Source organism: Cyclopterus lumpus, chromosome 17 (genome assembly GCF_009769545.1).
Source record: "Cyclopterus lumpus isolate fCycLum1 chromosome 17, fCycLum1.pri, whole genome shotgun sequence".
Lineage (NCBI taxonomy): Eukaryota > Metazoa > Chordata > Actinopteri > Perciformes > Cyclopteridae > Cyclopterus > Cyclopterus lumpus.
The window spans coordinates 12,232,202-12,469,160 of NC_046982.1; the positions used below are offsets into that span (position 1 = coordinate 12,232,202).

A 236,959-nucleotide genomic window follows, 5' to 3' on the forward strand; every position below is an offset into this window, starting at 1 on the left:
TGTTTATCGAGGGACAGAGAGGGGCGAGGTGTGGTAGTGGGAGGGTAAATAAAAACAGGATGACAGATGAACCACCTGTCCTTCTGAGCACACGCATGTTAACACAAGAAGACACGCAAACCTTGCACGCACATCAGACAGGTGCACAGGACGGAACACAGAAGAGGCTGTGAGACATTTGGTGTCTGGATCACCTGAACTCACCTGAGGACATAACTCATGAGAGGGACCAGCCGCTGGAGCCCCAGGTGATCCTCCCCCCGAGAGAACCTGTGGACACAGGAGAGACATTCTCTTTTGGACCCCGAAGAGGTGGCAATCAGGTGGATCACCTGTGCCATTAGGATCCTGTGTATTAGTCTGGCCTGAGACGACCCGCCCCGCAGACTCCATCGCTCTGCCCCCCCCCCCCCCCCCCCCCCCACCCCCACCCCCTCCAACCCCACCCCACCCCTCCTCAACTGGATGCCTTGATGTATTGCTGTGGGCTGGGACACTGGCGGAGAGTGCAGTCCACATATGTAAGTGACCATCGCAATATGTTTTTGATCCCATAGCAACAGCGGAGTCTTGAGGCAGATAGCGGGGCGACACATCTGTGCGTCTGTGTAGTCACTTTCACAAACAACGCTGATGATTCATTCACATTCATAGCCAGGCGTCTTCTGCATCTGCAGTGTGTAAGCACAATAACACAAGCTGCTGTGAGTGTCTCCTACAACCTGTTATTCGCTCACTTCTCGGTGACGGTCTTTGTGAGTTTTCAGCCCGGCTGCAGCTTTTAAGGACAGATGGTGGTGTCATTGTCAAACAGCTCTCTGTATTGATCCGAGTACGAGACTTAACATGTATGTCATGGATTCAACAGTTTGATTTTAATCAAAGAGGAGGTGATTTCTAATACATGACAGCTGCTTAGAAGAGCTGTTCTCCTCACATCTGTCCTGGCTGAGCGGTCCGAAGGCGCGAGGGAGGACAGACAGGTGCAGTTATCTCATAACAGGCCAGTTCTTCTTAATGACAGAGAGGATCGGAGAGGACATCCACTTCTCTCCTCCACTTTATTTTCATTTCTTCTTGTCTTTCCACTTACTCCTTCTTCCTTTCCTTCCTTTCCTTGCTTTCCTTCATTTCCTTCCTCTCCAGTCCACCAGTCCGTTTGATGCTTCAGTTCAGTCATGGTTGCTTTTTCCATCACGTGTCCCCACAACCTCTTTTTAAGTGCTGTTGCAGCTGATAACTATAGAGTCTCAGAGCTGTGCATTGTGTGATGGCGCTGACTGCCGGGGACCCTTTTGCAGCCACATTCCCACATGAAATAGGCTTACTGTCAGCCCCCAACACTCAATGGGCTGTCAGCGCAAAGCCTCGGAGATTACCACATGCTGTTCTGCTGCGTGCAATGTGTGCAACGCATGCCCACCTCAGCAACAAGCCAGGAAACAAACTCACAGAATCAAATGAGCCACTCACTGCTAAAAGCAGTGACACATCAAGAAGTCAGTTTAGCACAAGTACAAACCCTGAACCGAACAAATGCATTTAAATGTAAGGAAAAAAAGCTAAATCTACAAAATGTGTTGTTTAGATGCACTTGGGCTTGATAAGATGAATGGTTAACATGCTTTTGCTAATTCAAATACATTACTCATCAGATATTTGTAATCCATTGGCTGACCTTCAGTCTTAAATTATGTAAAGAAATGTAAGTCACAACTTGGTTTATGACAGTGGTTCCTCAAAAAAGACTAGATTGCAAAATAAGAAAATAAACATATTTTAATTCCCAATTTATTTATTTTTTTCAGACTTTTCTTGTATCTTTGCTTTTTAATTATGGAATATTGTATAGCTTTCTTTCAACGTGCTTATAAAAACTATTCAAATGAAACAATCTTTGTAGGCAACATCACTCCAAAAAGGTGGAAAACAAGCAACAATAACACAACCTTCAACTTTTCCAGCATAAAATACGTGCCATTCATAATTAAAAAAAGATTATCTTCATGGTTGCCTGGCTCTAAAAAGGAGTTGAAGACATGTTAGTTTTATGAACTTGTTAAACCTTCAATAAAAGTAAAGACATTGCAGGAAAACTCAATGTTTCTCTTTTAAAAAAACGGTTCACTAATAGTATATTCACATTTTAGGCATGGTCGTTAAGCTTATTGTTCTGTTTGGTGTACTTCCATTTGACGCTGGATTTTTGTAATTATCCAACAGGAAAAAACATCCAGAGTTGCCAACTCTCTTACAATGAAAGTAACATGCGGCACTGGCTTCGAAAGTGGCTTCATCTCCTTCATAATCGTGATGAAATGATCATTATGACCCCCGTGACGAGCGATGAGTGCACAAGCAGAAAACAACGGGCAGGTGGCTTGTGCTTGTCGAGCCGAATGCAGTTATTAGACAGGCTTATTGTCCTCATGCAACAGCCGCAGATACTCTTTTTTCGGGTTTGAGCACTTGATGCATTAATTGCTCATAGAGTGTAATGAATATTTCAACAAATGTAACAAAAAACTTTATTATTACAAACCCCACCCTTTGAATTGATAGCATGCAAAGAGGCAGACAGGAAATATGGGGAGAGAGAAGGGAAGGATGACATGCAACACATCATATCGGTTCACGTGGGTTTGATTTCGAAAAGAATCGGAAACAAGCCCTTGTTTGGAAATCATTGCTTTTCTGTGCAGTAAATCTGTTTGAGCAGGTTCATATGGTTTGTTGATAATCACTTCACGTGAGTGTCGGTAGAGGCTTTAAAATGTAAATGGACAGATTACAGAAGTGATTTTCAGTAGTGACAGTGAGTTTGTCTCATTACCTGTTTTCTTCTGTCGCCGAGATTTTAAAATCTGATTAATGAAATGTACATTTAATTCTTCTCAGATATATCAAGGGTTAAATCTGAAGAGGAGTGTGTCTCTCTGGAGACACTGTAGCAGTTAAAAATGTTCTCAAAGCATGACCAGTATAGCCTGCTGACCTTTGTTTCATTTACAGGATATACACATGTCATTTCATGTGCCAGATGCAGCATCTCTTGAATGCTTTTGAGTGCAGAGGTAGTTGTGATTGCTCTCCTACTGTAGCCAGCAGCTTCTTTCTATACGGGCTGCAGATCCTTACAGCGCTAAGGTGGACTTTGATAATCACGCTGAATCAAAATCCTGGCGATTTGGTAAACACGCTGCAAGCTGGGCTCGGTATTGACCGGTTTCCACACTCAACACTCACACTGTTATTTTCTACTTCACTGGAGGCGATGGGATTGTAGATCACAGATGAGTATCTGTGGAGGACCAAAAAAGCTCTTTAGGGCTGCTCGGTCTCACCGATTTCAATATTTATTGATTTATTCGGAGAAAGGCATTTTTGAGAAGTAAAGGGACACGTTAGCTGTTGCAATTATTGTATTAAATATAGCCTCATGGACTAGTTTCAAGTTATTTCATGTCCTAAGGACAACAATTGAAGAGAAGCAGGTGTTTGCAATGAAAGGTTTGGGTCTCAGGCTTCCTGTAAAAAGGCTCATTAACTCCCCCCCCCCCCCCCCCCCCCCCCCCGACTGTAGATGTAGGCCATGTCCACACTACCACGTTTCCATTTTAGTTTGGAAAAGCTCCTGCTAACGGATACATTCGAAAACTCTGGGGTTACAGTTCTAGTGTGGACGGTCGTAAACGGAGAAGTTTGGAAACGATGACGTAGATACCCAAGTTCGCTACTTGATTGGGTCTTTCCCGGCTACCTGTTTGTCTGCCCTTTAAGCACAGACAGGAGATCAATCCTCTAATGTTACTCTTGTAAAGAGAGGTAATGAGTCATTTCCCAAAATGTTTAACCAGTCCTTTAAAAACACAACTTTTCTTTGCTTGGAGTGCAATATATTCAGGACTTAGTGGCTCCAGAGCTCCAAAGTCTTAAAACTGAGTTTGGGATTTGGGATTGATAGAGACATTCATCTGTATTTATTATCTCAGTTCATCTCTTCCTCTCTCTGACCAATCACTGCCAATCCCTGGATTACAAGAAATGTGCGATGACACAACGTAATCATTAAGAGTAGACACATGTGCTTTTATATCTTTTTTGGGAACGTTATGGAGAAATATTGTGTATTTCACAACAACAAATGTCTTTTTTCTATAAACTCATGTTAGGGATCAGTAACCTGCCCTCCAATCTGTGTCGGCCTCGTGACCTCTCCCGTCGTCCGTCCTCCTCCATCCTCACTCACTCTCTCACCATCCTGATATACTCATGATGCCTCCATCTCCCCAGCTCTGCTCTCCTCTCTCACATCTATTCATATTCATCCCACCCTTCCTTTTCCACTTCTCGTTTTCCATCCATCTCTTCTCAATCTCTCCTCTCCCAGATGTAAGGAGGGCAGGATTGGCCATTTGCTTGCCCCAGCCTCCGGCATCATGGAGGAGGGGCATCAGCCAGATGTTTGGTTGCATATTCATACAGGGTTTATGAATCTGAAGAGAGCAGACTGCCTGAAGGAGTAGGAAGAGTGGGATCCAGGTGGAAAACTGATGGAACTTTTCTGCATGTTCTATTTCTGCCTCTGACTGACACTTCTGGACTTATCCTACCTTTGTTTCCTCTTCTCACTCCCACTCCACCTCCTCCTTGAGTCAGTTTGGGATCATGTTTAGCTGGGTGTGATTGGAGGGCGACGCTCCAGGCAGATGTAAATCTGGTGAGTGTTGTTGGCATAGGGGGCGAAGCGGTGGAGGGCGTCAAATGAAAAGCGGGCTGCTGAAGGTGGACTGGGATCTGTGTGTGTTGGTGTGTGTGTGTGTGTGTGTGTGCGTGTGTTTGTGGTGTGTGTGTGTGTGTGTGTGTGTGTGAGGACGCTGAGCGTTTCAGGAGTCGGGCCCTCGACCTTTCCGTCTGCAAGCCATGTCAAGAGTGCCAAAGAACAAAAATGTCTCGTGGGTGAGTACTGCCTCTCTGGCTGGTAGGTGGGGGGAGGAGTAGACAGGGGATGGAGTGCTTTTTTAAATATTTCTGTCAGCCATATTTAATTTCTCATGATCAATGCTACATATACAATATATATATATATTTAGGAATTCCCACAGAATTGGCAAGATTCATATTAAAACATGTTTAATTCAGCTTAATTTAGGAAGCCAGACAGTGCTCTTCTGCTGCTTTACGTCATCCTGCCCAGCCAGCTTAGAAATAAAAGAGCATTCGCAAAAGGTGATGATTAGGCTCAAATCAGTGCGTCTGAAATGGGAGGGGCTAGCGTGCGCTGACAGTGCATGAAGGCAGTCATGAAAATACTTTTTTGGTTGCGTCCAATCGTAGGGAATGACTCTTTTTTTTTTGTTGATAGCAGATGTGTGGTTTCTATCTGTGTGGAGCTTTGCCTAAAATAGTGCGTGCCATCCATCTCTGCCTCAGCTTCTCACTTCTGTCCCCAGTTTGACAGCACACACACACACACACACACACACACACACACACACACACACACACACACGCACACACATTCTGGTTGTAAGAAGCTTAGGGACAGATGTTTGTTTATGTATGTGTGAGAGCACATGTGCACTTGAACACGTGTAGGGAGTGAGATGACCGGTTCTGTGAGAAGGCGTGATAGTGATAGTGATAGTGGCTCTCAACTCTTTGACTTGTGATCAGGGGAATATTATGTTTCTTATGTTTCTTCTTACCAAAGCAAAATACATTACCATGTTCATTCTGAGGCCGCTTTCACATTATGGCCGAAAAATAAAGCACTTCCTCGTCTCCCGCTCAGGATGTTAGTTTCTAACTACTTAATATTTGAATCTCTGATCAGCCGTTACCTAAATATCAGGAAACATAACTTTTGTAAAGACTGTGTGAATATTAAATCAGTTAATGATGAATCCTGAGGCTGACATTTCACACAGAAAACATTTTCAGTTTTGTTTCATGAGTGTTCACGATTTTGTTATTACGATATTATATTTAGGAATATCCTTATTCCCTTATTAATTGGCTGTCCGTCTTTAATTGAAGCAGTCTTGAGACATTGGTTAATGTTCAACAAATCTGAACCGCTCTGTATGTGTACTGTATGTGGGCTCAAAGTATTTATTGTCAACTGTTTTTGTGTGTTTGCATTGGATGAAAAATTTTTCTGAATACTTGTAAGTGTAGGGTTCCCACTTGCAGGTTCAGAAATAAATGCTCACTTCTTCAAAGGGAACGGTCAGACTGCCTTATGTAACGACTTTTCAGTTGCGCTTAGAGGGAGTCAAAGTAAGCAGGGACTCTGTTTGAGTGTTTTGTTGGCACTGGAGGAGCGCTGGCTCTCACTGGAGGAGATTTTAGGTGTCATGAAACAGATTTCGTAAAGCCCCAAGTCTGGTTCAATCCTAGGTCATGGGCTAAATGCTGGGACCTTCCCTTTGCGGTCCCTTTCTCTGTCACAGACGGTGTGACCTCTGATGGCAATGTCTTCCCCACTAGTAGAGAATTTGAGAAGGACATGTGTGCAGCTGTGTGTATTGTAGCCCCGGATGTGGCTGTGACCACAGAGGTCAGTGTCACAACTTCTTGCCCCACACTGTCACAGCCTGGCCCAGTGGATGTTTTCTTTCCGTTCTCAGTTATGCAACAGTCATCTCTGCCCCTCACCACCTAAAGTTCTCATTTGAGATTGTATTACTTCCCCGTATCGCCTGCCTGCCTGCCTGTCCGTCTGACAGGGCTCAGTGACAAATGGACCGAGCAGCTTTACTAACCTTTCGGCTGAAACGCGGAGGGGGAAGCGTAGTAACCCCTTAGCAATACCACATTGTAGAAATGAATTGTTGCTGCAGAATTTTTAAATGTCAGTTTTCACAACTTAAATAAAATATCCCAAAAGTAAAATACAACAAAACGGGCAAAAAAGATGCTGGCGAGCTCACCTGTAAGATGCTGGCGAGCTCACCTGTAGGTCGAGCAGGAGGCCGATAGCAATGGCAGCACCCCTCTGGAGGACGACCACGCAGATGGGACCCCACAGGAACACGGATATGAGATGGGTCCAGGTATCGGCCGGGCCGTCGACAGGAAAGAGTAGCAGGTGCTGGAGCAGGAACTGGCTTTGTGTCCGACTCTGAGTTGCTGGGCAGCGGAGCTGACAGGACGACCTCTGGAACAGCCTGGCATGGAGATAACAACGTCCAAAGAAACACTGGGTTTCATCTCGAGAAGCTGGCAGGTTGCTAACAGGCTGGGCGTTAACAAACTGGCAGACAAGAAGGATTGAGTGGTTTGCAGAAACCACTGCCTGAAGTACTGCTGCTGAGCAGGGATCTTTTCCAGGACGGGAGTATGCAAAAAATCTCCTTAAAAAACAGTTTTTGCTCTGCTGGGTGTACGTGTTGGTCACTTCGTACTGTTGTTGTTTGGAGTGCAGGAGTAGGACCCACATGCAGATACAAAAGGAGGCTGAAGGATAGCACAAGGATGTCCAACATGTCGTTAGCAAGCTGGCCAGAGATACACATTTTTGCACGCTTGTTGCAAAAATATATACATCCAAATAAAGTCCTCTGCCCATTTAAGCAGTAATTTCCCCAAGGCTTAGAGGACACAAATGATAATGACACAACTGTTCCCCTTTTCTCACTACTGGAGGCATATTTACAGTCATTTCAGAGATACAGGAGTGTAAAAGTCACCTCATAAAGTTCTTGACCAACAAAATCATTTTTCAGGGTCCATTATACTGTCACCGGAGAGCTGGCAGCAGAGGAAGGACCCTAGCACAGATGAGGACAGGCAGAATGGTCATTACCATCACTTCTAGTCATTCAATATATGTTCCTATTTATTGAGCAGTGGCTCCAGTTTTGCAGAGTGACCGCGTAAAAAGGATCAGTGTGACACCATTACAGATTATGGTTTGATTGCGGACATGAATTGAGAGAACTTAACCCAAAGTGTCATTTATCCTCCACACATTGTTTTATTTCAAGGGTTTGGCTTGAATTAATAAAAGTATCCTCGAGAGAAATAGATCCTTTCAATCATCTTGTGACATGGTTGGAGATGTTACTTTGGGTCTCTTGGGGGTGTCCCGAGCCTCAAGGTTGGGAACCATGCCTCAAGGTGCTTTACGCTGATATGTGCTTGTTCGCCCCACTGAAAGCAGTTCCACACAGTATTTTAAGGAACATCAGTGATGTGTGTGCGTGTGTGTGTGTGTGTGTGTGTGTGTGTGTGTGTGTGTGTGTGTGTGTGTGTGTGTGATACTTGGCAAGCACCGAGTTGTAAGCGTGTGACACTAAACTAATGTGTTGAAGGAGTATCACTATTTTGCTGTTGGGATGCTGATCTGTCTGTAGAGTTGTGTGCGACACAAAGGAATTATGCCGTGCTTTTTAATTTCATCTTTCTGTTTTGGAGCCAGTCCATTATAATACTCCTGTTTTTGCACAAACACACACGCGAACACACACACACACACACACACACACACACACACACACACACACACACACACACACACACACAGAGCCAACTCTGCTCAACGACATAAATGAGACACTCCACACTTTGCGTTGCGTAACAAGCACGGACGGTGCGGACGGTTGGACACCTTCTTGGTCTGTTCGGAGCGCGAGGTCACAGCGAGCGGTGCGCGGTGCAACAGATGCCCCACGGAGAAATAAGCCTTTAATACCCAAAGGACTCAGGAGAGGGTAACTACACTCAACTCACAATACAGACTTAAGTGAAACCCCTCACGCAGCTCATTGGTGTCTCCGGTCGTGTTTCTTGGGAAATATTTCTTCTTTACGCACAACACGGCGAACGTTATTGTGTTGCATTTAACGGCATCGTCGGATACATCCACCCGTTTTAGAGGTAAAACTCTGTCTCGTGGCACACTCGTCCATGTCTCATTCACTGGAGTCAGTTGAACGATAATCTGATCTGCTCGTTACAACCGTGAGATAACCCTCGTGGACCTCTTTGACCGCCATGCCGCCCAAGAAAAAGGTACAATATGTAGTATTCTGTTGTTTTCTTTGTGTGTGTGTGTGTGTGCGTGTGCGTGTGTGTACGTGTACGTGTGTGCGTGTGCGTGTGTGTGTACGTGTACGTGTGTGCGTGTGTATAAGTGGTAGGAGACACCATCTGTTGCACTGGGCGTTAATCCTTGTGTAAGGCCTTTCCACATCATTGCACTCAGTAAAACACAAGCTGCAGATCCACATGCTGCATGTATCATGTCATGTGTCTAGCTGAAAATCACAGGCTTCAGAGAGAGTTGCATAACCAATGGCTTGTGAAGATTAGATGCATTCAACCTCTTGCCCTTCTCTTCCACTCACTCTTGGACTTGCTGTCAACTCGCTGTAGTTTTGGAAGCAAACCTGTGCACATGTTTTTAATTCATATGTTAAACATGTAGCAGCAGCCGGTGGAGTCATGTTCCTCCTCCTCATGCTGTACAAGCTATCAATACACATACTGATTGTAACGTTTAATAAATAACACACGTTTTTTTCAGAATTTTCCTGAAAAAGTATTTAACTTACAATTAGATTCAATTACCAACATTAAACACATGCAGAGAGAGAACTGATATGTTTTGAAGGGTTGTTCAACAATATTTACTGGTGTTATGAAAGTTGTATCCAGAATCCTTAAAAACTATTCAAGCCATCTGGGTGAAGAAATATTCAGTCTGTTGCATAATAATCTTGATATTTGAGTTGTTGAACAATTCTTAGTTCTTAATCCAAAGAAAGATAATTGTTTGTTCACTTAATTTACCGTGAACCAAAATGAAAATGTTTAATCATCAGTGTATAATGTGTCTTCATCCATATTTTTATATGAAATTATGTGTTCTTTTGTGTTGTTCAAAGCGTGCAAGAGCTTGAGTCTTTCTGGCTACTTGCAGAGGGACTAAACTTGAGAAACAACAAAAAACTGCTCTTTTTTTCCAGCCCTACAACTCAACTTAAATCTCACCCTCTCATTTGTTGCTGCAGCATTTTCCAGTGAAAAGGCAAACAAACACATCACGGTATCTGCTGACTACCAAACAGAAGGCAGACCTAGTGGAGCATTGAGCATCTTAAGAGCATTTACCTTTCAGGGGACCAAAAACAGAGCTGTTCAGATACCATGTTTTCCTCCCCGATACTGCTTCTCATCTTGTGTATCGGTCAATATCAATACCAAAGTGCATAAAACAAATGTATATATATATATATATATATATATATATATATATATATATATATATATATATACATATATTATTGTTATTATTGTTATTATTTAACAGTATACTAATAACCCTTTATGGACGTGATATGAATGCACATGCACAGCACCGATCGGGCAGGTTCTAGTGGAGAATGTAACATTAGCCAGAGCTCGCAAAAATGTCAAAACAATGATAGCATTGTTGTTCAGCCTTGCTGTGGTTAAACCCCTTTGTAAAACATGTTTAACAGTGTGAAATGTTGCCTAAATACTGAAATGTTGCTCGCTCTGGCTAACATGACCATATCCACTAACTGTACCGTGCATGTGCAACTCTTAACAGTTGTCAATGTTGAGTTAATATCTTGTTTACTGGCCAGGAAATCATTAAGTGCAGGTTTAAGGGTTCTTGAAATACTTTCAGAACAACATTAATTACAAAACATTCTATTTTTTTCAAATATCTCTGGGTTTTGACTAAAACCGATCATGATCAGCTCTGTGACTTGAATGTGATGGTCTCAAAGTGCAGCTTGTGGAAGCCTCCCTGTCTCCGGACAGCATAGTCTGTGGCCTCCTGTCTTGCATTACACTGCGCTGGATAGTGCTGCTTGTTACCTAGAATAGGAAAAGCCTCTTAGTTAATGTGCCTTGGGGCATTACATCCAGGTACCTGCTCTCCTTCCAGACAGGAAGTGGAGCAATAAGGCGAGTAGACCTGTTTCCTTTGGGGTTAGGACGGTTTCCAAGTTGATGATAGAATTTTTTACAGTTTTATACATCAATCTTTTTTTAACCTCCCCCAAAAAAATTCTCAATGTTTTTTATACTGTAGAAGAGTGACAGAGATGACCGTTCCAATGTTAGTGGTGGTTCAATAATGCCACAGTGCAATAAGTGAGAGAAGATCATAACTGGAATGGTTGGCAAAATGTTTGGTTTTTTTAATCCTCCTTATAGCAGCAGTAATCATGTTGCATCATAATGTGCCATGCAGAAGAGCACAGAGACTTGCTATCTATGAACGATAAATGGGAGATGAAATGTATCTGTTACAGGGGCAAAGCAAGCCAGAAATTAAGCTGTATGGATGATATTAATGCAGCTATTGTATCTCTGTCTGATGACCGCAGGGAGCTTGAGATGTGCAGCTGCGTTGGCTGTCTGTGAGGAGGTTGCATTTGTCTCTCTCGCTCTAAATCCTGGATTGACGCATGCTATCTTAATCTCCTTACTCAGAGACAATCATGACTCAGAGAGAGAAGCCCAAATACTCAATCTCCCCCGCCCCCTGTAATGATTTTTTTTCCAATTTGGTCTTTGGTGCTGCAATTTTCTTCCAGGCAAATATTTTTTCTTTCTTTTTCATCTTCCTTCAAATGTGCAGATTCTCACTCTAGAAGTAAATGCGTTCTAAGAATAGTAGTCGACAGCAAAATTATGTGAAAGCCATATATAATGTTACAAAATATGTAACTCTTTTATCATTACATTTACAATCAGTGTAAGGCCAGCCAATAATGTGGTTATTATATAACCACGGGATACTTTAAAACTCAATGATTCTGAATCAAAAAACAAGTTTCATGAATAAGTTTCATATCAGCCTCGTTCTCCGCCTGCAGAAACGCAAAGTGGCGCGTGATGGATGTTGTACACAATTGGTAAGGTTTAGGCAAGAAATCTACTTATTCATGGGTTGAAAAAAGATCATGGTTTGTGTTCAAATTAAAAAATAACAAAGTAAACCAACTACCGTAACCGTAAAAGTCCTGTGTTTGTTGGACCCATCAGCAGCCCTCCCTCCCTCAGTGGACTTCTCACTCACATCTTGTTGTTCTGAGCGTCTAATAATGATGTTGGTGGAGTTACACTGGAGTCGATTGAAAGCCCGGTGCGTCTCATACAGAGTGGCAACCCACGGTTCTGACAAGTGAAGCCAATGTGGAAGTGTCTTCCCTCTATTGACCAGCAGGGGGCGACTCCTCTGGTTGCAAAAAGAAGTCAGTTTATACAGAAGTCTATGAGAAAATGACCAATGGTCTGAGTCGCTATTTTCAAGTATTCTTCAGTACAGCATGATGTTCATTTAGTAAATTATGATCCCATTTAGAGTAAAATAGACCATGAAGGTTGCTACCCTACCAGAGCTGTATACGACATCTCTACGCCGATCCTCTACAGTCCAAATAAAATACCTTCTGTTCATTGGTTGCCAAAAGGCGAGATGGCAGCGGCCAAATCGCCGAACTCGAGGCTTCACAATGGCAGTCCACACACCAATGGGTGGCGTCACGATGACTACGTCCACTTCTTATATACAGTCTATTGTCTCATACAGACACTTAAGTATCTTTTATCATGATATCAAGTAGCCAAGAAAATATTTTAAACGTGTCAGCTTGAAATATTAAAAGACAGCGTTTCCATCAAACCTATGAAGCCCACGTTAGCTTAATTAACTAGTTCGCTAAAGCTGTTAAAACCGGTCGCAGCAGTTGTCCACAAAATCCACGGCCGTCGACTATAAATAAGTTTGCTTTAATCTACCGCCGTCTGAATTCCAGGAGTCATTGTTTAAAAAGATGACTGATAATTGGAGTGTTCATGGAAAACTGCATTATGTATATGGGAGAAAGAAAAGCTCAACAGGTGTAGCGACAATACACTTTATTTTCGTAGCCACAAACTGGTGACATTCGTTATCATGCCACCCATCTATACCGTATAGACGTAAATCTTCTTCAGAGCAGCTCTTGATCTATAACTGGAGATCTAAAGGGCCGTGATGCAGCCTTTAACTCCACAGACGTAGGCTGGTGCCAAAGGGAAGGTGGCGGTGTCAGCCCGGCCATATCTGCTCTACGGCAGCATCAGGCAGAGGGCACAGAGCCAGTCTCCTTCAGACAGATGATGCAGAGCAGCTGATTAGTCGGGGCTTGGAGGAAACCGGACACACACACGGCTGCATGTTGATGAAGCAGATATAGAGCAGCAAAGAAATCAGCACACACACATTACAGTAAATGAGCAGCAGCTGAACTGCAAGAGGAATGTTACGGTTCGTCTGCAGCACAAGGAAATATGTATCGGCGAAAATGAGGAATTTGTGAACACCCGGGCTCCGTACCAGTGAGCTCATTGAAAATAGTCACAATTACATTTGTGACCCGGTCATGCTAGTAAACGCTGCTCGGGATGAATGCAGCGTTTTTGGTTCTTTTTGATACACAACTCCAAATCTACTGAAGATCACCAGCAAGATTTTAATGAGGCTTATTCATTTAAAAAGTATGTTTCTGCAGATCAACTAGAATATCCTGAGATACGAGTAAACGTATTACAGTTTTGATCTTTTCTCATGATAAATAATGTTCCTGTTCAAACACCAGATCAATGCACAGGCTGATCTCCAATAGAGTTGTGAATGGAAGGAGTCATTTTGGCATCCGCAGTTTTAGAAATAAAAGTTCTGTACATTCGAAGGAGAGACAATGTTAGGCAGCTGGCCGATGGAGGCGGTCTGAATCTTTTATCTGTAAATTCATGTAGGCATTTTTTTCTGCAGAATTTCTACTTGTGAGCAGCAACTGACCCACTATTGACTTGAAACTTGGCACACACAGATGAGACAAAAATGATGGGCATGTCACAGTATTTGAAAGAATCAATAATAACATGTAGAATAAAGTATATATATATATATATATATATATATATATATATATATAATTTTGTTGCAGTTTGACCAAGATTTAAAATCCATTGATCCATCGTTTTATTCTTTTAAACACATGGACAAAGGCCAAAGAGCTGCTCATGCTGGAGCTGCTTTGTGTGCTGAGGTGGAAACTCTCTACCCAAGTTGTCTTTTCGCAGCTACCAAATGAGAAATGGATAACAGCAGCACCTGGAGAGCAGCCAGCAAGGAGCAGGACGCCTCAGGGATGTGACATAGCGACACACACACACACACACACACACACACACACACTTCACCTTTAAATACAAACAGACTAACAGTGCCCCTTCGCCCCCGTGGAGTTACATGTTTGACTTTGAGTTTTGATGTAGTGCCAGCTTGAATGACACTTTACCGTTAGTTGTGTGACGTCTTCCACTGTGAGAAGTACAGCAGCAGTGATGCTGAACATTGCCAAGTTGACTTAATTATACTGACATTCTCTACGGGAGATGTCAGTGGTACTTCAATAGCTCCACTATCGATATAATTGACGTGTACGAATGCACGATACTTCTCCCGTCGGTGGAAGTCATTTATGTCTACATGGCATATTTTTTTGTCAATGGTCGCCATGGAAACGTCTCCCCATTTTGTTTGGGGGGGGGGGGGGGGGGGGGGGGATGTGCAGAAGGAATGGTATCTTCAGTGACACAACCTTATACTGTCTGCTGCATTGGATGATTGCTACGTGTGCTTGGGATATTGTCAAGATGGAGTCTTCAATTAATAAACTCAAGACATTTAGGGGCTTTGCCTACAATGGAGACGATGGAGGGAGCACAGACAGCTGTCACTTAACCAGACAAAAAGCACAGTTTAACTATATTTACTGAACCACTTTTGAACAGCAAATGTGAAAATGTTACGTTTGTTTTAATCATCCATTCGCTGTTTTAAATGCCTTTAATATGGATTTTGTAATACCTCGACGGTAAAGCAGTATATAATGTGTTAATCTCACAAACCTTTGCCAAACCAACTATTTGTTTCTCATCTAGAACGACATAATGCTGTTTGAACAAACTTCAAATGAAGTCTTTCTGACTTCTCTTGACAGACTCAAGACCAAACATGTACAAGACACACAAAGCTGAGATGAATGCGTCATTGTAAGCGTTTGCAAACAGTGCGTTTTGGTTTTACAAGCGAAAATTTCCAGGATGAGGACTAACTTTGTTTGGTTGGGTAGTTTAACCCCCCTCACTTTCGATGAAGAGCAGGTTCCCTGAGCTTTTCAATCATCAACATCCAGTTAGGACTGACCTGAATAAATCAGTGAAGTAACGGGAAGGTTTCTCAAGTGTTTAAATTAAATGCTCCCAAATCAATTGGACCTCGTTTTTTTCCTTTGCACCAGTATTTTCCGCTGCAGTATGTTTCTGTTGGTCTAAACAAGCTCATGTGGGAAGTTGACTTTGCTGTGTCCTCTTTTGTTTCAAGCCCATTAAGCACGATACAAGTGACGCAGGGCTTTGAGACAATTTCTGTATTTAGCTTATTATATCAGACCAAATAACATGTCGTAAAATTAGAGATGTTGTCAGTAAGATCACTTTGTGAGTTTAACTTCACATTTCTTCAGTTCTTCAGCTGCTCAAACGAATCAAACAATATAATGGTAAATCTGATCAATTTGGAAGAACACATTTCTATCTCTCATGCAAACATAAGCTCCATCTCAGCCTGTCTTTCAGACCTGGTCCAGAGTTCAGTTTGTCCTCTGGGGAATCGCAGTGCTCATGGCCAGCCAGCTGGCTCCTGGTGACTCGATGGTTCTGATTATTTCAGTTTAGAGATGGAGTCCATCTCCCCAATCAAAAGCTGTTTTCCTAATGTACTCACTCCCCTGGCGAGGGCAGAAAGAGCTGTGTAAACGCTTTTTAGCAGGAAAGGAGTCACCTTCAGGAAGCACACGACAGAAAGTGGCTTTAGTTGTTCACCCACCTTCCCTCCCAACTGGGAGGGGGCAGAAGGGGATAGGAAGTAAGGAAGTAAGGGGGGTTGGAGAAGAGATGGAGAGGGAGGGTTTAATAAAGAAGTGGGTAAAGAGTTTTATTAAAAGACTGAATTGGAAAATTGAAAGAAAGGGCTTGATGTAAACAAAATAAATAGATACAACAGCAGTATTATAGCTTAGAATTATGTTTGGTATTATTGGTCAATAAAGAGGAAGTTTCCTCTAACTGAACTAAATCCCATGATATTTTTGTTATCACATAAGGTGCTCTGTCAAAAATAATAATACAGGAGCAAGTAATATTTGTCTGTCACGCTGATTGTTTTTGTCAATCATCAGTTCAACTTTTGAGAAGCTGGAATCAGAATGATTTGGCTTTTTTTTGTGCAAATCATCAGTTTCAGATGATTCTTTTGTTAAATAGTGATTCGAAAGACAAAAAAAAAATAATGATTCGAAAGACATTCAAATTTGTTGTTGTTTTTAAAGTATAATAATTACTCTTGCTTACAGACAGCCGAGCCATCACAATAGCTACCATTTAACCAATATTTAATCATGCCAGAATGATGTGGATACATTATAATCTGTGTACAGATTCAAAAACAATGATGCAATAAACAATAAAAGCGAGTTGATGATTCACAGAATTATTTGCCGCTCTTCCCTTCAGACATTTCTAAATCACCTGCAGTAGAGCTCAACATTGTTTAATAATTCAGCCGGGGCGTTTTGTACTATTGGCTGGGTGACATTGGCTCGCCGGAGAGGCGGGTGCTGTGTGAGCAGATGTCTACACCCGTCATGGGTAAACAGAGAGCCATGCCTGCGGGGGAGATTTCCTTCCTCCTCATCATGTTGAAGTCTCTCTATACATCCTCCTGCTTCTGTGACTAATTCTCCCCACTAATTACAAACACTATCCCACCACCTTATTAGTATATGTATGTCATGTCTTCATCCTTCCTGTCATATTATTTAATGGCCTTATTTGCCTCGAAGGTTATTTCACTTTTCGCTTTTTTGTTCTCTCCTCTGTCAGAGACATTTTATTGTCAGATGAGCTTTTTTGAGATATTGGCCATTTCTATTTGCCTTTTTTTCCCGACACAGTTGAACATTTATAGTGACAGTCAGGTCTGCAGAGAGAACTATTGGTTCCAGCCTGCCCTCCGTCCTGGACTTGTACACCTCCAGAGTCAGGAAGCGGGCTGGAAAGATCACTGCAGACCATCACACCCTGGACACAAGCTGTTCCAACTCCTTCCCTCTGGTGGGCTCTACAGAGCACTGTACGCCAAAACTACCAGACACAGGAACAGCTTCTTCCCACCGGCCATCTCTCTGATGAACAATTAATCACCTCCATCTGCACTACTTGCACTATCACCACGTTCTGCACTACATCCCCAATTCATTGTCACTGATGTTGTTTATATATTGTACATACATGTTGCTACCCTGTTGTCTTTAATGTCTTTTTATATTTATCCTGTCATTTGTAATTTAAATATGTATGTACTACAAGAGCCTGCGTGTAACCGAAGTCAAATTCCATGTATGTGCACACATAATTTGCTCTCTGCTGGTTGAGGTTTGAAGAGTGAAAACAGACACATGACTCTCTGTAAGAAACATAAAATAGGAAAGCCCTCTCTCCTACAAACCACATGTATGTTCGAATAACTCGTAAATTAAAACATAATTGCTGCCTGGCCGACTTTCCCTGGCAACTTTTGTTGCAGTCCAGGAAGTGTAACATCTCGGCTAATAAAAGTGCAACGTATGGTCCTGAGAAATTGAGGGCATGGCAGTTTTAAGTGACTGGTGGGTCCCGTCTCAGGTTGCTTGCTGCTAGATGTCTGCAGTGCTGCACCGACTGGACCGGCCTCAGCTCCACCGACAAGCCACCTCCATTTTTAGAGTTTGTCAAAAATAAACATACCAACATCTCCAAAGCTCAATAATGAACACGTTGTTTTGTTTAAGCTGCAGAAAAACAGAAATGTAGAGACGACAGTGTAGTGTAGTGGTTAGTGTAGTGTTAGTAGGTCTCTGTAGTGTAGACTGTAGAGTTTTAGACAAAAGTATCTGCCAATGAATGTAACATATGTACTGTTCAGCACCAACCGGGTTTATTATGAAAGTAGGGTACACATTACAGTGTTAACATGAAATAAATGACATATAGTGTAAAGCATCATGGCCTTTACCGACAGTTCATATCATTAATATACACAGAATACCTCTATTGTTGTCTTCATCACACTGGAAGTCACAGAGGACTCTAGACTGTGTTGTTAAAATGCTCCAGACTGAGCCGACTGTCTACAACCACGGAGCTGATTTGTGACTTTGGGATGCAAAGTGTGTATCTTGAGAGACAGATTGACGCAGAGGCCCGTGCCACCTCTTGGCTATGACACAAAGGACATTAGTTATCATGTTTTTTAGGGGACAATCTAATCATCGGGACACATGGCGCATAAACCTGAGCGTCACAGGAGGGATCTGCTGCTATACTTTGTGACAATTAGAGGCAGGAGGCTTCGAGGGAAACATAAAGTAAACGAGAAGCATGTGTTCCAAAACTTAACTGCTGAGGATAATTAGAAACAATACCAAATACGGTTGATCAGAAAGGGTGTAATGGAGAGACACCGGAGCCTGCAGCAGCATGATGCTCCATTAATTAACAATCACTCATGTTCAAAAAGAGCATTACAATAATAATAATGTCCTAAACCGAATGTAAAACAATTTGCATCATATGCTTCAAAGAGTACAATAATATATATTTAAAAAAATCTGTGAATCAAATTCCTTTAATATGAGTGGAGTAATTAAGCAAAGCTGTGACATCTGAGTACGTGGACCAAACATCCTCACTTGAATGAATTTAAAGGGACACCAATGTTGTAACGTGTACGCTGTAATGCATCCGTACCACCATTAACAGTAATTGAGCAGTACATTCAAATCAATTATATCGATAGTGGAGCTATTGAAGTACCACTGACATCTCCCGTAGAGAATGTCAGTATAATTAAGTCAACTTGGCAATGTTCAGCATCACTGCTGCTGTACTTCTCACAGTGGAAGACGTCACACAACTAACGGTAAAGTGTCATTCAAGCTGGCACTAAATCAAAACTCAAAGTCAAACATGTAACTCCACGGGGGCGAAGGGGCACTGTTAGTCTGTTGTTTTTGGTCAGAGAGGAGCCTGTAAGAGCAGTTGTTATAATAATAATATTGTTGTTTTGGATGAGCCTGCATTGGTACTACTAGTAATAATATTTAACTCAATTAATGTAGCACCTTTTATACAGGGGGAGTAGTTCAATTTCAACATTTAATGTCCACCTCTTATATATATTATGGAATACCATAGTTTTGTTGTACTCTATGCTTTCTCATCTGATTGATGTTTTGATGATGAATTTAGGATTTGTATGTATTGGAAAGATTAGTCTTTGTATTTATTGCTTTTCTGAATTACTCTTGCCACAGATATATTGTTTATATCTTGTATTATTGTGTGTATTGTTTTATGTAACTTGATTTTTAATCCCAACATTTAATCTTTGTGTTCTATTGTTTTTCCAATCAAAAAAGGATTTTCCTCAAAGGTCTTTAATACAGTTCAATGCGCAACGATCACACCGCCGCAGAGAATTGATCCAACTGATTGCCGTTGTTCTCCATCTGTCCTGCAGGGAGAGCGTCAGGACTCAGACGTTGTCGAGGAAAGAAACGCCCAGGTGCAGCTGGAGAAGGCCAAGGTACTTTCAAACTATTGCATCACGGTAACACCACGACCCGACCCCACACGACCCCAACGCGACCCTCACAGAGCGGCAGCCCTCAAGGACACGATCACATCACGGACAGGGAACACAGACACCAGGACATCGGATTAGCCGAGCAATATTCTACTATTAAAATGAGACATCGCATCCTTCATCCTTGTCTTCCCTTTGTACGCTCGGTGTCTGGCGAAGGATAATAATAATGACTGCTGATTCAGTTCCACACTTTCTTCGGCCGACCAGTAAAATACATTTCCACTGAAAGAAACCAGTCGACAACAACAATTCAACAGGACAATGAATTAAGTTTAATTGTGATACATGTGCCTGCTCTACTTGCTAAAATGATATACAAGGGAAATAATCTCTAATCCAGTGGCATGTGAGGTGAGGGAAAACACTTCATCTCATTATAATATTGTAATAGTACTATTGTACAATTCAAAGTTATTTAAGTAGACTTCTTAAAGCATTATTTTGAATACATTCTTTACTTATCTATTAGTACACAATTGCTTCATTTGAATGTGTTTAGTGTCCTGAAGAGCCCTGAGATTTGAGATATGTCTTAAAAATTAACATGAATGAAGATTTATTTTGTGCAGCAGAAATGTTTCCTCTCTTCTTTTCAAGCATAAGAATGAATTTAACAGAATCAACACAAAGAATTGTAATGAAACCACTTTGGCTGTTAATTAAATGTATGTAACACCAGGTGCATCCAGAATGTGCCTGCTAAAGGTGAACATTTAACAGTCGAGCAATATTGATATAAGAAACACATAGGTAGCATTTAGGAATAAAACACGTTGCACATAAATTAAAACAAGCCAAATAAGGAATACATTTGCAAATTTGACCGTGCAAGGAAATAAAAAGTGCTGCAAATACAGAAAATGCAATTTTATTTAAATTCAAGTGTTTCTTTCTTCTTCTTTTTGTTCTTCTATAGATCATTCGGGGTCTTTCACTTGGTTATTTGCATACAAAGTTCTTCCAAGAATGATAAAACAACATGAAATGATATATATGCTTGTGTTAGTAGCAATACGTTGTGCCCTCTGAGCCTCCTTATGTAATACTGTTATGTCATAACAAAGCTCATGCTGTATCTGAGAAAGTGGAGTGCATTTTAGAGAGAAGTAAGTCCCAATTCTGCCAAATTTGAAAAGCAGGTTGAAATATTGCACACCTGTTGCCAGAACGTCCCCAGCTCTGGTTTTCGCTGTTTCGTGTGCAGACTTACATACTTACAGAGGGCGGAGTATGCATTGTTCGCCAACATAATGGCCATGACGGTCATTACACTAATATATAAAAATATCCCCGCTGATACCAAACTCTTGCCCCCTCTTTTCCTTCTAAGCAGCGCCCGTTGATAGACGTCTCATTGAATATTGAATTAAATCCCCCCATACACAGATTTAATGCTAGTGCCATTGCTGCTCTGCATTTAAAGCGGCCCCTCCCCTTCTGACTCCACGATCTCTCCCACCGCCTCCTCGTTCCAAAGTGGAGTAATTAGCAGCTTGATCTGCGTGCTGCTGACAAAATACTCTGATAGGATTACACCACCCACAGGCCGAGGTCAGGAGGAAGCATACGGCTGTGACGCAAAGAGGAGGACGCAGTCTGTGTTTTTCAAAGCAGACGTCTTGAGTTTACATTTAAATTAAAGTGTTGTCATACAGATAAAAGAAGAGGTGTCACTAATGCTATTAAGGATGCCTCCAAGTAGCTGTGACAGCATGAACAATACCAGGACTCTAAAACTGGAGCAGCGAAAGTGAAAGATGCAAATATTGCTTTTCTCCTTGTCACCAGCTGAGTTCTGAATATTGGCAAGATCTTTTCGAAATACCTTCATATGTAGACAGTTTTACATTAGTTATTAATCTCCCTTAAATATGTACTGTCAGGTCAAATGATACAATTTACAAGCTATTAATCTGCAAGGCGGTTTTGGCAGTGGGGAAACCGACGATGCTAAATAATGTTTTTAAAAGATCTTACATGGTTTTATACATACTGAACTATACACAAACCATTTATTCCCTAGTTAACAATCCCACCAATGCTTCAAAAGCACATTTGTTTCATGTTTCAGTGAGAACATTACTTCCAGTTCTCCTTAACAACATTAATTGTTCCCGGTTGTGAGATGTGTAGATTCATTCTAACATCTGAAATGAATCATTGAAATTGAAGTGAAAAATGAGATTTTGTTTGTGTGAAACTGTGTCGGCGAGTGATCACATTTAGTTACGAACACGTGTCCCGTGTCCCCAGTTCAAGCCGGTTGCATTTGCAGTGCGTTGCAACTTCTCCTACACACCAGCAGACGACGACAACGTCCCCGTGCCGGGCCAGGCCGTCACCTTTGAGGCCAGAGACTTCCTCCATGTCAAAGAGGTTGGAAACACACACACACACACACACACACACACACACACACACACACATACATTACTGAGTCATTGCAGTAATGTGAGCCAGGCCTTGGATTGACATTTGTCTTTCTTTTTGATAAGCAGAAGTTTAACAATGAGTGGTGGATCGGCCGGCCCGTGAAGGAGGATAGTGTTGTGGGCTTCGTCCCCAGTCCTGTCAATCTGGAAACCATCCTCATCAGAAGAGAAGTGCAGGCGAGAAAAGCTGCCAAGGCCCTAGCCAAGTATGTACAGCACGTTTCTCTTTTCCACTGGCTGCAACACAACAGGGTCACAGACGAGCACACGAGCCCATGCTGCTTTGTGCTGATTTATCTTGTAATCCTAATAATAATCTTTATTGGTCCAGACAAAAACATGAATACAGAGGATTGTATGGCATTTTCAGCATTCATCCGATGCTCTTTCGAAACATCCACAGATTAGGCAAACTACATTTTGACCAGAGAGGTGTAATCAGTGGGAAAGGGTCACACCAGGAATTGTTATGTTGACGGAAGTCTGGCGGGATCAAACCGCATGCTGCACTGTGGCCAAAATGAGCTGAGGGCCTCAAATGACCCCTTTTTTCTCTCACTCTCTATGCATTAGTGTCCAAAATATCCAACAAATGTAATTCACACAGTTAGGGTTGAGTTGTGGTCAAAGTAAAGTCATTTTTTATCTATATATATTTAAATGTGCACCTTTCCTTCAACCTAACCAAGTAGTTTTGTTCCTGAAACACTGGAGGGGCTTGCCCAGGCTCACAGATCGCTTGTGTTGCTGGACATTTGTAGGAAAACAATCACGAGCATTAAGAGCAAGAGCCAGTTACCAAAGACGTTGGAAGTACTTTGAGAAGTAGGAATGTTTTCCTTTTGTTGAGTCAGTAGGTTGTTTTACTCCAATCAGTCTGGCAGGCAGGAAGATTCACTCTGGACTGAAGGATTTTGACTTGACCCAGTTAGGCTGAAAGAAACTCATCTAGAGGATCTTGGACATTTGGCTTTAGTGGCAACTGTGTGTGCTGAATAACTTCAAGGGATTTACCCTCTAAGCTTTATATAGCGGTGTCTTATATAAGTAGATCTGTACGCACACATTATTTCATAGCTTAGATACTAGTGCTCTATTTTCACCATAGATGAGAGATAGATAGGTTACAACTTTATTGATCCCACACTGGGATATTCTAATGTTACAGCAGCAGTTGCAGTGATCACGTTACATTATGTTGTGCTGGTGTTAAAAACTAAAGTTTTAATGACTGAAACATTTTTACTAAAGAAGAAGGGCCTGTGTGTCTTTAGTTGGGAAGATATGAGTGTATTCACGATTGCTCTCTCATTTCAGCAAATCCACTCAAGTAGCTCAAGATATGAACGCAAAGAAATATACTCCTCCATCCCAAGGTAAGTGTGTGTGTGACGCCAAAAAATAAATAAATCAAAAACATGATTGGTGAGTTAATATTAGACGCCTCTCTTATCGTCCTCTGCATGAACAGCCAATCAGCAGGTGAAAAAGAAACCGGTAAGCAACCCAATGTTTGTTGTTCTGTTGACATCTCTTTCAACTCATTGTTACTTATACAGTAGATAGTCCCAAATACACAGTCTAATAAACAGTTTTGATCACCCTTTTTTAAATTATTATTATTATTATTATTATTAAGAGGTTTTTACAATAAAATGGCAAAAAGAAAGAAGATTTCATCCATGTTCACTCTGTTTGCACCGTAGGAAACATGTTGCATCAGCAGTATCTCATATTCTGAATGAAACTTGTGCTTCTTTGTGGCTGTAGGGGGAGCAGGTGTCTATGTATGACGTAGTGCCTACAATGCGTCCTGTGGTTCTAATGGGACCATCACTGAAGGGCTTAGATGTGAGTCCGCCTCACACACATCATCTAAGTTGCTTTTGACTTGTGATGGGTCTAAGATGCTGTTAACCTGAGATACCTAATACATATTGGTATTTGTGTTGAACTTGCATAGAGGAGAACGTTATTTAAATTACATGTTTCATGTGTACTTGCAGGTTACAGATATGATGCAAAAAGCACTCTTTGACTTTTTAAAACATCGATTTGAAGGCAGGTAAGTTCTGATTTAATTCTCCAGTGTCACACCTTTCATCTGTAAATAAAACACAATGAAACTGTGTAACAAACCCTGTTCCTCTGTCTCCTCTCTAGAATTACTATTACACGGGTCACAGCAGACATCTCTCTGGCTAAACGCTCCATCCTCAACAACCCTGGGAAAAAGGCCTTGATGGATCGGTCGAACACTCGCTCACATTTAGGTACATCATCCCAACCTGGCGCTATGGTTGTGTAGTAAATTGTCTTTGACACCACTTGTATCTGTTTGGAGAGCAAGACATTTGGGGTTTACCTCATCAAGCAATTCAGATAGCATCAGCAACAGAAAAGTAACTTCTAAAATAACCTCTTGTAATTGTCTTAGCTCTCTTATCGTGTTGTCCCTGGTGGCAAACTTCACCCACTTGCAACCCTAATTAGGTTAAAACAAGCAATTGATTCTATCTAACTCAGCTGAAATTGTCTGGAATTCTCATGATGTGATTTTGTTTGTTTATATACTGCAAAGCTGATCTTTTATTCAAAGGGATGCTACAGTCAGAGAAGATCAAAAGCGGAATAGTTTGACATTTTGGGAAATATGTTTGTTTTCTTGCAGAGAATGGGATGAGTAAATCCATACCACCCATTATGTTTGTGTGCAAATCATGCAGGTTTACAAAAAAAACAAAACAGAAGGGGGATAAGATTTACTTGGTTTTCTCTACTCTTGTCTTTCTCATTGCTCTCTCATCCCAGATGCTGCCGGTAAGTATGACTGAAAGCACTGGTAGTCGTGTCTGTTTGAATGCTCCACCTTCCCTCATTACCTCATCAGCACCATAAATTCACTGTTATGTTATTGATATTTGTCAGTACAGCCAGTGGCCATTTATTAAAATACCTCTCCCATGTGTGCAATGCATCCTGTTTCTCTTAATAAATATAGACAGATACATTTTTTTATTTTTTTATTTACATACCAGCTCTGGTAATGCAAGTACATAAATAATCATTAAAAATGGCACACAATGGCATTTCAAATCATATTTCAAATATAAATATAAATGAAATATGTACAGCGGATTGTGTTTCCTGGATCTCAGGTGTCAAAGTTGTGCTTTTCCTCTCTGCTCATCCAGCCCAGATCCAGGGGGAGGTGGAGCGTATCTTTGAGCTCGCCCGCAGCCTGCAGCTGGTGGTTCTAGATGCAGACACAATCAACCACCCCATCCAGGTGTCCAAGACCTCCCTGGCACCGATCCTCATCTATGTCAAGATCTCCTCAGCCAAGGTGTGCTTCGCCAGAGACCTGCACCTTCTTTTGGACGGACTGTTCCTCAGTTCTCACAATATCTTTATACTTAATGTATAAAAAAACAAACATGATCCTGTAAAATGCCAACAGTCACCATAACCTTTCGTTTTTCTTTCTCTGCCTCTACCTTTTTTCCTCCCTCCTTCTTCTCACTGCAGGTGTTGACGAGACTGATCAAGACCAGAGGGAAGTCACAGACCAAGCATCTTAACGTTCAGATGGTGGCAGCAGACAAGCTCGCCCAGTGCCCTCCGGTGAGTGCCATCTAGTGGTCAACCTGTGAAAGCTGTGCAGTGGTAGCTGCTGTTCAGTAATACTGCATTTTATATTGAATAGATGAATGAAAAGATATTAGATATTTAAATTGTTGCACATAATTATACATTTGGCTCTGTAGTTTAAGTTGTACTGTAGCACACTGGTAATAACTATCCAGAAAATGTAAGAAAACAGAATTGAGTTTGGTGCAAACTGGAAATACACTAGCGGCCCCTTGACTTGTATGCAGGGCCGTGACCACCATCGATGACAGTGACATCATGTCCTCTGTATTTCTTGCAGTATATTCACAATTTCAAAATGTGATGTGATGTGAAATTATGAGGCTGAAGCCAGTATTTTTAGACTTAGGGTTGGTGCCCATGTTGTTGACTACATTGTTGACTACAAGTTTTTTCTCAATTCAAATTTGAAGTTATTTGAATCTCATTGCAAGACCTAAGTTATTACAAGAAGAGTGGTATGTTTAAATCCCACCCACTCATGCCACATTATCAGTGATGGCGCAGATTACACTTTAAACTACTGTCTCAGTTACAGGGTGTTCTTTTGATTGTTTCCTGCTGTTGGTCTTTTATTTATTCCTATCCGTATTCTCATTTTCCTGTAGGAAATGTTTGACGTCATCATAGATGAGAACCAGCTAACTGACGCCTGTGAGCACGTTGCTGATTATCTGGAGTCGTACTGGAGAGCCACTCATCCGCCAGAGATGGAGCCTGCCAACTCACTAGTGGCCCAGCTAGCCGGGAATACACTGCCCACCAGTCCTTCAGCAATACCGGTACATGAAACACAAACACATATGTCCAACTACGTAAACAATAAAGGGATTGGATTTAATATCATTCGCAAACATCTCATCCGGTCGGTGAGTCTGCTGAATGTGGGGAAAAACATTTTCATAGTAAATTATTAGCGCAGCAGGAATGTAAATGTTTCTAGGCAGAGGAAATGCACAGTGCGCTACATCCGTACTTGTTTCCATTTATTCATCTAACATTTTCATTTCGTTTTTCCTCATCCTACTCCACTGGGAAGTTAAAGAAATGAAATAGGTCTGCCTCTGGTGAGTGAGATGCCTTCAAATGAACTGCAGTAGCTGAGCTTTCACCACAGTAATGGAGATGAGTTACAGTAGCATCTTCCTTAGACACTAGCTAGAAATGATGTGTATATTAGTGGTGTAGTCAAGACCAGCCAAACCGAAACCAAGTCATGACCAAGACCAATAGGGTATCGAGACCGAGACAAGACCAAGACCCAGAGGGTATCTAGACCGAGACAAGACCAAGACCCAGAGGGATGGAGACCATGTCAGGACCAGGACCAGTGGGAGTCCCACACTGCATGACACACTGACAATAACATTTCAATCAGGGAGAGACCAGTTAGATAAAGAAAGGATACATGTTTATTGTTAACAGATGATATGAAATGATGAAGTCTCAGAGTCTTTGGCACTTGGACTCTGCGGGGAGATTTGCAATTGAGGGCCGACTGCCCCGATCAGCAACGAGATAGATCCCCCCGTGGAGTCCAGACCTGGTGGTGATGAGCTGATAGAATGATGAGTTGATGAAGCTGATGGATCCGTGGAGACTGGGCGGAGATGGGGAGGTGGAGGGGTGCGTAACTGTAGCATGAATGAACTGAAGGTAGCGAGACAGTCATATTTAAATGAGACAGCAGCAAGATGATTGGCTAACCGTGTCATTGTTTCCGTGTGCTTACTGGATAGAGGGTATCAGCTGATCTGCGCAGCTGGTGTCATGATTGACGGCGCAGAACAATGACAGCAAGTAAACAATGAGTGAGCATGCGTGAGGAATGATTGGCAGACATGTGAGGAATAAATGGCGGGCTGAGGGGTCTGGTCTTCCTGTCTGAACTTGTGCTATAGCTCCATGTGGAACATGCAAACCAGAGCCACTTATTAAATTGATCTGGAAGATCCACATTCCTGATTTCAAACCCAGCCATAGGCTTGGGCACAGTTTGAGTTTGCGTTACAGCGAGCGTCCTTCATATTGTGTCTTTCATACATGTATGTGACATTACATTGCATTTTCTTGTCCCAGGATGGGCAAAAAAACAAGAAGTCCGCCGCCCCCAAGAGGAAGGGTACCCGGGAGAACCATCTAGACCAGGAGCAACCGCCAGCCCCAGCCCAGGAGCAGAGGGCTGAGGAGGGCCAGAGAGAGGAGGAAGAGCAGCTCCTGAGGACTGAGCCAAAGAGACCCCAGCGTGCCCATCACCATCACCATCACCACCACCGCCGGCTGGAGCATCACAGCCACACCCAGCACAACCAAACATCCGGCGGCATGGAAGTGCGGTCGAGCAGGGATTACAGACAGAGGCTTCCCCGCATGCACCTGCCTGAGGAGAGGGAGGAGGAGGTGGAGGATGTGGTAGGGGAGGACGAGGAGGAGACGCGCTATAACCACCGAGGACATAACCACCACCATCATAACAGCAACCACCACCATCACCACCACCACCAACCACAACAACAGCAGCAGCAGCAGCAACATCACCGTGGTAACAGCCATGCACGGGTTGGGGAAAACTATGAGCAGGAGCACAATGAACGCAACCGCCAGCATCGGCATCACCAGCATAATCCACCACGGACACAGCACACAGATCACTATCCTGCAGCCAATCACCACAACTACCACGGCAGAGACAGAGAAAGACACAAGGACAGGGAAAGAGACAGAGATAGAGATAGAGACCGAGACAGGGATAGGGATCGAGGTAGAGATAGAGATAGAGATGCTCGACAATGGCACAGAGATTCCTATATACAATAGTGACTGTTTCTTGTGGGTTGGTGCATTATTTTATGCTGCCCAGGTTATAATGCACTAATGCACGGGGCCGGATGTGTCATCTTTGTGGCCAATGTTTCTCCTCTTGTTTTTTGTTACCCTCTGCCACTCACACACACACACACATGGTCCTTCTTTTGTTGTTCTTTACCAGAATTAATATTATCACTTTTTTTTTGTCCGTTTATTTTCACCCACTTAATAAATGCAACGTTGTGCTCGTGCACAATGTCTTTGAATTTTTTTTTTATATTTTGCTTTGGTCACTCAAAATGTTCTGAAGCCAACAGTTAAAAGGTTGCGATGATTTTATGATGATTTTATTTAATCTATTATTAAGATCATTTTGTTGGTTATCTCGGGTTATCTCGGGTTATAACTAGTTTTTGTTAGGTGTACCCCCATTGTTCAGTTGGGGTACACCTAACTAAAACTAATGCAATCTATGGCGAGTGTGTTTTGAGTGTATTTTGAGAAAATCAAAAGGTCCTATTACCGTGATAACTCCCAAAAACTTATTGTTTTCAAGAAAGACAAAATATGATCCTCTGTAAAGTTTAAACAATTTGTCAATTTATTGATCAGTCAACTGATTATTTAAATAACTCATTTATCATTCCATTTGAACTTTTTCTTAGCAAAAATTAACACACCTTATTGGAAACACGCATTTCAAGATGTAACCTTGGCTTCTGGGAATTTTCTTTTTCCCCATTTGAAAATAATGATGAGTTGTTGCACAAAACAGTTTTACAAAAGAAAACACGACACAATTAAATAATTAACATGTGATCTCGAGATAACGGTATAAACTAAAATAATTGCTGTTCTCTTGCTTTTCTTTACAATTAATGCTTATTATATTATTTAGTTTTTATAAAGTTAGACAAGGGGATGTTTTGTCTAAGATGTCAAAACGAAAACTGTTAAAAAAACTGTAGGGAACAACAGACTTGTTTTGTTAAGTGTCCCACCTGATTGTCCCTTTGTGTTTAAATTGGTGTATCTGCAAAAGCCAACAAGTTATTTTAAACATTGGTAAGGATAGTCAAACTATTTTTCTACACAATTCTAAAGGGAAGTCATACTTTTCTAAATGGTGTTTAAGCATATCTATTGACTTGCATTTGTTCTGTCTGGAAGCATGGACACTCTTTTGGTTACACTGACCTGTGCTATATGCTGGATACTCTATGCATCTTCTTGTGATGAAATATATTGCTTGAATACAATCTCTATGCATTTGTACATACTTCATAATTGCCTTGTTAGGTCGGCTAAAGGTAAGGAGAACAAGGATAGCCTATTGCACTGGTTGGTAGAACTTGACCTACTGTGTATGGTTGCTTTGAGTTGACAAGACTGATGACTCTGCTCCTTTCAAAATGATTTGTTTTGGTTATTTTGGTTTTGTAAAGCTTTCAGGAGTTCATTTTGACAAATATGCATTCTAAAATCATTAAAATGTAAAACAAAGCATTTGTTAATTGACATCTTATTTGGAAAATGTCAGCACCTCCGTCACTTATAACTCTCCACATCCATGGATGTGTCCTCAACATGAAAGTTGCTTGATGAATTACACCACTTTAATGTTATAGCTGGGTTTTTTTTAATATACGCTACTGCTGATTAGCTCGTGAATTTCCCCCTGTGGATGTATAGTCTTACTCTATAATAATACATCATCATTTAATTTCTGGATTTCTTTTGTATTACTAATCTCAATCTGGAAAGTAATTAGAAACAAAAATTAGAATAAATGTTAAGTAGTAAAATGTAGGCTGTTACCTTTGCCTGTGAAATGTAGCAGAACCTGAGAATCTTACTTGAGTAGTCGTACTTGTATTAATGTGAATTGTCTGATATCAGACCGAATTGCAAACTTGTTACACTCCCTGGTTTCACTCCCAGGTTAAATATGCACAGAAACATAAAAATTAAATGTAACAATAAATACAAAATATCTTGATCTCCATCTGTTATGCACAAAGAAAATCTGTTAAGTAAACTACTGTAAAATGGCCACTTTTAGGTCAGGAGGGAAATCCTACTCATATCAAGCCAAATAAGTTTTAAAAATCCATCAGTGTGACAATAAAACAAAGTGTATGCAGTTCAGCATTAAAAACTGTATAGATGACATAAAAGACAAACAACGTGCACAGAAGTTTATGTTGACATCACATGCATGACTTGCACACTATATATATGTATAAACATCGAAGAAAAAGTTTTCATGGGCGCATACCCCGCTGTGCTGCTCATCCCACAAATGCATGTTCCTTATAAATGGGGCACCATTTAAAAAGGGAAATAAACTGTCTTTCCAATTGTATACAATGTATTGCCAATAAGCATTGAGAACAGAGAAATAATCTACCAAACACACATTTTAAACTTTTTGTTCGATTTTTATATGTGCTTGGCATAACAACAGAGAGCACACTGATTAAAGCTATTTACTCTCAACACAGTGTATAATATATATTGAGTGCACAACACTCAAAAGGAGGTAACTAGGGTTAGGGTTAAGCAAATTCTGCGCAAGGTCAACAGATGGCTGGAGCAACCAATAAACACTGAGAAACTCAAAGTATCCCAAAACACAACCGCAACTCGGATGTAACATCAACCCAGACAGACAGCGTGTGTACGGCTGTCTTCACAATTCATTTCAGAGTTTCGTTTTCGAGAGACTGAGCGTGATTCAGTTTCATATGTGTAATCAAAGGATGCATTGCTCACCTGTGATCACTGCAGGGGCAGACTTTGCTCAGGGGGCATTACCTTGGCCTGGACCTAGCCTCCTTCCCAATGGCCCTGCCTCCTTCTCTGCGCCTCCTGCCTCAAAGGCCTGGCCTCATTGGTCCAGCCTCCTTCGCGATGCCTCTTGCATCCGGGGCCCTGCCCCCTTCCATGGCCCTGCTGATGCACCCCCTCTTCTCTCTTCCTCCTTCTGTTTCATGGATCGTGGTCCATGCCTACTACTAATTATTCATACATTTCTGTCATATTCATGTAATGTGTTTATGTAACTCTGTAATGCTGTTCATTCTGTACACATGACATCTATTGCTTCTGTCCATCCGGGGAGAGGGATCCTCCTCTGTTGCTCTCCTGAAGGTTTCTTCCCTTTTTCCCTGAAAAGGTTTTTTTCTGTTTTTCTGGGAGTTTTTCCTGATCCGATGTGAGGTCCTGGGACAGGGATGTCGTATGTGTACAGATGGTAAAGCCCTCTGAGGCAAATTTGTAATTTGTGATTTTGGGCTATACAAAATAAACTGAATTGAATTGAACTGAATAATGTTTCGACATTTAGTATTCATTATGAGGAAAGTTTGGGTAAATGATTGATTGTTGTACTTTTGCTGTTCCTCCAGGTTATTGTATTTGCTCTCAGTAAACATTGCTTTTTCTCTTTTAAAAATTATATATAATGAATTCAACAGAATGATCAAGGTTCAATCTTTATTTTACATATAAAACCTTGAAGAGTGATCAGTAACCACAACCAGCCGATAAATGTAAAGGATACAAAAGTACAATATTTTTGTCTGAGAACGGGTTGACTAAAAGTATAAACACTTAACACATAAAAAACATGAATTGTTTAAGCAAAGTTAAGCTTCACTGAATTCAATCAAATTTATTCTGCGGGACATCACACGGCTATAGCAGGGCCAGGGTTCTCCTCCTCTGCGTTTGCTACCAGTTCATTGGTGTCAGGTTGGGACCGCTCATTGTTGAAGAAGAGTGGGTTGTCAAAGGTAGATAATTTTTCAGGGATTGGCAAGCGGCGTCCAAACCTCTTGAAGAGAAACAAGGCGATGGCTGTTCCGATGGCAATCACAGTAATGACCAGCACAACTACCAAAATATTGTGGCCACGGCTTTGAGGCTCCACCATTGGCTTTACTGTAAAGATTCAACACGTAGACGGTGAGCCAGAAGTCAATTAGTCAAATAAAAAAAGATAAAGAGATGTAACTTACCACTTGTCTGTGATGCTTGTCTTAATTCTGGAAAGATAACAAACGTGAAAAATTAAATTTTTACTGGAGGCATATTTCAATATACAAAATCAATGTATTTGTATGTTTTTAATTAATCACTATGTGTTACACATCCCTGTCACTTAAATTCAAACAGTCTGATGATCTCACTTTTAGGGGCTTTGCAAATGTATCCTCTGTCATACCACCGTTGTCCTGTTGTCCATTTCCCATCTGAAGCTGTCATCGATCCATAACTGGAGGCACTTTGTTCAAATTCCCTCCAGTTAGTGTAATCCATGGCAGTTTTATCCAACCACAGCCAAATGTCTGGGGACAAATAGAAATCCAGTATTTGTTTTCCTTTCATTTCTATTTTTTTTTTACCCAAAACAAATTTCTTAAATTTGTTACTTATTGTTTTTTTCAATGTGAATGGAAACAAGATTTTGCAACATTTAAGTTTGACAGATGTGCTTGTATAACCTAACATTTCCCAAATTATGTTGATTGTGTTCACCTTTAGAAAGTTGCTTTGAGGAAACACTTTAGCAGACAGTTGTCAACCAGCAAAACCGAGTAACATCAGCATTATGTGTTTAATGAATGCCAAACAAAACGTCCACTCTCCCTTTAGCCCTGTTTTGACTTGGCTTAAAGGAATACATCACCCTTAAAATGTCCATTTGTGTATCAATTACTCGCCACGTTACCTTGAATTATTGATGAAAAATGTGTTATTCTCGCAGTAAATCCTTGATGAATTGAAGGAAATGAATGCCAGGTTTATTAATAACAGTAAAACTAAACCAAATCATGAGTTGTAGTATAATCCAAGACTTATTTATCCAGTTGCATCCTTAGTATTTCCCAAACACATGCTTTATGAAAGTCCTTCACCAAGGAAGGTTCTGTGTCCCTACTGTTTGTCTTTCTGTTTACAACGTTAAGTTTCGTTAAGTTTTGTTTTTAATTCAACCCAAATCTTTTCCTGAATCTATTAAAGTGTTTCTGTTTGAATTCACTTCAAGGAGCGTCACAGTTGTTCAATGCACGGGGCTACCCAGTGCGTTAGAAGGGGATGCCAAGAAGTCCTGATATGGCGCCAATAAGTGACGAGTTGGGAAAGGTAACGGTTTGACTGATCATAAAACTGATGTTTTGATATTGTTTTTCTGTTGTTAATCAAAAAAAGCGGAAAGATGATAAAACTCTGTCGGGCAACTGCAGAGTTTTGGTGAATATTCCTCACAGGTTTGGCACTGTGGCCGATGCTTTTTAACATTACAACTATTTTAAATAAACATATTGATGCGTTGATGTATATATTAATTCTTCACTGTAGTTTCGATGCTTGTTTACGTTATCTTTTCGCATAAATGATCAAGCTACAGCAAGTTTGTAACTTCTTTGTTTCAGAGCTTCTATACAAATACTTTTCCTTCTTAATGTCAACATGTAGTTTAATGTTTGTTTTCATGAAAGATAAGAAAAAGTGACTGTACCTGTGTGAGTTTTATACAAGCCAATCCAGAATGAGATTTGGCTGTCTTGAAACAATCCAATATTGTTTTGAATGAATACTTGCTCAGAGGGATCTTCAATGCTGGTAAGACTTCCACCTCACAAACAACCAAACAGAAAACAATAGGTGTTTAGTTAAAGCTAAACACAGCTGAGTGATTACGAATATATATTAGTCCATTCACACTTACCATGTCTTGCACAGTTAGCAGATGCATCTGGCCATGTAATCCTTTCTGTGATAAAGAGGTAACAATAACTCCTAAATGTTAGCCAGCTGATCTGGCTTGTCTGTCTTGTTTGTTCTGGGTTATCAGGGCAATATCCTGGAAAAGCACTTGACTCTGTTGGTGGCACATCTGTGAATGAGAGATACATTCACGAGAATTAAATCAATAACTGCTGTATAGTGCATACTTTAAAAATTCAACGTGCAGAAGTAAGCACCTATTTGACACCAAATGACACAAAATACAATGATAACGATTGTAACCATTCGCCAAACAGGTAAAGGTATGTCTACATTACAGGGTAAGAATCAGGAAGCGTTGCATAAAAATTTATTAAAATATACACAAGTCTTGCCTGTGGACTTCATGCAAATACTGTTCATTTCCTGATCGCAGTCAGCAGTGTTCCATTTTCCTTCTACATCCACAAACACACAAGGGAGGTTTCCTCTTGGTTGCCTTCTACCCCAATTGGTTTTCACAAGGCGCCAGCCATCAATATATTTGAAATATCCCCCAGTCTGAAAGCAAAGATTGATCAAACTGCATTCAGCATAATATAATATTTGTATTATTTTTTATTATATTTTAGTTTTTTTCCACACACTGAAAAGTCTGTTAAAGGATTTCTAACATGAAAACATGTACATCAATGCTGTTTTATTATGATTGTATATATGCTACATCGTGGACAAAAGGGTAGAAAAAATGTAGCTCCATTAGAGCCATCAATAATATAATTTAAGTTAACATAATTTTGAGGATCTTCAGTTTGAGAAGCTTTCTGTCCTGTACCTCCTTTTTGTTCATTCCAATCCACATCGGACCTTTTGCATTCACCGCCAGCAGCTCAACATAGACCTGTGCCCACTCGTTTCGCACGCTAGCCAGTTTGGCACCATCACTTTCACAGTGCTTTTTGGCTGCATCCCAGTTCATTTGTTGAGAAACAAGCTTGAAAGAGTCATTGTATACGTTGATATAGTTGGTCATTGTTAGTTCAGGGGAGTCTGGGAGAGAAATATCTGTTGGGTGAGAATTAAGACAAATTCAGTGGCATTATTACTAGTAGTGTAGTTTTTATTTTCCTTTTTTCTGAAAATAATTAAATTAGTTACTTTACCCGTTTAAAAATAACGGTCCGGTTTGAATAGGCCTGCGCTTAAAATATAATATGCTAAAATATGTATTGTTAAAATCCTAATTTTGATCATTTGTGAGTTTTCATAAAACAGAGCAGTCACACACATCTCAGTTGCTTTAATTAAAATGATGCTGTAGGAGGTTGAAATACTCCCAAATTGAAAATCTATGCGTTAACATTAAGTCAAATCGCCACTGCCGTTTGTTCCTGGCTGGGAATAGTGTCTAAAGCCAAGTGGGTCCTGAATTACCTCATTATCAATTTCACCAACAACGACTTGCTCTAAAATACACCCAACAGTCTCTTAGTCCTGCACATGCCGTATACACCACGAGCCTGCTGTTATAGTGTGAGCTCCCACAACTTGGGTGCACACTGTTCAAGCATGTGATGCTTGTGAGTTGATGCTTGGCTGGTGTTATGTTTTGTGAATAAGGGAAATACAGAATATATAGAATATCTGATATCATATATTAATCATTCAAGAGAAACAGCAGAGGGTGTGCTCACCAACATTTCGAAGACAGACATATCCATTGGTGTCATTGCAGGACCTTTTTATCCATTTCCCAATACCAATGGTGGGATTGGTATTTATCACAACACATGCTTTCTGGTGAAACACAGCATTGATCAGGTAAAGAATAATGTATGGTCAGGTCCAGGGGACTGAGAGCATGTTTCCCGTAAATAAGAATCACTCATTTACAAAATATGAGTCACGAAGCAGCCCTAATGTAACTGCATATGTTAATCACCACCATGACCAAAACCAACGAGATAGCAGATCATCCAATACTTTCTACACAGTATACAGTACTTCTAAAAGGATTCCCTCTACATTCTTGATTTATATATACAGTTTATTTATTTAGACATACATAAATATCTCTACAAAATAACCAATATTGGAAATGTTTATAACCTCTTTACGTTGTCGCGAGATATGGCCAAAATCCATGTCATCATAATGCCTCTGGTACAACTGGAATGAAAATTCAAGGTGTCAGAAATATTTAGCAATTCACACAAAAAATTATTTTACAAACAATGTGGATGCAAAACATGAATAGCAACACTGAATTAAAGAGTATTTCTAACACTTTACGAATCATGTAACACTTAAAGAGTCATTTTGAATTGTTTTTGAAGTGCAGTATATGCCCTCTGGTACAACCATTTTTAAACATAGTGTTCCACTTACATCATTTCCCCAATAGTTGTATCGCATTGGTCGGCCATCAGTCCAGAGGAATGGAGCGCCACGTACATTATACAAACCAATCCACAGGTCTGTGGCAGGTGCCTCAGCCAATTTAGCAGTCAAAAACACTGAAAATGTAACACATATAGAGCATATTATTTAACCGTTATTTGTTCCCCAGTTCAAATAAATAATAATAAATAAAAAATATATTTCTATAAAGCTCTTGATCAATGTGTGGGTCTACTTTAACTACGAAAAAATAAAGCAGAGATCCTCCCCTGAATGGCCATTGGTTTACATTTTAAAACTTAGTACCATTCGTTGTTGTGAGTGTGTATCACAGCCTTGCTCATGCCCGCTGACTTTTTGACTAGACTTTGTTCCAAATTTCTTTTCTGGAGAATTTTCAGGTTTAGTGTTTCCTGCTTTTATTTATTATTAAGTAAACTCTTAATTTAGTTGTGTCTTCAGTTATGTTGATTAGTTATGTGCCATTTTGCCTGTGGCCTTTTCTCCGAGTTCCTGCCTGATATGTTGGACTCCAGGTAGTAAGCTTTCTTTAAATATTTATTATTGCATTGTTTCGGCGGCTTCCTTGTTTTTTGTCTGTGTTTGGGTCCATCCCCTGCTGCTGCTCTCCAGCCTTGACAGTGAGGAGCTCTAATAATGAAAAAAGGAGTTGGTCGGGCAGGTGGCTCAAGCCCGCTTAGTTTGGATTCTGTTAGCAGGGCTGGTGGGCCGCTGATGTTTCTGTGGTATCTCAGCCAGTGTGGCATTAGTCAACACTCACCTAACACCAACCTGCTTGTTACACTGTTCAACCGAGTGAATTAGGCTTATATTTCCACTTAGTGCACGAGTTTTTAGAAATTCCGGCATTAATGATTGCCCATGTTCTGACAATGCAAAGATACAAACAAAACTTAACAGTGCCACTATTTTTAGCATTTACAAAGACTATTTAAATAAAGAGTCCTTGTTGAAATGTATTGTTTCTTTCTGACTTGTCAATTATAGTCACACAGGTGCAACATGTAAAGTTCATGTGCAGTATTTGTTTAGTTGGATAATAGCTGTCGATTTTACACTTCTGAAGAGTAAAGCAAATGTCTCAGGAGGCCACTACTCTGGTTGCAAATAGAAGTCCGATATAACAATATGAAGAAATGACCATACTTCTCACTTGATTTAGTTTTATGCAAATAACCAACAATAGACGACTTTAAAAAAGTAAAATGACATAGTCGATAATGATAATAAATATTTTAGTTCATTAGCTATATAGGCCTATTAGAAATATTCTGATACTAATAATGATAATGATAATTACTAATTACTAATCGTGGAAACTGACTGATGTCCATGTTATGATGATATTTTGACACTAGATTTTAGATTTGTTTCTAGTGAGATATTATTGAGTTCTACATTGTTATTGTCAGTTAATTATTACATCCCTATTAAATATGTATGGTATGCATTTCTGAACCAAGACTGGAATTGGTCTTCTGAAAAAAAAAAATAATAAAAAAAATAAAACAAACCTTGCACTTCTCTCGACAAAATTGAAGCCAGATTTCCTCCCATTGCTTTGCATTGTGTCTTTGCTCCATGCCATGTCTCGTTCTGGTTATTAATGATGGTGTAACACTATTTTGGAAAAATGAAAAGCTTTTGTGTCATCTCAAAAGTGCATCAGATTTTGAATCCACAAATATATCAATACTTTCTCAGATTGAGGGTTTATTTCATGCAACATCACTTGTATCTCCAGTCTGCCTATACTATAAAAAAAATAAAGGTGACCTCTGACCTTTGAGTCAAATTTTTTCCAGTGTTGTGGACAGCCACCTTTTGGAGGAACTGTTGGTGCGACTGTGGCGTTTGCAGGTGGCGAGCCACTGCGTTTACAAATGTACTTGTACTCTTGTCCACAGTTATAAACATGCCAGAATCCTGTAAATCAGTAAAAAATAAATAAAAAATAGATTTAAGGTAAATAATCTCAGATTTGTTCTTTATTTAATTTATTATATTACAGTATGCTTGTGTAGATTAGTCAGTTTAAGGTACTCACCTATAAATGAAGTCATGACAGCACAATTCTCATCATTGCGTTTGAAAGAAGGTTGATTTTCATCCCACCTTTGAAACACCACTGGAGAACCATCCATCCAACTTTTTGGAACACAATAAAAATACAAATTTGAAAGACACATCCATGGCACATTCTTACTTTCTTTTCCATATTGTTTTTTTTAAGTAAGCTGTTTTGACACCTAAGTATTATTTTTTTCATTAAAAAACAATGGTAGAAACCAGCAATTATATTGTAGGGCATTACGCTACAATATCCAGGTGACAGACCTTTTATATTATGGATTATGGGCAGGGGCTCTTGAGTCAGCACTTCATAATTTGAATCTAGTTGTGATTGTTAAAGCAGACAGTAAAAGAAAGGTAAATTACATTAAAAGCAGTAAAGAGGAGCGGAGAAAACCACATGACACATTCCTTATTCCAACAAATACTGTATATTATCCATTTTGTCAATCTTGCATTGTATGTGTTTTTAATATGATAAATTTTTATATTGAAAAATCAAGCCTCAAGAATAACTCTCTGAAATTTGTTTTCAAATTCAGGTAGTAAAATCCACCCGATTTTTTTCAAAGAAATAATGTAGCTGCTTTATAAATAAAGCTGCAATAACAGCTACTTTTGTGTTCACTCTTACCTTGTTATGTTCATTCTTATTTTGAGTATGTGTAATGTGAAAGAGGTTGGCAGACAATGGCCAACCCACAGAACTACCTGGGGGACTGCAGGGTTACACTTAAACATTTAATGTACAATTATCAAAACAAATAATCTCCACGGTATCCAGCCAGCCTCCTACTGCAGATTAATATTGTGCCTCTGCAACTAACGCCTATGGAGTGTTTATCGCTGTGTATACCACACTCGATTGTTGACAATATAGAATTAAAGCATATATGGTATACATATGTCATACATTCACATTTGTTTGTTGTGCCTACCTTGGATAAACACCCATAAACTACAGCCCAGTTAAGGATTTAGGATCAGCAATACTTTATTGATCCCCGGGGGAAATTGGGTGACATTTACATTACAGCAGAGACATTGTTGTTATTCATTTTTAGTTGTTTTCTTTTGAGTGCCTTAACTGTTAAAGTATTTATTATGGCCAATGAGCAACTGTTGAATGTTTATAACTTTCAAAATAAATGAAATCCGAAGTTTTTTCATGCATGTTCTTGTTTTCCCTATTGTACCGAACACTGACCCAAAAACCAACTTATACGCAGAACCGTGAATTTTGTGTACGGTTTGTAATCCCTTATTCATTAATTAAGTTATACCCACCTATATGTTTTATCAAGATCTACGTTCAAGCCTATCCAGTAATTCCCATAACTATTGGACACCTGCACACAAACAGACACACAGTGGAACAGTATACATTGCAGTATGTTCTGAGCTTCAATGCCAATGAGTGATGTCAGTAATGAAGAATAAATGTCACTTCTCACCTGTTTCCATAAAAAGACACTTTCAGCTTCACTGTTGATAACTACCAAGTCACCATGCATCTGTTGGCAGGAGCGACGAGCTTCTTCCATGGCCCTCAACTGTCTGTTATTAAAATAATACTGAGCCCCATTCCATTCTAGCCACCCGTCGGAGGTCCTATTGTATTCTGAAAACATGTCATATGTCATGTATTACAGTACATGTGCAGGTTCAGATTTATGTTTCTTTCTGGCTACTTTGTATTGAAAAGACATTCATGGTTCCCAAAGTTTTGACTGACTTTTTAACAAATGAGGTTTGGGCTAAAAGGGGAATTTCCTATGTTTTCTATCTGCTTCCACCGAAAAAATGGCCCACTTACCAGGAGCGACAGGGTCTGGAGGCGGATTTGGAGTCACTCCTGTAAGGAGTAAGGAATAATATGAATTTCTACTCCTAAAATGAGCTCTGGTGTGATAGTAGACAGCGCTGACTTAAAAGCATTTGAGGAAAATAGTATTGGAAGGTCAAGCTTGCTTGATTAACCTTCAACAAAGGTTACAAAAGAGTGACATGCCCTTAAAAAACTTAAAGAGAGAATTAAGTTTTCATTCCCTCATTTTACCTGCAAGAATCTGGCACACCCAGTGGCGGTCCATTTCACAGTGCACATCGTTCCAAGACCCACTACTACCCCGCCAATCCATGTTAAGTTCAGTGCAAGATTCCACATTGTTTTTATTGTTTGGCTCTCCATCTTCCCAGTGTTGGAACTGCAGCTGTAAACAAAAGGTTAACAAAATTCATAATTTTATAAAGAGATGCATGTATGACGTATTTTGTCGGCCAACCCCAGGAGTTAGCATCGCACTGGTTCCCAGAAGGAAACCGGAAGTGTCAAAATACTAACTCCTTCTCAGGTTTTTGAAGTAGAAAATTGTTAACTCACTGGGGATCCATCGCTCCATACATAACCGTTGACTGAGTCAGGAGCACTTAGCCCAATCCAGACTTTTCCAAAGCTATGATGGAGAATGATTATAATTTATGATTGTTGTATTGATGATATATGTCAAACTTGTTGACTGACTGTCCCATGCTCTGCTGGACAACCTTCATCTTCTGCTGCAACCAGTTAAGTATTTTCTTAATTTTGTTATGTGTCATACTGTACCGATCTGATAGCGCTTGTAGCTCGTCAGCACTGTGGATGCTAATCAGGTCTCCTCCAATGACCTTTGCAGTAATTCTCTGGCTTCATACCAGGTCCTTTTTTTTATAGATGAAAACACCTTAATCAGAAGATAAAGAGGTTCAACATCGTTGGTGTGTGTGGACTTTCAACAAGCAAACAGGTAAGGTCATAGCGCGCACTACACTAACACACACACACACACACACACACACACACACACTCTACACACAGCAAACAGTACTATTCATCTGCAAGAGGCAGAAAAGCAAGATTTAAAAAAAAAAAAGACAAAAAATGTGTAACAGGCCATGCATAATTTTGTATTTATTTAATTTAATACTTTCTATTATTATTGATGCGTGAAGACAAATATTGTGTCATTTAATTGATAAACTGGTCATATGACCCAAGACATGGCTCACCTTAAAACAAGAGTTTCTTAATCCAATTCGTTTCCAGCCCTTTTCACATATGGAAGGGTTAAGACTGGGTGGTGCAGGAGTTAAAACGGCTCCTTCTGCCAGGTGTTTACAGATGTATTTCTCCTTATTGGTGCAGGGCAGCACATCCCAGAGGCCAGCAAAAAAACCAGTTGTCATTGCAACACAGCCCTGTCCGTGACCTTGCATTGTCGAGGGAAAATGGGAAAAAGTCAATTGTGATGCCACTTTTGCGCAAATCTTACAGATGGAGTTTAACTATTATCCATACCTGGCATGTCAGCGTTCCAGTGAGTAAACTTCACTAAATCTGTGTTGGTCCACGCAAATCTATCAAAATGTTTCTGATTTGAGAGGCCCAACCAGAAGTATTTCTCTGGCCTCAAACCCACCAAGCTGACAAGGAAGGCATTGTCCACCCTGGAAATGTTTACACAATTAGAAGCGTGGGATCTCTTTTTTTGTTAGAATTCTTTGTGTAAATGTCAATGTATTTGGGCTCATGAAATGTAGCGTTACTCAGAATATATAATATGTGTTCTTACCTATTTGAAACATCAGCTAAGTTAGAATCTGAGCTCTTGCAGTCATCTTTGGCTTCATCAAACGTTTTGGCTTGTATCCCTATAAAGTAGCAGTAAGAGCCATATCGTATCCACCCCTGGATTGTTGGGAAAAAATATGTTTTTTCATACTTTACTTTACTGTGGTTAGTCCATTTAAAAAAAGCAAAGAGCAATGCAACGCGACAACTTTCACCATGGCTGCCTCATTAACTTTTCAAACCTATGCCATATCAGAAGAAATTAAACATTATTTAATCACTAGAATGGCAAACATTATACATTTAAAACTTGGTCTAAAAGCAGTATAAAATATTATAACGTTAGACATTTTGTTTAATACTGCAGTTATGGTTTTTTTTTTTTAAATGTTGGGTCCACCAGTAAATGTAAGTGTAATATTTAGTTGCCTTTTTGCTGTTTGTTTCGGTTGTAAAAGCACTTAAGCTGCTTGGTATTGTCAACTGTATTTTTCTGTCGCACTGAGCCACGGTTGCGCCCACATAGATGCTGGATGACATAAAGTTCAACTTTGGTGATCGTTTGATGAACAAAAGATACACTGTTTTTAAATAAATACAAAATAAAATTATACTTAAATCAGTTTGTGCAGCCTTCATCCTGCCGCACTTCATCTCCAGAGGGTTTTGAGGCACTCATCTTCATACAATGGAGCCACGTTCTCTCACACACTACGGTCAGCCAGTTCCCATTCTGCAACCAAAGTACCGTCAAATCTTTATGTGGAGACTGGATGTACTGGAAGGTACTAAAGTCAATGCACAGCTAAATCAAATGTCAATAAACTTCAACAAATGTCACATAATACTTTAGATACAGACATAGTTGACAATGCAATTTAACACATGTACAATTATTTACCTGTGACATCTAGCTGCAAAATTAGCTTTTTTGCTGTATGATAAATTGCATTAAAGAGCATCATTAGATACCGCTTTCTCAAGTGTATGTTATGTGCAGAAACACAAAGTGATATGCGCACCATACCCACAAGATGTTTCTTACCTCTCCCCTGATGAGAACACAGTCCTTTATATCAGTCGCGACAGCAGGTTTCCCAAATTCCCAGCTAGTGAAACTGACAGTAGAGTGGTCACTCCATTCAAACAGCCTCTCAGTCTTCCTGTCATTAAGTCCAATCCAAAGCTCATCAATGGATACTGCAGAGATGGACAATAGAAATTATCTTTCCGTGACCTATTTGCAATGAACTTAATCAGGGTTCCCATGCATGCTGGAAAACCTGTAAAACAGCTGTCACATGCAGTCACTGAGAACACATGGAAAATGGAAAATGTGGAGCTGGGGATCGAACCTCCGATCGAAGGACAACCCTGCTCTACCACTGAGCCACAGTTGCTCCCACATAGATGCTGGATGACATAATGTTGCTTTTTTCACAACTTGTTTTAAAAGGTTGAGTAATATTATTGGTTTGCATGTGTGGCTCAGTTTCTAAAGTTTGACAAAGCTAACTAGTTTTGCTGAAAGTTTTAAGGTTTGTAATTCAACTCTGGCTCAGAGCAATGGTTTCAAATGTGTTTTGGGCAATGTTGAGAGAGTTGGACAATAATAAATTGGAAGTAGGGGTCAAAACAATGAATAGTTATTGGTGTTCAGGCAGCAGTGGTTAATTGTAATTCATAACAAAAAAAAGGATTCATGAGTGTACGACCAGAAGGATCCCTGTCTGTCATACCAGCTAGATCATCACTGAAAATGTCCCAGAAAATAAACTTTAGAAAGGAGTTGGAAACCTGTTAATATGTTACTAAGGACCAACATCTGCTCAGGGAATAATTCATTTTTATTAAAATGTCCTTCTTGACTAGTTCATTCATGCTCTCCCATCACTGACCCATTCTTCACATGTTTGACCAGCTAGCTAGCATAGTGAGGTATATACTCTCAGAGAAGACGGGAGGAAAAGATTAACGCTGACAGGCTTTCGCGGAAAAAAAATAGTTGCGCAAATGAGGCAAATTTCTCGTTTTCACCTCATTCACGCTGTCCGGCCACCCACCCTCCTGTTCCGCCTCAAGACAAGTCTGTTAGCTCTGTCAGCACTATTGCTGTTGTTCACACTGTTTGTGCTGTTAGCACCATTAGCATTAGCTGCATTTAGTGGGAAAGCAGCTTTATTAGACCATCACCTATAACTATAATAAAAATGTGTCAGGATCTCAGCACATGACAATGAATGATTGTTGATTGTACATTCTATTATGTGTTTTTTATTGATATGTTCACGTACTGTATCCAAGATGAGAGATGACAAAGCTTTGGTCCTCCACATTGCTGATGCTGACCAGGTCCCCTCCTTCATTACGACACGCTCTCTGAGCATCAGGCCATGTTTTTTGAGTACGATTAAGGTGGAAACAGTGACCATTGTAGGAAATCCAAGGTCTTGAACAAAATCCATCAGCTGATCATGGAGAGAACAAAGTATGGTCTGAGAGACAGATACTGTATACAGTGCAGCTGTACTGTTCTTCTGAGGGGATGTGTACAGTCGAATAGACCCGATTATTTTCTGTACCTTGTGCAGGCAGTATTTCGGCCACTTCACTGTAGCAGATGTACCCAAGTTTCTTGCTGCAAGTTGAACTTTGCCAGGAGTACTGTACAGCAGGATCAACACTTGCACAGTTGTGTCCCGGATTAGGAAGTGGATGTCCTTAAACAAGATAATGGTTATAGTTGACATTGTCTCACATCAGCTTTCAGATTTGTCTGTTATATTCTTGCTCATAAAACCCTGTAAAACCACAACATGTCACAGTGAACACTACACTGGATTCTATTTTATTAAAAAATAATTATTTGCTATTATTTTGTAATATATTACCATTATAATATAACTGAATTGAAAAAAAGGAAAAAACTACCTGAGTCCCATTTCAGGTAGCGGTATGGCCTCCCGTTGGACCACATCCAGCCATGTTCTGGATCCAGGATCAGCCCAGTCCAAAGCATGTTGCCCCCTGAACCTAGTAGTGCTGTTGGGGTCATTTTGAACACAAATGACAAAATAACAAGTGTCCCTCTGTCACTAATTGTTAGTAGGGCTCAAAGTTCCCGATTACTTTATTTATGTTTCCATGCCAACATTCGGATATATCAATGCAAGTAATGCTAAGGATATATATTTTTAAAAATCTTCTTAATCAAGAGTGCTATTATAAATCAAATTCATTAATAGAAAAAACAATTGGCACATAATTATTGCATGGCCCAAATATTCCATTTATCAAAACATTAAGTTTAGGATATATAGTAACGTGTCACCTTACCTGTGACGTAAGCCTGCTGGTGAGGATCGGTGATACTGAGCAGGGAGGCACCCTGCTGTTTGCAGCTGGCTTCAGCCTTTGGCTGATTCACAGCCGACTGTGTATTGAGCTGGTAATACGCTCCTGTGGTTGGGTGTATAGTCCAGCCTTCTTTGGCTGTGAGCACACAAAATAGCTATATGTTATGTTTGCTTCAAGGTATAACACATTATGCCTGTATATTTTTTATCGTCATTAAATGATGGGGGTTGCCCTAAATGAAATGAAGCCTGTAGGTGCTGTGAGAATGAATTATGCCATACACCTCGTGACAGTGTTGCACACTTGGTCATCTTCTCGCTAGATTTTGCCACTTGTAAGACCCTTTTCGCAGCTATAATTTTTTTTAATCAAAAATAGCAATTATTAGGGCAGATCTTAATTCCCATGGAGCGTAATCTGTATCAGTGAATGTGCAACTTGAAACAATTACAAAAGTCAATTCACAGTAAGGCTAGTTGGAGCTAAGTTGAGTTTAGCTTGACTTTTGATTTTTTTTCATTCATTCATTAATTTCGTTAATTTTAAAAGACAATCTTGAATTGTGACTGAAAACTTTCATGACCCACTTATATTCAATCTGTATACACCAGCATTGTAAATATGGCCTTATCCCACTGCGGTATTAAAAGAACATCCATTTTCAAAGGCAGTACTCACAAGTACTCGGGCAGTAACCCCAGCGTTGACTTTGAAATTTAGTTTCAACCGCACACCAAAGATGCTTTTCTGGAGAGTCAATCGTAGTGCAGTCTGTGTACCACTGGTCTTTGTACTGGAAGGGAAACATGCATGGCAGTCCAGCAGCGTTTCCATCAAGTGCATAGAGTTCTAAGAGGGGATGAAGCAAAGATTAGTTTCAGAACATTTGTACCTGCAGTGATATACCTTTTTTAACTTAACTCAACCTCATCACCTCCCTTAAAACTTAATCTCTAAATTTGTCATCTTAATTTTTCTATTTTTGTGCTTGAAATTCAATGGTCGTGATTTAGTGTGGACAGTGCAAGTCCTTCAAAACAACAAACTGTTTATACTGTACCTCTGTATGTTCTTGCACAAGCGCCGTTGGATGTCCCTGAAATTGTGAGGTGGTTATTGGGCCCTATGGTTTTGGAGAAGACCGCTGTGGAATCGGCAGTGAGCTCAATGTAAAGCTCTTGGTCTTTGAGGGCGAGCACTGTTCCATTCTTGCATTCCCACCTTTGGAGGTCGCTCTTTTCGTCACATTCGTAGAGGTTTATTTCACTTCCCACACTTTTCCCCTGGACTCCCAGGCACTTTTTCGTTTGGAGAACCAGAAGTCGATCACCAGTCGTCCAGCGTATGTCATTGCAGTTGTTGTTTGTTTTAACCAAACAAAAACCAGTGTCTTTGTTAGTTAGTTGAAATGGAGATTCTGTTGAGAAATAAATAATTACACACTTTGAATGTTTATTGCAGAAACAAATGTAAATGTAATTTCCATATTGACATCCCGTATCTGCAAAATATAAATAAAAAATAATGTATTTAACACCACTGACACATGACACATGGTAAAGGACATAACAGTCTCACATAAAGACTAGAGTACATCTCTACACAATCTCACAAACAAAAGTCCAAGTTGTTAATACTTTACCATCTGAAGCCAAACATTGTAATGTTTGGATGAGGAGCACAAAGGCTGTACAAGTTATTTTCATCGTTAGTATTAGTCTGAGACGTCTCACAGCTGAAGATTTATTCCGTGCATTTCTCACGAGGGTTGCAAGAGCTGTGTGGATGATTGTCGAAAGTCAATTTTGATAGAACTGGCACATCCCGTTTCGTCATGTCGTCATTACTTTTTTTTTTTTGGTCTACTATCAGATTTTTTTTCTTTTATATACTTCTAACTTATAAACAGGATTTAAAACCGGAACCCAAAAGCTGATATTTGCACATTTGGTTTCATTGTTGTGGATGTGTCATTGCATAATCAACAACAGACAATCTGAGAAACAGGAAGTGCTAGTATCCTGCTCCAGTAGCTGACCTCTTGAGTGATGGCCGGTCTATGCACATAGCAAACACGTAGTACAGAGCAAAACATTTCTTTTTGATTTTTGATTGTGATGGTTAATATTTATATTTACATACATTACTAGCTATTAAGGCAACCACCAGTAATTCCACTTATTTATCATCTACAGTAGTATTCCTTAATTTATTTTACTTTCATGAAATCATCCATCCATCCATCCATTATCACCTGCTTATCCGGGGTCGGGATCTCGTTCTTTCGGTCACGACCCAGAGTTCGTGACCATAGGTGAGAGTTGGAACGTAGACCGACCAGTAAAGAGAGCTTTGCCTTCCGGCTCATGGACTTTTTTTGATTTTGGTTTAAATTAATTTCCTGAGTTGCCTGTGGCAGGGAACAATAAACCTTCCCCTTCAGTTTAAACCTTCTGATCGTGCCTGTTATTCCAGCTGTCTTGCAGTAACTCACCCTAGTCGGCCCTAGGGACAGCCACACAACAGTTTATAATAGAAAATGTTTACATGCTTTAGTGTTAAAAAAATGACATATACCTGTATTCACCCTCTGTCTTAAATGCTCAATTTAAGTGAAACCAGCTTAATAATGAAAAGAATAAATTAACGTTTTTACAATGCGGCACTTTCAATGCCTCCCTGTACCTGCCTGCATGTGCATGATTCCACAGTCAAAGCTCAAACACACAGTTGAGGTTAATTAGTGGCCCTTAATTGGTTGTAGGTGTGAATGTTTCTATGGACATAACTAGAGCCAATAGTACAACTACACCACAAAAACAGACAGCTCAATGGCGACTAAACTTGCTATAGTATTATAGTCAAATAAAAAGAGGGTAGTTGGACAAGGCAACTTCAGAATTGCTTGTCAGATGAAACGATAGCTTCCAACACCTCCTCCCACCACACTTATCCAAAGTTGGATTAGGTGGGACTGACATTTATTCAAATGTCATGTGGTAGAAGACTGTAAGACTTCCTGGACTGAAAACATTACTGTTCAAATAATCCGGCAATTTATTTTCCCCCGCTACATATTTGGCAAAACCATTTAGTAGTTTCTTGAAGTTTCAGTTTCTTCTAAAAGCCTACACTGACAAGTTTACTGCAGGGTCCGCTGAACAACTCTCGGCTGCTGAGAATCACAACAGAGGCATTATCGCGGTTGATGAATCATCAGCTCAGGAAGTAACGGTTGCAAGTCGTCCCACATCCTTAACCCTTGGCTTACAGAAGCAGCAGAGGAAGTAGGCCCTCTTCTTCAGACAGAAGTGGTCCTTTAAGCACACCTATGTGAAAACGCACCCCAGGATAATTATTTCTGTACTGTAAATGAAGTAGAGTTAATTAGTAAACAGGTTGAAGACGGTATTATGTGGTCGATGTGGTCCAAATTAATAAAAACGAAAAATGGATGTGTGCCTTTTTTTTAAAGAACGTTATATGCAAAGAGGAAGTGGCGTCTGGAAATTTGAGAAGTGAGCTGTGGTAACATTGGTGTTGAGTAAGATGTCAGAAAGTAAGCAGGTTAGGTGTGCTGTTAAAAATTGCTGAGTAGACAAAGTAATTGGTCAACACCAAAATCATTTTAGGTCTTTCAGCACAATTTGGCGAAAACATTTCCTTTAAAGAATCTTTGGCCTCTGCCAAATACATCTCTTGCCTATTTCCCAAATGAATAATGTAAGTGTCTTGCCTAATATGTTTTTTTTGCTGTTAAGTTGCTGATTGACTTTTTCTCAGTATTGGTCATTATTTTTATGAGAAAACCATATCTTAGTCGGTCACCAGCTGGATAAGACTGTTATATAACTCTGTTATATGTATTACTTTGTTTAATGCTATTTAGACATTACAACTCTTGACTTTACAAAGCAGCCGATCTGAAGCAAATATGGAGAAAAAAACAAGGTATGCCAATTTTCAGTACATCTAATTAACCAGTCTTTTCTAAGTAATTAAAATATATATGATTAAATACAGATTCATTTCAAATAAGATAACATGCGGTCTAAATTGCTTTGGCCGTTGTAGCCAATCATTGCCAACTCTAGTGAAAACATGGGGTGTAAATAAGAAGTGCATTGTCATGACGTCACCTATTGGTTTGTGGACTGACGTTTTGAAGCCTTGAGTTCAGCGTTTTGGCCATCACCATTTTGGTTAATGGCCTAGCTTGGACGGCAGAGGAGTTACATAGAGACGCCGTATATCACGCTGTACTGAAGATGACTTGAAACTAGTGATAGACCGTAAACACATGTATACAATGTTTAAATCAAGTGAGAAGTAGGGTCGTTTTCTCATTGCCTTCAATACAATCAGACTTCTTTTTGCAAACAGAGGAGCCGCCACCTGCTGGTCAGTAGAGATCATGCAAGTCAAAGACACTTCCACATTGGCTTCACTCTTCAGAAACGGAGGTTGCCTCCTGAGTTGTCGTGTTCGGCCTTCTTCAGGAGAGCTCCCTCCACCATGAGGTCCGTCAACAAAATTGAGCCGAATCGATGGTTCCAGTTAAAATGAAAATGATTTATATCAAAAGTAACGCAAACACTATTACAAATTGAATCACACTAAGAAATACATAAAATATATCCCATGGGACAGAGATCCAGTGCCGGTGTAGATCGGTTACGTGCCCGGCAGTTGGCACAAGATCTGCCGATTTTCAGAATGTCTCAGCGTTGTCCGCTCAAAGTCAGCCCCCCCTTCATATTGTCAGCACCTCTTCCAGCCCCGTGATTGGACAATACCTCGTTCTGTTCATTATCAGTCCTATGTCTTAGTTTACGATCAACAACATTCATCAGCCATTCTTCAAACATCTTCTTTCTCCAACATCTACACCTCTTTGTGTCTAAAACATTTCCCAGCCAAAAGTCTTTGTTCATTTCACTGTAGTACTAATCACACTGAATGTACTAATACATTAATTTAATATAATTGCATAATACCTTCAGTATATTTTATTTGACTTGACCATTCAACATGTAAACAAACATGTAAAGTAAATGAAGAATTCAATTATGCACAAAATTAAGATGGTAAATCAAGGGAAATGTGACATTTGCATACACAGACAGCATGATATTAATCTAATAATTGCTTTTATTTCCTGTGTAGTGCATCATTATGGAAGACAACCAACACAGCATTTGGGACGCCACATGACATAGACGGTCATGTCACTATTTTTAAACTTTTCTCACCTAATTTGACAAATTCTACAGCATTATGTGACATGTAGCCAATATACGGACACAGTATTTTTAAGTGTAAAAGTTAATATATGCTGCTTACCTACACACGCTTCACTAGCTGGGAGGGTACAATACAGAGCCCACGTTCATTGCAGAGTAACAATTAAGTGTTGCATGTTCAATTTCATTCATGAAACCATGATTACATATCTACACACATACATCCTCATGTATATATGTGTGTATATATGTATATATACATTTGTTGTCAGTGCATTTGTTTAGAACAGTGATTTCAGACCCCGGCACATTGCCAATCTCTGCAATATATCAACATTGTTACAATATTGTGACATGAGACTAAATATTGACAATAATATTGTACAAAGGTAAAGTGTTGTCTTTTTTCTGGTTTTAGAGGTGCATAATATAAGATTGGGAGCATTTCTTTTGACTCTAAACGGCTCTCAACATGCTGACGTGGCTCGGTGCTAACGGTGGGCTCAGAAGCAGTCGGTAGAGGCAATATGAGAGCAGTGAAGAGCGGCAGCCACGAGCTAGTCAGTGATTCATGCTCACGTGAGCTAACATGCACTAAAAGCATGCGCCCAGCTGTGTCAACAAAGTACGGGAAGCTCAGATTACAACACACACAGCGTTCATTCTCTGCTCAGGTAGACATTATTATCCACTACACCTTTACATAGCAAATATGTGTGTTCTGCTCTATTAATGCTGTGAATGATTCAGATTGCTTCTTTACAGGCTGCATCAAAAGTAAAGTGATCTAATTTTCTCAACGAACCAGATGTTTTTTGCTATTTTAAATGCTACATTCACACCACGAGTGACAAAAGCAACAAAACACGTGTGCTCAAGTGCTCGTTGGGCTGAAGTGAGATGAACCGAGTGAAAACTTTATCTGATTAGATCAAATATATAACAACGGCATCATTTGCATCGGTGATATTTTGCAATGTTTGATATTGCAATACTCAGCATATCGCAAAATTCTTAAAATCGCAATACTATTGTATTGTGACTGTATCTTATTGTGGGGGCTTTTTTTGAGACAGCTATAAAAATGATGATGGTAGGTGAATTGATCCCTTGTTATATTTCATTTCCTAAGATATAACTTATTTAAATTATTCTTTAGTGCCAATGTTTAATATTCATTTAACAGGCAGAGAGATTTTACAGTACAAGCAATGAACAGCATCTAGTGAGCATATGCATAATATGTAACAATTATATACATTCATTCATATATATAAAGACAGAATCAAATAGCAATCATTCCCACTGAGACATCCTAGAGCCTAAATTGTTCTTTTCCATGAGGTCAGACATCGCCAACTCCATTGAAACTCAATGAATATATATTTACTATATTCTATAGTAAAAAAACAAACAAAGCTAAGACACTAATAAAGCATTAAAGTGTTATTCATCAGTCTGGGATACAGTTCAGTACAATGTATGTCCTGTTTGATTCTGCTACTTTATAAATCACAGAGTTATCATCGGCTCAGGGTTTTCTACTTCTGCATTCTCTATCAGTTTATTGGTATCGACCACATCGGGCTGGGATCGTTCACTGTCGAAGTAGAGTGGATTGTCAAAGGTGGGTAAAGGACGAGGAGACTTCTTGTAGATGAAGAATGCAACAACTATCAGCGTAGAACTGATCGTTATGATCAGCACAACTATCAAACTCGTGTGGACGCGACCGCGAGGATCCTGACCTCCATGAGGTTCTGCACAAGCAAATAGATATGGATCAGTCAAAACAATATAAATGGAATTTAGCTTTAAACATAATTTGCATTCCTTTTAATTACATTCCTATTCATGTTTTGTTGACAACTGTCAATGTTGCATTACATGTAAAAGAAATTTCAAATATCATTCTTATTATTAAATAATTCAAATACTACTCAACTTAAGGAAATCCGAAGGTGTAACTTACCAGGTTTTGATTCTGAATCTATGGGAATCACTGTTTAAAGAGAAGGGAAAAGAAAGGAAAAGTGCTCACATAACTCATCTTTTTTAAAGAATACAGTTGTAATTTTCCCCTGGAGGAACGGCACTGACCCCAGTCACTCGACAAGAATGACATTCTTGTATTCATTTTTTGGCAGTATATACAAAATAACAGAATCACTCAAAATTATCAGTTGATGGAGGACTACATTTATTGTTGTTTGGAAACAACCACTGTAATAACAAACTTCATAAATCATACATTTGTAAGATGATAGGAAGTTGTACTCTCTTTGTTTCATTAGGTTTTTTAGGGAAATGGACCTTTAACAGAGGCTTGAGTGGCTCCCTCTTATTCCAAAGGCTTTTTGAACAAGCCACATGAGGAGAACTTGTGAAAACACCATCTATTTTACATCACATAGGAATGATGATCTTACCTTTGGGTGTTTTACAGATGTATGCTCTGTCGTGCCATCTGCGACCTGTCCTCCAAGTCCCATGTGAGGTTTCCATCTCTGCATAGTCATCGTCGGGCTCAGCTTCAGCCCAGTTAGTGTAGTCCATGACTGTTTTATCCAACCACTTCCATTCCCCTAGGGAACAAACACAAACTTCATGTAATACTATGTTCATAGTTTGTCATATCACGGTTTGATATCGTTAATTTGCCCCACGGTGTGTATAAAAAGTAAACAAAAGAACACAAAATAAGATTGTACCATCTGTTAAACATAATTTAAAAAAGGATATTTGAGCTAAAAGTATTTTCTCAAATTAATTATTTTCCCATTTTATTTGGTTTTTTTCACTTTCATCAGCATGCACGTTGATTATATGACCAAATTGGTTCAATGTGTTACACATTCCTGCAAATGGCTTAACATTATTCCACTGACAGCAATGCACATGTACAGTTCATTTGTGAGTGAATAAACTAAATGACACAGGTGTGCTTTTAAGTATAGTAGAGAAAAGAGTGCAATCATACCGTTATGAGTTTTGTACAGGCCAACCCAGAAAGCGCTGTTGGCATCTTTAAATATTTCCACATTGCTTTCGAGGAATTTTTGCTCATCAGGATCTTCAATGCTAGTCAGAATTCCACCTTCACAACAACAAAAAAGGTCTGGCTGTCACAATTATGAACCACTTATTACTAGTTGCTGTTTATGACACCATACACTTGATCTACGTTAAATCTAAAAGTGTCTCTTACCATGCCTGACACAGCTGCTCGCTGCATCTGCCCATTCAATTTCATCGGTTACAAACAAATAACAATGACCCTTAAACGGCAGCCAGGTATAACTCTGGTGGTGCTCCTCATTCGTGTCTTGAGGGCAAATCCCTGGAAAGATGGTTGACTCTGTTGGTGGCATATCTGTGAGTGACAGAGACAGTGATGAGGGGATCATTTAGTTAATAATTATTCAAAGCAGTGAATTGTAATAACTCGCTCTGATCCATATGCTGGATTAATGCCACTGTATTGCATCTGAGTGAATTTACATTTTTCAAGTCAGTGCTCATTAATTCATTTAATGGAAGAGGGTGGGATTCACAAACTCTCATCACAGTGGTTATAATGTTGAAAGAAAATCCCACATCTTACACGGATGGACTGTGCATGTTCAATGTCCATTTAATTCAGATTTTTTTTGCTGACAGGTTTTTTATTTTATTTATTCATGCTTTGAGATAAATCATCTGCTAAATTATGAAATTGTATTAACTCACCAGTCCTCCTTTGTAATACTTGATGTAGTGTTTTGAAAAGCCAATATATTAGCTGATGGGAGCTTATTGCAAATGTATTGGTAACTGTGTATATGTCAGCAGAAAGCTTAACTAAGCTTGAGGTCATTTAGAAACTCAACCATGACATAGGTTGTCCATCAGATGGCACTGACAAATTAAAGTTGACAAAGTAAAATGTTACACAATATTGATCTTCACATTCCTTAAAAACAACAAATTCAAGGGATTCAAGAATGATTGTTTTTGTAAAAAAAAAATATGTTGCTGGAATATAATTACCAGAATATTTCATGTATATTGATAACAGTATCTTCCTCAAAAACCCAGTCTCGGTCGGACTATAATTCTCTCTTATAGAACAACATGAACATATTATCTATTATTGCAGTCATGGATCATAGCTAGGCTAACAAGCTAACATTGTATACACCATTTGCCAAAAACTTAAGCAAAATAAAGTATAATACAGCATTTACAGTAAGTTCACTTAAACCTTCAGAAGGTGACTGATTGTATTCATTTACGTTGCCTGCTGATGGTTAACCGTACCTGTAGACTGCATGCAAACACTGTTCATGGTCAAATTGCAGAAAGCGGTCTTCCACTTTCCATCCACATCCAGGTAGACACAAGATCGCTCTCTGCTTGGTTCACCTTCAGCCCAGGAGGCAGAGTGCATGTGCCAGCCATCAATATACCTAAAATACCCGCTTATCTGAAAGCAAGAGGATCCAATGACCATATTAATTCAGCGTGCATTGTATATGGCTTTTTAAAATGTTTCTCTTTGCCAAATAGATTGAACAAATGTACACTTTTGTATGTCGCTGCAGAGTATCGTCAGTGGTCTTGTGAGGCTGCTATGCCATGTGTCAGGGATAAAAGCTAATCACGTGTGGTTAATTCATTTTATGTTAAGTCATTTCTTTAGCCGGTAGTAGTTTGTGTGGTCCAGTGCAGTACTTTCAGTTAGCGGCAGCCTGCACCTGTTTGTTCAGTCCAAACCAAAGAGGAGCTTTGAGATTCATCGCCATTAGCTCGACGTAGGCCTGCGTCCACTCATTTCGTAGGCTCGCCAGGTTGGCTTTGTCAACTTCACAATTCTTCCTGGCATCATCCCAGGTCAGATTTTTTGTGACAACCTTTACACTGTCGTTTCCCAGATTTACATAGATGTTACTAACTGCTGGCTTTGGTGGAGGCTGGATATTTGGGTCTGTTGAGAGAAGAGAGAAAAAGGTTTTATTTTATTTTATTTGTAATACATTTTTACAGACAACTTTATTGACACAAGAACTACAGGTTGAAATGATGGTTTCCAATTTTCTAAACCATGTTTATTCTACTAAATGGAATTTCTTAAAGAGAGATAGAACAAACTCACCAAGATCTCGAATACAGATAAATCCATTGGTGTCATTGCAGGGCTTAATTAACCATTTACCGATGCCAAAGAAAGGACTGTTGTTCATCACAACACATTCATCCTGGTGAAGGACGTAGGGAGGAGTTAGAATTTCAATATCTTTTCAATGCTACTTCAAAGTTTAAAACTGCTGACTCGTTTAAACTTGCAGTGGTCTTAAGTGTTTGAGTGAGGGAGTGAGTGATTGAATGAATATATGAATGATTGATTGATTTCCTTAACTCTTTGATGTTTGCTAGCAAGGGACTTTGGTCTGCTCTGTCATGACAAAAACTAAAAAGAAGTTATATTTTACATTACAATTTTGTCTTGGATATGTTACCTCATTCCATCTTTGATAAAAGTTCCCCGGACGGCGTCGATATTTCTAAAGAGCAGAACAAGAGAAACAATAATTCAAACTTGTTAATGTCTATTAAACAGTGACTCAACACTAAGCTAATGTTGTGTTTACTTACAGAATAGCCCCAGTTGGTGTATTTTCTTGCTTTCCCATCAGTCCAGTAAAATCCTTCTTGTTTCAAAGAACTTAAACCAATCCACAGGTCTGCAGTTGCTATTTCAGCCGTTTTGGTGGTCAAAAATGCTGAAAGTTTAAAGTTAAAGTTTAAAAATAAATGTGGCAAAATCTCCAAGATAGTATTTACAAATGTTTAATCTAAATTAAGTTCATCATTGTTTTCAAGGTCAAGAATGAACTTTCACACTCTCTATGTTACATGTATGATTCTTATTGAACATATGTTCAAAAACAGAAGGACAAACCTTGCACGCGCCTTGTGGGAATTGAGGCCAAATTACCTCCCATGGTAATGCACTGTCTCATTGCTTCTTCCCAACTGGTCCGGCGGCTACTAATGATACTGTAACACTACAAATGAGAAATGAAATCGTGAGTTTTCACTCCAACCAAACACTGGCCTTCTTTCATGAAGCTTTGATGACATCTGATCTGATCCTAAAAAATGTCTGTGTGCTTATTTTTCTACCAAACTCTGTATTTATAGTTCCTTTGTTGTTTTAGCCCTAAAACCATTGTCCCCTACTTATATTAAAAAGAGGACTAGATGGTGTTTACCTTGCGTGAGGAAGGCATTGTTGCGTAACAGCTTGTTGATAAATGCCATATTTGCTTTTGATAATGTTTCCTATATTTTTTTCTCTTTTGACCAATTTGTAATGCTCCAGTTGAAGCATTTCCCATCTTTAGTCTTTTCTTCACTCACTCTTGGTGTTTATTTGTGTTGTATCTTTTTATTTTCAAATAAATAAAAAAACATGCAAAATGCTGAAAACCAAATGTTAATATATCCCATGTAAAACAAACGTGCATGTAACTGCCCATGTGAATTAATTTTATGTCAAATGTTTTTTCACATTTGATATATTTTATATCTTCATTTACTTTACTTTATACATAAAGTATTTTTATGCTTCAATTATTATTTATATTTTAAAAGACGCATGTACTCGGTATTGGAGATAACAATAAGTATGAATACGAAATAGAAATAGAAAGTAAGGTGGGACCCAGTAACTGGCCCTATGTATATAGGATTGCCCAAATGATTGCAAAGCCTAATAACAGTTGTTTTTTTCATTATGCCATTCATGCATGTAGAGTTTCCAAATGAAACTAAAACAAGCCTGTCTGCACCACCAATAACACCAATAGTTGCAACACCTGCTTAAATAAGGGCATCTTGTATGTGTAAAAAAGGGCAATTTGTGTGGCATCCTGTCTTTTTGAAAGCTGATTATTTTACGGGGCAGACATTGAGTTACAGTTGTAAATCTGGACAAATCCATTCAGTCCCAAATGATCTTTAATGAGAGCCAATGTGAACTTGTTGAACTGACATTTTAAAAGTGTCCGGGAAAGTTTTAAACTGGAGATCAGTCGACAATGATTTCTGACCTTTGAGTCAAATTTGGTCCACTTGAATGGACAGCCTCCTTTGGGAGGAACAGTGGGGGCTGCGGTGGTGTTGACTGGTGCTGAGTTTCCTCGTTTACAAATGAACTTGTGCTCTTGGCCACAATTACAAGATCGCCAGAAGCCTGTAAGTACAGTGGAGATGCAATGATTAACATTTCACCAGAAACCGTTTTTATTTACACTAGCATATTGATCTTATCTAGAACGGCTTATCAATATAATACTTTGTTTCATTTGTCGGTTTGCAATTACTCACCCATGTAGTAAGTCATTGTAACACAGTTCTCATTAAAGGAATTAGAATTTGGTTGTTCTTCATCCCATTTTTGTAACCCAACTGGAGAACCATCCATCCACCTTCAAGCACACACAGTTACATTGAATTATGACGTATAATCGTGCGGATAATAATTGCTTTACGTTCAACCTTTTTATCCAACTTGTTGCCATTCTGCAGTAATGGTAAATAAACAGAGGACAAATTACATATAGAAGTCACAATAAATGTTACCTAACAAGTAAAAAAAAAAAAAAAAAACTGCTTGGAAAGTTTTAAATTAGTTTAAATGTCAGTACCAGTAATACTTCAAAATAATATAATACTTATAGCAATAACTTAAATAAAAAGTGGGATACTTTTGACTCTACATATGTATATATGTGGGAGTAGACATATTGAAAGTAGTGCAACATTAAATGCATACTGTAATTGGTAGGCCAAAGAGTTTTCACTAACCTACTTGAAATCAATGATTCACTGTGGTGTTACATTTTATGGCATTAATTACTCACCAAAATGACCCATCAAGATCCACTGACAAACCTATATAATATGACCCATAGGTTCTTGAAATCTGTGAACACATACACATAATCACACAAGCTTTTAGACCACTTCTCTAGTAAGTAAACTTGCTTTCAATATAAATAAAAGTTGTTCTTTTGCCCCAAAAAATTAACACCTACCTGTTTCCATACGAACGCATTTTCCTCTTTACTGTTGATCGATATTAAGTCTCCATGCCTCTGCTGACAGAAGTGACGAGCATCCTCCATGGACAACAAGTTTCCATTAATCAGGTACTGGTTCCCTCTCCACACGAGCCAACCATCTGAAGTGGTGTTATAGTCTGCAGAGGTGTTAGAAACATATTGACAATTTGTGTTTTATTTTGAAGTGTCTTTCTGGTATAGTAAATCTTGTACAGCTTAATATCTGTCAAATGAAAGGTTCGTGAATTATTTTTAATGGTACTGCTAGAAACTGTAATATTACTGATGCCAAGTGTCTCTTTTTTGTTTTGTTTTAAGATGTGTTGGTTTTGTCAAGTGGACCTATAAAAGTACGTCTGTAAATGAACAGAATAATTGGAAAAACATTTGTAATGCTCACAGTTTCATTGTTTTTGCCTGTTAGTTGTCTGAGAATTATGATTTTATAAAAAAAATGTAAATGCTGTTAATGACTCTTTCACTTAGATTTGTTAAATTTTGATTGAGCAAAACATCTAAAACAGTCAATTGTAAGACTATCATTATAATTTTGACACAACTAAAAAATTTGACATGTGAAGTTATACCCGGTCTAACCAGCCTTTGCTAGTTTCCCAATATGTTTAATTTCATGTTTTACCCACCCTGTGTGTGTGTGTTGTGTGTGTGTGTGTGTGTGTGTGTGTGTATGTTTATTTATTTATTTATTCATTTATTTTGCAGGGACAATGCACACCAATCAACAGTTGGACTGTAAGTGAGCCAGAGTTATGTGTGTGTTAACTTACCCACCACAGTATTATTTGGAGGTATTTTTGGAGTCACTCCTGTAAGGCCACAAACAAGTGTCAGTTTCATGTAGAACACAAACACATCTTTCACTATCCCCACTCGGTCCTCTTTGATTCTAATCTCGTACTATGGGATGATTTAATTCAGAGAGGGGAGCATGGCAGTACCACAAGTTACTATGAGTTACAAAAATAAATAATGTAAAAATTATTTTTCTTTTTAAGTTTGTACAGGTGCACATTGTAGAAAACATACCAACGGTTAACTTTTTGCTGAAAAATAATAAAAAAATATATTGTATACCTAACCAAAAAAAACCTGTTTTAACAACATCACATCTGTTTGTAATAAAGATATGTCTTGTGGGAAGTATAGAGAAAGGCAGGAAATATTATGCATGTACAAGTCAGTTTTTCCTGGATGAAAGTTACAAATATTTTTTCTTCAGAAAAGACCCAAAAAAAGAGCATTCCCTTCACTTTGTTTCAACTGTACCTGCACGGATCTGACACAGCCAGTCATTGTAACTCTCACAGTTTACATCGTTCCAGGACCCGACTTCATCCCAGTTGTACGTTTTGAATTCAGCACAAGATTCATCGTTATTATGATTGTTTGGCTCTCCTTCCTGCCAGTGTTGGAAGTTTACCTTTGAACAGAAAGAAACAACAAACAATATTGTATGTTATACATATATGTTTATATAAGTACAAAAATAAAGGATTGAATGATTTGGGATCACATTCATTGTAAAAAGTAGAGCACAGTTAACTAACCGGGGAACCATCACTCCAAACAAAACCAGTGCTCGTGTCAGGAATCGAAAGTCCAATCCAGGCTCTTCCATGTCTGCAGTACACAAAGTTACATAAATCAATCTAACTTATTTTAGCACGTTGTTGCCCTGTAGAGGCTAACTGAAACGAGAAATACATCAAAAGTACTCAAGTTGAGTCTCAATAGAGTAAATGTTTTTATTCTATTTCATCTTACTTCTATGTATTCACTGTAAGTATGAACGTTAAAATATTTACTTGCTTTCCTGCAATCCACTTTTGAGCCTCTGTATGCCAGTATTTGTGATGTTTTAATCCTCTTACATACAGAGGGATCTTTTACTACATATTGTTTTATGTTCACTGGTGTCTGGTGAAATAGTATTTAACCGGCGCGTACCGTCCCACACGTAGCCCGGCGTCGCTGTGGATGCTGAGCAGGTCTCCTCCGATGGCCCTGCAGTAATCCCTGGCCTCATACCAGGTCTTCTCATCTGCCCGAGGCCCTGTGAAAAACTTAAACACAAGAGTGAAGGTCTGATTAAAGTATACCAGATATGTACAGCAGTAGAGCAGATTACTTGAATAGACGGTTATTTATTTTGCCTAGATTTGTACATCACAGTAAAAAGAAACTGACCCATTCCTAATCTTAGAATAAAACAAATGTATGACCACTTGGGAGAAGCAGAAACAAGCTGCAAACAGACCACTGACATATTAACCTTTTGAATTAAACTAGTTTTGATTATGTTCACATCCAGCAGTTATGGATCAATGTTATACTTTATTTGGCACGAGGCAAGTTCCAGTCTACCTGGCAAAGTCTAATATTTGCTCTGTTTTAGCTCTGTTTTAGCCTCCACCATCTTTTTATTTAGATTTTTTTCCTCTGGTTGTACCTTCGAGCAGAAGTTTCTTGTTCCCTCTCGAATCCAACCTTCCTCGCACTTGGGAGGGGTTTGAGTCGGTGGTGCAACAGTTAGAACGGCCCCCTCGGCCAGGTGTTTGCAGATGTATTTCTCCTTGTTGGTGCAGGGCAGTAGATCCCAGAGGCCGGCGAAAATCCCAGTTGTCATGGCAACGCAGCCCTGTTGGTAACCTTGTTGAAGGTAGAATATTGTCACACGTAAGTGACGTAGCTCCTGTCGGTGCCTTCTATTCTAAAGATGTAATTGCATCTCTCTCCATACCTGGCATTTCAGCGTTCCAGTGACTAAACCTCACTGAATCTGTGTTGGTCCACACAAATTGATCAATGTTCTTCTGATTTGAGAGGCCCAACCAGAAGTATTTCTCTGGTCTCAGGCCCACCACACTGACAAGGAAGGCATTGTCCACCCTGGAAATGTTTACAACAGATGTGTTGTCTCATCGTGTGAAACACTATCTATAGTACGTCCACACACAGTTATTTCACAGCTAGTAAAAACGTGAGGTGTTGTGTTACCCATTTGAAACATCAGCCAAGTAGGAATCTGAGCTCTTGCAGTCGTCTTTCGCTTCATCAAACGTCTTTGTCTCTGTTCCGACCAAGTAGCAGTAGGAGCCATGTCTTTTCCACCCCTGTGGGAGAGGATTATAGAGTTGGATTAGGTTTGATTTTAAAATGCAACATATCCGTTTTGTTCATAAAATACATTTATCTATGTCCAACTGAACATGATGTCAAACCACTTACTTATATCAGGGTTATAATAGTGCACTTTGATTAGCCAGATGTTTATGGAGATCATATACTTGTTTCATAGATTACATGTACATGTACTCACAGCTTTGCAGCCTAGATCCACATCTACTTCATCTCCGGTGCGTTCAGTGGCACTCTGCTTCATACAGATGAAGCCGTGTTTCTCACTACACGAGCGATCGGCCCAGTTCCCATTCTGCAAGAAGAAAACAACACATTTGCATACTTGTAGATTAAATGTACTAGATGGGTGGACTAGATATACTTATATTCATAATGCTTTCTGTTTTGTGAATGTTTGGCATTATTATTTGACAGTAATAATAGAAAAAAAAGAAACCAGACAGATTTTTATACCTAGTGTTTTAGTGCCATCTAATATGTTTATTTTCTATCTAATTTCCCAGAACCTGACACAAAGGCTTTTATAATTAATCCACTAATAAATAAATATACATGCATGATGTAGTCAGATATACATGTATGATGTAGTCAGATATACATGCATGATGTAGCAGATATATATATATATATATATATATACATATATATATATATATATATATATATATATATATATGCATGCATGATGTAGTCAGATATACATATACATATATACATGCATGGTGTAGTCAGATATACATATACATATATACATGCATGATGTAGTCAGATATACATATACATATATACATGCATGATGTAGTCAGATATACATGTACGATTTAAGAAAGTTAAACTATATGTGCAGCATCATATCATGTGGTGCTCCTTACTTCTCCCCTGATGAGAACACAGTCATCTGTATCAGTGGAGACGGTTGGTTTCCCAAACTCCCAGCTGGTGAAGCTGACAGTGGAGTGGTCGCTCCAGTCAAACAGCCCTTCTGTCTGTATGTCATTCAGTCCAATCCAAAGCTCATCCGTGGAGGCTGCAGACGTGGTCAGGGAGGAATGTGCCTCATGTCAAGCAATGGTTAAAATGTCACAATGTTATTAAAGGTCCACAAAGTGAAATTGATGGAGCTATCGGTACCATACGAACGTTGGTAAACATGAACAATTTCTACTTCTACTACTTTATGGAGAATAGTTTATGCATTTGTTTATTCAATATACCGCATTGTACTATCTTCTAGAGATTCGTCAGAAACTGAGAAAGGTTGGACAGTCTTCATGTCTATTGTAATCACATACCAAATCCAAGTTGCGAGATGACAAAGCTTTGGTCCTCCACGTTGCGGATGCTCACTAAGTCCCCGCTCTCTTTGCGGCACTCTTTCTGAGCACCAGACCATGTTTGAATAGTACGATGAAGGTGAAAGCAGTGGCCATTGTAGGGAATCCAAGGGGCTGAACAAAAGCCTTGCTCAACTGATGATGAAAAGAACAAAAGATAAATGGGATTTATTGACTCATATCATACACATACACATAGTGAAACAATACAGTAGCCAGAGGAGGGTAGAATAGAATAGAGTATGTGTCTGTACTTTGGGGAGGAGATGGTGGGGCCCCGTCCTTGTAGCATATGTAGCCCTGTTTCTTGATGCAAGAGGAGCTTTGCCAGGTTTGCTCCCCAGCAGAGTCAAGAAATGCACAGTTGTGCCCCGGATTAGGAGTTGGACTTCCTAAAACAAGATGATGATTTTTTAAATTGAGATTCCTCCTTTGCTGGTGCAGATCCACATGAATCACATCCTTGAGAGTTTTCACATCAGGTATATTATTATATTATTAGTACTTGCATGTTTCAATGGTGTAAAATCTGTTGTTGGATTTGTAGTTCCAAAAATTAATAGAATGCTGCATTTACTTCCACTTAATTGGATACACTGACTAAGACAACCTGGTTGACAACCTTGTAACTACAGTAAAATATTTAGATATCATAAGGTACAACATTGAATTGAATGCAAGGCATACCTGCGCAACCTCAACCCTGGGATTTTTCTTTTTTCTTTAACTTGTTAGTAACTTTCTGTAAAGTTCTAGACTTATATGGTCATTGCTTATGGGAACTCCGGCAGAGTCTTTTTAAACTTTTTTACTGGAGTGAAGACTTACCTGTAGTCCATCTCAGATAACGGAACGGCTTCCCATCAGACCACTGCCAGCCATGTTCTGGGTCCAGGACCAGCCCGATCCAGAGTTTATGTTTCCCTGATCCCATTAGCGCTGTGATTATTTGTGTTTGTGTGGTTGAGAGGGGCAAAAAAGGAAAAGGACAGAGTAAAGAAATTGTTCCTCTTTTCCACAGTGTTCCTCTTTTTCATTATTTTAAAAAAAGTCAGCAGAAAGACACAATTAACTGCACAAGGAAATATAACAAATCACACAAAAACAAAAAGGCGACATTTTACAAGATGAACCATGAAATACTATTACCGGGACTGGTTTGCTCCAAGGGTGCAAGAACTACAAGTAGTCATTTCATCAATCATTTCCTGTTTTTGAACTAAAACAGCTACAACCCTTGTCTAGTATCCATTAAATAATTTAATGTCAGTTGTTTCAAATTCAAATAGGCTGAATTAAAAATGTTTTATAGGAAACTCCTGAAACATGGAGAACTTGCACTGTGAAATGATATATTCCAACAAATCTTCGGAAACATTTGAAAGATTTGTTTTCATTGTTTCTTGAGTATCAAATAGACTGCATCTTTATCAAAAAGTTTTCTTTCTTAGGATGAATGCATTAAACATCAGTTTAAATAGCAATTTATATAAATTGTGCATGAGAAGTATAACACATTTGTATTCATATCAAAACATTTAACTAATGCATTATATGCAATTTTGTATTAATATAAGTAAAAACTAACCCCTCTATGTTGGGTCAGTTTCAGAACCAGAAAACATCCACCAGGCGTCATCTTACCTGAGGCGAAAGCCTGCTGGTGAGGATCAGTGACGCTGAGCAGGGAGGCCCCCTGCTGTTTGCAGCTGGCTTCAGCCTGGGCCCACGTCAGAACCGACTGTGTGTTGACCTGGTAATACGCTCCCGTTACAGTGTTCTTTGCCCAGTGTTCTGTGGCTGTGCATCAATATAGCACAATAGGAAATGCAATAATGTATTAATTTAAGCAACATTGTATTACTGTATCCTAAAATGGTGCTCTAATAATGTGTGCTTTGTGTTAATAAGTATCAAAGACGTTGATAAACTAATGGACAACAAATTGTAGCATAATGTAATGTGTCCTCTGAATCAGAAGGAATATTTCTTAAGATGCATGCAGTGCTGGCTGTTGGGATTAAAATCTTAAATTCAGTACTCACAAGAAGTCGGGCAGTATCCCCACTGCTCGTGCTCATATTTTGTATTAATCGCACACCAAGAGCGCTTTACTGAGGAGTCGTACATCGTGCAGTCTCCAAACCACCGGTCTTTGTACAGGAAGGGAAACGTGCAGATCCGACCAAACGCATTTCCTTCAATAGTATAAAGCTCTAAAAAGGGAAAAAAGGTTGATCACTTTAAATCGTTTTAAATGAAGTATTTTATCAAAATGTATTGTTTTGCTCATTGTTTTTAAGGCAGACCTAAACGTTTTCTTCATCATCATCTTTTCTTCACTAATTGACTTTAGGCGTGCACAAACCAAACTCTAGTTCAGAGGAACTTGATGCATCGTTCAACTTGACTATACGTCACCTGAATCAGGATTGTGTTGAATCCTATCGTACAATCATGCATATTTGCTCATGTATTGTGTTTTAATACTGTACCTCTGTATGTTCTCGAACAAGCACCGCTGGACGTCCCTGTGATTGTGAGCTTGTTATTGGGCCCGACAGTTCTTGAGAGGGCAATTGTTCCGTCAGGTTTGATTTCAATGTAGAGCTGTTGGCCTTTGAGAGCAAGCATTGTTACGTTCTTGCATTCCCACTTTTGAAGCTCACTGCTGCCGTCACAGTCATAGAGGCTTACTTCACTCCCGACACTTTTGCCCTGAGCTCCAAGGCACTTTTTGGTTGAGGTCGCAAAAAGACGATCCCCGGTTGTCCAGCGCATGTCTTGGCAGCGGTTGGATTTTTTCAGCAAACAAAAACCAGTGGCTTTGTTAGTGATTGAGAAGGGAGAATCTGAAGACAGTAACAAGATGTAAAAAAAACAAATCAGTTCAACTTATTTTGCACAAAATTATAGTTGTGCATATGGTCCTCTCTCAGTCATTGTCAGAAAGCATATATATATTTAGATAGATATGTGTATATACATATACAGTATATACATACCGGTATATATACACACACATATATATATATATATATATATATATATATATATATATATATATATATATATATATATATATATATATATACACACATATATATCATTTTCTTTTCAACTGGAGCTCCTCTGTCTTAAAAACTCTTTAAAACTAGAGATTCACTCAGAGCATCCTTCAAACCCAGTCTGTTGCTGAAGTGGTGTCAGCTCTTTGTTAAGCCCAAATATACATATTTTATAAGACATCAACGTATAATCATAATTTACTAAATAGTTTTGATTTCAGTCCTGTCGGGAAGTCAATGAGAACCTAAATCACTTCCAATCCAACACATATACAGAAAAACTAATGTATGAAAATAGCTGATCTTTTGGATCCGTACCATCAGACACATAGATACATACATAAACATAAGAAAGCTTTAGTGCATACTGTACCATTTCTTGTTGAACATGTTGGGATGAAGAGCACAAAGGCTGCTAGAGTTATCCTCTGGGTGAGCATTCTTCTGATAGGTCTCAGAGCAGGAGACATTGTCCACGCATTGCAAGCAGAGGACTTCTGAGCCTGAACATGAAAAGGAGGGAATCTTAATACCGCTGACACTTTTTTTTTCTTCTTCTCATTGAGAAAGTGTCATGTTTCCGATTAGCACATTTCAGCATTTTGTTACGGGTAAAAAGGGGGGTTGGGACACAAAAACATACTACAAATACAAACACACATGCAAAACACACACACACACACACACACACATACACACACACTGTCTTGCTTGCATATATGTCACACCCCCAAAAGGGCAAAAAAGGCCTATTCATTTCCTGTCCTAGAACAAAATGATCTGTAAGAGATTCATGCTAAACATGACTCATGAGTCAATGGTTCACACTCATACACTGGATGCACATTCCCGATCTCAGTGATTCTAGTTTATAAATGTGGATGAAATGGATATTCTGAAACAATAAAGAAAGATAATTAATATGTGTGCCTTACTCTTTCTTGTGTAGCATGATTGGACGAGGCTACAACTACAACTGGGATCGGTTGTGCAACCCTGTGTTGCAGAAAGACAATAAATGATCCTTGAACCATCCCAAACACCTTAGAATATGTTGTGCAACCACTTTTAAGAAATTGCAAAGCAACCATCATGGAAGAAATAAGCAATAAGCTGGTGAGTTTTGCTTTTCAACCGCGCATGCTTGCATCAAAAGGTGGTTAAAAGTCACAAAATACCCGGAAGGAGGCACAAGATTACTTGCGAGGTTATCAGAGCAAAGTGATGTTGCACTGTTGCTGATGAAGAGAAAATGTTGTGCATCCTGAGTGTAGCAACACGATATCCTGTTTGGAGGCAAAGGCATTCAGATGTTGAGGTTGGTTCTCCAAGTCTTCCTTTACATCTATCATAGCATTTTGTATTTTCACTTCCTCTTTGGTTATTCTCCTTTTTGGCGCGGAGGGCTGTGCTGAAATATGAACTTTTGTGGCTGCAGTGATTTTATGATGCCTGTAAGAAAGACTAGTGCAGTTTTATCTACTGGTGTAGTTTATTTGTACCTTTGTCCCACATTATTGCGGCAAATCTTTATCTAAATATGGTCAGGGTCATAAATGGTAAAGAAAAAAAGATGATGTGCTTTTGTAGGTTTTCTTTGATGCAATTAACCTGCCAGCACCTGCATATGAAAATGAGCCTGTACAGTTACATCTGGCACATTTACATGATGGTTCATGTTAATTAATATGCATTGTGCCTTCTTAATTGAAATAAACAAAACAGGTTACACAAATAAGTGGACTGCTAGCCCTCCTCAATTTCACAGCTACTTTCAGGGTGCTGCAAGCTCACTATTGGAACATGCCATCAGAAGGACACTTAAAACCACGATAAGCCCCCAGGGAACCAAATTCCAACCCAAACCAAAAACTGAAAAACACAAAGGGAAAACAAAACATCTCTACTAATGTGTAATCAATAAATGCTCTGTGGGGCAAGTAAACAAAATACCATGTGCACCAAGAGCATTGTAGTTAATACTGTATAAACGTATAAACACACATTTACAATAGCTTGTCGTGGCTAAATTCAAATGAAAATATATTTCCCCTTCTGTAAAAATCTGTATCTTTACTATCATCTGGAATACCTACATTAACATTAGTGTTTGTTAAATATGTCACTGCTTTACTAGTAACAGTAACAGCCGTGAGATATGCAATGAGGATCATAAAGACAAGCAATCGAAATGTAATGCAGTTCACCGAGAACACTCTGGACTTTTACCGATAAGGAATCACAGCCTCAGCTCAATTGTTGTAATAAAAGTTGCTCTCCAATAATTCAGTCACAGACTCTTAATCAGAGGGTTAGCTGGGGTATAGGTCATGCTTTAAGGATCTTTACCTTTTCTTGGGATTTTCTTGCCATGTGCCATGTTTCGCCAGACATGAAGCAATTATTTGTTCTGCTGTCAGGTAAGGGTCTTCATAGCTCAATACTATCTTAAAGGTAGTGCACATTATTAATGTGAATGCTGGTTGAATACGGAGTGTAAAGATTAGGGAGAAGTTACAACTTGTTCCAGCTCAAAAGTGTTTGTGCATTTCCCCCTCAAATGTCTTTCTTGTTATCTCTTTTGTAACAAACATCTCTTCACAGTGTTGTTGGTCCTTGTGTCTTCTCGTCCTGATGTGTTGCTCAACTGCACATCTGGAGAAGGTCTCACTGCCGGACTCGTCTGTGATTTTAAGACGGACTGTGAAGATGGCTCAGACGAGGAGTTTTGTGGTACGGTGACAGGCAAATGTTTTGAAATCAAGTCTAATTTAACTTTTTCTAACTAAATGTCACCAAAGGACATCAGACTGTTATTTCAAATGTAGAATTTGAGATCTGTTTATTTCACAAAATCTGTGACTACGTTCTGATTAAATGTGTACCCGGTGGCTCTCTTCTTGTTAAGGGTCATGTTTCTTTGAGGATCACTCCTGTGGTTGGAAAGACATCAGTGGTGTCTCCTACCGCTGGAGTCGGCAGATGGCAAACATCACCTCAATACCTGGACTGGACCATACGATGGGAAGTCCATTTGGTAAACATTAACCTTCTGCCTTGTTTAATTTGTGTAATTACCTTGTTAATAAATAACTTTAAAAGGGATCAGGTCACGTTTCCAAGCTGTGCAAAAAAAATTTTTTATTGGATTACAAGATCAAGCCTTTGATGATAATCTTGTGTATTTGTCTGCTGGATACAGGACATGTCATGTATATAGATGGCAAACAAGGCGGTTTTCTCTCTACGGCTAATTTGGAGTATTCTGTTGACCACCTGGCAGCTCTGGGATGCCAGATGAGGTACTAAAAACAATACATTTTATTCAAGCTATGTATTTATGTTACAAATATATAATTACTTAATTAACAATGCATGTAAATTATTTCAATAGAATTTGTCTTGAATTTGCCATATATTTCTGATTTGACTGTCAATGTTTTTCAGCTTCTGGTACCATATTTACAATAATTCATCATCCTCATCAGCACCAACCTTTAAGGTAAAATTGATCAGAGGCAGCACTGAGGAAAAGTTGCTACAGCTTTTTAAAATTAACACAGACGGTTGGGAGAATGCCACAGTTTTCATTGGAAATCGTCCGGGAGGATACAAGGTAAGGTTTAGGTTGTTCACGGACATAATCAGATCCAACTATTGTCCATAAATCTGCTTAGAAATCATAGAAAAATGACACCTCTTACAACTGCAGAACTTACCTGAGAATCATCGGGTTTAAGTTTTCTTCAGCATCAAAATCGTTGTCTTTACATTCATTGGTTTATGGCAGCATTCAATTTCATATTTACATTTCCGGTGCATTATGAGAACTTTAGTTTTCAAAACTTAGAGCACAATTAGAGGAAACGTTTAGGTTTGACTTTTTAAACAGCTTTACTCTTTGCTTATTATCAGTTAATACTAGCTTGAATTGGGTTAAGCTTTATTGTACCTCTACATTTATTGTATCTTTATCTGCTCTGTTTCCTGTCACAACTGATTTCACTAAGGGGGATCAATAAAGCACCTTAGATTGAATTATTTTACTTGGTACATTTTCCTGAATAGTTTTGTGTTGCCATACAGAGCAAGTACTCAGAAATGGGATGGTTAGTAGAGGTACTCAGAAATGGGATGGTTAGTAGAGGTACTCAGAAATGGGATGGTTAGTAGAGGTACTCAGAAATGGGATGGTTAGTAGAGGTACTCAGAAATGGGATGGTTAGTAGAGGTACTCAGAAATGGGATGGTTAGTAGAGGTACTCAGAAATGGGATGGTTAGTAGAGGTACTCAAAAATGGGATGGTTAGTAGAGGTACTCAGAAATGGGATGGTTAGTAGAGGTACTCAGAAATGGGATGGTTAGTAGAGGTACTCAGAAATGGGATGGTTAGTAGAGGTACTCAGAAATGGGATGGTTAGTAGAGGTACTCAAAAATGGGATGGTTAGTAGGTTCCAAGGCAAAATGAAGCTGCCATATACGGAAAGTATGCTGGGGGATTTGTACTTGAAGTGTGCTTAAAGGCAACAGTGCACATATATACAATAAACATGAAGTGGACAACGCTGAGTGATCAGTAGAGGCTCATTATTTCACCGGGAATGAAAATAAAATCCTAAATGATTTTGAATATTGATTTTCAGAATAAATGGAGAGTAAAATACTTCTCTTTCTACAGCTGCGGTTTTCGTTCAGCCCTCAATATTTGGAGGCCAACGACGTTATGTTGGATGATGTCAGGTTTGACCACTGCAGAGAGGGCGATTTCCCTGTAGGATCAGATCAACTCTCATGTGATTTTGAAAAGGACACGTGTTCCTGGTACGACGACTACACTGCCAGCCTTTTGTGGAAAACAAGCAATGAAATATTTAGTGAAGACTCAACTCCGAAGGGTGAGTATCCAACAGGCCGTAAACAAGAATTTAGTTTTCTCAATTACTTTGTAGCATCTCAACTATGCACATTTTAGTGTAATGCACAACGTAAGCTCAATATCAATTGAAGAATGATTACGTCATTACATCATTTTTGTTTTTATAATGTGCATTAGTGGCACTTTCAGTATTTCATTATTGTAGCAGTGAAACGGGAGCCTTTGTGGCCCAAACAGGTCGAGTTAGGTCCATACCAGTAGCCGGCATGCATGCCCTTCAACTGGTAATCCAGCCTTCTGAATAACTCAGCAGCACTTACATGTTGTGATTCACCCGCACCCGCATGTGCTGTTTATCGTTTATTTTCCTTTATTGGATCCCTTTTGCTTCTGCTTCTGCTAAATCTCCTTAATAGATGTCAAAATAGAATATGAATTAATTCATGAGAGCAAAGGTCAAAATTAGGTCCAACAGTGTAAGCACATTTTGATTCTCTAGTGTTTGATGATTTGGAAAGAAATACATGACTTTTCTTTTTTCCTCCACAGGCTACTACATGCTTGTAACTGCAAACTACAACCTGGATATCTCATCAACAGCCAGACTCATCAGCTCCCCTCGACCTGCAGATCAAGTCATATGTGTGAGCTTCTTGTACCACATATTCGGCACCAGCATTGGTAGGTGCCTCACTGTCCATAACTACACTTGCAAACACCTTTAGATGTTTCCCTGTAATACACATGCATCCCTCGAATGCTCTGTTAATGTTTTTTAATTCTTATCAGGTTCACTGAAGTTTATTGCAAAGCGTTCTGGTGAAGCGGAGACGGTTGTGTGGATGAGAAGTGGCACCCAGGGATACAAATGGAGATTTGCAGATCTTACCTTCACCAGTGACAAACCAATACAGGTATTCCTATTACTCTATTTTCCTGTTTATTCTTCTGCCGATGTATAACAGAGAAGTGTTTTATAGGACAATTTAGAATATGTGTATCCATAGAGCCAAAGAGTTTTACTAAACCTTCCTCCAAGCGAAATACTGAACATCCATCAAATAAGATCAACAATGCATTTCCATATAATTTCAACAATATTCACTGTCATTTTTTAAAACATATATATAGACACATTGAACTTGGAATATGTAAAACAAATATAATATGTACCATGATCAAATCAATAAAATAAGTGCCTCTTTTAGATAAAGAGCAAACAGAGTCACTTGTTTTTCTACTTCCTTTCCTAGTGAGAGAAACGTGGATGTGACTGCCCAGCCAGTAATTGTTCTCTTGGCTTGAGTTAGTATCAGTCTCATGCACATGTGTTCAATGTATTGTAAAAAAACAAAGTTATTCATGACACTTGGTCCGGGTCTGCCATTTGATGCGTGTTTTCTTAGAAGACTTCAAAGATAGCCAAGAATGTAAGCACACATGCATTAATGTTCCTACTCAAACACAAGTCTCTCATTTCTGTTTCTTCCTCACTGTTTCTAACAATTAAGTGTTTTTCTATTCTGATTGAAGTCTCATAACAGGTTAGCGTCAGTGCGCTTGCATTAGATATGGTTTTGGCTTCCTAAATAATCTGTTTCATGACAAAAATCGTTGTTGTCTTGAACCCACTCTTAAATGAATGTGTGTCGTTCTCCAGTTCATTATAGAAGCTGTGGTGGGTGGTAAGGAGGGCAGCATAGCCATTGATGACGTCATGGTGTCCAGCAGTGAGAATGGCTCTTGCCCGGCTGAGAGAGAGTGCACCTTCCAGGGTTCCCTCTGTGGTCTGCTGCCCCAATCGTCTGCAGACTTCAGCTGGAGCCGGATTACGGGGACGTCCCGACCAGCCAACTCTTCAGGCCCAGCCACAGATCACACTCTGGGGACAGATGGAGGTATACAACCCCTAGAGATAGACTCCACTGGCCAATGTGTTTTCGAAATGTAGCAATATTTGAGGATGATGCACAAATTATGCAATAAATGCTAAATGAGTTATCGTGGATATCTTTGTGTGTTTTTATGCTATATAAAAAACAACTTGTCAACAAACTTACATCAAATACAAATCAGCATGTTCACAACTCCGCCTTCTATGTAGGTTATTACCTGAGTGCCCAGTTGTGGAGTCACCCTGTGGGGTCCAGAGGCGCGGTGATGACTGCGGTGATGGAGCCCACTGCTGCTGATGGAGAATGCCTAATGTTCTGGTACTACATGGAGGGAAGTGAAGTGGGGGAACTTAGCGTTTACCTTCAAACCCTCGACGGCAAAGGTGTCCTGCTCTGGACCAGAAGTGGAGATCAGGGGAAGCACTGGAGGCACGGAAGAGTGACACTGTTTAGTCCCAGTGCTCCGTATCAGGTATCTGGTAGTGATTAGATAATGATTGGTAATTACATTATTACCCAATCAGTGCACATTTTTTTTTTTTAAACATCTTAAAACTCACATGCTTTAGCTTGTGGTTGATTTGTTCACCCTATGCACATGTTTTATACATTTGGTTGTCTGTCTCTATACTTTATTCCTTCTTTATGTGCTGCTTTGAATAAAACAACATGAATCAAGTTAACTTACTGAAAGGACATTTCAAGTTAAAACATAAATGCACACAAATATGGATTTTATTTTCCAATTAATTGTATGCAGTGATATGCAACACTGTAGATGTTGATGCAATCAAATCCAATTAAAGTGTAATTTCACAGTATAATACTGTGGCAGCAATGAAGCACAAAGAGGACATTTGGTACTAAAAAGATAATAATGCTGGAAAGTAACATTGAAATCACTTTAGAAAGGAATCTCTACTTGTAACGGGAAATGAGTATTGTTTTAAGATTAATTTAAGTATGTGTGGGTTGTGACATTCAGCTCAGCTTTGTCAGACTCTTCGTAGTTTGAGAGAAGTATGAATGTAAAAGAGAAATGGAAATACAGTATAAGTCGTAGTGGTATAAATTGTCATTCTGAGTGACAGGTGATCTTTGAGGCGGTGGTTGGGGATGGACTGAGGAGAGATATCGCCATTGACGACCTCACTGTCCTGAATGGCGCCTGTCCCCCGACCGGTTAGTGACCGCTGTGAACTTCAAACTGTAAAGTTGAAAAAGAAAAGTGGAGGAGAAAGTACAACTAGTGTAAATGTGTTTGGAATGGGCTTTCTCATTGCATGTTTGGTTGCATACTTTATTTGAATCTGTGTTGCTCCTTGCAGGATTTTGCGACTTTGAAATGGACTTCTGTGGTTGGGTGAACAATCCTCCAGCAAAGTCCGGAGTGGACTGGGACTGGCTCTCAGGGCACAGCAAGGTTAAGCTTATTCCAGAAAGTGACCACACCACAAATTCTGTTTTGGGTAAGTCGCCACACACATTCGTTAACTACCTGCATCCCAGTGAGTGTGGCACTCAGCAGTCCACAAAGCAGGGATCTTGTGCCTGAGACGGAGGGTAACTTAAATGACTTTAATTTATAGGAAAGGTTCGCAATGCTTCAAGTCTGTCTGAGGAACAATATGAGCACTGAGACAGTTTGTGTTTGCTGTGATGGTCCCTCCTGATCATACTGGCTATGAAGAGATCACTTCCTAATGAGATGGGGGGACAATATCTACAGTCCTTCTGTACATGAGGCTTCAGCAGTAAATCTCCAAAGTTACAGTCTTATTGGTATAAAACTCCCTCTTTGTATTTTCACACTTAAGATACTGCAACTTTGGAAGGTACCAACTTCGTTACCTCAGACTGTTACGAGCTCATATTGACTTCAGCTAAACCTTTTAATAAATGTTTTCACCAGACTGTAGATTCTGTCGCTCATCTCTTACAAAAGAAGTGATCTCATATTGAATAGTATAAACAGGAGGAATGATTGTATCTCGCAAAAAAAAAAAAATGTTTTAATGTTTATGTAGGATCACATCCGTGTTTAAAAGCTTTAAATACTTTAAATTGATTGGCCAGCTGGGAAGTGGGGTCCGCAAGTGATTAAGATGCTTCTCGCACTTAACCCCAAGCATAATGTGAATCTGACATTATGCAAACTATTTGCACTTGCAGGACACTTTTGTAAAATGGTTCTCCTGGATAATTCGTGTTTGTGTTTTTATTTTTTTTTCGCTCTACAGGCCACTTTGCCTTCTTCACGTCCTTGAAGTCTAGTGGAGAAGAAATTGCGCAACTGGAGAGTGAGACTATGGAGGCAGTAGAGCGAGCTTGCCTGGAGATCTGGCACCAGGCCGACGGGTACCTCATCGATAGTAAGCAGTCTTTTCTACTACCTCAGAAAGCATTGATTCAGACATTTGAATGTCACCGTTGTTAGAAAGTTGTTTAGATTTTTAGTCAATGTTTTTTACATCTATTTTTACATACATTGTAAAGTTGTTTTGAGTGGTTGGTAATTTACTGCAAATCCTGTTAAAACTGCAGCCAAATGTAACCCAGACACAAAAATGTACTACATACTACACATACGCATGCAGAAGGGCCTACGAATACAACGATGCAAATAAGAGCATGAGGATGTATCACTGAGAGTTTTCGTCTGATTGAATCATCAAGAAGATTAAACATTCCTGTCAATAACCACAACTTTTGGTCCTTTGATTATGAATGTTGGTATTTCCAGAGCCCTCATATGTTACACTGACAGTGTTTGTGAATGAGACTACTGGACTGCGTCCTGTTTGGACTACAAATGGATTTATGAATGACACGTGGATTCAGGACAGGGTGGACTACAATTCATCAGGGCCTCACCAGGCAAGGCAAATATTATAATTTCATGAAAAACTCGGACAAAGTTTCTTGCGGAAAAAAAAAGAAATCTGTGCGAATTTCTCAACACCAAATTTCATCACAGATCATATTACAAGCCCATTGTACCGAGTTAATGCATGGAATCTTTGCGCTGGACGACGTCCACATCATCAGGGGCCGGTTCTGCGATGACATTATTCCAACCACCACTCCAGCCCCTCCCACCACGACCCCCACTGCTCCTGCCTCCAACATGGACTGCACTTTTGAACAAGGTGTCCGTAAATCGTTTCTTATCGCTGTATCATAAAGTGTCAATGTCACGTCAATGGTCAACATTTGTAGGCATCACAGCCTAAGTGACTCAGTAATGGAATAGACATAGACACATTTGCTAAAGTGGCCTAATCTAGACGTAATACTATATATGTCAATGTGAACTGTATCTCTTCTTTTCGTGTATGCAATCTTTTTATTTGCATATCTTTAAGTAAATATTCATATTGTCTCTATATCCTGTTACTTTTGTTACAAATAAAGTATTTTAACATTTAAAATGATATTTTGTAAGTAGGTCTATGCAGTTGGGTCCAGGAAGTCAGTGACGATTTGAACTGGACTCTCAGTAGTGGACTTCAAGTGGACCAGCCATGGGATGGACCTCAGGATGATCATAATGTTGGAAACAATCAAGGTATTAAATATCAGCAATAACATGAAAACCAACACAATTGATTATCACTGGAAATGTACTGAGAATAGAAGCGTGGTAATGAACATGACGTGAAAATATATGAAGCCCAGGAGGAGCTGTAAAGAACATCTGTGCGACCATTGAACTGTATGTTTGTGTCAACGTAGCACTTCAGTCCACATAGTTACTTTACACATAGTAATAATGTCCCAATAATGAATAACTTTCAGTCATTTTTTAAAGAAAAATGTAGAAAAGGTTTGCTGATTCCACCTCGAACATGATTATTTGTTTATTGCTTTATTCTGTTGTATCTAATTATGATATATATAAAACTTTACAATATCTTGATATTTTGGACAGTTTTTTGGCACTGCAAGCAATTTCAAGACTTTTTGTTCCAAGAAAATGTGCAAAATCAGTAGGCAACGGGACAAGATGTTGTGGTTTCCGTGTGTAGTCTGTTTGTAGTCTTAGTAGTATATAGTATATTATATTATATTATTTTCTATTATTAAAAAAATGTGCGTGTAAACTGGCTACTGGCTAAGTAATCTGGTTATAGATGTTGTCTCTAAACTCCAAGTCCATTCTGTTGCTAATCAAACTGTAAATAATTGCCCGGTGCATGGAAGAGGAGGTCTTTGCCCGGATATCCACTACACCGGATCCACTACATGGGAATCCCAAAAATATTGTCCTCTGCCCCAAAAAGCTAAATTGTCGTCAAAACAATAGCTGAGGAGTTCTTAGATTGGTTGCAGCCTGATACATTATTTCATTGTTATTGCTAAATGTCAGTAGGTGTGCATTTGATAACTAATGCGTTAAATGGCAGCACTGCTTTGTCAAAGATTAAAAGAGCTCAGATCTCGTGCCACGCTCTATTTAGTTATCTGCCTCACAGTGTGGCACTCTTCTCTCTGCTTTCTTTGTCCACCAAGGTGTTTTCTTACTGTTGAGTGGATCTGGGTCTAAGGATGGGGAGAGAGCAGCCATCTCTGTTCCTCTCATCAGTCTAACGTCACAGATCTGTGTTGGATTCTGGTACTACATGCTCGGGCCTTCTGTGTCCACCCTGGACCTGCTGGTAAAGACAGTAAGTATGCGAGTTAGTACGACTGCAAACCTTCTGCTGCAGAGGTCTTTACTTTTGAGCTGTAATGACTTGATTTTGCTTTAGAAATCCTCTGAACTGTTAGTCTGGACTCGCCGGGGGACTCACAATCCAGAGTGGATTAACGCACAAGTAACCATCAACATGAACAACACCATACGGGTAAGAATAAACTCAATCACATATTCATCAAGACAGAATACAGAACAGAAGCAGTTTTACAGAAACACAACCAACCTTTTATTAAATAAAGAAAACAAATGTTTTTGTTTTAAATGCTGTGTGTCCACAGCTGATGTTCACTGGCCATAGAAACACCAACAGTCAAGGATTCATTGCCATTGATGACATTCAAGTGAAGGAGGGGGCCTGCAGTCATCAGTGTATGTAAACACAGACCACCTTTGCTTTATGTTCACAGGAAGTCAAACATACAGAGATTGTTAAGATTTTGCCCTTTTCCACACCATTGTAGATACGTGTGGGTTCGATTCCAGCTGGTGTGACTTTCAGAACGGTGTCAATCACAAGGGTCGCTGGGGTCGCAAGAGAGGCACAAAATATCAGGTGGATCACACCTATGGAACTGAAAATGGTGAGTAGAAAACCTTTGTGGTAGTAACCAAGTTCATGCTGAGAATACATGATCGAAAGAGCAGAGTGATCATGATCTCACCACAACTGTATGAAGGTTATAATCTAAAATGAATCAATAGTACATCAGAAGTTATGTGTTAAAGCTGTTTGCAACCTCGGAATAGTGACTCCAATATAACTCTGAGGGGTTGCAGGATGGTTGCAGGTGATCCTCTAACTATTCATATCGCACCGCCATCAGTGTGTTCTTTTATTTGGTTCATGACCAAATACCTGCAAAAATAATGACAGTTCCATCAGCTTTGTGTTGATTGCATTTAGCAAAATGGTACTATGATAACATGCTCAACTAAGATGTTGAACACAGAAAACATTAGTCCTGCTCAACATCACCATGTTAGTAGGCCCTATTGTCACTCTGAGCATGTTAGCATTCTGACATTAGCATTTAGCTCCCAGCATTGCTGGGCATTAATACACATAAGCAGCCAGCAGCTGTTTGGTCATTTGACACATTTTTCTTGTAACTTGCCTTTATAGTTCCTTTGTAGCTATTTGATGTTTGGCTTGAAACATCTCTATTTCTCTCTTCACTGTAGGTTTCTACATGACTTTGATGACATCATCTAACCCGATACAGCCAGAAGTAGCTGAGCTGCTAACACCAGTGTTCACCTCAGCTCTAGAGATATGTGTGCGCTTCTGGTGAGTCCAGTCGTGCCATCACACACATGTATGCACTGCTGTCTGCTGCGCATTGTACTCTGTGCTTCTACTGTACTTGTTCAGGTACTGGATCCCTGCAGGGTCTGGCATCCTTGGCGTGCATGTGCTGTGGAGCGGGGAGGTGGGTGATGCACTTTGGGAACGATCTGGAGCGCCCTCTTCAAACTGGGAGTTAGCAGAGGTCACTGTGTCCTCCCCTGGAAACTTCCACGTAAGACGTTTTTTTAAATTAACCCTTTTCTCACACTCTTGGCCAATCAAACTTTCTCATTCACAGTGAGTCACTAAACTGCATAACTGTATTAATTAATTCCCGTTAGTATGCTTCCTAAAACAGTGAATGTTCCTCGCCAGGTTGTATTTAAGGCAGCCCATGTGCCAGGCACCAACTCCACAGTGAAATTAGATGATATTTCTGTGAGGGAGGGGGCCTGCAGTCCTCCAGGCAGCTGTGACTTTGAGGCTGGACAGTGTACTTGGGTCAACATCCCCAAAGAAGATGGACATGACTGGGTGCTGGCTAGTGGAGGCTTCCAGGGTCCACCGACAGACCACACAACTCAGACCCCAGAGGGTACGTTCTTTTATATACCTCAATATGATAAGATAAACATGGACACGCAGCTGTTGTAGAAGACCCATCTCTAAACAGAGATTTCTGTAATAGAGGAACATATTCCCAGTATAATATATTTCTCATACCCTGTGAAATTACTTTTCAATATCTATATATTTATACACAACCAAAATATCAGGAGTAAATGTAGTGAATATGTTGGTAACTCTGGTTTAATAATTGAATATCCAGTTAGCTAAATAATTAGCTCAACAACTGGCAATGTTGCAATCTATGATGAATATGAACCACTACAGCTGCTGTTTAGCCGGCACAGTCTGTGACTTATTAACTTCTCGTTTTATCTCTGGCGTATGTCCTGTTGCTGACATTACCTCCCCCTTGCCTAACAAACAATGTCCTTGTCTGTTCTCCCAAAGAAACTGTGAAGGCTTCAAAATCATAAAAAAATGATCATCTTTCTCAAACTAACAAGGATCCTGCTGCAATCAGAATTTGAGGAGTTCAAACTGCCAAAATAAGCAGCATAGAAGTTACAGCTGATAGTTTGACCTTAAAATAAAGAAGTCCTTTATGAGACAAGTGTGCATTTAGCGTTCACATTTAAATGCCTGACCAATAACGATGTAATAATTCAGTATTGAAAAGTCTTTTTGCACTATTCTTGTGCTATTTTATATATTTGTTCACATCTTTGAATTCAGGTTGGTTCTTGTTGAGCTCATCACAGCACCTGAACCACAGCAACGGAGCGCAGGTTTTGTCAGAATGGATCCAGATGAGAGACATCACCTCTTGTATCACCTTATGGTACCATATGGACGTCAGGTCAGCAAAAGAAAATTACAAACCACCACCATGTTCACGCCATACAGTATTTGACAATGCAGAGGATGCACATCATCCTGTTTAGTTTCCTCATTCACTTCCTCCGAAAGTGTGCACAAGAGTCATTTAAACATGAATCACCTGCCTCAAGACCACTAATATTATGTGGCAGAGCTCACTCTTCACACAGATCTGTGTGAGTTGGATCAAAAAAGGCAGAATATCAGTTTTGAACACAAAAAAAGACTTTTAACCAATCAACAACCTGAAAATAGGATCATGTAGAATATGAAAAGTCAAATTAGCCCAAATGAAACAAGTAGTAACATATTAGCCCCTTTATAATACTGATAGATGTATTTGTAAAGATACTAAAGAAACACCTTTTGGTTAAACTAACTTGACAGAAGATGTTTTCACATATCAAACAAAAACATAACATTTGTCTGTTATTTGTCAGTAAGTCTGGCACGTTGAAGGTATTGATGCGTTCAGGGCCATTGGAAGAAGATCTGGTGTTCAACAGTACCAGCAGTGGTCGCGGCTGGACCAGGTTCTCTAAGTCTGTAGAGAGGATCAAACCTTTCCAGGTAATCCAGAAGAGGCTTAGTGGTAAAACTAAATAAGAAGAAGATAAAGAATGAATATGTTATCAATGACATTGACGCATTCCCTTAACGACCAGCTGCTGATCAAAGCAGAGACTAACAACTTTGGATTTATTGCCATCGATGACATCAGTGTCAGACCAGGCCCTTGTCAAGGTAATGATATTGCCTTCATTTCTATAGCTAATGACTGAAGTAGGTTTAATGATGTTTAACACTTTTCTTTTTTTCTTAAAGTAAATGAAACAAATTCGGTATTTGTGGGTTGCACATTTGAAAATGGAACATGTGGCTGGGAGGACATCAGTTCTGGCCAGTGTCAGTGGATGAGAAGAAGGAATGCCACTGGGAACACTGGACCCTCTGTGGACAACACAGTGAGCACTGAACTTGGTATGGTCACACACACCAAGACCTCTTTTTCTGCTTTAATTCATCTGCTTCTGGACTGCTTTACAGCTACTCAGAGCACACTGACATGTTGTCCTAGACTCTAGAGATTCAAATCATACAATCATAGATTAAACAATTACCCTTGATGGATAACAGATGAAGGGTCATTCATTCATCAAGGGTAATCCCCCCCCCCCCATAAAATATATATGTTGGGTATTATAATCAAACGTTTTTTAGAGGTGAAAGAAACTGAATGCGCAAATATGCTGAACAAGCTGAAACCATTTCCCCTTTTACATTATGTATGGTAGCGATGCTGGCTGTAGTGTTCACATCCTTGTTTTGTTCTGGTTTGGATTCCTTTAATGTAATACCTATGCTAAACATTAGATCTAAAACTCTGTAATATTTTTACTGAATTATGCTGAACTGTGAACTGTCATCACACCTAAAATATGTGTTGCACAAACATATGTCCCTACACCCTAAAATATGTGACCAATGGTAACTTAATACAATTATGGCAACAAAGTGACAATTAATATAATTAATAAAAAGTATTAAATGGATTAATTAAATATAAACAAATAAATTATGTAAATTATAATAAAGGCAACAGTTAAAATGTGTTAGATTGAGTCGATCGCCAAATTATGAGTTATATAGACCAAAAATATTTAGTAAATACAAATCAATTTCACAAGGAAAATGATTTATGTTTACTTAAAATATCATCAGAAGTAATTTACATGTATTGAATATTTCAGTGAAATTGTTTTACATTTACTGAATATTTGGGTGAAATGTATTTACATTTACTGAATATTTGGGTGAAATTGATCTACATTTACTGAATGACATTACATAAATGATATTAAATCTATTCAATAATATTACTTGTCACTTTGTTGCCATAATTTTTCTATGTCTAAATTACTCAATACTATGCCATCTTCGTGCCACAGTAAACTTAACTTAAGCCAACAGATACATACAAAGTACAGCAGGTAAACATTTATTTGTGCAAATTTGTTACATTTATATAAAATTCTTCATGTGCAAACTTCTCTATAAAAACACACAATAAGCAATTCCGGCTTACAGTTAAAACACTACACGAACAGCTGCTTGTGCATCAAATAACATGGCACAACTACACTTCTCACTGGGATCCTTAAAAAAATAATAAACTCAAGCATTGAACGAGTTGAACTTAACACAGGTGAGTTTTGAACAGTGACATTATAAATTGTTCCACAAGGGTCCATTCTATTAGGTTAACAGTTTGTTCTTGAGGCTGTTTACTTTCGGGACAGCTTTGAACAGTCCAGCTCCAGTAGGAGTTTCTGAAAGACCTCGAAAGTATATCGGAGCTCCTTGGGATAGGCAAGGTTGACTGCATACACCAACCCAACCAGCATGCAGCAAGCCCTCGGAATGTTATCCAGAGCAGTCACAACTTTTAGTCCCTCTAAAATGATACTGACATTGTCTGAACCCTCCACCGTATAGATTTTTATCTTTTGCGTGTTATGGTCCTGCGCCACACTGTCTTCATCAGCATCCTAAAATAGCAAGAAGATTGTGTATTACGGACTGTACAGCCAAAAGATAAGGTCCTAATTGAACATCTACCAAATTGCTTCCAACCCCTTAGAAACAAGAACACCTGTAGCTGTCGTAACTGTTGCACATAATACACACCATTTACATAAGTGTTTGAGATGTTTTGCAAAAGTGTTTCGTTAAAAAGTGTATAATCATTTCACCAACAAATTTCAATGACCAAAGAAATGATCTGTGATGAGTCACATTTGTAAATATCTGTACTTTTTTTTTTTTTAATCGAGCACGTGTATTGATAAATATCGTATTTTGAACTAACAGGCTGGTCATATGAATGAATTGGAATTATTTTCAATGAAACTGTCAAAACCCAGTAGCTTCTGCCACAAATTACTGGGATAAAAAAAAGGTATGATTGTATTTTGTGATTTGACCATCCCAATACATAAAAGGTAGAAGAGATGAGAAATAATCACTTTCTTTATATTTCAACATGTACTTCAACTTACATCATATTCTTTTAAGAGTTGATCCGTGGATTCCCCAAGGTACACCATCAAACACCGAATGACGGTATCTCTGGTTGCGTGGATGCTCCGGTTGCTTGGATCCTAAAATGACAAAAAATAAACATGAGTAACGATCACACGCAACACATGAAACATTAACACTACACAAATATTAAAAGTTTACATGTGCCTGTCCACATACAGTATGATTAACATCTGAGGATTACAGACTTACCAACATTGGCACTCAGGTACCAGACAACATTTTAAGAGTTATATTGTGAGAATAAGCAGATGAAGTATAACAACTATAGCATTGTAACATAAGATTTATATGCTGTAGTTGCAAACAGTCCGCAACGTGCTCTAAATTACTGACCTCAAAACAGCATTCACATAGGCAGTTTGGTGTAACATCAACTATCAGCACGAGCAGAGACCACTCATTGAAACTACACATGGCGATCTGAATCTCCTGCTGCGGCCTCTCAGTACCATGAAGGAGACGTGACTGCGTGACTACTAACGACGGTGAACTTGGGATAGTCAGAGCGTGCACAAAATACAGTAACAGCCTGGAGCTGAATATCACGTCAGCTTAAAAAAAGAAGAAGGGAAATAGCAGTCTTTGTTCATTTATTTCACTAACTATTCTCCAGAAATGTACCTTACCATTAAAGCTGCATGGTCTAACCCGACTGCTTTTAACAGTTAGGTTAACATTACTTGACAAAACAAAATGCAGTGATATTAATATAATTCGTGTGCCTCATTACTAACCTTTGTGAGCAATGTCTGTTCCTGCATTAACCTTAATGCGCTCTCTTCGCTAGCTAGCTAGGTTAGCTTGTTGCAGCGGTGGAAACCACCAAACTCGGTCTGAGCTGGTATCTCAAAAAAGCATAATATATACGGGATAATGAGGAAAGTCATTAAATGGTGGCATTGAATTGACAACTTGTTCAGTCCTTTAGCGGCGTAAAGACAATGTAGACCAACTTTTTTTTAAAATCACTGTGCATGTGGCGCAGAATGCGTTAGGCGGAAGTGGAAGTTGATTAAAAACAAGGACCTCCAAATGAGTGAAATTCATCAATTTCCTGCATCTTTGACTTTACTGATGAAATATAATTTACTCAGTGATTCACAGCTGATTTTATTCATTCACAAGTAAAATGTAATTAATAATTAAACAACATTTCTTAAACTCAGCTCAATGTAATTAAAAACCGTACATAGTCATTTGTATTATGTAAAAGTGACTATTATTTATTTGGGAGATATTAATTCATTCAAATCTACAGTGTATTCTGCCTAAATCCAGGGATCATGGTGCCTTCCTGACAAAAATAGATGTTGTCCCCCAGAGCAAGAACAGAATAAACACATTGTATCACTTCCTGCATGGCATACTAAGTGTAATTAAAACTGAAAATGCAGGAGGTTTATTATGTTTAAGATGCTTATTCTTTGGTTGTTGCAGGTTGGTACATGTCTGTGGAGCCTGACCGAGGAGATAAAGTGAGTCCTGCTGCTGTGCAGAGTCCCACCATGAAACAGGCCAGCGCCACCTGCACACTACACTTCTACTACAACATGGAGGGAGAGGGTATGTTTTATATATGCAAGTTTTTTTTGTGCAGAAATTATTATCACATGTTCTTACTCTTCTTATGTGAATATGATACAATACATTTTAAAGCACCCTAAAGGAAATTTGTCTTGGACTCGAATGCTGCACACATGCAACAGAGTCTACATGCAGTCTTTAATCTGCACATTGTTACAGACAAAGAGATGCTGAATGTGCTGCTGAAGGAGGGCTCCAGGACCACTGCACTGTGGTGGCTGTCTGGTAACCATGGAGATGCGTGGCATCACGGTGAGGTAAGGGTTGGTCGAATTCCACAGGAATTCACCATCCTGTTTGAAGCCAGCAGGACCTTCAGCAGGCCTGGACACGTTGCCATCGACGACATTGGTTTCATCAACTGCACACTGCCCGGTAGGCAACCTGTTCTACCTGCACGCAGCCGGCGCCTGCTTTTTTCAAGCTGTTTCACTAAAGGTCTTTTGGTTTCCTTCTCAGAGCCCCAACCATCGTGTCCAGATAATATGTTTGTGTGCAACAACAGTGTGTGTGTGCAGCACAACCAAGTGTGTGACTTCAGTGATGACTGTGGGGACTGGTCTGATGAGAGCAACTGTGGTGAGATATCACTCATGTGTGAGAAATACAAATTTGTGAGAAATACTGAATGCATCGGTACGCTGAATTGGTACAGGCGCTCCCTGTGTGCTTCCCCTTGTCCTAAACATTGTTTCATAATTTATGTTAAAGGTTTAAATGTTAAAATGGTATGCATTGTACTTTATCTCCATATTAGACTTCTTGTAAGTTTTATTCTAACAATGGGTTATTAATTATCAATTAACTGTGAAAACAATCATCAGATTAATCGATGTTAACGGTTAGTTGCAGCTCTACACATTCACAGGTTGTTTGTTGTTCCCTTTGTCCTGCAGAGCAACAAGCTGTTGCTGAGCGATGCAGCTTTGAACAAGGCCTTTGTTTCTGGGAGCAAAGCGATGTGGACACAGCTGTAGTTGCGTGGACGCGTCACAGAGGACAGGAGGCTTGGCCCAGACACGGGCCGTCCAGGGATCACACCCACAACTCTGATGCAGGTATTAGACTCTCTGAGCTGCTTGGCATTGAGATAATCCTCATGGTTCTTTAATGGCCTTTTATGTATTTATTTCCTTTTGTAATCAGTAATACTTCTTGAGTTTCACATTATATTGTCTAATTTCATTATACAGGTTTTGAGATTTGAGATTTATTTGTTTACACAATAAAACAAAGCAACAGAAACACAACAACAAAAGATAAAAAAGCAAGTTGTAAAGGTGAGATTTAAAAAACGGTGAGATTTTAAATTAAAAAGTCATGGATAATTGGAGGAATCTCACCCCAGTAAACATTATTACATTACATGTCATTTAGCTGACGCTTTTATCCAAAGCGACTTACAATAAGTGCATTAAACCATGAGTCCAAACTCAGAACAACAAGAATCAAGCAAGTACAATTTCTTCAATAACGTTAAACTACAGAGTACTATCCGTACGTGCCATTTAAGTGCTACTAAAGTGCTAAACAACAAAGTGCTATCGGTAAGGGACATTTAAGTGTTACCAGAGTGCTACTACGGCTCTACCTTCCCTATTCAAGGTATAGTCGAAAAAGATGTGTTTTTAGTTTGCGACGGAAGATGTAGAGACTTTCTGCTGTCCTGATGTCAATGGGGAGCTCGTTCCACCAATGAGGAGCCAGCACAGCAAACAGTCGTGATTTTGTTGAGTGTTTAGCTCGAAGTGAAGGAACTACAAGCCGATTGGCAGAAGCAGAGTGAAGTGAACGGGCTGGGGTGTACGGTTTGACCATGTCTAGGATGTAGACCGGACCCGATCTGTTCGCAGCACGGTACGCAAGTACCAATGTTTTGAAGCGGATGCGGGCGGCCACCGGTAACCAGTGAAGGTCGCGGAGGAGCGGAGTAGTGTGGGTAAATTTCGGCAGGTTGAAGACCAGTCGAGCAGCTGCATTCTGGATGAGCTGTAGAGGTCGAATGACATTAGCAGGTAGACCTGCCAGGAGGGAGTTGCAATAGTCTAGCCGTGAGATGACCAGAGCCTGGACCAGGACCTGTGCCGCCTTCTGAGTGAGAAGAGGTCGTATTCTCCTGATGTTGTACAGCATGTACCTACAGGAGCGTGTTATTGCGGTAATATTGGCAGTCAGGGAGAGTTGACTGTCGAGCGTCACACCGAGGTTCCTGGCAGTCGGAGTCGGAGCCAACACTGAGTTGTTGAAGTTAATAGTTAGGTCGTGGGTGGGAGAGCCTTTTCCTGGAAGGAGGAGAAGTTCAGTCTTGTCCGGGTTAATTTTCAGGTGGTGAGCGGACATCCACTGAGAGATGTCAGTCAGACAGGCAGAGATTTGTGCTGCTACCTGTGTTTCAGATTGGGGAAACGAGAGGATCAGTTGAGTGTCGTCAGCATAGCTGTGGTAGGTGAAGCCATGCGAGCGAATGACAGAGCCGAGAGAGTTGGTGTACAGAGAGAAGAGAAGAGGACCAAGGACTGAACCCTGAGGGACCCCAGTAGTCGGAGGACAAGGCTCAGACACAGATCCTCTCCAGGTTACCCGGTAAGAGTGGTCGGTGAGGTAGGATGAGAAGAGTGAGAGCGCGGTGCCTGAGATACCCAGGTCCTGGAGGGAGGACATGAGGATCTGGTGGTTCACTGTGTCAAAGGCAGCGGAAGGGTCTAGAAGGATAAGGACAGAGGAGAGAGAGGCTGCTCTAGCAGTGTGAAGCTGCTCAGAGACAGCAAGGAGGGCAGTCTCTGTTGAGTGGCCTGTCTTGAATCCAGACTGGTGGGAGTCTAGAAGGTTGTTACTGTGAAGAAAGGAGGAGACTTGGTTAAAGATAGCTCGCTCTAGAGTTTTGGAAAGGAAGGGGAGGAGAGAGACAGGTCTGTAGTTATTGACTTCAGATGGGTCGAGAGTGGGTTTCTTCAGGAGAGGGTTGACTCTTGCCTCCTTCAGAGAGTTAGGGAAACAGACGGTTGAGAGGGAGGTGTTAATAAGATGGGTGAGAAAGAGAAGAAGGTCCGGAGCAATAGACTGGAGAATGTGAGATGGGATGGGGTCAAGGGGGCAGGTGGTTGGGCGGGCCCAGGGGGGTCAAGGAGGTTGGAAAAGATTGAGAAGAGCTTTTTAGGGTTAGATAAAGAGGATTCGATTATCATTATAAGCAAATACAAATATAATCGATACAAGTATTTAAAATATAAAATAAAGTAAGCAACATAAATCAAGCACAAACATAAAATAATGTAGTCGGTGTGTGAGCGTTTGCAAATGTGTTTGTGTGTGTGTGTGTGTGTGTGTGTGTGTGTGTGTGTGTGTGTGTGTGTGCGTGCGTGCGTGCGTGCGTGCGTGTGTGTGCGTGCGTGTGCGTGTGTGTGCGTATGTGTGTGTGTGTGTGTGCATGTGTGTGTGTGTGTGTGCCTGAGCCTATATCTGAAAATCTGTGAGCAATTTGGATCTAACTGCTCCAGACCTGTTCCAGGTCACTATGTCGTCCCCGGAGATCTGACTGAGAACGGCCAGACATCAGACACCCTCTCCAACACTTTACTAGCCAGCTCCAACTGCACTGTGAGTACAAACGCATGCTTTTGAAGAAGTAATGCAGTTACAAGCCTAAGCATGCCGACAGGTCGTGTTGACCATGTTCACTGCCTCAGCGTGTCAGCGAACACGCGCATGCTACACTTTGCTAATTAGCGCAGAAGTACAGATGAAGCTAATAAGTTTACCAGATATTTGGTCACAAACCAAAGTATTGGATTTTAAAAAATTAGACCGGACGATAGTGCTAAATCAGCTGTAAAGTGATTACAGCTATGTTTCAATCTCTGTATTTTCTGCTTTACTTATCTGGCACAGCACAAATATAAACCTCTGAAGTATTTTACAGTCAGACCTTGCGGCTGCTTTGTGTGTATAGCTCTTATTATCTGCTGCTTATCTCTGTTCTGCAGTACATTAAAGGATGGTCACAGTGCAAAGGACTGTACTTTGTGTAGATAAAAGCACGTGATTCATTCTTGTTTTTAAAGCACACCACGGCCTTCTTTTCCATACATCCCTTTACCATGATGACTCTTATTGTGTCCGCGCAGGTGAGATTCTTCTACTTCAGCCTGGATGATGCTCCAGCCACACTGACGGCCTGGTCCAGGACGCTGCAGACTGGCAGTGAGGACGCTCTGTTATGGCTCAGGGGAAACTCACACAGCTACGACTGGCAGAGGGCAGAGGTCACGCTCTCCTCCTCAGTCAATAGCAAGGTCAGTGAGGAGGCAGCTGAGCACTTCAGTCAACCAGGGCCTCATTTGTGAAAATGTTATCAGATTTGTTGACTCGATACTGATTCGAATTTGGTGGTCAAAGTTCAGTGTGGCCTCTTAAAACACGTTGTTGGCCATAACTTAGATATGTTACGGTTTATCTCCTTCTCAGATAGTCTTCAGATATGAGAGAGGTGACGGTCTCAGAGGGCTGGTCGCGCTGGACGACATCTCTTTCTCAAGGGAGTGTCTATTTGACCCTGAGAACAACAAACTGCCTGAGGAGGATGGCTGTGGTGAGCTGCGGGTTCACCGACTGACCAATGCTTTTACCCTTCTGTCTTACATTAACGAATACTTGTTGTCCTCGGGTTGATTCATTACAAGGCTACTAGATTTAAACTTGGGTGGTAACTCGGTCTCATTCTTTTAAGTGGGGAGAACAAGATAAATTAAGCATGTGGGTCATGTGCTGAAAGCTTCCTGCCAGATACAATGCGTAGTGAGAAAATGATTAGGAAGATCAACAAGTAGTTTTATTTCATTTCAGTGCACTTTTTGACCTTTTATATGTTCAAATATCAGATATCCTGATTAGCTGTAAGTTCCACTTTTGCTCAATAAACATTAGTATTTATAAAGGATGTGCAAGTTGTGATGACAGTTTTGTTTTTGTTTTTTTAAAGATAAGAGAAATGATTACCATTCCAGGAAAAAATGGATCATGTTGTTTACTCACAGAGAGTACTACAACCACAAGACCAAGTTTTATTTCAAGTTCAAACTTATGTCATATGAGCAACAGAGTTATCTTTTTCTCTCTCACACAGAATGTCAGAAGAATGTGTGACAAACATGTGATTAACGAACGGATTCACCTCCCTTTTTTTCCCCAGCAGATTTACTCATGCCTTGTCTCAAACTTTCAGGTCGGTGCACATTTGAGAGTGACCAGTGCCAATGGACGGACACCAGTGATGGACAGAGCAAGTGGCAGAGACAGAAAGCCAGTAACAACACCGAGCCTCCCACGGATCACACTACAGAGACTGGTGACTTTAGGGGCTTATTGACTTCTTTCATAGTTTATTGATTTTAATGGACCCACAGGACAAGAATTCAAAGGATAACATGTGAGATGACGTGACCCTGAAATAATCATAATTCCACTCCACTCCCTACATGTTTAGGAGACATCTCTTTTGATTCAGGATGTTTTCCCCTGTTCTCAGGCTACTACATGAGAGTGAATTTCAGTCAGGGGTCCACTCAGACTGAAGCTCGCCTCCAGAGTCCCCCACTCCCCCCTTCATCCCCCTACTGCCAGCTTCTGTAAGCGATAACCACGTCATTGATGGCCACGTTTTCTCGCATTATCATCTCCAATGTCTCTAAAATATTTGTTTGGATTGAGGGTTGAATATTTAAAGTATGAATTGCTCAACGCTCCGCACCGCCCTCTTCTTTCTACCACGCCATTATCTTCCCGATCCAACGCTCTCCCCTTCTTCCTTCCTTCCTTCTTTCCTAAACACAGGTTTCACTTCCACATCACTGCAGAGAGTTCTGGGTCACTCCGAGTGCTTATGCAGCAAGCTGAGGGGAGTGAAGCAATCCTGTGGTCACGTAGTCACAACACTGTCTCCCATTGGCCCTCAGAGCATCTGCCTGTGGGCCGGCACCAGCAGCCATATAAGGTGTGGGGGCTCGAGTATCCACCAAACAGTTGAACAGTTATGTTTTAATCCTCGTGAAAGGGGCATACAATATTATATATGCGATTGACATATTAAATAAAAACAAACTCCAAAATGAGTACAGGAGCATTATGAATGAAGAAGCTTACATGCAGAGCACAAGGGTTCACGGCTTGATGACGATGAAAATAATGTGAATCACCACGTCGCAATCCTATTCAATACTTATGGAGATGGTTGACCTTGTTGTGGCCCAACGCCTCACTGAGACATAATCTGTATATTCACAATGAATGGAGATCTAATACTATATTAATATTAACAATAGGTTTTGGAAATCATCAAATATTATTGTTTCTATGTATCATAATCCATCATGCAGTGTATCTGAATGTGATAAAAACCCTATTATGTGCAATCCTGTTATTAAGTTTGTAATGATAGGTATTTCATGACTAAATAAGATTGGAAATACTGTATATCCAAATGTACACTACTTTTAATATATTACTTTCACAGCCTGGCTCATATGGCCGAGGGAGACACGTCATTTTCAAAGGTTAAACAAAGTAATTTATTAATAGAAAATAGGTAACGAGAATGAATACATTGTGATTATCAGTAGTTGAGGGTGAGGATAGTGTGTACATGTTGGAAATTGGGTTACATTTATATGTTCATGCGCAGGGCTTTTGAGGTGCAGTAAGTGTAACAAAATGAAATGTTTCCTTTCTGGTGGAGCACACTAATCTTTCAAAAGCATGAATGTAATCATTTCTAATATCAGGTTTGGTTCAGCGGCATGAATGAAGGGATTCAGACGGACCCGACTTCTGGAGGTCCCAATGTTGCCGTGGATGATGTTTCTTTTATAAACTGTGAAAAGTCCTACCAACCACCAGGTAAGTAAGGTCCCCATCAACATGACATGTACATTTATTGTACGCGAGTAGTGGTATAACTTTATTAGCAGGAAAAGCTGGCGACTCTGTAAGCTATGTTTCCCTCCTCAGCTCTGTCTGCCTGTGGCTGCTCTTTTGAAGATGGTCTGTGTGTCTGGGTTCAGGGGGCTGAAGATGAGCTGGACTGGCTCAGCAGGTCTGGTCCCACTGAAACCCCCAACACCGGGCCTGCAGGAGACCACACTACCGGCAAAGGTCACTTTTATTCCACACTACCTTTCGACAAGTAGTGTCCTAAAACATTATTCAAATGTATTTATTATTTTTGATTCCGTTGTTTCACAGGTAAATACATTTACATAAAAAGTTCCAGACCAAGCGTGAAGGGAAATATGGCCCAGCTGAAGTCTTTGCTGCTGCCACCTGCTGGTGAACAAGGATACTGTTTCACATTTTGGTACCACGTGTTCGGAGCTACTGCCGGTTCCTTGAGGATGCTTCTACAAACAGCTGATCCCTTAATGAAAACATTGGTAAAAAGATCCATGAAATTAGTAGTTTTCTCAGTTTATTGTATGTTTCAACAAGCAGAGAGATGACAGAAGTCAGAAAAGGACACTTTTTGTTCTCTATGGACACCTCACTTCCCTTTACTACAATGGCAGGAAAACTGCCGATTGAGAAATATTTGTGACTGCTCCCCTTGGCTTTTCTGTTATTATACTTTTCACGTAGTTGTGAAATGCTGATTGCAAAATAGCGTTAATGCATTGTATAGTGAGTGCAAGCTGCACAGTTTCAGCGTATACCACGATGTTGCAAACACCTCCTCACATCCTCATTGTGACGAGTGAATCAGCCTCCTGTCTTTCCTGTAGGTGTGGCAAAAATCAGGAAACCAAGGGGATGAGTGGCTGCTGGTGCAGAGCCATGTGACCTTGCAGAAAGTCCACCAAGTGATTCTGGAGGCTACCGTGGGGGGAGAAGCAGGAGACCTAGCCATCGATGACATCTCCTTCATCAGTGGACCATGTCCTAACTCTGGTAATAAAAAAAACTGAAGAAAGTCCCAGAAAAACAAACATTTTGGTTAAATTTAGACTGTAATTCTCGAGTCTGTTCTTCATTTTAAAATTATTAATTATGGAAAAGGTTGAGTCATGGCACATATTCAAGAGCCAGTGTTTCTCCCCAGTGAGTCACATCGACTCAACAATATCTTCCTCCTTTACTGGCCCTCATAGACTTGCACCCTTAGAAGAAAAAACTGATGTTAGAGGGGGAAAATGTTGCCCGTCTCCCTCCTCATTTATGTAGTTATTGTATATTGTGTATATTTTTTTTCCCTGTCAGTAACTTCCTGTTAAGCCCTTATTTAACGTCACACTCTGACTGACTCCCATACACAGTGTTTTAGCAATAAACGTTGAGTTACCATTTATTCTTTGCTAAATGTATGCATACTTTCAATGCTTTCCAAAAACATTACCCTGTAGATATGTGTGATTTCGAGGAGGGAAGCTGTGACTGGCAGCAGCAGACCACCGATGACTTTGACTGGGTCAGACAGTCGGGCTCCACCATCAACCCCAACACTGGCCCGGACAGCGACCACACCACCAACACACCCAGAGGCCATTACTACTACCTGTCCTCCTCCGCTGCCGACCGCGCGGGACAGACAGCTAAAATGTCTTCACCACTGTACCCTGCAGGTGAGACAGTCACCTTTGTCTGTGTGTGTGTGTGTGTGTGTGTGTGTGTGTGTGTGTGTGTGCGTGTGTGATAAAAAATTGCTGTGGCTCTGACATCATATGATTATTATTACTCATAGATTAATTTCAAAGAAGCATTTCCTACTATTTTATATCAGGCTGCAACTAAAGATTATTAAATTATAGATTAATATGCTGGGAATTTTTTAGGAAATATTAAGAAATCTGTGTTTTCTGTTTAAGACCAGAAAAATCTGCAAACCATGAATAACGACCTCAGACGATGAATCGGTTCTGAACATTTTTTTTTAATTGTTTAATTAATTGGTGAATCATTTCATCTCCAATTGCACATAAAGTATACTGTTCATCTTCATGTTTTAGAAGCACTGCACATGTTTTGTATGATACTAGTATCTTCAGCTGTTTTACTTTTGGAGTAAAGTATAAAGCAACATCTAATGGAAATACTTGAGTAAAAAACAAGTAGCGCTAGATAAAAACACAAATATCTGGACATTTAAGCAGTCTGAAGTGTACAGGGGTAAAAAGCTTGTGTGTAAAACAGTGATATTTTATTCCTATGATCTGGTTTTCCTTCTTCTGGCCCTTCAGGCAAAGGAGCGTGTGTGCAGCTATGGTACCACATGTATGGCAAAGGAATGGGGCTGCTCAACGTTTACCAGCAGACTGAAGAAGGGACGCAAGCTCTGATTTTCTCTCAGACAGGAGACCAGGGTCGGCTGTGGAGGTTCGCGCAGGCGTCACTTTTGCCCCGAGTTCAGCCTTACAGGGTGAGTCCCACGAATATGCCCAAGACAGTCAGGTAGTAATACATGTTGGGGGAAAGGGATACACATGGACAATGGGGGAGAGTAAATAGGTGTATTCACTCAAGTACTCAAGTGATTTCCATTTTGATGCCACTTTTTACATTAACTACATTATATTTCGGAGGAAAGCTTCCACTTGATAATTTTGCCTGATAATAATCAGAATAATCTAACTTTTTCTTGTAAAAAGTTGAGTTTGTATTTACATTAAAGTAAAGTATCTACTTGTTCCACCACTGTATATGGAGGTAAATCTAAATATCATGCTTTTTCCATGTTGGTTAAGCAAGGCCTTTTATAGAAACCTAAAGTTTAAATCTCTTTTGAGGTTGAGGTCACCCAAAGTAAAAATGAATGAGTAAATCTCACTAAATCAGTATAATCCACAGATGGGACCATTTTCTTTGGGGATATATTTGCAGTACTAAGTAAATTGATATCTCTAAACCTCTGGACATAATACTAGAACGTGATCTGACCTCTATAACACTCCATTTACACTGTATATTGATATTTATTTATTTAGGTCATCGCTTTGTGTTTCAGATTGTTGTGGAAGGTGTGAAGGCCGGCCCCACCCAGGAGGGAGACATGGCGTTTGATGATGTCCGGCTGACAGACACTCAATGTCCTCCTCCTGGACATTGTGACTTTGAGAGCAACTCGTGCAGCTGGAGCAACCTGGGAGGAGGAGTTGACCAGGGGGACTGGCTCCGTGGTAGAGGAGCCTCCCCAAACCCCAGCACGGGGCCCTGTGTTGACCACACCACCAACTCCACACGTGGTAATGATACGTAATACGTACACAGTAATCTGCGATTCCACGTTCATACCGAGTGGATGTTTATTTAATCTGATTTATGGAAATTTACAGAAACGTCATGCCATTGATTGTACAGCATATCTGTATTTTCCTCAAGCTTAAGTAGAAACGTAATGAAGAGTTCCCCAGCAGCCTTATTAAAGTATAGATGTGTATTATGGGGGTTATTATATGCTCACAGGAAATGGCAAATCAAGACTTTAGAGGGACTAAGGGGGATTAAGTTCTGTTCATATGGCACTTAAAATGCATGCAGTAAAAAACCTTCACACGCAAACCACAGACATAAAGCAGAGACACAGACATAAGTAATCTAAATATATTATCATGAGCTTGCAAAAGTAGACAAGTTTTCAGTTTGCTTTTAAAAGAGGAAAAAGTCGAGGCTGACCCTACTCGCCAGAGTGGGGAGTAGCTTTAGTGAAGCATACCAGCTGTACATGCGTTTCATTTAAAGTGATGTCGACCATATCATGTTATGACATGAATTTGTTATTTTTGAGCGATCATGCCATGTTTCCCCCAGGTTTCTATCTCTATGTGGACAGTTCAGTGGGTGAGTGGGGAGACTTGTCCTTCCTGATCAGTGAAGTGTTCCAGCCGTCCACCAGAGGTCACTGTCTGACATTCTGGTACCACATGTATGGCAACCATGTTGGGACTCTGAGAGTTTACATAAATGACAGGTAACTAACTGGTAATGTCTAACTAGTTGCTCCATTAAACATAATCTGTACATTGATAACAATTTAAACCTGTGCTGTCCTGTCCCGTAGAAAAACGCACTCTGGTGGAGACGAAGAAGGGATTCTGAAGTGGATTGAGACCGGAAACCAGGAAGCCAGGTGGCAGGAGGCCAGTGTGACCGTTAAACATGGAGAAGCATTCTGGGTAACGAATGAATGCAGATACATTTACACCAGTACTTTAATTGTGGTACTTCTACTTTACATGTTATGCTGTTTTATACTTCTACTATGCTACATTTTAGAGGGAAGTATTGTACTTTTTCTCAACGACACTCAGCCCCACTTTTCAAATGAGGATTTTACAAAAACCTAAAAGAAGTGAAATTATTCAACATCTAATCTTGTGACTCTTTGAAGGGGCCGTACTCCTATCTTAGGAACCACTGGACTAAACAAGCTAACTGAATATAAATTAATCAAACTTAAATAGAACAGCAACATGTAGTCACTAGTGTCCGTCACTTTTACGGTGATAACTTGTATTATCACACATTAAACAATAACAATAGTATTTCACCATTGTGTATTTTTGATTTGATTTTTTGTTACAGTTTGTGTTTGTGTATCAGCGCGGTATCGGTATGGATGGGGATGTTGCTCTTGATGACATCACTATCCTCCCTGGCAGCTGCTTCTCAGAGCCCCCCATTGACCCGCCTGGGGATAATAACGGTAACTTGAGACCTTCCTCAGCTGCTTTACCTGAGCAGACCCTTATTCCTTAGTTGTGAGAAATGAGAGAACCACGTTCTGCTGTATTTCTTTCTCTTATGAATTGATTGTCAATTTATCTTACAAAATACAAATAATTAACCCATATCTAGATATTAGTTGTTTTTTTTAAAGATTAATTTGCACTGATATGGATTGAACACTTGTGCCCAATTTAGCAACATCTTTTGTCTGCATTATGTATCAGCCTGGTGTTATTTCAATTTGTCTTACTGTCAACAAAGCTCATGGAATGGCCAAAACCATTTGTCCATCTCTAAGTGCTTTCAGGCTTTCCCTCCCCGTCTCGCCCATTTTTTCCTCATGAAAACTTGAATCTAACAATCAAACAATAAACAAAGAGGAGTAAATATTTGTTCATGACTATTTTCAGCCGCGGATGAACATGTTCATTAGGTATTTAAGGACAGTGTGTGTTTCAACAGTTTTTGGACCACAAAACAGCGCTATTGCACAGAATAATAAGCTTCATCAGGCTTTATCGACACAGTCGACACTTGATATTGGGATAAATGAATTGTTCATGTTGGTCTTTTCATGTTGACAATAAGAAAAATACAGAATATCACCAGCCTTATTCAAGAAAAGTTGATATCAGAACAAATAAATAAAATAATTCCATATGCAAATGCTCTAAATTAAGGTCAGTTTAAGATTTGGTGCTAGTGGAAAGAGTTTGTACAAAGTGTTATGACAGAGGCTGATGTCAGCTGTTTCTGTGTCTGCAGAGATATTGTCTGCAGGTCTGGCTGTTGGTCTGACTATGCTGGCTGGAATCATCATCTCAATCGTCCTCTTTATGATGAACAGGACGTGTAGTATAACGTACAATGTCGTTCATAAATACATCATCATTTACATTGTGCATATAAGAACACCGAAGAATGCCGGTTTATGTTGTCTGACATTTCTGCTTGTGTGTCTCAGGAATCAGCCGACAATTGTGAATGACGACGCAATGAACGAGAACTCTGCGTTTGACCTCTTTGACTGCAAGATAGATGTAAGTAAGCAGGATTTATTTTCATAAATCATGTCCAGCATTCACAGGACACAGATTATTAAAACAATGTGTTTCCTCCCAGGGCACAGAACATGGAACTCAATCGGACTTTTCCTTCTTCAACCGTCTGTATAATCCATCTCCACTTGTGACTGACACCACAGTAGCTTCATCTGATGCTTAGTCCAGATTAATAACTTAGATGAAACAAATAACCCATTCACCAATTTGTAAATTCTACCTGTGTTCTTGGAGATATTTGATTCCCATTTTAACTGTTATTTATAAGATTAAATATTGATGTTAGTTGGGTATTTTGCTGAGAAAAGAATGCATGAAAAGGATAAATTAATGTTAAAGTGAAAGGTAATGTCAGTTAAATGAGAAAGTATCAGTTGTAATAATGACAAGGGGAGTAAGAAGCATGTGATCAGATGTTTTGCTAATCTACAAACCCCTTGACTGAGGATTGTTGAACAATGAAAATGTAAACTTTTTGGAAAATAGAATTAAACATACACCGTGTTGTAGCTTGTTTTATGTTGTTGTTTTATGTTGTTGTTGTTGTTGTTGTTGAGTATGCCTATACTATTTTGCCAAAAACGTTTAGTCTTGCATTTTTAGAAAACTGTACTTTGTCTTCTGTTCTGGTTTCGTATTTGAAACAGTGTAGTAATACCTGTTAATGCTTTTTTATGTATTTACAGATTTATTTAAATTTCTACATACATATGCATATCCTTAATAATTTTTCCATGATTCAATTATTCTTTTTCATTTTAAATTTCCAGTGCGAGTATGTATATAACATAAAAAAACTTAAGGACACATGTTTAAATGATTAAAAAGTGGAAGCCCCAAAAATTATTTTATGTTAATCAAACATGTTTCAATAAATGTAATGATTGCTATTGTTTGTAGAAAGAGAACACAGAGGTTGGCCTGAACAAATTACACATCTACATTAAAAGTTGAATGACATATTTAAATTTAAATATTTTTCATTGATTAACTGTATATAAACTAGTTCAAACCAGTTGTGACAATTGTGACAGTAAACTACTCCTTGTGCATTTATGCATCAATATTACAAATCTAATGATGTCAGGTATAATAAGATATCAGTTACAGGGGGCCTTTTTCTGCAGAATGAGTACTTTTTATAACTATTTTATAGTCAATAGTCATACACACACAGCTCCTTTCTATCTCTGTTGTTCTGCTTTCAGTGCAGCTTGTTTTAAGGAGAGCTTTTATCCAATCAGATATCACCTCCATGTCTCTATGTAAGAAGAGAGGCCCGAGGCCCTCTAGGTAGCATTTGCAGATTAAAGTACATGGGACATTATCGTTGATTGTCATAGTCTTCAACCAATCAGATCTTTAGTTTGACATGTTGGGCGTATTCTTTGACGTGACACAGCGACCTAAGTAGCCTGTAAGTACGTCAGCATTAACATGCGCTGTGATTGGTCAGTGGGCCAGCGTGACTTTTGTCCAACAGAAAGCTAGTTAGTAGAACTCAGTAGTAGCTGGATGGAACTGAAGCCACTGATAAACTACAAGGAGAGGAGGATGAATGTCTTGAAGTAAACTGCTTTTTGTGTTTTTACATCTGCAGAAGTGTTGTGTTAATTTGTCTATGGTGTGGTTTGTATTATATAGTTAATATTGTTTCTTCTTATTTGAATGGTTCGTGCTCCTGAGTGTGCGGTGATTTAGTTCCGCATTTTTGTTGGATTGTTTTGTAATAAATAAATGTGACTGGTTCTTGTGAACCATCTTGATATCTGCAGACAACCGACTAGCTTTGGCTACCATGAAGGTAGAAACAGACCTCTCCAAGTAAAATATGCACACTAGTTTGTCAACTCCTATGACTTCACTGCTTGTATTATTAACAATCACCAATGGAGCATGAAGATCAGCGTGCAGAGTCTTCTTCGGGAGCGTTGAGAGAACACCACAGATGGCGACACTTAAGCAGGCACATCTTGCAAAAACAGTCACGCTTTGCTTCTTCACTTTGGCCTCCAAGTGCAAGTGTAAAGCGTTGTCCGACCGACGTAAACATTTCAGACATTGGAACAGAAACGCGATGGGAAAATTCTAAACAATAGACATTTTAATGTAATGTATATCGCCGTAGCGGCAACGCGGGTCTAACAAATTACACTATTGATTTTAATTGTGGGAAAGGCAGAATCTAGTATTTTGTTTTTGTAGCTTGGACCTTTATAAAAGTTGTGGTGTCTCCTCCTCTGTTATAATGATATTGGCAATTCGTTTTTTTTTACACAACTATTATGGGTCCCCCCCCAACTTGAAGGAAATGCATTACTAAATCACTGGAATCCCCTTTTAACAGAGATGCCAATGAATATCAAACCATATTACTGCCTTTTGATGTAGCTTTCTTTTCACCTCCACAGATGAGCATTGGCCAGAGGGCCAGGTTGACCTGCTCACCGGACTACGCGTATGGTGCTGCAGGTCGTCCCTCCCATTTATTGAATAATACAAATAAACTTGATTTTTTTTTTTTTTTTGAATTTTTAGCTCTTTCTTCCGTTGTAGTGAAAGACACATGGGATACAAATATATAATACTGACATCAATAAACTTGAAAAAAGATAAAATAGAAAAAGGACAGAGAATAAAGAGGAAAGGAGAAGATGGGTAAAATGTAAATCAAAAACTACTACACAACGAACAATTAATTGAATGTGTTATTATCCTCTACATTTAATGTCGAGCATGTACCATCTTACTCTCAGAGCTGGAGGTTTTCCAATAAAGGAAGCTATAAAAGATAAAGATGTATGACACGTTTGTGTCTGTGTTCTGTGTTGCATCTAAGAAACAACACATGTCCCAAATGGGGACAAATGAGGTTGAGTTTAGTTGAAAGTTAAAATGGGGATTACTATACAGACATAACCCCTTTCTTGCTTCAAACTTTTCATTTACATTAATGAATTCAATATAATTTTGGGACAGAAGTCTGGTATTTTGATAGATGTGCTTTATTGTGGGTCAGTGGTTAGCAGGTCCGTCTTTCAATCAGGGGGTTCGTGGTTCAACCCCCGCCCTAGTCGATGTGTCCTTGAGCAAGACACTTAACCCTGAATTGTTCCCTGTAGGTGTGTCTACAGTGTATGAATGTAACATGATTGTAAGTCTCTTTGGATAAAAGCGTCAGCTAAATGACATTTAATAATGTAATGTAATAATTGCAACATAATTGTTGTTAGTTTGTGTTATTACATTACCATCCACCATTATTTTCTGTGTTTCATCATTTCAAACGCCTCGTGGGATTTTTAAACTCACCTACAATCACCTTAAGTCGTTGAAGGGCGATAATATGTTCTGCCAATAGGGGGCAGTGGCGGCTTTGGTCTGGTGCTGTAATTCTTGCGTCTAGAGTAGACTGAACATTATTCGCACATGCGCAAAGACACCGCTGATCCCGCCCTGGTATATAGACCGGGATGTAAATGTAAATGTTTCTTCACTGTCACACGAAAATAAATCACCTCACTCACCTCGACCATTGTGTGTGTGCCTCTCTGTGACATCAGCTACACGTCTAGTCATCATGTCAGTCTAAACTGTACGCTCAAAAATACAGAAAGGAGTGGGAATCAAACCCTGAATTCAAAGGCTGGCTGAAGCCGTTTATTGGTGGTGACACACAGGCATACTACCTGTATTGTAAGGCTGATTTCAATTACTTTCCTTACTGAGGAGCTGGCAACACTGAGTGGGAAGCTTTTTTTATGGACTATGGTTCGGCAGACAGGTTCAAGCAGAGTACGCAGGCGTACAGACAAAATGAACTGTGAAGGATCAAAGACAACGAGTTTAACCCATAGATAACCCAGACTGTCGGTGTAACCGGCAAGAAGCCATAAACCAACCTCCACAATGACGAGGAGGAATAGTAATTATCTTTAAATTCATATTAAAAATATTTACTCAAGTGAAGCTTTTTAAAACCGCCGTCTCTAAAGCATTTAAAAAGCATTTGTACATATTGGATTTATCAGATGACGGACTGAGCGCCGCGGCCACTTGCGGAAACGACGCCGCGCACCACGTGCCGGCCGTGATTACGTTCTCCTCTTCTTCTTCTGACGCGCATGCGCATCACTTTATATAGCGAGTCTAATCTACGCTCGTGAGAGGAAAGACTGCACGGAAAGAACAATGGGCGTAGAAGTCGAAACCATTCAACATGGAGACGGTAAACGATTTATTTGATCCGAATCTCTCGATAACTGAAGTAAATGTCCTGTTGTTTCAAAATATAGCCCGTTTTTTGTTTTTTTAACTCCACGTTGTTTTTTTGTACCCTCATTTCAGGAAAGTCCTTCCCGCGGAAGGGACAGACTGTTTCCGTCCACTACGTTGGTAAATATATCGTTATTTCACTGCCGACTGCTCTTTTAGTGCATTCACATTACCAAATGTTCCCCACTCAAATATAAACCTGCGGTCCATTTTGGGAAGCGAGAGTCGATGCTGCTCTCGTGTCTGTACGGTAACATTAGCTTAGCACAAGTCCTGGGAACGGGGGCGACGGCCAGCCTGGCTCCGGACCAACTTATCAGAATATGCAGCTGCCAAATGCTCGCCATCTTATACATTCCACGTAACGTCAGCCGCCCCTTGTTGTCTGTACGTGTGACTGTATTCTGTGAGTTACTTAATGGACGTTTAGGTGGTTTAAATCCCCCCTGACAAACAAAGTATTCCTTTTAGCTAACCGTACATGTTGAAATGTAACACGATTTAAAGTGCTACAAAACAACATGTGCATATTTGTTTATTGCATGTAGTGTTTATCAGTCTAGATTGTGTTTAAGTGAGTCGTCTAGTTTTGGATATGTCGGCCATAAATAGGTCTGCATTCTCTCGAATATAATGGGACTATATGGCACTCAAAGCACCACAATACATTTGAAAAACTACTACTACTAATAATAATAATAATCCATTTAATTTATATAGTGCTTTTCAAGATACTCAAAGACACTTTACATTATACAATGGTGTCTTGCTCAAGGACACATCGACTAGGGCGGGGATTGAACTGCCAACCTCTTGATTGAAAGACGGGCATGCTAACCACTGACCCACAGTCGCCCCACAATAATAATATAATTGAGAATACCTTTTGCCAGAAATCCTGACTGGGTTACTCAAGATAATCCATACACACAACCGCTCACAACAAGGTCTATGTGTGTTTTAAATAAGGTATTTTTTTTGTTTTTCTTGGTTGTTGAACAGGCACGCTGACAAATGGAAAAAAGTTTGACTCCTCTCGGGACCGAGGAGAGCCCTTCAAATTCAGCATTGGACGTGGTGAAGTCATTCGTGCTTGGGATGAGGGTGTAGCTCAGGTAAGAAGACAGGTTTAAATGTGGCCACGCTAACAATTTTATACATCAGGATGAGTTTACAGATGTTGGGGATTACTATCGGACCTGTGAATTAGGGCTCGGTAATTTGGTCAAAAAGGAAAATATTTTCTTCAGAGCTGGAATAATTAATTTTTTAATAATTCCCCCTGAAAAATGTGCCTGGACCACAACATTATTAAAGTGCCATGCCTTTTTTTGCCCTTCATAAGCAAAGCAGTATAGCAGTATTTAGTTATACCAGCACCACCTCCTCATCTCCCCTTGTTAGTGTTTTCCAGTCTTCATCTTGATATCTGCAGACAACCGACTAGCTTTGGCTACCATGAAGGTAGAAACAGACCGCTCCAAGTAAAATATGCACACTAGTTTGTCAACTCCTATGACTTCACTGCTTGTATTATTAACAATCACCAATGGAGCATGAAGATCAGCGTGCAGAGTCTTCTTCGGGAGCGTTGAGAGAACACCACAGATGGCGACACTGAAGCAGGCACATCTTGCAAAAACAGTCACGCTTTGCTTCTTCACTTTGGCCTCCAAGTGCAAGTGTAAAGCGTTGTCCGACCGACGTAAACATTTCAGACATTGGAACAGAAACGCGATGGGAAAATTCTAAACAATAGACATTTTAATGTAATGTATATCGCCGTAGCGGCAACGCGGGTCTAACAAATTACACTATTGATTTTAATTGTGGGAAAGGCAGAATCTAGTATTTTGTTTTTGTAGCTTGGCCCTTTATAAAAGTTATGGTGTCTCCTCCTCTGTTATAATGATATTGGCAATTCGTTTTTTTTTACACAACTATTATGGGTCCCCCCCCAACTTGAAGGAAATACATTACTAAATCAATGGAATCCCCTTTTAACAGAGATGCCAATGAATATCAAACCATATTACTGCCTTTTGATGTAGCTTTCTTTTCACCTCCACAGATGAGCATTGGCCAGAGGGCCAGGTTGACCTGCTCACCGGACTACGCGTATGGTGCTGCAGGATACCCACCTGTCATTCCAGGAAACTCCACTCTCATCTTTGATGTGGAGCTGCTGGGTTTTTCTTGAAGTTGAAGCTCTTCACAGTTTCTCATGCCATCAACATCTGACACAAATAACTGTTTATTTAAAGGTGCCGTCAGCAGCGTTTATATACATGAATAATCCACTGTAAAAAATAATTCTGATATCTTGGGATGATTGAGACACATTTGACACACAGCTAATGGTAGTGCTAAGATGACACCGGGATCTAAAAACACATGGAAATGGTGCAAGTTATTTCTTCCAGGATTCATGTGGCCTCAATTTCTACGTTTGTCTGAGAAATCATGGATATAATTTGAATAATTAGAAAGACTGATGTGCTTGTGTTTTTAAAACAATCCAACAGACCGATGACCTAATCTGAACCATACACTAAATGTGCACATAATAAATAATTAGTTATGTCTATTTATTCCAGTGTCCCAAAAATAGTGCGGAAATGATTATTGTCAAAAATGTGGATAAAACACCTTTTTAATGAAGAGCTTATTTGTTTTGGTTTTGTTCTTGCATTCATGTATCCCTTCAACAGATGCATTGGGTTGATGGCTTGGAACTTTGATACAATGTAAAGAATGGCTTTCAGACAATAACGTCTTATGATTATCATTTTCACTCCGACATGTATTGCCTTTTATCGTATAGATTTTGAATCCTGACTTAAACTTTGTTCTTGTCATTTCAACAAGTTAAAGGCCTCAAGTGTCCTTGTGTTATGTCATGCTTAATGGGTTTGTTGGTAATGTTTTACTTGAGTCATTAATTAGAACAGGTCTTTTCCATGGGTATTGCATTGGTGCATTAAAATCATCAAGTATACAATATTAATGTGGCTTTTTAAATTGTATTCACATGATTTAGACTTTGAATGAGCAGTTCTGATAAACACTCTTATTTTGACTGAGAACAAATCTCTCCGGGTGACTGACTCAGGTCGACCAGAGAGGCCTTTCAATATTTGCTTGGTAGGGGTTGCAATGTAGTGCTTTAGGAATGTTTTTACAAAAACAATACTGTTGTCAAACCGGTTTCTCCTCTGTGTTCAGGTTGTAGCCAATATAATGCAGCCGTCTGAAACATGTCGGCTCGCAGGTAAAATATCTTGGTCATCCCAGCCTCTTGTGAGAGACTTAAGTTCTTCCTAGTGTTGGAGGAAGTTTTTTTACTTCAGTAAAAGTACCATAGTGTAAAAATGCTCTGCATGCGAAAGTACTGCATCTAAAAATTGTATCGTCAGAAACAACTCGAAAGTGAAACTACTCCATTCAGACAAATGAACAAAATGTAATGCATTTCATAAATAACATTTAAACAGATTTTTGAATGAGTATTAACTACAAATAGATATTCTTAAGTAAGTGTAGGGTTTGTATATATAAGTTAACTCTGAGCAGAGTAATATTTACAGGTTAATCAGATTTACCACACAATATAAAAAGACGAAGCTTGTGTTGTCAAAGCATGCTGTGTATTAATGATTGCATAAATACTTCTAAATTGGCCAAATTCCTCCCTTTGCTCTTGATGTACTGCATATCTGTTTTGTTTTTTTTAAACACATTGTATTAATTGTATCCAGTACAGTAACAGTAACTTCACGACATTTGCGTTTTCGAAATGAGACTTCACGTGTGTTTTGGTTTCATAGGTTTGTTTTGATTGTGACCATCTATTCGGGAACTCTTTGAATTACATGCGGGACGTAACATCTGCTGCCTTCACTTGCTCTTTGTAATCTCCGTACTTCCCATTAAAACAGTTAATTGAGAAAAATATCATCAGATTAATCCATAACAAAAATAATCAGTAGTTGCAGTCCGAAACAATGTTTAAAAAAAATAGCTCCACCTCAACTAATTATAACAGTAAAATCCAGATATTCTTTTAATGCATCAGTAATCTGTAACTGTTGATACAATATAAATGAACAGTTAGAGGGGGCATTCATCCGCATAAAGAGTACTTTTAATATGTTAAATACATTTTCCTTATCAACGTTTATATTGCCAATGCAGCGCTTTTACTTTAAATGGAGTAGGTCTACAGTGTGGTAACAATTACGACGGCAAGTGAAGGCAGCATTTGGTTTTAGCTCATCACAGAGCAGTTTCATACCTGAAGACGCGTTGAACTGACGCACGGACGGACACTGAAAGTTTAACATGGACATCATCAACATGACGAGAAACTCTGCGTTTGGCCTCATTAATAGTTTAGCTCGTCTCGTCTTTGTACGTTTGTTTTTCTAATTAGACGAGGGGGTTACTTTTTTCTTTCTTGTTTTTTACTTGATAAGTAAAATGAACATTTAGACGTTGGCGACACGCGCGCAAACTCATTGCGCTTCATCATTCTTTGCGCTTTGACGATGCGTTGCGGACTGAGAGGAAGGATGGCGATGACCCTGACGAAGACAGCGAATCTCATCACTGCACTGGTTTTTGTTTTCCAGTTACAAATAAGCTTCACGACGCTTAAATCCGCTTATGGTAAGTTATAAAATGTGTCTATTCTTGAATCTGAAGATAATTGGTTGTAGGCTAACCTAACTTTAGGAACAGCAGTCATTCAAATATAAATACAGTAAACACTGCAACGCTACATTGTAGAAGTACAATATTATTTGGACCTTATGCTTTTGTTTTATCACCTAAAGTGATGTAATATTTATGTTAAAGCTAACATAACTATAAACACGGACCTGTATACTTAATGCATTAGTGTTTCAGTAATGTCTTTTTGTTATTATTACATTTTATGCATAGGAATATTGTGTTATTGATTTTAAACATATGTAAATACCAGTATGTGGAGATTGAATATGACATTTATAGAAAGCGTGGGCAGATGTTTAATAAAATAATAAAAATAAATCAAATAGTTTTTGGATGAATGAAATATCTGACTTTTGTTGATCTACAGACTGGGTATTTTAACAAACTTTAAGTAGCAGTCCGTCACTATACTACAGCTCCTGATACGTGCACAGAAAGCGTCAATACGCTCCCCACATCAGACTGGTGCAGGGCCACCGTCTGACAGAAATATAGACGTAGCAGTCACAGCTGTCTGGCCTCACATGCCTGATCCTGGACCTGCAAGTGTGAAGAATGTGAAGCATGCTTTCACCCTCTACTGTGAAAAGAAAAAATCGGACGCACTGTGGTCACTGGAAGGGGTCGAATGACGCGATGACCAGGCATGCTCGCCACATGGCACACGCTGGGGATATGTTTATGTCCTGATGCATGAAGAAGATGCAGAAGTTTGGCATTCTCCATACATAACGTTCTCTTTACATAGCATTTCCCTTATTTATTTCTCCCTAAGGTTGTTACAACATTTCACACTAACAGTATATGAATCTGAAGCAATACGATAGTTATGAGAAATATTCAAACCCAAGACTCCATGTTTTTTTTAATATATAATATTCTAGATTTCTTTTCACATTATTTTATACAAACTCCCACCAAATTTAGCCTGGCATATTTGGTATCTTTGGGTTTGAATTAGAGCTGCAATTAATCAGCACCTATTTTGACAATCCATGTATCGTTGAAGTTATTTTCTTCCTCTTTTTTTGCAAGCATTAATGAGAGACATTTGATCTTTCTCTTGCTATCGCGCACTCTGCAGGAGCAAACTGCGCAATGCTTTGGGGGCCCAGTTATGGCTGCGTGCTCAAGGATCTCTCCTGGGCTGTCATCCGCCTCCCGGCCACTAGGGGCCGCTAGTGGGAACACAGCCGAGTTCCTCGTGAGCCCCGTCGGTTACTCTGGCTGCAGTAAGGGGACAGCAGCTTGCCGAACTATCGTTACCAATTCACACCGGACAGCTTAGTGTTTGAGCACCATAGTTATGACGTGTCTGAGGTGACGACATCCAGCCGGTTGCATGCGTTCGTCGCCGCTTGTTTTTGAGTTTTTACGACATTACAGCCCACCGGCTGGTGTTCATCAGGAGGTTTAACCTGTTGTGGGCTGAATTCATTCAATCACACAATACAGCTGTGCACACACCTGGTGGAGAGCTGCACGCCAATCAGTGTATCTCTCTAGCACAGAGGTTCTCAACCCTTTTTCACTTTGTTCATCTTAAATTGCAGCCCTATGTTTGAATAATGTTTTGTTACATGTTATTTTTAATCTTTCAACTATTTTAAATGGAGAAAGGTAGCAATTTTCCATTATGAAAAGCTGGAACAAGCACATGGTTGGCATTATTAATTATTAATTAATTTATAAAAAACATGCTGTTTTTCATGTTTGGAAAGTTTTCTGTTTTTGGGTTCCTTTGTTTTTTTTTGTTCCGAAGTATATTTGTACAAAGAGTGCTCTAAAATGTGGACTAGCAACTCAGGCATTTTATTTTTATTGTTAGGTATATAATGATGTACCAAATACTAAATAAAGAAAACGGTATGTAAATGATGTGTTCAAAACCAAAACACTAACCTCCCTCTTGTTGATTCCTCAGGAGTCTACCGTCCTGACACACAGGGGCTGTCTCCTCCAGAGGTTCGGCCGTATGGAGTTGCAGGGAACAACCGGCCTAGGGAGAGGAGTCCCAGGTCCGGGGCCCCCGGCTGGGCTGCAGATAAGAGGGGCCACTACAGAGACCAGCACAAACCAGAGGACTCGGATCCAGACCTGCTGTTGGATGAGGGGCACAACAATTCTACACAGATTGTGGTAAAGTTATTTACTTCTAAGAGAGGTTTTTGCAGATGAAGAAAAACTGAGGAACTAAAGTCATATCTCAAAATATTGCTCCAGGGATGTCTGTGATGCTAAATGTATTTAGTCTTTACATTTAGCTGTTTGAAAGTGGGCAAGATTCTCGATGAAGCTTTCAGCTATAAAACTATCAGCATATTAGAAGCTTTATTTATCAAAGCACATTGGTCTGGGGGAACATTGTTTAAAACGTTTCTGATAATGAATTAACAATAGAAATGTTCATAGCTGGAAGGAAAAGTAATGAGATTTGGAATATTCTGTGACAAATTTAGAATTGAAATACAATTTTGGTATTTCATATTAAATATTGAAAGATTATGTTTTCCCTCTTTGTGAACATGTGTTGTCCCGTACACTTCAATCCCTAAATGTTTCTACAGGACATTGATCATGCTTATTATACATCTAAACTCTACGGTTCTGAAGACGCGGCCAGTAAAGAGCTGTGGGTGAACATCGACCAGATCCAAGATGATGAGTGGAAGGTCTGCGGCTTTCTGTCCAGCACCTACAGACAGGCTGAGGTATGAGACCAGTGTGAATACATGGGACAATCAGTTTAAATATAAATATGTCTTGCAAAAGAAGTTTGGTGGGCGATACATCTTTAATTTATTTATTTACTTTGACTTTCCAGAATGAAAAACTGAAACATTTTTAAGATTTTGATATCAAAATAATTTAGTTGTAAAAGTGGGATGTAATGCAATTCCTTTTTTAGTTGGTTTATTTTGAGATGCCATGTTTGAGTGACAGGGAGCGAGACGATACTTTTTTTTTTAACTTAATTGTTTTGAAAAACAATTAAGTTATTTAACTGTTAAAATGTTGTTATGAATAGACAATTGGATTTACATGTTCCACAAAAAAATTCTACAAATATGTTTGTTCACGCTGTCAATTATTGTACATAAATAAAATCGGAATCGACAGTTTCAGACTTTTGGAATTGCCCAAAAAAATTGCAAATGGTCCCTGTCGGTGTATATGTGTATCTTAAGCACACGTTGATATTACACTTTGTCGTTCTTTTTTTGCAGAGAGTGAATCTTTCCTTCGACTTCCCTTTCTATGGACATATACTAAAAGAAATCACAGTGGCAACTGGAGGTGAGTCTTTAACTGGGAGAAGTAGTTATGAGGCTTCGTGGGTATTCAAAGTAGTTTTAGATTCGCTTCTCCTCCTAAATTACAAGTGGAGCTGCATTAAATGAATTGAGAATTTTTATTATATACATTTTTCCCTTTTAACCTTCATAGTACAGCCGCACAGTGCATACTTAGGACTAACATCTGAATCCAAGCAAATTAAAAAGCAAATTAAACGCATTTCATTGCTGATTTACTATAACCAGCTCCACAGGTTTCCTTTGATGTGGTGTGTGTAAAATGTTGTGTTATATGCTTTAGTATTCTGTATGCTGGTATTTCTATGGTGTCGATCTCTTTCTATACAACCTCTCCATCTCCAGCCTGAATAAAATACTGACGTTAAGGATCTGTGTTCAACAACAGAACATTAAGATCTAGATTAACCTGCAAAATTACAACAGAAAAAAAGTTAAATTACTGTGAGGGAAGCAGTTTGTTTTGAGGAGGTTCTGTTCGTTGGAGGGAGGGGCCCTTTGTCTCATATCTCGTCCATGATTAATATGATAATTGGGAATATCTCCTATAGCTAACTAGTAACTCCTGCATGTTTGACTCTTGACAGGTTTCATTTACACCGGAGATATACTTCACCGAATGCTCACGGCCACTCAGTACATTGCCCCTCTCATGGCCAATCTGGACCCGAGTCTGTCCAAGAACTCTACTGTGTTTTACTTTGACAACGGTGAGAGAAACCCTTTTACTCGACTGTCAATCAATTGTGACTGTTTGTTTGTTTTGTCTGCTGTAGAATATGTAAAAACCCCACATGTCTGTGATGGTGATGTTCACGTGTGTCTACCACGTAGGCACTGCACTGGTGGTTCAGTGGAACCGGATTCCCCTCCAGGACAACATCAGTCTGGGAACTTTCACCTTCCAGGCCGTTCTGCACAGCGATGGACGTATTGTCTTTGCATACAAAGAGGTGACATTTAATTTCCTCTTTTAGTTCTTCTGTTAATGCAAAATGTGTTTAATTCTGGTGCTATTATTTACTTTCTTAGATTCCTTTCGACATCAACGACATCAGCACAGAGAATCATCCTGTCAAAGTAGGCTTGTCCGATGCTTTTGTGGTTCTTCATGAGATCCAGCAGATCCCCAGTGAGTGACACATTTGGTGTATACAAAAATGCATTTTCTTACTATATTTCTACTAGCCAAAACAAAACACTGGATCTTACTAGTAGTTAACAACATTGCATCTTTCCTGACATGCTCCAGATGTTCGGAGGAGAACTATTTATGAGTATCACAAAGTCGACATCCTCAAGTCCAAAATCGAAAATTCTTCAGCTGTGGAGATAATACCGCTCCCAAGTAAGTTAATGCTAATTAAAGTATACAAAGAGATGTGATGCTAACATGGCACAACACAGTTACACACATTTTGATCTGTGTTCTGTATATTAAATCATCAGTTACTTAATCTGAACATTTATTTTACACTTCTGCATTGTACAATCGTATTGAACTTAAATAAAATGAATAGCTTGTGATCAGTTTTCTTTATACTCAGCATGTCTCCAGTTCTCCAGCTGTGGTCCATGTGTCACTTCTCAGATCGGCTTTAACTGCAGCTGGTGCAGTCGGCTACGAAGGTAAACTGGAAAGCACCAAGAGCACATGCCACCCGAAAAGACTGCACACTCACACAGATTTGATTTCAATAAAAGAAAAGAGGGATGGTTAATCTTCATCTGAAAACACAAACGTTGGCTGATGACATTATGTCATGTCTCTTTACGCAGAATTTCAAGTGACTAAGACTCATGACCGCTGCTTTTGAATTTACAATGTTGTAGTGCTTTCTATAAGTGACTTTTTGTAGTCAGATGTACTGATGAGTGCTCATATAATCTAAATGTGGTTGCAATTACACAGTTTGCAGTTACAGACACAATAATTTGGCAACAAATGACATGAAAATGTTGAAATAGAAATGCTGTCAATCTTGTATATAGCACATTAAATGCATTTTACAGTTAATGATTTATGCATTAAATAATTGGTTGACATTTTTATGAAAGCTGTTCTTAAAATAATACTGGCATTCATTCACATATTAGTATTTAACGAGTTGTGAGAGTAATTGGTTGCTGGAACTGTTCCTCCTGTTCTTCTGGCTGCAAAGAGCAGTTCTCATTCTGTTGATTAAGTGGATCTTTTTCAACGTTCTTGTCTTATTGGTCTGAAATTTCATGATACAAAAAGTTTGGAAGATACCTGCGTGATCTGATTAACTCACAGCCTCATTTTAGCTTCGCTGAATGCATTTTTGCACAGAATGAGGACTCTGGGTTCTGTCCCCCATTACCTACATTGCCATTGTTTTGGGAAAGGATCTCTTTGTAGCCAGTATGGACAGAAGAGAAACAATTACAGCAATTATAAGCTTTTCAATGAGGGACAGGGATTGTATCAAGGAAGTAAAAGACACAAACTATCCTTTTTTTAACTATAAATCCATTTACAAAAAGCTTTATGTCCCCTGTTGCTTTTCTACAAAAGCTACTAAAGCTGTATTCGCAGCTCAAGCTCACACTAGTAGTATTTACTTTACTTTCTTTTCTTAGATGCTCCAGTGGCTTTGATCGTAACCGGCAAGATTGGGTCGACTTCGGCTGCCCGGAGGAGGTTGTCATTATTTTGGGGATTTAAGGAAACAACAGAAAGTTGAACTCTGTTAGAACTTTTGTCTGTCTGCACAAAATAGTTTACTGACGTTTGCTTTTTACAGAGAAGAGATCTCCGGTGTCTCGGAACAACTGATGTCACAAACGTCACATCTTTCCACCTCGCACAGACGACCGCTCCTGTTACCACGACAGCAAAGCAGCAGAGGTCCTCCAGCATGACCTCTGAACCCCCCAGCAGGACGTCCTCCGTCACCAATCCCTCAACACGTGGCAGCACAGCCAGAAGATTAATATCCACTCCACAGCCTCCAACCAGCAGACTTGCAGAAGGTAAGCTGCCTCGATGCTTTCAAGTTGTCTGGAGTGAACAAACATGTATGTTTTAGTAGTCTAAGAGAGGCCCGCACTAACAACACAAAGTTCCACTAGTCACACTGGGACTTACATCGAGGCTCCATACAGATAAGGAGAGTTTGAGATTTACAAACCCTATTTATTTAGGTGTGGTCTATTTATTACGTTCAATTCCAGAGTTATCGGAATTATAAGCTATTTATTACTTTGAGTTTAATGTTCAGTAATCCAGATTTTAAAATCCACTATAGGATCGACCTCTCAGCTAAGAGCTGCAGTATTTAAGACTTTGAAACGGTTCCTAATACCTTTTCATATAATCATCTTGTTTGATAGCTTTCGTCTTTACCGTGTCATAACCATCTCGTGAATTAATAGTTGTTGCATTGTATCCATGCCCAGTGTGTTTTGTAAAGTCTGACAGTGTGAGGGTCAAGTGGTCAGCTATTTCCCAGCCGTCTGTTAGCTCCTAGCTGAGTGTATACAGTGCCATGTTAAATACTACATAGTATCCTCAGTTGCTGAAGGATGACTCAATGTATGCGTGTCACTCTGGTTAAGTCAGAATAAAGGAGGGCTATTATTTTTGGCTGTATTGGATATTGTTTGTCAGCTGGAAGTAAAATAATAATGCTTCCGTTTGAGTAGGATTTCAGATATTCAGATATTCTACTTCGGAAAATGGGAGAAGTACATTTTTTAAACTAAAAATGAAAAGAATCCCTGAAGTCCCAAAGTTGATCACAAAACATTTCAAATATAGATTTTTTTTGACAGTCATAAAAATACTAATTACTGCTTCACCTGAAGACCATTATTTCATACATTTACAAAACTGCCATGGATTAATTTACACGTGGCTTATTTCCACTGTGATCCTCTGATGGTGGGGCAAAGTGCGAAATGTGACAAGACCGATAACTTGCAAATACAATAACGATCAAATCACATCCGACAACACTTTATTTGTACAGAGTCCCTATTGTGAGAGACTGTTTAATCACCATTTCTCCATCGCCTTTTAAAAAATTCTCTCAAGGCTTTAATTTGTTTAAGAGAAACTGGAAGTTTATTCCATTTAATTGCAGCGCGTATAAAAAGGTAATTTTGCCCATTACAACTAGAAAAGACCGAATCTGTTAAGCGGCCTTATGTCCCATAGTTGTGATTGTCTCCAAAGTGATTTGAAGTAGTTGAACAGATATTTAATTTATGAACGTGATTTGTACGACTCTTTTTTGTTTTTTCTTTCAAACTGAAAGCCACTGAAATAGTTGAAAATATGCTGAATCCAGACAGGTATACAAAGGTAACTTAAACACAACCCTGATTAGCTTTATAGTCTGGAGTTTGAGTGCTGTAGTGCACTATTAAACCAGGAGGTGGCAGCATAGTCAAAGTGGCATTGAACTTGTGCTCCGGCTAACATCTGTAATGTTTATCGATTTAACAACTCTGATGTTTTTTCCAATAATTTAGTCTTTTGTCAGATTTTAGTTAGGGCCTTCAACACGACGGCCTCCTTATGAATCTCACTCCTTTTCTTGGCATGACCCGACCTGATTCAAGCGCTACGATTGGTCAAGCACCTATGCTCGCTGAGGTACCAGTAACCTGATTTGTCCAGCCCTGACCAATGGGCTATCCTCACTACTCAAGGTCAATGCCTAACCTCTACCAATCTTCTCTCAAGAAATGCATTGGGATTCATAATTATGTGGCCACCCCTCATAGGCTTTTGTCAATTCTAATTGTTCAGTGTCCTTAGTTATAATAACTCTCTTCTACCTTCATCTCTGGGGCCTTTTCGAGTTTATTCTTTATTCTTTATTCTTTATTCTAGAAAAAGGCCTTGTTTTCCTGCAACCTCGCAACTAGGTGCCACTAAATCTTACACACTGCTCCTTTAAGTCATTGGAAATAGTTATGAGCTTTGAACAGCCCTGTCTCTTAAAAACGACGTTCCTACACAATGAAACTTCATCATGAATTAAGTTTGGGGGGGAAACATTCTTTGTTGTGGATGACATTGACTATTGATATCACAAATAAGCCCTTGGGCAAGACAGTTAACCCCAAATGGCTCCCGTAGCTTTGCCTACGGTGTATGAATGTTAGTCAGTTGTGATGGGCAGGTGATCCCTTAGCCGCTGCCATCAGTGTATGAATGATGACGACGACAAGTAGTTAGTGTTGAAGGTGCTATACAAGTACAGTCCATTTACCATTTTATTTCAATTTCATAGTTATTATAGGCCAACCAATGTTTATTTGTTTTGTGTGTTTTGAAACGGTTTAAACGGAAATAAGTTTCCCTCGAAACGTGGTTTAGTTGTATGTAAATGTTGTTGGGGATGTGGTTTTCCAGATGGATAAGAATTGACACATTGAGAAGCCAACTAGCTAACCCCCCCCCCCCCCCCCCCCCCCCCCCCCCCCCCCCCCCATGGCCTTTGCTGGCAGGATGCCATGATCTGCAGCAGCAAAGGTCTAACAGGACCACTCCCCAGAATCTGCCTCTTTTCCGGTGTGGTCTGGTAAATCTAAAAGGCAGGAAACCGTTAACGCCAGAGGGCAAAGAGAAGAATTTGAATTTGATATTTTGAAGTGAAAAGGGGAATTTCATTTTTTGCCAACAATCCCTTCGGGGAAACGACTAGATTTTCACTGTGATTGAACTTGTAGTCAAGTACACTATGGTATTACAGTAAAAACGTGGTTTGATTCAAGGATCAGCTTTTAAAATTTGACTTGGTCAATCTTAGTTTTTTTTCACCCCAAATAATTTTTAAGTACAGCCTCCTGTGTCTCATTTATAATAGTGTATCATTTCATTGTCTTTCTTTTTCTAGATGACTCAAAGATCTCTTTGAACATCAATGAAGCATGTAAGGCATGAATGTTATTGGTTCATAATGCAGCAAGTTCTTTATCAAAACTTACATTTGTGTGGAATTTGCATTAAAGGCACATTGTGTAGCATTTAGCAGGATCTAGTGACCGAAATGGAATATAATATTGCCAAGTGTGTTTACTATGGTGTATAATCACCCCGAAAATAAGAAGAATTGTCTTCATGACCTTAGAATGAGACGTTTCCGTCTGCATATGGAGCTGGACAAACCAAACACTGGCTCGAGATCGTTCACGATTTGGTTGCGTTTGAGGAAGGGATGCAAATTCCACACAGAGTGGCTTTAATGACAGGTTCATCCTCGCATCTGTCCAGCTGGGGAGGAGGAGACCATAGGAGAGAGGGAAGAGCGGCCGCAGTTTGCTCTTCTCGCGGGCATCGTCATGGTGATGGTCATCATGGGAGCAGCCGTCCTTGTGTTGGTCTACTTGTACAACCATCCCACCTCCAGTGTCAGCCTCTTCTTCATGGAGGTCAGAGGCACAATAATCCACTCCCCTGAACAAACCATTTTCCGAATGAAATTTAAGTCAAAATGAGTGTTTTCGTAATCAACATGTCAGTTGTTGTTGCCTCGCAAACAGCAAAGCCTGAAGATTAAAGCCGGTCCTTCCAACACTTAAATCTAGAGATATTGTTTATCTATTTGACAATAGATATCTTGACAACCACTGGGAGGTGATAATATAAAGTTTAAGCATAATTTTTACGATGGGGAAATATTTACATTTGATCAATTAATGTTGAGCACTTTGGGAAGAGATTTTCAGTGAGTCCTATTGTTTGTTTTTTTTTTACCCTTCAACATTTTAAACACCTTCCTGTGAAATATAGATAAAATATTTGTCATTTTGCAAGTGTTAATTTTATTATCTTTGGTCTGCAAACATGAGTATGTAATAGTGGCTCTTCCAAGCTGGAGAGGTTTTTAGAGGCAACAAGTAATATTTAGCAGAATAGAAACAGTTTAAATGCATACTTTGTTTTGTGTAAATTTATCATGCCCCCTCCCCCTCTCAGCGGCGGCCGACTCGCTGGCCAATCATGAAGTTCAGGCGAGGCTCCAGTCGCCCTTCTTACGCCGAGGTGGAGGCTCCAGGTCAGGACAGCATGGTGGTCATGGACCCCAAACAGTCTTTCGTCATGTCGGACAGAAGAGAGAGTGAACAGAAAGAAGGATTCATAGTTCCTGACCAGAGGGAGCGCTTCCTTGTCTCAGAGAGCTGACCAGAACTACATATCCCAGGAGGCTTTGGAACAGAGCAGGACCTCGATGTGAGGGAGACTATTTTCCATTCAGCTGCTGCTCAAGTTCCTTTTAAGGATAGAATTTGAGTGTTCAGAGAGAAACACCAAACCTCTGAGGAAACTGTTTGGCATCAGCTGAGTTAGCCAAGCTCAATGTAAAAAATATAAAAATAAAATGTACTTTTACTCGTTTGTTTACTACACCGTCGCAGCTGAATGTTTGTTTTGAGACCATTTTCTCTCAAAGCTGGCTGTTATGTGTTCCCACACCTCCTTCACAAAGAGGAATGTCATATTTAGGTGTCATTTCCTCATCTCAAAAATACAGACTAAATTCCTCACCCACCTTCATCTGAGGGCAAACAGGGTGCATAGGGACTGAATCAGTCTGGGACCTTTTGAATTGTGTACTTTATTGACTGATTGGTTTTGCTGTACACACATGCATCATTACAAACATCCACGGAAAAAATAGTATTTGTTTTCCCCTATATTATGATGCAACAGTAAAAACTGGTATTAGTGTGTTTTCAGTCACTGCACAGTATTTATATCGCTTTGTTCATCAGCAAGTTCAATGGACAAGTAATGATGTTACAATGAAGTCTATAAAAAGTATAGTTAAAATCTTTAACATTTTTGAAGACATACTATATATAATTTAATTATTTCATCTTATGTCCAGTATTATTTGAGGAATGTTAAAAGGCAAATGAGTGGATCACTTGAAACTGGCCAAGGCACTTCCGTGTTGAAGATACTGCGAAGGACGTGGCTCGATGATTTAGGTTTCCTCGTCTTCTGAAATGGAATCAAACACAATGTAGGAAAGAAAAGTATGCATGTATTTGTGATCTGAGATACTCAAACGTCAGTCAAAGCACTTCTTTTTTTAATGGATGTCACCAAAGTGCAAATGTAATTCACTGCATTTCCTTGACAACCACTTCATATCTCCAAAGATCCAAAGAAGTAAAATCAAAACAATGCTATATATTTAAGATATAAGGTGATGAGTATTATGGCTAATTAAGAAAACATAGCTGTTAGATTTACTGTTAGTGTAAAAAAAGTTGTTCACTTTTGTTTCTATTTTCTGCAAAAACAGTAATGCACTGTATACCGGTAGTAAGTTGCACATAATTGGGACTCTTCTTCTGACCTTTCACTGGTGGTGCAGGTAATCGCCTCCTCAGCTGCCTCGATGACTCCACAGTGACAGGCTGCAACAAGACCCACGTTTTTTTTAAATGATTGTGTTTTACATGTGGTAGTTACACTATTATGATGTGATTTATATTAACGTATACAGGTACCATCATTGGAAATGTTTTGGTCTTAGTTAAGCGTGACTGTTGCGTGTCCACATTGAGGCCTGCACTCTTCAAAGCAGCAATTCTGGCCGAGATGTTGCCAATCTGGAGCAGAAACAAGTCACGCTGTAAAGGTCACTGTACTTGCAGCACCCCCTTAAGGCCAATCTGTGCTTTTTATGAATTCACGCCCAACAAAAAGCAGCAGAGCACTTTCTTAATATCCCATTTTCAGCTATAAAATGCATATCTAGTTTCAACTCACCTGCAGCTCAGACTGTTGCACCTTTGCAGCTGCTGATGCTACCTGCTCTTCCAGGAAGGACAGCTCCATGTCCGACGTGGCGCTGCAGATGCCCCGAGCGCACTCCTCCAGGTCACTCAGCTCCGCCTCCAGACCGTACACTTCCCCAGCGGCCACGTACACCTGCAGCATGTCCAGTTCAACACCGGATTACCTTCAAAACTTGGGAATTTTAACTGATAACTTGACCCAGTGATGCATGTATTATTTTCCCTTTACAGGTTCTTAAAAAAAAAACTAAAATCTAATGTTGTAGCTTTGTTTCAATCGATATTAGGCCGTCACTTTGAAGAACATTTAACGTCAGTCAAATTACAATATATTTTTGTAATACTGTCAAATATAAACTTTACCTGCTCTATTGTATATTCTGTACATCCTGATTCATGCATTTCCTGTACATATATTAAGTAACATATTACAATAATTAAATATGTATTCCAACATATTTGTACTACTTAGAAATTGACACTTTGTTAATGTTTACTTTTGTTCAGCTTTGTTTTTAGCTGTATAACAATTTTTTTTAAATACACATGACATTTTATGATATACTGTACTTTGACATTTTTTTAATCATATACTAATTGTAAAATGTTATAACATTTACTTAGTTACATTCCAATACTGTTAAAATGTAGAACTCGTCTTTAGTATCGTACTATGAGACCAGTAGTGTAATACTGGTAGTATACTGCAGTGATACTACCGCACACTGAAAACAACAAATAAAAACATCAAACGTGTAATGTGCAATGAATTAAACAAATATACATACTAAAAGGCTCAACTTACGTTCTCCTCCAGTCTAGAGAACCGTTGATCCAGTTTCTGAGGATCTGTGTTGGGGAGCAGCGACGTGTCTGAGAGTCGGGGGCCGTCTACGCCCTCCTCCACTCCCTGCAGCAGCAGCAGCTCTTCAGTGGCGTTCAGCACCTTCAGGACCTCAGTGGTGATGCTGCGCAGAGATGCGGCCGAGTGCCTCTACAACACACAGACGGATAGCTGACGGATAGATTGGTAACAGCCAAGATTCAAAAGTACATTTCATTTGAACTGATTTATGTCATCATGCTTACCAATAAGAGAAAGAAATGTGAGTGACAAAGTGCAAATGAAGAACACTTGCTTCCTAAATCTGCAATGATCGCCTCACGCTGCATTCCTCAAGCAAAACCAGTTCTCACCTGCTCAAGCAGAGTCGATATAAAGTGTAACTTTAAACTTTGTTGCGTAAAGCTCTGCGTCTCTACAGCACAGAGAAGCACAGAAGAAGAGGAGACAGGACCGACCGGGAAATGAAAGACAGCACCAAGCGGAAGCGATTAGATTAGTAGTTTGTTACATTGCCAACAACCGTTTATAAAGCGCGACTCAGATGTAATGTTTCCTTCAAAGCGGGCCTGTAACTGTGGCAATTACAAGATGATAGGTCATTTAAGAATCATTATGGAGATGACATGTGTATCAAATAGAGAAAGGTCATGAATTCATTCATAAACAAAATAATCTTAATTCAACAGCCACTAATTTGGTTTCTCCTGAGTGGACAAATGCACAAAATCAATTTGTCTTGAGATGTCTTTGTATGACTTATCATGAGGTCCTGTTGCTCCCCATTAACAAATCATCAAGTCACTCAGACTGTATGTGATAGGTTCACACTTAAAAAAGGAGTTAGTTATGAATATTATTCAATTTCTGAATAATAAATTCCACACATTAATTGATATGCGACTAAATGAGCTGAATTCCAGTTACATCAAAATGTATTTCAGACCCATGCGTTTGCTTTAGAAATGTTCCATTTTCACAGCTATATTACGGATTGATTTTATCTAACTAGTCATCAGATGCAAACATTTCCATGTTGCAGCATGACCCAAAGGTACTTATGGCTTCATTTATTCTTAAACAATATATTATGCCTTTTATTATTATTATTATTATTATTATTATTATTATATGTGTGTGGTTGCTGAAATAAGAGGATGGAGCAGGAAGAGACTGACGCTCTAAAACCAAAACATTATGAACCTCTGTGCATTTTAGTCCTTACATTTTGAATCTCCTCCAGTGACAGTAAACCCTCCTGAAGAGAAGAGGGGCTCAGCTCCATATCGTCTGTATTTTCTTCTTTAGTTTCTTTAAGACTTTCATCCGTTTCTTTACTTTCACAATCTCCGTCTGCAGCGCCTCCCTTTGTGTCCATCATGTTCCACTCATTAGGGACTTTTCTGTCCTCTTGTTCCTCATCATCCATTTCTAGTCTTTTATACGTCTGTTTCGCCTTGAGTGTATCCTCTATTTCTACATTTATTTTTTCTTGTGCATCTCCACTCCCCTTTTCTCTGTTAATATCAATTCCAATCTGCTTACAGACAGTTTCTCCTGGCTTTTCTCTCACAGCCGACTCTAGCGTTATGTTATCGCCTCGACTTTGTAATTCTTTTGCACTTCCTGTGGCATTTGTGCTTTGATCATTGACCTCAAATCCACCTTCTCCCTCAATCTTTACATCCTCACCCGTATCCACTTCATCTGGTTCTCCACTTATGCTCCCATTTTCTGCAACTTCATCCTTTAATGCCTCCATCTGCATGTCCTCCAAAGTCATCATCAACATGCTGCTGATTATTCTCTCAAATTCTGCATCTTCCTCATCGCTGTCTGCTGTTGTATCCTGACTCTCTTCGCCTCCTGTAATCTTTCCCTCTTCTTGTCCCTCTCCTCCTTCCGGTTTGTCTGGCCACTTCATCTCGGGCTGATTTTCTTGTTGGGCTTTTGTCTCGTCTAAGGATATTAACTCCATCGCTTGTCCTTTCTTGTTTGCTTTTTTAGCCACATCTTCTTTTAAAGGTTCTACTTTTTCTTGAAGCATGTGCCCTTCTGCCATTCTTTCATCCTCGTCTGTTACTCTCTCCTTGATGCAATCTTTCTTTTCCTCTCCCTCTGTTTTTTCTTGTTGGACATCTTCAACTTCTTCATCGCAGCTCTCCGTCTTAATTTCATCCCTTAAATTAAACAAATTTACGTCCAATCCTCCTTTTATTTCCTCCTCCACCTCATTCTCTCCGACTCTGTCCAGCTCATCCTCAGTGGAAGAAAACTGAGAAGCACTAATTAGACTGGCCAAATCACGCAGCTGAACGGCCTGGACGTCTTTTTCTGCCTGCCGTTTCCACAGATTCTCCTCGTCTATGGCTTCCTGCCCCTCTTCACCTCCGCCTGCTTGGTCCAACTCATCCTCAGTGGATGAAAATTGGGTGGCGTTGGCTTGATTAGCTAATCTGCACACTTTGACCGCCAGCTCCTCCTCCGCTCCCGTCTTCTCCTCTTCATCCATGACGCCAACTCGGTCCAACTCATCCTCAGTGGAGGAGAACTGGTTTGCCCTGACTTCATTTTCCAGCTGACAGAGTTTAGAATTAAGTCTGACCGTCTTCTTCACTTCCATATTTTCCTCCTCGTCTCCTTCCCATTCTCCTTCACTCTGGCCATCTTTGTCCAAGTCATCATTAGTCGACAGGTAGGCGAGTCTGGACTGTGCGATGAGCCTGTACAATCTGCATTTCATCTCTTCATCTACTTCATCTTCCTCTGTTCTTCCTTCATCCAAGTCAATCTCCATCCTCCACGACTTCTCATGGTCTTCACCTCTGTCCTTCCTTCCTCGTCTCTTTTCCTCCCTCTGTCCATCTTTATCAACTCCTCCTGCTCCTCCTCCTTCTCCTCCTTCAGTTAAGGAGTCAGAAACTCTGCCCGCTAGCTGTTGTAGTTTTAACATGAGCTGCTCCTCCATCTGATTGGCTTCATGCCCTGTAGTGTCACTCTCAAGGTGAAAAAGTTTAGGGGTCGTCGCTCCGGATGTCAAAGGGGTCGCAGCATCAGACGAACGTTGGGAATGGTTGTCTTTCTCCCTGTACTCCTGTGACGGTAAGAAATAATAGATTTAAGAATCTGCTTTTTTCTGGTAAATGCAAGTGGTATAAACATTATCGGAGGCCATACTGCCATGTAGCAATTCGATCAACCCTACAGTTGTTTTTGTATTTCAACGTAATTCAGAATGCATTTTACAAAGGCAGATAAAACAATGCCTCTGTACAAAAAAATGTAAGTATTAAAAAATATATTTTAAATAAAAAATCATAAAAACTAAAAAAAAAAAAAAAAAGCAGCACATTGAGAACAAAACTAGAGAATATTGTCCATTTCTGCTTGATTAAACTTTAATGATCATTCAATTATGAAAATTGTTGGTATATTTTTCATCATATTTTGATACATTTTACTGTATTCATATTTTAACAGCTCTCCTGCTGCTCTCTTTAGTACACTGAACACAATTGAAATCCAGAGCGTAAATCCAATTTAAGCTTAAGAACTTGATGGAGACAAATAAGCTTAAATTAACCAAACTGATTCATAGCAGAAACTAATTAGCAGAGATCTTTCCATCTTATTTCATCGGGTGAGTTTGTAGTTTTTATTTCTTACCAGCACCGAAGACGACAACTCTTTTTTGCTCCTCCTTTTCTTCCGGGATCTTCGGACTTTTCCTATATCTGGCTTGGCAGCCTGGTTTTTCTCCTCTTCGGCTCCTTCCACATTAAAGTTTACGTCGATGATGCTGGTCCTGCAGGAGGACGAAGGCCGCCCAATCTCTGTGGGCACCTTCCTCTTAAAACGAGCCAGCAGAGGCTTCTTAGGCTTCCAGTTCCCCTCAGGCTTTGAAAACAGATCTTCTCTGCTGCCCGTCAGCGGGGACGGTGTACTGACGCGGGCGCCGCTCTCGGGTTTGGGTTCGTTGTCAGAATCCATGCCTTCATAGGCGGACACCACTTCAGACTCTCTCTCCAAGGCACTGAAGACCAGGCTCTTCCTCCTGGTCAGCAAGCTAGGACGCGACAGCTGGGTGCTCTGCAGGGCCATCCAGTTCCCGTCTGGGCTCTTCAGCACCGAGGACACACCTGCGCACACACACACACACACACACACACACACACACACACACACACACACACACACACACACACACACACACACACACACACACACACACACACACACACACACACACACACACACACACACACACACACACACACACACACACACACACACACACACACACACACACACACACACACACACACACACACACACACACACACACACACACACACACACACACACACACACACACACACACACACACACACACACACACACACACACACACACACACACACACACACACACACACACACACACACACACACACACACACACACACACACACACACACACACACACACACACACACACACACACACACACACACACGCACACACGCACACACACACACACGCACACACGCACACACGCACCACAAATGCACCACAAATGCACCACACAGTAAAATCGCATATGCAGCAACATAAAATAAACAAAAATAAAAACAGTGGACGAGGTAGGTATCAGCTGACATTGACCATTATATCAATTAGAAATTACTAATATTCTATAGACTTGCTATCAATCAAGTAAAGATCATAGATAATTCAATATATTTAGCCAGTTATAGATCTTACCAGTGTTGTCCAGCCGATCAACACTCTTCTGGTTGGACATAGCTGACCCAGCTCCGTCCTTCTTTAGCGCCTGTGAAGAGTCCTGCATCAGACCTGGAGGCTCATTGTCCAACAGTGAGAACACAGTGTGCGACCTCTGAGAGAAGAGAGACAATAAAAAATGATTGATTGTTGCGTCACGGTCACACTGGATGAGCGTAGTAAAGTAAAGACAATAGATCATGCTGACCAGTTTAACCAGCACATGAAGATGAGTTTAGTTTAATTTTTCTTTCATTGGTTGTTACAGTAGTTTGAGTTTGTTGTTGGGGTCACATGTAGTCTCAAAATTCTAAAGCTACATATACATTAAAAAAAATACATGGATGGAGAACTGTGGCTATAATGTCTAACCTTCATGCTACTTTAGTGTCAGATGTGAAGCCATTGCAGAATGTGAAGTTTCAGTGTATGTGGTTCAAAGTCTTCAGAAAGTCTATTTTTTTATATATTATAGCTAAAAAAAAATCTTAATAATTTCAATTAGTTATTATTTGTTATACATTATTTTTGTTACTATAGTAACCCTGATCTGAACGCAGACAGTTTTTTTAAAACATTTTTTGTACAGAAACCTAAGTTACCCAGAGATCTGGTTGGTGTTTGAGGGAGCTGGATGCTTGATCACAGTCAGACTGATGATGATGATGAAGGTCAGTGTTGTGTTCAAGTAGCCAGTCCTGGTCATATTCTGCCCTCATCTCAGTCAAAGTTTTTCTCCTACTAATAATCTAAGAGAGAGAGAGGGACACGGTTAGCGCAGCATATGGCTGCGTACAAACACTCAGCACAAACATCAGCTGGTTCTAATGGTTTTGTATTCATATGTGCAGGAGTTAGACATTGAAGAAGCAAAACAGCTGACTCGCATTTGAGTATTAATGTTTGTTTAACACACTGTAAATCCACCTAATCACACACTAAACAACATGTGCTACTTTTCTTACTTTGTGCACAATAGTTTTTGACAGTTCCTCAATGAGCTCCCCTCTGTGCTCCCGCAGATAGTGAGCCTCATTCTGCTTCTCCTGGTAAACAAAACAAAACACAAATAAGAAAACTATTCAACACCACATGCTCACAAATGCATGCTATGAGCTGATTAATTCTCTAAACACAATTTAAATACACATATGTACTTCTCAGTTCAAAAGCTGAGGGATACTTTAACAGATTAGTGAGGAGTATTATTTTCTAACATACAATGGTATTCTGAAAGGTTGCTGCAGAGCCAGAAATGTACTTTAGGATTCACCCTACAGGAGTGCAGTCCAAAATGTTTTCAGAAGAATTCATTGAAGTTGTGGACACTAAGTAAAAGACATGCATTACACTTCTTTAGCCACCTTGGATCACATTATGAGGTATGAACCAAGTTGTTCCATGTCTCTTTGTTGTCATTCAGTGTGTCCTTGTAGTCATTGGAATTAGTCCTAAAAAATGGAAATTAGTTGGGATCTTTTGCATATCCGGTTGTAGTCATTAACGGTCTCCTTCATTAACGGTCTCATTAACGGTCTCCTTGTAGTCATTCAGTGTCTCCTTGCGTCTCCTTGTAGTCATTCAGTGTCTCCTTGTAGTCATTAACGGTCTCCTTGTAGACATTCAGTGTCTCCTTGTAGACATTCAGTGTCTCCTTGTAGTCATTCAGTGTCTCCTTGTAGTCATGTGTCTCCTTGTAGTCATTCAGTGTCTCCTTGTAGTCATTCAGTGTCTCCTTGTAGTCATTAACGGTCTCATTAACGGTCTCCTTGTAGTCATTCAGTGTCTCCTTGTAGTCATTAACGGTCTCCTTGTAGTCATTCAGTGTCTCCTTGTAGTCATTAACGGTCTCATTAACGGTCTCCTTGTAGTCATTCAGTGTCTCCTTGTAGTCATTAATGGTCTCCTTGTAGTCATTAATGGTCTCCTTGTAGTCATTCAGTGTCTCCTTGTAGTCATTAACGGTCTCATTAACGGTCTCCTTGTAGTCATTCAGTGTCTCCTTGTAGACATTAACGGTCTCCTTGTAGTCATTAACGGTCTCATTAACGGTCTCCTTGTAGTCATTCAGTGTCTCCTTGTAGACATTCAGTGTCTCCTTGTAGTCATTAACGGTCTCATTAACGGTCTCCTTGTAGTCATTCAGTGTCTCCTTGTAGACATTCAGTGTCTCCTTGTAGTCATTAACGGTCTCATTAACGGTCTCCTTGTAGTCATTCAGTGTCTCCTTGTAGTCATTAACGGTCTCATTAACGGTCTCCTTGTAGACATTCAGTGTCTCCTTGTAGTCATTGGAATTAGTCCTAATTTTTGCATTTCCGGTTCCCCTGTATGGAAGACAATGGGTTTTTGCTTAGATGCCTGAAAAAAAGTCTGTGGTTATCTGATTTTATGGTTTTGTTCTGAAGCATTTACAAAGTCCTAAAAAAGGCAGTTGCGAAAAAGAGGCCAAATTAAACTGCTAAATGTCATCACGCAAAAAGCCAATCTGCCTTTATCTTTGCGTGAAGTCATGCAAACATACTGTAGTTTGTTAATGTTATAGTTTCACTTCTGGCAATTACAATATCCCTGCAGCCTCGATGGGCCGTGTCTTCGTCTCAGGTGCTGCTGTTGGCTGAACTTCAGTACTTCTTTCCCACTGGAGACAAAGCGAGGCTGTCGTACTTCTGCCCTGACACAGCAGATCCACATTCACACTCCTATATTCTGATATACTACGATATTGTACTAAATACTCGAGCACACTATGCAAAATATTTTAGATGTAGCTTATGTTTTCTTAAAATGGAGTTACTCTGCTGTTTTGATTTAAATTGCTTGAATACTAATGTGACTATATGTTAATGAAATGCACAATGAGGACATCTCTACTTTTAACTCTCACGAAAAATAGTCGCTTAAAACAGAAACTCCAGAGCACCTTGACCACTTGAGCCCTTGAGGGCCGTTCAGTGATCCATTCGTGTGTCAAAGCCTCCCTCATGTGAGATAATAGTGTACGAACCTACATCTAAGGAGACAAGGTGAGCCTGATCTTTAACAAAATCAATGTTTTATAGAAAGTTTATCGTATCAATAATGTCTCTTGTGAAACAGTGAAGTGGTTTCAAGTTAATAAAGGGCACTTTAAATCATTCAATTTAAAAGGTATGTTATAAAATGTATCCTTAATAGTGAAGTACACATAACTTATTTTGGTTCAATAAGGTTTATTGTTGGCCGAACAATGACCCTGATGTTGTGGTATACTGTAGTATTAAACTGTCCTTTGGATTGCAGCATAATCTAGATGTTTTTTTCATAATCTGATTTAAACTCTGAAAATAAAAAAGCAGAGCATTCAGATTAAGGAGGACTGCAGAGGATACTTATCAAAGTACATGGACTGCAGACCAACACAAGAAAACACTCTGCAGCATCCAACACTCATTTACAGAAAAAAGGTAATTATAGTATTTATATAGAATTAATGTCAAATTAAACAAATTAAACAGCAGTAGTTGGACAAGTGAACAACAGCGTGTGTATAGAAGCAATCCATCAATGAATGACCTGACTGGCTGTGTCAAACTCCGCCTTTGAAATGGCTTCATCTATGGCCTCCTCCGCCACCCGCAAGGCCACAGTGACCGTCTCTGCTATGCTGTGCTCTGAACACAAAGAAACAATAATCACTTATGTTCTTACCTGAAGGAACCTCAAATTAGAATTAAAATCATAAACACAGGAAGGAGTAATTGCACAATTTTGAACCGGGAGTGTGAGGAGAACTCGGGCAGCAAACGCAAGAGCAGAACAGACTGAACACATGTCAAGAGATTACGACGAGAATCGAGATCAAAATGTATCTCTCCACCGTTGCATCAAATGATGAAGCAAATATGAGTTTATGGATTCCTGAGAGGATTACAATGAAACAAACCTTGAACTGGATAATGTGGCCACAGAGGGTCTCTTATGGAGATTGAATTAAGCTCTCGCTATTACAAGGCTGAAGTACCAACTGGCCAAGTAGGGCAACTGCCCCGGGACCCTAAAGATGACCGGTTCACTGAATTAAGGACTGAACACCGACATGCAATGGGTTTTACATTAACTCCTGCATTTCACAGATCTTCTACATTAATCTTGAGGCCCTGTCTTGTCGAGGGGACCCGAATCCCCGGATCAGTTTAACAATTTGGGGAAATACTTTTTTTTCTTGCAGAGTCACACGAGAAGATCAGCAAGACTCTGTAGACTACCCATTAAATATGAAGATTGTTGTAGTTATTACTACAGTAGTATGTGATATTGTATATATTGTATAATGAGCAACAACACATATCATACATTTACCTGGGAAATGAGACAGAAAAAATACCTTTTCGAAGGATTAACTTTAGGCTTGTAGCATTTATATTCCTTATGCTATTTGTTGTGCAATTCATTAGAAATGCGGCACATAAACACATGTTAACTGAACGTATATAGAAGTATATATAGTAGTATTATAATTGAAGTAGTTCAAGTTTTGTGGAAATGTTACAAGAAGATCCAAAATGCAGGAACACAGATCAACAAAAAGTGTAACATTGTATTAATCCAAAGATTATTAAAGGATTAGTAAAATCATTAAAAAAAGATATCTGCACCTTGCGTTTGTCTGTAGAAGGTTGAGTCACTCCCACAGAAGCTGCCCTCATTGCAGATACTGTCCTCGTAGACGCTGCTTTCTGCGTGCACACACACAAGTACATGAAAAGACAATACTTTTAAAAGGTGTGTAATTGACGTAGCACATTGTATACATTTCGTGCATCAACTATTAACAGTATGTGGTGAGTAAAAACAGAAAAATATCGAAGCAATGATGATTGTTTTGCATGTGTTATTCGTGCAAGTTTTCCATTATGAAAGTGTTGCGTTTTTCCCATCAATGCAAGATATCATTATTCATCCGAAACAATTTGGATTTAAACCAAGGTACTCAAGACAAATAGCTGTTACCTTACAAGACAAAGGAAACGTAGTGGGATCTGTGTTTTTAGACCTTAAAAAGGTTTTTGATGTACTTCTGAACAAACTTTAAACTTTAAATTTGTCAGACCAAGCAACTGCCTGGTTTGCATTATCTCAAGTGTACAACATTAATTCATCATCGTCGAAATGGTAACTTTTACATACATTTTTATAAAGAAACAAAAGTTACCCTCAATTTCACTGGATATTTATACGAGTTTAATAAACATCAAGACTTTCCATATTTTTATATTCATATACAAGTTATATAAGAATATACGTTTATTTTACTTTTTTTTAATGTTATTATTTCTATTAATGTCTTGAAATGTATATCCTTGTTTCTCTGAAGCATTATGATGATGTCTGCATCGTTTGTACATTCGAATTTAAAAACATTAATTAAATAAAAACATGTGAGGCGGCCCGATGAGTCTGCAAACAGTTCGGAGGCATTAAGATTGTATTTGTAAACTGAATATAGTTGGAAACCTCACAGATCATAGCTCCCTTTTAAATATATTAAAAGCAAAGGTCTGATATTTTAACTACATGACTTGAGCACATGAGCACAACGTAGCCATATGTGGTTATATAAGTGCATTAGAGCGGCCTGACCTGTGGCGCTGGTTCAGAGGTAGTGAAGTACACAGGGTCACTTCCAATCATTCTAAGGGGAAGACAGAGGACTCGGACTAAGTGATGTGAACTGTAGATTATTTTTAAAATGCAGTGAGCACTCTTTCATTGCTAAAAACCCCACAAGCAAGCATGAGTTCACTGAGGTGATGTATCCGTAAATAAAGCAAAAATTATGTATTTTAGGGCCTGCAGCATGGACTTTTTTTCTGTGGCCCCATATGTGACCGTGTGCAGACGTCTGTGTTGTAACATCCAAAGAGTTGGGACACATTTGGCCGCAGAACAGGGACATAAAAAAAAAAGACTCATGACCAACGAGCAGCTCAGGTCACAGTCCCCCTGAAGGCAGCATACAGGTGCGTATGTGTGTCACTGTTCTATGTTTATACATTGGAACGTAATAATAATGCGATATGTATAAATATAAATGTATAGTAAGTCATTCTTGATGCTGTATATTTAATATCTTACAAAAAACTCTCAAGACAACTGAAAATTGGGGATCATATTGTAGCAAATGCAACTAACATAATTCAAAATATTCTTTCACTTTTGAACAATATTTATCGAGAGCATGACAACATGTGATGTAATGTCAGCCACACAACACACTCTGAATATAAATCTTTGAAACACACAATTAGCATGCTTCCACGCTAAATTTATATGGAGAACATGGGAAACATTATACTTGCAAAACAGCATGTAAACATCGTGAGCATCATGGAGGCGGCAGTATTTTACTCAAAGCATTACTGTGACTAACAGCCTCACAGAGCTGCTAGTGATTCTCCCTCTATCCCCGTGTGGTGAATGTTAATGATATTGTCTAAATAAAACATGTAAGGGGAAAATGGGAAGATTGATTAATACCAAACAATAAACTGTATATTCAGGATTTTGTACTTACAATTAGCATAATGTTGCCTTCTGACTGCTTTCAATATTTCTCTCGATGTCTGTACTTTTATATACTGCATGAAAGAATAAGAATCAAATAATGTGAACTGTTTTTATTTGTGTGTTCTCTTCCTCAGGGTCACTTTGTTATTCAGCATTACTCTTCAGGCGAGGAGGTCTCTGAGCAGTGTAGCCGGTCAGTGTGTCTCATAAGGGAAACATTCACTGCGACACAAATCTGACACATGGTGAAGCCTCCATTCATAGCCATTAGTTTCCAAATGTCAGTTATATTAATTCTGATTATTTTCATGCAGCTCACATTGTTTATAATAGCTTTTCACGAGAGAGACAGACGATGCCGATGCAGATTTGGCAGTTGATTAAATGCAATTTCTAACCATAAACAAATTAAACGGTATGATACAGTGTGTGCGTGTGAGCAGAGAATGAAAACAGTAAACCAGAATGAGACGCTGAGCGGTGGCCTGATGCCAGCACACATCAGTCCTCCTCCCACGGGGGTCAGAGCGCCGCATCATCTGCAGCCGGCGACCTCTCCTCCACAACACTCATAATTCTCTGAAATCCCTTGTCTGTTCAATCAGATCAGAGTCGCTGAAGTAATGGCCCGGAGATGCACTCCAGCGCCTGTAACGCTCTGTCCCGAACATGCCGGAGCATATGCTGCTGGGCAAACAGTCCTATTCAGAGCACTGTGTTGTAGTATGAATACATTGTCCAGCAAAGCTCCTAACCCTGTGTGTTTGTGCTCCACATTAAGCTGTGCAGGACTGCTTAAAGAAAGATTATAACATGTCAGTAAGAATATAGGCTCAAGTATCTCGCATCTCATTTTTTACTGTCACTGCTGAATAATGATAAATAATACGAATTTTGAAAAAAAATGTAAATTCGGGAAAAATAGTCCTGATGAGTAAAGCCGATGTGGAAGTTTCTTAAAACGTTCATTCAACTCCTCCGGTTGCAATAAGAAGTTTTATTGTATAAAAGTCTGAGAAAAGGACCCTACTTCTCACTCGCTAGTTTAAAGTCTTATTCAATATGGCATTACGACATCCTCTTATATACAGTCTATGGTATTTACAGAGTTTAGCTAGCGAACAGTCGCCTATCCTGCAAACGCGTTGCAATATTAGCATTCATTTGAATTTGTGCTTCTGGCCAGCTGATGAATTAAATATATTTACTCCCCTTTTAGCTCTGTTTGGCTCGCCACCAACACCCGAGGAAAAACATATCTGGCTGTTTAGGGTCAACACAGTGGAGCCTTTAGCAGTGTGTCGCTAACTGAGCAGGTAAAGTTTTTTTTTTTGTGCTTTGTTGCTGTGAACTGGCTGTTGAGGCCCAAAACAGCAAAATAAGAGCGTTGAAAGTGAACCAGAGCAACAAGGCGTCTGCTCACAGAGCTGAGGGGAGCTGCAAAGTTTAACATCAGTCATTTGATCCAAATACTTGATTTGTGCAGCTTTACAAGAAATGAGATGTACAACAATTATACACACGGTATCCCAAAATATGTCACATTAGACGTATAACCAAATCATACAAGTTCTATCACGATGCTAACAAACAGAGGGGTTTGTTTACCAGTGAGCTCTGAAAGCGCGCTGTGCTCCGCCAAGTGCTTCCTGTAAAGAGTCTTCAGCACTTTGGCGCTGCCAAACCTCTTGAAGCGCGTCTTCACATTAGTGTAGAACCACTCCAGCGACTGTGTCTTCAACAATCTGAGGGACACACACACAGACATGAAGGTACATATTTAATCACTTTGTACAGGTAACAAGTGTCATACTTTGTGATATTATATGCCGATGGTACATTTCTGGGTACTAAACCGCTGTAGCTTTCCAATTCACTTCCAATGCTAAACTTGCAGGAATATCACCTTCGAGACATTTCCAAATTAATTCATGGGATTCAAAGCAGTGAGAAATGAAGCAGGATATGTGGAATGTGATATGTTTTAGTATTTTATTTATAAGCTTTGTATAGCATCTTAACTGGAATTTGTCTCTACTCTTTCACTGTTTAAGGTGTTTTTATTATTGTCAAAAGGTTTTTATTAATATTTTGTTCAGACTTTCCCCTGATTAATTAATGGGGAAATGTATGTTTCCTTTAAACCATTTAGTGATTCTGGGTATTAATCAGGGTGGCAAATGCACACACTGGCCGATCAGACTAAATCTGCCACATATTTGATTAATCATTTGTTGCTTGCCGTCTGAAGACTAATTAACAAGTCTGCAGACATATCTGCATGTGGCTGCTGTAGAACGAGGTTGGCCAACACTAAGGAAGGCCGCTAACCTAACAAAGTTTATTTGTATGTCATTTTCATTCTCTCTCAGAAAGAAGGAGAAGCTGCTATCTGCTGGCAAATGTTGTTTTTGAGTGAACTAACACAAAAACATATAGAACCGAAACCAAAATAAATGTACTTGGTACACATCTTCCAATTCATCTAAAAGGTTTTGCTATGAACAAACCACACGAGAATCCATCAAACAAACAAAAACAACATGTCACATCTGGGCTGTTTCACCAGATTTCGACACGACAGCACAGAAATACAGAAATACAGCGAACCATTTGAAATCTGAACCCATCATAGTCCTTCTGTAACTTGAAGCTGAGAAGATGTATTCAACACCAAAAAAAGGACAATTTTGATAAAAGAAAGAGAAAATAGCCTTTGAACATACATTGTTGCCACACATCTTCCAACACCACCAATGAGTGAGTCCAAATATTAAAGTCCAAATATTTCAGCCAGCGGAAGACTTGTGAGTAATAAACACAACATCCATGTCTCCAGCGGTACAGTAAGAGCTTCATAACCTTTGACGTCACATCACTTCACTCTGAATCACTACAACCACCTCCCTCAACCCTACCTGCTCTTCTGGCAGGCGGAGCAGAGCCAGGCTTTGTCCTGCTTGTTGTGGACCCGGCAGGCTTTGCAGACGTTGTAGTGGCAGTCCTGACACTGGCGCTTGGGGTTGAGCAGGAAGGTGAAGGGCGAGCAGCAGCGGATGCAGCAGCGCTGGTTGAAGCAACTCCGCCGCGACAGCAGGAGGCAGCGACTGCCCTCCTCATCCAGCTCCTGCTTCAGTTCACTGTGGTGGAGGAGGAGGAGGAGGGGAAGGGTAGAGAGAGGAAGATAGTGAAGCCAGGGATGTGTGCGAGAGAGACAGAGTTATACAAAATCAGAGGGGGGAGAAAAGGACAGAATAGTTATGATATTAGTCACGCTTTGTGGGTGTATTGAGCCAAATAGGATGATTATTAAAATGAGGACATGAAGTACACATAAACATATGTCACATTGATTTTAATGAAAACGGAGCAGACATTTATTTTATTTTATTTTATTCATGTTCTACACATCATTTAAATGTTAAATGATGATTGAAAAAAGCCGCAATATCTCTCTTAATAAAACATTATTCATTCTATGGTGGTGAAATGTCAGCAACGCTCTTATTAAAAGTGAAATTTGCATTAATAAATGTCTGGATTGACTATTTAAACGTTGCCTGCTGTGCTCACATAAAGGTTAACGCAGGAGGATATGCTGAACACAGTCCAAAACACATTTATTATAGCTTGAGGTCCATTTAGGGGCTGATCTGAAGCATTCCATCACATGACATTACTTTTTGCCCAGTTGATATGCAATTCAATAGGATTGAATACAATTTAAAAAAGGATTTCTTTTCCATGCTGGTCATCGTCAGAAATGTTGGAGTATTTTTGACCTACAGTATACTTTGGAAAACAACTGTTTTGGGAAATGGTACGTAAAGTGCTTCAACAAATACTATAATATAAGGTCCCCAAGACGTGTGTCGTTTTATTTTACTACTCACTGTTTTACTCAACACTTTACTAAAGTAAATTATCTGAGTACTTCTACCACCAATGGATTTAAAAGTAGCTCAATACTAAATTGTACAAATATAATCACATGTATTATGTATTATCTTTCAATGGAATCAAAATCTACTAGTACTAAGTATTTAACTCACAAGAGTACACAAAACCATCTGACTATTTATTTATCAAATTACCAGAAAACATGCTATATCATGGCTTATTGTTAGAGATATGTGACATATATTGCAACAGAAGATTTTGGCCACATCGCCCGGCCTTACTCAGAGGCTCTCAAATAAAATATTGTAAATATTAAACAATGAGAATCTGACAAAAATAATTCACTATTAGGGCTGCAACTATGTCATTTTGATTAACCCGCTTATTTTTGCTTCTTTGTCAATTAAATTAATTGTTTTTATCAGTTATCCATTCAATTTCAGAAAGTAGGGAAAATAAATTATCCTCCCAATTTCCCAAAGTGACGTCTTCCAATATTTTGTTTTGTTCCAAAAGCTCTAAAACCAGAAATAAAACGAGCAAAAAAGAAAATCACATCCGAGTTACATTTTGGGCATGTTTGCTTAAAAACGTGTACCTAAGGGTTAATTGATTAATTATCACAATTGGTAATTGTGTTGATTAATCAATTAATCCTCTACGCTCCTCAGATTAAATGATTTAGAAGTCCTGTTTCGAGAGCTACATTTCTCAAACATTAGCACAAAACCTCAAGGTCCCATATTCTGTAACTCCAGACTATAAATGTTTAACGGTGACCTTCAGACGCCCGTCTGACAGAGAAGGCTGCCCCGTCACTCCACGACTGGATGGTATAAATAACTCAGACTGCAAACAGTCACAGCTAAAATATTCTCAGATGCAAGATAGTAGCGTGTCGAGATACACGTGTACGCGCTGCTCCGTCCTCGCACAACCTCGTCTAAAGAAGCTTTCTAGCTTTGGCCAGGATTTGAGAACAAAGCTGCAATAATCCTCAAAAGTAGTCAGTTTTATTGGCGATGAGGTGATGCCTATGTGTGTGCTTGAATTTGTTTAATTTTTCTTTTCGTTTAAATGTTGTCCGTTTAAAACTTGAGACTTCAGTTTAATGTACACGTGTCACTTTCTTGATAGTAACTTTGTTTATTTGAGTCTAGACAATAACATTGTTTTAATTCAAATGTAATCGCTTGCAGAGAATAAGTAAGATGGACTTAGATTGTTTATTTTGATGATTAGTGGCTGGCCAGACATCCACTCATTGTATTTTGTTTTGTTAATCAGCTGAATCCTATTGCAAATACTGATCGAATCAAAATAGGTTTTAATTCTTCTAAAAATGTTTAGTTTTTCTCCAGGTCTATAAGGATTTATTTTAATAACAATTTTCAGAAATGTGACGCACCATAAAATGAAAGATGGGATTATGAATGAAATATATTATAAATATGTCAAACACATAGGCATATGAATAAAATGCAGAACCAATCTATTTTAAAGTACTGACATTATTCACTAAAATAAATGGTGCATTGGACTGGTGACAGAGTCATACCATTATGACAGTAAAACTACTTTATAAAATAAATTGTGATATGAAATTGCCTTTTGAAAAGAAACAGACAATGAACTTGGTTTATCAGGCTGTTTATTCATAAGGGTTAAATTATGGAAAAATAAGAAATATGAGAACGTGAAACTCACTTTTGGTTTTCAAAAGAACTGTTAAATAGCTATTTTTTAGAGTTGGCATGAATTACCGAGTACTGTAGGTAAATGATTGCAGTGGAATAAGGAAACAGATTAAACCACATCATTAATTCTCTGAATTAAACCGAGGCTTTCAACTTTCTGTAACACAACTTCACAGACTTCAGCCAGGATTAACACCCCCGCTCAGGCTCAGCATGTGTGTGTGTGGAGTGTGTGTGCAGTGTGTGTGGCTGATGACGCCACAGGGACACGCATGCCAACAATCACCAAATCGTCAGGTGCAGCGGGAGCGAAGCGGCTCTGGTGGCTTTTTCCTGAGAACTTGTTATTCTGCTGAGAGACTTAAGATAGTCTGACGATTGTGCAACATCAACGTCGCCACAGGTTAAACCCAATACTCATGAAACCAGTCTGCTGCTGAATAGACATGTCTTGTCTCCAACAAGTTGTTTTCAGGAATATCATTAAGCCTATACAAACCATTGTTCATTAGCACACCTAAGACATACATGTAACTACAAGCCAACTTTCACGGATTATAAGTAGTGTTGTGTCTTCACAATAAAAACATTTTTAAAAGGATTACAATGGCTTAATACAGATTATATTACCGGTACACACACTAAGTAGGTGTGTTTAAAGTCTTTAGGTATATTGACCCATATTAGAAAAAACAAACATTGTTTCATGTTCATTGTGGGGATTAAAAGCTTCTTCTCTGCTCAACACTCCCCCTGTTGGCTGGGAGGTGAATCTCATCCTAAACTAGAAAGTACTATTATCTGCAGTACAGGGCAACATAATATCAGTTAATTTACAAATGGGTGTGTGATATTTCAGTTATCATTCACAGACACCTTTACAAGGTTATGGCCACTGATTCAGATGAGCCCACAGTCAGTCTCATGCAGAGAAGGAGGGAGGGTGAACAATTGAACACTGTATTCACTCATCTGTATTCTCCTCTAACCTTCAACTCCCCTGTCTATCACGCATCGCTGTTTGACATTCAGAGAGGCTACAGGCTTTCATCTTTGAAGGCTGTCAGTAAAAGATATTGAAAAGCAGGATGCATGAAGTCGAAGCCCACAGAGCAGTGAACAACCTGCATGACAAGATGGATTTACCTCTTCGATATCTGAAAATGGTAGAAGAGCTCATGTTTCAATGTCCCTCTGTTGAAGAGGAGATGTGGTGTGAATGTGTTAGACGCCATTTAGAAAGTTAAATATGAAATAGGCCTTTTTGGCTTCATAAATAAAGAAAATATCAATGATATAAAATGGTCCTCTTTTAAGCCAAATGTCAGCTCAAGTCTAGTCATGTGGTAAACAACGAGATTAGCTGTAAGTAGGCACCCTCATTGCTCGACACACTAGTCAGAAAAAGTAGAAAGCTTACCGCTTAACGTCACACCGTCAAACCTCCAAGTTACACGGGTAATTTACTCATTTAGAGTTAGATTTACAGTTGAGATTACAATGTGTCTCAAGATTTTACAATAATAAAATACATATGACATGTTCCCTCCATTTCCTCAAGATGGTCTTTAATTATTTAAAGGCCCAAAGAAATCCAATTAACCTAAATGCATCCCAAATGTATTTTGTGACCTGGACAAATCCACTTAACAGTATCTAAAGTTAAAGATTAATGAGCTTGAGCTCAACCATCTGCAACAGTACAATGCTTCAAAGTTCAAAGTTAGCTTTATTGTCACTTCTTCCATTTGTGCAAACATACAGAAGATCTGAAAGTACGTTTCTCTCCTGTCCAACATAAAGTGATTGTAGTAATAATAATAATAAATAAAAGTAAAAGTGGCATTGCTTAGGTTTGACCTAAAAATGCTTTAGGTCAAACCTATTGAAAGCTGATTTTAAATCCTGTATTTACATGTTGACTAACTTGCATTTTTTTTTTGCACATCGTTTCATTGTATTGGCTCACTACTGCCACCTGCAGATCAGTGGGAGACCACTTGCAGAGCTATGCATCACATCACGCATGCATGTGCATCCTTGTGGGCATGCGCGAGATAAACAAAACAAGGGCTTACACTGAAAAACATCTCCATGGCGCTACTAATTGTCAAACTCCACAGAACTGGCACTGTATGTAATTTACGGCTGAATTCAGTGTTGGATATCTTGAGGAAATTACAGCCATTAAGTTTATCTTGCATGTTTGGTCCAAGTTGTTATTGTTGGGTTCCTTCATGGCTGAGAGTCTTTCCGATAAAGTACACAGAGGAACAATATTATGTAAGCATAATGAAGTACAAGCAACAAAACAGAGTCACGAGGAAATTGACACTATTCATAACCTCTGACAAGTCCGACAAATTATTTTCCATTATGTACCCCTCTCTTTCTCCCTCAGGTCAAAAATAAACTAGGAGACGCAGATCAAACCCACCCAATTGGCTTATTATTCCGTCTTTTTGTTCATACATGTTTTGTTTGGGCTCTGAAGGTTAGAGGTTTTGAAGGAGCCAGTCTGAGTACAGCAGGAAAGGGCAGTCGCTTCCTGTCCAGAAAAACAGGATGGGAAACACCCACAGGGGTCTAAAAATGCCTGAACGCACGATGAGCGCCACACAATGTGAATGTATGCTTTTACAATATATTTGATGCTGTTATTATTTGGATGTCATTTATCTCAACTCACAAAAATGTTGTTTGAGTTCATCCAAAACGCCCTGATGAACTGCGTTTGCATCACTGTACAAAGGATTGCTGGAATTAATAAACTTAGAGAATTATCACTTGAATATGTAGCTTCTCTCAGCTTTATGAAGCTTCATAGTGAGTTTCAGCTTGTTGTGTAGCTGTCCTCTCCCTTGGTTTATGGTTAAGCCACTATAGCTGGTGAATATAGTTCAGTATCTAACAGCTAGAGAAACAGATATTTATTTTAATTAGAGTTGGTGGAGACCAAAAACAGAACTACAAGTGTGTGACTTATATTAACCAGATGAAGTTAATGATGTGTTAGCAACTTGTGATCCACTGCTCCCAAAAAAAATTGCAGGTTTAAGGAACTCCAACAAATATTTTACACTTTAAACCATATCAAGCAGTTATTATTTATTTGGACACACTATGAAACACAACATTAGTGCATTATATCAGCTATTGTTAGCTAACAAATGTGCCCGTTTACACATGCAGCAAATACAGAGCTGCTTCATCATTTGAGTAGAGTCGTGTTTGTGTCCATCTGATGAATGAAAGTCAAAGAAACATTCTCTCTCTTGAAGGTCTGTTTTGGGGTTTCCACCCACTCCTGGAGGAAATATCTGTCTTGTTAGCTGCTAAATGCTCCAAAATGTTCCCCAGCTAGTTATTACCAATATCTGTGTGTTGTTTAGTGCTGAGCAGGTAGTATACAGCTGTGGTTGATAACAAGGCTATGAGGCGAACAAATGTTGAAATGCTTTAAAAAGCAGATGGAAACAGCAGAGTTGGGTGATAATTATCTGTGTTTTTAACTACATTTCATCCATTGTTCATTTGAAATCGTATTAGAGCAGCTTTGGACAAGATCAAAGAATGTCTTTGTTAGACTGTCTTATGTAAAGTCTTTATGTAGTTTACATAAACAACAATATATACATTAACTTAAGTAATAGGTATGATTATTATTTAAGTTTGAATGCATGCACTTTTACTTGTAAGAGTGTATTTCTACACTGTGGTATTGCTACTCAGGTTAAAAAAAACGAATACTTCCTCCCCCACTGTGCCAAAGTAGTACACTTGCAGTTGTATTTGCTAAAAGTCAGTGTGTGGGTCAGAACTAACCTGAGGCGCTGCTCCTCCTTCTTGCGTAGCTGCATGTCCCTCTGCACCACCTGCAGCACATGCTCCGCCTCGTTGTCCGACAGCCCCGACAGATCCAACTTCCTGCCCATCGCTGACACACCTCAGGCTGTCACTCAACTCCTCTGATCAATCAGCCGGTTGTTATCACCAAGAAGGAAAAAACAATCAGAGCAGAACATGCCAGTGAAATGGTATAATGTTAATAATCAGTGGCGGAAAGTAGTACTTGTTCTTCACTTAAGTATTTCTATTTCTGATACTTTATACTTCCATTTAAATATTGTGCATTTTTACTCCACTACGTTACTACAACGGCAGCATCCAAACCAAACAAACCATGAAAATGATCAACCTCATGAAGGATTTCAGCACCTTTTTTTAATTCACTATACATGTTACTGTATTGTGGAATAGTAAACATTAAATGGTGTATGTATTTTTAAAATGCTCTAAACTTAAACTATAAGGTGAAATATTGTCATAGAAGTAAAGTACCCATTCAAAGTCCTATACTGAATAATTAGAAAGCTTCCTGCAAGTCTATACTGTACGACAATGAATACAAATAAACAGTTTTAAATGTATTATTATGCATTTATCTCGGCACCTCATGTAAAACCTCTTGGTTTATATAACTTAATAGAGCACAGAGTCCACAAGCACTTAAAACTCATTTTGACATCCTACAAGCCACTTACTCAAGTAAATCAGGGGTATTAACACCAAGCAGGAGTTGGGACTTTCTGCATTAGCATTCCTGAGGAGGAAAATCTCTCCCTATCAAACAAGTTGAGGCCCATTTTTCGCTGATTGAAGTCGACATGACAGCAGATCAGAGTGAACCCCTGTGGATGTGGAGAGCAGTTTAAGATGAAACTAAACACACCAGTAAAAGCAATACTGTTTATCTTTATATAAACTGTCACAACAATGAGCACTTTTGCACTTTCTATGCATTACATCATGAGAACCATGTTGCTGGGAAATAGCAAAGTATTCAAACTGGGATAAATAACAACATTAAGAAACTTTTGACGAGTGGTCACAGACACAATTTCCTCGATATAATAATAATAATAATTTTGGTTCAAGCTGCTGACAACAAACATTATATATAGTTTAAAAAATAAAAGTTTTTTGCGTATTTCATATTTTGCTCCGACAAAATCGAGTCACAAAACAACTCACCGATCTCTCGGTCCGTCTCTGGCTGGATGAAAAGGACCACCGGTGCACCTCCACGGCCACAGAAAAGAGGGGAAACACGACAACAATTTGTTTACTCTTCGTCCAATTTATGAGAGTTTTCGCCCAAAAAAGTATTCAATACCAAAACCGTAAGGCGCTCTTTATACAATATTTCCTCCTCCTTCGGTTGAGGAAAAGTTTCACTGCAGCGGGTCTGATTCTTGCAGCCTGTCCCGGTTTCTGAGAGTAAAGCAGGATAAAGCCTGATCCGGATCTACCTCCAGTTTTTCTCTGCTGGGAACAAGGAATTAGGTGTCATGCAAGTGATGAGAGTTTGAGTAAACACGTGAGACACGTATTTCATATTTCAAAACATGCGCACAGCGTAAAAAATAAAAATAAAAATCTATCTGAAACTGTATCACAATGACCTCCATAAATAACTATAATCATGTGTAACACAAGCAGACTCACAGGCCAAAGTTGACGATACATCCTGTGTTGTGAAACGGAGTAATTGCTGCAGACTGACAGGCTGGTAGAGGAGTCTGGAGTCTGATTATAAATGAGGAGCAGGTGTGCTTCGAGGCCAGCTAGTGGACAGGTGGAGCATGGCAGTCAGTAAGGACATGAAACTTCAAAACATAAACTTAATTTGTTATCGTCACAAAGGTACATACAGGTACATGTAAGTCGTCCTCTGTATTTTAAGTCATGCTACGCAGTAGGCACATCACCGTCATGCTAATGCCAGCATACAGATCCAGAGTGGTAGTCTCCAGACCGGTCCTGAAGCAGGTCCGGGTGTGGCCAGGGGGGGCCTCCTCCGCTCTCCAAGACTGCTTTGACCCAACAGACTGGGCTATGTTTAAGCAGGCAGGCATACAACAACCACACAAACAGTGAGCAGTACACAGACACTGTTACTTCCTATTAGTAAGTGCACAAATGTGTTTGCACATGTGTGTTAATGTGTTTTGTTTCCATTGACAAACAATATGTTTCAAAGTGAACATTATATTAGCTAGGAAGATTATACGTTTATAAAGTACTGAAATGCTTTAGTTTTGTATGGATTGTACATTCCACCCTGCAGCCATCAGGGGGCAGGGTGGCGCTTTATTTTGCATTAAGCAGGCTTACGAGTGTGATGACCAGACCTGAATGTGCCTGGTGTCATCAGTGTGTCCTGTTTGCAGAATCACATCATCTGGCTACTGTAACACATGGATGATGTGACCCATATAAAGACCATCATCACTCGGGCTAACCAGAAGCCATGACTGACAGAGGAAGTCCATCGGCTGCTGAGGGCCAGAAACAAGGCCTTCAGAGCCGGGGATGAAACTGGCCTGAGAAGAGCGAGAGCCAACCTGTCCCACAGCCTCAGTAAAGCAAAACAGGATTATACAAATAAGATAAGCTCTCACTTCAAAGACAGCAGAGATACACAGAGCCTTTGGCAGGGCATTCAGACAATCACAGACGACAAACCCAAGCCACAGACCTGCGACAACAACATCTCTCTGCTAAACAACCTCAACAGCTTCGTTGCATGGTTTGAAGCACAAAACAGCACACGTCCACACAAGACTCCGCCGCCTCCCCACGATCAGGTCCTGTGCCTGTCTGCTGCCAGCGTGAAGAGGACACTCTCCAATATCAACACCCGCAAGTCAACAGGTCCAGACAACATCTCTGGTCGTGTGTTGAAGGACTGCGCAGAGGAGCTTAAGGATGTCTTCGTGGATGTCTTTAATACTTCTGAGACAAGCTGTCGTTCCATTGTGTTTCAAGGCCACCATCATACCTATCCCAAAGAAATCCACTCCGTCCTGCTTTAATGACTATCGTTCAGTGGCACTTACCCCCATAATAATGAAGTACTTTGAACGGCTAGTCATGTCACATATCAAATCCCCCCCCCCCCCCTCACACACACACACACACACCCTGGACCCTTTCCAATTTGCATACTGTGCCAAACGGTCCACGGAGGATGCAATCTGCTCTGCTCTCCAGCCAGCACTAACCCACCTGGACAACAAAGTATGTGAGAATGCTGTTCATAGACTTTAGTTCAGCATTCAACACCATAATCCCACAACAACTCATCTGCAAACTTGACCAGCTGGTGCTCAACACCTCACTGTGTAACTGGCTGCTGGACTTCATCAGTGAGAGGAGATACATAACACCGCCTCACCCGCAAAGTGAACATGATTGTGAACGACTCCTGCCACCCCTAACACGGTCTCTTCAGCCTCCTACCCTCTGGGAGGAGATACTGGAGCCTCCTGCCTCACACCACCAGGCTGTCAGGAAGCTGAACTCTCTCCCCACTCTCCCACTCCTCCTATTTTAGACGCCATGTCTGATGTTATCTGTTTTACACTTTATTATTATTATTATTACTACAATCACTTTATGTTGGACGAGAGAAACATACTTTCAGATCTTTTGTATGTTTGCACAAATAGAAGAAATTACAATAAAGCTGACTTTGACTTTGAGGAGCAGTGGGCTGCTTTAAAACGCCAAGGGGGCAACTTGAGGTGCAGTGGTCCACTCAGAGGACAACTTGACTGTGACTGAATAGTCTCTTTTACTTAGGAAGGTTCCTAGCTGAGTGATCCAGAAATATGAAGTGGCAGGTTGAATTCTGGTTGAATTCTCTAAATGCTGAGGAAAGGTGCTTCAATGCTTCTCTTCTTATCTCTTTTAGTATCGGGTACACTGGACCATCCTTTACCAAAGGAAAGGAGATAATGCAATCCCACAATTTGAAACGACACACCATTGGGCAGTTGGATTCTCTGAGCACCATGTTATGAATTCTCTTTTTGACTATTTGACCATCAGACACGAGGAGTCAGGGATCAAACCGCCAACCTAGTTTTTTATATGCTCATATTATGATATATGAGCATATACTGTACATTGCTAAAGTTTAAACCAGTAGTTCCAACCCTGTTTAGCTTGTGACACTATTAAGCTTCAGGTGTCTTTACGTTGTTATCAGCTTTACCAGAAAGTAGTTTCCCTTCTAAACTTCTCACACGGTTTCATTTAAATTAATGTTTTTATGATGGGGGCTTACCCAGCGGCTAACACTACTTACTGGCTATGGGGGTGAGTGCCATTGGGCGCTGGCCACCTTTTCTTGTTTGGGAAGATGAAGCCTGGCGGTCATAATCCTGTCCAGAACTTCCTGCCCCAGCAGATTGACACTGACACATTTCTGCAGATAATTCATAATGCTGGAAAATGTATTTAAGACAGACAGCGCAGTTGTCAGATATCACTCATATTTATGGTGAATTAAATACAATGTATTATTAATTGATTTAGAAACAGATGTGTGTGTGCGTGTGTGTGTGTTCTTGGCATTTCTTAATTTCAGCGGTACATCATTATTTTTTACAATAAAAGCAGTTGCTGGTGCACATTTCTTCAATTCCAATGCACCTAACATATGCTCAAATCAATGCATACAAAAAAACACATTTTACAGTTTTGTTAATAATGTTACCACACATTACGACATAATCTCTCATTTAGCTTTTGTGCTAGCTAAGTATGCTGACATTTAGAGTCATAAAGCCCAAAATGGACATATAAAACCTACTACCTGACCTCAACCATAAAAGTTCTGTAATTATGTCATGTTAATTCTCTATAAACCTGCTGGCTTTTTTTTTCTTCTCGATTATGTAATCAGGATATTGTCTAAGAAGGGACTGCAGGGGAAGGAAGCAGAAAACATACCAGCAGTCAAGTTAAACAAATCATTTTAAATTGTTTGTGTGCGTGTGGATTTGATCTCCACCCTCTTAACTGCTTTCCCTTCCTCCACATGAAAGTGGTTGGTTGGCAGTGAGTATATAAAGACATGCGTGTATCAAACTCTTCAGTTCATTCGCCATGGAACAAAGTGTGCTGCTAGTCCTGTTGTCTCTGCAGGTGGTCCTGCTCATCACAGCCTTCACTTCTGCCGATGCTGCCGCCCTGGAGACAGATCCTCAACGGCCTCCTGGTCTGGTAAGCAGATCCACTGTAAAGCTTCTCGTATTGTCATTAAGGTCCTTGATTATCACAATTAAGGACCTAAATTGAAAACATGTTGTGCTCAGAGAAATCTACAACATGCTTTCAGATTACTGGCTACAAAATAAGCTACAAAGTTAATATTGTATACCAATGAAATAGAAAAGTACTGACAAATGGAGCGCTACACTTATCTAGCCCACCGAGATCGAAGAGACGGGGTCGTGGAGGTCACTGTGGACTTCTTCTGTTTTGAAACCAAGAACATGATATTTAGTAACCGAGTGCTACCAGTGCTGAAACCTGTGGTCACTATCACACAATCTGATATTATGGTCATTAAACATTTCACTGCTTAGTATTTCATTGTCCAGTATCAACGTTTTTGTAACTTGCCAGATAAGTTAATACACAGCATTTCCTCAGTATGTTAATAGAAAATGTCACCTGGCCGGCATTATGTTTCCTTCAAAACTATTTATTGATGCAAAAAAAGTTGTTTTTAAAGGTAATTTGTTGAGAGACTAGGGTTACATGAGAATGAGCAAAACTATGTGAAAAAAGTAGTTTAAAGTTTTTATTCAGTTTTAATCACGCATCAATATATCACACTGTTGTACTCCAGAAACATTTAAATGTAGCTATAAAAGCTTCAAGGACAAGTACTGCTCATTCATAAAAAGAAATTCAAATAATTTTGGAGAAGTATGTCGTCTTCTTAAAATAAATATGGACACTATTACCTGTTTTCACCAATTTCCTGCAATAATGGATACATTATTTGAATAAGTCATTAAAAAAAAAATAATACTTTCAGTGCAGTCCCTCTTAAACACAACTCAGCCCCTAACCTCTTCTTCCCTTGTAGACTACTTACATATTTCCAGTAGCCAGTAAGGAGGCCTAATATATTGAAAACCATGTAGCCTACTAACTATGGGCTGTAATAGAAATCAATATTCAAAGACTTTCTTCATTTAAAAAATCATCAATTTGTTTGGAGAATAAAATTACACTTTGTTGTATAGGTGGTGAGAAGAAATGACCGCGACAGAGAGGTATTTGGAAACAGACGGAAAAGGTATGCTAACTGCAGCTGGAGACCCGGAGGATGTGGATTCGCAGTAGGTTTCAGTGTAAGAACAAACTTTTATTCCATTCCATCCTACAATTACTGAATCTCCCAGAATCTGCAGCTCAAAAGAAAGTTGCTGTCCGAATTCAACACTTTAATTAGCCGTCATTGAAAAGGAAGAGCAAGTTGTCTCACAGACAGCTCTGAAAACTGTTGGCTTGTTATTTGTTTATTCAGAAAAAAACGAATCTGCGACTGTAAAATGTATAAAATGTCTTTGTTACAGCCTACATTTCCTGAAAATGATAATCTTCCAACTCCTCCTCCTCCTCCTCCTCCTACTCGTCCTACTCTTTCAAGGTAAGAGATTACTATGTTAACACAAAACTATATTCAACATGTCTGAAGACATAATATAAATAAAAATAATAAAGAATCGGTAATGTTTTAGTACCAAGGAGCATTTCATTAACTAACTACATTCCTCACTGTCAAGCCGGTTCAGGATGCTATTAAAGATTTGGCAAAAACTCTATGTCTGATTTTTAGCAATTGTTTTAGCCATTTGAAAAGCCACCAGTAGAAAGTGTTTGGAAAAGATTAAGCACTTTAAAAAAGTACAGTAGTGTCAATATGTTATGGTTTAGAAAGCACAGTCACCTATAGTAGTTCCTCACAGGACTCCGATTGGTCGGTCATCCGGTTAACAGGACAGAAGTGCATTCAATTCAGTTTTCAATTCAGTTTATTTTATATAGCCCACAATCACAAATTACAACTTTGCCTCAGAAGGCTTTCAAATCTGTACACATACGACATCCCTGTCCCAGGACCTCACATCGGATCAGGAAAAACTCCCCAAAAAAACAGAAAAAAACCTTTTACAGGGAAAAAAGGGAAGAAACCTTCAGGAGAGCAACAGAGGAGGATCCCTCTCCCTGGATGGACAGAAGCAATAGATGTCATGTGTACAGAGTTACAACACATTCAATGAATATGACCGAAATGTATGAATAATTAGTATATGGACCACGATCCAGATAGCCACAATCCATGAAACATAGCTTGAAGCCTTTCAAGATTCCTTTTTGTGTCATATGTGATGCCACAATTCTCTGACAATTGTTTGGTTGAAACCATTTTGTGTAACTTCTCTTTCTTCTCTGTTTCTTTCTGTCTGTGTGTACAGAGAGGTGTTGTTCAAACGGATGCATGGGAGGGATGAGCAGAGAGCCACATTTGGTGAAGAAATCAGTGATTATTACTGATATTACACTTATTGAGCGACTACCAAGGATATGATTTCTGGTGGTCATGACACTGCTCCATCACATATATGCACTGCTTTGATTGTATCTTCTGTTAAAGCATATAGGACTGTTACTGCATTGTAAAAGCAAAGTTCACTGGTGTTTATGGTCAAATGCTATTGATGCCAACAGCATAAAATTAATAGTGATTGACAGATAATCATTCACCGCTTGACTAAACAAGGTGCTCACGTTGTGATCCACTACGAGCGTTAAGTATATCACAAAAATGATTAAAAACAATGAAAAGCAGAACATTTTGTTTCAGTTGTCTCATTGAGTTTAATGTTTCTAAATCAGTTCTCGGTGAAGTAAAAAAAAAAAAACTGGACGGAAGAATTGAAGATTGAATCATTTTCTACAAACGTGTATTATATGTTATCAGCTGTAGTTTCAATCTGAATAATAAGTAGTGCTGCAGAATGTGTCCACAAGATGGAGTCAGTCAGCCTTCACCTTTTCAAAAAAGTGTGAAAACACACAAAACACAAGCCGTGCATCATTTCTTAAGCCTTCATTATTGATAGCGTTCTACATGTGGTGTGATTTAAATGTTAGAATATTTAAGGAAAGCTGACTATTTGTGCTGGCAGTGGTCAGCTGAGTCGTCATCAACACACCACCTGTCAATTACTACCTTTACATGTATTGTTCCTGTTATGACGTATGACGGTTCAGGATGTGATATGGAACATTTTCCCTCAGGGAATCAATAAGAAAAAATGTGATCTAATACATTGGCACACTGTTTGATGACAGCAATTGGCAGGGTCATCAAAAGAGAGATTATGACAGAAGGAAAGAGACATTTCAGGTTTTTTGCAATGATGAAATTGGACTTGTGAAATCATTTCAAAACATGCATTGTTCCCATGGAAGCGAGTATATAAAGAGCAGTCAGTTTCAAACTCATCATTTCATAAGTCATGGACAGACGTGTGCTGCTGGTCCTGTTCTGTCTGCAGGCTGTCCTGCTCTTCACAGCTTTCACTTCTACTGATGCAGCCACTCTGGGGAGAGTGCAGTCTCCTCCTCTGGTAAGAAGACGATGTTGACTTGTCAACTATTTCTTTTTTTTTTTTAATTATAGTTGGTTTTAACTATATACTGGCTCTGTGGCACTTTGAGATTCTTGAATGAAGAGTGCCTTACAAATAGAATGCATTATTATTATTATTATTATTATTATTATTATTATTATTATTATGAGGAGCTGTTCATCTCTAGTTCTGATTGGGTTTTCTCACAGGACCGCCTCAGTCTAAATGTCTAACAGAGAGCTGGCAAACATGATGGTGTTCAGTTTGTATCGGCAGTATCTAAGCCTTCATTATTGATGCCCTGATCTGATTCTGATGTTGTTGTGGAAGGGAGTAAGTGTGCCCTTCAGAGGAAATAGAAGACCAAAAGGTAGACGACCCTTTGCCGGCTGCTGGCGGAGGCGTGGTGGATGTTCACTCCTTATGGTGAAAGAAAAGGTCCTTGATTTAAAAACAAATAATTTGTCGTTTATGACTAAATAAATTCCTAAACTTAACTGACTTTTTTTCTCCTCTTTTTCCAGGTTCCACGTCCACCAGCTATGGACAAAATAATGTAAATGTGCTTCATTACTTTGAGTATTAATATTATCATTGATTGAGATCTGTGACAAAGAGAATGTCACGGTGAACAAAATGTAAACACGTAGAACCTTTTATTTTATTTAATGAGCCGCCAGATTGATTGATTAATAGATTGACTTAAATTGAAATAAAAATGTAGATGTTTTTCCTGATTTACATCTCACTGACTTTTCTTGTTTGTTTTTTTTCTACTTCAGTAAGAAGATGGAAATCAAAAAAGTCTGAAGTGAAGAGAGTGAAGAGACACACGAAACACCTGCATCTTCCCCTCCGGAAAGCTGCTCTCTTTTGCTTTGCCATTTACCATCTTGGTGACATCATCAACCCTTACATGAACAATACTCCTCCTTTACCCCTGATCTTTAAGCAAGCCATGAAATATAACATATATTCCCCTTTTCATTTGTTTTTTGTTTTATATAAAAGCTTAGAAGCATGTATTTGTTATTTGCTATTCTTCAAAATGAATTCCCTACAGTGAGTTAAAACTGTTGTTATTTAGTACTTTGGGTGCAGCTATGTATTGTATTAAGTGTTTTGTATTAAAAATAAAAGGTGAATCCAGTCATGGCTATAGCCTAAATCCCATTGGAGGCTATTGTAGCTCGTTAGCAATGAAAGAAACAGGACAGTATTGCTGGAGAATTAAAATAACGTCACATTGCTTACGATTTGTATTTTTCATATATTTGGTTAAAAGTCTGCTCAGTAAATGTTATAATTTTGTATTGACAGCTCTGATAAATTGCTTACTAATGTCTTCTATTGGATAATGATTTAATATTGCACTCAAATTGCTGTTGATAATGAAGTTGGTATCAAACAAAATAAAGTTTTTGAAATAAGAATACACAAGGAGTGTGTCATCTTTATTCTTTATGACAAACTAGAAACTCAGAAGAAGCTTTTTCCTTTGCAAATAGCTAACAGTTTAATTTAAATGTTTAATTGGTAACACTGAGAAAGAAAGCATGCTATTAAACTGAGAACACAGCCTGCAGACTGGTAGTCCAGCTGTGAAAGTCCCTTTTATCAGTGTGCAGTGGGCCACTAATCAGACGATACTGTACATGTCTATATATTCATATCTGCAAATCAAAGCAGAGGAGGTAGTGCTGCTCTCTGTAGACTGGCTTCAGAGTACATTTAGTACAATTTATAACAACAAGATGATTTGTTCAATAAAGACAGTAAATTATAGGAGCACCGGCAGTTTTCTCGCATGTATAGGGCAGCCGATTTGGCGTCATGTGTTCTCCACTGAAAGGCCACGGAGGGCACTAGAATACATTAAAAACGATTCCATACAAAGTGGCCTCAAAACTTTCCACAATGCAACAACAAAGTCATATTTGTGACATGCAAACTTCTTTCCGCTAACAACCACCACAATGTGATGCAAATGAAAGTTTGTGCGTCACTTCACGTGTCACGATTATATGAGGGTCCGTTTAGGCCATAACTATTGAGACACTCTCACACGCACTACTGAAACACTTACACACATACTACTGAAACACTCGTACATTCACTAGTGAAACACTCACGGTCACTACTGAAATTACTTGTATGAATACATGTGAGACGCTTGCACATCCTCATGTAAGAGCATACATACATATAACTGAAAACGTAGATACGTATACATGTTTCACTTGTATATGTAAGCATTTCATATGTATGTGTATATGACACAGAAGTATATATGTATGCGTGTGTGTTTCTCATATGTATGCGTAAGAGTATTTACAGAGTATGTATGTATGTGTAAGTGTTTCAGTAGTGAGTGTACAAGCATTTCAATAGTGAATGTACGAGTGTTTCATTAGTATGTGTGTAAGTGTTTCAGTAGTGAGTGTACAAGCGTTTCAATAGTGAATGTACAAGTGTTTCATTAGTATGTGTGTAAGTGTTTCATTAGTATGTGTGTAAGTGTTTCAGTAGTGAGTGTACAAGCATTTCAATAGTGAATGTACAAGTGTTTCATTAGTATGTGTGTAAGTGTTTCATTAGTATGTGTGTAAGTGTTTTAGTAGTATGTGTGTAAGTGTTTCAGTAGTGCGTGTGAGAGTGTCTCAATAGTGCGTGTGAGAGTGTCTCAATAGTTATGGCCTAAACGGCCCCTCATACGATTATGCCAAAATGATTTGTGGTCAGAGAACTAAAGGAAGTGATTTTGGACACAGCCCTTGCTGAGTGACATGATTTGTGAGTTCCTGGATCACAGAGTTTATCGAGCCGGGGCGTTCCAGCATGTTAGTGAAACATTAAATTAATGTCTGAATCAGGGAGCTGTTCAGGGAGTGTCTGTTATATAACATAATGTAAACCATCACAGAGAGGAAACTTTGTAAAATCGCTTCTTTCACTCATGTTTAACAAAGTAATTTAAAAGCTCTGACTTCAGACTAGTGATCACTAGACATGTAGAATAATACAAACCACTTGAAAGTAACGCGCCCTGTGACTTCTCTCCACTTGGTTCTCCAAAATATTTATGTCGCCAACTATAGGAACCAAAAGAATTTCATACTGAAAAGGGAAATCCTTGTTTATTTGTTCTGTTACTGGGTGGTGCAGCTCAACAGCTGAGGCAACACAAAACAGGAGAAGGTATAACGTATTTATCTCAAAATAAACTTTAAAATACTAGCCTTTTTGTTACCAAATGGATTAAAACCGAAAGGAAACTTTCCACGTTCCTCGTGGTTTTAGCTGTGGCGAGGTTATTAATCCTAAGGAAGAAAGGAAAGTTCCCACAGGTTTGTTTATGCTTTCACTAGCAAGAAATCCTTTAATACAGAGTGATGATATTGCATATTGAAGACACATGATTTATTCTACCATATTTTGCACAAGTCTGCCCCCCTGTGTTTTTCTTTTCCATTACCGGACTAAATATCTTTATGTCGTTAAAGTTTGCTAAAGTTTGGGGTAAAGTTAAATCTTCTTTAAAATATATCTTTCAGTCTTTCTGATTTCTTAACTTTTAGGTATGGGCTGCAATGACTAATTGTTTATATTGTTCCTCTGGTGTTACCATATCTACCATTATCTGTGTAAACACAAAAATAGTTTCTCTCTTTCTCTCTCTCTCTCTCTCTCTCTCTCTCGCTCTCTCTCTCTCTCAAGTCATACTTCCAAGAAGTGTGTTTATGGAGTGCATCGCTACAAGAAAGCTGGTCTGATTCCCGGCTCTCTCGCAGGAGAAACAAAGCACTGACTGGTAAGACGAGTTTCTGAACTGATTATTGGGTTTAGTCAAATCCTACAGCTACATGCTAACATTTACAAGTCATTTTGGTTTTGATTGATTCCTTTTTTTGGGACAAATATGCTAAGGTAGTTTTCCCAGTAGATTTAATGTAAATAAATAATGAGAGGACACTTGACAAATAGTATGTACAAAGTCACTGAGCTGTATATTGCTTAAATATGTTGTGTTGTACTGGATGTGACTGTGGCTCAGTGGTAAGCAGGGTAATCCTTCTATCAGAGGATAGGGATCGAACCGCAATGACACATTGTTCCTTAGGGTGTAAGCATATATACTTATGGGCACTATGAAGCGAGAGGAGATGAAATGTGGACATAGTCTACACATCTGAGATATTTATTTCATACTTTGTCAATAAATAATACAAAATTCCATTCAGTTATTAAGATGCTATTTAGCATATAATATATATACAGTCAATATTCTCCTAAAAATACATTTAACAGAGTGATGAGACTATTACTACAGTACTATGACTGTACTATATATAAATGTGTGTGTGTGTGTGTGTGTTTTGCAAACACAACATTTTCATCACTGTGAAAACAAAGCTCCGCCCCTTGCTCTTACCTGCAGTCAGAATAAACCTTCATCTTCATCATTTGATCCGCCTCTCCATCGCTTTTTACACTTTCATCACGTTGTTGCACAAGGGAAGCTGTGAAAGTTGAGAATATCAAAATGTCCTCCACAACAGCTTCGTCTGATCGGCATGGATGTCTCAGAGGAGGACGACTACTTCTACCCTGAAAACATCAGCTTCAACTTCAGCTACGATGAATACCCATTCCTCTGCGAGAAGGGCGACGTGCGCTCCTTCGCGGCCGTCTTCCTGCCCATCATGTATACTGTGTGTCTGGTGGTGGGACTGGCAGGAAACAGCTTAGTCGTGGCGATCTACGCATACCACAAACGCCTCAAAACCATGACGGACACCTTCCTGACCAACCTGGCCGTGGCTGACCTGCTCCTGCTCTCCACGCTGCCTTTCTGGGCTGCTGATGCGGCGAGGGGCTGGGAGTTGGGCGCGGTCGTCTGTAAGATGGTGTCTGCCTGCTACTCGGTCAACTTCACCTGCTGCATGCTGCTGCTGGCCTGCATCAGCCTGGATCGTTACCTGGCGTTGGCCAGGGCGCAAGGTGAAGACCAAAGTCGGTGGCTGCAGAGGATAATCACCAGGAGACACTGCTGGAAGATATGTTCAGCTGTCTGGGCGGCAGCTTTCGTCCTTGGTGTACCCAATTTATTTATCTCGGAAGTGAGATGGTTATCTAATAGGAGTGTATGTCTGGCTATCTACCCTCCATCAATGGCTCGTGGGGGGGAAAGCTGCTCTGGAGATAGCAGAGGTGCTGCTGGGATTCCTCCTCCCGCTCCTGGTCATGGTGATCTGTTACTGGAGTGTGGGCCGGGCCCTGAAGGGCCTCCCTGTGGAGAGCAGAGGCAAGAGGTGGAGAGCTCTTAGTGTCCTCCTGACCGTCGTGGGGGTGTTCGTGGTCACTCAGCTGCCCTATAACGTGTTGAAGGTCTACAGAGCGATGGACTCCGTCCTATGCCTTAGTGACCCACTGTGGGACGAGCAAAGTGTTGGATCAGGCGACTCAGGTGACGGAGAGCTTGGCCCTCACTCACTGCTGCCTCAATCCGATCCTCTACGCCTTCGTGGGGTCGTCCTTCAGGCAGCACATGATGAAAGTGGCCAAAACGTTTTGGCGAGAAGAGAAGAAAGAGGAGGGAAAATCCAGCAGAGGACGAAGAGATGGAGATGTCATTTAACTCCCACAATGCATCCAAGAGACAAACACTTTTTTCAATATGAGCCAATACCAGTAAAAATCCCATATTTAGTAAAGCACTGAGAGCAGTAAAAGCATGGGAGGAAATCATTAAGATGTACAAAAATCCACCAGACGATACTTTAACACTTCAATTCCTTGAAAACAGGAGTGTTGTTGTATTTTGGTACAGAAATGCATGTTTCTATTGTATGAATTCAAAAGGATTTAGATTTATGTTTTGAGTGATGTTTTGTCCCTGTCCAGAGAAAACAATGTTTCATTTCAAGTGTATTTTCATAGTTGGCATTACAAGGACCTCCTACTATTTTGACTAAAACTGGTTCTACAGAATCAAATACGCACTTGCACTGGTGGTGTTGCTTTGTACCTAATCCATTGGGATTAAACATCCCATCATGTGGGAGTAAGCCAAGATCAGTTTTCCTGACACTATGCTTCACAAGTTTATCTCTGCAGCCAAGTATACGAAACATACTGAAAAACAACTTTGAGTAACCTTTCTGTGATTTTCTTCAAAGTCGCTGATAAGATGATTCAACCCCTTAAGATCACTTTAAGAGGATAGAGAGGAATAACTTGTACACAACCAAACATTTAGTCACATGCTTGTGAAAAGTACAATATTAACTCCACACCACAAGTCCATGTTATTTTGCCTTCCCTTTCAAAATGTGTACAACATCCCTCTGTTCTGTTTCATCTCAAATTCTGGCACATCCACTACTCGGTGCTTGGATGTGACCCAAGTCACCTGGTGATATAACAATCTGTCTGTGGTCTGCATGAGAGCATGTAGATGCTGAACAGAAGAGACCCGAGAATGGAGTCTTAGGGAACTCTGTCATTTATATATGTCTAATGTGTAATTGTAGTTTGTCGTCTAATAGCTGAAGATAATTCTTCATTTGTTTGAGTTTCGTCTATTTGGGCGAATTATCTTAATTTACAGTGCATTGAGCTCTCAGGGACACCGTACTCTGTACGTTAAATAGAATTCAAACCAGTACAGCACAGTTCCAGAAAGTTCATCCCAGTTGATAATAATAGAGACTGAAACTTTTCTACTGTGTTTAGGTGGATGCCATTCAAGTTATTAAGAGCAGTCTCTGTGCTGTGGTCTTGACTGGAAAATATCGAAACAATTGTTAATGACCAAGACTGTGATTAACTGTTGAAAACCAGCCTTTTCAATGATTTCCCTCTGGGAGGTTTGATATCCGCCTGTATTGTTAATGAGTGAATTGTTTAGATCATTTTGAGTGTGGCTTAATAACAGTCTGTGGGAAATAGCCTCATGTGTTTACTATTGGCAGAGGATCTGATGACCCATTTCTAAAAAGCATGTAGGTAAGATTGTTAATGCAAGCAGCAGCATGAGGATTTCAGTTATTGCACAATTTCCCAAAAGTTGTTGTAACTGATGCAATTTTGCCAATAAACAAGGAGGGAAATGACAGTTGAGGGGTTACTGTCAGAAAATGGTTTGTCAGCAAATACAAACAGTGTCCAATTTTAGTTAGACATAAACACAGCACTACTTAGTTTAAATAGTTGGCATTAGTTATTTTTCTTGTTAGACAGATGTATGCCGTGGTTTGCCATGTCCTTAATCTCTCATACAAAATGTAAACACGGTGACTTTTTACTGAAAGTTAGAAGAATGTCATGTTCTTCGTAGATAAGGATAGTTGCCTCCCTGTATCTCAGCTGGTCCAAATCAAGTGATGCTGCAGGTCGTGTGCTCTGGCACGCTTTTTGTTTTGTTCATGTGGAATCAATTCGACTGAGGTTTGCCATCTGTTAACTGAGCAAAACATTTCACTCCGCCAAAACTTTAGTAAAAGAGAAAAGAACCTGGGCAAACTGTTCGTGTGTGATTAACAACACATGTATGGTGACAACACCCAAACAAACTAATCCTACTTAAAAGTTGAGTACATGTTGAAATCATTTGGGATCGTTTTCCTTCTCTCGTTTATGTTACAACCAAACTCAAATCATTATTTGTCAAAAAAGAAAGTTTGTAAATTAATTTTAAATCCATTTATTGAAAAAAAAACATTCATAAATGTGCAAATAAAGAGCAAAGTGTCACAAAAAAAAACATGACTTGTATTCAAAGAAAACTATAAATATACAAAAATGACACTTTAGACTGGTAAGATCTGATATTTCAGATCAGAAAAACAGCTAATTCACTTTTATTACAATTAAGGCAGTCAACCAGCATCACTTTCAAAGTTTTGAACCAAGAAATCTTTTTTTCTTAAATTAAATAAAAATGATTTTCTATTCAAATATATAACTAATTATACAAGAAATAAAAAATATTTGAGGCCCAAAATGGCAGTGTCACAATAATTTAGAAAATAAATCTTTCTGCCTTTTTCACATGAGAACAAGGTCACAAAATGTGACCGAAACATTCACTCATTAAATACAATATGCCATTTGAACTGTTAAATTGAGTATGTTTTTACACAATAAGCTTTTTTGAACCCTAACCCTAAGTTACTCACTTGTGTAGCCAGAAATAGATTATCAACCCTGTATCAAATGTTAGAAAGCATTAAATACTGAGTTGTTACATGCTACTGTGAATATCAACTAATCACAGTCCCAACTGTTCATGAACAAAAAGTAAAGCTTTCGTATAATCTCAGAAATTCCACTGGATGTGGAAAAATACAAAAATACTACCATGCAAAAGTGCAGAAGGAGGCTGAAGGATTTGTCCCGGCTTACTTCGGCTAAGCAAGTAGTTTCAGTGAATAGTCTTTACCCAGTGAAACCATTCAGTTCGACATATAATGACTCGTGGCTTCACACGTATCTCTTGGCAAATTAAATCAGGCACTTGTGTTGGCAAACAGACAGTGTAGTTAGTAAACTGATGTTGTCTGGCAGACAGCGGAGTAGTCTAAATGTGTGTGTTTTTTAACTACAATGGTATGTCATAACAAAAATGGGAAAAGGCATCTTTGAAGCGTCTTTCGCGAGGCAAAGGCGGCTCCTGACATTGTAAAAGCATGACGCAGAGGAGGCGCAGTGAGTCATCAGTAATTGAGGATCTGCACATCAAACAGGTCACAGACTCCCTCGTTGTCGTCCAGGTTGAAGCTGTAGTCTATTCCTGCGTGAGAGCGCAAGACACAGACAGACGAATGAGACGGAGACAGATAGAAAGACTGCAAAGAGATTCTTATAGAATTATCAGCAACGAACACACATCGAGCGGTCAACCGCTTCGGTCCAGACAGAAATGTCAGAAACTGTAATATAAATTGCTTTTAATTTTTATATACAGATATCTGTGGTGCTGTGGGAAGATCCTTCTGACTATGGTGATCCACTGACGTTTCCCTCTAGCGCCACCATCAGGTAAAAACTTGAAAGCCAATATTTTGGTTAATGATCAAACACCTGCAAAACTAATGACATTCCCATCGGCCTCAAGTGAACTTTGTTTGGTGCTCATGTATCTACACTAGAACACCTGCTAAAGTCCTTGTGAGCATGTTAGCATGCAAACGTTAGCATCTCACGGCGCTGATGGCTGCAGAATCAGTTGTGTTCATTATCTTTAAACATACTGTAATGGAAAATATTTGTTGATACAATTTTTCATTTATAAAGTAAGTCACGGTTTTTAGACGCTTACCGTTAGTCGACATCAGCTCATCGATCAGGTCGACAGCTCCTACAAGAGAATTAAAAACATGTTTCCATTTCCATGTGTATGGAATAGTCACTGCAGACTATGTAACATAACCTTCTAAGATGGAATAAAGTAGTATATTAGACATGTCAGTATATTATTCAGCCATTTTCTCCCACCAGTCCCAGTCCTAAAGCTCGGGATGAAAACAAATAGAAGCCAGCTGAGATCTGAAAGCCTTTACGGAACCTTAACTGAAACGAATGTGAAGAAAACAATAAGCGTCACTGCTGGATGTAATTAGAGTAAACAACGAAGCAGTGTCCGTGTCCTTGGAGCCTCACCCTCTCGGTCGTCCTTCATGTGGTCTCCAGCAACATTGAGCTTCAACAGGCTGCTCACGTCCAGTCCAGACTGGAACTCTTGGCCCGCCAGGTCCATCTGCTGCTGCTCCAACACGGCTGCCGACTGACTGCGACACTCTGCCGGGAGCGTCGGAGGTGCAACAACAATATTCAGCTATACAGGTACAAACAGTAAATATTGTTTAGTAAATGTCTATTTTGTGTTCAGTTTTTGGTAATTCCTAATTTTATGACTGAGTTTCAATTTGAGAATAAGAGTCTGTTAGCATCTTAGCCAGTATTATCTGTGCATAGAAACAGCTCCAGATAAGGAAGTCTCTCACACAGAATGGAGGTTTATTGTATCTTTAGTCCATTACATAATCTGGGTACAGCTGTAAATGCAGTCTGTCTGTCTGTGAAACAAGACAATCGCTGGTGTTATATGCATTATACATACAAGATGTTTCTTCTACAGCAAATCTATTTATATCCAGAAATGCATTCTTTACAATCAAATTCTACCATTGCAAAAACATGCTGAGATCAATTCACAGATGTTTGAAATTCTGAATGTCCTGCAATTCACTCAATTATTCTATAGAACTGGCATATACAAGAACCGTGTGGCCTTTCTGCTTTACCTCTGGATGTTGTTGCTTCCTCAACAATAGAGCTGTTGTGGAGGGTTTACAGAAATCTTACTTGTTGTTTTATACAGAAACGTTAGGCAGAATGTTAACCAGTTAAGGCTGATGGAGGAAAAGCTTATGAAAGGATGGGTTTGAACCATTCCTCATTCAATTATCTTAGTTAATGCCAGAGAGAGGGAGAATGTAAGGCTTTTGGAACACTGAGTTTAACATTAAACTAGCTTGAGTTAAGTAAGCTAGCATGACGCACACACAGTGTCAGTTACATTATATTACAGATGCAAGCAAGGACTTCAAAATAAAACGTGTTCCTGTTCTTGCATGACAGGACAAGATGACATCTGATATTTTAGAGTCAGCTGATAGAAAGCAGACTTTTTAAAGCAATAATCAACTAAAGTCACATGATTCATTTTTATAACGGAAGTGTTTTCTTACAGTTTGTCATCAGGTTTTGATTTCCAGACCACATATCTTTGCAATTTGATACTTTCAGTTATTGGACATCTTTGAATGCAACATAGATATTTGGAAAAGTGTTTCAGTCAATATTTAATCAACCATTATTGTAAGCTAAATGTTTTATTCTCAGTATAATGAAACACAGTTCAACAACAAGTTTTTGAATGTCTTAAGTGCAGAGTTACACACAAAACAAAAAAGGCAGCAGCAGCATCTGGGGTTAAGAACTCAGGGTATGTTATAGTTCAAAATGAGTAATCGCTTTGCACACCTTGGATTCATGAGCCCTTTTCCTCCCCAAAAGGTGCAATCATTTCTATGTGGAACGAGGCAAGACACACTTGCAGGGCTGTTATATTCAACTGCTGCATCAGTTGTCGCTAGGTGGCAATTACCGTAAGTCTATTGTCTAGTAAGCTTGTTTGGGTGGGTTATATTGCTGGTGGCATTTGGTAGACAAGTCTACACAGGTAGGATTTTCTCTACACTCTCTGTTATGGTTATCATTTAACTGAAACATGAAGCACAGTCGCCAGTATCACTGTGGACATCCAAAACCATTCATATTGCAATGTCTGACAACACAAGTGAGAGGGACCAAAACCAACTTCCTTTGGACTCATGGGGTGGAGGATGCCATTTCAAATAAATCATGACGGAGGATCTGAGAGAGAAAAATGAAACCGCCCGTGTGTGACAGTTCTTTGGGGTTATTCCTGAAATAGCTACTCTGTATAAGCCACTGTTTATTCAATGTGTAAGGGGTCCATCATTTGTTTAGGCCTGGTATTGATATTGTCAAACATAATATGTCGACTGAAAAGGTGAACAATGTGTTCACCTATGTTTAGAAGCTATAAAAGCTGTGGCTGGCTTTATCATTTAATTATTTCTGTTATTAAGCTTTGACTGTATGTATCAAATATGACCCTGCAAAAAATTTACAATTCTGAGTGTAAAGTCAAGCTTTTGTCTGTCCACTTTTGTTCACTGCAGCCTAGGAAAAGACAGTAATAATTGCATGGGGGTGTTCTAGAATAACTTAATAAGCAATACAATCCTCAAAGTCCCTGTGCTTACCCATCTGCACATCAGGAGGGGTGGACGATGGAGTCAGCACTTCATCAAGTTCTGGCAGCACCATCTGGTGGTCGGAGGAGAGAGAGTCCTGGCTGCAGTAGGAGGGGGTGGAGTACACTGACGTGGAGAAAGGGAACCTGTGCAGGCTGGCGGGGGTGCTCGGTGGGGTTGGCATTGGACAGATGTCGTCAGTGGGCGGCACAGAGAAGACCACAGGTATTGTGGAGTCTGAATCCCTGTTGATGAGCATGACCTGGATGGGGGCCGAGTGGCTGCGTAGGTTTACCTGGTACTTCTTCTGACCACTCTGGCCCTGAGGATCAACAGTATAGATAAGTTTATAGTCATTACAGCAGATACAAATCTATTTTTGTTTTATATACACAATGGATCACAGGACTTCTTGTATGGAAAATGGGTCGCTTGTAGTGACAGACCCACAGAAACATAGGAGCAGCAAACTCAGCAAACTTAAATGGGGTTTAAAAACTCAGTGTTGCGTTGAATTTTCACAGATAAGGAGAGTAGTCATTTAGACCAGGATTTTTATGAATGTAAGCTAACATGCAGCATCTCCAGAGTGTCTTGCTGGAGTTGTTTTCTTATAAAGTTTAAAAATGGTCTCTCTAATAATTTAATGGGACTATTTGAGGACACATTACAGAAAATACCACGCCAGCGTTACAGAACAAGCAGCAAATGTGCGGAGAACCCTGCCCCTTGGTAGCATGATTGTTTTCTATGTGCAGTTAGACGTCACATGTCGCAAGGACGTATTATCGCAGACGACATGTGGTTTATTCATATGAAACGAGGAATACATATGGGGAATTATTGTCTCTCTGGTGACTTCACAAGGGGCAAAACCAAATTGCTTGTATGCCAATTGATAAAGAAAGCTTGTAAGACGTGACCAACCGTTTCAGGTAGTGGTACCTCCAGCTGGGTCCCAGCAGGAGCCACTACAGCAAGAAGAGTGTCTCCGCTGAAGGCACTGCAGATGTCTTCATGTGTGACAAATTTATAAGTGGAGGGGTGTTAAGGAAACAGGAGCTAGATTACTTTGGGGAGGAAAATGGAGACAATAAACTGGAAAAACAAGACTGAGTATTGTGCAAATCAGGATTAGCCTGGCCGTGATTTCACAAGAGACTGACAAAAGCAATTGTATTTCTAATCCTCCCTTCATAGCATTTTCTTAATAGCAAACAATGTGAAAGGATAAGTAGAGATTTATTTATTCTGAAATAAATAAATGGGGCCTCAAGAGGACCACAGTCACAAACTGTAGAAAGAGACAAACGTGTACTCAAAATTAGAGAATGTAAAGAAATACATAAAACCTATGACCTGAATTGGACTAAACACAAACCAAATAACCTTAAAATAGGTACAAGCAAAACATCTCAATTAAATGCCAGCTGGCATGAAAGGATATGTGCTGGTGATGGGATCGAGGTTACAGTATTTGATGTTCTCCTCTAGCCATGTCTTCTGGTTGTCCAGCTCTTTTTCTTGATCCTCCAGGTCAGAGATTTGGGCCTTCAAAACATTCACCTGTTCTAGCACCTCCTTAGTTTGGCTGCCAGAGTTCTCTCCCCTGGACACAAGGAAGATTACAGATCGGACAAGCAAGCATGAGGTATGAGCACAAGTCATATACTTGTTTTGCTCCATTTTGGCAGGTTAACAGGCAACTAAAGATAAGATTTGGCTGCTAAAAAGCATCAAAATGTTTCATTTAAAAATGCAATGCCTGAGGGTAGAATGGGAGATCCTCTCAAATTGTTCACACTGACGAACAGAGTACAAAGATATCGAAGGCATTGACTTATCAGCATGAAAGAAAATATTTCACGGATAATAAAATATGAAAATAGTTTTTTCAAACCTCCACTGGATTATGTTCTTGTTTTTCTTCTCTATCAACCCCACTCCTTCCAGTACGTTGGTTATGTCATATATCCTCCTCTTCTGCTTCACTGCCAAGCTGTCTGCAGCCTGTTAATTCAGTCAGACATTTCCATAAAGGGTCTTATTGAGTGGCAGGTTAGTATGAACCTTGCTGACATAAAACCTCACAGACCAGGCTTTAACAGGAAACCCAGAACTTCTGTGGGAAAGAAAACCTACAAATTAAGGATTTGGCAAAATAAGCTGCACAAAAATAAAACCCTTTGGCAGGAGAGGACAGTTACAATAGTAAAGGAGGAAGGAGGAGGAGGGAAAGGGTCCAAGAAGCCTACTGTGTAAACATTACAAAGTTTTGGCGCGCAAGGGAGGGAAAACTGCTATTAGTGTGATAAACAAAAAAAGGGTACAATTATGAAAGACACTTCAGGTGGCAGAGACACATCTGCAAGTGTAACCACTAAGGGCAGTGTGCAGCTCATGGTACAACAAAGTGTACCCTGGTGTTTGAGGAGAGGGGTTCATTCACTGTTCATTTCTAACTGATAGCCATAAGAAAACTATCATTTGAGAGATGGTAGGAAGGAGACTTTCAGAGGAGCATGAACTATATTGCAACTACCGACTATTTTCATTATCGATTAATCTGTTGATCAACTTCTTGATCATTTTATTCTATAAAAACATCAGAAAACTGTGTCCATCCATGCTTTTCCCAGTCCAAGGCAACACGTCCAAATGTGTTGTTTTGTCTGACAAACGATCCAAAACACAAAGATGTTCAATTTCATAAAACACAGGAATGCAGCGAATCTGGAGAAGCCGAAACCAGAGTTTGGGTATTTTGTCTCAATTAATACATTATTTAAAAAGTTGCTACACTACTGGTTCACAATGTGAGTGGGAGGGAGTCTGGACATCCCAAAGGCTCATAAAATAATAATAATTTAACATTATGGGAATAGAAAAGCAGAAAAACACGCAAAACTATATTTCAGATATTCCTCCTAATCATTGCATTTTTGTTCCATATGTGAATTACTTCATAGTTCTACCTCATCAGTGCCCTAAAAAATAAATATTAAAAAGGATGAATCACTTGTTGGTTGCCTTGGTAAATAACCCATAGATATGCACTCGGTGAAGAAATATAGTCTTGTTTTAAGGTGTTAGCATCCAGAGAGTTTGGGCTAACTCTCATTTGGTAAAAAGATCCAAAATAAATTTAGTCCTCATTTCATGAATCAACATCGTATTAAATTGGCCTGCCTCGCGACTTCAGGTTTGTTTTGTTACCCTACGCTATATTGAAGGGGGCAGGGGCTCACTTTACATTTAATTAATTAACAGTACAGACCTGGTTTATTTCCATTAACAATCTGACTGGAAACTGGTAACTGCTAGCTACGCACTCTCTCTTTAAACAAGTAACTAGTTTTATTTTATTTTTTCCCCCACTTGTGCGTTAGCGTTATTGAACCCACGAACGAGGAGGTAATGGCGGCTCTAGCTGGTCCACCTGTTCATCAAATCAATGCACCTGACCAGCGTTGGTGACCGACGGCCCTTTTTTGCCGAGGGGCCGCTAAAGAACACCGATTAATTCCCCCAACCGTCGGCGCTGAGCCGCCCGCTGCTCTCCTCCGTTTCACTGACCACTTTCAGATCAAGGACGCCGTCCTTCGCTTCTTGAAGCAGACTGACAAACTTCATCGTGAGGAGCCCCAAACTTTTCTCGTGGCGACTCGGTGTCGAGCGAACGGTCTCCGTCGCCTCGAACTCCATCTTCTTTTCTTCAAGAGTCCTGCTTTTACCGCTGTGTTTAACTAACGTTAGAAATATCGTACGTTTGCACTTCAATGTAACGTCTCTGCGGGACGACGGTGGGACCGGCAGGGTTTTTAAATCAACGGACGTTACGTTAGGTTACCATTGCTATGGCAACCCTTGTCCCGCTCGCGCCCCCCTGCTAATGATGCCCCTCCTCACCAGAATTTGAGCCTTACCCCCGCCCCCTCCAACCAACACTCAAACAATACTTATTACTTATTATTTATATCCTGTGTTCTCATCTTAAAGTTGTGTTGACACAAAGTTATGTATAATTTAAAGAAAAGACACAAATATACTCAAGAATGCATTTATTTGATAAATCGTGATGTACTAAAATACAACAATAACTTAACATAAAACATGTATACAAAAACGGGAACATTTATTCATTAAAAAAATATATATTCTAGTTTGAATGCATACATTGCCATAGATGCAAAGTCATATTTAATTTGTTAAAAGTCTTTTAGTACACTTGTGAGACGTTTCATTTTCGCTTCCGTGATTCTCTTGTTGGTTTCCGTCTCTTCCAATAGCTGACGCATTTCCTCCTCCACGTCAAACACCTGAAGACACACACATACAACTTTTTTTTCTTTTATAATAGTTAAATCCAAGAACCTTTTTGAATGGTGAAGAAGGTAAAACATTAGAAAATCACACTGCTGAAGAAATTTTAAACAAAGACTATCTTGAGCCATTATAACGGTACATCTTACACCCTTCTCTGCACTTCCATTCTATAGAGACTGTGTCTGTCCCACGGCGACTTCAACTAAATAAATCAAAAGGAACCAGAAGAGTCGTCATACAAAATAACCTCATAAAGGTTAACACCACTATTTCAGCAGTGCAACAAAACAGGATAATTAAATGTGGACTCCTAAATATTAGATCTCTGTCATCTAAAGCTGTATTAGTAAATGATTTAATATCAGACAATCACATTGATGACATTATTTTGTCTTACTGAAACCTGGCTGAGTCATGAAGAATATGTCAGCCTAAATTAATCAACTCCTCCAAGTCTTATTAATACTCACATTCTTTAAGGCACCGGCCAAGGAGGTGGAGTAGCAGCCATCTTTGACTCAAGCTTATTGATAAATCTTAAACCTAAATTAAACTACAACTCATTTGAAAGCCTTGTTCTTAGTCTTTCACATTACAGCCAATTATATTTGTTATTCTGTACCAGCCAACAGGTCCAGAGCCTGGTGGCTGGTACAGAATAAGCCTGTGCCTTCAGTTATCAAGCTCCTCTTTTATGGAACCAGCTTCCACTTTCAGTCCGGGGGCAGACACAGTCACCACATTTAAGAGTAGACTTAAGACTTTCCTGTTTAACAGCGCTTAGTTATGGCTGAATCGTGTTTACCCTGGTCCAGCCCCTAGATATGCTGCTATAGGCTTATAGGCTGCTGGGGGATGTTTTAGGATACACTGAGCTCCTCCCTCCTCTTCTCTCTCTCTCCTTTACATCTCTTCATTGCACATTACTAACTCTATTTCTTCCCTGGAGTCTTTGTTTCTATCATATTCATTGAATGTGTTGTAAATCTGTACACATGACATATATTGCTTCTGTCCATCCAGGGAGAGGGATCCTCCTCTGTTGCTCTCCTGAAGGTTTCTTCCCTTTTTTCCCCGGAACAGGTTTTTTCTGGTTTTTTTGGGAGTTTTTCCTGATCTGATGTGAGGTCCTGGGACAGGGATGTCGTATGTGTACAGATTGTAAAGCCTTTAAAACTAATTTGTAATTTGTGATTTTGGGCTATACAAAATAAACTGATTTAAATTGAATTGAATTGAATCTTTAGTGTATTTACCACACATTGATTCATCCTTATCCACATCAGAGTTTAGGCCAAGACTTGGTTTGTGTTCATATATGTCACATATGAACACACTGGCACAAAGCACCTGTTCCATCTATGAGGAAAGGTATATATTTTACCTTCTGATTGGCTCGTTCAATCTGTTTCTGCTTCTCATTCGCCAGTTGAAGCAACTCGGCTTGATGGGTAGCCTGGCCAGATTCTAGCTGTCGACGAAATGCATCATCCACACAGTGTAACTTCTCTACTGCAGCTCTGCAAGACAAGCAACAAATACAACTAAATGTTATATAATCAGACCTATGGGTGTCACACTAACTTCCCTGGTACAATTAGCTTTTAACGTGGCCCCAGAAGAGAATCACTTGAACTAAACACAAACATAAACTAATATTGTATTTATCCTCTGCTTCTGTCTCAGGGGATCAAACACCCTGATCATGATTTGACCCCAGACTTCATAACTAATATGTGATTACAATTGGGAATCTTCAAAGTGTTCTAGCTTTTAGGTTTGGGAGAGAGATGTAGCAGCCATGTTAAATAATAGTAACATAATGTGATTATGTGGGCTATTAGAACTGTGACTTGATAACTTCACATGTAAATGTAACAGAACAGCAGATTTACAAACAGAGTTTCAAAATGTTTGCTTGGATGTGTTATATCGTACTTGTGTGCTTCTGTTGCTTTATCTCGTTCTTCCAGCAGCAAACGTTCCTTGGAATCAAAGTTTTCCTTCATGCGCTTCACCTGGTTCTCCAGCCGAGTCAGCAGGTCTGCCTTCGCCTGCCACTTCTTACTGGAATCACTGGTAGTCAAAATAAATATGGAAAAAACTCAACTTGATGATGGTGAAGAAACAGATCGGATCAGGAAGACATTAGGGGGAGCTGGTTCAGGTCATGAGCTGTAGTGGGCTTTATTTTAAACAACCATCAGTTATTCCTATTGAATAATACTTTTTTTTTTTTCTGGTTTATCTATGTTTGTAGATAGTGTATATCTAGTATGTCTGTGTGTGCATGTGATGGGATACTTGCCTGTAAACTCTTTTGATCTCCTCAAGCTCTGCCTCCTTGTCCTCCAGCTGCTGCTTCAGCTCCTCCTTGCGCAGGCTCAGATGCTCCAGCTGGTCCCTCAGCTCAGCCTGCTGAGCCGTTTCCTCCTCCAGCTGCTGCTGGGACATCTTCTGGGCCTTGACCGCCTCCTCCCTCAGCCTACGGATCTGATCATCACGCTCCTGCAGGGTCTAGACAGCAGGAAGACAGAAGACATATAGATAGAAATACATAAATGCACTGACCCTAAATCCGCGAATGAGCTATCATTCAGAGCTTTATTCATCAGACTGCCCAGCGGAGGTGTGGAGTGGGCACAACCCTTTGGAATCTATCCCGTTCCCCAAAATCAGTGAGGACATGCTTAACAATCTTGGAGCTCAAATCATGACTATGGAAGTGCAGGAGGCAATCAAACTGCTACAGAATGGCAAATCTCCAGGCCCAGACGGGTTCGTAGTAGAGTTTTACAAAACATACTCCCACCTAGTCTCCCCACAAAAGTATACAATGAATCATTTTCTAATAGGACGGCTGCCCCCAACGCTAACTGAAGCCACCATCTGTCTCCTACTGAAAAAAGACAAAGACCCCTTATTATGCAACAATTACAGGCCCATATCCCTTCTGAATGTTGACCAGAAGATGCTAGCCAAGGTTCTAGTTAAACATCTACAGACAGCTCTACCATCTTTGATCTCTACAGACCAAACAGGCTTCATGGGAGGAAGAAGCTCCTCATTTAACACTAGGCGGCTGCTTAGCATAATCAGCTCCCCAGGCCATGACACCCCTGAGGCGATACTATCCTTAGATGCTGAGAAGGCTTTCGACAGGGTCGAATGGAAGTATCTATACTACATTCTGGAAAGATTTGGCTTCAGTTCGGACTTTATAGCCTGGATCGAGTTGCTCTATAACTCGCCAACTACCACCATTCTCACTAACGGGGTGAAATCCTGGCCTTTTGCATTATGCCATGGCACCAGAAAAGGTGGTCCCCTCTCGCCCCTTGGCCATTGAACCTTTGGCTATCTGGGTGAGGAGGGATTCAAGGGCATTTCCAGGATGGGAACCACACACAAACTGTCACTATATGCAGATGATCTCTTGTTATATGTCTCATCCCTTTCAGTTGTCAAAGATATTCTACTAGAATTTGGGAAATATTCTGGTTATAAATTAAACTTTCATAAAAGTGAACTTCTCCCCATAAATGCGTTAGCCAAGGAAATACCACAATCTCTCTTTCCATTCAAGGTGACCCTGGAAGGTTTTAGATACCTGGGGGTGGCCATTACGCCATCATTTAAAGATCTCTTTGCCAAGAACTTTCGCCCTCTTGTAGACAACTGTAAATCTTACATAGCCTGCTGGTCCTCTCCCCCCTGTCCCTCATTGGCCATGTCAACCTCATAGAAATAGTAATTCTTCCCAAATTCCTATATATGTTTCAACATATTCCAATCTTTATTAAAAAATTATGTTTCTGACAACTATATCAGACTATCTCCTCATTTCTGTGGGTAACAAACCCCCTCGCATTAAGAAAGCAATCCTATAACTTCCTAAAAAGTCTTTACCCAATTTAATCCACTATTATTGGGCCTGCAACATTGAAAAGCTACGTCACTAGATGGACGATGGGCTCAGAAGTGGTCCTGTGTGGGCCCAAATGGAATTATCCTCTTCCAAGTTTTCCCTTCAATCCCTCATCACGGCACGACTGCCACTAAAAACCCACGGGATCTCGAAAAATCCAATAGTTACCAACTCCCTTAACATCTGGATACAATTCCGTAAACATTTTGGGCTGGACAAACCTTCGACTGTGGCTCCAGTCTTTACAAACCACTTATTCTCACCCTCCGTGTCCGACCCTACTTTTTGTACGTATAGCGTGAGAAAGGCCTACGTAGTATTAAAAGACTTCTATAAGGATGGGGACTTTATGGATTTCGCAGGACTGTCACCTAAATTTGATCTGCCTAAATCAGACTTTTTTCTACAGATTAGACACCTCATTAAGTCTGAATATCCCCACTTTCTTTCCTTTCTTTACTTGCTTACTCTGGTTCCTATGCAAAAGGGCTCCATTTCAACGATCTATGGCTCCATTGACCCCCTTAACGCAGACCAGACATCTCATCTAAAACAGGCCTGGGAGAAAGAAATTGGTAGACCCATATCTGACAACCGATGGGTTCGCATTCTGGACTTGTCCCACTCCTCCTCAATCTGTGCGAGACACGGGCTGTTGCAATGCAAGGTTTTATTTTGTGTTCACTACAGAAATGCCCGTCTGGCTAAAATCTACCCAAATAGGAATGACAGCTGCAATAGGTGTAAACAGTCACCAGCCAACCATACCCATATTTTTTGGTCATGCCCAAATTTAAAAGATTTTTGGGATCAAATATTCAATATGCTTGGCACAGTACTGGGTGCAAAACTTAATCCCGAACCCCTCTCAGCACTATTTGTCCAACCACCGGAAATACGAAATCTGCCATCGACAGGGCGACGCATCCTGGCCTATACGACACTGCTAGCCAGACATCTCATACTATTTAAGTGAAAACACGCTCTCCTGCCCACACATAACAGTTGGTTAAAAGAGATCCTAAATTATAGAAAATTGATGATTCCCCACTACCTCTTTGAGTTTGCGGATGGTCTCGGTCTGGTCATCAATGATTTTGGTTTTGATTTTTAAGGCATCGTAGTCCCTCTCATTCTGTTTCTTCTGAGTCTCCAGCTCAGCGCCCAGCACCTCTATCCTTGCCTCCAGGCGTCCACGATCCTGAGCCAAGGACGATCCTTGGAAAGAGAAGTACATCAAATTGTGAAATTGGATCTGTCTACAGTGTGTTTCACACAAATAACCACTAGATGACAGGCTGTACTCGTTACGTAACATTAGCACAGACAGTATAAAGCCAAACAGCCCATGTCTCCTTCATACTGTGAGTGACTCATTCTGTCAAGTGTTCCACATACTAAAAGGCTCATTCTAAGGTGGGAACATGTGCCCTCCTGGATGCCTCCCACCTTGCTGAGCAAGCTCCTGGCCCCAGATTCTCCTCTCTGTCCTGAGGCCATCGATCACCGATTCCTGTGCTGTCAGCTGAGACAACAGTCGAGCCTTGTCCTTCTTGAGCAACTCAAGCTGCAGAATGAGACGGCGATCCTGCGACACCTCTGTTTCCAAGGAATGCAGACGGTTCTGGCAGAGGGACAGAAACAAACCGACAAACAGACAGACAGACAGACAGACAGACAGAGGGAGAGAGAAAGAGAGAGAGAGAGTTTCAATGATCAACAGCCATGGCTGACAGATGGAAAGGCAGCTGGACCATTGAGCATTCATGAGGTTCTAAAAGTATCCTAAAGGCTCAGGCTGAATAATATGACTGATGCCCAGAACTGCTTATCTCTATTGTATCTTATTACAGTGTTGGGCAGTAGCGGTGCAACATATAGTGACATTAATATTTTAATTACATTTGTCAGTAGCGTGCGGTGAGTGTCGCTGTTTTTGGAATTAAATAGCTTTTTGTAGCTTAACTCTTTTATTAATTAAGTAATAATGTAGCATCCACACAAGCTACATTTCTGAAACTCAAGCGAAGCAGTTTTCTCTTGCGGTCTGAAATAAAACTGCTCGGGATCAGTATGTGTATGTTTAGCTGAAAGCAGGGGTGATGATGGTATCACGTACCAATCCTTAGACTGATGCCTATGATGTCTCTTCTTGTGTTAACTTGATGAAAAGGTGGCAGAGGGTTAGGACGGCCAGGAATTGACTTGCACATACACTGTTTAATTATACTAATATGCTACAGACAGAGTAGTACCTGTACATTAGTGCAAGGCAAGTGTATTTGATGTACCTTATTGTGGTAAGGTACATGATTGTAGATTAAATGTAAAGAAAAAGTAGCTTTGTTGTAGTTAAACTACGTTTGCCATGTTTCTGTAGCTTAGCTTGAAACATTTCTTGAGGGAGGAGTTTCAGTGTAGTGAAGCCTCATTTATTGCAGTTACTGGTAGCTTAGGTCACTTTCCAAGTAGCTCGCCCAACACTGCTTGTATATAATGGGACCTTCACTCCTGATCAGAGAATTTATTCTAAATAATTCAGTCAGATCTCAATCTTTTACTTTATTGCTGTACCTTCAGATCAGTGACAGCATCTTTCTTGGCTTTGATGAGATCAGTGATGCGGGACTTCTGTTCTTTGACCATGGCTGTGAGCTCCTGCACCAGGGACCCTGATTTCTTCTCCCTCTGCTGGGTCTGGGCGAGGCTCGCCTTGAGCCCCAACAGCTCTGCAGCCATCTGATCACAAGCCTCCTTTACCTACAGAAGCAGAGCGAGGACAAAGAATCGAATGAGTATGAGAGTTGAACAGAGTGAAGCACTTTGGTTGGAGCATTAACTGACATGACAATGTGATCAATCAATGTCACATTCTGACAGTAGAGGTTTCAGAGTTACGTATTTTTTTTAAAGGTTTCCATTAGCGAGCGTTTGACTCACAATCTGAATCTTATTCAGACTTTTTCAAAGTTCAGAGGTTGAAGCCTTTCAGTAAAAGTGTGTGATCAGTAGCAGTCAGGACTAGATTACATGTTGTACAGAATGTGTGAATGAAATCTGGAACCATAATGAGAAGATTGATTCAAATCCAATCCTTTCTTTTGTGTGAATTACAGACTACTTGTCGACCCTAATTTAATCTCAGCTTTAACAGTAATGCTAAATCTATCTAGATTGGGGTCATTTCCCTTTTTACTGGACACATTAATAATGTATGAGCTTAACTGTACAGAGAATGTAAGACAACACTGCAGTGATGACAGGCCACCTGTATGGCATGCATCCATCTTAAATCAGACCTCAGAGAAGCGAGCAGCCTCAATGGTTAGCGCCATGCGGAACTCGTCCTCCAGAGCAGCATACTGTTTCCTGCCCTCTGCCAGTTTCTCCTGCAGCTCCGCCTCCTTGTAGTCGTGTCTCTGTTCCACTGATGCAACTTCTTTCGCCACTGCCTCTCTGAAATCTGCCCCGCCAGGCTGCAACCGTAAATCCAGCTGTTTTCTGTGAAGCAACACAAACAAGCATGGTACACTGAGCTGTTCTAAAGGCTTCTGGGGCCTTAACACAAATAGGGTAGCATGCAAATGGAAATCTATGGGTCATAACATGAAATTCCAACTGTAATGTTAAAATAAATCCAAAAGATTACAAATAAATAACCTTTCATGTAAAATAAGCAAATCTATTCTATATTTGGCAGAAAATATTTTAGATTGTATTCTTTTAATAGGGGAAATTGAAGTTGATATTATGCAACACTCCTACCAGTGATTCAGAATAAAATCCTTTAGGTGTACCTGTGCTCTTGTTCCCTGGATGCCAGCAGTTCATGCAGCTGCTGCATTTTGTCTTTGTACTGACGCACTGAGGCTCTCTGGATGTCTGACTCTCTCTTCAGAGCTGCTGCCTTGTTCTCCAGCTCCTGGAGCCGCTTCATCTGAGGAAGGTCGGCACATGTTTTATCAGATACGGTCATAACTGAATGTGATCGCTCTGCTGAATCCTTTCGTCTGGCTGCATACATTCCCCTCTGTAGGAGAGATCACTGAACTTCTACGCTGGTTTAATTAAAAACAATAGTGACATCGGGAGTTAACATGCTCAGTTTGTCGGGAACAGAAACAGCATGATATTTTCATAATCTAAACAGGGGTGATCTGATTTCCTGACTGAATGAACACTAATGTGTATCAAAATGGGATACAAGACTTCTCAGGTATACTAAACTAACTACTGTACCTCCTCAGCCTGCTGGCGAGCCCTGAGTGCCTCTCCATGGGAGATGCTTTCCTCCAGCCTGCGTAGTGCAGTCTTGTGTTGATCGCCACTGCTGCGGGCCTGTTCCAGCTGCTGGGTTAGGGACTGACACCTCCCCTCCAGCTCCTCAACACAAGTCTGCAGTTCAGAGCGACCCGATCGCTCCTTTAGCAACAATTCTTTCAGTCTGTATGGGTAGAACACACCATAAGAGCAGCAATAGTAATACCCTGTATGGCTGTTTTTTCTGTGTATGGAAACTGGTATAGGCAATCACTTCTAATGTTGTGATGCCCTTGATTGTCCCCTGTGATTTATTGCCTGCTGTTCAAAACTGCTGTGCACTTGAAGAAATATGACATTACAGCATAGTCCAAATCTTGTCTTAAGGAAGAGAAAACACGTATAGTGAAAATGACAAGAGGAAAAAACATATAAAAGGGCTGTCTGGTAAAAAGACACATAGAGAATTTAGGAAACAGTACAACCTACAATGACCGTACAATCAGTACGCCGAGTCATTTCACTGTAAGCTGTCACCTGACGAGTGAGGGAGTCAACAGTAGCTGCCGTGTTCAGTGTTACATAGTGACGGTTAAGATGGATTAATGTAATGCAGCGGACATATGCTTGCCACCAAGCTTCTAATTACAACCGTAATGCAGATTTATTTCAGCAGGGTGTGATACTTATAATGCTTACACCTGGCTCTATGAATGCAGTGTCAAAGACAAACAGTCTCACATATAGGAAGGAGTACAGTTTGGGTGCATAGGTTAATGATGTTTATACTAATAGCTTAACATCGAAGGATACTTTACTTGCAGGCATACTTTAGGTTTTAGAGTAATGGAGCCAACATGTGAGGATTGTTAATGGTGGGATGGATACTCATTGTTAAAGAATGAGACAGGCAGCGCCCTGGTCTCGGGAGAGCCAAAACAAAATATGAAGAGTGCTGAAATAGATGAGAATCCATTATGCAGTTGACAACTAAAATCCACAGAGACGAGTCCAATTATCCCTTTTCCTCGTGAGATCTGCTTTAGAGTTACTGCACTGATTCATGTGGTAGTTTGGGTGCAAACGAGCATCTGTGTGTCTAGACGGTTTTCCTCTTACCTGTCGGTGGTGTGCAGGGCCATGCTCTGCAGGTCTTTCTCCTCACCGACCTTTGTCTGCAGGCACTTTAGATCCTCTGTTAGTTTCCTCACAGCCTGCTCAGCCTTCCAACGCCTCTCCCTTTCCTGATCACGCTCTTCCACAATAGTCTAGCACATGCACAAATACTGAATGAGGCATAACCAATATAACATTGACTGTTTCAAAAGGTTCAAGTATCAGTAAATATATAAATTGATAAGCTCCACCGAATTGACACATTAAAGTCTGTTTACAGATCTTAGGGAGTACGATTGCACGTTTAAAACATTGCATAAAGCATGTTGTGGCTCCACAGGGAGCTGGGTGAAATCAGATAAATTGCCTTTAAGTGATGTCACTTGAGTCCATGTCAGTTGGGTCTGAGGACTACAAGTTTGAAATAAAACAATCTGGGGTTGTGGAGTCAGAAAGATGAGAGTTTATCAGACCTCTGCAGACCACTCCTTATCTCTGCGTGAGGCTAGCAGCTGGAGGCTACACTAGCCGCTACTAGCATAACACACTCAAATCTCTGCATTGTGGTTAATGTAGGTAACATGTTTTGACAAGTAAGAATGCATAGAAAAAACCTTTGGTAAAAAGAAAAACTTATCCTTTTTTCTAAACACAATTGTCTATCAATGTCACAAGAAGTCAATGCTTAGTTGTCCGATAACCAGAATTTCACTTCTTTTTTAGCATGGGTTTTAGGATTGTATTATGATTGGTAGTCCTATTTTATTTAGTTCATTTTTGTTGTGTGTGAAGCACAATGAGCTAATACTGTATGAAATGTACATTTGACCTGACTTGGTTCAAGTCAGTTTCTTTAGATTATTGACTAGAGTTTCTCAGAATAAGCAAAACGTCTAATGGAAAGTTTTAATGTTGTTTGTTATTGTCTTTGTTTTATTGGGTATCTATTATTCTGTTCCCGTATGTGCATGCTGTTTTGTATTGGTTTTGTGAAAAGAAATGAATAAAATACAAACAAAAGTATGCTTTTACAGAGATACGAGTACAAACACCCAGAGGATGTCTATGCTCCTCTTGTACAAAGACATAACCTTTTTCATATTACATTCAAGCTGTTGTTCAGACCACAGTTGACCTATCCATGCCGTACCCTGTAGGTTTCCTCCTCTTCAGTGGACTTGGCTTTCATGTTGCCTGAGACCTCAGCAGTTCTCACAGGTCCTCTCCTCATTATCCCCGCTGAGGCTGTACCCCCTGGGCCGCCAGTCTTCCTCCTGTGCCCCTCGGCAGACTTTGAACTCCTCTGTTTATGATTCTCCTGATCGCTGCACATAATAAAAAAGTGCACGTAAAAAACAAGTATTGAACCAGCTGTAAAATTGATTAGAAACAGCCCTCAAGCTTAATTCTGGTTCAATAATGGTCAAAGCAGACAATTTGCTGACTATTATAGGTAAGCAAAGTTTGAAACAACTTTGAATTGAATTTGGAGCTAATATTTAAAAGTCACCTTGCCTTTGATGAGGACAGTTGGGGGCTTACTTAAGTTAAATTACTAAACCTGAACACGTTATCAGTGGCTGATGAAGCAAGATGAGGGGGTCGACCATTGAAGCACGATCGTTAATCATGGGACTCAGATGGCAATTGTAATATTTAACAGAGAGGAGGAAACTTTACAACATCGCTCACAGAAGAAAATGTGTCACCATCGTATAAACCAACATAAAAGGGTTTCCTTTATCATCAAGATACATGATATTATGTTGATGCATGCCATACAAAACGGAAATTCTTTTCGCTGCATATTGTGTTTGACTATCATAAATGCAGGCTTTGTCAATTACACCATCATAATATGTGTATGATTATCATTACTCTGAGGTACACTCTCTGATGTTGTTATAGAGTCCAATAGAGCTTGAATGTCTTCACACAGTTGAGTTTTAAAATATTCTGAGAGTTCTGAAGAATTTTAAGTTTTGGTTGTTTAACAAAATCAGTGGAAACACATGTTTATGTGACGGCAAAACTAATTATTTTTCATTACAAATTAATTGACTTGACTTTGTGCAGGGATGTATGGGTGCAAAATCACCTGTCGGATTTCTGGGCCTTGATCTTCTGGGGGGTCGCCCTCCATGTTACGTTGTTACGATGTTTGGGGATCCTGATGCGCCTCCTGTTTTCCTTCCCGCTGTCACACTCACTCTCTGACGTGCGGTCAGTGTCCCTCTTGGCTTTCCGTACCATTGCCACAGAATGAGTAGGGCAACTGGATTTGTCACCAACAGGAGCCTGGTTAGATCAATACAAACGTAATCATAAATGAATAAAACATAGGATATATTTGATAGACATAGCAGCAACATGAATTGCTACATTTTAGAATTTTTTTTTTAATTCAAACATGAAAACAAATAAATAAATTACAACTGTGGTATCAAATCTGGGCTGATGCTTGGAAACCACGAATACCTAACCTAGAACTGACAAATTAAGCAGACCCCATAGGCATCTTTAGGAAGAATGTTCTCTTGATTTAGAAAATGCTGAAATACAACAGTTTCTAATATCACATGTGATTTATAACCTATTTTGTAAAAGAGGATGATTACCTAACTAGTATAAAAAACGGCTGTTTTTTAATCTAAATATAATCCATCAATGTGTATTCTTCACACAATCTCACCTGCTGTATACCTCACACAAATACTTCTTAATTATTGACTTAATGGCTTTCAGCAGTGTTAAATAAGCACCTTCTGGATGAGCTGTGACACCTGGTGCTCCAGTTTTCTGATGCGTTGTTCATTAACTGGGTCTGCTGGATTGGCCACAGTGGAGCGAACCTGTGCAGCTGGATCTGCTTCGGAGGAAATCCGCTGACGGAACTGGGTCAGCACCTCATCGATGCGGGGTGTGGTGAGAGTGACATCTTCTCTAACCTGCAAGAGAAACTTAAACTTGCTTTTTTCCATTTCATTGTGTTACACTGCAGCTGGTTTTGCTGAAGATAATAACAAATGGATTTTGCCAACTGATGCAATAAATTTAACATTTAACTTTCAATAAGCAACTTATTGGTAAGAGATCAGATTCCCTAACTTCTATTTTCCTGGTAATAAATCCACTAAATTACACAATATTTCAGCCATTCAGGGACCTCTGTGAATCTGCTATTTAAAAGCACTACTGTGGTTGAAGGATGACACAGTGGCTCAACGCTCAGCACCATCCCTTCACAGAAAGGTGCCCGACTTAAAGTCTCCCAAACGCTTTCAGTATTCAATACTGACCTTTTTTCTGTTCACATTTTGAAAAGTAAGAGGACAGGCTCTGCAGTAGAAGCTCACACTTTGTTACATGCGTATGTGTATAATGTTCCAAATACCAACATAAAGAAGAGGAATACAAGTTTGGCAGTTTTTTAAAGAAATTTAGATTCTGGACTGAACTATTTTGGATACAAAATGCCACATCCACTGACAAAGGCCAATTCGTAATTTACTTATCTCAGATCACTTTTGTAAATCAAGATAAACGTCAGTTATAAGGGGACAATGTGTAGGCGTGGCTGCAGAATGCAACCAACTAAAGGACTAAATGTCCTGGAATGATGATAAATAACCTTTTCCTGAATATTATATTCCATTTCTGCTAATAGATCCCCCAAAGCTACACATTGGCCCTTCAAAGTAATGCATCTCTCTCTTATTCCACTCATGTCCAGTTTTATTGTGCTACATATAAATGTTGTACATGAATGGTGCGTGTTCTTCTGTGACTATGTGTTTGACATGTTGGTCGGGTGAGTGTTTTTAACAATTCAATCTGAATATGGTAATTATAATGGAATATAATGGTATAAATATAAGTCTACTAATGGCGTTATGGCATGAACACTTACCGCTTCATTGGGACTAGTATCCGAGGACAGCAGGAGGTCCACATAGTCCTCCAGACCGGGGATATCACAGGGACTCCCTGGACCTAGATTTGATGGATTTCCCAGCCGGTCCAGACCATCAAGAGCAGAGATCTGCGGCAACGACTGAATAACAATCTCTTTGTAACCTGCAGCAAGACAGACACATACATTAAAACACCATTATATATTATTGTCACATTAGGGGTGTATGGCTTGGCTAAAATATGGAGGTGTGAGGGTGGTTATGATGCACACAATCAAATACTCTGCATCTAAATGAATAACTTCTCCTTTATGTGTACTATCCTCATATGCACAATTGATGCAGCCCACCCAATGAGATATGAGCACTATAAGTGTAACTTCACATCTTGACAGCAAAGGTTGTAAGAATACTTTAAGTGTGCCCTCATGGATTTAAATACGTGCTTTCAACAGCTACTGCTGTGAATTAATCGTGACCTGGAAGATATTGGATTACAGCATAACTTGCAATGAAAAAACTGCAACGATTTTAAATTCACATGAAATCAGTCAATACAATTATGAAAAGATACTGACATAAGATGTCTAAAGAGATAAATATACAAGTAATTACCATCAGTCAACATTCACTGATTTTCATTGTGCTTTCATTATTGACAATACAAAGGGAGAGTTATGAGTCAGTTCTGCTGCAAAACCAAACAATTATCCACTGGATTAGTGAGCGATGCATCAAAGACAACACGGAGAGAGAAAAAAAAAATCAGCCATTTATAGCACACAAATCTGACCTATAAACTCAGTTGACAGTTCAATTGTTATACATTAATAATTCCTACCGTCATGATGATTATGGCATTCAAACTGTTTTAGATAGTTTTGATTATGGAGTCTTGGCTGCTGTTAAATTGAGAGGTGTTTGATAGAAACGTGCTGGAATAGTTAGATATAAATGTTCAACAGAAATGCCAATATAATACATCAGTTTGGCAGATGCTTTTGTCCAAAGCAACTTACAATAAGCATATTTAGAGCTAGGCATCTAAAAAAACTGGAAATACATCCCTCCTAAACAAACAACTACAAGCTTGGTGCATACTTTCTTTAAAGAAATGGAGGTGAGTCAAATGGAAATGGATAGGTTGACTTTTTCTTCTAGTATCCAAAAAGACAAATTCTATAAAATCTAATAAATGTATAACCCCTAATTTATATTTTGTATGACTCCACTAATATGTAATGCTCTTTCCCCCTTCTTAATGGGAATAACAGAAATGTAAGCTTGCTTGGTTCTAATGTATATATGTTTGTGTTTAATAGAGTGTGGGATGAGCATGTGTAAGAAAAGAAAATAAGAAAATTGACAGATTGAAGGAGAAGTACACATAGGTATGTAGGCTGTTTGCCTGTGAGTATGCGTGAGAATATAGATCCGTTAAACCTGTACAGGAGGATGGGCACAGATGGATACATACTCCTGGAAGTGAAGATGAAAGACTGAATTTTTACCCAAGGACTGTGTACGACCCACAAGTACTGCTGCTTTAAAATTCCTCCTTCTATGCATATACTGTATACATGTATATAAAAAAAATTGTAAATGAGCGCGGTGTACATAGATGTAACTTTACCCACCGACTCCAGGACAAAAAGATGTTGATAGTTGGTTGATGGTTCAAAAGGTACAAACCAAAACGTGAAGTTTGTTGTTATAGCGCGCCACCATCTGTAGAAATTGCACCCACTTCCTGCAATGCACTCATGGTCATGTGTCGAGATTTTCAAAGGACATACCATAGGCTTTGACTTCAACCTCTTCTAACTGAAGTGTTTGTACTGATAAGGTATATCTATGAAAAGCCAATATCTACAGGTAATATTACAGTCCAACCACTAGCTACAAATACTCAAAAATAAGCGTTTTGTCTTACCTGGTAACCTACACACAGCGTTGTCTCCACCATCCTGACTCAAAGTGACCTCTCTTAAACGTTGCAATCCAAGCAGGCACTGCAGGAGGTGATCAATGTTGTCCAGGTGGTTGCTATGGAGACTGAGGTGCTTCAGCTTGTAGTCCGTGCCATGAAGATACAACAAGCCTAAAAAAAGACAATAGAAATCAACAGAATTGACAAGTCAATCACTTGTTCATGTTTCTATTTGAGTGGAGAGAAAAATGACACAAGAGCGTTGAGTCGTTGTTCAACTCACCAGTGAGGCTGTTTATCTGATTGTAGGACAAGTTTAATCTTGTTAAATTTACAAGGCCATTCAGTCCTGAGGTAAAGGGAGGCGACATTAACAACAGAGTGATTCTGTAATAAAGAATTATTACTCAGAGAACACCCACAACGCTGAAACATTTAATCGTCAGAGTAAAAAGGTAACAAAAGACTCACCTTCCACCTTGGTGATTGAGTTACAGGATAGATTTAAAGTCCTCAAGAAAGTGAGGGAATTTAGACCCTCAATCTTAGAAATGCAATTGGAGGAAAGGTCCAAGTGCCGCAGGTGCCAAGCTGAGGTCAGGCCCTCGATCCCGGGGATGTTATTGCAGTGCAGATTGAGTGATGTTACAGTGGGACTCAGGGGGACATCGAGCAAACTAGACAGAAAGCATCAATGTGTCACATCCACACATACAAACGGGGATGAATTATTAAAATAAAATAAAGTAATAACGATCCAATAATAATAATAATCTAATCATCTTTTACACGTAATAGTATGACAGAAAGTAGGTATTCTTCTGCACTATGAGTAACGTTAACAGTCACTTCAAGTATTTTAAGTAAATGCTGCTTCTGCACTTTTACTAATGGTTTGAAGGCAATGAATTCAACGTTTAAGCTAACGTTAATACAACTCAGGACACAAGTGTTCAGGAAACTAATATAACGTAAACGTTACCTTATTATATTCTTGTCAATAAGACTCAGCTCCTTGTCTCCCATGACGAACACACGCAGCCACCGTTATGTGACCGTTAATTACCGTCACACACGTGTAATGTAGACTACTCGTTAAGCATGAAGTCTGCAGACTAACTAACTAATGAAGCCTTTAGCTGAGTTAAACGAGCATCCCAGAACAAGTTTACGAGCGACCGATTTCAGGAGTTTAACGTCTACAAAGCAGTCACAAACGCTGGAAGAGCCGCCGAGGGTTGCATTGTATTGTATCTAACGTTAAAACGTGTGTTGTTATTGTTATGAGCTTCTTCTCTGTCGCGGAAATTGAAATAACCGCTTTTAGAGTCGTACTTCCGGTTTCTATGACGTTGTCAACAGTAACATCCGGGACATCTGCGATGCCGTGGTTCCCACCCGGGCGCATTCATTCAGTCAGGTAGTATTAGCATCTAAAGTATATATACTCAAAGTAGGCCTACTAGAAGTAAAAGTACTCATTATGTAAAATGGCCCATTTCAGAATCATATATAGCGTTATGTGCCTCTTATATGACTGGATTATAGTGATGCCTTAACGTGTATAACGTAATTTAAATGTTGCAGCTGGATTCTAGTTAGCCTCCTGAAAATACCATTGGGTAGCTTAATCTATAATATTATATTGTGTTTTATTATTTGAAAATATGTGTTATAATAATCTATATCTGTAAAATAACTTGTGTATAAAACAAATGCAGTTTTGTTTTTTAAAAAGTACAATATTTTACTCTGAGATGTAAAAGTAATGTAACAAAACACAATGAATAAAAAAATGTATACCTGGGACATGTGTACCAACAATGCTATGAATAATTCTATCATAGCTTAGTTATTCAGTTTTATGTTTTTATACAGCTTTTACCGAGTTATAACACATCCAGTTTCTGATTTTCAAAGTTCATTCTTGATTTAGGAAACCACCGTTGACAAAAAACAATGTCCATTTAGTGGCTGTTCTGGAGCTTTCTATCATATCACATGATCTCCGTAAGCAGCGAAGAAGCTACTAAATGAACCGTGAGATTAATTGTTTTTTCCTGTGAAGCATGTTGTATCAAATATGTTTGAAAGTGACTACATTTATGGAAGAGAGAATATAAAAACATTGACTCTCCATTATGTAAACCAAATAGAAGTTGAAGTTTTACAGCATTTGTAATTATTATGAATTTGTTATTCTCAGCCCAATGTTGTTAATCTCTCACACGTCATTGCTGTGTTTTTGTCTGCTCCCTTGACTCTCTGTTTTTATCTGACATTGTTTCTTTGTGTTTACTTATCTTGAAGCTGTGAACAATAAAGGACATTTTTTACAGCTTCATTCTTAATTCTTTTTAAGCACCAGCTGCTTTCCTCCTTTCCCCTCCTTACACATGTCCCCCTTTTCTGGCAGCAATCCACAGTAAACAATGTGGCAAATACAGAGAAAAACAAAGACACAAACTGCATGAAAAACACAATATGTCATGCCTGCTAAAACAGATGTGTGTGTATATAAATGATGCCTTTATCTCAAAGCAACCATACAATAGTTTTCAAATGAAATTACTCTTTGCCCTTCCTCTTGCCATTTGTGTGAACAACTGAATATAATCTGCCTATTGACGCATTAATGATATATTATATATCGCTCTAGGATGCCTAATACACACACACCCACACACTAGAATCTTTAATACAAGAACAGTATATTTGATAAAAATCCGAATAAGCATCTCCAAACCAGAATTAAAGACTTACTTAAAAGAAAATGCAAATAGAGAAACAATATTGGAATTTGGATTTATACGGAAAAGTTATTACAAAAAACACTGCAGAAGACGGTTGTGATATATTTCCCACCTCACACATATTTTTAAACGCTTGAAAGTGTCAAGCACACAAACACATATGTGACAAATTGTATCTAGTAAATAGTGTGAAGGGAAAAGTAATTTGAGTCAAAGTGAAATATTCAACTTTGAGGACCAAAAACAAAGACTTTAGCTGATGATGGAAGACTTTTTGTCATTATTCATGGAGGAATATATACTGTAAATGTCTCCTTATGCTGGCTTTTGCTAAGATATAATTCATAAAACCTGAAGCTCTATCTTTGACTTAAAGACCTGTGAAACAAAGCTTGCTGCAAGTTGTGCATCCTTACTCAAGCATGGCTAATCACAGATGTGTTTTACAGATCCTGACCCCTCTTATACTCATAATTCATCTAGCAGCAAAAGGCCGGTGATTGATTCAGTTCACCACACACTGAACATTGTCCATATTAGAGGAGCTGCATGACTGATCATTGTACTCACTGGCTGCTAGCCAGCAATGATAGAGCCAATTATACCTGAAAACCAGCCAATGGCCCTCCTTAACCTGTGAAAATGATGATCTGGTGCTAATGAAGTGAGTGAATTAGAAATGCCATCTGCTGTGGTCCCACCACCACTTATCTATCGCTCATAAGCATGTCGTTTTCAAGGGCATTGTACTTAAAAAAAAAAAAAATAGATTGGCAATTATAGAATAGGACTAATGTATAAGAATATAATTAAACTTGAGTTGAGGGAACATTTACCATCAACCTGTGGCATTATTTTCACCTTGCTACTCCCATTTGTTTTGAAAGCGGTTTGACAGTGGAGAGAAAAGTTACTTAGAGGGAAGTTAGTGGCACTGTGATGTTTTACTCCAGCTTAGCTCAACAATGACAATGCTAACCACTGATGTTAAGGTTGTTTAATGTTTACCGCCTTTACCATCTTAGTCTGGTGTGTTAACGTTTGCTACAATGACACACAAAGCACAGCTGAGGCTGATGCAATGTCAATAGTGTTTTATTATTATCATAAACTAAAGTATTGAACTAATTAAACATATTACAATTCATCCTGAGGGACACATACATCTGCGACAGTGAAGAAAATATATCCTTTACTTCGTATTTAAAAAATACTCCATGAGAAGTCCTGTATTGATAATGTTACTTCAGTGAAAATATGTAAGTAAAATATATTTAAAAAGCACCGTACTGCAGAATAAATGTGCCTGTTGCCTGTTATACTGTAGTTTATATCATTAGATTGGTATTACTCATGCATTAACGAGTATGCACGAGTATCCTCACATTCATATGATAATTCTAACAATTTCACATGAATGTTTAACAGGATAAAGTGATGAGGTGAGGAGATTTTGGACAAACATGGATAAAAAAAACTGAAACATGACCACAAGCCCCTGATTCTAGTTTTCACTATACACTAATCTTCGGTTAATCAATACATTGTTTGATTTGTAAAACTTCAGAAAATAGTGAAAAAAAGCACAACGCTTGTTAAATAAAGATATTAAAAAACAATGACGTAAAACCCCAAAGCATCGCATTTGATAAGCTGGAACCATGAAATGATAGAATAATTAAATAGTTGGCAATTATACTGTTTGGAGGTTAAATAATCATCAATAACTATAGTGGAGTATAAAGTGGGCTACATCATGACCCTATGACGTAAAGTACAATATGTATAAAATGGCATGAAAAGAGTACTGTACTTAAATCTTCAGGGGAGCATGAATGGCTGAAGAAATATCCCATGACAATCTCTCCGATGGATAATTCGACAGAGGCATTTTCATCCCTACAGCCATGTTGCTTAAGTTTAGTCAGGTAGAAACTTTCCAATACTGCTTCTCGTGTCATATAAGGTTTTACAACATTTTGTTGAAGTTGTTTTTCAAGCAGAATGTAAAAGTATATATATTTCTTACAGAGCAGAAAACCCACACAGAAACTAAATGTGCATTTCCCCTCCCAGATTGTTTGTAGAAATATAAGCCACAACTCTCTAGCAGGCTGTTTTTTTATGTTTTTGGGAGGAATGGGTTTATTTCCAAAAATGCTATAATCCATAACTGTACAACAGACACAATGAATACAAATGATCCATAATAATAATAATTTTTTAACATGCTGTAACTTTTTTGTCAACCATAAACAGAAAGTAAACATAATTCAAAATGCATCTTATGTATTACAAATGACAAACATGATATGCATACAACACTGTGTTGAGACATTATGAATAAATTACATTTCAGTTAAATGTACAAATAAAGCAAAATCACATACTTATCAGGATTTCTCTCTGCCATCAGTTTTTAATGCACAGAAACAGAACAAACATTACAACAAAAGAGTGCATTTCATGGTTCATCTGATTGATAACGTAACTGTATTTGTATGCACAATACAGACCATAATATATTAGCAACACAATATATTGTCCTTACTTTCCAGAAAGGGATTTATAGATTGCTCTTTGCAGGTGATCTTGCAGTCATCTGGAGAATATTAATAAACAGCATTTAGATGAAGTACACATCAGGAGTGCCATGTTTTAATGAAGCAAACAAGCAAAAAAGCAAGTTTGAAAAACTCTTCTCTGCTTTCAGTCACTACCGTCATCGCTTTACTTAAATTTAAAATACACCTTCTTGATCAAGAAGGTTTTGCTGGCATCCGTTATCCCCTCTTCTTGTACTGTTGGCTCCCTTTTCCCCCAACTTGAATAAAACACAAGACAGACAGCAGTGATATTGCATAATAATATGATATACTTTCATATTAAACCTATGTAGAAAAGACGGCTACATTATCTGCAAGATGAAAAACAGAGGCGGGGTAGGGGCTGCGATCAACATTAAAATAAACTAATGCTTTTGATGTTACCTGCAACCACTGAGATATCCACCTGAGGACAGCTCATTATGCTATCATCTTAACGATCCATCATGTTCCGAGTGACTGAATAGGATTTCTGTTATCGGGCACATGAGGACAGCAGGGAGGAAATGTCAGCCGAGAGGCAAATTAAATCTCAAAGCTATTTGTTCATATAAAGAAAATCAGGGGATTTAGATGTCGTCTGACAGAAAGTGCGGCTGAGACGGAGTCGTATCTCTGCGGCTGTTCAGACAGTCATCAGTGATGACTGCAGAGAAGCCGTCTTTGCCTTACGCACCCAGACGGAGAGAATGACAGGCCATTTAGAAGACGGAGTGAGCAGCGTTTCTCACTCTGCTTCAAAGTGGAAAATAAGCCGAAAATCTTCATTCAGCATCGTTGCTGCTGCTGATTACAAGTGGCTTGGCACTGAAAACGGGTTCTGTGGTCCATACAGTGTTAAAAGTCTATTCACAAAATCAAATGCCATATAAATAAAGAAGTATTCCCTTTTAAGCAGAGATTAAACACTGACCTTACTCAGTTGTCAATGTCCGATATGTGGTTCTCTATCTGCGATTAAAAGAAAAAAAAAACACCAATAGAGATATCAGTGAGATAAACATCCATTCTTATAACTTGCCCTTCTTCAATTTCCAATAATTTTAAATGAAACAATTAATTTGTGTGTACTGTTTATTATGTCACATAAAAGGCTTTTTGATGAGGTACCAATAGCAACATATCAGAATAAAAGTATTTAAAACGGCTTTTAAAGTAAAACACACACGTAAAAAACACAACTAAAGAGTTAGTTTATTTTGCTGCAATACATTGATCAGTTTTCATATTTTTCCCACAATAAAACGGACACAAAGATATATAGAAACACAGAAAGAGGAAACATTAAGAAAAACTAAGTTCATTATGATACATTCATACATTCATACATTCATTATGATACATGCATACATCATACATTCAGCTACATTTCTTCATCAGACTTTACAGAGTTGGGTTAGTAACTTGGTTTCCAGGTGGTGCATAACATTATATATTTTTGGAATGCTTTTATGAGCATACGTCAGTTTTTCCTTGGCCAGACAACTTGAGAGGCTATTCAGCCATTGATTAACAGCTCAGGCTTTAGATTTCTTTTCATTAAGTTGCAAGAAAAAATCTTATTTTTCACTCCTATTGAGACCGTAAACGTCTACTTGACCTGCTCACCATGTCGCTGGTGCCTTCGTCTTCAAAGTCATCTTCACAGCCGTCCGTCATTTCTCCTGCTTCAACCTCGGCGGTCCCCTCCGCCTCCTCTCCACCCGAGTGGTCTGCTGCATCACCATGGAGACGCTCACACATCTCCTCTTGTTTCCTCTGCATGTCTACAAAATGAGAGTCTTTCAGTTAACATCAGAGCGCAGTACATCCTATTTTTACAAATAGAATGATTTCTTTCAGACAAGCTACTCTATAAAGCTTTAGTATTTTTTTGTTTCACTTCGTGTGCGTCTTTCATTTCCACATCTACATATGCACGCTCCTCCAGCGGACTCCCCTCTGTCGACTCTCACCTCCGTCAGAGCGATGTTGCCTCTCAATCCTCTCCAGCCTTCCAAGCAGTGAGTCGATCTTGGTCTTGATCTGTGACAGCTCCTTCTTGATTGTTAGGAGCTGGTCTGTCTTCACTGTGAGCATGCATTAATAAAGTTAAAAAGCATAATTAATGTGATGTTTGACGACCAGATAGACACGGTTACAACAGCTACTGCGCTGCTCAAAAACATTTCAGCAGCCAACTTTGTTGCCAGAATTGTAGCTGAGGCACAATCGTGAAAGAGCGTTCGAATGGATACCAAAGTTAATTATATATTCTTCGGCGTTGCATTATGAGGAGAATACTGATTAGTATAGATTGAGATTACGAGCAGTGCAAAGGCAACTGTTGAACAATTAAAAGAAAATTAAGCATTCATACAATCTGGATCTTATTTTTCATTCTTATCAGTAATAATAACAATCTTCACCAACTTCAAATAAGTTGATTTAAAAAAAAAAAAAAGTCCTCCAAATGAGTAAAATTCATCAATTTCCTGAGTGATTCACAGCTGATTGAATTCAAACAAAATTAATTCAAATGTAATTAATAAATACACAACATTTCTTGAATTCAGCTCAATGTAATTAAAAACTCCACAGTCTTTTTTATTGTTATTATTATATTTATTTAGTAGATATTAATTAACACGAATCACAGTGTACTTAGTTTTTTTTTTTTTATATGCTCATTCACTTTTGTAGCTGCTGGTCGGTCCATTTAGTTACCAAGAGACAGTCAGGCTGGCCCCCCGTTTTCAGTCTTTGTGCTAAGCTAAGCTAAGCGACTGCAGCTTTACAGACACACATGATCAATGTTGCCAACTGTTTTACAATCTCTCTCTTCTTTAGCTGCAAAATGCTCCACTATGACCAGGAGCCGCCATTTGGTGCAGAGCAGGTAGTGTACTGTGGGTTTTCAGAGCCTTTTTGCTAAAAACAGCTGCCTGCTACGACTAAAAATGATCCTCCGAGAGCAGTGAAAGTGAACTAAAATAGCTGTGCAGCTAAACAATGATCTAAAGGACTCGGAAATGCTGCATGGAGCAGAGGAGAACGACAGGGTCAGGATATACTCTGTGATGGGGTTTTCCTCCTATTTTCTTATATGTTAAAAGACATAATTCAAAACATAATAATCAGATGTCAGAGTCAGAGTCTAAACACTTTTTCAAAGTGTTTAGATCTCAAGAATCACTTTGGTGAGTACACTCTTATCAAAACATGGAAAGGACAAAACAGAAAGACCTAAATTGTAATAAACTTGAGCAACGGCTCGGAAAAAGTGACAAAGAGAACATACGTTTAGGGACTGCGATGGAAGAGCCGGCATTGAGCGCTCGGGAGGAGGAAGAGGAGGAGGAGGAGGAGGAACAGGCCCCGACAGGAAAGGAGGATTTGGCTCTGCGTGTGGACGGGACGACTAGCCGCGAACGTTTGATGGGGATCACAGCACGGGTCGGGGGCACGACGCGACCGTGGTACTCAAAGAGTCTGAAGACACATGACAAATAAAGTTGCAGCAATCTTCAAACAATATAAATGTTACAAAAGAAATTACAGTGCAGATAAACTAATCTTTTTAAATGCAAGGAGAAGCATTTCTGGATTAATTATGGCCATTTGAACAGCAAAGTGTGCTCCCATGTTGTCTAGATGTTGTTTCTCCAGCAACAAGAAACACTTACAAAGCCCCTAAAAGACATGCTGCAAAAGATGTTTGAATGATGGAGGTACATATTGAACGTCGCGGACATTCAATCAAATCTTGTTCCCACTTGCCTACGACACATTAAATTGCAAAAATAGCAATAATGACTCAAAGCTGAAGGATTCAACTCTCATCAGGGGTATTGCGAAGAGGAAGTAAACAAGCCAATGAAAATGTCAGGAAGATACATTCTCTGCCTTGCCAGCACAAATGACCAGCCTGGGGACCATCTGACATTCAGTACTCGCCTATGCGGATAAAAGCATCATTAGCAACAGAAAGGAATAAAAACCTCCCCAATATGACATTCATTATGCCTATGATAATGTATTACTTTGCCTTTGATTGGAAATGGGACTATTCGGTTCAAAACTCATCTCTATCTAAGTAGTCGTTTCTGAAAAGAGGAGAAAGGAGGCTAAACAGTGAAGGGTAAAATACCAGGAGGATTAGAAAAACTATGTGGGAAGGAAAGTGACCATTCAGCCAAACTGCGCTGATATTTACCATCAGATACACCTTTTTACATACCTGCTGTAGAAATCGTCTCTGTAGTAGTCATAGTCAAACTCATAGCCACTGTGAAGATAAAACAGAGTTTTTAAGTTTCAAGGATTTGGCGATTAGCGTCACCGACGGAAAATAATAGTAAACATTATCGAGAGACCTGGATAACGCTAGCCTCCTGAATGTCATTAAATATCAGTATCAGTTTGATGGTTGGTTAGTTATTGATAACAAGCATGCTCTATTACAATAAAAATATATGTAGGATACCAACGTGAGTTCAGTGTTTCCTTTTTTATATTTATTCTTCAGCTGAGAGCAAGAACAGTCTTTATGCTACGTTAAGCTAACCGTCTGCTAAAATGTCATTTTTACACTTCCGTTTCTCCACAGATATAGTAAACAAGATATTAGCTTTAAAGTGGCTGGTAAATTGTGTTTACCTTAAGACGGAGTCAGGCTAGTTTCCAGTCTTTGTGCTTAACTAAGTTCACAAGCTGCTGAGTGTAGTTTCACATTTACATTACATGAGTCACTACTCTCTTCTAATTCTGCCAGAAAACAATTAAGTGTATTTCTCAAAATGTACAAATATACAGCAGCCAACAGCTGATTAGCTTAGCTTAGCATAAAGACTGAGAATAGGGGGAAACAGCTAGACTGACTCAGAATTGAAGAAGTCATTTCTCTGGCACAAAACTTCACATAAAGCCAGAACAATATAATGTTAACACAGTTTACGTACGGCTTAAATAAACAAGACATGATGAAACATGTTAATTAGCGTTAATTAACTTTAGAGGTGCAGGTAGGAGCACACGGCTAACCTGGCATTTTAACAAAATCCATCCATTTCCTGTCTAATGCTAAGCTTAACATCTCCAGCTTCATATTTAGCCATGAATCAGTTATCTCATTTAACACAGCAAGAAAACGAATAAGCTATTTCACCAAAATTCCTTTAAAAGCCCAAATGATCAGCCATTTTGTACTTTTTTTTTGTCAATTCCTGTGCATGTGTTTCTCTTTGCCTCCAACAGGACACTAAAATGTCAAGAATGAGTGAATGTGTAATAACAGACACTGCAAGTTAGGAAATTGTCTGTTCCTGCTGAAGTACCCGACCATACAGCAGAATATAGCTAAGGAAGGAAAAGTAGGTCAGCGAAGCAATAGCCGAACAGCAAAATAAGACACATGTTTCCCACAGACCTGTAGAGGGACGACAAAGGCCTCTTGGAGCCCATCTTAGGCCTGTATGGTTTTGGCTCTCCTGCCATGTTGATATCTGCAAACCAAATGAGAATCGATGTCATGACATGACACAGTAGCGCCTTATAATACACAGAAAAATAAGAGGGTAGAATGAATGTTTTTAACACCTATAAACCTGCATTGTTTTGTCTATTGTGTATTTGCATGTGTTGTAATAAATTTAACATGTAACAAATTGATGAGCTTCCAAGCTGTTTAAATGTAACACAATTAAAAATGTATGTTAACGATATTAATGATAATACTGTCGCTTGTGAAATGCTTGCAGGGTACAAGTACACGTCAACAGGTCATTATCCCATATCTCCAAAATGTGATAAGGGCCCGAGCATGAAAGTGCAGGGATCCTATTGTTTAGATATTATTATTCAACCGTGCGTTCACATTTTTGGAGGGGCTTGTGAACGAAAATACACACAATATTCAAAACTGCAGCATGTTCTGCAGTAATGAGCCTTTCCCCGTAATTTCTGACATGTTACAGAAAAAAGGATACATTTCTTATATTGATTAATAAAGATAATCCGTGCAAAATTAATCTCTAATGAAAATATGGATTAGCTGTACCATTTTGTGTTTTATATGTTTGTACTCCATACCATGTAATCTGCCTACAGTCAATCAAAATCTGTATCTTATCTTTTCAGACACTAATAACAATCTTGTTTAGAGCTTGACCACCACACATTTTTCAATGTTTTTTTGACGACAGAAAGGCAAGTGGAAAATAACATTATCCATTTTGAAGTGAAAACATCAGTATCAAAACTTTAAGAGACAATGAACACCGTTAATTAGAGGCGGAGAGAAAAAGATTAGAGAAAGAGAGTCGCTGACAATCCCTCAAGGGCTGATTCCCCCTGAATCACTTCTCAGAAACATCAGGCAGACTTAATTCTCACTGTCTTCTAAATTTCACTTCTCTGGTAACCTCTTACATTATCTTGGAGAAATAGATTTAATTTGGTCATTCCTCAACTCAAGGCTGAATCTTTGCATTGAAGCCCTGCAGACTCAGTCAATGTTGTAAGACTTTTCCTTTTAAACAATGCAAGACATGGCATCATCTCTTTATAAGACTTAATCTGTCTGCTTCCTGTCTAATGCTGAGCTTATATTTAGCATACAGATTAGTGTTTTAGTAATAAACTATTACACATCTTTATTTTTATAATATCTTTATTAAACGTATTTGTTAGTTGGAGCCCTGAAGCTGTCCGAGAGGGTTGTGCCTGTCGGAATCCGTGTGATGAGATTAACCAGGTGAAGAGGCTGGAAACTTTTTAAGGGTTTGAAGTGCCTTGAGACAGACGAGACATCGATTGTGTAAGAAAGGACTGCAAGTGACAGTTTTGGTAAAATAAATAAAAATAAAAGTTCCTTAAAAAAAAAACGGGTAAACAATGAAATACCCTTCAAATGCATTAGCAGACTACCATGACTCTTCACCACATGGCGGGTCATGATTGACAGACCCTTCTAGCTGCCGACAGCCCTCCTGCTAAAGCAGGCCGCTATCGCTGCGTTTAGTCTGTCGGCTCCTGCTCAAACTCAGTTCAATCAGCCTTGAGTGCCACTCAAGGTCATACACAAAAAACACAAACAAACATCAAACACTTCCCCCGCGCACAAACAGAGGCACACACCGACAAAGCACGGCAGACCCTTGTCTGATGGGATGAGTTACCCTTGACAGCTTCAAAAAACTTCACAGATAAAACTCAGCTTTGCATCAACTGCTTTGGGGATCATGCAGCAGCAACTTTCATGACAGGAGCTGAAGGCGAGCCACTTCATAGAAAGTGTTACAGTCTTGGCATCTTCTTTACCCCCCCAAAGATTATAATGAAATCTCCCGCTGCATTGTTAATGCACCAATCTTCTGAATTTAAAGAATGCAAGACGCACACACACACACACACACACACACACACACACACACACACACACACACACACACACACAGCTTTGTTTGGAGCCCAGACTTTCCCTTCCCCTCTCTTTCTCTATATTCCCTCCTCTCTCTCCCTAATGGACTAATGAATCTGGGATGTATCAGCCGCTCTCCGGTGCACAGGGACGTCTGTATCATTATCATTAGGCTCCAGGAAGACGTGAGAAATGGTTCACATCGTTGAGTGTGCTCTCCTTTCTCTAGTCCCCTGCTGGGGTCGTTAAAGAGAGCGAAGCACTAAAAAGCACTCTCTAAACGAACACCGCCAACCCTGCACACCCACGACAGACACACACTGAGCCTCTGATTGATTACAGTCATTATATTAATCATATACAAAAATGAAACAAATGTGTGTGAGCTTGTGTGTGACTGACGGACTTGATTGTATGTGTATCTATTAAAATGTTGAGCCTGGAGATGGAGGATATAGAGGCCGTGTTGCTAAGCAATAGCCAGTAGGGACTCGATTTATACTGTAAACTGTATGCAGCATCACATTGAGGTGGAAAATAAAAGTTGCTTTCTGCTGAAGCCATTATGAGTAAGTTGGACGCTGCACAAAAGCAACAGAGACAAATTTAAAAAAGTACTGAAAATAACACCAACCTCGTCAACCTGTCGACTCGTCGGGCTTTTAATGTTGAAAAGGAAGAGACTGTATCATTGTCACTCATTGGTTTGTGGATTACCATTTTGAAGCCTTGAGTTCAGCATTTTGGCCGTAACCAACTTTGTTTTTTGTGCAACCTGAAGTGACCCGAGAGAGTACAACCCAATGCTGAATAAGACCTTTTAGGCAACCAAAATGTTAGTTAACTCAAATTAACTGAAAACACACTATGAAAAGGGACCAATCCTCAGAGTGGGTTTATGTATGTTTAAGTATAGAATAACTTAATATCAAAATAATTATCAGTGGAAAGTATCATGTTGGGTAAAGCAAATAAAAATCTGTCTGAATTGTGTATGTACCACTTGGAATGGAAACAAGGCATCTTCATCTTTGAGTTTATGGTCTCAATCGCTATCAAGTCTTCTTCAATACATTTAGGAGTATGATTTAGGGCGGGTTTACTGTGATTGACAAAAAAAAACGTTTTGGGACCAAGAAAGCATTAACAGAAATCGAAATCCTTTGAGAATATATTGGTCCAGGGATGAGATTTACAGAGATTGTACTTGCCTTATTATGTTACAGATTTTCACAGTAAGAGGTTTAGTTTGCAAAACACACACTCAAAAGACCAGAGAGGTCAAAGGGGTGTTTTCATACCGCCTCCCCTCATCTTGTTCAAGATGAAAGTCTTAAATCGTGGGCTTTACCAGATCGGCTTTTAATTGAGTGTCTCCTCTGGTAAAGATGTGGCTGAGTTCAGTAACAGTTTTATCCATCCACTCTGGATCCTTTAAGAATACAATCATCACCACCTCAGGGCACCTCTGACTCCATTTGGTTTCATTCATATTAATGACACAGTGTTAAATTACCTTTGAGTATCTTTTTTTTGTTATAAATAGAGTCGGCTCAGCTTGCCCTTGAGCTCTTTGTCTCTGGAGACGTGGACGAGTCATTATAACCGGACAAGCGCAGACAAAACTTTGAATTAGTCCACAGGGATGAGCTTATAGTTTAAAAAGGAAAACGCAGCAAAATAACAGTTTAGCCCTCGTGCAGCTGAACTATAGTGTTCTAGCAATTTTTCACTGGGATTATTCACATGGGTAAAAATACATTTGAAGAGACTGGGCCAAGTAACTTTTAACTTTGGTAATAGGGATAGTTGGGAAGGCCGTGGTCGTCCATGTTAAACTATAGCCTACTCTCTGTCCAATTAAGACAGAAAAGGTAAGCGATGTGGTTATAATGCCTAAGACAAGAATAGATTACCTCCCTCCACTAATACTAAAACACAATCTTTGGCAGGCAGAGCATCACTCCTAGCACAGAACAATCTCCATCTATGCTGTTACACGGGAGCAGGTGAGCAGTATTTGATTAAGAGATTGTCCAGGCACCTGTGTGAATACAAATGAGCGACTAAGAGACATCCTGCATGACAGCGCTGCGTTTTCGCGCCCCGTAAATCTGACAGGGAAGACTTGAACAATCTCTTAGCTCGGCTCAAGGGCACAGGCAGTTTTGGTTTTTCATTACACCTGCGAGAGTGTTTCCTCAAGCAGGGCAGGGTGAGTGACAGGGTGAGGAAGTACACACTGTGAGTGTGTTTCTGGGTAGACACGCACACACACACACACACGCACTCTCACACACAGTGTGTCTGCATTAACGTGTGTATGTGGACGTAATGACCTTCTGTTCACATCGTCTTGAAATATCGTTCTTACTGTTCAGAATGCCATTGCATATTGTATTTTAATTGAGATTAGTTACAGTGTATTTGCAGAAACAATTAATGTAATTGTGGATAGTCTAGATCAACATACACAAAGATGGATACGTCAATGACAGAGCAAACTGAGAATCAGATTTCAGATAAATGTCCAAATTCATTCCTTGCACTGTTTAGTTCTTGACTATTTTGGCTAATCTGCCATGAATTCGGCATAAATTAAGATGATTTTATCAAACCAAAACGGATTAGCCACAACATAACACTCAGTGTCTGCGTGTTACAGCCTTATTTTCTATATTGTGCAGTAACGTATATGCTCCAAAAGACAAATGGAGAACCCTAAAAACGTTTCACGATAAAAAGCCTTCTTATGACAAAGATGCACAGAAGTGGTGAGTTTGCGTTAACAGCACAATGCAATAAGAAAAAAGTAACAGAGCAGAGAATCAGAAAAGAAGGACACTTCTTACTAAAATATGACCAAATAGAGAGCCGAAGTCTTGCCCCTTCTGGTGTCCCCCAATGGGACCTAATTCAGAATAAAAGATAAGTACAGTAGTCACCAGCAAAAGACAAATATTGTTTTATTATGTCACACAGTTGTCAGTTGTATTGTCAGTTCAAAAGGTAATAAGTCAAGAAAGTCAGAGTTTGTAAAGTGTGAACCCGATCTAGCTAGCTAAGTAGCTATTTCCATGCACAAATGTAACGTTATCCTACCTGATGTCTTTTATCCAGCGACTCTTTTTATCAGCTGGGAAGCAAATGAACAAGCAAGAACCGTACACCCAGGTACGAAACACAGAAACATATCTTTTAAATTAACAACCATCTTGTGTGTAATTCGTGGCACAATTCACTCGCTATTGACTACCGTACATATTTTTCCCGAAATAAGGTCCCATGAGTGCGACTTCACCTCTCTATTCACTAATCTAATGAAAGCATGCTTCAAATGAAGTCCTGGTGTCCTCAGTTAAGGTAAGAAAACCTCTGTCCACTACTTGAGGAATTATGACATCTTTAAATGCGTAACACAATTCCACAGTTCTTACTTGTAAGAATGTTATTACAGAAATCTAAAATAAACTTATATTTAGGCTCGTCAAAATGTACTTGAGATATCGTGAGTTAAAGTTCTCACTGATCTTGTATAAACTGCAGATAGCTATGAGCTACATGCCCTGAGAGTGAGTTACGTCACGACTGATTCCACCAATCAGGATCTAGAAGCTTTACCAGTTTGTGTTATAATTGGAAGGTGACACGTAAATTAATTGCTATCCTTCCTTAATTAATTCCTTGTACTTTGCTCTTTCGCCCTCTTAAAGCAAAATAGTTAGTTGGCAGCCCATACATTTGGCAGCCAGTCCCTGAGCTCCTGAGGATCTAATTAAATTAATTTCATTAGACCTGCTGAGCTGTGGTCCATTTAGGAGAGCCTGACGTGTGGCTGCTACATGTTCGGGTTGACTGTTGCTCAATATATCGCATTGGGAATACAAGAATTAGTGTGAATTTTCTTTAGCGGAGCAGTAGAGAAGGTAAAATGTGTTCACGCCTGTGGTACATCTCAACTTCGTCATATGTTGATTTTTGTATTAAATCATAACGAGTATATTGCCGTAGCCTGGAGGTAAAGATAATTTAGTCTTTCATCTCCTGAGCGGTTAATACACTTTTCCTCCTTTTGATGCAACTATGTCTCTTAAGTGCAACGCTTTTAATCATTCTAAGCCCCGGAGCTGGTGCATCATTTCTGCCTCGCCACACGCTGGTGAATCTGTGTAAGCAGCTGGAAACCAACAGGCAGCTGCTTGAAACTACTCGTACATCTGCTCTGAAACTTGGCCTCCCCGTCCAGGGTTTGACTGTTGAAACACTGAGCAGCATACGTGTTTGGACATCGGTGGAATTAAACGATTAGGGGATTAACCATTTAGTTGACCAACAGAAAATGAATACACACATACACACGAGGAATCACAAAAGGTTTAACGGGTTAGAAAAAGAAGAGAAAACAAGTTCCTGCTACTCAAAATTCGGTTTATCAGATGCTCCTCCAATCTTTTCTTTCTTAAATTTCAGACCTTTTAAAGATTACTCAAATGAAATAAGTGCCAAATAAATTATTCATTTGTTGGGCTGGTCACAAAATCCATTGCTTTACTATAAGGGATCGTAAGCCATTGCAAAAGGTTGGTAATTACTGATTTAGCAATTTTTGAATGGCAATGTGTCAAACAGTTCAGCTTCTCTAATGTTCAGATGAATTCAATAGTTTGTCTTATGGGGTGGAAAATTAGACTTGAGAAAGTTGGTCAGACAAAACAAGCATAAGAAATCGCAAGGGATGCTTTCCATTTTCTCACATTTTATTCATCAAATGATTGATTTATTAATTGTGGAAAATAATTGGCCTTTGTTCCAGGGAGCCATTTTGTCATGCCACAGTAGGAAGAGGAGTAAACAATAGAAATGAATGATGGCTGAATTCCATTTTGCTGTATTAGTTTCAGGGTCCTGATCGAGTGTAGCAGGAATGAGCCCTAAAAGCAGTCAGCACTTCGGTCCCCTCGTCTTTCAGGCGATGGGTTTAGATCCCTGAAATAAGGTCTGGTTGACTCAAGCTGAGGACATGTTCACTTTTTGTTCTACGATATAAAACACATCGTAAATGTTGAAGTCTTTACGTCTTAAAAAAGGCAGCTACCAAGTGAATAAATGAGACCACTAAACCTTCAAACCGACTGGTTGGTCTGCCTCGTTGTGTATACTCACGCTCATGTGACCGCGGTGTTGTTCATCTTTAACCTAACGTAATTTTTTTCTTCTGCGGATTGTATTCACGCTTAAAAAAAAGCACATTCATAAAAGTGGTGTTCAGTTCTGACGATTATCATGCTGAACAAAACGTTTCAGTATCATAAACATTTGTTTGCCACCCTTTAGAACCAGCTGATGTTAACGTCGGGGTTGGCCTCAAAAAATAATCCATGCAGAACTCTATGTGCATTTGTTTCAAAATGAATAAGGCCTCTCGATAATACAAAAAAAATATTATTGCATCCCTGACTTTATATATATAAATAAATATTAATAAAAGGTTACATGCAAAACACACAGGTTGTATAAATAATGTATTCTGATCATGAATCAGTAAATCTATATAAAGATATTAATTATTAATTTAACCGCAGATCTGCCAACAGTGCAGAAATATATCTCCATCATTCTTATGTACACATGTGCACAGCTCACCTGGAGCTGCCATGTGCAACCAACCACTGCAGCTCCAGTGCTTTGCTCAAAGGCACTTCTGCACTGAACACACACACTGAACATCCCAACACCACCACTCTAATATTTTAGTCTGCATTAATCAAATGGATTCAAATGAATGTTACGCGCCTTGTGCAGCAATCTCCTGCCTGTGATCAAATTACTGAGAATTATTTTTTATTTCACACAATTCCTGCCAAAAACCAGATGAAAAGAATGGATGTTGTCTGAATTGGTGAAAGATTAGCTTATTAGCCATGGCATCGTTTATCCAGTGTGATTTGCATCAGTCCCTATGCTTTAATTACCATTCATTATTAAAGCTATACAATGCAATATTTAACAATGCATTTTAACATGAAATAAGGATTACTTACATATGATTTTGAAATGTACACAACAATGCTGACACATACTGAGCAACAGAAAGGCGGAGATGGAGATTTCAATCATGAAAACACTGCAAAGAAGCCTGCACACAGTTAATGTGTTTTAACAATTTATAATTAATAGCACGGAATGAACAGGCAGTGGAGGAAGAAGTACTCTGATCTCTTGAAGTAAAATTAATACCACAATACCGTGCTGCATTCAAAATATTACACAAGTAAAAATACATGAGAAGGGTACAAGAAGCAAGTTATACTTAAAGTATCCAAAGTAAAACTACTAATAAGGCACAATAGCTCCACTCAACGTTTTACCTTTATCATTTGAATAATGTTCTTGATTCATCACCATCTAAGCAGCATCCAAATGTTATTAAAAAATACCTATTTAATTAATTGATCATATGTTTTGAATATTGATCTGATAAGTATCTAACGTTATATCTGTATATGTAAAAATGGCAATACACCCCTCTAAGATATAATGGACATACTCAAGTAAAGTACAAGTAGTACCTCAAATTGGTACAATATTTCAACATTGACTTCAGCACATTTAATTAAAACTCCTTCTTTCGCGAGGGATTGACGCCTCATACTTACATCTCAGGTTGCGACGCCTGCCTTTGTACATGGCCAAGTCAAAACGGGGAAAACACGGGTGACGTCTCTGCTGCGGTCGGTAGACTTTTGCTTCCTTTTCTCTCCCTAAAACAAGCCAGACTGCGCGTGCACCTTCAGACTCACAGCGGAGCCGCTTCGGACCAAACCATTAGTCGAACTATTCCAGGGGGAGCTAACGCCTCAAAATACTGCTATCTCTCCTCCAAAGACAGGAGTTGAATTAATAATCGCGTGTTGTTTGGGTCTCTGTGAAGCACTGATTGAGAAGTGAGGAAATTGGAACACGTTTAGTATGATGGGTGATACTTTCAGACTATTTTACTCCCAAAAAGTCCCTCTCTCCCCTTAAATGCGAAATGTATGCGACTGGAAAGAAGCAATTTAAAGTGAAGGAAGAGAATAAGGAAACATATCATGAAACTACTCTACTACTCTACAATATATTGTTTATTTTTGTATAAGACCGTGGCCAAGATCCCCAACAAACAAGGCACCCACCAACCCACTCACAAGAAAATTATAAAAAAAGGTCTTGGAAAATATAGTTTCAATTTACTGGATTCATTTGTTCAGTGACCTATCAATTTTGTTGGAAATACAGAAACTTACTGGCCTTAGAGTACTCAAGCATATTGTCTAACATACTGGAATCAGCCTGTAAAATACCCATCACGTGTAGATGGCTGCAACTAACAATTACCATGGTTATCAATTAATCTACCTTCTCAATTCATTGTTTGGTCTCTTAGATGTCCAGTAGTGGAAATCGCTATCACAAGTTATCATGATGGAAACGTCTTAAAATGTAAAATGTCTTATTTTACATTATCACGTAAGCACAAATGTTCATTATTAATTACAATATATTTTCAATATTTATCTTTCAGCGCTCCACAAACTTCAGAGGGAAATATCTGGCTCTTTAGCTGCTAAATGTTCCACTCACCAGCCCGTTATTAACTTGGTGCAGGAGAATGACGCAATGAGGGCAGTGAGAGTCGAGTGATAATTACATTATTACAATTACAATGACTCATTTGGACCCATTGTTAATAGGAAATATTGGCTACTGCACCAATAAAGATGTGAATATTGAATGGATCCACTGGACACATACTTGTGTAGACACATGCATATTATAAACGTCATATATACAATTTTACAACTACACATGCATACCTGGTCATGTATAATACATACATGCATATTCATATGCTCACAGTCACTATCTTGTTTTCATCCAGAATATGTATTTGTTTATTCAGAAGTAATACAAGAAGTGCTTGTCAATGACAAATAATTGTGCTCAGAAGCAAAAAAGAAAGAAAGACTGAAAAATAATAAAAAATACATTAAATAATTAGAAATTGCTTGATGATTCACAGACTCGCAGAATTCAACACACATTTAACAAAAAAAACACACCAAGAGATGAATCCTGTTTGATATTCAAGGTTCGTCCTATAAAATACAACCTGCATTTATTCCCCATTTTAAACATGCAGAAAAATACATTGGAATGACAAATCAGCTTCCTATAGTGATCTCTCTCTCTCTCTCTCTCTCTCTCTCTCTCTCTCTCTCTCTCCCATCTCTTTCTCGCTCTCTTTTAAATGTAATTTTAAGTGGATTGTGGACTTAAGAGACAGACTGAAGAAGCAGAGCATCTGGGGCTCTGCCTCCTGATTCCCCAGCTGTTGCAGCACTCGGGCTCTGCTGTAGATGAAGCCTTGTAATTGTAATATTTAATTACATTGACAAGGGGTTTGCAGCTGTCTCACGCTGAGCCTGATGTCTTAATGGTCCCCCCGCTTCTTTGTTCTCGCTAAGAAAAGACCAGAAACTAAAAGCTGATGAAAGATGGAGGCCGAGTGTGACGGATTCATGGCTTCAAAGACAGTTGCTTGAATCAAGCGACCAATGTCCTCACTTTGACTTCTTTGGAGAAATATAAAAAATGCATCTCGGTTTCTATTATGTGGGGATTTAAAAAACTATGTAATTGGTCTTTTGGGAGTTATTCAACGAGGTTATTCCAAGATCATGTTGACACACAGGTAATCACCATTAGTGGCAGCAGCAACGTAATCATTGGTATCTTAATACAAAACAGTCCATGTGTCAACAGTTTCCAAGCTGCTTTATATTACTATGGAAGCAGCAAAGACAACCACTAAAAAGCAACTTTTCATAGCATAAAATGTTAATGGAAAATGTGGTTGTATATTCTGCACGGGATGCAGGAAAGGAAAGGAAAGAATTTTGCATGCTGAGGGGCTTAATAAGATGTCCTTGTTTTGGTGGCGTTGCCCTCACATATATTCTTTCAGCACCATCTAGTGTTCATGCAGGAAAGTCTGAAAGAACTGCCTGGTACACAGAAGCATGAATCCATATTTTAGAGTAAACATGGTCACTTTTAGATTAGAATGTATTGTTTATTATTCAATAATCAAGTTAACATTAACAATCCAACATGTCCCATCTTTGTATCATACTTAAAGGAACAGTGTGTAGATTTAGGGGAATTTATTGGTAGAAATGGAATATAATATTAATTTGTGTATAATCACCTGAAACTAAGAATTGCTATGTTCTCCTTCATATCTACGTAGGGGGCGTGTCCTCTTCACAGAGTTCAGTATGTCGAACCACCATGTTACTATGGTAGCCCAGTAAGGACAAACCACACACTGGCTTTAGAGTGAGCTTTTCGTGTTTGTAGGCCAACGTGGCTCTCTGACACGCTTGGAAAGGGAGTGTTGAGTGAAGCGGTATTAAGTGTTCAGTTGCAATCTGCAACCTCACTACTAGATGTAATTAAATCACTGCTCCTTAACAGTAATGTCTGCATTGCTTATATATCCTTACTACTGTAACATTTATTGTTTAAGTCTCACTGTCTTCCCTTACCATACAGTTTACTTATATGTTTTGATTACAATTTGAATTACGATAGAGATTTTTAGACTGAGGTTTTGATAGACAGACCTGTAAATAGATGGTTTACTATTATGAACGGAAGACACCTTTCCTAAATAATTTCAAAAACAATGTTTTTTTCTTCATTTTCAAGCTTTACCACCTTTATTCTAAGAATTCCTCACACGGCAGATCAGTTTTATGCAACCTACAGTTCCTGAACACTATTAAAAAAGCCCAGAGAATACCTTGGATTTATTATGGTGTTTTTCAACCACAGAGAGGCGCTCAAAGACCACCAGACAACAGTCACACATGAAAGCTCTTCCACATTTTGAAAAAGAGAATTTATGATCACACCAAACTCAGATTATAAAGAATGAACCTGAAAGTATTAATACATCTATGTCCAGATTATAGCAACAAAAGCAGAAAGCAGAATTGCTGAGATGGTGGAACCAGAATGAAACCCTCCCCTGCACTCTTCATCACCAGCTGACATCTTCATCAGGAACTAAGTAGCTGCTGTCTGAGGCCAACCGGCGGTGTGATTGAATGTCACTTTTATTTTCATGAACTATAAAGTCATTGTGTCGGCACTCGAGTCATGTTCGAAGGAATTAAATTGAGTAAAGCAATCGCTTGAGCTTCAGCATCTTGCAGCTATTAAAACTACTCGAGCACGAGACGTTCTAGTAACTCAAGCTGCATACTGTGTACTCAGGACATTACAGGTTTGAATCTGACCCTGTGACCCCTCCTGTCACATGTCATACCTTCACACTTCAGTCTTTTCCCTGCGTGTAACTTTATAAAAGAGGAGAAAATATAAAAAAAAACGATATATTGTGCAGGCTGCGTAGTTTCAAAACCTTAATCAAATATAAAGTTCATGTTTAAAAGATGATGATGGAAGGGTTACGTTTCACGGGGGCAGCAGAATAAAGGAAGAAAAGATGATTTCCAAAGCGGAGAGACACATTATTGTGGGCACCTTTAGTATACCTCTGACACTTGTGGTGCATTGATAATATACTGAATGTATTGTGTGTGTGTGTGTGTGTGTGTGTGTGTGTGTGTGTGTGTGTGTCCACAGAGGCTCAATGTTTACAGGCTCACTCTGAAGTGCAGTCAGTGGAGCTGCAATACGCCGCTATGCAAAGGAATACTTCACTTGTATTGCTGTGTGAAGCCTTTGTTCACGAGACACATGTTCACTTGAGATCTCCTCAGCTCTTTCCTTTCTCTCAGGAAATCGTGTTTTTCATGAAATGCATAACCGTGCTGTGGTTCGTCAGTGTGAATAACAATGAGAGGAGCTCCTTTAAGTGGATGCAGACAGGACAAGACAGACGAGATGTGGATTTGTTTTGACAGCCAGGTGAATGTTTCGGTTGTGTCGACATAAAGCACTAAGGTATTTAGAAATGTGTCAACGTTTTTCAGTCAGTAATCAGGTCCAATAAATGAACATCATTTTTATCGATGGTCCTATCATAACCCAAATGTCTGGCCATCATTTAAAACGTAACACTTTATTTACACCGATGTGAAAACCTTAATGCTGCCTTAAAAATGACAAAGCACGCAATGTGCAAAACAAAGGAGCCAGTTGATAGGATTATAAACTCATTGGATGAGAAGATAAATAGCACTCTCGTGTGGTTAGCTTAGCATAAAGACTGGAAAAAGGTTTTAAAAATCGGTAAACCACTCCTTCTAACGCTCACAAATTAACATGTCAGGAAATGACATACAATGTATTAATTGGGCTTTACATTGTTTAACATGCTAGCTGTTTCACCATGCTTCCAGTCTTTATGCTAAGCTAAGCTAATTGCATCCTGACTAGCTCCATCAAGACTTGAGAGTGGTATTGTTTTTCTCATCTAAGTCTTGAAAAGAAACCAAAAAAAGTATATATCCCCCAAAAATGTAATTATTCTTATCCTTATGTCAACTTGGGCTTCACTTGTATCCTATTCATCTAGTTTTACTTCCAATTTATTTTAGAGACAGATCTGGCTCCTCTTTCTACTTAGCTTTAGCTTGCAAACAAACCAACAGTTCAACCAGATTATCTCAATTTAAAGTCAACACACCTGTAACGTGATCAATAATCTTTCATCGAAACAGGAGAATTGTGAGAGCAAAACTACGGCAAATACCGTCAGTCAAAGTTGAACCAGGAGCTCGGCCTGCAAACTGAGATGGATGCTTATAATGGCCAATTTGCTCCATCAGGTCTAATTTGACTAATGTCACCAGGTTTCAAGGTACAATGTTATTATTACCAATAAACATTGCCAAAACTACCCAGACAACACCTGGGTTGTCTTAGACCAGTCAGTTTAGTTTCACTAAATGAGTATCAGTGATAAAATTCTAAAAAAATACAATAATAGTTGAGAGACTTCAGCTTCCACTTTTACCACTGCCATATTTCATTTAACTGCCCAAAAATGCATGAAACTGTCTGAACAAACACAGGGTGGAATTACAGACATGATCCCAGAGCGCTCCTATTCATTTTTAATGAAAGAGCAGGGCTCGGGGAGGATTTCTTTCTTCCGTGGAGGCTGTGACTTAATCAATAAGTAATATAAGGAATATCCACTTACGCGGACCAGGATCTGCATGTTATTTCCTTGTTGCTGTCTGACTGACCCTCAGTACGTTTGAGTTCAACCCGAGAAAATGTTTTCTGTATCTTTGCATCTTCACACCGGTTGTACCTCTTCATTTCAAAATTATTTTCACGGTTTTATTGATCAAATTTAAGCTTGCCATCAAAATAAATCAGAAATGTTGTCCATAAACACAGTGAACCAGATATTGCCGCTTGAGGTCTTCAGACAATATTGATTAGAAATAATACTTTGAAATAACGTCTCAGAAGGTTTCAAATTGACACATTTTTTATATGCACTTGTTTTTATGAAAGTAGCTCCGATTATTGGTATTGACCACTACTTGTATGACTCTTGTTTTTATATATCTAGTTTCCTATGTGCCTATAATTCTTACGTGTGTTATATACAGTGCTTTGTTTTGTAATAAGCAAGGTTTTGTAAAATGATTATATAACATTGTTTTGAACAGAACATCCGTAAGAATGAAACATAGGTGTTTCTAACACTTTAATAAAGGATTTTACTTTTCAATAACTTTTACAATGAAATATGTCAGGGCAAGTTACATTTTGAAAATATAGTTAGTAAATACAATTTAAATAAATGTTAGAATCTAGAAAATGTTAACTTTTCAAAAACTATTTGGTCCACTTTGAATACTTAAAAGTTCAAATTAATATATGGATGTTTTAAAAATGATGATAAAATGCTGAGGGGCAATAGTGTAATTTTGGAAATCCAAATTAGGATCCATTGAACATACTGGCGAACAACCAGCTTTAATGTGGAAGAGAGTGTAGTTCTCTCTTAATATATATATATATATATATATATATATATATATATATATATATATATATATATATATATTAATCTAGAGTTCATTGATGAACATTTGAACGGCATTACCTAGTGACTGTCCGGCGATGACCCTGGTGTTCTCTCGGGCCACGGCCGCCCTGGCGTTCCTCTCGCTGACGTACTGAACGAAGGCGAAGCCCTTGTGGACCGAGCAGCCCACAATCTTGCCGTATTTGGCAAAGATGGTCTCGATGTCGCCCTTGGTTACCACGGCCGTGTTGAGGTTGCCGATGAAGACGCGGGAGTTGAGTGAGCGCGGGTCATTCTTGTTGGTCACGTTGCTGGTCTGGGTCTTCCCAGTCATCCTAGTCCTGCAGCACTGCCTGCTGGGAGACACATTACACACTGATCAGAAAGCAAGAAGGGTTAGACTATGCAGGTAATTCACAGAAAGCCACACAGTGGCACGTGAACACCAGTCTGAGCTGAAAGCATATTGTAGATACAGCTTTCTACTGGATGAGAAAACAACAACTTTGTTTTTATGAATCCACTTAAACCTCACTAAATAGTCTAAATATGCTTTAAAAGGCATTTCGAGATATGCTTCAACATTTTCACTCGACAGCTTCAATGATCACAGCAAAGGCTTGATTTATGTGATTGATTTTCCTTATTGGTTTCTAAGACAAAATTGAAACCCAGAATGCTTCAATATCAGAGAATGTTATCGGGCATGCTTACTTACATTTTAAATTATTCTGTGATCATTATTTTTTTAAGTTTGATCCATAGAAAGTCAGACAAAAGTGAAACGTGTCCTTCACAGTTTCCCAAAACCCAACCTAAGGCTGCAACCAATTGATCCTTACATTTATTGATTAATATGTCAATTATTTTATTGATTAATCGTGCAGTCAATAAAGCAGAGTATGAGCTCTTCAAATGTCTTGTTTTGTCTGACCAACTGTCCGAAACCCAAAGATCTTCAATTAACTCTCGTATGAAATAGAGAGAAAGCAAATAATTGGATTTCAGGCATTTATCAAAATAGTTTTAATCAAAATAATGTTCTGTCAATCTCTACTTCATTAATTTACATATCAATTATTAAAAAAGTTAACCATTGATAATTGCCTATTCAGTTGTCTCCACCTTCTCTCTACATATAAGTCCAAGTCAATATGGAGGCAAAGACTGAAAGCTTTCTGCAGGAGGTGAGCAGAGCGCTGGCATGGCAGCTGCGTTTGAAACACGCGAGTTCTCTTACAGTATTTGAGAACTCTGTGTTCTCATGCTAGAAAATTAGCTAGAAGCCACAAGAGTCTTCACTCACCATTCTTTTACTTTTAAGTTCCCTCCACATGCAATGAATGCCTTTGTAATGTTTGAGAAGGACAAGGACAGCCTAAATGTTATTGTGCTTCAAGACAATTGGAGCCCAGAAAACAGACTTGTGTTTCCTGTCGGAGAACCAGGTGGCCCGAGAAGCAAAAGGAATTATCTGCCTTGTTCTGTCCACTGAGTTCACTGTGAGGCCGGCGTTACATCGAGGAGCACAAACTAAGTCCTTCATTCTATCGAGCTACGAATCTCAGACGGCAGTCATTTAGTTTGAAAAGAGAGAAAAAAGAAAGTGGTGTAACTTGTCGTGAGATTATACGAACGGTTGTATGAGGAAACGTTGTTGTAGTTCCTTGTCATGTGTTAGATGTCTATGAGGCATTACTCATTCATTCATTCATGTGCAATATAAATACACTGTGCAATATAAGTCATCAGTTCAATATCAGGCATAGGAGATATTTAACTGCAGTTAAATGAGTCCTTCTACTTTTACTTTTGAAACTTTAAGCATATTTTGCTGATTGAGTAGGGTTTTTAAACCAAGACTTTAGCATTGTTCTATTGGTACTTTTACTTCAGTGATTCCACAATGAATGATTGTATTACAAACACACACAGTGACATCTTCTTTACTGTCAAATAGAAACCAGGTCAGCAGAGAGAAAAAAAAATCATTGAGCTGGACTCAAATTAATTGCAACCTCCCTGCAGTCTGCACTGTTTGTTCACATAATGCCACAGACCTCTGGGGGGATCAGGGAGTGTCGCCATGGCAATACATTTAGCACACTTACTCAGAAATGATGGAAGGACCTCTCAGGTTGTTGCTTCTTTGAGTTACCTGTTGGTGGAGATGTATGAGTGTGTGTATCTCCCCACAATGAGGCTTTTAGACCCAGATTCAGCCGTGCACACATTATTATCATAGGAGAAGCTCTTATGAGCCTCAGCGGGAGCACTGTCACCCCATAAGAAAAGATGGTCCTTTGAGTTGAAACAATTCATTGATCAATTGATCAAATTAAACCTAATTTGCTATCAATATTAATATATTTCGATGAAGAATAAAGCAAGGTTTTTAAAGATAGTTTTTCTAATTCTAGGTTACAAATTAGGGGTATTGGTGCTTTTTTTGGTTTTGTGAGACTGGAGGTTTTAGTTATATCAAAAGCAGCAAGTCATCACATTTGAGTTTTTTTAGTTTGTTTGCTTTAGAAAACAAAAAAACAAACCAGGAACAGTTAATTTTTTGTTTATTTACCAATTGTTTAATTGACAAATCATATTCTAGTCTGATCATAAGACATGCAGCTAAGGTGAAAAGCAGACTCTACTTGGGAATGTATGAATCGGTGAATGGGGCATGAATACAAATCAGTGAGGGGAAAGGATGGAGATGTAATGATATGTACAGGTATTTCTCTAAAAATATATCTCACACATCCTGACACACACAAATACACAAACACACACACAAATACTTGTTGCAGTCAGGCACGCTGCTTCCCATCACATTTTTTACCATCTTACGTGTTCACTTCCGTCCCTAAACCGCACATAATACTCCCTAAATCTCCCTTTGCTCCTCACAGAATGGAGGATAATGTAACACTGCAAGTCCCATAAGGTCGCGACGTCATCTGGAGTTAATTACCTTAAAAATCAACAGAACAGGGGTCTTTAAAAAAGCCCACCAGTCAATCCAATCAAATCCCTTTCATTCCTTCTCTTACTTTGAATAAACCTCACAGCTCTGGCACCTAACCCAACCCGCTGAGTGCCTGATGGATGTGAAGTGCACTGAATGGCGTCTTCTAAGGCAAATATAAGGAGGTGAGGTCATCAGGGGGTTGATTAAGTAAGCAACAGCCCATGTTTAAGCAGATTTAATATCAGAAAATGCTATTTCCCTAATTTAATCACATTGAGCTATAGGTTATAGTACCGAAAGAAAGCATTGGGTTTTTGCTAACTATACACACAAGTTAAAATGTTGAATTAACAGTTAGAAAGACGAGTGAGGCAGAAGAACGAAATAAAAAAGTTATTTCATATCAGTTGAAAGAGTTGAAATCAGAGAAATGTGTCTGACACCTACAGTAGATTCACTGGTGTGTGGGTGTAACACAATCACACAGACCCCTGAGCATGTTACCAACCAGCAACTACACTAAATAATAACTCTTACACATTTATGTACTAGATTAACACTAAATGAACAGCACTTAATAAAAATAATAACACAATTGGGTATTATTTATTAAGAGTTTAACACTCGTAAAAGGGGTTTGTGGCTGTCATTTTAATCAGATTTATTTGGCAATGACCAGACAACCCATCAACTGTTGCTGAAGTGTGTGACATAAGCTTCTTCTTTTTTTATTGAGACCCAGTTTAAGCCAATGGTACGAGAAGAAGAAGAAGAAGAAGAAGAAGAAGAAGAAGAAGAAGAAGAAGTTTGAAGCTACTGCAAACAGCCGGTTAGCGTTGTTTAGCAGAGCAAATACATGGGAACAGAGGCAAACAGCTAGCCGGGTGCAGTTAGAAAGATTAAACGTGTTCATGAGTTAGCTTTAGAGCTTTAGAGGGGCCCAATTTCTAATCGTTTCAAACTTACTCGTGGACAACACGTTAACTTGACAAATGGTTTGGAGTTTTCCTCAAAATCTGTAACTCTTGTCACTGTTACTTCCCCTGAAGCCATGTCCTAAACAACTGAAGGCTGCAGCTGGAGAATTACAAGTACAAGCCACCTACATGCATCACCTGGCATTAACACCCCAGAGATCCTCCAGTTGTATAGTCTATGTTGTCAATTTCCCTCAATTACATGTTTTTCAATTATTTGTATTATTTCAAATGGTGACAAGACAGAGTTTTATATTTTTTCTGGCTTACTCAAAATGGCAAAAAAAAAAAATTCTTTTACAATATTCATGAGCCTCTTAGATCTTCAAAGCCTTTTAAGAAGAACATGTGGCACAACTTCTGGCAAAAGCTGGTGGAAATATCCCAAGCCAGAAAACACACTTACACTGAATTCAAATCAGCCTGATAGGCAAGACAGGGGGAAAGAGAGTGGTTTTGATTCATCCGGGCACGCTTAACACTCCAGAAATTAATGCTAAACAACATCTTCATGCATCAGTGAAGCCGTGAACGCATCCCAGCTCATCACTGGCATGTTTTTGCACGCAACAACGTTTTGTTTGTCTGTTAAGAGTCTGTAAAGTTTCTTATAACAGCGAAGTGAGTGATTGACAATTATGTTTTCTTTTCAGGGCATCCTACTGTGTGTGCAGAGGTTCCAAGTTTAAGTATTTCATGGATCCTCTTTGGTCCCTTCACACCGACTGTCAAGAGCTTCAGAGACTGAATTCTCCGGAGATAAAGAAGCAAAGAACTGGTGAAACAAATCAGTTACACTTCCTCTCTCCCTGATCTCTCCCAGCTGACTGGTGCTCCTGTCAGAGGACGAGAACGAGATGAGGACTCCTCATTCAATATGACACTGTGCATACGGGATGTGAAGGATGCATTCAGGCCACACTCACTATAGCCGCTGCTCGAATGTTGCATTGCAGCATTTTATCTTCCACGATTTGACACTGACGGGGTAGCAGCGAACCTCAAATGTCTCCAACGGAGGAAATATTAGTTGTATTCAGATGCGTTACCTTCTGCCTTATCAGGCTAAAGAGAAAGACATCTCTCGAACCAAGTCTCAACTTTTAGTTCCTCCCTGGAAAAAAGATATGTCTGCATAAGAGAATGTGTGCTTTTTTTCTTCTTTCCGCTTCTTTCTTTTGAATGACAGCCAAATGCATTACAAGGGAATAAATGTGGACTGAAATCGTTTTACATTTTTATACAGTCTGAATTTACGAACTGTACGCTGCATGCAGGTACAGGGTTATTTTCCCTTTCTCTGCTGATATGTGAGAACATATGCAGCATAAAATGTGAGGATTTGTGAAAATGCTGCTGTGAATACCATAAAAGCTGAAACAAAAGTGCTAAAATCACTCAATGACTGAGCCTCAGGAGGATTTTACAGCAATAATGATTGCAGCTAACCTGACTGCTAGAATTTAGTTTAATAGTCGGTTGTAGACAAACAAAGCACTTTCATTATAACAAACATAGAAAGACTAAATAATATGCTCTTGGTAATCACAACATATTCAAATAAACTTGTGGAGGGTCAAACTGCATCATGACTAAATGGTGTTTAATCACAGAACACAATGAATTAAACTCAGAGAAGTAGTGAAAATAGGCCAAAAAAAGAGCTCAAATATTGCTGTGTATTGATTTATTTTCTTGCAAAGAGAAGAGAAGATTGATGACACTCTTCACAATGTCTGTGTGATAAAGGAAGCTAGAGGAGCACTTGAGCTGTGACCTGAAACATTGGGAAACATTGAGCTTACATGTATCTCTGTCCAAAGGTGAAACATCCACCTAAGCAGCTCTCTAATTAACACTGTATGTCCTATTTTGTCGAACAAAATGTAGCGTGAAACCAATACTTTTTGTTTTACTGTGACAGAGACAAGCTAACCGCGATGTTTCCTCATGCTTACAGATCTTTATCCCAAAGCTAAACTAAGGTAAGCTAAGGATCCTCTAGCTGTGGATTCATGTTTATTACATGGAGTTGTATCAATATTTATACAAGCTTCTTTTTTGTGACAGCCAAACAAGGCAAGAAAGGGGTTGGCGTAAGCAGGTGTAAGGGTTAGCAGGTGTAGGCGTAAGCAGGTGTAGGGGTTAGCAGTGGTAGGGGTTAGGAGTGGAAGGGGTTCGGGATTCAGCCCCTCACCCGGGGCTGGATACTGGTATGGGAATATTAACGGAGCCAAACCTGCCAGATTTCAAAGAGATGTTGTCCCTGTGATGGCATATTGGAATCTGGTCTGTATTTTGTGTTCTTTTGTTTGATAAAACAAATAAAATTGAGATAAGTGTAGCCAACTAGTGTAAATTAACATGATGCCGTGGGTTGGTTTTCCTCCGGTCCGCACCAGTTCTTTAAGCTGTCACGGATTTTTAGAAACAGTCTAAATGTATAAACTATGCTTCTGCTGTTATGCTATCGAACATGTGAGGAAGAGCCGAAATGCTCCTGTGAATAACATAAACGCTGAAAATAGTGCTAAAACAACTCAAGGACAGGGCCAAATATGCAAAATATGCAAAATCACTAAATATTAAATTAAAATAAGAGTGTAGAGAGTCAAATTGTATTATGACTCAATTAAATCTAATCACAGAACATAATGAGTTTAACACATACGCTATAAAAAAGAGCTTTGTACATATTTTTGAGAGTTAACATTAGGTGGCTGCATAATAACAACGTGGTGCGGCCACCGATGTCCTTTTTAATAATACTTTCTCACCCTTGTTCATTTTTTCGCTGCTCCCTCTCAGCCATAAATTACTCAACTAATGCCCAAACAGCAGCAGCTATTGTTGAATTATTCAAGACCTCAATTAGCAATTAAGGGCTTAATGAATAGAGGTCCTTGCTGGGCCGTTCTGCTCCCAGCCCACAGCAGCCCAGAGGAATCTAATCTCTCCTTTAGGACTTGTACAGTAAATACTAGCTTGCTGTGCAGAGCAGATAGAGAATAGCTTGCCCACATATGTTGCCTTGCAGTTTTGAGCCCTGTTTACTGTATGAACCTGGAATTTCTGTGGATCATAACAAGGGACGATGATTGTCAAGCACTATTCTTATATTTTTCCTCTCCGTTCTTACACCTCATTCATTACCTTCTGCATAATACCTGTCTTGAGTTGGATTTGAAGGACAGGGAAATGCCAACAAAAGGAGAGCGATACCGAAGCAGAGAGTGTAATAAAAGGGGGTGAGATGCAAGGAGGGAATGAGAGAACTTTCAAAAAAAGACGTTTGCAATGCCAATCATCTTCAAGGAGCTTAGGCCTCAGACCAGAATTTATTTTAAAGATGGAAACTACAGGCATTCATCATGCAGTAGGTAGGTAGCGTATAAATTATCACTGTGACTCTATTCTTTTATATTACTATTCTATGAGCCATTGTCTATTCATATATTTCCATACCTGTAATGAAGTGCAAGGCCATGCCTTACATGTGAAACCCCACAGGTATACATTTATACAGAACTCCTGGAAAGAAAATACACTCCATTTTCCACCATCCCCCCATGTGAAGGTATGGAGGCTCACTGAAGCAGCAGATGGTAGAAGGTAGATGATCACCTACCGAAAATGAGTCGTACCATAATCTGATCTGAGCAACGTATAGCCTCGACCTGCAATGACAGCAGGAAGATAAAAGCACAATGTGACCTATACAGTGCAATTGGATGAAGCCATATCTCTGGAAGACATTTTATCTTGCATCTTATAATAATAGCAATGCTGCTTATCGCTGTAATCGGGGCATTTGTGCGTCCTTTTATTACATATCACAAAACCTGATCTTTAAGGTCACTGCGTATAATGTGTGCAACTTAAAACTATTTGCACTGTCAGCTTTTGTAAACAGTTACAAAAGGGATACACATATAAAGTTATTGGGTAACTTTGAAGGCAAACATGCCATAGATGTTCCTTCACTGATTCCATGTTGTTTTAGGGGAACATTTTAACCTTGTTTTTCTTACCAACTTTTTTGCTTCAGAAATTCTCTATTGCATCATTGTGTATCACGCCTCTGCCTTCTGAGCGCTCTCAACATTTTATATTTTTAACTTATTCTGAGAATTTCCTATCCTCACACTGCGAAAGAAAAACTCAGAACGAAGGATCATACATCAATATGTGTATTTGAAGAAAGTGTGAGAAAAAGACTCCACCTGCAGTTGTTGCAGGGAGGTCCAGAGCTCCACACAAGGGCATATGAACATATGCCATGCTTTCCCATATCTCTTGGCGCGGATATATTTCTCCATTTCCTTAATTCTCCTCTTGTGTGACTGCCAAATATAGCTTTCGCTCCACTAAGCTAAAGTAACTGGGTTACTAGAGCTGTGAATAATTAGCTGTTTCTGCTTTATGGCACTATAAGGCTGTGGAGTGAGGCTTATAAAGTCATTTGGATTTGCAGGGTGAATGGTTAAAAGTAAAAGTGGGCAAGAGGCCGCACACATGTGGAGGATCATTCAAACAATCTGCAGTCTGGTCTGCTAATGAACATTACAAGTAGTAAAGTGTATAACACACATATTTTGTAAACAATTTGACACATGAGTGAATACACGCTACATCTAAACTGGTAAACACTAAATAATATGCATTTAAATGCAAATAAACATCCTCTGTGATAGAAAGATCCATTGGCTCTTGTTTAGTTTCTATATTTTCTTCACAGGCATTTCATAACAGGTGTGTTCACGTGATAAAATATACATCTGTAAAGCTCACAATATCTAATTTTATCAATTCTTTTGTAAGAAAGATAATTTGTGGCCATACAAACAAAACAATACAAATAACTGCTCTATACTATACATGTGATCTATATAAACACTTTAATTAAAGGATAACGCTACTGAAATTGTATATTTTGTTAAAGTGGATAAATACCATAAAAAGACCTAAATCAACAATGCGTAAATGCAACTCCTGATACTGTACGACTCCCTCAGCTTGTCTGAAGCTGATTGGTTCCCACTAAATCCTTACAAACAGGTTTACAAATGTTGGGGACTATTTTCAGCGGTGGATTAATACATAGTTGATACCCTTGTAAGTAAAAACAGCAACAGCATGTTGGACTTAAAATAAACTACAGTACCCATGGTTCATCTTAATAAAACATGTCTTTTCCTGGATCCTTGGTGTCTCTTTTACTTCTCTGGTCGCTAACTTGTTTTCTTCTCAATCATCTCAAACGCATCAGGTGTGTTTAAGAGTTACAACTGGCTAAACTTGGTGGGAAACTGTGTCCGATCAGAGCTGGTAGTCTATTGGTCCTAAGGACAGATACAGGAGAACATTCCTGCTATTAGACTTTATAATAAATCATCTCTGGCCAGATCCACCTCAAATTGAACAACAACAATAAACCGTTGAGACAGCAAATACACTAAATATCATCCACACACCAATCTGTGATCCTAAAATAAATTATTTTCTCAAATCATGATTCCTATTATTTTTAATTAGCTGAGTCAATATTGTCATGGACCCCTGGGTCAGACAGGAACCCTGTCTAATCAAAGGCAAAACCAATTGTTTAAGCATGTTGAATTGAGGCGTTTAAAATGGGTTAACCGTAACAATATTACATTACTCGTGGAATAATAACGACATTCATATATGTTTTTGTTCATTCAACTCCTTGGTAAATGTGGCTTTGTGAGCACACTTTAAGTGTTCCTGTTATTTGGTTGAATAACAATACAAATACTTGTTGTATACCTACATATCCATCCTTACTATATATATACAATACACTATATGTATATGTATTTCAATTATATATATTATATATACATGGAACTCGTTCAGAGAAAGTATTATCTTATCGAGGGTGAAACCTCTTTTCCAGCCTTTTCAATGGGGGCTAAAGAGCTTCAAATAGCTCAGAATAAGAGGTGTGTGCTGGAGAGGGCAGGGGCTAGTGAGTGAGTGGAGACACTTTACTTCCAAGCAAGAATCAGAGTCAGAGTAATAAAGTGTTGGCAGCTGTCCATGGTGCTGAAAGCCACCACTATTTCTGTGAATGGGAAATAAAAAGAGCTGGCCGTGGTGCTGAAAGACTGGTGCTGATCGGTTAATGGCACGTCTCACAACAGAACTGAGCATCTGGTGCATGCACATATCGTTGTTTATCCAAACGGCTGCTTTCCAGTGGCAGAAAAGACAGAGTCTGTATTTAAAAAAATGTTGAATATGACTAATGCCCTCGATGGACTGGCGGCCTGTCCAGGGTGTCCCCTGCCTTCGCCCTATGTCAGCTGGGATAGGCTCCAGCGCCCCGCGACCCTAATGAGGATAAGCGGTATTGAAAATGGATGGATGGGATGGATGGATGGATGGATGGATGACTAATGCAAGCATAGAACATAGCGTACAGATCCAAGAATAAGAGATCTAATAGGGAGCAGTGGGTATTACCACATGCATAATGTAACACAGAACTGTTCTATGTGAAGCAGATATCACATAGTGTGTGCGCTTGTGAATTTAAACACAAAGAAACTCACTCTTTCACACGCACTTACACATGAGCATGCCCTCATCTTTTGTTGTTTTTGTCTGACTCCCTCATCTGTTTTTCTCTTTGGTTATCTTTCGCTTGCGGCGATATAAAAAGAGAAGCAGTCCCCCAAATCAGTTCTTTGACCTATAGTCTGAAAGCTGGAGCAGCTCTAAAACGTTTTTCATCCGTGTCTCAAAGAAGATGGACTCCGTGGTGCGTGGCTTCAAGGCAGCCCACATGGTACACCTGCTAGGGGTCAATGATCATCCCGGCCCACGGATGCATAAAGACAGGCCTCGACTGGACAGAGACAGATTACTGCCCGGTCCAGAAATGACGAGCAAAACTTTATTCCTACCGTCCTCCTCTCCTCTCTTAGTGATTCAGTGCATATAGGCATGGCTATTACAGAGCCAGCATCCCACCTCATCCCCAGTGAGAGATAAGTATTGTTTGCGTAGCAGCACATTTCATGCTCGGCTTCCCCCACCTGTTCCCTGACCTGCAAAGTCTGAAGGCTGGAATAGCTTGTCAGATGCCTTCACCCATATCTTTCCAGGTTGATTGAAAGGAGGTTTTGTCTTGTGAATGTTTTGAAAGCATTTCTTTTCAGCGGAGCACAAAGAAAAACTTTGGCCGCTGATTTTAAAGAGGGGGTCATTTAAAAGGGTAATGTCACTTTTCTTTTTGTCTGTTAATTGCAGTAGAATTTGTGCTTTATAATTTGTCGCCTGCAGGCGTGCGGTTGAGTTCTGGCTGCATGTCAAGGTCAAACTACTAATCAAATCTATCAGCCTGATTTGCATAATTGAAGGGCTGCACATTTTTTGCCTTGGCCATAAGGACCCCATCCAAACCTCCCCGTCCTCCATCGACTCATTCAGCCAGTTTAAATTTCCAAGCTTCTCTGTGTGATGTGAGTGTGAGTGGTTGCCACTTATCACTCCCAAAACGTTATGAGGTTTGTGTGTGAAGAGAAGAGAAAATGGGTGGAGGAGCACAGCTGTGTCTGGTTCAATTGGCAGGAATCTGTTGTTGCTTCTCTTTTGTGTTGCACAGCATGTCATTTGCATTCATAGACTTGTTTTACATTTTCCAAAATAAGAAAAGCCAACATGAATATTGCATTCTGTGACATAAAAAAAAAAAAGAAATCACATTCATCAATTCATTAGTCCTCAAAAGAAACAGGAACTTGGGTTTAGGATGAAACATGTCTTTAATTGTGTCATGCTGTTTGATGTGTGTTTCTGCTCAGTTTTGAAGACACATCTACTATATTAAAAGATCTAACACTATTTGACAGTTCAATAAAAATCCAGCTTTGTCCAAGATATCCGTTTTGCAAAACAAAAAGTTTCCATTTAAGGCTGCATAAAGAAGTACGAAGAAAACACCAAAACAAACTCCAGCAAAGTGAAATGTCTCACCTATTAGAAAAGCAAAATCCTCACAGGTGAAAATCAAAACAGTTATGTGTGCGCCCTCGGAGACGTCTCCAACACCAGAGAAACACTGCAAGATCAGGGGAACGCACCAAAACCAAAATCACACCAAAACAAGCCATGACGGAGGAGAAAAAGCGTGAAAATAAGCAAAAGGTGGATTATAACAAGAGAGCCCGTAAAGAAAGCTGCTTCGGAAAGAGAAGAGGAAGAGAGAGAGAGAGAGCAGGGGGGTCGGGAGGAGGAGGGAGGGGGGGGGGGAGAAAAAAAATCAAGAGCGTCTGCAAAGCAGGTAGGGCTATTTCTCAGTGGTTGTCGCGGGAGCAACAACACTCAGCATCCAAGATTTAAATCACTGCATGCAGAAAACGAGAAAACGTTTCCCCCATGTCGCAACACCAAGTCAAGAAAAGCAAGAAAAAGAGGATAAAAATATGCTTAAGAAAATGCCAGTGGAAAATGTACTCACCGAGCGGGAGTAAAAGGGTTCAATTAAAAAGAAATTGGGCGTATAGCGGTGGTGGACTGGTGGTGTGCAGGCTTGTGTACACCGAGGCTCTGCGTCCCCTTTGCGCTCTCTATCGCTGCCGGTGGTTGAGTCACGTGACTCGGGATTGGCCAGAGTTTTTGAATCATCGAAGCTTTTCCCCCTCTTGTATCTACACGTGAAGGCATTCAGTGCTGTAATGGATAGAAGCCTCGCTGGTAATGTCATTGATTTTGAAGAGTTTCTCAAAATAGGGTCCGGGTGCTACCCGGGGTCATTGCGTTGTCCCAAGAGGGTTCCTATGGATTATTATTAAAATATGGCTTTCCCTTCTTAACTGAAGTGAATAAATCCAGTCTGATTGTTTTTGAATAACAAATAAGTCACACACCTCTGTGTGAAGTAATATTGTATAGGTTACCTCCTTGTGCATTCTTATATATAATATATATATATATATTTTGGGATCATTAATATAAAAAGGTTTAAACTGTTTGAACTGTTGTCACATTTGGTCAGTGACATGTTCAACCTGGATTGAAATAAGCCGTCAGTTGGGCAACAACATTCCAGATATAAAGAATAATAAAAGTTAGACAGTAAGACGATAAATAAGATAACAAAACAGAAACAAATGTATTTTCTTAATTGATCTTACTTTCTTTTCATCTTTTTTGTTGTTGTAAATAAATCAAATTGTAATTACTGTATACTCTAACATCTAATTTTTTTGTTTAACTGATCAGTTCAGGATAATATAAATGAGACGTTCCTTTGTCGGTGCCGTCTAGAAAAAACATTAGACACATTTTCTGGAGTGATATTGCTTTGTTTAAGGTACTATGCAGGAGGGCTCCAGAATACAGCCCAGCGACCACGTGCTGCATTACTGCAGTGAACGTGAAAGCCAAACCCCAGATTCACTCTGGTTTTGGAACGAGCTTCCTCTGCTCGCTATATTTGTGGGTTTTTTTGTCTCTGTGTCTGACATTTTCGTCTTTGATACACGCTTGCGCATTCATGGGGGCGACACACACCAGGTGCCCAAAGGGAGGCAGACAGAAACATCTCAACACAGCAAAATAAAATACACATCTAGAGGGTGATGATTGAGAGGGATTCTTTTTTCAAGGAAAACCATAGTATACCTTTAATGTTTGATTGGCATATAAATAACACTTAAGTGAAGGGAACGATTGGGGTTTGGGGTTAAAATCAGTACTTAGTTAAGGGAAGGATTGTTGAGATTGTACTCAACAAAGTATAATGTGGGAGAACAACAAACAACAACATTGCTACAAGGAAAAGTACAGCAGGTCGATTTGACCCTTTGCCTTAGTTTTCTCTGCAAAATAAGTTTAACACTTGTCTGACAACTTCACTATGTCTTTTTTTTGTCATTGCATTTCTATATCCCAGCAATTAACTTGGTGAACTTAATGGTATCACAAGTGACAGAAATGATGGCCAGAACAAGTTAGAACCCAATTTACCAGAATTATCTCTAATGACAGTACCACATTCACAGCATTAAAGGGAATATTTTGCTATCAGCATGTCTCTTGTTATAGCTACTTGTGGCTCATCATGCTATTTACATAAATTAATAAACTAATAAACCAATTATCATTGCTAAAGGCTGTTATTGTTCACTGCACGGTTGAAAAAGGATTCCATATATCACCACAGCTCCAAAGTCTCGGTGCTCGCTCATTAAATACTACTTAACGGATTAATTAACTGACTTTATATTGAGTTTCATAAGAATATTGATCATCAATTTGGATGTCAATGCTTGGGGCAGTTCTTAACACAGTTTAAAACTCAGTTAATCTTGGGCAATGAGTTTCTTTAGTTGAGAGGCAATACTGCTTGAGAATCTTCCAAAACATTAAAAGAACAGTATGTAACATTTAGGGAGATGTATTGGCAGAAATTAAATATCATATTTATTCAATACTTTAGTGTATAATCACCTGGAAATAAGAACTGCTGCCTCGTTTCTGCAGTAGCCCAGAACGGACAAACCAACCTGCTTCAGCTTCCCAACCATGGTTGCAAAACACAGGGGGGAAGCCATTGTTTTGGTCATGGGAAACCTCTGTTGGTCTTGAGGAACTGCAGCATTTATTTCTGCGCAAACTGCAACTTCTGCTGTAAATTCCCTTGAAATCCTCAATGCTAAACTGTCTCTCGTCGGCCCTGCTGCTAATCCAATAAACAAACAATCAAAACGTACACCCTGTGCCTTCACCGTGATTCCTTGTCCTCTGATGTTGGACAGACTGGACGCTACAGTGACTCACTGTCGCCTCTCAAGGAACAAGTGGTATTACAAAGAAGGTCGTCAACACTGTAACCGCTTCACATTCTGTTGATAATGTTAGTTCATTTTTTTATTCGGTTTATAAACTAAAATGTGGGCCAGATCTTACACGTTACACCTTTAGGGTAACTGCAGGACAAAGAAAATGTACGTCCTGCAGTGTATTCTGGTCTCGAAAATGTAAGACTCAAGGCTGGCTTGTCATCACGGTTCATTTTATCGTTCTCTGTAAGGTTGACAGATCCAGGGTTTCTACCCATTCTCGACGGAAACAGGAGTGGTCATGCCGTCAGGGAGGAAGAGAAGTGTCTGTTGCTGCTGCAGCATCTGCCGGTCATATGAGCAAAGGGTCTGTATGGATCAATGGCTTCTTAAGGGGCTGATAGGCAGAGACGGACAGATGTGAAGGCGGCACACTTCCTACCTTGATCCTCTGTTTTCCTCTTACAAGGATAGATTCTAGCACAAGAGCAGCATCCATCAGACATGTTTTTGTTCTCTTGTGAGTTTGCGGGGTGTGATTTAGGATGGTGTTAAAATCTCCCAATGTGTTAAAAGGCTGTTGTTTATAATTGTTACAGCCAAATGACTTGGAGCCGGTAGCATTTGCCATTTGTAAGTTCAAACTTTGCCTTGTTAGGATGTATATTTACTGAATGGAGATTTACACAACTAGCTATATGGTTTGTGTGTAAAGTCCTTTACGTTCTGAGTAACCACTGCTAGTTTTTAAACTTGTGATTGACTAAATCTGGTTCCACCATTAACCTAAGTAAACCTTTGTAAATGTAGGAACTTTGTTTTATATAGGTATGCCATGCATATATAGAGAAATATGTATGCAGTTTAGAATGAGAGGAAAATGTATATATTGAAACATTTTGTAAGGGAGCTAGATGCTAACCTTGTCTGTTTGACATTTGGTGCCAGCCAGGTAGCAGATAGGGCTTTTTTTGTGAAACAGCCACCTGTTGCGACCCAAAACAACACTATGAGAGCAATGAGAGTGAACAAAAAACAGTACATTTGTGGCCAGAAAATCAAAACATACTAAAAGATGCCAACATGCTCTTCAGAGTTGAGGGAATATGCAGAGTCAGGTGATAATAAATTAAACTAAGAGGTCCATAAAGTAGTTGTAATTATATCTGCTTTGATGATCAGCTGATTTCAGCATAGCATGGTGGCCTCATCAGCCCTGGTGTGGGAATGTGTGGCCTGCTATTCCTCCAGCAACAGATACAAATATTCTGGGACTTCACTCCAGGAAAAAACAAACCTAAAAAATAAAAATAGAGTGACACTTTCTTCTGCTCAGTGTCACACGCAAGTCTCCGAGCAGCTGCCACTCCAGCACAGTGTGACCAAGAAATTCGGTATCTGTTCATCTCCATCCAACTTCGCCCGGCCCAATACACATTGGTGATTCTCTTACTGGGATCCCAAGCTCTGTGGGAATAGTCCAACAGTATCTGGCATGCAGCTCATCTTAGCTGATACTCTGGCCGACACTCCCAGCTCAGAGAAGGGGGCAATTGCAGACAATGTGTGTGTGTGTGTGTGTGTGTGTGTGTGTGTGTGTGTGTGTGTGTGTGTGTGTGTGTGCGTGTGTGTGCGTGTGTGTGAGTGAGTGTGTATGTGTGTGTGTGTGTGTGTGTGTGTGTGTGTGTGTGTGTGTGTGTGTGTGTGTGCGTGTGTGCGTGTGTGCGTGTGTGTGTGTGTGTGTGTGTGTGTGTGAGTGTGCGTTATGTCTTCCTTGTATAACCTGATTTATTCCAAGTCTCAGGTCGAACCCTGTGTCTGCACTCAGCTCTAATCACAGTGTGGAACAGGACATGTAATGCAACGTTAATGGCAAAGGGCCTGATGCTTGGCCTACAACGTCACCTCGTAGAACACGAGTAGTGCATTAGCAGCAGGGATTCACTATCCTCACACTGATTGGAGCCATTAAATTCAATTCAGGACATGTCGAAAGGGAAGTGAATGCGGGTAGTGGAGTGGTGTATACATGTAAACCAAATAAGCTTTATACTGGTAAAATGATGTCAGTATTATTTAAGGTCCTCTGTGGGATTTTTTTTGTTTAACTCCTCATTTTTCAAGCATTTATTTGCATACACTGCCATTTTATACAGAAATCCCGACGCAAAGAAAGGTAAGTTGAGTGTCTGCGAGATTCATGGAAATGCCATTTGTGCTGCTTACTAAAAAATAATGATGAACCAAAAGGTCAATAACAGATACCATGTATGCGTGTGCTTTTTGCTTGCATGTCTGAGAGTGAGAGAGTGTGCATGTTCAGATCATGTGTTTGTCCGTGCATCTGCCCGCATGCACACAACCGGCGAGGCGTAACCTTTTAATGTGTTGCACGTTGACATTTCCTGATTCTGCTGTGTTCCTCTGTGAAACCAGAACCCTTGACATTCTTGAAGCTCACATTTCCCTGAGCTGCTTGTCCTGTCAGCTCTCATATCATGCAAAGCCAACATCAAACCCCTAATTACATCAGATGTACAAGCTCATTTATCCCTCTGCCAAAACAAGTAGAAGTTTCTGCTTTAAAGCAACGTGTTCAAAAGTAATTTGGATATCTCAATGATCTTGTTTCATCCACGTGGGTGAAATATTTGATGTCTTGGTCATCTTGTCCACTCATGACTTTATAAAATACTTCTAAAGCCCGATAGATTTCACAACATACATTAGCTATGTGTCTATTTGAAGTCTTTCTGAACAAACCTGATGCTTCATTCTCTGACACTTAATGACGATGTGAGTTTTAGTCCATCTGTTCATTTGGCTTCCCAATATGGCCGTCCATATGTTGTGGGTCTCCGTAACACTGTGAATTAACGCAGGGATCCACCTCATGATATTATTATTCCGAACTAAAAGAGAAAAAGTGGAGCTTTACTTAATATGTCAATATACCATACATTTAAGTTTTTAAAGATGCATTTATAAAAAATGGATTTGTTCGATAAACCCCCAGAGAATTATCACCTGAATCTACTCTGCAGCGTTTCAGTATATCTTTCGACTCAGCCTGCAACTTTACTTTACAAGTCAACCTCTTGTCCAGATGCAGCAGGCAGCTGTTTTCAGCATAAAATAGCTCTTAATTCATACCTACTTAGCATCACAAGACAGACAGACTAAGTTAGCAACTAGCTGGTGAACATAGTTGAGCATTTAGCAGCTAAAGAGATGCTAAAGATATTTCCCTCGGGCGTTGGTGGAGACCAAAAACAGAGCCTGAATTAAAGGGATTGTTTTTCTTAGATTCATCAGGTGGATAGAAACATAAATGCTAATGTTGCTCAGTGTCTAATATGTGCAAATATGCAACTGTTTCCTGACACAATAGCCACAAAGACTGGATAAGGTAACAATATGTCGTTGGCTTTTGCTTTATAGAGCACACTAGGTTTAAAGTGACCACTGCCTCTCAAGGAATGAGGCGGAAAAGTAGCCACGTCAGCCATCTTCCAAACGTTCAAGCTAAATGTCAGCGTTTACCTTCCCAGCTGTTTGTTCGCAGAGAGACGTGTCCCTTGTGTTTCCAATTTGGAAAACATGCTTACTCTCATTTGGACCCCAATGCTCTTGTCAATGTAAATCAGGTAGGACTCTCGGTCCGATCTATGCAGACGTGAGAAAGGATTCACTCTGTACACCCCAGGGACTCATCAATGACAGGAGTCTATTACTCCAGAGAATGAGCAGGCGTGTGGGGGGAGCTGCTATGAATTTCAAATGTTAAACTACTTGCTTGCCATGATGTATTGTAGCGCACTTGGGAATATGTGCCTATTGCACAAAGCAAGGTCTGACTGCATGATGAGTACTTGTTCCCCTAAAATGCCCATTCAGTAAGAACAGACTGAAAACACTGCATCTGCTCCAAAAACAGACTTGACCTGCAGACCTGGAGGATTTGTCATGACTCCGAGTGAAATCTGTGCCTGCAGCTTTAACTCCAGAGAGAGCTTGTTCCGTATCTTTACATCCCACCGAGAATTCAGCCTGAACTTTCCCTCTGCTGTGTTACGGGTAATGGGCCCATTATTGTTATTTGTTGTCCCCCTCTCTCCTTGTCTTTCTCTAGTATTTAAAGTTCAATTAGGGATACACTGTGCTCCGACTTGGAGTCATTAGACGTGATGTGAGCCTGCTCTGTAAAGAGGGTACTCTCCTGATTAATTCAGCTGATGGAGAAGTTTGATGCGCTCGCTCATTCCCCTCCTCTCTTAGTTTGAGCTCAAGGGTGATCACTAATCCTGTGAGGATTTTAAAAGTTGTCAAAACCTTTCAGTGCATCCTTTAGCTCCCTAGCAGTAATCGTTAACATTTTGACTTCATCTGTTGAGAATGAATTTCCGCAGCATTTACTGCTTGCCATGATGCTTTCACACTTATTTCTATAAATGTAAAAGCAAACAGCACTGAAATGTTTATATGAAGCTACGGGAGGAAGAGCTAGCCTGGCTTTGTGCAAATTGTGTACCATGTGTATTTACCAAAGTGTAAAAACAGTTTGTTTAAAAGGTTACAGATTGAACTCACAAGATATTACAAGGTAATAAGGGAGCTTTAGACGTGCTATTCTGCAAATGTTGTTACCTGTTGCAACGTGTCCTACAATTATGTGTAGGATGATTTTATGTTGTACATTTTCCTATGAAAGCCAGCAACATGTGTCAATTTCCTGCTCGTTACATGCATGTCTTAACCAAATTAACTTCCGTCTTCAGAGGAAACGTAGGTTTCGGCAACAAAACTACTTGGTTAGGTTTAGGAATAGATAAATTCCTCATTTATTACTCATTATTTTTTGTATGAATTACTACGAATGCTGGATGAAACCAGCCTGACTTTGAAAATAGCCACACTAGCTATTTCCCTCTGTTTCCAATCTTTAAGCTAAACATAGCTAAGGTAACTCTCAGTAAGAAACAGTAGGCATGTTTCCCAAACGTATTAATGTCCCCTTAACTAATGGAGCATTAAATAAACATTAAATAGGGATAAAGGTGCCATCTTAAACCTAGATATCCAATGTTCATGTTCCAAAGCACTTAATTGATCTCCCTCTGCTCGTGTCAGGTCATTTAGGTTCATTATCCGTCTGCAGCTGATGATGAGCTGTGAATGCCTGATTGGAGTTTAGTGCCGTGTGCTCCCTCATTGTGTGTGACATGTGGGTCCCGGTCCTCCGGTCCAGCGCTTGAATTATTGACCAGGTTCTGTTGGACTGACGTGACAGTGACCCGGAGCAGTGGCACAGTGTGAGAGGTGAGTGTGACTGAATCTCCCACCTGCAGGCCTTTCGGTACAGGGCATGATTGGAGATATGAGTGAGGACGTATCAATAAATCATCAGCTACAACAAGTAGCAGAGCAGGGTTGGCTGAGGATAATAATGAGAGTTATATGCAGTCATAGTTATTGCATGCACTGTGCACTCAAGAGGCGCTTGTTTCTATGGTTGCTTGTTTCCCATTCTGATTGTTGCTGCAGCTGATTATCAAATAGTGAAAGAGCAAAGCAAATCCATGTGTGTGTCTGTGTGTGTGTGTGTGTGTGTGTGTGTGTGTGTGTGTGTGTGTGTGTGTGTGTGTGTGTGTGCGTGTGTGTGTGTGTGCGTGTGTGTGTGTGTGTACTGAAAGCGTCAGGTGGGTAATTTCCCAGTTTCGTTCCCACTCCTGCCTCTCCATAACAGACACAGCCTTGTTATTTTTCAGAAAGTCGGTTTGTTCAATGCCAAGCAACACAACAACAAAATAATGAATACATAAATTAAAAATAAAACAATTCAACATAAAGACATACATGGGAATGTAAAAAGAAATGCAAAGCTACAGAGCTCACCCTCGTCTAAATGAGGTCTGAAGACCAGTTTGTGCATGTAAGGATAGCTGGGAGGTAATGGTAGTCCTTGTGCTAATGGGAGGGCTGTTCTGCTGAGAGGTTGTTACTGTCAAAGATGAAAAAGTAGCTGAAGCCTCCACTCTGTCTCTATGGAGCCATAAATCTCAAAGCATCATTCACAGCATCCTCCCAAAGAGTTTACACCAAACAGATGAAACAGTTTCAAAATAATTGCACCAAATATAGCTTTCCCCAGTTTTTGTACATTGTTCTTCAACAAAAGTGTCAAAAATCAGTAATTTATGCAAATATGTTCTACGTGTGTCAATAAAAGTAAAAAAAAAAGCAACAGGAAAAGTACAACTTGGCACTGAAAGCTTCAGACGAATCGTCTGCCTTTTCTTCGTTTCCTCTTGGTGCTTCTCTCTCATATGTTGCCCCTGGAAAGACGAGAGGAGGTCTTTTCTAAGTTTCAAAAGGCAGCAGGGTTCCATCTTAAGTTGTAGTTTTTAGTTAAGCCGCCAGTGTCATCTTAATTCACGACGCCATGTACGTTTTCACAGTTCACTTGAGACCTTGGTTTGTCTTTTCCTATCCGAAGCTTGAAAACCTAAAAAAAAAAAAAGAGGAACTTACATCACATACATGGAAAGGTTTAGAGTGTCAAACATTTTTTTAGATGTGCACTCATTCCTAAAATCTACTTTGCCACCCTACCAAACTAATATTCTACTTCCACAGGATGCAGCTGAAAGGCCTGTTCTCAACATGCCCGTTAAACCGAAAGTGGATTCCTCCAAGCGTTTTAACCTTGACATCTGCCGAGCATCTGTTCCATTACATCCGCCTCCGAGCTGCAGACTGGTCAGCTCCGTTTGCTTCAGAGACAGAACAAATTAAAAGCACATAAACTCAGAGATAAAAACAGCCCTACTACCGTGATAATGATCAATTCTGCAGTTTTCCAGGGTTTCTCACATCACTGGATACCCCAAGACGCAGCATGGCATTGATTTTTAGAAAAGTAAATAATAAGCAACTGCAGAACAGAGAAAAGAAAGTGAACAACCGGCATCACAGAGGACATTAGGAGTGTTTCTCTGTTGCAGAGTGATGAAGAGTAAAAGTACGTTTTAGCTTTTTTTTTCCCAGTGGATTATAGATTGCAGCCGGAATGAGTCTAAAAACCCGGAAAGAGTTCGCATTTTGACTGTGTTTCAAGCCCTTGCTTGTCACAAAAACTTCAGCAAAGAACAAAATTCAAGATAGAGTACTCTTTTTTTACTTTGAATTTCCCTTAACACATATGTATGGCATTTTAGGTATATCATGAAGAGCTGTATGAAAATGGCAAAAATGTACTTCCTCAATTGCAAATACTCCTGTTAGCTTCAAATTTACATCTTTTATCCTTGGGGTCAATTTGACCTCAGAGATTTAAACCGCCAGAAAATGATTATAATTCAAATTGTTTCCCAAGTTTAAGTGTCAGGTACTTTATGTTTGTTTGTTGATTACCTAAATATCCTTTTAAATAAAACAAACCTCCTGCCACCTCCTCATACATCCAGAATACGTGTTGGCGTTAAACTATGGCAAAATATGCAGATAACCATTAAAATCTCATTGTTTGACCTAAATGGAAAGAGATATATTTCTGGTGTTTTAATGGCTATATATTATTGCTAAGTACATATTTGTGTTATCTATAGCATTTGGAATTAAAAAATAATTTCTGTTTTTAAAAATAGTAAGATCTATTATGTTTGGGATCAATTTGACCGCAGGAAAAACAAACACAATTTTAAAAATTAGGAAGGATTTAATAGGTAATCATAGTTTAATCGCTGAACCCACTTGTCCATTACATCCCGTATTGCTGTGGGTTTGTCACGCTCTCGTTGGCCCGGCCTTGTTTTTGTCATCAAAGCGTATGACACGGGAGAAAAACATGGAATGTGTTTAGAGACATGGTGGCTGGAAATATTGCCCTTCAAGTGTCAGCAGCCCAAAGGCTGCTTCACCTTTTGACTTGTACTCTCCGGCTACAATGAGAAACCCAACGTAGGCTTGCAAGTGGGTCACATGCAAGTCTTTCCAACTGTCCCCATACACACGTCTCCCCTCTAAACTTGTCATCTCAAGTATATCCTTTTCGATTGATGGTGTTATGAAGAGCTCAATTGCTGATTTTATGTCTTGGACATGGCTGACAGCGTCTCTGGTGGGCCTGGAACCATTTTGATGGCAATTGCAGCACTAAGTCGACCCTGTTGTTCAAGTGGGGAGATGGACCATAATAACTTTCCATTTTTGGAAGGTAGTGTGTTTGCTGGTGGTTGAGAGACAACAGGAGGGTCAACACTGAGAAAGAGCACACAGAGCACCAAAATACATGGTTTAGAAGGCTGCTGTGCAAACCTTTACATGTTTGCTCCACCCCCATGTTGTGTGAACTATCAACATTTTCACGGGAACCATATTTTTCCCTCCCCATGGTGTGTCAGTGATTCTCGCACTACTACAACTATGGTTATGTTAGGTTAGGGCCCTAAAGCTGTTTGGAGATTATATGCTATAGTGACCTTTATACAGCTAAAACAGTCTGGGGTCAAATTGACCCCAAAGAACACCGATGCGTACAAAATGTGTACAGGACATTGAAAACATATCATCATGTTAATTGGATGTTTACCCAGTTGTCCCCATTAAATTAGGTAAGGTTGTGAAATATTTAGCAAAATAAATGATGTCAATCCTATATATAGAGACGTTAAACTTTGAATGGGGTCAAATTGACCCCAAAGATAACAAGGGTTACCTTTTGAGTTGGTTTTGATCTTTTGTCGAAAAATAGTTGATGCATGAAGGAGTATGGAAACGCTTTTGCCAAATTAAGTCTGATGTAGCAAATATTCAACTCACATGACTGATCAGCTGTTTTTTATCATGGGCCTTTAACGTGCGAATGCTTTTCTTCGTCTCTGGACAGCATGAAACATGGTTAACTAACATAGCAGCTGACATGAAAGAACAATTAAAACTGAAACATATTCCTGAAGACCTCTCTCCATTTTTCTACCGTAGATGGGTTAGATGAGGTTTGCAACCTCTACTTTTTCCTCGGGGTTACACATTCACACCTAGAAGCAGCTTCACTGGAGCAGTTTGGGGTGAGGTACTTTCTCGAGGCTCCTCAGTGCCAGGCCTTGGAACTGAATCATCAACCTTCCAGCAAAAAGCTTGCTACTCTCAACTCCAGGCCACCACATAATATGGATCTTCACGGCAAGAATTGAATTGCTCTGAGTTAAAAAGAAGAAAATATAAAAAAAGCTTGTCTATACTTCCAAGGTTGCAGTGAAAGACTCGACTGCAGCAAACTGTGGACTATCAATACATGTGATGTGATCCTCAGGGGCATTGGACAACAGTATGTGCATCTACTTTCTGTTTGATTTAGCCACAATCCTGTAGTGGAAACATGTCATGTTTCTTCTGATTCTTCTCTCTGGCCTAGCAAAACCAGAGGCAAATACTGCTATCTTCACGTACAGTTGAATCAGCCACACCTGAGATTATGAATATAGTTTTTGTCCTGTTGAAAGCCCGAAGATGGTTTCACTACACACATCTGTGTTCAGCACAAATATTTGGCATGTTTGATAGCAATCTAAGAGCATTTGGGTCAAAAAGATGAAAAGAGTCTGACCTGTGAAGTCTACTTCCATCCAACATCCAGAGCGCAAGAGTAAAAGATGCAGCAACATAAGAAATTCATACTGACAGAAATATTCTGGGCAGCAGATTCTTCAAAGCAAGTGCTCAGAAGTGTGTGTGTGTGTGTGTGTGTGTGTGTGTGTGTGTGTGTGTGTGTGTGTGTGTGTGTGTGTGTGTGTGTGTGTGTGTGTGTGTGTGTGTGTGTGTGTGTGTGTGTGTGCGTGTGTGTGTGCGTGTGTGTGTGTGTGTGTGTGTGAGTGTGAGTGTGATTGTGAGTGTGAGTGTGAGTACTTTTCCATCCATACTATTCCCAAAACCATTGAAGGCTCTTCAGATGCTTTTAAAATGCTTCATGGAAAAGGAAACGGGGAGAAAATGGCCTTAAAACCAGCTGTAACGCCCATATTCACCCCACAACCTCAGGTGAAAATGTGTAGATTACTTCCTACAAGCTACTTCAAATGATGTCTTTATTAAAAGCCAATAATTCCGTATAGGTTTTTAGGTGTGTAGATATATTTTTTTAAACCAAAGGAAAAGTAAAATTAAACAGTTTGTGGTGAAATCCTCTTTTGTATTATAGTGGGAAAAATCTTAAATTATAAATAAACCCTGAGGCAGAGAAGCACTTTGAAAGCATGACTGCTTTTGAACACAAAGAAAACCATTTGTATACAAAGAATGAAAACAAAAAAAACTTTATTCACTGTCTGTCTTATTTCCATTCAATGTTTTAAATTTGCCATCTGATATTTCCCTTTACTTTGCTTAAAGTTTGAAAGGACTGGTTTGATGTCTTTGTACTGCTGAGGGAGCATTTCCAATAATACCTCCCAAAAAAAGTATTCTTGACAGCAGCCCTCTTGAGAGAAACATTTCTGACTCGCTTCCTGCTTTTGCTTAAAATGATGTGAATTAAGTTCCACGTATAACACCTTTACAAGCTACAGAGCACAGCTACTTTTCCAATACAAAGTCTGCCAGCAAACAAGCTCTCTGTTGTGGACTGAAGCACATCAAATTCAACCGTAATACACTGCAGTCTGTGTTGGGCTGTCTGTTGTGAATGACTTCATTTCAGCAGATTTTATCCATTGGAATTTTTATTCAAACAGTGTAAAAATGGCGCCAATTCTCTAAGTTACATAGAGGCATTGATGAACAGACATTAGACGACCTACGTGGGCTGAAACTAAAATGTGGCGAACAGAATCGGGCAGTGCAACAGTGTCGCACTGGATGTAATGAAAAAACAGAGGAGCTAATTTCCATTAGCTACTGTTTTTTTTCTGCTTCTTCTTTCTCCTCATTGCCATTCATAGACTGCAGGTTTGATTGGAGGTAATGATATTCCCCGGCTCTCTGGAGGTACAGGGTGGTGAGGCCTCGCTGTCAGCACAAACCTTGCCTCGTGCTGACTCAGGCAGCTGAGAAAACTCCCACAGCTCCCAGGTCTCCCTCGCAACCTGCGGGGCTAAGACTTAGCGAGGAGCTGTGTTTGTTGCAAAGTCAGCTAAAACCGTTGTCTAGAGGACCAGGAGTACTGCCAGCTGAATAACAATAACGGAGTTTAGTGTGTTTTTCTTAATGATTGCTATCACCAACGCCTGAGAGCTGTCTTTGACTCCTTCACCTCCCAACTGTATGTCCATTTCCTTCCCTCATTTTCTATTTCCCCTGTCAGTCTCTCTCTAAGGCTCCATCTGTCCATGTGTGTTTGTTTGTCTCCTCTCTGCCCGCTGTATCTTCGTGCAAATATCCAACATAAACTGCAGCTTTCCCCTCGTTTCTACTGCGTCTCCTTCACCCTCCTCCACCTCCTCCCTTCATCATTGGTTTGTGTCAACCCGTGGGTCTGATCTCTGCCGGCAGCAGAGCTGTCGAGCTGCGACAGATCGATGACAAACGGTAGTCAGGGCAGCTCACTGTTATTCAAGACTAAATTGCATCTGAAAGACCACGTGCTTGATTAATTAAAGTAGTTGCCAGCTAACATTGATCAGATCAGCTGACAACCGTCAATATCTTCCTTTTTATGGAGGTTTATGGGAGAAAAGAGTGATTGTTGAAAGATGTAACCAAAGCCTGTTGTGGTCTGGTTCACTGTTTATTTATTTAATGTCAATCTGCTCCAGAGCTAAGAAACACATGAAAGAGAGACTATTGACTAGCTCCTGACCTTGATAGTAAAAGTTGATTCTTAACACAACTTACTTGAGAGTTTGTTTGCTAGCTAACTTTTGCTGAACAGCAACTTTAGTAACAGCCATTTACTTGAGTCTCTCTTTAGTTTTCCCTTGAAAGCTCATTCAGATCAGGATTTATACATTTGTACTTTAATGTTAATGAAAATGTAACTCATTTTAATTATTTAAAACGATGAAATTAATGTGCACAGAGCTTTGACGCACAAATGTAGACGTTTAGACAAGGTGACTTTTGAGGTCGGCCGAACAGAGTCAAAAAGAAAAAGAGGATGTTATCATACTTTGCATTGGAGTGTTTTGTATTAGTAACACGAGGTTTCCATTTACCATCAGAGAAATATAAAGCCGGAGGATTTTGAGACTCCAGTGACAGTTATATTCTAGCTAGCGTAGCAGACTACTGTGGCTGGCTAGCATGAGCATGTTCCCAGCTAACTACTTCAGCCAGCAAGCTCTGCATGTCATGCTACTTTACATTTATTGCGGAATTTGGAAGTCAGGCGTTGGACACCGTCACGCCCGAGTTGACAAGTTGACTGTATTCCCGAACAACAAGCCTGAAAACTGAGATGGACCAGTTCCATTCAGTTTAGCCATTTTTAGCAATACCAGTTTATATTGATGTTGAGGTGAGGTTCCTCCGACCTTTCAAGTTGACTGCTCCCACTTCAGTGGGTGTTCCAGTTGAAATAACCATACTTTTAAGGAGGAAACAAGCCTAAACCTAGTAGGCTAATGGATTAATAGGCTAGATTATGAAAAATACACACTTGCAAAGTAACCTACAGTAACCTATCGCAACAGAGAAAAACTCTAAGTCTTTCAAACTGTGTCTACCCCACTGGGACCTATGATCCCTCAAACATTACAAACCAAAGCAGCAAAGAGTGGGCTCAATAAACTTAAATGCATCTGATGAAACAATAGGGCCTGCACTTGCTTTATAATCTAAAAACTAAAACAGTCTCGTGGGCTAAATCCTCTTGGCAAAGGAAGAAGCTCTTAAAATGTCTTGGTGCAATTACTCCCATAGAAAGCTGCAGGCTTTTTTTCTGGTTAGAAATATAGGCCAGATTTATTAGGGGAGGATGTTTGTGCAGGAAAACAGATTTTAGGAACATAAGCAGCACTGTTCAATCTCTGTGGGGATTCTCTTCATGTTTGTGGTCTTGCTGTGACTTACGCTGGCTTGAAACATAGTAAATGTTGACATGGACAACACAATAACAGAGGTTCAGTTGTACTCTATATTGGTTCATGTGTAACTGCATTGAGGCCACAGACCACCATTACTATTGCTACATAAAAGGATAAATTAAAAACACAAGTAGCTTAAGTTTAAAGAGAACCTTTGGGGAAATATATAAATCAAGCAAACTTGGCCAATTTAAGAAAATGAATAAAGCTTGAGCCATTTCTGTTCTAAATAAGTTACAGCTGAAAACACATCAATATGAAAATAGTATATCACTCAATTCAAAAACACAGTGGGAGCTTACACACTGCTGACCTTTTCAAATGATTCACTCTCTCTGCCTGTCACACTCACTTCCCTCACACAACTTTTGCTATCCTACTCAGCAAATCATTTACATTTCCCATCATCTCTCTGAAATAGCAAATATAATGCAGCGCAAAGATCAGTCCATACAACATAATTAGCATTTGTAGCACAAGTGCATGGGTCCCTATGGCTTTGCTGTACCTTTTCACTGTAATGCCTCACTCATATTCAGCATTACCGAGGATCAGGAAAAGAGAATGAAATCCCATGCTGCTAGACTCAGTCGGTGCACTTTGTGGGACTACAAAGGCCACAGACCTCAAACACACTAAGCTTTGGCTCCATTTCTGTACTACAGAAAAGTGTATTTCCCAGTGAGTTATTAAAACATGTTGTGTCCATTAGTTTGGTCAGTCTTGCCTCTATATAAAAGATGGATTCAGGATATAAATGGTCGCTTGTTAAGAAGAGAAACTATATTTGTTTAGAAGTCTTACCGTCTGTCTGTCTGTCTGTCTGACTATCTATCTATCTATCTATCTATCTATCTATCTATCTATCTATCTATCTATCTTTATATATATAAGGTATTTCACAGCAGATAAATTCATCTGAATATAGTAATTAACACAAAACAGGCAGCCGTGATAAAACCAGGAGACTAAATGCGTTCCACTGAGACAAACTGAAAGGCGCTTAACTTAATATCATCATGTTTAAAATCCACAGCAATTATTCTTCAGGGAGGCGTGAAATTGATTCCAAACATTTTCTCTTTCTCCTCTTCACACTGTTTGATCTCTGCTCCACCGGGACGACCTTCGAATGAAATTAAATTTTTAACAAACACTCTTCATGCAGCTTTTACAATATCTCACCTGAAGATATCAAACATTCATCTTTGATAAATTGTTCAGTATCGTTTGAAAAAAGAAAAGTCTTTACCTGCAACAGAGAGACAAACTAACGTTGGATCTTACTGTCATAAATATTCATTCATTCATGTTTTTTACATATTAAAATGTTTAATCCATCAATTGTCTAATTTGTATTACAGTTTTTTCTTTGGCTCAGTTCTTGAATGAGAATTGTTTTTCTCTCAAATCTCTGAACAGTTAGTTTGTTGATCGATTTTAATTTCTTAGAAAACTTCTACACATCCTTTCATCGCTTGAGCCATCACATAAAATAATCTATTCAATTAACAAAATCTGCCAATCAAACACGATTTTACCTAAAGAGCTGATTCATTTTCTGAGACAGTTGTAACAGCAGGTACAGACAGACACGTTGACAGCCTCTAGGAGCGCTAGGAGATCAGCGCCACCTGCTGGAGGCTGCATGTAAATATGGAGGATCGCACCAAAATAAAGTGGAAACATATTTGCACTGTATCTTATTTCCAAAATATTTTTTAGCTGTTGAAACCAAATACATTCATTGGATTGAGGCAGAGTAAATCAACTTAAAAATATAAGACCTGATTATAAAATGTTTTTGGAAAATGCAATATTTTTTTATTTTCCTAAAGAAAAATCTTATCTACAGTTTTCTATGTTTGCTTAAGCACAATTTTGAAAACAGGTCAAAGAGAAGAACACCTCGTTTCTATTGCTAAATGAAACGAAATCATACAATCAGTCCATACAACATATCACTGCTGTGCTCAACCTAAAAGACCTTTAACATTTCTACATCTCCAATTATATAGTCAAGGTTAGATTTTTCTGCAATTTTGTTGAAGTGAACTACATGGTCAAAATGTCAAAACACAACACACAAGAGGGCGTTGATAATAGGGGTCTAGATTGTAAATGGTTCTATTTGATACAGGTGAGCCGATAGTGAAAAAAAAGTGCAAGAAAGCCAACGTTTCAGAC

At 39.5% G+C, this 236,959-nt stretch overlaps 11 protein-coding genes across 16 annotated transcripts; 5 read left to right on the top strand and 6 right to left on the bottom strand.

Moving 5' to 3' along the window:
- The first annotated feature begins 473 nt into the window (after positions 1 to 473).
- On the top strand, positions 474 to 28,689 carry cacnb2b (calcium channel, voltage-dependent, beta 2b). Its single transcript, XM_034555400.1, has 14 exons — positions 474 to 521; positions 19,661 to 19,726; positions 22,043 to 22,165; positions 22,288 to 22,427; positions 23,539 to 23,597; positions 23,693 to 23,718; positions 23,992 to 24,072; positions 24,228 to 24,286; positions 24,385 to 24,494; positions 25,033 to 25,041; positions 25,416 to 25,567; positions 25,750 to 25,845; positions 26,481 to 26,654; positions 27,952 to 28,689. The coding sequence occupies exons 1-14, from the start codon at positions 474 to 476 to the stop codon at positions 28,687 to 28,689; spliced, it is 1,881 nt and encodes a 626-aa protein (XP_034411291.1).
- A 3,475-nt stretch (positions 28,690 to 32,164) lies between these two features.
- LOC117746802 (macrophage mannose receptor 1-like) lies at positions 32,165 to 47,836 on the bottom strand. Its single transcript, XM_034556112.1, is given in 32 exon segments — positions 32,165 to 32,625; positions 32,703 to 32,729; positions 32,874 to 33,032; positions 34,208 to 34,324; positions 34,418 to 34,585; positions 34,812 to 34,977; positions 35,252 to 35,481; positions 36,111 to 36,213; positions 36,526 to 36,585; positions 36,805 to 36,932; positions 38,352 to 38,457; positions 38,621 to 38,763; positions 38,885 to 38,985; positions 40,198 to 40,259; positions 40,365 to 40,531; positions 40,727 to 40,765; positions 40,970 to 41,123; positions 41,294 to 41,366; positions 41,519 to 41,586; positions 41,589 to 41,636; positions 41,962 to 42,161; positions 42,251 to 42,399; positions 42,525 to 42,644; positions 43,150 to 43,256; positions 43,569 to 43,723; positions 44,818 to 44,991; positions 45,106 to 45,243; positions 45,455 to 45,565; positions 45,860 to 46,015; positions 46,559 to 46,729; positions 46,941 to 47,297; positions 47,523 to 47,836. Coding segments are annotated over 32 exon segments (4,275 nt in total). The 5' UTR covers positions 47,587 to 47,836; the 3' UTR covers positions 32,165 to 32,371.
- A 3,025-nt stretch (positions 47,837 to 50,861) lies between these two features.
- mrc1b (mannose receptor, C type 1b) lies at positions 50,862 to 67,464 on the bottom strand. The gene is made up of 31 exons (XM_034555635.1): positions 67,169 to 67,464; positions 66,223 to 66,579; positions 65,773 to 65,943; positions 65,372 to 65,527; positions 64,556 to 64,666; positions 63,982 to 64,119; positions 63,686 to 63,862; positions 63,266 to 63,420; positions 62,572 to 62,685; positions 62,250 to 62,365; positions 61,993 to 62,141; positions 61,702 to 61,901; positions 61,200 to 61,315; positions 60,800 to 60,872; positions 60,519 to 60,672; positions 60,020 to 60,058; positions 59,205 to 59,368; positions 59,031 to 59,092; positions 58,495 to 58,595; positions 58,218 to 58,360; positions 57,065 to 57,170; positions 56,758 to 56,885; positions 56,622 to 56,666; positions 56,258 to 56,360; positions 55,860 to 56,089; positions 55,423 to 55,588; positions 54,332 to 54,496; positions 54,104 to 54,220; positions 53,553 to 53,708; positions 53,096 to 53,125; positions 50,862 to 52,883 (listed from the first exon to the last, which is right to left on the bottom strand). The coding sequence occupies exons 1-31, from the start codon at positions 67,263 to 67,265 to the stop codon at positions 52,636 to 52,638; spliced, it is 4,287 nt and encodes a 1,428-aa protein (XP_034411526.1). The 5' UTR covers positions 67,266 to 67,464; the 3' UTR covers positions 50,862 to 52,635.
- Positions 67,465 to 69,187: 1,723 nt separating this feature from the next.
- Positions 69,188 to 98,971, top strand: si:ch211-106h4.4 (MAM and LDL-receptor class A domain-containing protein 2). Its single transcript, XM_034555401.1, has 49 exons — positions 69,188 to 69,215; positions 69,400 to 69,528; positions 69,704 to 69,832; positions 69,998 to 70,097; positions 70,243 to 70,411; positions 71,476 to 71,692; positions 72,223 to 72,354; positions 72,463 to 72,587; positions 73,334 to 73,571; positions 73,778 to 74,040; positions 74,660 to 74,750; positions 74,897 to 75,037; positions 75,809 to 75,940; positions 76,312 to 76,445; positions 76,546 to 76,723; positions 78,081 to 78,235; positions 78,320 to 78,415; positions 78,546 to 78,636; positions 78,729 to 78,848; positions 79,450 to 79,555; positions 79,640 to 79,787; positions 79,931 to 80,150; positions 80,858 to 80,981; positions 81,442 to 81,571; positions 81,667 to 81,745; positions 81,827 to 81,982; positions 85,544 to 85,669; positions 85,850 to 86,065; positions 86,150 to 86,269; positions 86,587 to 86,748; positions 89,199 to 89,287; positions 89,815 to 89,982; positions 90,155 to 90,278; positions 90,912 to 91,034; positions 91,215 to 91,314; positions 91,520 to 91,679; positions 92,467 to 92,581; positions 92,693 to 92,836; positions 92,927 to 93,114; positions 93,460 to 93,625; positions 94,078 to 94,296; positions 94,912 to 95,090; positions 95,676 to 95,913; positions 96,479 to 96,638; positions 96,729 to 96,843; positions 97,253 to 97,373; positions 98,162 to 98,258; positions 98,361 to 98,436; positions 98,519 to 98,971. Exons 1-49 carry the CDS (start codon positions 69,188 to 69,190, stop codon positions 98,618 to 98,620), a joined length of 6,939 nt encoding a protein of 2,312 aa, XP_034411292.1. The 3' UTR covers positions 98,621 to 98,971.
- Positions 98,972 to 102,558: 3,587 nt separating this feature from the next.
- On the top strand, positions 102,559 to 105,735 carry LOC117746836 (peptidyl-prolyl cis-trans isomerase FKBP1A-like). Its single transcript, XM_034556147.1, has 4 exons — positions 102,559 to 102,685; positions 102,805 to 102,852; positions 103,735 to 103,847; positions 104,804 to 105,735. The coding sequence occupies exons 1-4, from the start codon at positions 102,649 to 102,651 to the stop codon at positions 104,930 to 104,932; spliced, it is 327 nt and encodes a 108-aa protein (XP_034412038.1). The 5' UTR covers positions 102,559 to 102,648; the 3' UTR covers positions 104,933 to 105,735.
- A 1,474-nt stretch (positions 105,736 to 107,209) lies between these two features.
- On the top strand, positions 107,210 to 117,993 carry LOC117746654 (plexin domain-containing protein 2-like). Its single transcript, XM_034555922.1, has 13 exons — positions 107,210 to 107,400; positions 109,391 to 109,605; positions 110,034 to 110,177; positions 110,694 to 110,763; positions 111,368 to 111,490; positions 111,615 to 111,733; positions 111,813 to 111,912; positions 112,033 to 112,128; positions 112,328 to 112,409; positions 113,385 to 113,445; positions 113,549 to 113,777; positions 117,031 to 117,188; positions 117,736 to 117,993. The coding sequence occupies exons 1-13, from the start codon at positions 107,280 to 107,282 to the stop codon at positions 117,940 to 117,942; spliced, it is 1,725 nt and encodes a 574-aa protein (XP_034411813.1). The 5' UTR covers positions 107,210 to 107,279; the 3' UTR covers positions 117,943 to 117,993.
- A 363-nt stretch (positions 117,994 to 118,356) lies between these two features.
- LOC117745922 (rab effector MyRIP-like) lies at positions 118,357 to 141,912 on the bottom strand. Of its 3 annotated transcripts, none has more exons than XM_034554543.1 (16): positions 141,889 to 141,912; positions 141,170 to 141,312; positions 134,666 to 134,887; positions 133,356 to 133,492; positions 129,836 to 129,916; positions 128,754 to 128,851; positions 126,164 to 126,244; positions 125,801 to 125,947; positions 125,178 to 125,313; positions 124,081 to 124,553; positions 121,640 to 123,508; positions 120,376 to 120,564; positions 119,542 to 119,703; positions 119,280 to 119,381; positions 119,126 to 119,186; positions 118,357 to 118,764 (listed from the first exon to the last, which is right to left on the bottom strand). In XM_034554543.1, the coding sequence occupies exons 2-16, from the start codon at positions 141,277 to 141,279 to the stop codon at positions 118,748 to 118,750; spliced, it is 3,885 nt and encodes a 1,294-aa protein (XP_034410434.1). In that variant the 5' UTR covers positions 141,280 to 141,312; positions 141,889 to 141,912; the 3' UTR covers positions 118,357 to 118,747. The 3 variants fall into 3 exon arrangements, with proteins under 3 accessions (XP_034410434.1, XP_034410433.1, XP_034410432.1); XM_034554542.1 differs by having other exon boundaries at positions 118,357 to 118,761; positions 119,280 to 119,402; XM_034554541.1 differs by having other exon boundaries at positions 119,280 to 119,402.
- Positions 141,913 to 153,208: 11,296 nt separating this feature from the next.
- Positions 153,209 to 156,972, top strand: ackr4a (atypical chemokine receptor 4a). The gene is given in 5 exon segments (XM_034554591.1): positions 153,209 to 153,661; positions 154,410 to 155,030; positions 155,032 to 155,262; positions 155,264 to 155,413; positions 155,415 to 156,972. Coding segments are annotated over 4 exon segments (1,104 nt in total). The 5' UTR covers positions 153,209 to 153,661; positions 154,410 to 154,424; the 3' UTR covers positions 155,532 to 156,972.
- Positions 156,973 to 157,541: 569 nt separating this feature from the next.
- On the bottom strand, positions 157,542 to 165,609 carry e2f5 (E2F transcription factor 5). Of its 2 annotated transcripts, XM_034554590.1 has the most exons (8): positions 165,276 to 165,609; positions 163,600 to 163,709; positions 163,147 to 163,308; positions 162,627 to 162,735; positions 161,709 to 162,021; positions 159,514 to 159,651; positions 159,173 to 159,211; positions 157,542 to 158,644 (listed from the first exon to the last, which is right to left on the bottom strand). In XM_034554590.1, the coding sequence occupies exons 1-8, from the start codon at positions 165,402 to 165,404 to the stop codon at positions 158,568 to 158,570; spliced, it is 1,077 nt and encodes a 358-aa protein (XP_034410481.1). In that variant the 5' UTR covers positions 165,405 to 165,609; the 3' UTR covers positions 157,542 to 158,567. The 2 variants fall into 2 exon arrangements, with proteins under 2 accessions (XP_034410481.1, XP_034410480.1); XM_034554589.1 differs by lacking the exon at positions 157,542 to 158,644 and having other exon boundaries at positions 158,839 to 159,211; positions 165,276 to 165,590.
- A 136-nt stretch (positions 165,610 to 165,745) lies between these two features.
- Positions 165,746 to 182,524, bottom strand: lrrcc1 (leucine rich repeat and coiled-coil centrosomal protein 1). 2 transcript variants are annotated; one of them, XM_034554587.1, is made up of 19 exons: positions 182,156 to 182,524; positions 181,645 to 181,850; positions 181,457 to 181,522; positions 181,177 to 181,344; positions 179,240 to 179,406; positions 178,092 to 178,277; positions 177,428 to 177,627; positions 176,480 to 176,654; positions 175,333 to 175,481; positions 174,193 to 174,397; positions 173,751 to 173,890; positions 173,253 to 173,454; positions 172,528 to 172,713; positions 171,403 to 171,577; positions 171,008 to 171,171; positions 168,334 to 168,542; positions 167,964 to 168,101; positions 167,410 to 167,545; positions 165,746 to 166,018 (listed from the first exon to the last, which is right to left on the bottom strand). In XM_034554587.1, exons 1-19 carry the CDS (start codon positions 182,197 to 182,199, stop codon positions 165,908 to 165,910), a joined length of 3,027 nt encoding a protein of 1,008 aa, XP_034410478.1. In that variant the 5' UTR covers positions 182,200 to 182,524; the 3' UTR covers positions 165,746 to 165,907. The 2 variants fall into 2 exon arrangements, with proteins under 2 accessions (XP_034410478.1, XP_034410479.1); XM_034554588.1 differs by lacking the exon at positions 182,156 to 182,524 and having other exon boundaries at positions 181,457 to 181,560; positions 181,645 to 181,748.
- A 3,510-nt stretch (positions 182,525 to 186,034) lies between these two features.
- On the bottom strand, positions 186,035 to 207,328 carry LOC117746449 (RNA-binding Raly-like protein). Of its 2 annotated transcripts, none has more exons than XM_034555576.1 (8): positions 200,588 to 200,703; positions 191,940 to 192,015; positions 190,752 to 190,799; positions 189,813 to 190,003; positions 188,488 to 188,601; positions 188,141 to 188,298; positions 187,446 to 187,483; positions 186,035 to 186,750 (listed from the first exon to the last, which is right to left on the bottom strand). In XM_034555576.1, exons 1-7 carry the CDS (start codon positions 200,616 to 200,618, stop codon positions 187,451 to 187,453), a joined length of 651 nt encoding a protein of 216 aa, XP_034411467.1. In that variant the 5' UTR covers positions 200,619 to 200,703; the 3' UTR covers positions 186,035 to 186,750; positions 187,446 to 187,450. The 2 variants fall into 2 exon arrangements, with proteins under 2 accessions (XP_034411467.1, XP_034411466.1); XM_034555575.1 differs by lacking the exon at positions 200,588 to 200,703 and adding an exon at positions 207,073 to 207,328 and having other exon boundaries at positions 186,075 to 186,750; positions 188,488 to 188,596; positions 189,841 to 190,003.
- Positions 207,329 to 236,959: the final 29,631 nt, after the last annotated feature.

Bases quoted from the DNA above. Each gene is read 5' to 3' on its own strand.
- cacnb2b (XM_034555400.1), top strand. From the start codon at position 474: ATGTATTGCTGTGGGCTGGGACACTGGCGGAGAGTGCAGTCCACATAT. The intron at 25,568-25,749 runs GTGTGCTTCGCC...TTCTCACTGCAG, and splicing joins TCAAGATCTCCTCAGCCAAG to GTGTTGACGAGACTGATCAA. The intron at 25,846-26,480 runs GTGAGTGCCATC...ATTTTCCTGTAG, and splicing joins AGCTCGCCCAGTGCCCTCCG to GAAATGTTTGACGTCATCAT.
- mrc1b (XM_034555635.1), bottom strand. From the start codon at position 67,265: ATGTCTCCTGCTCTGAGACCTATCAGAAGAATGCTCACCCAGAGGATA. The intron at 63,421-63,685 runs GTATGTGATTAC...CCACGTCTGCAG, and splicing joins CATCTCGCAACTTGGATTTG to CCTCCACGGATGAGCTTTGG. The intron at 60,673-60,799 runs GTTAGTTAACTG...TTCTGTTCAAAG, and splicing joins TTTGGAGTGATGGTTCCCCG to GTAAACTTCCAACACTGGCA.
- si:ch211-106h4.4 (XM_034555401.1), top strand. From the start codon at position 69,188: ATGAAGCAATTATTTGTTCTGCTGTCAG. The intron at 89,983-90,154 runs GTCAGTGAGGAG...TCTCCTTCTCAG, and splicing joins CCTCCTCAGTCAATAGCAAG to ATAGTCTTCAGATATGAGAG. The intron at 95,091-95,675 runs GTGAGTCCCACG...TTTGTGTTTCAG, and splicing joins CCCGAGTTCAGCCTTACAGG to ATTGTTGTGGAAGGTGTGAA.
- LOC117746836 (XM_034556147.1), top strand. From the start codon at position 102,649: ATGGGCGTAGAAGTCGAAACCATTCAACATGGAGACG. The intron at 102,686-102,804 runs GTAAACGATTTA...CCCTCATTTCAG, and splicing joins AACCATTCAACATGGAGACG to GAAAGTCCTTCCCGCGGAAG. The intron at 103,848-104,803 runs GTAAGAAGACAG...TCACCTCCACAG, and splicing joins GGGATGAGGGTGTAGCTCAG to ATGAGCATTGGCCAGAGGGC.
- LOC117746654 (XM_034555922.1), top strand. From the start codon at position 107,280: ATGCGTTGCGGACTGAGAGGAAGGATGGCGATGACCCTGACGAAGACA. The intron at 111,734-111,812 runs GTGACATTTAAT...TTACTTTCTTAG, and splicing joins TTGTCTTTGCATACAAAGAG to ATTCCTTTCGACATCAACGA. The intron at 111,913-112,032 runs GTGAGTGACACA...GACATGCTCCAG, and splicing joins TGAGATCCAGCAGATCCCCA to ATGTTCGGAGGAGAACTATT.
- LOC117745922 (XM_034554541.1), bottom strand. From the start codon at position 141,279: ATGGGCAGGAAGTTGGATCTGTCGGGGCTGTCGGACAACGAGGCGGAG. The intron at 124,554-125,177 runs GTAAGATCTATA...GTGTGTGCGCAG, and splicing joins TGATCGGCTGGACAACACTG to GTGTGTCCTCGGTGCTGAAG. The intron at 123,509-124,080 runs GTAAGAAATAAA...TTACCGTCACAG, and splicing joins AGTTGTCGTCTTCGGTGCTG to GAGTACAGGGAGAAAGACAA.
- e2f5 (XM_034554589.1), bottom strand. From the start codon at position 165,404: ATGGAGTTCGAGGCGACGGAGACCGTTCGCTCGACACCGAGTCGCCAC. The intron at 163,710-165,275 runs GTCAGTGAAACG...CTGAATTAACAG, and splicing joins GCGTCCTTGATCTGAAAGTG to GCTGCAGACAGCTTGGCAGT. The intron at 159,212-159,513 runs GTGAGGCTCCAA...ATTCTCTTGTAG, and splicing joins CATGAAGGACGACCGAGAGG to GAGCTGTCGACCTGATCGAT.
- lrrcc1 (XM_034554587.1), bottom strand. From the start codon at position 182,199: ATGGGAGACAAGGAGCTGAGTCTTATTGACAAGAATATAATAAG. The intron at 181,345-181,456 runs GTGAGTTGAACA...GTCTTTTTTTAG, and splicing joins TCAGATAAACAGCCTCACTG to GCTTGTTGTATCTTCATGGC. The intron at 174,398-175,332 runs GTAAGAGGAAAA...CTACCCATACAG, and splicing joins GCCCTGCACACCACCGACAG to ACTGAAAGAATTGTTGCTAA.
- LOC117746449 (XM_034555575.1), bottom strand. From the start codon at position 207,328: ATGACTGGGAAGACCCAGACCAGCAACGTGACCAACAAGAATGACCCG. The intron at 190,800-191,939 runs GTCTGTGGGAAA...TTATCTTCACAG, and splicing joins CCTTTGTCGTCCCTCTACAG to TGGCTATGAGTTTGACTATG. The intron at 188,597-189,840 runs GCCGGCTCTTCC...CTCACAGTGAAG, and splicing joins CCTCCTCCCGAGCGCTCAAT to ACAGACCAGCTCCTAACAAT.